The 288,358-nt window shown below is 42.6% G+C and overlaps 2 protein-coding genes and 1 long non-coding RNA gene across 31 annotated transcripts; 1 reads left to right on the forward strand and 2 right to left on the reverse strand.

The window, feature by feature from the left end:
• Nucleotides 1-2,181: 2,181 nt before the first annotated feature.
• Nucleotides 2,182-64,107, reverse strand: NR2C2 (nuclear receptor subfamily 2 group C member 2). Of its 15 annotated transcripts, none has more exons than XM_042849864.2 (16): nucleotides 63,303-64,107; nucleotides 56,804-56,887; nucleotides 55,363-55,462; nucleotides 42,118-42,228; nucleotides 37,880-38,080; nucleotides 35,512-35,614; nucleotides 33,846-34,025; nucleotides 31,052-31,199; nucleotides 29,486-29,579; nucleotides 28,277-28,410; nucleotides 26,287-26,464; nucleotides 25,066-25,187; nucleotides 24,422-24,561; nucleotides 19,019-19,156; nucleotides 16,661-16,766; nucleotides 2,762-14,296 (listed from the first exon to the last, which is right to left on the reverse strand). In XM_042849864.2, the coding sequence occupies exons 4-16, from the start codon at nucleotides 42,187-42,189 to the stop codon at nucleotides 14,122-14,124; spliced, it is 1,791 nt and encodes a 596-aa protein (XP_042705798.1). In that variant the 5' UTR covers nucleotides 42,190-42,228; nucleotides 55,363-55,462; nucleotides 56,804-56,887; nucleotides 63,303-64,107; the 3' UTR covers nucleotides 2,762-14,121. The 15 variants fall into 15 exon arrangements, 14 of the variants coding, with proteins under 14 accessions (XP_065406968.1, XP_005288505.1, XP_065406967.1 ...); XM_065550890.1 differs by lacking the exon at nucleotides 55,363-55,462 and adding an exon at nucleotides 58,029-58,219 and having other exon boundaries at nucleotides 63,303-64,106; XM_065550896.1 differs by lacking the exons at nucleotides 2,762-14,296; nucleotides 55,363-55,462; nucleotides 56,804-56,887 and adding exons at nucleotides 2,182-2,714; nucleotides 43,813-43,876 and having other exon boundaries at nucleotides 63,303-64,106.
• Nucleotides 64,108-79,483: 15,376 nt separating this feature from the next.
• FGD5 (FYVE, RhoGEF and PH domain containing 5) lies at nucleotides 79,484-229,706 on the reverse strand. Of its 15 annotated transcripts, XM_005288437.4 has the most exons (22): nucleotides 229,561-229,706; nucleotides 228,821-228,935; nucleotides 210,582-213,582; nucleotides 161,569-161,698; nucleotides 148,287-148,345; nucleotides 148,142-148,172; nucleotides 131,337-131,488; nucleotides 128,833-128,989; nucleotides 121,992-122,079; nucleotides 118,885-118,935; nucleotides 116,722-116,780; nucleotides 113,322-113,393; nucleotides 111,686-111,754; nucleotides 102,561-102,644; nucleotides 101,359-101,438; nucleotides 94,127-94,226; nucleotides 92,103-92,240; nucleotides 90,305-90,407; nucleotides 88,592-88,748; nucleotides 86,559-86,687; nucleotides 84,097-84,245; nucleotides 79,484-81,723 (listed from the first exon to the last, which is right to left on the reverse strand). In XM_005288437.4, the coding sequence occupies exons 2-22, from the start codon at nucleotides 228,831-228,833 to the stop codon at nucleotides 81,605-81,607; spliced, it is 4,941 nt and encodes a 1,646-aa protein (XP_005288494.1). In that variant the 5' UTR covers nucleotides 228,834-228,935; nucleotides 229,561-229,706; the 3' UTR covers nucleotides 79,484-81,604. The 15 variants fall into 15 exon arrangements, 14 of the variants coding, with proteins under 14 accessions (XP_005288494.1, XP_042705794.1, XP_005288496.1 ...); XM_042849860.2 differs by lacking the exon at nucleotides 229,561-229,706 and having other exon boundaries at nucleotides 84,045-84,245; nucleotides 86,568-86,687; nucleotides 88,618-88,748; nucleotides 228,821-229,314; XM_005288439.4 differs by lacking the exon at nucleotides 229,561-229,706 and having other exon boundaries at nucleotides 86,568-86,687; nucleotides 228,821-229,314.
• On the forward strand, nucleotides 94,224-141,468 carry LOC103306084 (uncharacterized). Its single transcript, XR_010589036.1, has 7 exons — nucleotides 94,224-97,486; nucleotides 98,502-98,578; nucleotides 121,843-121,993; nucleotides 136,074-136,222; nucleotides 138,104-138,190; nucleotides 140,554-140,781; nucleotides 141,326-141,468. It is a non-coding gene; the product is annotated as an uncharacterized LOC103306084 (long non-coding RNA).
• Nucleotides 229,707-288,358: the final 58,652 nt, after the last annotated feature.

Here is a 288,358-nt window from a genome sequence, read left to right on the forward strand (position 1 = left end):
TTATAGTACAAAAGGGGAGAAATTTGAATATATTAAAGACTATGTTGACTCAGAATTTGTAAGGTGGACATAGATACCGTAGTATGAAAGCCAACATAGGCAGAAGTGACAGGAGTTAAAGAGATGGGAATTTGGAGAGAAGAGAGTCGAAGAGGGCACTGGGTATATGGATCAAGAGGAAAGTGAGGTTGCTGTTAAGTCTGAAAAAAATGACAGTTCTTGCTGTTTTCTATCATTCGGTTGTGTGTCCCCTTCATAATAATGTCCTATTGATGCAAATTGGATTTTGAATACACGCAAGAGTCCAGATTTTGCATTTCATTTCTCCTTTGCATTCATATGGCCACAAAAGGCTCAAAAGCAGCTTGTTGAATTTCTGTTCTTTTTTGAAATATCTGACATGAATACTTATTTTTGTTAGTGGCAAAACATACACCTCTGTCAAATATGAAGAATGAATTTTGTGCTCATAAAAGTGAGGGACCAATTATACTTGCAAGCCCAAGAAAAATCTTGGAGTCTTTGTGGATAGTTCTCTGAAAACATCTGCTCAATGTGCAGCAGCAGTCAAAAAGCTAACGCAATATTAGGAATCATTAACCAAGGGGTAGGTAATAAAACAGAAAATATCATAATGTCACTATCTGAATCCATGGTACACCAACACCTTGACTACTGCATGCATTTCTGGTCGTTCCATCTCAAAAAAAGATACATTAGAATTGGAAAAAGTACAGAGAAGGGCAACAAAAATGACTAGGGGTATAGAACAGCTTCCATACAAGGGGAGATTAAAAAAATTGGAACTATTCATCTTAGAAAAAGAGACAACTAAGGGGGGATATGGTAGAGGTCTATAAAATCATGAATGATAGGGAGAAGGTGAATAAGGAAGTGTCATTTACCCCTCCACATAACACAAGACCCAGCGCTCACCCAATGAAATTAATAGGCAGTGGGTTTAAAACAAACAAAAGGAAGTAATTCTTCATACAACTCATTATCAGGGGATGTTGTGACAGCCAAAAGAATTAGATAATTGCACGGAAGATAGGTCCATCAATGGCTATTAGCCAATATGGTAAGGGATGCTAGCCCATGCTCTGAGTGTCTCTAAACCTTCAACTGCTAGAAGCTGGGAGTGTATGACAGGGATCACTTGATAACTGCCCTGTTCCGTTCATTCCCTCTGCAGCATCTGGCATTGGCCACTGTGTGAAGACATGATACTGGGCTAGGTGGACCATTGGTCTGACCCAGAATGCCAATTCTAATGTTCCTAGGTTAAATATAACTCAATAAATAATCTCATATGCTTTCAGATGGGGACTCTGAGAAGCCACAGAAAGATGAATATCTTTAGTGTCAAATCTTGCTCAACTTGTTCATAGGCACGAGTAAGGTGAAGAGGATTTGGGCCTTTTTATTAGAATAGTTTAAATGACCACTCCAAAAGGATACTTTTATCCAATGGAGAGAAACTATCAAATTGTTTCTTTCTGAAGACAGGCGTGACGCTGGTAAGATAAGTGCCGGCCTGGTCAAGGCTATAGGTGTTAGCTAAGAACAGACAAACTCATAGCTAGAAACCAGACCAGCTCACCTGTATGTTAGTTTTGTTCAAAACAGGTATTAGTCTTATAAGAATATATTTAGCATTTAGACTCTATGAAATGTTTGTAAGTTGCTGCATCCATTAATCTTACTTGTAATGTCTGTATTCCAGGCTACAAATAAAATATAAAAGTTTGTTTTATAGTTGTAAAAATGCCCGCTCTGAACTTATGAATTCAGATGAGAAGAGTGGCTTCCCCCACCCATCCAGGAGGACTATCAAAATATAAGTGGGCCATTGTAGAACAAAAACTTTGTTGATTGCCCCATCCACCCATGGAGAAGTATGTGTAGAAGGCATCATCTCATTGGTGTGAATGCTGGAAGAGGAAAAGAAAAATAGCTAACATGCAGGTTTTTTAACACTTTGCTGTTTGGACTCTCACAAGGGCTGGAGCTAAGAAACAAAAAGGAGAGATTCCCAGGGTTGACCTGGATTAAGTCCTAAAAAGACATTCAATGCTGACAGATTACTACATCTGTCAGCTATCAAATCACAGACAAACTCATTTGTGCATATATGCTGGCTTGCTTTAACCTGTAAATAACTCTCTGATTTCTTTCAACTAGTTAATAAACCTTTAGTTAGTTTATTGCAGGGTGTGGTTACAGGCATTGTCTTTGGTGTGAGATGTAAGGCACAAATTGAACTGGGATAAGTGACTGGTCTCTTGGGACTGGAAGCAACCTGAATATTTTGTGATTTTTGGTGTAAGTGACCACTGAGGAGCAAGATAGACTGGAGACCCCAAGGGGGCTGTCTGTGACTCTATTGTAAGACTAGTATCAGAGGGGTAGCCGTGTTAGTCTGGATCTGTAAAAAGCAACAGAGAGTCCTGTGGCAGTCCTGTGGTTAGTCTTAAAGGTGCCACAGGACTCTGTTGTTTTTTATGGTAAGACTGTTACAGTGATCTAGGAGCTCACATTTGTTACTGGGTTGGTGAAATCTAATTATAAAACATACCACCAGTTTGGAGTGTCTGCCCTGCTTTTAACAGTTTGCCCTAAGGTTATCACTCACAGTTGTGAGCCACTCCTGGTAGCGTGACAACAGGGAAGCAGGTAAAACTGAAATTTTGGCATGGATGTGAAATGATCACCTGTGATTCAAGAAAAAAACAAAGCATTTATAAAAATCAAAGATACATTTAGGTTTGTAATTCACTTTAATAGTATAAACCTCATTTAGGTAGTAGTATTAAGCCACAACAATATAATGCCACATTTAAACAGCATTTAATAAAATGCATAAGCTAATTCATGCACTGCAATACTCTATATACAAACACAACAATGCAAAATTTCTCTTCATGACTGAAGACACTGATTAGATATAAAATTCAGATTAAAAAACTCATGCTATTATTTTTAAATGCCATCACATATACAAAGCTGATTTCACAAAGAAGCTGTGAGAAAGCAACAGCTTTAACAGGTTTTAAACCTGAAATTAATGTAATGGCATAAACAACAGTTTTCTAAACAATGAAGAAGAGAGGGTTACAAAAAATATCCCAAGGAACTATAGTAGACAATTCCTTTTGTAACAGATGGGGTATTTTTGTAAGAGCTCATAGGTATGCCAAATACATACAATTATACAATGAAAACTGTGCAGTTTTTCAGTTATAAAAGTGTCTGAACACTGGCTTACAATATATTTGAAAGAACAGATGGATTATAGGAAAAAATTCCAGAACTTGAACTTAATTCCGTGGATGATAAAAAAACAAATCTGCTCTATAAATAACATACTTTTCTAAAGCATAGCCCCACCTCTAACTTGAAATCTATTAATTCCCCTTTTAAAAATCTAAATTGTAAAACGAACGCTTTAAATGGATCTGTACCTGCTTTGCAGTAATATATGTTTCTAGGAACAGATTTTTATGTGCAATGAGCCAGTTACTGAGAGGTGCAGAGCACCTGCAATGGGAATTGAAGCTGCTCAGCGCGTCTCAGAATTTGGCTGTCTCGGATTACTACAGGAAGCTGATTTCATATCCTGTAGTTCCTGCAAGATAGTACATAACGTATTTCATCCATATTTATATTTAAGCACATTTTGTCTTTCAAAAGAGAAACAATTCAAACTTGTGAGTTCCATAACCCTTCAGTCTTAGAATATGGGCATTATTTTTTAAATTCTCAGTTTAATTATTATTCTTTGAAATGGCTGCAATGCTGATCAACACCCCAATCCATTTCTTAACCTTAAAATTTTTTCTTGAAATAAAAAAGCATTTAAAGAAATTAAGGTTGTCATTCTATTTTCAACAGAAAATCAAGAATATTCAAACGGTATGATTGTCATGACACCAAAGGAAGGGCCAACTTATGCTAGAAATGCTCCCATTGATTTAAATGGGCGTTTTACATGCAGAAGGCCTCAGAAATTGGGCTTGAAATGTTAAAAAGATGGGTGTTTAACGAAGTCGATATTTGAAACAAAGTCTACATATGTTTATTAAACAGTATGGCAAAAAGGAACACATTCTTAGTATTCTTCACAGCAAAGACTTTACATCCAAGGCCCTGATCCTGCAAAAGCTTACGCATGTGAGGTGTTCCCCTTGACTTCAGATGGCAATGGGAGTTGAGCACATGGAGTGCTCAAAGATTTGGGCCCAGGATATGTACAAAATTATTCTAAGGGAGAATATTTTAACCACTTAAGTTACTGAAAGGTCTGTAGATCTTGTTAATTTTCCTTTTAGCTAACTTGGACTTACATAAAAAGTCTTGTGCAAAAATAATTACATTAACCTCAGAACAAAATGAATTTCAGAAATTCTTTGTGATACAGGAGTTCTCAGTGCCTCTCATGTCTTTATCAGTAACAATGTAATTGTTCAGTTTTCTGAGCATTTAATTTCCATAACTGGATGTTATTGCACAACTGAAGTTGTTTTATTTTTTAAACTATTAAAGAAAACAACATTAAAAACTGAATCTCATCTGGACAATTTTGTTCCCTTACCTATCTCTGACTGATCACTTCCTTCAGTCTAGTTTCCACTGATCTCTGTTTTTATAGGAATAGAGCATGTGAGGGGACTGTTTCAGCACACTTCTCTCAGCCCTTCTGCAATAGAAACAGGGAATACAGTGTAGAGGAATGTAGTCTAAATCTGGGGCTTACTCTAATTTAAATTTCCATATAATCGGATAGTTTAGCATCCTGATTATTAAAAAAACTGACATTTTACACCACAAAGGTGGGAGGCATTGTCAATGCAGAGGAGGATCGGAATATTGTATGACCTGGAAGACCGGAGTGACAGAGATGGGACGAAATTCAATAATACAAAATGCAATGTAATGCATTTAGGGACTACTAATGATAAGAATTTCTGCAACAAGCTAAGATCTCAACAGTTGTAAGCGACAGAGGAAATGTGACACATAAGTGTGTGGGCTGATTACAGGATGACTATGAGCCACCAATGTGATGTTGCTGTGCAAAAGGCAAATGCAATCCTAGGATGTACCAGGCGAAGCATTTCCACTAGAAATGGAGAAGTATTAATGCTATTGTACAAGACACTGGTAAGGCCTCCTTTGGAATATTGTGTACAATTCTGGTCACCCAGGTTCAAAAATGATTAATTAAAATTTCAAACTGGTGCAGAAAAGAGCTACTAGGATGATCAGAGGAATGACGGGCTTATCTAACGAGAAAAGACTGGAAAAGCTTGGCTTGTTTAGTCTAGTAAAAATAATGTTGAGAGGGGATATGATTACTTCCCATAAATACATTAAGGCAGTTAATACTGGGAGGGGGGCGGGCAGTGAAAACCTATTTAAGCTCATGAACAATGTTGGCACAAGAAAAAATGGACATAAACTGGCCCTGAACAAATTCGGGCTGGAAATTAGAAGAAAGTTTCTAACCATCAGTGGCTTGAGGCTCTGGAACATCCTTCCAATAGGAGTTGTGGGGGCAAACAACTTAATTAGTTTTAAGAGAGAACTGGACAAATTGTTGAGTGCAGCTTCAGGATTGCTTCTGATGGTAAGGGGCAGAACTCAGTAGTCCTGGAGCTCATTTCCGGTTTATGTCTCATGTTCCTAAAATCTCATGCTTTAGGATTTCAGCTACTCACTTGTAGAGGTCAGGAGGGGATTCCCTCCCACAATGTATTCTGGGTGGCTTTTTTAATGTCTTTCCTTTGAAGCATCCGGGATGGCCAGGGCTGGAGATGAGACATTGGGCAGGGTGGGGCAGGGCTCTGAGGTGGCACTGAGCATTCTCTGTCTCAGGTGCTCGGCTGGCTGGTTGTTGCTCACATGCTCAGAGTCTAATTGAGTGCCATATGTGGGATCAGGAAGGAATTTACCCCCAGGACAGACTGGCAGTGACCTCTGGGTTTCTTTGCCTCCTTCTGTGGCATGAGGATGCACATTGTTTGCCAGGATTATCTGGGTATATCTCACTAAATCATTTCCCTGCCACTTGTGCACCTTACTCCCTCCTATTCTTTGCCTATGGTACACGATAGTTTAGTTTCCTGTGGGCTGTAATACTTTGGTCTAATTTCGTTTGTTGGATTTAGTGTGTGGGTGCTGAGTGATGTTGTTGGCCTGTGATATACAGGAGGTCAGACTAGATGATCTGGTGATCCCTTCTGGCCTTAAACTCTATGACATGACCGTTATGGTCTTGTTGTTGATTTTAGAAATGACATTTATTGCATCATGCATTGCATTCTGCCTTTTACTTTATTCTGTGGGGTATAGTTCAAAGATATATGGCAGCCTTTCTTCTAATTAGCCACTAATGGAGACTTAAAGAAATCACTTTAAAACTTTACAAATAGACCTCTTTCAGAAGGCTAGAAAAAGCCCCTCTGTGTCTATCAAGAATATAGGGGAATATTTACTGTCTATTTTTATTTCATGTTTTCCCTTGGGAATTGTAGATTCTACTAACTCTCAATTGGATGGCTCCTACCAGCCATGAAAAAAGGCTGAGAAAATAACGTGAAAACCTCAAATGACTTAGAGTTTTTTAAAAAGCACTGAGGACAAAGTGTCAAATTCAGCCTTGGTTTAGAAACAGGTAGAACTCTACTGAAGTTAAGGGAGATGATCCTGCTTAAGACAGGCCGAGTCTGGCCCAAGAAATGAAAATTAGGAAGGCCCTGATTAGCGACCCAATCATAAACTTTCTTTTAACATATAAAAAGGTATGAATACATGGCTACATATATGTACATATACATACACGCTTTATATACACACTGTACATAATATATTACACAGAGATAGTTATGAACACATTCAAACACACATACATACAACTATGTACATATGCATTAGCTACACGAATGAGCTCTATTACTAAACATGCAGAAATATACAATGGTAGAAGGCACAAAGAAATATTTAAAAAAACTATATTAAAAAAAAGATGGGGGAGGAAAAGCATGAATTTAAAGATCATAGTAATCCATTTTCAAAGCCCTCACATAACCCAAATAATAAGTTAGACATTGGGAAATATGGAACACTGTGATATACCGATATGGATATTTTTCATGATAAATACAGTACAGATTTCACAATAAACAAAGAGCCCTACAATAAGGAAATTATAGGCGATAGTGCTTTCCAATTCCAATATATTTGACTTTTGAAAAATTTTGTATGTGTATTTCATTTTAACTTCAATCTTCATTACAGCTAACATTTTAAATGTTTACAAAATAATTTCACATTTAATACTGATAACCATTAAGGTGGGTTTATATCACACAGGCTAAAAAGGGGACTAGGGCACCCTTAGTAAAAAAATAAGCATAGCCTTATTTCTAAAGGACTTGACAGTCCTATAAAAGACACTTTTCAATTGACACAGCAACTTCAGAATTAAAGGGGGAATGTCAAACACATTTTAAAAATAGTTTTTGATTTTTCACTCCTCACTCTTTATAAGGCCCTCTTGCAAATTTGAAAGTAACGTTTCTATTATTACTCAATTTATCTTTCTGTATCTGGTAACTCTGACCTTCCCCCTCCCGTTTTGTATTAAGTAGAAGCCAACATAGCTTCTTTTGCTGGCTCTATCTGTGTACAAAGATGTATTGTGACCGCAGATGTTCTCTGCTACTATCATAGAAAGTCTATGCTTACACAGGGAGCCAACCGTGATAGCTGCAGTGCTGCTGCTATCAGGCGGGTCTGGTGCACTCCTGGAACTAAATTCTGAGATGTACCTGAGGCTACTTGTTGCTTTTCTTTCCATCTCTCTGCTTTTTCAGGGGTAAGAGAGGAGGAAGGAAAAACAAACCCACACACCTTTTTTTTTTATTTTCCAGATAAGGACTGAAAGAGAAAAGAGAAATGTCAAATCAAATTAAGGAAAATAAAACAAAATTAAAAAGAAAATCCTTTGCCAAAGGGAGATTTGAACCTGCAGGTACTTGCATTTAAGCCTTGGGGCAGTATTGTTATGGCATGTATTTAGCTGTCTCCCTGTGTATGTGCAGACATCCCACAATACCAGCAGTGAGCAGCTGATGCCATGATTGGAACTATGATATCTGTTAATTTCTTGTTTATGTCAGTGGTGCCTCAAATGTAATTGAGAATGGCAGTGATGTCAGCACAGTTCTGAGAATCTAGTGTGTTAAAATTGTCGGAGAATAACAGTTCTCCGACAAAAGGTTTGCTTGAAGTGTGTGTGTACACATACCAATGCTAACTCCTGAATTGTCTGATATGGATTGGGTGCCCCATCCCTTTTGCTACTGCAGAAGGGCTTTCCCGATCTCCACTTGCTATAGGTGACTCTTTAGCCGGACTGCCCCCCACTCTTCCTAGCTGAAATCCATTCACAGGGGCATTGTCAGTTAGTTCTTTAAACTAGGTAGTGCTTTTAAAATTCTTCCCTGATTAAAAATGTCAGTCAGTCAGGGAAAGATCCTAATTACCACTCCTTCCCATATAGAGGTTGAAGTGGGAGAATATTCTGAAAATGTTCAGTGTTTCCCAATGTCATTTCAACAACCCCATTCGATACACATGACAATGAATAGGGTGCAGTTTTCAGCATGACACAACCTCTACCAAAGAAAAAACATCTCATAAGAAGGACATGATAGAGATTGGTTAGCCCCTTGTGCAGCTTAGGACCCTTATGGGTTTTGCAACATTGGGAAATCATCAGGGCAAAGGAGTACTCTGGCCAAGCCTCCTCTTACCCCAATATACCCCAGAACATACCCTGTGCCAAAGGCTTCTGGGGGGAGGGGAGGGGCAGAGCAAATGCAGCTCGATTCCTGGCATAGAATCCCCCTTGAGCCAATGCTATTCATTAGTGGTCTTTATGCCTGCCCTACAGTCCATTTGTGTCAGGAATTACAGTGCAAGGGGGCTGTAGGTCAATGATGAGTCTTGCCATCTGTGACTAAACAGACAGCCAAAACTTCCATTGGCCAGCAGTCAGTTTTCTGCTGCATGGGGACTTTATAATCTAAACATTGTCTACATTCTAACAGTTTTTAGATGAGTCAAAATCTGGGTCTGTGTGTCCCATCTAAAGATTTGGGATCTAATTCTCCTTTCCCTTCCACCAGTTTTACATCAGAGTAACACCATTGGCTTCCAAGGGTGATTTCTAATTTACAAATAATGGAAATGAAAGGAAAATAATCTAATCTTAATCCTGCTTGCAGTTTGACAAGTCAGTGTGACTAAGGAGAATTACTTTTATTTAGATTTTTAAAATATGCCTGTTTGTTTTAGGTGCGTATACAGTAAAAACAATTACAAATCTTATAAAAATAGCCCAAATGTTGCTTACCCAAATTAACCCTTCATAACTGTCAATAACCATTCCTTTATACCCACATACGAACTCCAAACTCACATCTTTCTCAAAAGAATGGGAAAACAGACAGGCCTCACAGCATACCCTGATGGTCAACAGACTTGGGAGTTATGATCACTTATTGCATTCCAAACAATTTCAGCCAACACAGAACTTCAGTTTTTGCATGAACTAAATCTTACTGCTATACACGGATGGTCAAGCTTGATTCACCATGACACTTCTACTGAGTTAAATACTCTTTACTTTTAAAAGCAGCACAATAAGACTTTAGCAGGTTTTGAAGAAGGGTTAATTTTGAAGCAGTAGCAGGAACTTTACTTGGATGCAAGGTTTTCTAGAATCACTATCAGGCTATGGTACTTTGGCTCCTAATTTTGTCAGGTCAAATCTGGCCACACAATTCGGTTTGTAAAAGTAAGTTTTTACCAAGTTTAAGACCAACACAAATATTTCCAATAATTCTGTTGTTATTATTTCAAAAGAAAAACAAACAAAAATATTCCCAATCTATATTTACAATACAAAAGTGCAGTCTTGTGCTTAGAGAGGAGAAACTTAAAGCGAAACTGACTAGAAACCAAAGTGACGCAGACTAGTCTATTCTCATTGTCCAATCCTTAAGAAATGGAAAGAGTACACAAACAAGCCAATAAATGGCAGAAAATAATTTACACTTGCAATACGCTTTCAGTTTTAAGAATCACATGCATTATTAGTAACATAGGCAAGGAAATTACTATTTGAACATATGGGATCAGGTCCTATGTGGCAGCCAAACTGTGAAGAGTGTTGGTCAGTGGTGTGCAAAGATGACTGAAAGCTCACCTTTGCACTCCTATGATCTTGGGAGCTGCTGTGTGCAGGCCATTCCCCCTGTGCTATGTTGAAATAGCACGTGAGTTGCAATGGCCACAAGGAACTGAAAATACAGCCAATGAGTAGCATAATGCAGGAGCAACTTGGTCATGCTCCATTTTCCCCAGCCATGCCTTTTCCCCTTGCTATCCCAGCCAGAGGTGGCTGGAATGGCACAAGAACCCCTAAATCAGCTCCATCCCTCTGGTAGATCAGCCTTATATTAGGATGGTCCTTCTGGAGCCAGTTCAGATGGCTCCACTGTTAGATTACCTCAGTGGTTTGGTGCAAAAAAGCCACACCACAATGGAGTTTGGCCCATAATTTTTAATAGGACAATAATGTTTTAAGTGCCTCTTTTACAGCATCTCTCTCTCTCCAGCATACCAATTCATTGGCTCAGTATTAATGGTAGCTCTTGAGCAGCATGTGAAAAAGAACCACGAGGCTTATTATCCACACTTATCCTATTATCTGTAACTTGTATTCAAATAGCTGAGACCCTGAATATCTTCTAAGCTGTGGGATCCACCATCTGCTGTCCAAATTTCTAACATCTAAACTGTTTGTGTTAGAATCAAAACAACATATGATCACAGAAAACATTCTTTTTTATTAATCCCATGGGGGCTACGTTAGCTCGGCTCTGACAAACCATGCCAATAATGCTACACGAACAGAGTCTTCATAGTTTAAAGGTGGTAATTTGAGGGTTTTAAAATAAAAGTGTAATTATGGAATTGCTTCACTCTATCCATTAAGTACATTTACACTTTAAAAAAATAAATCCTAAGTATGGGCTTGATTGCAATACCCATACTCACACTCAATAGCATTTTACTCTACATAAAGTCTTCCTGAAGTTCACGAAACTACACCTCTACCCTGATATAATGCTGTCCTCGGGAGCCAAAAAATCTTACCGCATTATAGATGAAACCGCGTTATATCGAACTTGCTTTGATCTGCCGGAGTGCGCAGCACCGCTCCCCCGGAGCACTGCTTTACCGCGTTATATCCGAATTCGTGTTATATCGGGTTGCGTTATATCGGGATAAAGGTGTACTTGCAGAATAAGGTACGAACCGTATAGTCCTATGTTGTAGGATGTATTCTATACATGTTAACAGAGCTGTGCAAAAAAAATCACCATTTTTGATTTATGAAATCTTATGCATAAATGTTAGCAGTTTCATGTGATTTTGCTCCACAGCTTAGTTTTATGTGGGTTTCCTTTTTCAAAATGGCTATTTTTCACAATGAAAAAACAAACAAACTATTTTTTGCACGTTTTCAACAGAGAAGGTTTTACTCAAACCTGGGCTCATCTTTACCAGCAAATGAGACCCTTTACTTGAGAAATGTACATGTCCAACAACATTTTTCATGAAAATGGTCTCAAGTTTATAATAAAATTTGGAAAAACGTTGATTTCCAGTGGTTTACTATACTTTTTGTTTATGAATATTTCATGCTCCTCTAAAAATGCTTACTTGACGGTTTTAATTATTTTTACTACACATTACAAGTGATTAAATTATATCACCTGCTAATTTTTTGCCATTAGCCCCCCCCCAAACAGTTCAATGTGCACTCTATATTTTTAAACAAACAAGCAAAACAGTAAACCTCTAACATTCACTTTTGCACAAAAATGGCCACAACTTTTCTTTGAAATTCTGTTTCCAAGGCAAGTACCTTGTATGTTAAAATTCAGGCCACAACTAATTTCTAAGGCCAAGTAGTAAACCCTTAAAACAGGGGTTTTATATCGGAAGTGCTGACACAACCCTACAACTAGTGACACTATAATATAACGGCTAAGGCTTAGGTCTGCATTCCAGTTGGCCTAAGGATGTTCAAAATATAGGGTCTCTTGTCACTTTTAAAGAAATGACCAACTTAATTTACTATAATAAAAGCTTAGGAAGAAGATGTTGCAATACTGCAGATGTCTGCCTTTACATTGTACTCCGTCTATACCACTCTTCTTGAGAACCAAGATTTCTGAACTTTATAAAGATGGAGATTGTAATTGAGTTTAATGTACCTAGGAGCTAAAATTACATAGCCTTATTTATCAGAATGAGTGTTACAAATGAGAGCCTTACAATAAGGGTGAATTGTACCAAGACAGGACTTACTAATACATTAGCAAGGAGTTGCTCAAAATCCTTTGGCTATAGTTCAGACCCTTTAGAGACAAAAACCTACCCTGTTGGAATGTTTCTAAATCAATGCCAATACCAGAAACAAAAAAGTGCTGAATTCATTATTTATATTTTTGTCACACACAAGTATGCAAGTAGAAAATGACACTGTCATGTAAATTCATTAAAGTAATTAATGAATGTATGTAATAAGCAAGAATCAGCTTAATGCAGCTATAACTCTTCTGACAAAATGCTTTTTTATGAATTTTGATTGCTTAAAATGTTCAGTGTTAATATTAAATAAATTATACTAAAATAAATGCAATATTAGCAGGAACAGGTGAATCCTATAAAACAACTTGATAGGTTACTACCCAAGATAAAAACAAAGATTGTTAGTATTCTAACTCCAAACAATCGTCATTAACTGTAACTGCACATGAATGAATATAAAAACCCAGCTGACACTCCAATTTAGAACTGGATCAGAATGGGGTACGGAGCACTGCAAAGACAGGATGCTCAGTCCCTGGGAAAGGAAGAGAATTTCATGTTCTGCACTTATCCCATAGCTGACAGCAGTATTATGGGCTCTAACGAAGTCACAATCATCCCCTTTGGCTCCTAGGAAGGTGAGGGTCATTTAGGGCTGCAGACAGAAGGAATGAATTTGGAAATATAAAAAGTATACACAGAGCCTAGGAGTGCATGACTTTATTTGAAAGGATTGCTTCCCTGCCAGTTAATGACTGATTTCCCCCATGATTGATTTCCCCCACAACCAAAAGTCATCCTGTTGGAATAACATCTATCATGACTGTGTAAACATCTATGCCAGGCTGGAATTGAAACTTTCAGGAATCTGAAAGCTTCATTATTACTATGGCAAGAAACTGGTATTCTGCCTTCCAATTTGGGCAATTTCTGTAGCATTTATTAATGCTGCTAATTATACTATAGTTACTATGCTTATGTCAAATAAACCTCATTTTCACTAATTTAGCAGAGTTTAGTGCTAACAGTGTAGAGATTTGCTTTAAATTTCCACTTTACCATTAAATGCATAACATTATTAATAGCAATTTTTTGTAGTATAAATGATTGTCTCCTATAGCCTTCACAGAAATTACTAGCATTTTGACCAAAAACATATGCAATTTTCCATTTGCCCTGCTCATAAGCAAAAATGTTGATGACATTATCGCTTTGACAAGAAGTGCTTAGAAAGTGCTATCATCATTATACCCTGGTAATTATTAGATATTAATTCCAAGGAAAATTTTAAATATATACATACTGTTCTTCTTTTAGCAATTTTTAATACTAATCTCTGACATTATAAAACTCTATTTTTGCCCATTGATAATTTCTAAATACAAAGCATGTTAAAAGTATGTTCAGTAATCTACAGCCTTTTGAATGAAAGGCATCAAAACACTCCTTGTGGCAGAAAAGGGTCCTAGTTGGAGGTGTTTTAAGAGCTTTTTATACTTTGTCACTGGAAATAAATAGACAGGGAGCAGTCTGGTAGGAAACTGGTAACATGTTGGAAATATTTGTACATACCAAAATGTCATTTTTTAAAAAAAACGTATTTCTCTTAATTGTGTAGTTACTTGTTTTACTAAAATTACTTTGATCCATCAAGTTGCATTGTTCCAACTATGCAGACGTGCCAGTTATTTGACCATTATACTCTGCTGTTTCCATTTTGAGGATGTATGGGATTATGCTGTCAATCGGAACATTTCCTATGAGGCCAGTAAAAAAAAGTTCCTCTGTAATACTAGAGCTCATCAGTCTAAGTGCTGGTAGGCGAACTAGAATCCGGGCTAACCTGGAAAAGAAGTTCAGGAGATTATGAAAAGGTATAATGCAAATAAGAGTACGTCTTCACTACCCGCTGTATCGGCGGGTAGCAATCGATTTATCTGGGATCGATATAATCGCGTCTCGTTAAGACGCGATATATCGATCCCCGAACGCGCTCACCGTCGACTCCAGAACTCCACCAGAGCGAGTGGTGGTAGCGCAGTCGACAGGGGAGCCGCGTCCGTCGATCCCACGCCATGTGGGCCCCAGGTAATTCGATCTTAGATACTTCGACTTGCGTATCTTAGATCGATTCCCCCCCCCCCCCCCAGTGTAGACCAGCCCTAAATCTAAACTACTGTGCTGCTAAAGAGATGGGCCTGCTTTTATTATTAAAGATACTCATGAGTGAGAAGAAAGGCAATTTATGTTAATTTAGCTATTCTGAAAAGAATGTCTATGCTTATTCTTCCACTTTGCAAATTAAATGAAAAATGCACAGTTCTTTAAGTCTACTGTCTGTGAAATTCCCAGCTTTGCTTTGCAAGTGTTTTATGGCTAAGGACAATGTCTCATACTGAGTAATGAGGACATTTTCACATTTTTAAGAGCAAAATGCTTAATTAGTTTAAATAATCTATACGGCATCACTCTCAGTTGCCTAGCAACTTCTTAATGAAAAACCAGATCGCAAGAGAGGCATGAGTATGTATACAAAAGGAAGCAGAAATATATGAAAAGAAAGGGGAATTTTGAAGGGTCTGTTGCTCCCTCTTATGCTAGTCCCAAACCCCATGTTTTGTTAATGTGTACAGACAATGACTAAAATTTACAAATATACAGAAGCTAACCTTATACCACCACTGACATTTTAAAAGCAGTTTTACTTTAGCAGTTTTACTTTACAATGCTAATTCTGTAGCATATCTACCTTGTTTAAATAGCAGGATCACATGACAAAAAAAATCAAAATAAATGAGTTTCTTGATGAAATTATTTAAAGTATATAACAGCAGAGCCCCCTAGTAATAAAACGAGAGACCCATTGATGATTCATGGCTAGCTGTGGAAAACATTCTGTGTAGAACCAATTCTGCTAACACACCATCTCTTGTAAATGTGAAGGTACATTAGTAAAGGGATATGAAGTCTGGCATCCCTTTTTGTAGCCATAAATTTGAATACTTTCCTCTGCCTGATTTATGCCTGCAATCAATTATTTAGAAGTGCAAGATAGCTCAGTGGCTTGAGCATTGGCCTACTAAACCTAGGGTTGTGAGTTCAATCCTTGAGAGGGCCACTTAGGGATCTGGGGCAAAATCAGTATTTGGTCCTGCTAGTGAAGGCAGGGGGCTGGACTTGATGACCTTTCAGGGTCCCTTCCAGCTCTATGAGAGAGGTATTCTGAATTCACCCACAAGTGAACAGGAGGGTGCCAACTGCACTCACAAAAATGGAGGCTAGTCTTTGGGAAATTTGGCCATTTATAAATTTCCCTTTCCTCATTCTTTATTAAGAAGTATAACTGCATGGGAGAAAATTTTTATTTTTCAGTGCCGCAATTCACTTCACAGGGATAAAGCCAAAGTAATTAGGAAACAAAGGAGATGCTGTGCAACCAACATTTCAGACAAATGTCCTTGGGAATTAAAAAATGGAGGAAAAAACCAAAAACACAGGTAGGTAGAATTTCTTCTAATTACAAACTTAAGGGTCTTAGGCCAGGTCTACACTACCCCCCTAATTCGAACTAAGGTACGCAACTTCAGCTACGTGAATAACGTAGCTGAAGTTCGAAGTACCTTAGTTCAAACTTACCTTGGTCCACACTCGGCAGGCAGGCTCCCCCGTCGACTCCGCGGTACTCCTCTCGCCGAGCTGGAGTACCGCAGTCGACGGCGAGCACTTCCGGGTTCGACTTATCGCGTCCAGACTAGACGCGATAAGTCGAACCCAGAAGTTCGATTGCCAGCCGCCGAACTAGCGGGTAAGTGTAGCCAAGGCCTTAGTTACTATTCCCCATCTAAATCTTGGTTTTCAAAGGTTTATATGTTGGTAGTTTGCAGATGCATGAAACTTACCATACATAATCTGTTAAACTTTATAAGGACAGGAATTGGTTCAGCCCTTTTATGGTCTCAGACTATTTGGCTCTTCTAACTTGAAAATAGTAAGAACCTCCTCCAACACTCCCTCCCACATACCTACACCAGTCTCTATAAAATTTAAAAAATTGCAGGCAGTCAATCCTGCTTCTTGCCCTGTTTAAACGAAACCTGTCTGCTTTTATAAATGTGCAGTCCCCACAAAACTAAATGTAACAACATTCTTATGTCTTTATGCTGCAACCATTGCTCAGGGAATTATTCAGGGTATCAAAAATAAATACCTATAAGTATCTTCTGGATAGGTTTTTTGGACATAGTCTTGCAATTCCATCTGTGCCTTCTCTTGGAATTTTTCTATTTGGCTTGAACTCGTCAGACCAGGGTGATCTAAAGAAATAAAACATTTCCAAATGTCTATGGTTTCACCATAAAATAAGACAGGAGTACTTACAAAGAATCTTCTACTTAATTTCATTCAACTCTTCCTCTTGGGTACCATGGTTGATATGATAGTTGCAGTAAGAAGTACCTCATTAAATCTCAATAAATCATTCTGAGATTATGTATATTATTTTCAAAGACATTAGTATATATGTTATTAAATGAATTATTTGCAAACTAATGTGTTAGACACAATGCATAACGTTATCATTTATGTACACATGCTTAACTAATATGATTTTGTTATGAGTTGTGTGTAATATGAACAGACATTGCTCATTAATATATAGGCTGATGTTGTAATTGTACTTTCTGCTCACTGTTGGTCCTGTAATACGTGTATTTGGCTAAAATTTCATTCCTGGCTTTAGAATTAGTGCACTCACGTTTCCTTCTGCAGCTGGCTGTGCCCACAGAACTGGGAGCACATAAATTCTGATTTGTTAGTCTCTAAGGTGCCACAAGTACTCCTGGTTTTTTTGCATAAATTCTGAGTGCACACCTGCTATCAGTGGGTCCAATCATGCTACAGGGTGGACAGCTTTTGAGGGCATAATCATTTGTTTCTGCTCCTTCTCATTTCAAATGGGTTTCCCTCCATTGTTTGAACTCACTAGGCAGAATAATCAATTTCTTGCTTTCAAGATTTTGACTTCCAAACCTTGACCGGTTTGTGTTGTCACAATTCCAGATGCTTTCAGCTCATCACTGAGCAGTCAAATAATCAGAAGGGCAGAAAATGCCATGTGTGGCTATGCAAAAACTTCTTCAGCGACAGGCTCATAGGGCCACAAGTGTCATGTTCCTTCTTGCTCTCTCTTAAAAAGGACTAGAGCAGGCCTATACTTGGAGTCTTTCTCCTCCCACATCAGCTAGAAGCATCTCTTACAGTGTGGCCTAGTGGACAGAGACTGAGCTAGGACTCAGGAGATCTGGGTTTTATTTCTGCTCTGCCAACAGCCTGTTGGGTGACCTTGGGCAAGTCACTTCACTTGCCTGTGGCGCAATTTCCCCATCTGTAAAATGGGGATAATGAAACGTACCTCCTTGTAAAGAACTTTGAGATCTGCTCATGAAAAGCTCATAGATAAGAGCTATATATTACTATTACTACAGAAAAACCCAAGGCACAGTCTGAAAAATTCCCCAAAGCAACAGTCCAAGATCCTAAATTAATCTAATTAAAACAAGATTTAATAAGAGTAGATAGAGAAAATATTAAAGCAAAAGAAAAGGCTTGCATGACATCCCTACTCTGAATACTTTGTAAAACTCAGTGAGGTAGATATGTTAGAATTAGTTACAGTGGAAATAAAAGTAAATGCCCTACATTTCTAAGAGAGAGCTTCCCTCTCACTCAGCACTTCTTATCTACCCTTTCAATGTCCCGGGAACGTTTAACTCCCCGTCCCCTGCCTGATCATCACTTTGTACTTTGATATGCCTATGGATACCCCTGACAAAGGTGTCCTCTCTGAGGAAATCCTCAGATCTCATACACAATGTCCATTGTATATTTTTTAGTTATCAGCTCTTATCCTCATTGTCCTTATTAATAAATTGGTGAGAGGAGGGATATTGTGTTTATTGGAGGATGTTTCTAAACCATAGTAGACTTTCAACTCACATTATAGCCAGAGGATCTCTTTCCCCATACCATTCTTATCATTAATTATATTCCATATTAAACGAAATGTGACAAATTCACAGTCATCTGTCACACATGCCTACTGACATGACCCATCCACAGAGGAGGGGTTGGAAATTGATAGCACAGCTTTATGCCACTCAGGGATCCCCTCACACCAAGATAATCCCCAGCTGCACTATTAGAGCAGCTTTCAGGCTTCTTTGTGCTGCCCGAGTATCACAAAGCAGCTTGGGAAAGGGCTGGGGGACTGAGAATCTGGCCTTGAAATATATGTAAGTATGTATAAAATATGTGGAATTTCTGGAGCCTTAAATCAATTACATTTGGTGCCCCAAAAGTTATTTTTTAAAAGGGGTTATTGATGCTAAAGTCTTATGGTGCTGTGAGATATTGTATGAACAACTCAGTAGAACAGTCTCTTCATCACTGGATATTTGGTTCTCTTTAAAATCTCCTGGTGCCAAAAGATTAATATTTTGTAAGTTCAGCATCTGAACTGCAGTTAGAAACACGGGAAGGTCATTATAATGGTTGCCAAATGCCTTACCAGGGCTAAAGAGGACTATAGCTTTAAGGTATGCATATTCATATCCATCAATATCAAGCTTGGCCATGCTGTTACAGAATTCCTGAAGTTTCCAGATGTGTTCCATGACTTGCTTTATTCTGTCTCCGGAAAGCTTATCTACAAACAGACATTACATACTCTCTTAAGAGAGTTCAAATACATTTGAAAAATTAACGAAACCAACACCCATCCCCTTTATAGGAATAGATCAAATGAAATTTTAAACCTTCTGAATTGTACTATAAACTTTTTTAAACCATATAAAAATATATTGTGCATGAATTAATACTCATGGAAGTGAGGACTGAGGATCTAATAAACTGGAGTCAGGCACAGTACTGGCAAACATAATGCAATATTTTTCCACAAAGGTCTGCCAATATATCTAAACCCTAACCAGCAACACCCATGTTATTCCAGTGATGGGCCTCTTCTAAGCAGAATGTGCTGAATGGTGCTATAAATTAAACCGGGGTTCTGGGGAGGTGGACAAAAGTGAGAGATTAGGTGCAAACTATCAAATTACCTTATTGTAACTTGTGACCCAATCAGGAGTCAGTCTGGCTGTCCAGAAGTGAAAGGCTAATGCAATATGACTGTGCCACCTTTTTCCATATCTGTTCCTTTAGAAAAAACTGTTTGTTCACTGAAGTATGTACCCTTTTCCCCTCTTGTGGAGTAGAATTAACTCTGTTACACACAGGTTGATCCCTCAGCCTTTCATATTACCACGTCCTTTGTGTTGGCTTCATCTCCTTTCTGTTTAAAAATGTTTATTTGTAAAGTGCTACACCAATTATGAATTTTCTAAAGTTCCATAGTTTTAGTTGAGCCTTAAGAGGAGATATATGAGGGGCACTTTGTTTCAGGAAGCATTAGCTAAAAAGGGAAGAAAAGACTCCTACTTTGGTAAGAAAATGAGAAACAGTTTTCCTTTTCCTCCTCCCCTGACTGCATATTTGTAGACCAGTCAAAGAAATATGACAGACAGAAACATGAGATTATATTAAGACAGATATATGGACACATGATTTCCATTAATTAACTTCATTAAGATAAGTCAGATCAAGAAACCTACCACATATCAAACTTTTCAGCTGAAAAAATACAAATTAAAAAAACTTTACTCCATGTATGACCTCTAATACTTATATTTCATATCATTATAACAAATATTTTTGCCTTCATCTGTACTGCTAATGGCTGCATAGATTTGCTTAGCCCTGTGTGTCCTAAATTGGATTTTTGATGTAATTTAGGATTACTGTATATATTTTATGCAACCACAATAAAAAATTGAAAAGAAAAAACTAGACATTTTTACATAATGTCTTGAAAACAAGAATGAAAATATAACAACATTTCTAAGATAGATAAACTTTGATTCTTGTATTATGATTATTCAGGGTGATGCAGGTGCTATCACATTTTTATTTTTTTAATGTATGGGAAACAATAGTGCAAAAGTACACAGGGAAAACAGCTAAAATTCTAGACTTTCCCAGAATGGTTACGATACTCATAATCTTCCTAGATAAATTTCTAGTGTTTTGTCTTCACCATTTTAAAATAATAATAAAAAACTTAACTTGATACCCTTATGTCAGTACCTTGGAGTGACATAACATGACCTCATATAGAGCCAAATCCTCTTCTCAGTGCAAATCCCAAGTAACAAGGCTAGGTACTGAGGAGGTCTGGAAGGGTCAGTTCTGACGATGGAATTCTTTTCACTCTGGCTATGGAATGGTAATGCCACCTTACGGCTCCTGCAGCTGCTATAATCTCCAAACCCTTGCAGGGCAGTAACCTAATCCTTCATCTTCAAGCCCCCCTCCACTCTCAGATGCAGAGAAAACCTGAAGGGCACACTCTTCAGGGAATGCAGGGTATTCAAGCCCACCTCCATGGCCTCTTCACATCATTCCCCTTTCTCTGTGCAGTAAAGCAGAGGTTCTCAACCTTTTTTCTTTCTGAGGCCCCCCACAACATGATATAAAAACTTCACGGCCCACCTGCGCCACAACAACTGGTTTTCTGCATATAAAAGCCAGGGCTGGCGGTAGTGGGGTAGCAAGCAGGGCAATTGCCTGGGGCCCCATGCCATAGGGCCCCGGCAAAGCTAGGTTGTTCAGGCTTTGGCTTCAGCCCCATGCAGTAGAGCTTAGGCTTTCTGCCCTGGGCCCCAGCGAGTCTAATGCTGGCCCTGCTTGGAGGACCCCCAGAAACCTGCTCGTGGCCCCCCAGGGGGCCCTGGACCCCTGATTGAGAACCACTGCAGTAGAGCACCACCTTTTTTTGTTTTGTTTTGTTGTGTTTTGAGGGGCTGGTTTGGGGGTAGGATTTGCCTATGATTATTAGGTTTGAAAGGATTACATTTTAAATCAGTAAGTGCTGTAATCGCTGATTTCCCCCTTCCAGACAAACCTCTCCCCTCTCCCCAAACCAAGCAAAAAACCTCATGAAAAAAATGCACATTGTTGATAACTCAAATGTATTGTGTGGGAAATTAAAAAAATATATAACATATTGCACCTGTAGACCGGGGTGGGCAAACTTTTTGGCCCGAGGGCCACATCTGGGCGGGGAAATTGTATGCAGGGCCATGAATGTAGGGCTGGCGCAGGGGGTTGGGGTGCGGGGTGTGGGAGGGGGTGCAGTGTGCAGGAAGGGGCTCAGGGCAAGGGGTTGGGGTGCAGGAGGTTGGGGTGTGGGAGGAGTTTGGGGGTGCAGAGTGCAGGAGGGGGCTCAGGGCAGGGGGTTGGGATGTGGGAGGTGTTTGGAGTGGGAGCTCCGGCCCGGCACCGCTTACCTCAAGAGGCTCTGGGGTGGCAGCGGGTCTAAGGCAGGCTCCCTGCCTGCCCTGGCCCTGAGCCTCTGCCGGAAGTGGCCAGCATGTCCGGCAGTGGCTCCTGGGGGTGGGGCGGATGGCTCTGCCGTGCATTGCCCTCACCTGCGGGTACCACCCCCGAAGCTCCCATTGGCCGCAGTTCCCTGTTCCCGACCAATGGGAGCTGCAGGGGGCAGTGCCTGCAGGTGAGGGCAGCGCACGGAGCCCTCTGCCCCCCCAGGGGCCGCAGGGACGTGGTGCAGGATGCTTCTGGGAGTGGCGTGGGGCCAGGGCAGGCAGGGAGCTTGCCTTAGCCTCGCTGCGCCATGGGGCTAGCAATCCCGCGGGCTGGATTGAAACCCTGATGGGCTGGATCTGACCCGCGGGCCGTAGTTTGCCTTCCCCTGCTGTAGACAGTTTGTAAGCTATGGCTGTCATTTTATTATTAAGAAATTAAATTGACAGAATTTAAAAATCATGTGACAGATTCTGTGCTCAGCTTCCAAGAGGCACCCATGGAAGGCACAGCCCAGGGAGAGGCGTGGCAAAGGTGGCTTTAATACATTTTTTTACTGCCTACATTCTGAACTGGCTGGTGGCAAGAGTGGCTCCTGGAATATATTAGAACAGCCTCAGGAGCTGCTCTAATTTACAGCAGCTACCTCAGAGCTGCAACTGCAGTTGACCTCTGCAGCTCCTGTATCCTCCTCATTGATGTGAGGGAGGGAAGGGGGAAAAAAATGTCCAGTGAACATGGTCATAGATCCTTTGGTTTTGCGTCTCCATCATCCCCGCAAAACCCCATGATGTGCTGGGATCTAATATAGAGCACACAGAATCCTGACCCCTTTGTGTGTTGCCCTCACATTAACAGTGGAATTACATCGGTTCCATTGTATCTAAGGGCTCTCCATATCATGGAAGAATCCTTCCAATAAAAATTATGATTATTAATGAGGGTACATCATTCGAGGTTTGCCTATCCTTAACTGTGACTATTTTCTGCAGTCACTTTGAAACTTAAACTGTTTTCATGGTTTGCTATTTACTCAGTTTATGTAGATTTTTAAAATGTATTTATCTTTGTACCTTCATCCTGGTACTAATCCTTGCTAGTTTCATGACATATGTAGTATTCTGTAATTTTCTGGCTACATATACATCTGGTTCTTCTACTTCTGTAAGTAAAGATAAATTGTATTTGCAGACTTCAGGCTGTCACTATTGATTTTTTTTTTCTACAGACAAAATAATTTCCCCCATTTATAAAAAAAGAAAAAGTTACCCATATCAATCATATTAATTTGCATAATCCTCCCTGTAAAAAATCCAACTGTACCAGATCATCCTCCATTCTAGAGATAAAAATTAGCAGGTTAACACCGAATCAAAAAAGATACCTATCTTCTTAATGACGCAAGAGGCAGTTTGTTTTGAGCTTTTTTATATAACTTTGTGACATAGCCATTAATTAATTATTAAATATTTATATTTTGGTAGTGTGATATACTTGCAGTAATAATTGTGCAGTGATGGTCAGCAACTCTTTCAAAAGTGTAACTGTAAACAACTTGTGGTGTGTGTGTGTGTGTGTGTGTGTGTGTGTTTCATCACCTCCAGCAAAGAAAAATACCCACATGAAATTCTAGGATGGGAGGAAAATTCTATGGTGTGCACTCTACAGTGCATCCTTTGAATTCTTCTGTTGGGTGGGCCGGATTTCAGACCATATCTTGAGAAATCTGCTGGACACAGAAGACCATCTATGCTAAAACTCTGTATCAGCAAACTCCAGTGCCCTTCTAAGCTTCCTGGACTCCCGTTCTGCCTCTGCACTGCCAGGGACCCCGAGTGCGGGCTTCGTTTGGAACTCTCCATAAGAGCAGATCACAGAAAAGTTAATGTAGCTTCAAGATGCATCAGCTTTTTTTGTAGACTCTCAGATGGATGAAAGGGAGGAAGGAGAGATACTGTGTGTGTCCCCTCTAGCCTGGGCTCCACCCCATGCATTTATCTCTAGGGCTATGTCTTCACTACCACGGTAAGTCGACATATGCTATGCAACTCCAGCTATATGAATAACGTTGCTGGAGTCGACATATCTTAGGTCGAGGTACCGCGGGGTCTACACTGCAGGGGATTGACAGGAGAAACTCTCCCATCGACTTACCTTACTCTTCTCATCGGGGGTAGAATAGAGGGGGTCGACTGGAGAGTGATTTGCTGTCAATTTGGCATGTTTTCACTAGACTTACTAAATCGACCACCTGTGGCTCGATCTCAGAGCATGGATCCCGGCTGTAGTGTAGATGTAGCCTAGAACTATGGAGAGCTCTTTGTGAAGTTGGTGAGATTGACTCCTACATTCTGTGCAGGAATAGTGGAGGGTTCCTTCCTTCTGTGTTTGGATCTCAGGGGGAACAATACCTGTTCTCCCTTGGAATATACTTTGTGAAAAAAATGTACAGACACAGGTTTTTAACTCTTTACTGCTGAAAGTAGCACATACCTGCCTAACATGTACCTAATACCTATCATGACCTAACACGTACCTTCCTGTATGCTGTTCTGCAGGTGGTTGACGATAGCTGCTAGGATAGTAGATAGACTCATCACCTGTGCACATTGTGCTAGGCCTAAGGTAAACAGCTCATTCCAGCAGGCACGAACTAGGCTTGTGTTACAGTCCTGTCTATAAAGACACAAATCAAACACACAATTCTAGCAAGTATTAAACTCATATTGGTATTATCCTATAGGTCTGACATGTGGAAAATTATGGTTATATATTATAACGATAGTATTCTGGTCACTATAGTAACAGGCAGATATTGACAAATAACAGAAATTTAAAAAAAAACAGCAACAAAAGTGCTTGAGGCTGGATGCACTGGCTATGAGAAATGATCTTAGATTATCTATGCCAAGTTATATGTCCAAAAATTAGTTGCTTGCTTTTGACTCAATTTCACAATACAGCCTCATGGCCCTCTATAATGTCAAGTATTATCATCATCATCAGTCATCTTGTTTTTCATATTCTTCAAAAATCTAGAAAAATGCTATATAGTCCCTATACATTTAAAACAATTTATTATAAACTAATTAATTAACTTTATCTTTTAAAAATCAACACAGTTGCAAAATGTTCAGCTTAATACTTAAATAATCACTCAACAGAAAAATATTCACTCACCCAAGTGCTTGGAAAGCAGGGATGGATCTAGCCCAGTGCATTGAGAGGAAAAGCAGTCGTGATGCTGACTCACAGATGTAATGTACATTAAGGTACTCTGGCATTGGACTAGGCATTGTTAGCTGCACGGAAATAAGAGTACAGTATAGTCTGTACAGGTCAGACATCAATCAATGTTTATTATGAACGAAATAAACTTGAATAAAAACATGCAATCTGCATTCAGAGACTTTTGCTGAAAACTGCCATTTATCATGGAGTTAGATTAGTAAAACTTCAGCACATAACTCAGTAGTAGTGGTAAGAAGAACAGGCTGGGTATGGGGAAGTGTGAAAGGAATAATATGGGAAACCAAATGGGATGGTTCTGTAAAAGTACTTTAGTATTAATTCAACAACACTTATCCCTGAATTTTCATTACTGCGTGCAGCATCATTAGCTTCACAATTACTATAAAATTGATGAGTATCAGATCTTAAACTAAGTGCAATTCTTTAAAAATATATATTATCCTGGCAAAGCCATGCCATATGAATCTACACTTGCAAAAAACACAATTTTACTTGAAGTACACAGATTAGCTTTCCTATACATTGCTTATTTCACTATCTTGATGATTTTTATCTGCTTAAAGGAAATGCACTTTGACAGCAAGAAGGAACATCCTTATTGGTTTCTCCCATACAATATATCTAAAAGAGGTGCTTGCTCAAATTCACTTGAAGATACAGCTGCTTCAAAGTGCAATTCCTTCTGCAATTCCATAACAACAGTTCGCCAAATAATGATCATAAAGAACATAGTTGTAATCCTTAAAAAATGGCCCAAATTTCAACATCCTTGACGTGAGGATGCCTCAAATAGCCGAAGTCAAGAGTTCAAAATATTTTTTAGTAACTATGTATATGAATTGCACATTTGATATTATTTGTTATATTTAACACTACAAGTGATTCACAGTAGTGCTATATGTAAGATCTAAATCTAAAACAAACATCATCCCACTGTCAACTGACAGGTCCCAAGGAGAGTGCATATGCAGTGCTCCAGGATACAGAGTGCAAGGGAAATGTGGAAATATTTTATTATGTCCTTAACAACAATAGCTAGTATACTAGACAATACTGACTATGGCAAAATACAACGATAGAAGAAAAACACAATACTAAAATCATTCCAAGTTATGTCTTTGCCAAAAAGATAGTTGAGGAAGCACTTACCTTAAATGTGACATGTGTATCTGTAAGTAGGGGTCCTTCCACTTCAATTATTGGTGTTGACTGATCTCTGCTGATTACATGAATATTCCCTCCTCCTGTAGGATCCATCCCATCTGCCAAGTTCTGAGCTACTGTGCCATCTGTGGTATTAAGTGCTTTAGCTAAAGTATCAAATGCCCTGCAAATAAATGAAGAAACAATACAAGTTTATTTTCTTATAACCATTAACAAATTTGGAGTTGAGGGCAAATCAAACACTACAAGTTTTTCCATCTAGAAGATAAGCCAGAAACCTTTTTCTCACAGATTCTGGGCCAGATTCTCCAATACACTCTGTTCTTTTGCTCTGCTCAGGCAGTGTGAAGGGGCCAGGCAGGTTCTGGACATATATGTCTGATGGAAAATTCCCTTGCAGAGGGGAATTCTGCCCTGGCATAAGCCCTGCACCAGCTGCTCTTTCTTATTCTAGTAATGGTGGCTCCTGCACTGCTCACCCACCTTCCTCTTTCTCACCTTGAGGCTTCATTACAAGGATCCTCCACTGGCATACGGTCTCCTAGGGATGTTTTGGGAATGGCATATATTTAAGCAGTCCCTAGGCTTCTTTCTAACTAAAATTGGGATTAGGTTGACATCAACAAACCTTGTCTTTTATGGCAATCCACGGCAGAATTTGAAGCCCAGCTCTCCAAAGTTATCATCTCAATCTCTTGTTCATTTCAAAATCAGGAAACGGGAAGTAAAATCTTGCAGCTCCATTTTTTTAATTGTTTTTTCCCCTCAAAAATGGTAATATGTAATGCTAATGTATGAAAACAGGAAAAAATTGGATTTTAAAGCAGTCCTATCCCATCTTTTCCATATAGGTTCCTAGGATAAGATTGCAAAATCAGGAAAATGCAACCAGCTCCTTGAGGTTACCCCACAACTCCGCTCTGCTCTGGAGCTCAGACTTTGAGGAGAATTGAGCCCATTTCATACTCATATTCACATTATGGTATTTCATAATGCTGTTATGCAACTATTTTCCAAGCAATCTGTTTACACGTTAACTATTTATTCTTTGGGACCCAGATTTAAAAAGTATAAAGTTGGTATCAGCAGAAGCAGCCAGGTGCTCTGCACTTTTAAAAATCAGTTAGCTTATTTAGGAGTCAAAAAATAGCTTCTGTTTTTAAAAATCTTATCCTAGGAACCTATATGGAAAAAGTGGGATAGGACTGCTTTAAAATCCAATTTTTTCCTGTTTTCATACATTAGCATTACATATTACCATTTTTGAGGGAAAAAACAATTTAAAAAAATGAAGCTGCAAGATTTTACTCCCGTTTCCTGATTTTGAAATAAACAAGAGATTGAGATGATAACTTTGGAGAGCTGGGCTTCAAATTCTGCCTTGGATTGCCATAAAAGACAAGGTTTATTGATGTCAACCTAATCCCAATTTTTTCCACATTACAAACCATATTGTCAGCCTTGTCCTAGGGAAAATTTAAGAGTAAATCTGGAGACATTAAAGGCCAGGACTGAAGTTCATGACAATTGTGTGGGAGAAGCTTGCACACCATCTGCTTGTACTATACTTGACACAGCACTGTAGCTATTATTTCCTTACTTTCACAAACACTAAACACACATGCACACTCAAAGTAAAAAACTGAAATAACACAAAACTGTTACTGATTTTCAGCATTTTTGAAGGAAAGATATTTGTGTCACAAACCAGTTATCTTTTCCTGTAATTTATTAAATATGAAATACAGCCCTGCTTTATTATACTGCATTTGTTACTAAATAGGGGAGAGCATCTATAACAGTAAAATGAATGAAAAGAGTTCTTCAGAGTGGCAGAAGTTCAGGTCGATGGCAGTAGCCAAACATGGACCATTAATGAAATTATACAGTGAGTTAAAAAGGTCATTACTAGTGTGGCATGAACCTATAATGTATAGGTTCGCCTTCCATATAAGCTGCCAAAGTAAATTCATACCGAGTGATCTCACTTGCAGATTGATCCTCTTGTTGGATTTCAGAAGTATCTCCATTATTAAGTGACTCAGTGAGGCTGGCAAGGGATGTTACAACATTTGCCAGTGTTCCTAAAGCACCCTGACTTGTCTCAGCCTACAAAAAAAGAAACCATATTAATGGATCAAAATTATATATAGTTAGGTGAAATGCTGTAAGTAATGTAATCACTTCATAATTATTAAATCCTCTGTATCTCCTTCTTCTGTTCTCACATAGGTTTCACTTCCTCCTGAATATCCACAGTGAAGGACAGTGGTTGACATTTGGGTAAGGGTGATCATTAAATTCTCCAAAACGTTCCCTTCTGACTTCCAGGTGGCTTTTTTTGTGATGGAATCAACTACAGGGTTATCAACCTAAATTCATGCATAATTATATCTGGGGGAAAAAGGTATGTCTCCCTGAATCAGGTATGTTGAAGATGGAAAAGATCATCTAGATCAGTGGTTCTCAAACTAGGGCCGCCGCTTGTTCAGGGAAAGCCCCTGGCGGGCCGGGCCGGTTTGTTTACCTGCCGCGTCCGCAGGTTCAGCTGGTCGCGGCTCCCACTGGCTGCGGTTCGCCGCTCCAGGCCAATGGGGGCTGCAGGAAGGGCGGCCAGCATGTCCCTCAGCCCGCGCCGCTTCCCGCAGCCCCCATTGGCCTGGAGCGGTGAACTGCGGCCAGTGGGAGCCACGATCAGCTGAACCTGCGGACGTGGCAGGTAAGCAAACTGGCCTGGCCCGCCAGGGGCTTTCCCTACACAAGCTGCGGCCCTAGTTTGAGAACCACTGTTCTAGATCATCCATTCTATCTCTCCCAAAATATAGGATTTGTTTCAGCACACGGTGGTATTACCATCTCAAGCTACATGTTACAGAAAGGCAACAACCTTAGGGCTGCCTGCAGCAGCCTCCCCACTCCATCTTCCTCCTCAGGGGACAATAATTAGTGAGTGAATCCCCACAGACAGAGCCACTAGACCTGCCCTCCTTTGCACTTGTGGCACTGTGGTGGTCTCTCCAATTTCTAATGCCCTCTACCCCTTTGCAGTGGAACAGAAACCGTTTGGCTGAGGTAAGGACCTTTTGTGACTGCAAAGGGGTCAGAAGGATTTCTTTTTAAAAACATACTCAAAATAATTTAGTAAATAAAATGTAAGATTTGTAATAAATGAAAGGAATATTACCTTGGAGTCTGTAGCTAGCAGGACTGTACCATCATCCCGTATCAATGGCTGCTGAATGTTCACAAGCATTCCTGGATCAAGAAGACCCGTTGACCTGTTCAGACATGTAAAGAATCTAAGAGTGAACCTATTTCAGTGCAGTATAATGAGGATTACTCTTATTGGGCTTTCCATTTTGTGATGTTGAGAATTTATCCATCAGAATTTGGTCCTGCTGAAAACTATTTCCAAAAAATAATATGTGTCCTGGAAGAAACTGCACTTTAACTGGAGGGTTGGTGATTTTGCCACTGCAAATGAATGCCTTTCTTTCTTTTGCTAAAGTGCTGGTGATTTCTCAACCTGATTTTCCTCTCATTAGCTTTTCAATTTGATTTCTTCTGTCATGCTGGCAGGTGTCGTCTTCTTCATTACAACCAGTAAGCCATTATTAGCTATGTAAATTTGCATGGCACTTTACAGAAGATCATGCCCCAAGTAAGTGGCATTCCAAGTGAGACAAGGCAAAGACAAGGATCACATCAGATGAAGAAGTGAGATAAAGAAAGAACAATGTTTACATAAAACCACATATCCCAATTTTACTTAAAACTTTGTCCTGCTCTTACCATGCCCCTTGTCTAATGTTCTTTCTCCCTTTTCCATACATAACTTAGGGCCTGATCTGTGAAGTGCTTTGTAGTCAATAAGTATAATTATGATGTATTTGTTATTTATATAGCATGATAGGTTTGCATGACACAATATAGATGAATAATGCATGACAGATTCAGGCCTCAGGGAGTTTATCATCTCAGGCCTGGCACTGAAATGGTAAACTCCAGGAACTTGTCATGCATTGTTCAACTGTGTTATGTTATGGAAATGTACGGTTCTATATAAATAACAAATACATGATATTAATAATACTACTTATTGATTATAATGTGGTTATTAGGGTTGTGAAGGAGAACACATCTTGCATGTGCAACAGAAAAAAAAATATAAAAGAACAAAATGTGTTTGACCACAGTATTTATCAGACACTTAGTTTCATACATAACACAAATGCAAATATTTAGCAGCAAATTTTCAAAGGAGTTTCCAGTCCAGGCTTCCAAACTGCTATGGCATTTTTATTTGAAGTCATTGCATATGTGCATCAGATATTCAGACTCCTAAATGCCACAATTCTTATTGCAAATACTATCTGCACATATTAATTGTGCTCTAGAACACACAAAACTTGTACCAGAAAAAATTGTGCATACAATTGTGTCTACTTTTGAAAATGTGGCCTTTAAGCTAGATTGCTATTTTCTATCTATGTTAGGATATATAGTTGTATATACTATAGTATGTACATTACTATTGTATCCAAATGTATTTCCATGCCTATTTGTTTGGAAATAGCTGAACCCTCAAAGAATAACCACCATCATGTAAGAAGGAAACTTCCATCTAGAATTTAAAAAGAGGCCATACTTTTGGGGCCTGATCCTACCTCCCCCTGGAGTCCATTGTTTATAAAACTGACTCCACAAGACTCTAGTCTTAAACAGACCCATTTTACACCTAAAAACTTACCGGGTGCCATCTTTATCTGCTACAAATGTTGGAGTTGCTATGAGAGGGCTTCTTAGGTCTTTCCTGATATAGATTTTTTCAGTTGAAGCTGCACAGTTCGTTGGTTTCTCCCGTTGCACATCAAAAGGCTTTCTTTCACTCTGAACCGCTTCATCAGAATAGAAAAATACAGATTTGAAAGGAAATAATTCATCCAAAAACTAAAGTAAAGGAAAATCTTAAAGCAAGATTTCAGTTTGCATGAAACGTGTTGGCTCATTTCAGTTCAATGCAATATTGGAAATTCAGTATGATAACTGAAGAGACATAGGCCCCAGTGTTGCAATGCACTTAATCACGTTTATTAAATAAGAAATCAATGGGACTAATCATAGTCTTAAGTGGGACTGGGGTGAGAGCTTGCTACTGCATTGCATTTAACCAAGTTAAGCATTCAGGAAGACACATTTTCACACTATGATTTTGAGGAAAGGAATATGTAGATTTTAGACCAATGATATTTCTTGAACATTTTATTTAAAAAATCAATGCTAAAATTCATAGCAGGGTAGACAGGCTAAGAGGAAATGTTTGCACTGCTATATGACAGAAGAGCGTTTAATGTCTAGGTACAGTGGATCTGTAAATGATTTAAAGGTAATGCACACATCTAGCCAGTTAAGAAGGTCTAGTGGGCTCCTAAAAAAAACTCTCTCCAGGATTAAAAATACCTCCAGTTTTAAAGTGTAGGGAAAAAGGCTTACTGTTCAAGGTTCTAAAAGGGATATGGATGTATCTCAAGCAAAAGAATCAGAAAACGACATTAATGTTGTGATTTTAAAGAAAATGGAATTTATTCCCCTGAAATATTGGGTCATCATAGTTGAGTGGACTATACATGGGACTGGCAGGCATGAACTCCTCCCACTAATTTGCAGTGTGGCTTTGGGCAAGTCATTTAACTACATGGTGCTCACTTGAAAAATTTTCTCAAAAATTGGGATATTAAAACTGATATTCTTCGCAAGGGTGTTGTGAGAATTATTTAATGTTTGTACAACACTATATATACATATAGTGCACAATATAAAATATAAAGCACTATATAAGTTCAGAGCATTACTCTAGTATTATTGTACTAGTCATACATTCATACAGCAATCAGCTATAAAGCAGTTCTTCATGGCCTCATGAATCTAACTTTCTTCCACCTAGCCTTCCCACCTTAACAAAAATAAAATTTAGAAATAAAAAAAAATTCCCAACTGACTGGGGATGGAGAGAAAATTATCCTAATGTTTGTTAGCAATCATAAGGCCCTGAAACTAGGTTATGAACATGATATAAATACTGTACCTTGTATAGAAAGGATTTGCTGTATTGTTTATTAACACTGGATTAAGTTCAATGATTGCCAGTGCAAATAATTCACACTTATTAACCAGAAGCCTGATCCAGTGTCCACTGAAATCAATGGGAATCTTTTCAACTGATCACAGTGGACCCTGGATCAACCTCTAGAAATGCAGCAGCATCTGCAGTTTGCCGCTAAAAGTGGCATTGGGACATTTTAAACTGCCAGCTCAAAAGAGCCCTACAGCTGGCCATGGGAGGCCCATCCCAAGGTAGAAGGATCCTGTTATGGTGTATAGCTATCATAATAGCTTCTCTGCCACCTGTGTCTGGCATAGAGGGCATTGCCAGTGATAAGGCCGTGGCTGGTGCTTCCCTGTGCCTCAGAGATCCCAGATGGTGTAATAGCCCTTTAGGCTCACTGGCAGGTAGAGAAATTCAGAGCAGTTTTCAGACAGTTCTAATTTACATGGAGGGGGAGACTGGCACACAACTAGCCCAGGACCAAGAGAACACAAAGATGTCTTAAAGACATCTTTGCACCTCCCTCTTAAGCTGCATTGTATACTCTTTGATGACAGCCTTTGACTCCAGGTACTTTAGAGTTAAATAATATTCACAATAAAATAATCCCAAACTTGTAAAGAAGGTATTGGAATAATATTTGCAATGAATATAAAACGTAGCTTTATGTCTTTTCTTTTAATAAAACAAATTTGGGGTAAGTACAGTGTTACGCAATAGTATGCCACAAAGGTAGAGAACATTGCACTTCATCTCACAGAACGTAACATGCCTTATTTAATGGGAAAACTGCAGCAAGTGGGATTTATGGTACATTATTCTATAACAGGAGAAATAAGCCCCAAATCTGACAGCAAAACAAATCTATCCATACACAAGAAGTTATTCCCAAATGAGGCCAGAGAGTTTCAGAAGGGACCAGAACATCATCTTGTCTGACCTCCTGTATATCACAAGCCACCAACACCACCCAATATCCACACACTAAACCCAACAACCAAAACTAGACCAAAGCATTACAACCCACAAGAAACCACACAAACATGTGCCACAGGCAGAAAATAGGAGTGTCATTCTCCATTACAAACACTGTACTTGTAAAATGCACTAAAAGTGAGGTTCTATATATCCCTTCTTATAATATCACACATAAGAGATTGATTTCAAAGTTATTCATTGCTGTAGCTTGAACTTCCTCTACAAAAGTGAACCAAATAACAGGTTTAGAGAAGAAAATGTGAGGCAGATATTTGGGATGACAAAAATTCTGTAACAAAGATACTTCTTGATCTGTATTCAAGAAAGTATTGCAGATGTCTTAGAACTTGGTGTTTCACATGGACAAAGATAGAAAACTGAAAATATATTTAACTGTACTGATCATCTACATATTTATTACTTGGTAGACAAAGTATCAGTTTGGGTAATGAACACTCACATTCCATTTTCATGCCCATCTCTAGGCATTTCTTAAGCCTACAAAACTGGCAACGATTCCGATGGTGTTTATTGATGATACAGTCCTGGTTGCTACGACAACTGTAGGTCAAATTCTTCCTTACACTCCTTTTAAAGAAACCTTTGCATCCCTCGCAACTGACAGCGCCATAGTGACGACCTACAGGAAAAGGGAATGCATGTGCAGCTCGGTTACCACAAGGAAATGATTTATATTATTAATACCAACATTTTATTTATAGCAGGCAGAGCCTATTGACAAATCACACCTTGATTTGTTTTATATTCCTGGTTATTCCTCATATCTGCAGGCACTGATGGTGAAAGCACAATTCTAGTCTGATGTCATAGTTTTGTTTTGCATTTCTTTCAGGAGATCCTCCAGGATCAGCCCATTTCCCACCATCCTTGAAGAGTATGCATAATGGCAACACCCACTTCAGCCCAGGACTAATGGTTCCTCTTGGAGTCCATCAGTGTAGCTACATAATTGCTAATGAAGTCACATGCATGGATACAAAATATATAAAGGATATTACATGCAAAAACGACATTAAAAGAATATTAAAGTTGCAAGTCAATCACTCAAAACATAGGAAATTCCAGAAAAAAGGTTGTCTAGGCGACATTAATTCAGACCCCTTTGCGTATGCATTATGATACTACCTTTAATTACATGATCACATACTACTTTTTTCACAGGACCCCACCTCATTTAGTGCGTTGAATGGATAGAAAGTGCTCACTGACCAGTTGAGCAAACTCCCTGCACTGTACTCTCAGCTCAAGCTTGCCCAGGAAATGAAAGAGCATTGGACCCCAAACTTACTCTCAGGGACAGGAGTGTGTGGTCAGGACTAATGGTTGGAGCCATGGAGGTAGCCAGGCCTGAAGATTAGACTGGAGCCAACCTGGAGTCTATAGGATTATAGGATACACTGGGGCCGTAGTTAAGAGCAGAGCTGATGGTCAGTGACAGGGATCAAAAGTCGAATGCTAGAGCCAATGGGTGAGCCAGAGATATGGTCAGGAAGCCGGGGTGCTCAGGATGGAGAAGGGCAGGGGCTGAAGCAGTCACAAGAGCAGGCTGGGTAGGAAGCAGGAACATGCTCAGCTGTGGACATGGAACACATCGAGCACCCAGCGAGCTCTGTTGCTGTGTTAAATAATAGGTAGCTTCTCCCCTGCACCAATCAAGAAGCGCAATCAATCATGCAGCTTCCCCACTCCCCCGCCCCACTAGGATCAGCTGTGTCCAGTGTGTTGCTAGGACACTGACCATGCTGCAGCTGGCTCCCTGACACTTCCACCCCTCACACTGTGTTGTTGCTAACTGGTCAAAAGTGAATGTTTTCTTGCCAATATTGGAGTTCAGACTAGTATTGGTTCAAGGAGGGTTTAACTAGTCTGATACCAAGCACAGCTTGCCATAATTGTGGTCAAGTATCATGTCATTTAACTTACTTGTTCACAATTGTGTTCAAACCACAAGTATACCAGCCATAGGTGGTGATAGCCAACACATTTCTGTACTGTAAATTCATCCTCTTTTGACCGAGTCTCAACTACTATTCTCACTATACATAAACACATCGTCACTCCATCTTTACTAGTAACATGTCTGTTACAAGAGTATATTTGCTTACCTGATGCTTTATCTCCACAAACAACACAATATTCTACTACTTGTGGTCGCTGGACATCAGCTTTACCCAACAAACGTTCCACTGAAGCAGAGTCTGTCACAATCTAAAACAAAATGCCAGAACAGTTAAGGTGTTGCTTTGATATATCACATCAAATCAAGCTCTAAAGAGATTTCATATTCAGATCAACTGATTGGCTTAGCATTGCTAACTCTTGCAGGCTAGTACTTGCAATAGAATTTGGCATCTAACCTGCTTAGGCACTTTTGTAAATCCCAGTAGGCACCTAAATACCTTTATAAATCTGCCCCTAAATTTAGTCTGGAAGCCTGGTTTAGGCAGAGGCCTGTTGCAGTTTGGAAAGACAGAGTCCAGTCTGGGAGTTTAGCTTAGGTAGAGGCCTGATTCAGAACTGAAAAATTTATTCCTGATTGGGGATCATCTTAAGCAGAGACCCGCATTAGCCTTCAAAGATTCAGGGCTTGTCTACATAGAGAAGTTATTGCAGAATAAAGAAATTTAAGTGTAATAGCTATACTGGAATAACTTCCCCATATAGGTAATTTTATTCTGGAATAAGAGTGCCTTTTTCCAGTTTAGCTTAATCAACTTCCAAAGTGGATTAAACTAAATAAGAAAAAGGAATTTATATATTATAAATAATATCTGAGTTTTTTTCTGCTCCTCCCCTTTCACTGAATTTGAGCCTCTGACGCCATTCACAAAGGTAGATCACTGCGTGACAATGCACTTCACCGCAGGAGCAAATATTATCATTTGGAGAGCTAACTGGTCACTTGGAGTTGTAAATCAGATAGCTAAACATCTAACTGCTAATACTCATACCTGCAATAAAGTGTAAGTACAAAAAAAAAGAAGGTACAAATTTTGTGGACACAAATTTTGCTCACAAAAGGGAACACAGCCTTCTGAAAAATAAGTCTGTCTAGTTTTTTTTTAAGTTATTACTCCTCTTTTTAGACACCATAAACAAAGTATATTCACTAGTTTTGTAGTTCCTATGAAAATAGAGGGCCAGATCCTCAGTTGGCATAAATCAGCATTACTTTATTGACTTCAATGGAGCTATGCTGGTTTACAGCAGCTGAAGACTTGGCCCACAATGTTTTGTGCACTTCACATTAGGTCTATTTCATTCACACTCCTTTTAGAGCAGTGGTGGACAACCTGCAGCCCGCACGTGGCCCGTCAGGGTAATCCGCTGGCAGGAGATGAGACAGTTTGTTTATATTGACTGTTCGCAGGCACGGCCGCCCGCAGCTCCCAGTGGCCGCGGTTTGCCGTTCCCGGCCAATGGGAGCTGCGGAAAATGGCAGCCAGCATGTCCCTGCGGCTCGCGCCACTTCTCGCAGCTCCCATTGGCCAAGAACAGTGAACTGTGGCTACTGGGAGCTGCGGGCAGCCGTGCCTGCAGACGGTTAATGTAAACACGGCCTGCCAGTGGATTACCCCGACGGGCAATTTGCGGCCCATGGGCCACAGGTTGCTCACTGCTGTTTTAGAACTTTGGGGATATCATTCAATGATGCGAACATACAAACAAGTATGCTTGGCAAGACAAAGTGCTATATGAAAGGAAGTTAAATAATGCAATAATATAAAATTCTGTTCAGTTCAAAATACAGGATGAAAATAGTCCATCCTTAACCCTTTGCATACCAATAAATCAGAGGCAGGATTAAACCTAAAAGAGAAGAAAAGGGAAGAGAGAGGAAAGGAAGGAAGTGGGGGAGTATAATCCAATAAACTCATAATTTTTTCATGGTATCAACAAAGAAGTTAATCCTGACAAAATTAATCTCACTGACAAAGTTTTTAAAAAGCTTTTAAAAAACAGCTTTAAATTAATTATTTTTATTAATTTAAAAAATTAAACTTCCAACCATATACAGGACTCAGGTTATACTAGTACAGTGCTTGGTTTTATTGGCTTTTATTAACTGGGGCATAGAATCAGTGTATTATAATATGTTACAGACCATTGTAGTACTGGAAAGAAACAAGGTCTCCATCTTTAAATATTCACTTACAGTTCAAGTTAAATCCTAGGAATTGTTGTTTATTTTGGTACAATGTTTCCACTGTTTTTGTGCTGAATATAACATGATTATTTTTGTTTCTTTTATGGGTCTGTCTGTATTTTAATGCCCAAATCATCCCATTAAACACAGACACTAAATAAAATTATGATTCAAAACAGAAGGTTTTCGGATTAAAAAATATGTACACAGGAAGTTTAGCTTTTAGAAAACTATCAAAACTTCTAGGGGTTTAGAGCTATTATACAATTAAATCTATTTAAATCAATAATCGAAGGAGGATAGCCTGCTTTACTTATTGTATTTACCTGAATTCTGCCTGGTACAATGTTGTCAGTGGTGGTAAAGATAAGTTGCTTGGCATTAGATGTTTCAGGTGCTGCCAATATCACCTTTCCTGTTCCAGTTCCATCTGGACTGGCCAAGATAAACTGTTGCTTCGGAGACACTGATGAGTCCACTGCTGTAACTATCTGGATTTTCTGTCCTGTTTGCTGATCTGTCACAATCTGCAACAAATGTTGAAGGATTTTATAAGGCATAATATAAGATTTAACATTCTAAAATCTTTGGTTCTATCTCAGAATTATATCTTATTACCTGATAATGGCTCTTCACTGCCTTGCAATTTACATAGTCATTTATACTTGTGCAAAATAAGTGTAAATGTTGACACAAAGTGCAAGGCAGTGGAATCAGGCCTTTATGTATACATAGTGCTTCTGCAGAGAAGGGTACTTGTGGAATGGGAAGCACTGGTGATATGAAAGGTGAGGAAGTAGCTGGACTATGGTAAATCACATTAAACAGGTCAAGAAGGAATGTCTCCAATATGTAAACAGTGAAGAAGCAAAATTTGCAGACGATACAAAATTACTAAAGATAGTTAAGACCCAGGCAGCCTGTGAAGAACTACAAAAGGATTTCTCAAAAGTGGGTGACTGAGCAACAAAATGGCAGATGAAATTTAATGTTGATAAATGCAAAGTAATGCACATTGGAAAGCATAATCCCAACTATACATATAAAATGATGGGGTCTAAATAAGCTGTTACCACTCAAGAAAGAGATCTTGGAGTCATTGTGGATAGTTCTCTTAATGTGCAGCAGCAGTCAAAAAAGCGAACAGAATGCTGGGAATAATTAAGAAAGGGTTAGATAATAGGACAGAAAATATTATGTTGCCACCATATAAATCCATCCATATAAATACTGTGTGCAGATGTGGTCACCCCATCTCAAGGGGTATGGAATGACTTCCGTATGAGGAGAGATTAATAAGACTGGGACTTTTCAGCTTGGAAAAAAGATGGCTAAGGGGAGATCTGATTGAGGTCTATAAAATCATGACTGGTATAGAGAAAATAGATAAGGAAGTGTTGTTTACTACTTCTCATAACACAAGAACTAGGGGTCACCAAGTTAAATTAATAGGCAGCAGGTTTTAAACAAATAAAAGGAAGTATTTCTTCACTCAACGCACAGTCAACCTGTGGAACTCCTTGCCAGAGGATGTTGTGAAGGCCAAGACCATAACAGGGTTCAAAAAAGAACTAGATAAATTCATGGAGGATAGGTCCATCAATGGCTATTAGCCAGGATGGGCAAGAACGGTGTCCCTGGCCTCTATTTGCCAGAAGCTGGGAATGAGCAACAGGAGATGGATCACTTGATGATTACCTGTTCTGTTCATTCCCTCTGGGGCACCTGGCACTGTCCTCTGTTGGAAGACAGGATACTGGGCTAGATGGACCTTTGGTCTGACCCAGTAGGGCCATTCTTATATTCGTATGTGATCCGAATAGTATAAAATGAATACCAATGAAGTATAATGACCAAGGTTCTTATGTTCACCTAAGTGAAAAATATGTAATATATTGTACATGGCTATGTATGACCAAGCATATATCCAGTACACATACACAGAAAATCTAATCTGATATAATCATAAAGTTTCCTCGCTTAAAGAATTAAAAGTGAAAGTAAAAATACTTTGGAAAACTATATGAGGTCAAACTCATCCATTCTGAAAAAGGGGAACGTATTAGTAAACTGTGAAACTAGCCTCTTCTGGTCAATACTAGAGACAGAGAGGCAAGGGGGTCAGGTAATATATTTTTATTGGACCAACTTTTGCTGGTGAGAGAGACAAGTTTTCGAGCAAACACAACACTTCTTTGGGTCTGGGAAAGTACTCTGAGGTCTTGGCTACACTGGCGCTGTACAGCGCTGCAACTTGCTGCGCTCGGGGGTGTGAAAACCCCCTCGGAGAGGTGGAGTACTTGCAGCGCTGCAAGAGAGCTCTCGCAGCGCTGGCGGCGTGACTACTCTCGTGCTTCACAGCACTGCCGCGGCAGCGCTGTGAATCCCCAAATGTAGCCAAGGCCTGAGTGTCACAGCTAAATGCAAGGTGGAACAGATTGTTTAGCATAAGCAGTTAGCACATTTTCTAAGGGACCATTAGAGGTAGAGTGGCCCGTTAACACCTCTGCAGTCATAGGACAAAAAGAGGAGGTTAGTGGGCTAGAGATTGTTGTAATAAAGCATAAATCAGTGTCTCTGTTGAGTCCATCATTTTTAGTGTCTAGCAGAGTTATGAATTTAAGCTCTCAGGCTTGTCTTTTGGTGTTGTTCACACAATACTAGAGACAGAAAATTAAAAGCATTCCACCTCATGACTATAGCTGAGATTTCTTCTATTTTGGTTAAAAATAAATATCAATTTCAAAATATTTTGTGTGTGTGTAGTTAATTTACAGTTATGGCTTCTATGCTAATCTGACCACTTGTGTGAATAAAGTTTCGTAGCTCAGAACACTTAATCCTTATCAAATAAACATATTATCATCACCATTTAAAAAAAAATCTAAGCATATGGAACAGCCAAGTATGATAATTAAGGAGCTCACTAGGCAAAAGATCTCTGGGCTATCTTGCTGCTCCACAGAGCTCTTACTGGCCATCACAGTGTTTTATATTGAAAATCTTAGCTGGTAGCATGAAGTCACACTGAAATCTTGTCTATGGGGTCAAAACTGATACCTCTGTGATGTTGCCTGTAAATTTTTTAGAGATGGGAATTGTTCTTTTCCCATTCCAGGTTCTCCCTCAGCATGGACTGGTTCCTTTAGAAGCAGTAGAGATATGAGGAACAAGATTAATTGTTCTGCCCACGTGGGCCAAAACTAAAGTTATGCTGAGAGGATCTGCACTATGAACTTCAGAATGTCCTAGTATTCTTCAATCATACATGTTGAGGAAATATAAATCTTATGATGAGGTGGTGAAATATATACTGATATTGTAGATCTGCTAGATAAAAAAGGTTTTTTGCTATTGTTACTTAACCAGAAATATGTCTGCAAAGGAGAATCCTTCCATAGCGATAGAATCTAGAGAGTAAGACAGTGAAGAGGCATAAATTGTCTGAATTTTCCTTTCCTAGATTTAGAGGGAATATATAGGCAAAAACTGCAGGTAAAAAAAATATATATATATATATATACACACACACCACAGAACAACTCTCAGTGCCTATCTACAAATGACAATCATAGAATCACAGATTCTAGAAATGTAGGGCTGGAAGGGACCTTAAGAAGTCATCAAGTACTACCCTGTGCTCTGGGGCAGAACCAAGTAAACCTAGACTATCCCTGACCTAGACTAGGTGTTTGTTCAACCTGTTCTGAAAAACTCCCAAAGATGGGGATTCCACAACCTCTCTTGGAAGCCTATTTCAGACCTTAACTACCCTTATACTTGGAAAGTTTTTCCTAATATCTAACCTACATATCCTTTGCTGCAGATAAAACCAATTATTTCTTGTCTTCCATCAGTGGACATGGAGAGCAATTGATCACAGTACTCTTTATAACAGCCTTTAACATATTTGAAGTCTGTCCCTCCATAGTCTTCTTTTCTCAAGTCTAAATAATTGCCAGTTTTTTTAATGTTTCTAAACAGGTCAGGTTTTCTAAACTCGTTATCAGTTTTGTCACTCTCCTCTAGACTGTCCCCAATTTCTCCACATCTTTCCTAAAACGTGGCAGCTAGAATTGGACATGTTACTCCAGCTGAGGCATCATCAGTGCTGAGTAGAACAGGACAATTACCTCCCATGTCTTACATACGACACTCTTGTTAATACTTCCCAGAATATTAGCCTTTTTCTCAAGTGCATCACATTGTTGACTTATACTCAATTTGTGATCCATTATAGCCTCCAGATCATTTTCATCAGTATTATCACATACCTAGTTCTTCCCCATTTTGTAATTGTGCATTTGACTTTTCCTTCCTAAGTGAAGTAATTTGCACTTGATCTTTATTGAATTTCATCTTGCTGAATGCATACCAATTCTCTCCATTTTGTAGAGGTCATTTTGAATTCTAATCACTGAAAGATATCTGGTACATTAAAAACAAGAGCTCACTATAGTTCTCAAACATATTGTACATGGCTATGTACTGGACAATAACTGAATGAGGTTTGCTTTCATAATAAGGGCCCCATTGACTGAGTTATTTAAATTAAAGATTTTACCTGAATGCGCTGTGGTGAAGCTACAGAAGAGTCTGTAGAGATAATTTGGATGCGTTGAGAGGGGCTGGTCATCACTGGAGATTCAGATAATGATGTCTGAACAGTCTGTACCTGTAAATAACAAGATAGAAATTTCACTTCATGTACTGTTATAACATAGTGGACATTTTTTATCTTAAACATTATACAACTCCATCATGGATTCTAGACTTATCAGAAAAGGTTTCAGTAGCTAAAACACACTAGTATCTGCTTCCACTGAATTTTCAGAGTACGTTTTTGTTGGCAAGAATGAATCTATTATACTACAGAACAATCAATGTATAATTAGAATTGGCAGAATTCAATTTTTATTTTTTATTATTTTGACAGATAATATCAATGTTTATTTTTAAGTATTTTTCTATTTGTATCTACTTTAATTTTCACAGTTGTGCAAAATTATGGATATTAAGCATTTTTTCAATTTTTATCTATTTACATTTTCACAGTTGCAAGAAATTATGGGCAGGTCAGACAATTATTTTATGACAATAGACGCTGAGAGTCAAAAAGTTAAAGCTGTATAACCACTAAAACAGAAATTGTCAACTTCATATGTCAACATATATAATGTAAAATAATACCCTTAAATCAAACTATTAAGTTGTCAAGCAGCATTCTTCTTACTTTGTCTATCAGTAAGTTTCTATTAATATCAATTTAAATATTTTTCCATCGGTTTGTATGTGTATGGTGTGAAATTGATGTTTACAGACAGTTACCAGTAAAAATCTAATCTTTCCAAGTCTAGGTATAATATTACTTGATCACACTTGTCAGAAGAGGAATACAATTTAAACTGTGTGGTCACTATTACTGAAATGAAAAAAAACATATTTTTTCAACTTCCAGTTATTTACTCAATAAATCTTTTTTTTTGCTTCTTTTTAAAATAAAGCTTTTCAACATATTAGTAATGATATTTTGTACTGATATATCACCTTTCATCTGAGGATCTTAAAATGTTTTATGAACAATGAAGTCCAAAATTTTCAGCCTTGTTTGCCAAAAATTAGACACCTTATTCAATACTCAGGCCCCTAATTAAAAGTGGCCTACTTTCCAGAGGCCCGAGTGCCTGACTCCCATTGATTTCAGTGGGAATGGCTGAGTGCTCAGCATCTAATAAATTTAAGGCTTTTAGTTAGGTTCCTGAATATGGATTTTGATGCTTAATTTTAGGCAACCAAGTCTGAAAGTATTAGCTATGATCCTACAAGAACCCTTTGGAGATAGGCAAGTATTGTTACTTTTATTTTACAGATGGCGAAAGCTGGGCATACAGAGGTTAGTGACCTGCAGAGTGCAGAGTTTTGAGACCACTGGTCTATCCACTAGACCAGGGGTTCTCAAACTGGGGGTCGGGACCCCTCAGGGGGTCATGAGGTTATTACATGGGAGGTCACGAGCTGTCAACCTCCACCCCAAACCCTGCTTTGCATCCAGCATTTATAATGGTGTTAAATATATTTGAAAGTGTTTTTAATTTTTATAAGGGGGGGGGGTCGCACTCAGAGGCTTGCTATGTGAAAGGGGTCACCAGTACAAGTTTGAGAACCACTGCACTAGACCATGCTTTTAAAGCCATCCTCTCCAGTGTTGGAGATGGAGAAGAAAGAACTTTCTGTCTCAGATTCCATTCCTCCAGCCTACCTTTTGTTATGTAGCTCCAAAATATCCTTGGGAGCCAGGAGGTGTCTTGACTCCTAGCCTGGACCTAAATAAAAAGGTATTTAGCGGTAGAGGAGGAGGAGAATGTTCTGGGGCAGTCCACATGCCTCAAATCTGCCCAAATTGGCATTTATCCCTTTTATTTCCCTGATCTTATGTGGTCAATCCAAAGTCTCTCATAATATCTAGTTAAACTATGTAGCCTCCTTGGAATAAGTGGCAGCCTCATTTTCCAAGCTGTTGTGAAAGCAATTTTCAACTGCAGTGAGTGTTATTTAGACATTTATTTACAGTACAGTAGTGTTTGGATAAGCAACTCTATAAAAATGGCTTAGTTAAGTTTGAATTTTATTGTTTGCTCAATATGTAAGTGTAAAAAGTTGGCTTTTTACTAATTATCGGTGCTGTAGACTTAGACCTACCCTCCTACATATCATCACCAGAAATTAATATTAGGCAGCAAATTTATCTCCTTAGTTACACGTTTAATTACTATTATCCTCAGTGAGAGTTTCACAGATGTAACTGAGGGTAAAAATTGACCCTCCAATTGGAATTCAGTTAACAATTCTGTTGGTGTGCGAAAACAAACAGATACCATCTCCCTCTACAATACCTGTCTGCATTGGCCCTGCTGCAGGACTAACAGGTGTAAAATGCAGCATAAGTCTATTTTTGTCATGTTAGTGACAAAGCAGATCTGACTCTGGATACATGCAGGAAGCAGATCAGTTTCATAACAAGTGCTATTTTTACAGTTAATTTTCAGAGCAGAAATTGATTTTAAATACAGTTGTTTGAGGCTGAAGGATGCCCCATGGATGCTTAGGAAGTGCAGCTGTCTCCATCCCTGGAAGACCCTGGATAAACTGGAATCAGACTTTAGGAATTTTGTGACCCTCAGAAGGATATGTAGGATTTAGAATGTTGGTGGCACAATGTCCCATAGAAGACTTTGAGGGTGAGGGCTTTAACTCAAGTAAGAGTGAATGAAAGATGTTGGCTTGACAATCTTGAAGACTTCTATTAGTCCACAGAATTGATACAGCACAGGCAATGCAAATTTGCACATGTACAATTCGGTCAATTGTGATTAAACCCCAACCCGGAGGAACCATAACAACAGGAAAGTTCAGTCTCCATGTCCTATTCAATCTTCACCCTTGTTGATGCAACTGCCAACAAGAGGAAACAATTAGTACTGATTTTGATTGTTGGTTATTTGAGGTAGACACCTTCCCACAAGGAAACAGACTAAGGCCTCCAAATGGATTTCACAAAGGCCACTTAAGAGGCTATCTGATGGTAATGACTTTCAGTCACAATCAACTTACAGATAAAAGGTGCTGTATGCCATTACTAATTCCCAGAGCCATTCAACACTCTGTTTTTGTTAAAATTTGCTTCAGCTCTAGGGCCCCCGAGGGCCTTTTAAAAACCACTTTACTTAATCTTACTTGGCTCATTTATATCTAAATATGAACTGGGCCTAGTATATAATTCCTCACTATTTGGAAGATGCTGTAGAAACATTTTCAAGCCTATTTGTGTTTAAGCCCAAATAAAGTTCACAGCCATTGTGTAAACATTATATATACTGTATATAATTCAGGACCTGGCCCTACAAACCTTCCACACAAAAGATGCCATCTGAAATCAATGGGAATTCTACACTTGGATGGCTTGCAGGACTGAATCCCCTGGCTTAGTTAGTGTAAAATATTTCAGGTTAAAATACTTTAAGTAAAAAATTTCAAAAATTCCTTTAGCTAGTTCCAAATTATAGAAAATTTTAGTACAAACATTACATACACTTATTTGTGCTGCATTCACTAAAATTGACTCTATTTTACATTTAAATTTTGCAGGTCAATAATTCATCATGTGGAAAAATGCCTTTGCCTATTATCAGAAAATTTAAAACAATGGTGATAATTTGATTAGAAAATCACATATCATGAATGTGCAACAATATTTTCCACAAAAAAAAATCTTACAATGTCATTAACATATAGATTTTATATAGATGTGAGGCCACTGCTTTCATATTAAAGATTGTAACAACTTCTCAGGATAAATTAATATAATTTTAATTAGTTAATAAATATTTATACAACAGAATGTAGTAACTCCAGAGGTGTCATTACAATCTGTCAAATCAATAGTCTGCAACATGGTTACTTTTTTCAGTCACATGCTTTATTGAGAGTAATTAATATTGTTATTGATTCATTTTATCTTTTTGTAGAAAAACTGACAATAGATTTTATATACATGGCATAATTTGAATAACTAATACTGTAGATTATTATTACAGGTGATACAAAATGATAATTTATTTTAAAAAATCCCTTTTAATATACAAATTGAACAGTCAGTTAGGGAACTCAGATACTAAGGTGATATGGGCCATAGAAATAGACAAGATAGACAACCATAATAAGTGCCTCATACTTAACTTAAATAATAAGGGTTACAGAAGATCCAGTTTCTGCCATATCTATTTATTTTAAACCAATGAGGCACAAATTGGCCACAACTCTGCCCTTCTGATAGCTGTTCTTTCATCTTAATTAATTAAAAGCTTGGGATTCTTAGTTAAGTCTATCCCGATATTAAATGACACCTGTCACAAACATTATCACCTAGATTTTGAACTGTTGATTAACTCAGAATCATATGTCAGTCTGTCCCTTCTTCTAATAAAATTCTATAAATTATGGTGTTTCTTGAACAGTCTTTAAACACACATTTATATTGTCCTGATGTAAGAGTCTTTAATGCTGTATTTACAGTGCATGACTGACCCTAACAGCTTCAGATTAGCAATGCTGAGTGGAAATGTCTTTTCTGGAAATCCTCAAGAGAATAATTAAACACTATTTTTGTAGTTTTTGGACTTGTTCTTGGATTCACTATCTCCCTGAATGATCTTACTTGGAGATAAAACCATTGATTTTCCAAATTGAAGTATATGAATCTATTCAATTTAAGTGATGACGACAGGTCCAAAAACATCAAGCTTACAAATTTTAGCAAGCAATCCCAGAAGTACCTGTTGATCAAAGTTTGCATTGCTGGAGAACAGTTAACTAGGCACCTACTCATAAACTAAGTTTGTATAGAAAGTCCTAACCTTCTGTGACTTTTTGTGGTTAACACAAATAATTAGCTTAGCAGCTCTATGATTTAAACAAAAGAAAAGAACTTAAGGCACAAGTCAGACATTACTGTATAATATCTCAGAGACAAACCTGTTAACATTACTATTAACTGAATCATGCAGTTTCACTCTTTCGTGCTTGTAGTGCTAGGTAATACTGTGTAGTGTGGAAGTCAAATCCAATAAACTAAATCATGAAAGAGCAAGACAGTACCTCATATAATTATCTCATATAATTATTTCAATGGCACAAAATTGTAGGAAGGGGAATACAATTAGTAGAATCTCTCAATCACTGGCAGATATAGTATATCCTATAGCTGAAAACAAGATGTCTGACCAACAGAAATTTAACTGTTAGTATCAGAAGGCTACTGGAAGATCTAATTTAACAGTAATTTCCTTATCCTGCGTGCCAAGTCATTAACTGAGATCCACACATTTTAAAAGACCTAATTTTTAGCTGTTAGGATCTTTTAGCTGTTTCATCCTCACCTGTGGAAGGCTAATCCTTTTTGAAGTATTTTAATTACCTTAGACCACAAAAGCACCTGGAGTCTACTGTTGCCCTAATGTATGGGGATTTGCAGAGGTATGCATGAAATAATGTCACTATGCAAACAGGAACTAGAGTATAACTCCTCTGTAAACTCTTTGGGGCAGGGTCAGTCTTTGTGTTCTGTATTGTATAGCGCATAGCAGACCATCTCACCTATTCAGCATCATCACATAATTTCCCTGTGGGATTGTTTATATGAAAAAGCAACATTAGTAAGTATTTATGGGAATTATTTTTAACTATTTTAAAGAAAATTCAACAGATGGCAACAAGGAGAAAGCTAGTACAATATGATCAGCCAGGTGTCCACCTATAAGGGCTCTGTAGACCACAGGTGGACCACATTTTGAGAACCACTGCATAAGTGATGTATTGATGTGTCATTTTCATTTTTCTTCAGAAACTGAAAAATATTTATGCACCTAAATTGATTAACCTGAAAAACAAAACACTATTTGGTCCCAAAAGCTTATGTTGAAAAAATGTATGCTGTATCAATAAAGGATATATTGCATATTTTGTTTATTTAATTGCTGTCTGAATGTTTATCTTATATTTTAGGATTCTCTTTATGTCCTTATTAATGTACAGCTTCTTTAGGCTCATCTATATGATGCCATATGAAATAATGATCATTTTATATGCCTCACAATAGCTGAACATTTCAGGGGCATCTACAGAACACACTTGCTGTGCTACGGAATATACCAGACACCTCTTACCATTCCACTGATTTCAATGAAATGTTAATGGTTGACAGCAGAACAGCATGTGTACTAGAGAATCAGAAGCACAAAAGGTTAGTTTTTCTGAAATAATCAAATTGTAGGATTGAGAAAAGATCCAGCAGCTTCCTATATTAAAGCTTAGTTTCTCCCCTAACCATTACCACACACATACAAAGAATTAGAATGTATAACACTAAAATGCTATATTACCACCCTAACCAATTAGCTACAACTATACAAGTTTTAAATATTTAATTGAAAAAAATACAACTCTAAAAATATATAACTTTTTTGAATGGATTTAAGTAATGTTACTATCAGAAACTGTCCAGCTTCTCTTCATAGGGCTATTATACAAGAATGTTTTTTCTACGATATTTGGCTGTAAGTAGAATTCAGCTTATATGAGAAAAATATTATTAACAAAAAAGGTCTGTGAATATTTATTTGAGACAAATAACAGTTTTGCTTGATACTAAGTTTATTTTTAAGATATGAGATCATAACTAGCATTCACTATTCAAATTTATAGTGCAAAAGACATCACACACTGTGGAATTTGTACCACATGTTTAAAGCAGCCACAATAGAAGCTGTATAAACTGTAAGCAAAAATCTAATCCACCAACTTTAAGTAAGGTAGGTATAATCTATTATGCAAAGAATGAAAATGAGTAAAAAAATCAAGGACTTCTATTTTTTGTAAATTTTAAAGAAAGACTTCTAAATAATTGATAATTTATCAGTAGATGATAAAATAAACAAAACAGGCCTTAAGTTGTAAGAAACTTCAACATACTAAATTTTAAACATGTTTAATCAATAAGTATTTAAAAGTAATCACTAAATATTTTAACTGACATTTGCTCTGAAATTAATCCATTTGCTAAGTAAAAGGCCTTTTCAAAAATAGATTTCTTTAAGCAAAATTATTGAATATACATAGTTCAAAAGAAGATAGAAAATGTGCTTCAATAACCTTTGTATTGTTTGCTTCCTGGCGCTCCCTAGCTATATTTTGTACAGACTCTAGTACTTACAGTGTCAAATCCTTCCTGCAGCTTTATTTACATTTTTCCTCAGCAAACCTCTCAGGCCAAAACAATCCAACAAGAATACAGAGGTCAATTACAGTCTATTCACAGAATTTGCATCCAGGTTCCATTAGTGAAGATTCCAATCACTGAAACCAGACAGAATTGTTTAAAAATGCCCTCTCTGTGACCCTGCTCCTCTGAAGGTCAAGTGTACTATCACTCCCTGTAACCAAGGAAGCAGAATCGACGTGTTCCTGCTGTTTTGCCAGCTGCTGAAGCAGTTTGTCTAATAATACGATTAATTTCATCTGGGGAAGATGTACCCAGGTTACAAAGCTTTCTCCCCTGTTTCTCTTCCTCAGTCCCCAAACCTGCTACCTCTCCATTAGGCAGCAAAAGAGAATTCTATGAGAAAAGAGTTTGCCCTGCTCTTGAATTATTTTCAAATCAGTAAATGGAAAAGGAAAACCACCATGTTCCCTGTGGAGCATCTTTATCTTTACAGTTCATTAAGCTAATGTATTTAAAGGAACATGGGCCTCTCTAAATTCCTGTGTGCCCCTCACACATGTAGTAATGTAATCAGTCTTGTTACATGTTAGACTTAATATATTAAATACATGATGCATGTGAGAAAGTTATGATTCATTATTTTAATTCCCTGACAAAACATTTGGATCAGACTACAGTGAAATCTGGCAAATTAATGCAACAACACACTATTAATAATAGAAAATGTTGAAGTATCAGCAAAGGAGGAATTTTTTTTTGCCCTCATAATATCGACTACATTTTGGGGGGGGGGGGAGCTGAAATGTTTGAAAAGTTTTATGACAATGAATTTCATTACAGTGAATTTCCATTACACAAACTTATGTAACAACTACATGACTTAGCTGACTTTAATTAACACTAATACTTTATTTCAACTTCAAGGACTCCTGGGTATTGAAATGAGCTCACTGTTAAAATTAGGCCCTTTTCACAACAGTGAGGAAATAATGAAGATACAATTTATGTACTGTGTAACATTATTAATTTGGAAAGGTTAAAAATTATAGGCAACATCTATAGAATAATTTCTCCTTACCAGGGCCAGCTCCAGTGTTTTTGCCACCCCAAGCAGCGGAAAAAAAAAAAAAGCCGCAATCGGTGGCACTTTGGCAGCAGCTCTACCGCCGCCGCTTCATTCTTCGGCAGCAATTCGGCGGCGGGTCCTTCCCTCCGAGAGGGACTGAGGGACCCGCCACCGAAGACCTGGATGTGCCGCCCCTTTGCGTTGGCCACCCCAAGCACCTGCTTGCTGTACTGGTGCCCAGAGCCGGCCCTGCAACTTACTCATTATAGGTGCATATTTGCAACACAGATCCAACAGCAATATTTAGTCAACAAATCTATGTCCAGATTCAGAAAGGTATTTAAATACATGCCTAAATTTATGCATGCAAGTAGTCCTCTTGAAGTCAATTGTACTACATGTGCTTAAAGTTTGATGCATACTTAAATACTATGTTGAACTGGGCCTTAATGTGTCTACCTTGCTAAGGGAAGTGTTGTTTAGATAGGTTTATGATGTCTGACTGGCAGATGCCTTTCAACTGTAGGTCACCAGTTGGAATCCAACCCAGCTCCATAGGGATAAAAAATATTTTTCTCATCTCACTGAGGCATAGCTTTAGATAACTGTCGTGAAAAGACCATTCTGGATCTTTGTAAAAAAGTCAGAAATGTCAAATGCAGCACCAGGGACAAAGTGCCCTCAAAGCAGGATGCCAGCTGTGCAACCAAGTCTAACTGTATTCAGATCACAATTGTAGTCCCATCTTTTGGATAAACCTGCATTCCCCTCTCAACAACTTCCTTCATAAACTTAACAGAAAAAACTTGAAACTTCTTGGAAACTGTGAATTCTTTACACAACTATGTTTGTCTTTTGCATTCCTAGCTGACAGGTGCCTAAAAATACAATAGAAAGGTTATAGTGACAAAAGTACGTCATTTACTACATTAAAGGCTTATTGAGCACAACTTAGAAATATTTTTCTAAGCAGAATTAATCAGTATATTGGTTTTCTTTTTGATATACAGCTACAATAGCAAGCCATGCATGATTTTTATAAGACATGATAATATGTCAGCTCTAGCCTCTGTAGAGAGAACTTAGATAAACAGCCGACTCAGCCTCAAAATAACAAACATGTCTGGGTATGGCAATTATTCCTCCTTTCCTTACAAATGAAAGAAGGATGAGATTTAAAGTGTCCTGGTTTGGGAATCTGAGAAATACTCCTACAATCTATTGTCCACAAGAAACATATATATCTTATAAAGGACTTATTTGAATAGAGACAAGCATTAAATGTGTTCAAAACATAAATGATGTTTAGAATACCTCAAACATCTACCTTAATTTTTCATATGTAATACCCAAGATTACTGTTTCACAATCAGTATTATCTAATTTACCAATTCACTTCTGTCATTTAAATCTAGACTGCACAAATAAGGAATAATCCTACGCTGGTTTGATAATCGACTAAATTATGTACCTCCCTCCCCCCCGCCCATTTCAGTGTTTGAGTCCATAAGCTGAATTCATTGGGTACATAAGAATGGCCATACTGGGTCAGACCAATGGTCCATCTAGCCCAGTACATTGTCTTCTGACAGTGGCCGATGCCAGGTGCTTCAGAGGGAATGAATAGAACCGGCAATCATTGAGTGACCTATCCTCCTGTCGTCCATTCCCAGCTTCTGGCAAACAGAGTCTAGGGACACTCAGAGCATGGTGTTCCATTCCTGCCCATCCTAACTAATAGCCATTGATGAACCTATCCTCCATGAACTTACCTAGTTCTTTTTTAAACCGTTATTGTTTTGGCCTTCACAACATCCCCTGGCAACAAGCTCCACAGATAGACTGTGCGTTGTGTGAAGAAGTATTTTCTTTTGTTTGTTGTAACCTGCTGCCTATTAATTTCATTGGGTAACCCCTAATTCATGTGTTATGTGAAGCAGTAAATAATATTTCCTTATTCACTTTCTCCACAGCAGTCAAGATTTTATAGATCTCTATCATATCCCCTCTTAGTCATCTCTTTTCCAAGCTGAAAAGTCCCAGTCTTCTTCATCTCTCCTCATACGGAAGCTGTTCCATACCCCTAATCATTTTTACTGCCCTTCTCTGTACCTTTTCCATTCTAATGTATCTTTTTTGAGATGGAACGACCAAATCTGCATGCAGTATACACACTGTAAAATACTAAAGAAAGGATTTTAATCTTTCTCCCCGTGTCCCCTCCCCACTACATACTAGGAACGTTCATATAAGGTAATCATGACTAGAATGTGGAACTAAAATTGACCGCTTTAAATATTTGAAAACCAGTCAGCAACAAAAGGACTAGTTACTTGTATTCAAATTTGCATAAACAGAAACCTAGATTGTCCAAACTCATTTCATGACTGTTACATCCTTTGAAAGTAACAAGATTTCTTCATAGTTGCACAGTTCATATGTTAATTCACCAATGTGAGTTGCCCATAATTTTATGTACATGTATCCATATAGAGATATATTTAGATATATATTTATCTCAGTTTGCAATTGTGAATGAAGGTTCATTTTCCAAAGTTATGACTCTACATATTTATACACTGAACCTTCAATCCTTTTTTTCAATAGTTTATTACCAGTCAGGTCATTGCAAAGGCAAACAACTACATTGATTATGAGAACATTATTTGAGAAATATGTTGAAAGAATAAATCAATAGCCAATATAGTTAATGGATTTTTGAGTTCATACTTTTTCACAGAAATCTCTACAGATATTTTTGCTCATGCCATTTAGTGTTTCTGATTTAAGGAGAAGAGCATTTGCTTTATAAGCATGACTAAATATCAAAAGTAATTGTATTTCTTAAATACAGTGATCAGTCTCTCTCAATTTGTCATAATCTAGGTATGAGCAATGTTAGTGCAAAAGAGATTCTTATAAAAGTTAAAGTAGGAAATAATTACAGCAAACCCAGACTAAATATACCCAACAGTTCCACAGGAATTTAAAATATTTTACAAACTTACTCTCACTAAATTTACAGCTTACAGTAAATATTTAATTGGAACAGTTATAAAGTTCTATATTCAAACACATTACTTCTTAAATTAGATCTTAGATTTTACAATTTGGCAGGTAAGCAGGAAAAGGAGGAGCTAATGCTACTCTGACCTCCCTCTACTGTGATGCAGAAGGACAGCTAGTGAGCAGTTGGAACAGAATAAGGGACAATATCAGCAACTGCTCATAGCGCTCCTTGCTCACATCAGAGTCGGTCCTGAGGCTTCAGGGAAAGAGGTGGGAGGCACTGCCCTCCACCTCCAGTCTAGAGTGACAGGCCTGATTCAAACATTTCAGTTTAAAAATTGCAGTGCACAGTTCAGAAACCATGCTTTCATACAAATTTTCTTCCTAACAGACTTGCTCTCAAGGCCTGAAGTTGAAGCCTCAAGTGGTCCCTCAGCTACAAATTGGACACTACTAGTGTATAAAGAACAGGAGTACCTGTGGCACCTTAGAGACTAACAAATTTATTTGAGCATAAGCTTTCGTGGGCTACAGCCCACTTCTTCGGATGCATAGAATGGAACATATATTGAGGAGATATATATACACATACAGAGAGCATGAAAAGGTGGGAGTTGTCATATGTATATATATCTCCTCAATATATGTTCCAGTCTATGTATCCGAAGAAGTGGGCTGTAGCCCACAAAAGCTTATGCTCAAATAAATTTGTTAGTCTCTAAGGTGCCACAGGTACTCCTGTTCTTTTTGCGGATACAGACTAACACGGCTGCTACTCTGAAACCTACTAGTGTATAGCATACTCAGAGTACAAGATAAAACCTTGAGAAAAGCAGTGTTAGTAGTTTATACACGAAGGATAAAATATAAATGACATTTGCAAAAGCTGCTCAGAATGTGAAACAACTGCTGACATTTCCTTTCTTGGGCATAGCTGTTCTCTGTACTCCAAGCTGATGAATTCTGAGTAAAACCAACTGAATAACACCTTAAGGTGTAAGTAATGACACAAAGTGTCATCCCATCTCATCCAGCTGGAAGTAGAAAGTTGGAGAAATGGAACAAGCAATAAGCTCTAAAGAAAGAAAAGAAAAAAGATAAGCAGTGAACTTTGAACTACTCAGTAGATAAAACCATCACAGGAGCTGCTTTAGAAAATCATTCTTAAAATGAGAACTGATTCCATGTTTTTCACTTATTTGGAGTACACAAAATACAAACGGTATTGGGGTGTAGTGTCATTAATGGCCATGTTGGAGCAATAATTCAGAGAGACAATAAAACCTGACAAATTACTGCACAGGAGAGAAAAACACAGCACTGCTGACTCTTTACTTAGGACAACCTAATATTTGCTTCTTGACATCTTGGTCCCCAGTAAACCCATGTGCAACATAGGCAGCAATCAGTTTGAAGAATTACTGTATATATAACTAAACATGCCAGTATTTGCATTAAATTATCTTGTTCATAACTGACCACTTAAAATTCATGTCTTAGGATTCAGTATATGATTAATGGCTATATTTCCCTTTGCCCAATTCAATTTTCCTTGATGAAATATCTGCCTTATGAAGAAAGCTCTCATTTTTTAAGGCCAATGCCAAATTTTTACACTACCCCAAACCAATTAATCATTTCCCTTCTTGCCAAGAAACTACTATGAATACAAATACACAGATCTAATATATTTCAAAAAGATTAGTCATTTATTAAACTGGACAAAAATATATCTGACTTAGAAGGACACAAAGCAGTAAGCCAATCATTTATAACAAAGATGGCTCAAGATTTAAAAGCAACGTTGTCTCCTTAAGAATTAACAGATGTTGTGACCATGTTGTTTTTTAATAAATATTTTTTCCATGAACAAAAATATTATGGTGTTATGCATCAGACAAGCATATAATTTAAGGAGGAATCGAATAGTGTAAAGAGAGGAAGCCCTAGTTACCCACCGGCCAGGAAGAAATCACAGAGCTTCACATGCTCTTGGGAAGGACCGAGCTCTCCAGTGGCAAGATACAACCATCACATTATGTTACCACGGTGCATTTCCTGCACGAGGAATTACAAATATCACATATTTTATGTGCCTTAGATGTGATTATAGCATCACCATTCATACTAAAATAGTTAAGGGTTTGCCTGTCTTTCCATTACAAATTCTTTTTTTCAGGCTCTTTTAAGACTAGTTTGTAAAAATTAATTTTGGCCTGAAACTTGCTATACAAACACCTGAAAGAGCAAAATAAAACAAAACAAAAAATTCTATTTGTCAGTTTCTAAGGTGAAATTTTAGTTTGTTCTTTAAACAGTCCTTAAAAGTGATTCTACTGTATTTTGCAGCCCTTAGTCCAGATTGTGGCTTAATCACTGTTGCCATAAAATATATTTTAAAATGAACAAATTAATATTTCTTTGTACAACAAAGTTATTGGATATAAAAATGTATTTGCAAAGCCTTTTCTGAAAGTTTTTTTTGCCCGTTGATTTGCCTCAGATATGCAGCCTCCACATTAGCCCACCAAACTGAGTATCTTCAAGGTGTAATTACAGTTCACTGGGTCAGAGATCTATGAACTAAAATTTCTAACATGGCCTTGATTATGGAGATGTCACAGACTACTGAGTACAGATAATTTACAAAATTCCTTAATTATGTAATTATATGATAGGCTGTGGTAACTCTCAAGAATATTAAGCCAAGCAAAAAACCCACAAACCCTATACAGTTAAGAATCTGATTAAAATTAGCAAACTAAAGAAATATGTAGGTTATCTTCTATTTCCATAATAAAGTGCATTTTCAGTGCTGAGAAGCTGATTAGACATTTTAGCCTTCAACTGTCCAAGTTAGGGTGAACATAAGTAAGGCCGTTAATTTAATGTTACCTTAAAACTGTTTTTGTGCTTTTATACATGTATACTTGGGACAAAAATCCAAACTATGATTCACAAGATTCTCACTACTGCATGTTCACCGTATTCACTATGTAGTACAGGTGGTACTTGAAACATGGTTCAAGATTTAAATGGCATATCAGCTAAAGAGTAGAAATCCTTATTTGTTAAACTATGTCACTCTAACACATTGGTTTTCTCATATCTTTTATTTCCAATTATGAGAACTATAAAATCGGCAAAAGAACCAAATTTCCATGTAGGTCACAGGTGAATTTCTTGTTTTACACATCTAATATGGAATCCACTAGAATGAAGTAACGTGACTGAAACAAATATTGGCTACATTTCTTACATGTTCTCATGTAAAATAATTACTGTTCTATAATTACCTTCTGCTTCATTTCTGATCAGTTGTAAACAACGGAAAACACTGATATATTTTTCCTTTCAAAATCAAGTGTGCCAGCTACTGTAGTATCATCTGCCACTCACCTCAGCCACCTGCTGTGTCTCCACTATCTGCTGAGCCAGCACCTCCATATTGGTTGCCATGGTGAAGCAAGATCATTAGAGAACCTGTTTGGAAAGATGCCAGCAACTTCCATCAGGCAAAGAAAATTAGACTTTTTGTCACTGTTATTAATTAAAATTAAATCTGTGGTGCAGCTTTATATGAATTTACACCACTGCCAAATACATCTGACAAATAAGAAAGCAGTGCACATATTCACTGCAAAGATGGGAATACTGTTTTTAAGACACAGCTCTTCTAAAATTATAAGCAAAAAATATAATTTTACCTTGTAATATTAATGCACAAAATATTTGTACTTCACCATTTAAAAACTGACCATTAAGAGATCTCTATTTTGAAAATGAGATCGGGCAAATTTGAACTTCAACTATTGGTCCAATTTGTGGAATTCACAGTTCTTAAAAAAGCTTTAATTAATTCCTAGTTTGTGAGGTGAGGAAAAAATACACTTAAATGAAAAGCTTCTATGTCTTGCTGTGCTGGGCAAGGATGTGGCTACCAGAGGAAGGTATTTGAGCAAATTCTTATTGAACTCTTTGCCAGACTACCATTATCACCTGTTTTTGTCACAATCCTGCATTGGCAGGGAAATGGCCTAGAATATCTAATGTATCTTTTCAATCTTTAACTTCTATGTTATATTTTACAATGATACTATGATACCATTATAACTGTGAGAAGGAAACTCTGTAAAGGGGTTACTTCCTATGACTGGTGAATGTAACTGCAAGTTAATTCTCTGACAAACCCACAAAGAAAAACAAGATGTAAAACAAAAAGAAGGGGATTAATGACCAGAAGACAAGCATGTCCAGTAAAATTTAAAACTATGGTCCTTAATATGGTTTGGTTTCTCCATTCCTATTTTAAATTAAGAAGTCTTTTGTGCCCTCTCTGAAAATGTAACAGCTGAAACAATCTATTTAAAAATGATTATATTAAAAACTTTGCATGATCAGCCCTAGAAAGTTAAGTACCAGCGAAAGCCAATGATGGCCATTGGCCAATGTTCTGACAAAACGTTGTGCTTGATAATGCTAAGATAATCAACTCCTCTCTTTCTTGCAATACCCATATTAGACAGACTCTCTACTTGCCTGTAATCATTTTTAGCCCCAATTTGTTACTAAAATAGTTGCAAACCCTAACCTAAATAAACATTCAAAAGGTCAAAATATTCACCTTGAGCTTTAAGTTTTGCACATCGATTTTGAAGAAATTGGAGGAATGGCAAATGGATATTTAAGGAGGAAGAAAAATGTTCCAGTTTTCCAGTAATATTTTGTATGATGTCTTCACAGACAATCACTGCACATCTTAGTCAAGCATGAAATTGACTAGGAATAGTAAAAATCCCTGGTAGAGCATGGAAGCTAGGAATGTGAAAATAAACATTTCTGATTTTTCATCTTAAGTCATTTTTATAGAAAGTCATGACCTTAATTTCAGTGGACTCTTTCTGGTTATTATATCAGTTTAATTCCTCAAACTAGATGCCAGACTCTATGTGGAAAAGTGGTGACAAGTCAATTATTATCCCAACAGAAGATACCACTAGAATATACTGTAACTGCATGTCAGTATTTACATTATGAATTATAAATTGTTGTTGCATCATTTTATTGTACCATTATGATGATTTAGGTTGTTAAATAAAATGCTGAATTATATACCAGTGGAGCTTGCTAATATGATAAGCATACAATATTATGATGTAAATAGATGGCACGGGATTCGGGCAGGGATTTAAATAACTTCCTGATGAAAAGAGAAACAGACTTCTTAAACATACCAAATTAAAACTGGTTATTTTAATATTGTATTTACAGTATATGCAAAAGTCTAGTAGCCAAAGGAAAATTTGATTGCATGAGGGCATTGGGACCTGCTGATACTATGAAATAGATTACAGTTGTTTGCAACAGTAGCAGCTGAATATTGTGCAGCAGTAAGCTTAGAAAAGAACAAATTATGTTGAGCACCATTTTGGCTAGCTATTGTTAAACACTGGTGAGCAGTGTCTATCAATGGTTAGCTGAAACAGCTGACTAAAGTTTGTCCTTTTCAAACACATTCCAAATGGAATCATGGACTTATTAAAATCTATGGGAGCTTTGCCACTGACTTCAAAGGGGCCATCTTTAAATGGTCTCCTCCTCTTTACCAGTGATTTGTAGGAGTACAGTCATTTCAGTGTTCAGAGCTTTATCTGTGCATCTCCTGTTAAGCAGTAAATGAAACTGCACAGCTGAAGACCTGCTCACCAAGAATTAACTCTTTACATTTTAGGATTTGGGATCCACCTTCTCCGGTTACTGTGGATTTTTGAATTCACTCCCACTGTGTTGTATATTATTATTTAATATTTATATTGCAGTAGTGCAAAAAATATCTAAGCCAGGTTGGGCCCCGTTATGCTATGCACTGTACAATAAATATTATAATGCCACTATATAAATCCATGGTACACCCATACCATGAATACTGCACGCAGTTCTGGTCATCCCATCTCAAAAAAAAAAAAAAATTAGAATTCACTTATTCCTAACTCACATTCTCCACACTATTTGTGATTTAATAGACCTCTATTATATCCCGCTTTAGTCATCTCTTTTCTAAGCTGAACAGTCCCAGTCTTTTTAATCTCTCCTCATACGGAAGCTGTTCCATACTCCCTAATCATTTTTGTTGCCCTTCTCTGTACTCTTTTCGATTTTAACATACTTTTTTGAGAGGGGGGTGACCGGAACTGCATGCAGTATTCAAGATATGGTTGTACTGTGGATTTATATAATGGCATATAATGAAGATATTTTCTATCTTATTATCTATCCCAGAGGTTCTCAAACTGTGGTCCATGGACCACCAATGGTCCGCGAGCTCCATTCAGGCATGGCTCCACAAATTAGGTGCCTGTACCCTGGAGAAGACACACATGTAAGGTGAGGTGGTGGCCTTGGGGGGAATAGGGTGTAGGTGGGAGAGGGAAGTGGGGTGAGAAGAGGGGGTGGGGGAATTTGGGATGTGCAGGGCTGCGGAGGCCAGAGAAAGTGGTGACTTTTCCCAGCTCCAGGGCTGCGGCTGCTGTGGAGAGACGGCTCTCCTTCCCAGCCTCAGCTCTGTGGCTGCTGTGGCGGGGGAGAGACCCCCACCGGCCTTCCCAGCCCCAGCTTGAGGACTGCTGAGGTGGGGGAGACAGGGAGAGACCCCCCTCCTTCCCAGCCCCAGCTCGGAGGCTGCCAAGGCAGGGGAGAGAGGGCACATCCATTGCATTAGAAAGGTAAGACTACGGATATTAAAATATGAGTTGTGTGCTTTTATTTGTAGAACAAAAATCCATTTATTATTACCGTATTTACTCATTCATAAGCCAAATATTTTTGGTAAAAAAGTGACACATCAAAGAGGGGGGGTCGGCTTATAAATGGGGCTACACAAAAATTTGATTATTTTAAACTCTATGGAATCATTGAATATCTAATACATTGTCGTTTTGTTTACCTGGAGCGTCTGCAGGCATCGAGCCGCTCAGCTCCCTGTGGCTGCGGTTCACCGTTCACAGCCAATGGGAGCTGCAGGCGCACCACTTCCCACAGCTCCCATTGGCTGGTAACAGCAAACTGCGGCCACTGGGAGCTGAGGGGCTCCGTGCCTGTGAACACTCCAGGTAAACAAAACGTCCAGGTCTGTTAGAGTCTTACCCTAATGGGTCAGGAGCCAAAGTTTGCCAACCCCTGGAATAGAGGGTGTCACAGAGTTTGGGGGAGACAAGGCCCTGCACCCTCGGCTTCCTGCGATTCACCATGACTCTCAGCCAGACAGTAGAACAGAAGGTTTATTAGACGACGGGAACACAGTCCAAACCAGAGCTTGTAGGCATAAACAGGACCCCTTAGTCAGGTCCTTCTGGAGGGTAGGGAGCTTAGACCCCAACCTTGGGGTTCCCTCTGATTCCCCAGCCAGCCCAATTATTATTATTTAACATCATTACATCCAATTCTGGAACCCACACTTAGGACCCGTCTACACGAAGACTCTGCATGGCAAGCACAGGTGTAAATCTACAGTGCATTAACCTGCCATGCCCTAAATTGTCATGTGGATTCTACTACCATGCACTAAAATTTCCATAATATACTTGGAGAACTGTATCCGCAGCACTTGCTAAATAAGGATAATAATTCCTCATCTCCCGACATTGTGCTATATTATTTTACTGGGAACCAGTTAGTCATATTTAAAATAATTTGCACATTGACACCAAAAATGTGACCACCTGTATCAAAACTCTATCAGAAAAATGCATTTATCCAACACAAAGAAAAAAATCCTTATGGAGTAAATGCTACCAAATTAATAAATGTCATTGTTGAAAGACATAAATGTCAAAATACATTAGTTTTAGAAAATAAGAATCATAATGTGGTAAGTTGCACATGCAAATAATGATTTTGCATATGTTAATATGACAGAATATTTGACATAATACAAAACAAAGCCAAAAATAAGACAGGTTTTCTGTTAAAACCATACAGTATTTGTATTTCTGAGAATTGTCTTCTAGTTCTCCATTTTTTTTCCAGGCTGTTCAATTTTTACGTATAAGTTTACAAACCATTTCCACCAGGACATTTAACATCTTTAGCTCAGCAGGAACAGACATTAATATGTGCTCACCACATTTTTTTAGTTTTGTAACAAAGAAGACCTTGAATACCAGATACCCTATTCAGCAAAATAGATACACTATTGCGCAACAAATTCTTCAAGGCCTTCTGGGCTTGTGTTTCATGGGATGCGATCTCTCTCTCACCCCCCCCCCCCCCCAATTAGTTTTTTTAATCATATAGTAGAGTTTCCTGGTGCTTTTTGTATTTTATAAAAATTCTAACAGCTAAATAAAACAAGTCATCAAGAAGTGTGTATATTGAATAAATAGGAGCTCATGCCCTACCCCTTCTATCTTCATAGTCAACTGTTGTGTGACACCCTTCATTGTGACAGATCTAAATGTGCTTTGCAAAATACGTAAGTACATCACTCTAATGCAGTCTCAACAGAGGTGGAAGAAGAGCCACCTCATTATGCAGCAAAGGACATAGGGCTGGCCAAGAGCCTACTGTAAAGTTTGTTTTACCAAAAATACAACAAATCTTTAGTCTCAGAAGAAAGCAGGCACAATCTCAAACTACAAGCGCTGAGGTGAAATACTCCATTTATTCCACTGGGTGGAAGTGAAGCTGTGTGATTTCAGGGAGGGAGGACACACAGTCCAACAGTGCTGGGATCTGAACTTGTAGGTCCCAAGAAATCTGAGTGCTTCAAACCTGATGCTCAGGTCACAAACTATCGAGGAGGACAGACCATCACGGATCTCCTCAGTTAGACTGGGGAGTCGAGGCTGAAAGCCTGTAGTGGAACTGTTACTCCAGGAGCCCGCTACTTCACTACTTGGGGCAGGAAGGAAATAACTGGCAGTGCAGGACCCAGGGAAGGGGCATATTACTAAGGTAGGACCAGACCGCAGCTCTCTTCCCGTTGGTCGCTACACTCGTGCGCCCCATAGGCCAATGTGGCGCCGCGCTCCCAGCCCTTCCCACGCCCCCTCACTTAAGCCGTCCAGAGCGCGTCTTCGCCCTATGCGCGCGGAAACCACGCCTCCTTTTCCCGCCTCCTGTCCCCACCAATCGGCTCATTTTAAAGGTAAAACTGCCCAGCCCCAAAGAGCGGATTGGCTAACGGGTGTGCCAATTAAACCACTTGGCCCGCCTCCCGCCTACGAGGAAAAACACTCGAGGGACGCGGAAAAACACAAGATGGCGGTGCTGGCTGCCGGCCAAGTCCCAGGCAGCGCCGCCGCCATTAGACCCCCCCACCCCTCCGGTATGTGCTCTGTCGAGCTTTGAAGGGCCCGGCCACGGCTGTGGGGGAGCGGCCGGTAAGATGGCGGCGGTCCCGGCCCCGTATGCAAAGTACCCACCGCCCCCTCCCCTCCGCCCTCCCGGTGGCAAAGGTAAAAGGGTCGGGTTCAAGCCGCCGCCTCCGCCCGCTCAGACTCCATCTTCCCTGTGTGTGGCCGGGGTTTCTCTACAGCGTGGCCGGACCCCTTCTCCCGCAGCCACCCAGCCCGCCCGGACAGCAAGTCGCTCGCACGAACGCCAGACCGGCTCGGAACCTAGGCGGGCCCGACTCCGCTGAGCGGCTCCGGAGCGGACTCCGCCTCGATCGGCCCAGCGGCTCCCAGAGACCCTTTCAGGGAGCCACCCGTGAGCCCACCCAGACCTAGGCACGGCCGGCTCTCGGCTACCACCGACACCCGGAATCCGAACCAGGGTGTCCGCGAAGCCGGGCCCCAGCCGCTTCAAGCGGGCGTGCTCTTTTCCCCAGGGGCGGCCTGGCCGGGCCCCGTTAAGATCAGGCGCCGCGGGGTATTTTGATTTAGAAAAAACAATTTACCTCAGGCTTTGGCGCCAAACGTGCCCCGGCGGTGACCCGGCTCCAACCGGGCCTGTTAGGCAGCGGTGCTGGGCGACGGGCCCGAGAGGGCGGAGGGGAGGGGGGGCCTCGGGTTAGTAGTATTTGTTAGCGGGGGGGTTTGTTTTGGTTTTGTGCCGTGCCCCTGTGAAAGGTCAGAGTTCGTGACCCCGCCCGCCGCTGCTGCCGCCTGGGAGCGTTTCCCCGCTTCCTCTTCCCAGCCCCACGCCGGCCACAGCCCCCTCCTCCAGCCTCCTCGCGGGGCGGGGCCGGGGGACGGCAGCGGCGGGGAGGGGCTACCTGAGCGCCTGGATGGAACGCTCAGACACCAACGTTCCAGCCGGCCCCGGGGGCAGAATAGGCGCTTTCCCGCCCCCCTTCTACCGCCTCTCCCCGGCCTTGCTGGAGACGGGGAGGGAGCGGCAAGGAGTGTGTGGTATGCGGTGCTTCCACCGCACACGTGCTGCTGGAGAGGTGGCTCACACTGTGGAAAGCTGTGTGTCCCCCCCTCCCCATTCGTTGTTTGGTTGTGGGGTGGGCAGATGTATTCATTCCCCCAGTTACTGTTGTGGCAGGGAGAGCATCTGAGGACACGTCCTAGAGGTGAAGATCACCCTTCCCCCAACCTGTATCACCTTGCTGTGAGGAGAAGCCCTTTATTCCCAGACTGGTACTGTGGGCAGTCATGGTTTACCTCCTGACCCATAAGGTTTGTGTGTACTCTTCTACTTCGAGATAACTGATAGCCCACCTTAAGTTAACAGGCAATGTGTTTGTAAAGGCCAGTGTGAATGCGTCCCAAAGCTTTCCTGGGGTGCCTACATAGCAATCAGAGGTGTGACTGCAGCATGAGTAGGTGTACTTAAGATATCTTTAGTCTAGGGGCCTGATCTACACTAGGAAATTAGGTCAGTATAACTGTCAGTAATATAACTGTCAGAGTGTGAAAAATCCACACCTGTGAGTGACACAGTTAAACTGAGCTAACCGCCAGTGTAGACAGCGCTAGATCAATGGGAAAATTCTTCATCGACCTATCTACTGTCTCTGGGGGGAGGTGACTTATCTATGCCAATGGGAGAACCCCTCCTGTCTATGTAGGTAGTGTCTTCACTGAAACACAGCAGCGTTTTATGCGTAGACCAGTCCTAACAGACATACCAATAGCAGTGAAGCTGCAGCAGAACAGTCTTCAGTGCAGACAGTGTAAGCCTACCAGGGATGCTTGGTACTAGTTACTGAAACAGCTAGCCTGCACTGAAGCCTGTGCTGTCATGGCTTCACTGCTATTGGTACTCCTGCTGGCAACATTAACTAGTTAGCATATGTCTAAATGAGTATGAGTTAACTGTGTAGACCTACTCCCATGCTGTGTCTTCACCAGTCAAAAGGTGTGTTTTTTACAATGAGAGATCTATATTGGAAAATACACTTTGTTTTCACTAGTAAAAAAAAAAGTTGAAGAGGGAGATGCCCTGTGCTTTTACTCAGCATAGAGTTTGATCATGAAACCTTCAAAGGCTATATCTTCACAGCCAAAAAAGGTGTATTTTACAATGAGATATCTCTTTAAAATCCTAGTGGAGACAAGGCACATGTAGTTTTTTACTTTAATGAAGAGAGCTAATAGTCTTGATTAACATAAGAATGGCCGTACTGGGTCAGACCAAAGGTCCATCTAGCCCAGTATCCGGTCTTCTGAAAGTGGCCAATGCTCCAGAGGGAATGAACAGAACAGGTAATCATCAAGTGATCTATCCCCATCGCCCATTCCCAACTTTTGGCAAACAGAGGCTAGGGATGCCATCCTGGCTAATAGTCATTGATGGACCTATCCTACATGAATTTATCTATTTCTTTTTTGAACCCTGTTATAGTCTTAGTCTTCACAACATCCTCTGGCAAGGAGTTCCACAGATTGACTGTGCATTGTGTGAAGAAATACTTTATTTTGTTTGTTTTAAACTTGCTGCCTATTAATTTCATTCGGGACCCCTAGTTCTTCTGTTATGAGGAGTAAATAACACTTCCTCATTTACTTTATAAACCTCTATCATATTCCTCCTTAGTCGTGTCTTTTCTAAGCTGAAAAGTCCCAGTCTTGTTAATTTCTCCTCGTATGGCAGCTGTTCCATAACCCAAATCATTTTTGTTTCCCTTTTCTGAACCTTTTTCAAGTCCAATATGTCTTTTTTGAGATGGGGCGACCACATCTGCACGCAGTATTTAAGATGTGGGTGTACCATTGATTTATATAGAGGCAATATATTTTCTGTCTTCTTATCTAGCCCTTTCTTAATGATTCCCAAAATTCTGGTCACTTTTTTGACTGCCTCTGCACATTGAGTGGATGTTTTCAGAGAACTATCCACAATCACACCAAGATCTTTCTTGAGTGGTAACAGCTAATTTAGACCCCATCATTTTATATGTATACTTGGGATTATGTTTTCCAATGTGCATTACTTTCATCTGCCATTTTGTTGCCCAGTCACCCAGTTTTGAGAGATCCTTCTGTAGCTCTTCGCAGTCTGCCTAGGACTCAAATATCTTGAGTAGTTTTGTATCATCTGCAAATTTTGCCATCTCACTGTTTACCCCTTTTTCCAGATCATTTATGAATATGTTGCACAGGACTGGTCCCCGTACAGACTCCTGGGGGATACCACTATTTACTTCTCTCCATTCTGAAAACTGACCATTTATTCCTACCCTTTGTTTTCTATCTTTTAACCAGTTACCAATCCATGAGAGGACCTTCCCTCTTATCCCATGACCGCTTACTTTCCATAAAAGCCTTTGGTAAGGGACCTTGTCAAAGGCTTTCTGAAAATCTAAGTACACTATATCCACTGGATCCCCTTTGTCCACATGCTTGTTGACCCCCTCAAAGAATTCTAGTAGATTGCTGAGGCATGATTCCCCTTTACAAAAACCATGTTGACTCTTCCCCAACAAATTATGTTAATCTGTGTCTGACAATTTTGTTCTTTACTATAGTTTCAACCAGTTTGCCCGGTACTGAAGTCAGGCTTACTGGCCTGTAATTGCCGGGGTCTCTTCTGGAGCCTTTTTTAAAAATTGGCATCATATTAGCTATCCTCCAGTCATTTGGTACAGAAGCTGATTTAAATGATAGGTTACTGATGACCGTTAGTAGTCCTGCAATTTCACATTTGAGTTCCTTTAGAATTCTTGGGTGAATACCATCTGGTCCTGGTGACTTATTACTGTTTAGTTTATCAATTTCTTCCAAAACCTCCTCAAAGCACATTAGAACCATGTGTCTAGGTAAGACTCCTGGATTAACAGTTTACTCTATTTCTATTCACCCAGTTCTTTCCTCCCTTTACCAAATCTTGGATGTCATAGCAGAAAGGCATCTTGTATATAGACCTAGTCTGAATACACATATAAAAGTAAAGTCTTCAAAAACTAGTCAATGTGTATTTATTTAATGCATTTTTATAAATGTTTTGTAACTGCTTCAAGTTAGGTTGTCTCTCTTTTTTGCAGGTGGAGAGGGTTTAATGAGGGGAGAGGGTTTTTTCATTGTATGAAGTATTTTAGTTATGATGGAAAAGCTTTATTAAAGGCCTGTCACATGAGAGAATTACACACATTTTTAATACATTGGCTTAGAAACTGATTAAGTTAAATTGGTGCAACCCCTGTGTTGGACACTCTTATTTTGGTCTGAGTGTCTTATCGATTTAGCTCAAGTTGATTTCTTTTACTGTATTGTATTGTGCTGCTGTCTACTACTGTCTCATTGTTTCCTTGTTACTTCCCCCTTGGTCTGTATATATCAATATGTTATCTCTTGGCTTATACTTAAATTGGTGCAGAGGCTGTCTTTCTCCCTCCTACCCCCTTCCCCCCTCCACCCCCGTCTTTCCTGTTTCTGTACTGCCTAGCACAAGGGAGTCCTGTTCTATGACTAGAGGTCCTGGGGTCTACAGTAATATAGAAATAATAATAGTGTTCTGCTTTACTATATTGTCAGCACCTTGGCCTTGTAGTTAGGAAGGTTGCCTCCCTAGAACATACATATCAAACCCACAAGATTCTTGTTTATTGACTGTCTTTAAGCCTTCTGCCTGTTCCTTTATGCTAAACAGTGCACCAAAGGCGTGCACCTCAGACTCCTAACTGTAGCTTTTACTTGGGGGGAAAACTCTCGCTTAAGTCAATGGACGGTATAATGGGTAGCCTTTACTCTGAGTGTATCTTAAAACCCACACACACCTTGTTGTTTTTCATGTAAAATTCATGGCAAATTCAAATGTTCGGCTACCCTTTTATTAGCTATTGTTATCTAACAATAGAAGAAAGAAAAATAAGACTCAAATCATTTTGTCTTTAAGTAAAAGTGAGTTAAATTGTTTTGTCTGTGATGTTAAGTTTCATTCCAGTATTTGTCATTCAACTAAGTAAGGACTTTTATTCAATTGGAGGCAGTTTCCAGGGTGATGAAAATTACAAACTATAAATTATAGATTGTATTGATAGAGTTTTTGCTGCAAAGATTACTTTTTTTCAAAGCATTTAACAAAAATGTTATTTGCTCCACCAATTAAATTGGAGATCAATGTTGGATGGGATTTCTAATATTCTGTTGTTGAATTATTAACTGGTTGAGGGTCTGATCAGTTTAGCAGACATTATATTGTGCTATTAGACTTTTTTTTTTCTTGTCCACGAGCAGGGCTATAAACACCCGCCATCTCATGATATTTACTATATTGAAAATTTTATCCGCCATTGTATTCTTTCTTAAATAACTTCTAAGGTGTGTGAAAGTCTTAATAAACTCATAAGTAATAAGTAAGGGATATATGTCACAGTGGGACGTTCCTTTTTTATTTACAAATTTGTAAAATCAACATATTAAGCAAATGTTATTGTCTCCTCAGTCTTTACAAGAAACAAACAATTCTGTTGCTCTTCAAAAAATTTTTTTTTTAAAAATTGGTATCTAAGGTATAAGAACAATATTGTTTGATAATGTCAGTATCACATGAAAAGAAACAATAGAATCTTGCTAATTCATATTAATCAGTTGGAGATGCTTTGCTAAATAGTGTACATTAAGGATACTTAAAAGGATTATGGAAACTTTTTGTTCACGTTTATTAAAACAAACAAACAAACAAAAACAACAACCAAACCCACTTCCATAATATGAGAACAGGGTGTCACTCAGCTAAATTAATAGTTGTATCAGTATAGAAAACTTACCCCACTATGGCCCTGAATGGGTCACATCACTATGGGCTAGGTATGGATGATGCACACAGTGTAGTGACTATACTGCAGGGGCTCTCAACCTTTCCAGACTACTGTATCCCTTTCAGGAGTCTGATTTTGTCTTGCGTACCCCCAAGTTTCACCTCACTTCTGTATTTTTGTCTGATTTTCTGAGCAAGTAGTTTTTAAAGTATCTCAGCACACGGTTACTGAAAAATTGCTTACTTTTTTCATTTTTACCTTATAATTATAAAATAAATCAATTGGAATATAAACATTGTACTTCCATTTCAGCATATAGTAGTATATAGAGCAGTATAAACAATTCTTGTCTGCATGAAATTTTATTTTGTACTGACTTTGATAGTGCTTTTTATGTAGCCTGTTGTAAAACTACGCAAATATCTAGATGAGTTGATGTACTTCCTAGACCTCTGCGTACCCCCAGGGATACACATACCCCTGGTTGAAAACCACTGCCATAGACCATCTGTACATCACTGATAGTAGGTTGGTTCCCCCTGCAGATGTGGCTGAGTGCACTGCCTGTTTAAGAGGTGCACTTGTGGTAACAGAGGTCATATATTTAAACAGTGCAGATGTTTTTCTAAAAGTTGAATATTTTTATGACTTGTAGTAAGTAAATTAATAATTGTATTTGGTAGGAAAAGGTTTAATCAAATCTCATGTTACAGGATTTAAACTAATACAGTGGCCATAAGGTCATATCTTACTCCATTGTACAATTGAGTATACATGCATTTCATTTATTTTTTTATTTAATTTTAAATCCGAAGGTCAGGGCAGTTATCAGAGGCAGGATATTGAACTTGGACTAATGGGCTAATGTGTTGAAGCAAATTCTCATGTAGCTTTGAATTTTGTAAATGAATGAACTACTAATATTGCTTGAGGGCACAGAAGACCAAAACACATCTTTAAACCATTTCTGTTTATCAGATAAATATTATGAGACTGGTACTGGAAATGAATATGTAATAAACTTATTGTGGAAAATTATATGCCATATTAAACAAGTCTGAAGACGTTATAATAAAGAATATGTTCTGGACAGTCAGTTGAAAGAAAACTGAATAGGAACTATTTAATGTTGTCTTGCACAAAATATTCTAGCAGTGGTTACAATACAATATCTGTCAGAATGGAGCTAAATCTCTTGAACAAATAGAACTTGTGAAATTGGAGATACATCAGTGGTTTGAGCATTGGCCTGCTAAACCCGGGGTTGTGAGTTCAATCCTTCAGGGGGCCACTTAGGGATCTGGGGCAAAATCAGTACTTGGTCCTGTTAGTGAAGGCAGGGGGCTGGACTCAATGACCTTTCAACATCCCTTCCAGTGCTAGGAGATAAATAATAATCATTAATGGAGATATCCTATTATTTCTATAGAATTGCACATTTCACACAAGCAGAGTTTTGTCTCTGTTGGACACAGTGGGATATTAAAAAAATTTATAGAGTAGTTCCATTGTCTTTTTGCTACTTGAGACAATTGTGTTGCCATATATTATTTTTAAAAATAAAAAGGTAATTGAAATGTGATAATAGCAGGAGCTGAGCTAGTTCTAAAGACCTAGTGGTTGAAGAAAGATGGTCTGACAATTCAGTTACTTTAGGGTACATCATCGGCATATCATACAATAGAATGCTTACAGCTAGAGATTGTTTAATGAAAAATCCCTGCAGAATTTGTCAGTAATTAGGAAAGATTAATCAAATAGACACTCATACAGCTGCAGTATCTGTATTATCTCTGTCCTCTGAACATGCTGATTTTCTGCCAAATGTGCTATGCAGTACTAAGTTTTATATTTTATAAATCTCATTGATAGTGTTCCATTATTGCCTATTGTTTCTTCTTACTTCTGCTGTACTGCTGCAATAACATCTCAAGTAAAAAGTAATGTGACAGCCATTATTATCTCCAGGCTGTTAGTAAATGACAAGGAACAACTTTTAGCCAAAATTGGTTACTTGTGATGTAATAGTTTATTGCAGATATCATTCAGTGCTTTGAAACTAGCCATACCACTTAGTGTGTCAACAGTATTTGTCGGAAGCTTTTTGGAGTTCTTTGTAAAATTCAAAATGGCCAATTGGTATGTTGACTACACAACAGTAGTTGTCACAGGAGTCAGGGATATACAGCACTGAAAACTTAATTTGGTGCCCTTGTGCATATGTATTACTGATTGTCTTTTGTTCCATGTTTCTTCCACAGGACCTTTTTTCTCATTCAGTTCACAGGATATATTGTGCTAATTCAGTGATTTTCAACCTTTTTGTCATTTTTGGACCCATAAAAATTTTTGAATGGAGGTTCAAACCCCTTTGGAAATCTTAGACATGGTGGTTCCTGACTTCTGAGTGCCTGACTGTGCAGCCATAACATTCTTTTACTGTAGTCTTTTTAATGTTACTTTTTGAAAAAACAAGATAGTTAAACAAAAATTAATTCTATTATGTGGAACCATATAAATCTCTGTATAAGTCACCAGCAAATGTGGAACCTTTAATGCCACAGCACAGACTTCTACCAATTGAAATAACAGAGTAACTGATGATGGTGGGGGTAGGCTATTATCTTTTATGTGGGCAAGCCACTAGAGGTGGATGGCACATACTTTTTGATAGTGGGTTTCAAAGATGTTTGTTTAAAGCAGAGGAATTTTGTGACTTAACAATCCTGGATTCTGTTTGAGGCCTGGAGGGGAATGTGCTCTAGTGGCTATAGGCCCTTTTGTCCCTGTTTCCCCTTCTTCCTTGTTTTCCCCTCTATTTGTCTCATTCTTCCAGCCTACACGCCCTTTAGCTTGTCCCTACTGTCTGCCCATGGTGTTTACCATTCTTCATTTGAGTTAGGATGCTTTCTTTTCCACCATACTGCCTTGGCACCTGCAGGCGGAACATTGAGCACACAGAGAAAAGTCTCCTTCCTTTCATTTCTCATACCTGATACCAAAATGTCCCCTCAGGTAAGTGGTTGTAATGATTATTTAACATGGCAAAATAAGAGTTTTCCTTAGCCTCTTTCTCAGAACGGGCTCAACAATTTTTCATGAAACTTTCTAAAATACAAAAAACAAACGTTTTTTAGAATGAGGCAGATGTTCAGTATGGAAAATTTCAGCCTAAATGGTTTAAGCTGGGCAAAGCTCTAAGTAACTGAAAACAGGCTGTTATAATAAAAAGTGTTAGGCAACCCTTTCTATAGACATTGCTGCCAGTTCCATCTATAGTCTATATTTCACCTGTTGCTGTGATAACAGATCCAAAACGAGATCTGCCTTACCAGTTGTAGATATGCTCAGTGTAGAAGAGTGTTTAAATGCAGTGCTGGAATTTTCCTTGAAGTGTTTGTATTAGTGTTAAATGGAAACTTTTCACCCTGCACATCGAGCTCACAAATTTCATGGGGACGGTAAAAACTGAATGCATCAGCCTGTCTTGACATACTGCAAACGATTGGGGAATGCTTATGTTCTTATTGAACTCTCTAGCATTCTCAGTTTGCATAGATTCATGAAAGGCAATCATTTTCTATTTGTGTGTGTGTATGTATACAGGAATATTGTATAATTTTAGTTTCTATACCTATATCCTAATTATTCAGTAATGATTTCTTCATTACACCAATAATACTATTTGAGTAGACTTGAAAAAAGATATTCTTGTGGGTTTTTTTTTTTTTAAGATTATCTATAATTTGCATGGATTGCTCTAGTTAATTTGTATTTTAGTTGCTGGGACAACTTGGTCAAATTAATTTATGATCTTGATTGTCTGCTAGCACCTTAAAACAAACTTTGTTTACTAGGAGAAGAAGATTGTAGTTTCTCTGAGTGTATCTTCTGTAGATCTGTGATCACAATGTTTTTGACAGTAAAAAGTATGTGAGCGATTGACATGCTGTGATATACCTAGGTGTGTTCAATTCATACTGCTAAAGGGTCAGTTCTCAGTGTGGAACAGCCGGTAATCAGAAATGCAAGAAGTGAGCCAATAATGCTATTTTGGTTAATCTTTACATATCTCTGTATTGTGATAGACCCAGACCAGTTGGGAACAGCAGAGTAGTAGAAGGGAGATATACTGGCCCCTGGATAAGTAGTTTTCCGTTCCCTGAGTGACCAGAGCAGGGGCTGTTCCAGGCTAATAGACCACCTGACTCCAATTAACCTAAGAGTCAGGTGAGGCAGTTAAGCACCTGACTCTAATTAAGGCCCCTTTGATGCTATAAAAGGGCTCACTCCAGTCAAGCCAGGGGGAGCCAGAGGAGAGGAAGTGTGTGTGAGGAACTGGGAGCAAGAGGTGTGCAAGAAGCTGAGAGTGAGTAGGCGTACTGCTGGAGAACTGAGAAGTACAAGCGTTATCCGACATCAGGAGGAAGGTCCGGTGGTGAGGACAAAGAAGGTGTTGGGAGGAGGCCATGGGGAAGTAGCCCAGGGAGTTGTAGGTGTCGTGCAACTGTACCAGGAGGCACTCTAAACAGCTGCAGTCCACAGGGCCCTGGGCTGGAACCCGGAGTAGAGGGCGGACCCGGGTTCCCCCTATACCTCCCAACTCCTGATCAAACACAGGAGGAATTGACCTGGACTATAGCTTCTACCAGAGGGGAAGGTCTCTGGACTGTTTCCTGACCCACAGGGTGAATCTGTGAAGCGAGCAAATCCGCCAATAAGCGCAGGACCCACCAAAGTAGAGGAGGAAATTTGTCACAGCATACATCTAAACTTTGAAGAACTATCAAGGTGTGCATATGCAAAAATAAAGTCTGTGGGACTATTGTTATATGCCTTTTCCCCCCCATTCTATCCCTTCCGTCATCATTGCATTGTGTCACATCTCGTATTTAGATTATAGATCCTCTGGGGGAGAGACCATGTCTGTGTATGTCTTCTGTGATGCATCCACTATACTTGTGGGCACTATAAAAAAAAAATAAACAAAACAGTACAAGGGGTGTCTAGATTTATAGATTAAGGACAGAAGCCACCTTTGTAATCATCTAGTCCACTGGTTCTCAAACTTTTGTACTGATGACCCCTTTCACATAGCAAGCCTCTTAGTGTGATCACCCCCCCCCCCTTATAAATTAAACACTTTTTTTTGTATATTTAACACCATTATAATTGCTGGAGGCAAAGTGAGGTTTGGGGTGGAGGCTGACAGCTTGAGACCCCTCCATGTAATAACCTCACGACCCCCTGAGGGGTCCTGACCCCCAGTTTGAGAACCCCTGATCTAGTCTGCCTTCCTGCATAAAACAGACGATAGAATTTCACCCAGCAATTCCTGTCTCAGTCCCATAATTTCTGGATCTTTATCACTATTTTAAGAAGAAAAGCAGACCAGATGTCTACACAGCAATTTTTAGCTCTGTGAGCCTGAGTTAGCTGACCCGGGCAAGCCACGGTCATGCTATGCAGGTTTTTTTTTTTGTTTTTTTTAATTCCAGTGTAGACCTACCTGAAGAGTCTTTCCAGTGGCTTCAGTAGGCTTTGGATGAGGCAGTAGATCTTGTTACTATCTTCTTTGCTAGCCATGGGAGTGAGGTTCTTATTTCTAAGAAATAAGATCTGTTTTCCAAACAAATCTTTGCTCTTTGTCAGTAGGTTGCAGTGAGCTGCATTTTGAAGTGAAATACCACAAGCAATAGTGTGGAAATAATTGTTCCCTTTTGTTGTAATTTCTTGTATTGTAAAAGATTTTTTTGTAATACGTTTAGTGCTTGTTAATGATCTATTGTCATCCCTAGAAACTAAATTCCTTTGTCTACAGAAATGGTAAATCAAAAGCACCAGCAGTGCAACTTTTTAATCACTGTCTATTCAGTGTGCCCCACCACTCACCTGCATAGATGACCTCTCAGTATGACAAACTCATTTGAGACGATGCAGTACTTTTTATTCTGTTGGGAGTGTCAGTGTGGGTTCAAATTATTTCCAGTTCCTGTGGCTCTTTCATGATGAGGGCACTGTCTGCTAGCAACTTGACTACAACAATAGTGCATTTTCTGATTGATCTGGCCCCTTTTCAACTGGTAAATAAAAGGCTATCAGTTTATTTAAGCTGTCCATACAAATCCTTTTAAAATTGATTCTCATTTTTGTGGTCTGTCCATGTTAACAAGAGGGAGAAAAGGACATAAAGGTGAAAGGAAAACTCTGGACAAATGTATCCCATGAATAAAGGTCCTAAAGAAATCTTTGTCACCGAGCATGGCTCCAACACTCACTTACCAACACGTGAACAGAGCTACAAACTCTGATTTTAAAAGTCTCATTTGCAAAACACATAGTTAAGTGGTGATATTAGAAATAGAGCTGGTTGGAAAACAACACTTCCTTTTCGTGACAGCTTTTAAGGCCTTGAAACTTGTTTTCATTCTACAGTGGGATGGAAACAAAACTTCTTAAATGTTTTTATGAAACAGAATTGTGTCAGAAGTCAGGGTTGGGTTTTTTTGGTGGTGGTGGTTGTGATGGTGGTGGTTTAAATTCAGGTCTCTCTAGCATCATCCTGGACCTAAGAAACCTCCTTGAAAACTTAGTCAAAAACTGTCTCCATGAAATGTTTTGGCTTTGAGAAAACATCTTTTTCATCAAAATAGGCTTTTGTTAAAAAAAAGTTCTGACCAGCTCTACTGTGACTTAGTTATAGTACATAGAAAGTTCACATGATGCCCAATCAATGGGGCTTATTGTATCCTCTTCACCAGTGGTTTAGGAACCATTCTGTGTATAGTTCTAATCTCTTGCTTTCTTATGATCCTTTATGCTAATATAGGCTATATGCCATCTACACTCTTACACCCCTTCTAATTGTGGTCTACTGAAAAGTCTTACTAATTGGGGTGAAGTGTGATGCCTAACATAATATGGAATATTTTTTCAGTTTCATAAAGGGTAGTACTAACACCGGCTTAGTTTTTCAGTGCAAGATACAGATTTCATATGGGTTACAGCAGAGAATTAATAGACACCTTGTCGGACAGTTACTGTTTAGGAAGGAGGTGCAGCTCATAAAATCTGCTCAGGTAAACTGCATGCATGGCGAAAAGAAGCTTGATGTCTGCAATAAAATTATTCTTCCAAACATCACACCCAACACATACTTGACTGCTGTACTAAAATAAACTCAAAGATTACAGAATCCCTTACTCCCCCTCCCCAGCACCCAGCCACACCAAATGAACCCCATCCTGCAGTTTCATATGTATTTTTAAAAATTCCCAGTAGTTTCCTAGAGGTTGCTGAGATTAAGGGCTTGATCTTGCAGCACTTACACATGAGAATAGCTTCACTCATGTGAGTAGTTCCATGATTTTTATATGTGAATATAGTTACATACATAAAAGAGTTTGGAAGTTCAGATCTACTGGCTTTAGATCCTGGGCTGAGTACAGAGCTTTGGTTCTATCAAGGTAGTCACAAGTGAAAGAAGATTTTAGTAGTCTCAGTATAAAGTCCAGATGACATTTGTTCACATTACCTCATGCTTTACCCTCCCTATTCCACATGCAGTTTGGAAGTGGGCTAAAAAGAGGACTGTTATTCTAATAACTTGGTGCTGCAGATACGCACCTCGAGTTGCACTGGCAGATTTAACCCCCTGTGCTCTGACATTTCATTTGCACGAGCACTGAAATTCACCCGACAAGATTCTAGTTCTTTATATGCTGCCCCAATTGGGTGTGGGGGCAGTAGTTGCCCCTAGGGGGATCCCTGGGGCAGGAGCAGCATATGTTTAGTGTACATGGCTCTACCGTACCCCTACCCATACATCCCATCGTAGAGGCAAGCCAGAACCAGATCAGGCATATCTGTGATTGGACTGCAAAGCTGTGGGGAGTCTGCCATAAGTTAAACGGCCTCTGAAGCTGTTGTAATTTGTCCCAGGGCTGCACTGATGCCTGGAGCAGTCCACAAAGGTGGCTTAAGGCCATTTTGTTCTTAATCAGTTACACTAGTGGTATTCCTGTGATACAATTCATGTGGCTCTGTAATTTGTTCTTCATTTGGGCTTTTTTTAAATAGAGATGTAAATGGGACTGCTTGTGGAGTAGTGCTTTTCACCTTAAGCAATGCTATCAGAATCTGGCCCAGTGTTAATATATATGGCAGAGCATGAGTCCTGGGGAGTGGTAGCCAATAATGATCTAAGAGAAGGGATTTATGAGAAAGTGTAGATATTTACAAATGTTTACATATCAACAGTGTTAGTGTGCCAAGAGGAAGGAGAATGGCTCCAAAGCAACAAGAAAAAGTGCTGAGCTAGACGCACAAGTGGCTTATATAATTTGGCATGGAAAAAACTGTGAAGAGGACTTAAAAAAATGTTTTAAATGAACATATACTGCAAGATGTAGGTAAAAAGACTGGTTGTTATAACTGTTAAAATGTCTTTCAGCAGTTAACATAGCAAACAGAACATTGGACTAAATCACTAGTCAAATCATCCCTAGAAAAGTGTCTGATGTATTGGGCACAGTTTTGGGTGCCTTATTACAAGAAATATAATAGCAACATTTGAAAAGGTACAAAAGAGAATAACTGGTGATAGAGATTATAACAAAGTGGAGACAGTTGTTATCCACAAGGAAATCAGGAGGGACATAACTGAGATGTATGTAATTTAGAGGGGCATAGAGGCGGCAGAGGCCAAACCAAGTTTTTAAATGCCTCTGTTCTGAGATGATGCATCTTTTGTAAAAGGGATTTACCAACACTAATCCCGGTCTGGATTACTGGTTTAACTCAAATTAAGGTCGTTTCTGCCTGCTGTATAAGTGTGTGTTTGACTTGGTTCAGTAGGATAAAGAGTTGGACTGAAATTGAATGAAATCTTCCCCTTCCTTTTTGTCTCTCTGTACTAAAACGGTCTTTTACATCCATGCCCAAAGTGCTGGTGGGAAGTGGTTCTCTAGAGGGAACAGAGTTCTGTGAAATATAGACTGAAACGTGGTTACAGCATTATGTCAAGATCTCTTTCTACTTGAAGGCCTCTCCTACCAACTTCAGACTTGATGTACCCCTCTCCACCCTAACACTGGTGCTACATTGTCTGTTTGCTACAACCACATCTTTTTGGAATGCAGGTGACATGGGGAGTTTTAAAGAAGTGCCTTCACAGGATCATTCAGGGATCTGGCTCTGTGAGCAAAAATTCAGCCTTGTAGATTGATTTTGAAATGGACTTGAAGGTGTGTGCTGGTTTCTTTCTGAAACTGCTTTGAAGTTAGCTGTCAAAAATGTATAAAAGCCCCAGATTTTAAGACTTGAGCTGTTGCTTTCTTTTTGTTTTGTTTTGTTTTGTTTTCCCATTGCCCTTATTCAAGCATTATATTCCAACGTAGGCATGTGAATATGTGACCATGCTCCATCCTTGGTAGGCTGAACTGTCACTTCTGTTACGTTTGTGTTGGGCAAAGGAACACAGAGATGAATATTTCCATTCCATTTCTTCCCTTCCTAATGAAGGGATTACCCAGGTTTGAGATGCAGAGTTTGAGCCAAATCACTTAGCATTCATGAAATAAGATTTTAAGAGCAATTTACTATGTAATCTCCAGGAAAGGAAAGATCTCATATCAGAGAAACAAATACTATGTGCCTTCTGATGACTCTGTTTATGCATATAATTTTGTCAGTAGTAGTAAAATGCTTTAAAACTGATGGATGTATTCCCTGATAACTTTACAATTTGCAGCCGGTCTGACTCCACTGAATGCAGGCTACCTTAGAAATAACACTCTGCTCTGAAGATGATTACTTTTAGAAAGTGTGGAGCCACCTGCCTTTTGAAAAGTAGGACCTATTACGGTGTCTCCATCAGGCACCCAAAATCATTATCATTTTTGAAAAATTAGGTTCTCTTGGTAGCCTCTCTTTTCCCAGTTCCCCAGCAGCACTACTGTCCTGGAGCTGAGCTATCCTATCATAGGTACTTATAGGCTCCCTCTTATGATAGTATGAGAACACTTCACAATCTTTAATGTTTATCCTCACAACACCCCTATGAGTAAGGTCCTATCAAATTCATGGTCCATTTTGCTCAATTTCATGATAATGGGATTTTAAAAATAGTCAGTTTCAGATGTTTACATCTGAAATTTCACAGTGTTGTAACTGGGGGGGTCCCAACCCAAAAGGCCATTGTAGGAGGGTCGTGGGATTGCCACCCTCACTTCTGCCCTGCTTTCAGAGCTGGGCTTTGAAGGCAGCAGCCATGGAGCTTCCTGCAGCCAGGGAAGGTACCCAGAGGTGGGTCTGATTTCCCCCCCCGCCCCCCGAGTGGCTGTGCAAGGAAAGCAGTCTCATCCCTTACCAGACCCACTAGGACTAGTAATTAGAGCCCAGTGCGTGGTAGGAGCCCCTGGCTGGGATACTCCAAACCCTGCCCCTCCTACTTCCCTACAATAGCTAGATTTCATGGGGGAGATTTGATTTCGCGGTCCAGGACGTGTTTGTCACAGCCATGGATTTGGTAGCGCCCTACCTGTGAAGTAGGGAACTGCTGTAATCCTCATTTTACAGATGGAAAATGTAGTCCGAGGCTAATGTGACTTGCCCGAGGTCACATAGGAAGTCTATGGCAAAGCAGGGACTTGAACCCAGTTCTCCCATGTCCACTAACTATTGGACCCATCCTTCATTCTCTCCTTTTCAAAATTCTAAAAATGGGAATCTCCAATACCACAAATTTTGAAAAGGAGAGAATGAAGGATGGGTCCAATAGTTAGGATGTTAGTTAGGAGTAGGACATGGGAGAACTGGGTTCAAGTAAGTGCTAGTTAATACCACAGGAGTGTATGAAATGCTAAGGTGGAAATAGGAAGAAAATAATAATGTACTAATTAATAAAAATGTAAAGGAAAAACCAGTGAAAGTGGAATTATATGTTGCTTTTTAATTTTTCCACATTACTTAAAACAAGAAGTTTAATAGCACTGTATTTATTTTTTACAACAAAATATTTTCATGTATTTATTTCCTGTCAGTTACTGAAAACTTCATACAAGTCACCAAGACCCAGATCGTTTAAGGTAGTTAGGGGCCTAATTCCCATTGATTTCAGTGGGAGAGTTAGGTGCCTAAATACCTTTTGAGGATCTGGGCCGAAATGTCAGCACCTAAATGTTCATAATACTGTTATTTGTAGCACAGTTTTTTGTTTGAAACCTTGGTTAGTGATTTAAATCTGTTATACTTTGTATTTAACATTCTTTGTTTTTGTCAGTGCAAATCCAACAAATGATTTTTAAAGGGAAAAAAATGAAAAAACAAAAGAGAACATTTACAGTCTAATGGAAGCAAGGCCATAGTTGTAACACAAAATGTACAGAGTTAACATTGGAGTTTACCCACTTTTAAGATAATACAAAAGCTTTATTCTTTTTATAATTAATTCCTCTTTGCATATGACTGTGCTTTATGCAACAGAGTATCAGAGACTGAGATGTATCAACAAAACTACACAACTGCATTTCACTGTTCAATTAGGTCCATATTAGATTTTTTTTAAACTTGTAATTATTTTTTCAAATGGTGAACAGAACTGACTACTTAGTTTCACCTGAATACATTTTGTAAACGTTTAAAAAATATGGACAATTCTAACCAGTCACCATTTGAACCAGAAATTCAGGTTTTGATGCAAATTACGGAAGAAAAATATTAAAAATGCTAGTAATAAAAAAACATTTCCCCCTGAAAACGTATTTTAATGTAAGTAAATCTTTGACTGTTGTAGTCTATACAAAGATCTACTTTCACATAACTGCCAGTCTATTCCTCAGTCTAGTATTAGGAGAAGTGTATGACATTAAATCATTTTATTACAATATTTATAACATTGCTTTTTTCTCTTTATATAAAAAAAACCCCAAACAAAACTCAGCCTATAGGGCTACATCCTCAGCTGGTGTAAATCAGGATAGGTCCATTGACTTCAGTGGAGCTGTGCTGATGTACAGCACCTGGGGATCTGCACAGCAGCATTTAGCCACAGGAATTCCAAAGCACTTTGACAGACCATGTTCGGACAAGTGTTTTTCAGCCAGCCAGCATATCTATTACTATATGCTGGTAACAGGAATTAAATTTTTGATGACCTTTATCAGACGTCATCAAAGCAGTAACAACATGGCTTTTTAAAATAAAAAGATTCTATCAGATATTTAAATAATCTAACACTAATAAGTCGACCGGTGTCAAATGAAAACTGTCTTAAGGCTTACAATAAATTAAAATATCCTTTGGATTTCAGTCAGATACAATCTACAGGGGAAAACGGTATTCAGCATGTGGGTTTGGAGAGCTACCGTAGTGCATTTTAAAGTACTGTAGTGGTAAGAAATGAAACGTATTAAATAAATTATACAGTGATTTATGTAAAATTATAAATTGGCAAGTAATCACCCTGGATCCTAGCCATTGGAGTACTGGCAGACCATACATAGTGCATTGCATGTATTTGTTCATTGTCTGTGGAAGCAATTTATTGTATGCAGTGCACGACTTCATGCTGGCACTTGTTAATGGACTGGTGGTAAATCAGTCCACAAAATTCCTTGGAAACATTGAAAAAAATGAAGCTGTAATACAATAAAACAATAAAGTGCTTTAAATGAGAATCTGTGGTTTACTGCATTATTTCTTATTTCATGGTAGACACCAAAACCAACAAAATGAAAGTTGATAGTTCTCTAGGGTAAGTAAAACTGAGCCTGTTACTTACTGTTAGCCAGTACTTCCATGTGAGTTCAGAAATAATTTGTATCTATTTCTTGTCTTGATGTTAAAACTTAACTTACTGTGGGATTATGGGAATGAGTTATAGCACAGGTTGAACTCGCACAGACATAAAGAGGACCATGAATATTCTCTATTTTACAGTTTTCAACTTGCAAAAAAAATGTGGATTTAAAATGAAGGAAGCAAAAGAAAGATAGCAATCTGGAAACAGTTCATATCCAGAGTGTATAGCCAGGTGGTTTGAAATACACTACTCAGCTTCTTGAAACAGAAACGGGCTGATGGGAATGTAGAGAAATCTGAGAGTTTATTCCAAGTCCTCTTGATGGATTACTGCTATAATATGGTTGCTTCTTCCATGGCTTCAATCCACCTGAAAAAGAAAAAAGTAGAGGAACCAGATTTTATTTCGTGGATCAAGCCAATGCATATATTAAAACAGAGGGCTCAGAAAAGACTGTATTGCATATAATAGCTCTGTCTAAAGAGGAAATTTAGATTGGTGATTAGAACAGGGTCCTGAGAGCCAGGACTCCTAGATTTCATTCTCAGCTTTGCCACTGACCTACTGTGTAATCTTGGGGAAATTACATGGACTACCTGAGAATGGGTGTTGAGAGAGAGATGAGAGACCATGGAAATTGGGGGAGGGGAAACAAACCTCCATAACCACCCACTCTCCTGCCTGTATATTTTAAGGCATCATAATTTTATCATTAGTTCCATGATTTTATCGTGCAGCAGTAGTAATAAAGCATGTGAAGTATAGAAAATGTTCATTAAAGATCAAATTTGAGTCAAATACAATGGATTAATATGGCTATCCTTATAATCACATCTGACAGATTGCTACATGTGGATCTATGAATCTGAGCTTCTGCGGTTGCACCTACACAAAGAAACGAAATCTCCATCTTGCCAAGATGGAGTAATTTCTACCTGATGCTTTAATGCCTGTGACGGGTTGGATCACAGAAAACCCCCCTTGGGAGCTGCCACCTAATGTACCAAGACTACCTCTGCTCCTGTTTTCCCTGCCAGCTCAGGACTCCAGCACCCTGTCTTGCTGAACCAGACACTTCCGTCTGCTCCAACACAGACCCAGGTCTGAATTATGTGCCCCAAAGCTGCAGGTTTACCTGAAAACAGCTCACAGAAGTGTGCTTGTCTATAGCACTTAGATGCCCAACTCCCAATGGGGTCTAATCCCAGATAAATCCCAGATAAAGCTTATACAGGGTAAATTTATAAACTTATAAATTGTTCGCCCTCTATAACACTGATAGAGAGATATGCACAGTTGTTTACTCCTAGGGTTACCACACGTCCGGATTTTCCCGGACATGTCCGGCTTTTTGGGCTCCAAATCCCCGTCCGGGGGGAAATCCCCAAAAGCCGGACATGTCCGGGAAAATCGGGACATGCGGGCCGGGGGCCGGCAGGTGCTGAGCGGGTCGGGGGTGCTCGGCCGGGGGCCCGGCAGTGCTGAGCGGGCTGGGGGTGCTCGGCCCAGGGGCCGGGCCGGCACCCCAGGGCCCGAGCCGACCCAGGCTGGAGACGCCGGGGGGGGCCAGACTGGGTCGCGCCTCCTCCCCCCACACCCCCTTTACCTGCTTCAGGCTTCCCGCGAATCAAATGTTCGTGGGAAGCAGGGGAGGGGGCGGAGTTGGGGCGGGGACTTGGGGGAAGGGGCGGAGTTGGGGCGTGGGCGGGGCCCCGTGGAGTGTCCTCCTTTTGGAGGATCAAAATATGGTAACCCTATTTACTCCCCCAGTTATTAATACATACTGAGTTAATTACTAAGTAGAAAGTGATTTTATTAAATACAGAAAGTAGGATTTAAGTGGTTCCAAGTAGTAATAGACAGAACAAAGTAAGTCACCAAGCAAAATAAAAGAAAATGCGCAAATCTATGTCTAATCAAACTGAATACAGATAATCTCACCCTCAGAGATGCTTCAGTAAGTTTTCCCCCCCCCCCCCCCGACTGGACACCTTCCAGGCCTGGGCACAATTCTTTCCCCTGGTACAGCTCTTGTTCCAGCTCAGGTGATAGCTAGGGGATTTTTCATTATGGCTCCTTTTCTTCTCTATTCTTTTTCACCCCTTTATATATCTTTTGCATAAGGTGGGAACCCTTTGTCCCTCTGGGTTTCCACCCCCCCCTCCACTGGAAAAGCACCAGGTTAAAGATGGATTCCAGTTCAGGTGACATGATCACATGTCACTGCAAGACTTCATTACCCACTTGCCAGCACACACACATATAGGAAGACTCACAGGTAAATACAGCCATCTGCAGACAATGGGAGGCATTAAGATTCCCAACCATTAATGGCCCGCACTTTGCATAATTACAATAGGCCCTTAGAGTTATATTTCATATTTTTAGTTTTAAATACAAGTGGTACATTTGTACAAATAGGATAATTACACGTAGTAAATTATAAGCTTTGTAACGACACTTTACAAGAGACCTTTTGCATGAAGCAAATTCCAGTTACATTATATTCACTTATTCTGTTTTTATAAAACCATATAGACTGCACAACGTCACAATGCCATCCAGGGAATTGTATTATAATTGGCTCTAATTAGCATATCCAAAGATGTTTCAGTTTTATCTGTAGCTGAGGTGCATTCAAAAGGAAAGGAAATGGGAAGAGGCATGTTAGAGTGAAGAGTGCTGCTTACACTTTATGCTCATTCACGGATTAGTATGTAATTGCAATTCCACGCGCAGTACCTCTGTGCTGAATTGTTATCCTCCGAGCGGAAGCTATAAAACAAGGTTTGCTTGTGGTAAAGATGGAAAACTGCATCCGTACTTCCTTCCTCCTTTTCTGGGGCAACTGTGAAACCCAGCAAAGGCAGACTCTCTGTGGCGACTTTATCCTAAAATCAATGTGGAGGGGGAAACACACTTTAGAAGGAGCACTTCAAAATGGGCTGCAGTCTACTTGGGGCAAGGGATGTCTTCCCAGTATCTACAGTGCCTGACTCCCACTTGATAGGGCTTCCAGGAGCTTCTGCAATAATAGTATTAAAAATGAATAATCTGGTGCTGGATTGAAAATCCTAGAGAATTATGTTGTCTAGTTACTAGGTGCAGCCTTGGCAGCAGCAGTGCAAGCATCTCTCATACATTGCTCTGCCAAAACCCTGAGCTCAGAGAACCCCCGCTGAGGTGGAATTCTCCATATCCATTCAGCCCTCGTTAGACTACTAACAAGAGGTTCCAATTTAGGACTAGTGGCTTATGTGGATCAGACTTAGTTCACCAATCTATAGGCCACTGAAGATCTGATGGGAACAATATCTGGTTACTATTATCTTTTGGCTAGGTTTGTATCAAGGGTATAGAGATGAAAGATCCTATTATTTATTACCAGTCCCCTAAGCCATTATTCACTGAGCATCACCTGTGTTTGGTGGCATCCGGTTCCCGCTCCCTCCACAGCCCCAGCGGTTTTTTAACAGACTCATTTTCACTGTCTCACACAGCATGCTTGCTTCTAATGACACCACTTTACAATTTATGAGCTGGTAATGCAATTCATTGTTAATTTACTCCCAAGAAACATCCATGAATTTCACTTGCCAGAGTTCACTGTACAAGTGGAATAAAGAAAAACAATAAGCCTTAATTGAATTGCAGTTTAACTGTTACTGATGGCTGCAGTTTTGGTCGCTATACCTCTATTAAGGTAATGTTGGGGTTTTGTTCTTTGTCTTTTTAGATTAATTTAGTTTATCTCTGTTTAAGATATAGCCAAGGTGAAGCATACAATGCAGTTAGGCACCCACTGCTCTTTTACATCTCAAGAGGGGTTATCGCTAAAACCACGTGCAACCCTTTAAGTTTAGTGGAGTTGTCCACCCCATGAGAGGCAGGACTTTGTTCTCCAGGCCTGATTTTTCTGATGAGCTAAGCTCAGACAGCTCCAACTGAAGTCAGTGGGAGTTATAGGTTGCCTGCAGCTCTGAAAATCAGGCTCAAATTGTTTTATTTTAACCCTAGAGGAAATCTAGGCCAACAGATGAAACAGAAGAATGGGTGTCAACATTACTATAGTTCTAGTCCTTGATCTGCCCTGACTTGGTTTGTGACTTTGGTCAAGTAATGCAACCTCTTCATGTCTCAGCGTCATCTATTTATAGGTGGTGATAATACTTCCCTTCCTCTCCGGTATGATGATAAGTTTAAATAGTTAATGTTTGCAAATTGCTTTGAAGATTTAAAATGCCAAGTAGTATTATTTCAGTTGTTTGGTGGTCTGAATTCTGTGCCTTTCATTCCACAAAAGTGGCTCTGTTTCAGGGCCTTCAGTTATGAAGCCCACCAGTCAGATCACCCTGGCATCCTCTTTTTCTACAATGGTGGTGCAGCTGGTGGCCACCCTTCCTTTTCACAGGGAGGAGGGGCATGCAGAGGCTGCTCAGATCATATGGAGCATGACGTGCTTCCCCCTCTAGTCTTCACCAGCTGCACCTCCATATTGAAGTTCATAGCTGCAATCTATCCCATGGGCATATCCAGTCTACCCCGGTGAAATCGGGGCAGTCCTCTAGTTCCTGGAAAGCTGCCATTTTGAACTATGATTGGGCAAAGTTTGGGACTTCCCTTCTTTAGAAAGAACTCTTATTTATGTAACAGTCAGTTCTCAGCTACTAACTCACACCATATAGGTACCGCACCAGAGAAAAGTCAAAGAGGATTTTAAGTCTTTATATTTTGATATAGGAGTACTTGTGGCACCTCAGAGACTAACAAATTTATTTGGGCATAAGCTTTTTTTTGTTAATCTCTAAGGTGCCACAAGGACTCCTCGTTCTTTTTGCTGATGCAGACTAACACAGCTACCACTCTGAAACCTGTCATATTTTGATCTGTAATAGTTTCCTGGCAGATTAAACCAGGCCTCTTGTAACTGTGCATTTATAATCCGCATGAAATGCAACAAATGTACTGAGGCTAAGGAATTTGGAAAGCAGGCCATCCAGGGGTGGGGCTGGGATTCCAGGCCTGGGGCACCATAACATATTGAGGTGATATGCCACTGCAACAACACAAGCTATTTCCAAAAAGAACGACTACACAAGAACTAGTAGGTACATCCCTCAAATTACATTTCTCACATGTAAGGAGTGGGAAAACAAACGTGACAACAGGACTGGGAAATTCTGTCACGTCAGGACAGGCAGTACCTCACTTGCCGTGTAGGTGTAGAGGACTTTGCCTTTGATAACAAACCAGAGCTTCTTCCAGTGCCTTTTGCCTCTCTTACACCTGCTGAGATAGCCACTGATAGAAGAGCCCTCTCCTGAAGCTGCCACCTGTATAGGGGATAATCAAGGGATCCATGACATCAAATGCTTTTCCCCCTCCAAAGCAGCAAGCATGCCATAAACAAGGCCCATTTTAAAAAAAACACTACACAGATATTCCTGTTTCCTTAATATAATCAAGGAGTGAATCAAAAACAGTGAGATAGCATAAATCTGAGAGTAATGTAAACACAAGAATGCTATTCTGCATAAGAGCATTGCAGTATTTATCTTAGGCCAAATATTGTTCTCACTGACACCAAAGAAGCCAATTAAGTTATTCTGGAAGCCAAGTCATTGAAGCCATTTGATTTATACTGGTGCCATTGAGAAATTGAATTTGTCCCCTTTTTCTTGCCTTGTTTTTATATATTCAAGGGTGCATGTTTCAAGAGGGGAAGAATAGTGTTATGGCTAAAGCAGAAGGGATATGGGTTCTGTTGGCTTGACAATGGATTTGTGGTGTGCACTTGGGTGGGCCACCTCTCTATGACTCAGTTTCATCTGTGAATGCTCCTTTCCTCAGTATTATTAAATATTTGCCGCCCTGGAGGGAGAGAAGAAGTGTTGAAGCTTAATTCATTAGTGTTTGTAAAGATTTTTGAGATCTGTGGGTGAAAGGTGCTATAGAACTGCAACATAGTATACATGATTAATTATAATAATAATGCTGATATCTGAATAAAAGCAAAGAGTCAACTGGGGGAAGGGACTTGAAAATCAGCCTTTGATAACAAAGACACAATAGAGGAATTAACTGTATTTATAATATTGTTCTGTAGCAGGTTGGCGCATGAGAAAGTCCACCAGACCCCGTGTAAGTCAACTGGGAATGGCTTTGGGATCAAGATTGTTATAGAAAGCTTCATTTTAATAAATGTGTGCTGCCACCTTGTGGTGAAAGAGGCAATCTCTATTTTTCCATAAATAAATGGAGCTGAAATGTTACTTCTCTAACTTGGTTAACCCTGATAGTCATGTTGGTTTATGCAGTATCTTCCATGAATGTTTTACATACTGTGTTTGTATATTTATCTGTGTTTCAATTCATCACAAACAAAGTTAAGAGAATCCTGTGAGAGTACCTTCCTTTCATGGAAGGTAACTACATGAACAGCACAAGGTCCAGATCATGATCTCACTGAAATCAGTTAACTGAAGTTAAATTCCCAGGATAGGGCCCTACATGTTTAGGTGGGTAGACAGCATGGATAGTCAGAGGATATTAAGGGAAGGGAAAACAATATATTTGGGTGAAATCAGGGTCCCACTGAAGTTAATGGGAGCTTTCCCATTGACTTCAGTAGGGTCAGGATTTCATCCATTTATTTCAGATAGGCAAGGGAGAGCTACAGGGAACACAATTAAACAGTTGCATTCACCAATTGCTTTGAAAGGGCTAGCTTTTACTTCCCCCGCCCACAACTCACACTGACTGGATTCAAACGTAGTTAGTTCGATTGAAATCCATGGGGCCACATTGGAAATAAGGATTGTAGTGAGGCCATAGAACAACTGCTGGCTGGCAGTGACTTCTGGTCAATACTAAATTCCTGTATTCAGACTAGTGACTTCTGTAACCCATCATTCTGATGCTTCCCCTGAGCTTGTTATTACACCTTTAAAAAGCTTCTGGGGTTGATGTAGATGTTAAGATTTAATTTAAATTATTGGGAAAATAAAGGTTAAATGCTCAGCTGACTTGGTCTTAAGAGGATGCAGAAACTATAGTGATAGCATCCGATCTTGAAGTGTTTTGTATTTTGCCCTATTACACTGCGTAAAATGTAATCTCATGATACAGAGGATCTAGACAGTGGGCTGATCCTGCAGCACATAGAACAAATTATAAACAATGAGATTGAAAGCTACTGTAGTGTCAACACACAGTCCTCTCAGGCTAGTTTCCTTGCCTTTTCTCAGGCAGCGTTGGTCCTACCTCCATAAGAGCAGAAGGGATCTTCTTTTGTTTCTTGAAGGATGAGTAGTGAATATTGTGGAAGACGGAAGAGAAGGCACTGCCTGAAAACCTGGATGAAGTTGGAGGGAAGCTCACACTTACTGGCCGCTCTACAATATTAGGAGAAATAGGAAGTGGGAAAGAATGGATTAACTGGTGCAAACTCTTAGGTTAAGTCTACAACAGTAGGTGTTAAACTCCAGGCTAATGCAAATAGGCAGTGTTTCCCAAACTTGGGACGCTGCTTGTGTAGGGAAAGCCCCTGGCGGGCCGGGCCGGTTTGTTTACCTGCCGCGTCCGCAGGTCCGGCCGATTGCGGCTCCCAGTGGCCGTGGTTCGCTGCTCCAGGCCAATGGGACCTGCTGGAAGCAGCACAGGCCAAGGGACGTACTGGCCGCCACTTCCAGCAGCTCCCATTGGCCTGGAGCAGCGATCCGCGACCAGTGGGAGCCGCGATCGAACGGACCTGCAGACGCAGCAGGTAAACAAACCGGCCCAGCCCGCCAGGGGCTTTCCCTACACAAGCGGCGTCCCAAGTTTGGGAAACACTGCAAATAGGGATAAGAAAATGCAATGCCTAACCTATAGTTGCTTAATCTTCCTTTAGCTATTTTCTATCAAACTCCCAGGTTAAGTCTGGTTAGCAGAATTACTGTTCAATGAACTTTATGGCATTGCATGGTGGAAGCATCCCCTACAAATACGTACAGCTTGTATGGAAGATGACCAGGAAAATAATTGTGTTATGTTGTGTTCTCACACTTAATGACCTTTCAAGAGCATTGACCATGTGTCTCTGCCATCTGTGCACTCTACTTATTCTGATTGCTTCCTGGGCCACCAATAGCTTCATTTTGGCGATGTTCTTTCAAGCCTGAATGTCTCTCCGCTGTGTTCTGAGGACAGGTGACAATTTATTCCATCTCCGGGACATACCCTATCAACAGACACACTATTGTATCAATCAGTGCCATCACCTGATTTACAATCCTTCTGAGTCTCACCTTTGTCAATACATGTCACCTGGAAAATCTGAATGGAGCACAGCCCTGAGTCAGTACAGCCTTGAGTTGTCACGTGGCTCAGACCACTCTGACAGAGTCAGTGCACGTCTTCCTCCACTAAGCAATAACAGTGCATGTCTGCTATGCTGTTAAAACTGATGTGTGGATCTCTTTAACCAAGAAGAAAAAACTAAATTGCACCTGTCCCTAGTACCTAAGCCCTTAACAAAAAAGCTCTTGCCTATAAGTTGTCCATACAGTTGACCTTAGCATTTCCCATTGTGCAGGGCTAACTCCTTGCACTGAGGCAGATAGTTGTCGATAGCGTCTTTATTTTTAAGCCAATGCTTTGCTTTCATTAGCACTTCACTGGAAATTACAGGGAAGCGCTGTTAGCTGTAAACAGCAAGATAGTACCATGTATTATTGCTTATTATTCTAGCGCATCAAGAATTCACAGGAAGAATTTGAGGTTCCAGATCACTAAAAGCGTCTCAGCCACCATGCAGCCTGCTATTTCCCCAGAGCTTGCATTTGTATCACTCTTAATATAGCTCACGTCTATGTCTGAAGGAGAAATTCCCTGTCATGAAGCAGAACCTTCTCTCTTCATATGCAGGTAGCATTTTCATTCAACTCACCGAGGAATGAAGAGGACTCACCTCTTTTTCTTAGTTCTGAGTAGCAGCCGTCACAGACTTTTGCTAGTCGGTCTTTGAGGTACGTCAGGGGATGCTTATTTCTTGAACAATTTCGACATACAATCTGCCACAGAAAGAACAGCTATGTATATATATACACATTTCACCATACCAGTGTACATTACCAAACAGATTCTCTGGGCTGGTTGGCAGGGGAAGAGGCAGAATGGGCCAAATTTGGCTCTTGGCTAGACCAGTATAAATAAGGATTACTCCCCTGACTTAATCGTAATTACTCTAGATTTCTGTCGTAACTCAGAGCAAAATTTAGTGCAATACATTTAATTGCCACTTCATTGTTCTCCTTCAGTTCTCACCTTAAAATTCTCCTTTAGCATGATGTCTACAAAAAACTTGACAATGGTTAGGGTGCTGGTGTGGCAAGACCACTGTCTATCATGCTGACCAATATATACCCCCTGCCGGTTTGTCAGTATTCATCTGTTGTGCCTTGTCTTATACTTAGAGTGTAAGTTCTTTGGGACAGGGACTGTCTTTTTGTTCTATGTTTACACGGCGCTTAGCACAATGGGGACCTAGTCCATGACTGGGTGTCCTAGCTGCTATAATAATATAAAAATTAATAAGCATAATTATACAATAGCCTTATGGTTGTCTCCATGGGGATTATACATTCCCTGATATAAAAATTAATGCCATAGTACCATTAAACTGGAGTTGATCATGCTGTTAATAGTATCATTTTCAGAAGTGGATTGGCATGTCATACTACCACTCTGCTGGCAGAGGCAGAGAAGTATTTTGTTTGTGAAACTGAAGTATCATTGAACTAGGATTAGACTTTTAATGGGACAGGAATTTAAAATTAAAATCCAGATTAAAACTGACATAGTGGAACATTCACTGAAATTGAAAGGTGGCAAATTTAAAACTGATAAAAAGAAATGCTTTTTCACACAAGGCATAAGTAGCCTGTGAAGCTCAATGCCAGAAACCATCACTGAGGCTAAGAGCTAAACTGGATTCAGAATAGGACTGGAGGCTCTATGTGGCTATCCGGAATTATAACAGAAAGAATTGACACAAGAACCAAGAACACTGAAAGGGATATAAACCCGCATATTTCAGGCTATCAACCAACCACTAACTAATGGGGGTTAGGAGGAAATGATCTCTGGGGGCAGATTATCAAATAAGAGCCACTGCAGAGTTTCTTGTACTTTCCTCTGAAGTAGCTGGTGCTGGCCACTGTCAGAGACGGGATACTGGCTTAGATGGACCACTGGTCTGATCCAGTCTGGCAATTCTTATGCATCACTCACTTGTGAAGTGATTTAAGAACAATGGCCATAGAGACTAGGAGCTTTGTGCATCTACATTCCCAAAGCTTTGGAGATTTCCCTATCTAAAATGTAACTCATCAACTGGAAAACTGGTAGTCTGATTGCTGCATTGCCCCAGTGCTACCGGCATGTCCCATTTGAAAGCTCTGCTCAGCAATGTATGTCCCATGACCCTTTCATTTGGTTGAGTACCCAGTCTTTAGGAATTAGTTTGCCACTCAGCAGAATCTTAATATTGTTCCAAGCAAAGTCACTAACAATCTGAATGCTTAATTCTCATTTGCAAAGCTCTACTGGCAGTCTTTGTGAGGAGTCAGATTATCTTCTCTGTATGCAGGTGCAACTGTGCTGAAGTCAGTGCAGTTGCAGCTAGTGTAATGAAGAGGGGAACTTGTCCCAGAGGCTTTCCCTACTGTTGATGAGTCTGAGTGAAGCTGAATTTATGTGACACTTACCTTCCCACATGCATGGCAATGATGGCGTCTCAGAGTGAGGGTAAAATCAGAGCCGCAGTTCATACACATCATGACGTGGGACACAGGTACCAAGGTTGGAGGCCTCTCACCCAAGGATATTCCCAGTCTTTCCCTTAGCTTAAAACAAAAAGTGAAGAAATACCCAGACTTTCAAAGCACACCCAGTTCTGCTAATGCAACTCCCACCTTCCCTGCAGCAACATCTGCTGAACTGCTCTTGCCTTTCCCCACCCCCATTTCTGCCAATTCACCTCATTCTTGGCACACAATCCCTGTTAGTCCAGGCCTGGGCTCCTCTTTCATTCTGAAGGATCCCAAAGTGTTCCATAAATTCTACACACAGCAGCACTGAGATGCAGCCAATTCTGGGATGGAAGGTGATCGCAACCAGGGCCGGCTCCAGGCACCAGCCCACCAAGCATGTGCTTGGGGCGGCACCTGGAGGGGGGCGGCGCGGCGCTCCGGCCCGAGAGCGGGGCCGTGACTGGGCTCGCCGTCCTCCCCCCGGCGCTCTGGCCGCCGGGGAGAGCGGAGCCCCGGCCAGGCTCGCCGCCCTCCCCCCAGCGCTCTGGCCGTCAGGGAGAGCGGAGCCGTGCAGGGCTTGCCGCCCTCCCCCCGGCGCTCTGGCCACCGGGGAGAGCGGAGCCCCGGCCGGGCTCGCCGCCCTCCCTCTTGCGCTCTGGCCAGTCGGGGAGAGTGGAGCCGCGGCAGGCTCGCCGCCCTCCCCCCGGCACTCCGGCCGGTCAGGGAGAGCAGGCCCGCGGCCAGGCTCGGCACCCTCCCCTGCTGCGCTCCCCGCCGGGGGTGGCAGGAGGCTTTTTTGCTGGGGCGGCAAAAAAGCCAGAGCCGGCCCTGATTGCAACTAGTACACAGCATATGATATAACAGTACAGCCCCCATCTGCAGCTGGTGTAAATTGGTTCAGACCCACTGAAGTCAATGGAGCTGTACTGGTTTACACTAGTTGAGCATCTAGCATCTATGTGCAATTTTGGCTGAGACCACCTAGGTACACTCATATTCTTATTACAAGACTCATGGACAGTTTAATATCCAGGAAGAGCAGATGGTTTTTAGGTCTCAATCAAAAAATCCCTCATCCCCACCATAAGCTGCCTGGCACTCAATATATCAACCTCAGAATGAAGAAGGCTACGTTGACTATTGTGCGGGCCACTATCTTTTGGGATGGTTTTATGACCAGTGGAAGGGACTGTTTAGAAGTCACCAAACTCCTTTCACTTGTAACTCAGACCATGATTTGGACCCAGTTCTCCACGGAAGACAGTGGAGTTACTCTGAATGAATGGGATCCAAATCTGGCCCACATTTTTTATCACCGTTCGGCACTCAAACTCCTTTGCTGTTTACTCATATTTGCACAAGTCAGTTACCCCACCCAGGCAGGTTTGGTATGGAGAGACTTAGACTCATGCAGGAAGAAGGAAAAGAGAATTCAGCCTTAGCAAAACTCTTTTGGATCTGATTCTCCTCTCATGCTGGTATAGACAGGAATAACTCTATTGAAGTCAATGGAGTTGCACCAGTATAAACTGATTGTTAGGTCTCAATCAGGTCCTTTTGCTGAGGGCGTTAGTGGTGGTGAGTTAATGATCCTTTGTGATATAATTGTGACAAAAGCATTACTGATGGCTAGTATTGCTTTCTTACAGTCACTTGCAAGGCATACACTTATTTTTTGATAGCATCTAGGATGGTAGCCATACAGGGCTAAATCTGGTTAGTGTTACTCCAGCAAAACTCCCATTGACCTAAATGAAACCCACAGTATGAATTGGAATTGCAACATGTTTAACATTCCAGTAGCGGTCACAGCAGGCTGAATATTAAACACAAGTGCTGTGGTGACCTTTGTCATTTAGCCCTAGCATGGTGATTTATATAAAAATAATCAGAGTACTCTGCCATTAGGAACTTTTTCCCTTTCCTTTTTTTAACTCTTTAGATGGCTTTGCATCCTCTTAGCCAAGACTCATTCATACCTCAATACTGTTGTGAAAGGTAGATGCATTGTGAGCTTTGTAGTCATCTGGAATGGTTCTGCTGATGCAGCTATACCACTCGTCCCTTTCAGAGCATGAACTGTGGAATGAAATACAGCAACACAATCAGTGCCGTGAACTGCGGTGACTGAATCAAAAAGCTTCTGGATCAAGGGAGAAGGCTCCAATCTACTGACATTTTGCTTCTCCTATCAACAGGTTGAATTATTAATTCTTTGGCCAAGAACAAAATTAAATGTTGGACTTTTGATATTTCTGATTGGATTGATACCTAGGATGCTTGAGACATTATGAACATGACTGGGATGGCCAAAATGCAGTCTGGCCATATCTGGCCCACGGATTTTCCCATGTGGCTCCAGGCCACTCTTACTGTAATATGGAGATTCCAACCTAAACCACATGTGGCAGCATTCAATGCTGCTTCTTTCATCTCTGTGTTTGCCACTCAGAAAGCAAGAGAACTGCATTCCAGGGCATGTAACCTCTGCTTGGGTTGCTCAGATCAAGGTAAAGTATTTCACGTTGATACTTGTCACCTTTGTGTTAGCTGCTTAGGTAAAGAGGGAGAATTGCATGTTGGGACATATATATATAAAAAATGAGACTGGTGTCAGTTTATTCCATTTCAGGCAAATTAGATACTGCCCTCAAGATACTGGCAAGATGCCAATGTGACATTTTGTTAGAGAAATTTTGCGTTCCCCTGGATTGGAGAAGCTACAAGAATGGAATCATGTGATTCTTTAAAGTGGCCACTAGATGTCATCCTTACACCATTAAAACTAGCTGGTAGTGCATTTATCCGCCACTCCAGCTCTCCTGCCAATCTCCCAGGTCCTGAACTGAGATTCTGCTGATTTCCAGAAATGAAACTTGGAGCTTAATGTGTGTTGTCTTGCATACACAAAATCCCCATTTAGCTACCTTCCCTGTGTCAGTTAGTTTTCCTGCAGGGACTCAAAATTGCTCACCGTCTCAGGCTGAGATAGGAGTAGCGACTTGACTGAGGTGCAGTGTGTGCAGGGAAGAATACCACTGTGCCAGGCTATGTAGCAGCTGTGTGCGGACCCCTCCCTGAATCCTGTCTGTACTATGACTTCCCAGTTTGGATTGGACCACTCTTTCTAAATTCTATAAACAGCAAATTAATTTCCAGAAGCCAACAGGGAGGCCAACATTTCCATGCAGGTTCAGGCAAGGGAATGCTGTACTTCATTCTCCATTGTAAATGGTGCCACGTTCCAGTTACGTCAGGTGTAAATTCCAACTGTGAACTTGGGTCAGAGCAGTCTGTCCTCCACAAGCTGTACCAGGCATTTACATTAAGCTAAGCACTCTTCCCACTGGGGCTCCTTGTAGAATTAATAGTGGAATTAATGCCAGCTGCTGCTGAGCTGTGATTCCCTTTGACCGTGCACAAGAAGGCCAACAAACAAGACATCTGAGAACAATTTGTCTTTTATAATCTTAAAAAAAACCAAACATGGAAGCACATGAGTTGATCAATGACCCCTGGTTTAGCGTCCCTGCACCCCGTGAGCAAGCACTCATCTGTGAAAAACACCAGCCTCTGTAAAACTTAACGACCCTATTGGAACAAAGAAGGTCCGAGACTGGTCTTGAATTAGTTGTTGCATGACAAAGAATTGCAATAATGTACATCACTTCATTGCCTAGACTTACAGGACTATTCAATCCCTTCCACTAGCGAAAGCCAACTCTGCTCCCTTCCCCCCCCGAATTCCACTGCCAGTGCAATTTTTATGGGAAATATGACTGGTTTGAATGGAAAGCATATTAAGCCTAAGATGCCTATAATTCCCAACCTACTAGCCCAGCGGTTGTCAAACTATGGAGGCGCGGAAATGTGTCAAGGGGGAGGCATGAGCTGTGTGCCTTTTTTAAAAAGAGCTCCAGCTGTCAGCCCCCAGTGGCTGGGGCTTGAGGAGAAGGGCCATGCACACCCAGGAGGTGGAGGGAGAGGATAAAGGGAACAGTTGGAGCCCTGTTACCTGAGTTTGGGCTGTCTTCCCCTGTCCCAATCCTTCACCGGGAGGCAGCCTGGGCTGAGGCTCTCCTTCCTCCCCTCTCCCAGTCTCTCACCTGGAAGTGGTGGCAGGGTTTCGGTTCTCAGCCCAGAAGCAAAGGTGGCAATGGGGCATTGAGTCTGCTGTGAAAAGTGATATTGACAAATGCCACTTTTCACATTGCCACCTTTGCTTCTGCACCTGGCCAGCAGCTATTGCTCTGGGCTCTGCCTTCAGAGCGGGACAATGCTATATGTACTTGTGTAGCGGGGGGAGGAAGGGGCATAAACGACGACAGACACAAAGAAGGGGGACACAATCAAACAAATTTGAGAACGACTGTACTAGCCAAGACTCACAAGGCTTTAGTTATGTCCCCAGTCTCCAAAAGGTTAGTGGAAGTGGCACCAACATAGGTTTAACCTCCTAAGCTGGGTAAATAATGGATTTGTCAGTTCCTTGGCAATTTTGAAAAGTCCCTAAAACATTTGTGTTGGGTCAAACAAAACGTTTTATTTCAACAACATTAAAACATTTTGTTTCAATTTGACCAATTTGTGAAGTGTTTGCATTTAAAAAAATAAAATGAAAGGAAATTTAAAAACAAAAAGTCATTTCAAAGCACAAAAAAATCAAAACATTTCAATTTTTTTAAACAATCAATTTGGTGAAACGGACACAAATTTGCAAAACATTTTGAAGTTGCTTAAAATGCATTCTTCATCAAAAAGTGTTGAGGATGAAAATTTCCCCCCAGCTCTATCAACCTCTCATTTGCCACAAAATTCTAACCATTTGAGGTTCAAGACCTGGCTTTAAAAATAATAAAAGCATGGCTGACTTAATGGTGTGAATTAAAGTCATTTTGGCAAGGACAGCTGATCAGGGATGATCTGTCAATAAAAGCCTAATCTCCAACAGGCCCTTACCACCTACTCTTCACTCCATTAAACATCTCTAGGCAATAATCACAGACTGTTAGAGTGTTTAGTGTGAGGATAACACATGGCTGCTGGCTTGTAAAATGAATTATGTCAATTGGCACTGACCTGATCCCAATTAACTAGCTCACTGGTTGTATGAAGGATCAAAGGGATGGTTGCTGAAGTTTTGGAGGCTGAGAACAGCTCAGAGTGCACAACCCACAAACTTCAGTATTGTCACACTAGGCATCGGAAAAGATTTTTGGGGTAAACTTAGTCTAACAGTAAACTTAGTCTAACAGAAAACAGAAGGTCAAATGTCACTACACTGTCACTGGCTGCAGGGGATATCTGTGCAGCAGAGAAACTGGCCTGGAATAGACAAGGTATGCATTCAAATTTGTTTGGTATGAAAATATGGGGCTGGAATGAGCCCATGGGATTGGAAGTGATTCAAAACTAATTTTTCATGAAGATTCTTGGTCTTTCAAATAATACTCCAGTTGCTCTTCTTAGAGCAGGACAGGCATGAATTCTAGTCTGTCCAAAGTGCAGTACAGTAATATTAACTTTTGGCTTTGCATTCAGCATGCATCCACAGTGTCTGTCAAGGTTATGCTTAGAGAAACAGCTCAGTAGGGCTTTCTCATGTCATTTCCTTGATTAGGTTTGCATTTTTTAGGTTTCTCAGATTTGGAAATGATTTGATATAAATTTAAAAATGTGAAATTAATGTGTAATTAAATTGAGAAGTTGTTTCTATGTCAAAAACATCACCTTTGTTCCCCTTGTTAAAAAGGGTATGCCAGATATTTAGATCGTTTGTTGTAATAAAATGTTAAGGAGGGCCTTTGCAGCTGTCCATTTTCAATCCGTGCAGACAGTTTTCCTAGAAGGTTGATATGCTGGCATTGAGAAAGCCACTGCCTTTGTCCATGTGGCTGAGGGCAGGTGAACGACCTACCCCACTATTTATTACATTATAATTTGTGTTGCCACTTGAGGTCAAAAGGGCTTTTTGTGTTTTTACCCCAGATGCCTTTTTCCATGATCTCTCAGAAAATAGAGTATTTATTAGGAACAGACATAGTACCTGTGATCCAAGAGGTTTCCCTATTTGCATGGTCAGCCGCTAAAATAAGGAAAATGGCACAATGATTATGTATGGTTTATTGGTTTATGTATTTTTAAATATTTATTTACATATATTTTTGTATTTTATAATTATGGATTGAATTGTCAGTTTTATTTGAATATACTTTTGTTTTCTGTATATGGCTAAGTCACTATTAATAAAAACTTGACTTGGTCTGGAATAAGTTTCTGTCACTGACTGTAATGCCACTGCAGCCTTTCTGTATCGTCGTACTGATTGACTGTATTCTCACTTGGCTTTCTTAGGGTGTGTCTACACGGCAATTGGAAGTGTGATTGCAGTACTCATGAGTGTCAATAGTCGTGAAGCCGTGACCGCACAGGTTAGCTGCCTGAATGAGTACCCAGGTTCCTGGGTGAGCTTGTACAGCCGCTTCATTGCTATCAGTACATGAGCTAGCTAGATTAAAGCTAGCATGGGTATGTCCACATGTGCTGCAATTCCTTCCCCCGAAACGGCAGTGTAGACATAACCTTATTTAGGTTTCATATGGGTACCACCTGCTTACGAAGCCATGTTACCTCAAGGGGAGGCCCAAAGCCTCCTGGCATTCCCTAGTGCCCCGTGGAGTGCACCCATGGTGCCATCTCTTAGGAGCGTGTAGCATCTTCTCCCATCTGTGACTGGTCAGTTCTGCCAGCCAGAGTAGAGAGGAAGTGGGGCAATAGGCAGGCCTCCTCTCTGCCCCCTAGAGGTGACTTGTGCCCTAGGGCAGGGGTGAGCAAACTTTTTGGCCTGAAGGCCGCATTGGGTTTCAGAAATTGTATAGAGGGCCAGTTAGGGGAGGCTGTGCCTCCCCAAACAGCCAGGCGTGGCCCAGCCCCTGTCCCCTATCTGACCCCCCCCCCTGCTTCTCGGCCCCTGACGGCCCCCCGGGACCCCAGCCCCATCCACTCCCCCTGCTGTCTGTCCCCTGACCGCCCCTGGACCCCCGCCCCTAACTGCTCCCACTGCCCCATCCAACCCCCCCCCTTCCTGACTGCCCCCCCCCCGGGACCCCTGCCCCATCCAACCACCCCTTCGCCCTGTCCCCTGACTGCTCCCGGAACCCCCGCCCCTGACTGCCCCCACCCCATTCACACCCCTGGCCTCTGACCACCCCCTGTCCTCTATCCAACCCCCCTCCACCATCCCCTGCCCCCTTACAGCGCTGCCTGGAGCACCGGTGGCTGGCGGGCTGGCTGCACCAGGACAGGCAGCCGCGCAGCACAGAGCACCGGGTCAGGCCGGGCTCTGCAACTGTGCTACCCCGGGAGCTTGCAGCCCCAGAGCATTGCGCCGGCGGCGGAGCAAGCGAGCTGAGGCCGTGGAGGAGGGGGAACAGTAGGGGCGGGGCCAGGGGTGAGTCTCCCGGGCCAGGAGCTCAGGGGCCAGGCAGAACGGTCCCGCAGGCCGGATATGGCAGCGACATGTCCCCCATCCATGGTGGGGCTAGGGATGAGGGGCTTGGGGTTCAGGAGGGGGCTCTGGGCTGGGGCTGAGGGGTTCAGAGGATGGGAGGGGGCTCTGGGCTCAGGCAGTGGGTTGGGATGTGGGGTTGGGGTGAGGGCTCTGGCTGGGGATGCAGGCTCTGGGGTGGGGCTGGGGATGAGGGGTTGGGGCGTAGGAGGATGCTCTGAGCTACGTGGAGGCGCAGCCAGGCAGCTGGAGTGGGGACATGCTGCTGCTTCTGGGAACTGCGCAGAGCCACAGCAGGTAGGGAGCCTGCCTTAGCCCTACTGTGCCACCGACTGGACTTTTAACGGCCCAGTCAGCAGTGCTGACAGGAGCCACCAGGGTCCCTTTTTGACTGGACATTCCAGTCAAAAACCGAACACCTGGCAACCCTAATTCGAGGCACAGCTCCCAGTATGCTCCAAAGTAAATCTCTGCCTTGATACGTGGGCTTCATCTGCACTAGAACTTCTCTACACTAAGGCAGTAGGTGTCTAGTTATTTACCATCTCAGCCAACACAAATCCATATACCTCCTGCTTTTCTTTAACTGACAGTGGGTAGCGCAGATGCACACTTTGGACCCTTGGGGGCACTGGATGGGCATCCAACACTGATAATAAAAGTACCAGACATTTTATTACTTAGTGTGAAAAGGGCTTTGGCAGGGTTCTGCGCATTGGGCACAGATGACATATGTTCCTTATAAGAGGATTTAGATTTCAAAGTGTGTTGAAAAGAAATCACCCTCCCAGTCTATTAGGTTGGTTCCAGGGTGCATGCCATTCAGGGAAGCCTGCTGTGCTTCCAGCCATACTGTAGGTGGAGACTTGAGATGGGAACTTCAGTTCTCAAAACATTGATAACCGCATCAGCGTGATCAACTGTCACCGAGACTAAATTATTTTAATTTTAAACAATGTATCTGAAAATCATACACTGCCCCTTTTTTGTTGTCTCTCTGCACCAAATTTGCAAGATACCTTTGGAATTAAAACCAAGAAGAACACGGTATACTCTCTCCTCCTGCTCAGAAATGAACGCACAAATTCTTGCTGCTGTCAGCATGTGATCACAAGACAGAGAATGCCCTCCCTGACTGTGATCCGTACCAACTTTGTCCAAACTCGTTAGGAAAATTCCTTTTAACCAAAAGACCTCATTACATCGTCGGTAAAGTTTAATTTCTGTTTTAACTGTCATTTAAGTACCTTTAAATGCCTTTAAATCTATGGCGTGGAATTAGCTAATTACTATTTTTCATTAGCCCTCGGGTAACCCCAGTGATGTGAGCTGACAAGTAAAATTATAAAGGGGAGGTAGAAAAACTGGATTCTCAGTGTGACAGGGAAAAAGTTGTAAAAGATCAAGGAAGAAGGCTCAGGCTTATTAGAAATGGATTTTCTACTCTGCTCAAAATCTTATCAAGTGCTGAGTCCCGGCTTTTTACTCATTATAAGTGTTGAATTAGTTGTGTCTTATGAGCCTTACATTGAAATGAATGCCCTCTTTATAATCAAGCACTTGCCCATTAGCTGTCACAATTGCATAGATTGAAATGGAGTTTAAAAACAGTGGGACACCAATTAAGTCTTGGACAGTGGTTGGACTGGTCTAGAGATATAGCTAAAATAAACATCCTCTGCCATGGCTGGTATGAGACAATACCTTGCTGACAGGGTCAGGCAGTGTTCAGCGTATTCAATCTTCAGGACGTTTTGGGCTTTTTCTGTCACTGGGCGGCTGACCTAGAAACAAATGACGCATAAATGAAGGACGGAGTGATTTAAACCATCTATGGTCAGGACATGGTAAAACTCTTGATGCACAGGGATCTGTGAAACTCCAATAGTTGGAGTGTTAACCATCAAAGTCTAGGACTCATGATGTTCTCAGTTGCTAAGAGGCTAGTGGGGACAAGGTAGGGGGCAGCTCAGCACAATGTAACAGTGGGATGCAGGGTCAGTTGGGCTGATCCTGGTGGGATTTTTGGTCCATATTATTGCCAATTTGGGGTGTGTTCCATGTATAGATACTATGGTGATGTCTTGGATATAGAGACAGATATAGCCAGAGTTTGTGTTTGGCCCATTATAAAGATAGGGGACAAAATTTGTGTTCAGATTTAGATTTAAAAACCCCCAAACTTAGGGGGTGTTCAGGTCTGGTGTCCTGTTACCCCTGATAGATCCCCAATCTGGGCCTTCTTTCCTCTCAGCTGTGGCACCTTCTCGCAACTGTTTCCCTAGATGAACATCCTGATCTCATTCCATCTCAAGTACAGAACCCACACGCAACCCCCAGCTCTCCAGCGTGATTCCAAACTCAGCCTCCTACATGCCAGGTGGAATACAGAAAACAGAGGGAATCTCCAACTAATCATTTTAGCCTTGGTGTAGCAGGGTGGTCTGTCCCATCAGCTGAAGGGGATGGACGTGAAAGCTCCCAGAGAAGGGAATGACATGAGTGTGAATTTTTAGGAGGTGCTAAAACCCTGGTTAATATATTGTAGGGAACAATCATTGGTTGGGAACAGGGAGAGGGAAAAGGACTAGATGGGATGCCTTTTCCCTCTGTAGCTTCTGTGAAAAGTCATGATCGGTTAGTAACTTTGAGTTTGGTTTGCTTTATTCATCACCAGCCCAAATGAGGCAGTCATGCTAATCTGCAACCTTTTACATATTCTTTTATTTGTGTACTTTATATTTTCCTCTTTAATTCCTGGAATAGGCAAGGGACTCATTAGATAAAATGCCCTTTTTCCTTTCAGTCAACTGGAAAGGAGACATAAACTGGCAAAGCATTAACAAGGCAGCCAATAAGCCCCAAATAAACTTTAATGCCAGGTTGTCATCTGAACTAAGCATTACCCTCATGCCGGACACAGCCAAGGTGTTCTTCAGTCGGTATTTGCCATCCTTCTGGGGATACGTGTACAGCAGAATATCATTCATCTATGTGAAGAGAAAGACAAAAATCAATAATTTGCAATATGTCTTGCAAGCTTAACCATTATTCTTGGGTGGGAGGGATGCCCAGAGCCAGCAGCGACTTAAGAATTGCATGAATTGTTACTAAAGACAGGCGTGAGCCACGAAGTTCAGATCCAGATCCAAACTTCTACAATGCTCAAGAGTGTTTGGATTTTGGTTCAGGCACATTTCGACTGTTGTTAATTACTAAGTGCTCAGTGTAGGTGGAATGGCTCTGTGTGTTAAGGGAAAGGCTACAGATGGTCTGAATGCACCATCTCGGCACATACACATCCCGGCTAACCCCTTTCGAACCTGCGGCTCTGGAGTTCTTGCCATTGCACATACACGTTAGTACTCAGAACTTGGAGAAATTTTGGCATCCACCATCAGAGAAATCTTGAGAGACGGGGTGCAAGAGGCTCGGGTAGGGTGATCAGACAGCAAGTGTGAAAAATTGGGACGGGGAGGAGGGGTAATAGGTGCCCATATAAGGAAAAAAAACCCAAAATCAGGACTGTCCCTATAAAATTGGGACACCTGGTCTCCCTAGGCTTGGGAAAGGCAATGGAGATGCCATCCCCTAGTATTGAAAATGTTATCCTTCACACTGAGCTGTGAACAACCTTGCATTATCTCCCCAATGAAAATGCCAATGAAATGTGATTAGGGCTGGACCTTGGCATGTACAGACCCCACAGAATCAGATGGTCTTCCATTCTCTGCGTCCCTTCAGTGAAAACAGAGTGAAATGTGGGTATAAGTTGCAATGATCTTGGGGAAGGTGCCAGGAACCCTACTGTGATATTTTCCAAGGCCCTAGTGCGGTCTGACTTAACCCTACAAGCATTATCTTCAACAGACCACCATATCACTGGGTGCTTGTGCTGCATCTGATATACATCAAAGGTCTGAGAGAGCTCTTTTCCATTTATGAGAAAAATCTATCTGCTACTTAAAGTCCCATCTTCTTGCCTGTAACTTGTTTGTTTATAAAATAGCTTCATACAAAAAGGGACAAATTCATCCCTGGTGTAACTCTGCTGGGCTCAATGGATCTAGATTTGAACCCTGCTGACCCCCTTTCTGATCACGAGGATGTCATTGGCATTGGACATCACGAGAAGTTGAGTTGCCACCTGGTCATTTCCTTTTCTGGGCCCTAAATGTTTTTCTGTCCTCCTCTGCTTCCCCCAATGCCCTTGCCTGAAAAAATGGAACCTTTGGGACTCTCTGAATGTTTTCTTAGAAGGTCGTGGTTCAGCTTGCTTGCAGAGACGGAACAGTTTCTAGTGGCTAGAGAAGGGAGACTTGGGGTTAGGACTCGCAGGGTGAAATCCTGGCTACACTGAAGTCAACGGGAGCTTTGCCATTGACTTCAAAGGAGTCAGGAGTTCACCTGTGGGTTCTGTTCTTGGTGCTGCCACTGTCTGACTTTGGGCAAGTCTGTGCTTCAGTTACCCATCTTTAAAATGGGGGTGCCTACTTCCCAGTGGTTAGGCTTAATTCATTAGTATTTGTAAAGCTCTTTGAGATCCTCAGACAAAAAGTATTATTATTACATTGAAACTATAACTCTGAGAAGGAAGAGAAGTCTCAAGCTGTAGTCTCTCTATTCTGAAGTGAAGGGTTTACTCCTCTAATGGCATAACAATAGAATTTCCATAGAACTTGGTGACAAATGGCTTGTCATGGAGTTTTTATACCATTTACTTATTGCTTCATAAATTACCATCTGTGCTAACATTAATCTAATCAGCGCAGTGACACCTGCACTGTACTGATCATATTATAATTCTCAGTTTAACCAGGGCTGTGCTAGCTACAGAGAGGAATTCATCACAGCCTATTGGAAATTGGGGATCAGAGTGGTTAAGGGAGGTAAACCTATCATAAACTGTTCATTGAAAAGCAGCTGGAATAAACTATTGTTTGCTTGATCTCACTGGAGGGATGAGCTTTTTAATTGAAGTTAGTATCAGCTGGGATGGCAGCAATTGTTAAAAAAAAAAAGAAAGAAAGACGTGTTTTTTTTATCATCATCTGAAAACGACCTCCATTCTCTTCTGTTTACTTTCACCTCCACCTGGAGATTCTGCCAGAGAGTTGGGGGTGAAAGCGTCCCTTGAATTTTCAAAGGTTACTGGATTGCAGAAGAAAGCAGTCCCCTCCTTTGCCAGTTAACAGTGCCACATACTTCAGGGTCATTCCAAACCACAGAAGAGGCAGCGAATGAAGGGGACTAAATCACACAAACACAAAAATCTCATAAAAAACATAGGATCTTCCTAGCATGCACTGCTGTGCCTCATTGGCTGCAAACCCTGTTTATTTTATTTATAAAAAAATATTTTAAAAAAACAACCCAAGTGCATACTGTTGCCATGGCAGCTCTGATTAGTATCCCAAGATTTTATTAATCATTGATGATGGCTTTGTTTTGTAATTGCCCACTGGAGGTGGAGTTTGTTTTTCCTTCTGTTTTGCCATGCTGCATACAGAGGAGAAATGTGTCTCCAATCTCTTATAAGGTCCCACTAGCAATGACTCCTTGCAATGAAATTAGGATGAATATTTCATAGTTTGCCAGGAGAGGGATGCTATGTAAAAGAGGCACAGAGGCGCTGCCCTGCCTGCTGCTTTCCCTGGCTGTCTACACTAGAGAATTGAATTAGGGGTAAATGAATTGGTTGGCTAGTACTAGCCAACCACTAGCAGTCCAGTGGTCCACAGTAGCCGGGGTATTTCAGTTGTAGCATTGCCTTTTGTCCCAGATTTGTGTTCTTCTGCACCATTGCAGTTGCACTGCCCATTGGGTACCTATCCCTGCACAGCTTCTCGAAGTAGTGGCTTCTGAAAGGTAATGAAAGACCTTCTGGCAGCCTTCAGGAATCCCAGGGGAATTGTGGTAGAGGAGATCAAACTGCTCCAATCCCTTGGAAAATCCTGGCTGCTGACCCCATTTCCTAGGTCTTTTCTCGAAATGTAGGCCAGAATGAATGTGCTCAGCTCTCACTCCTTGCTTGGTTTCCAGAAACTCCAGCCACATGTTTGATTGTCCTAAGGATTTTACAGTATTTTTTCTCTATGGGCCCTATATTGCTTCCACTTACGTGAATGGTAAAACTCCTATTGACTTGATTTCTACTGAAATTTTGAAAAACAGTTGTTGGGCGTCTGAGGCAAGGAGGTGGAGGCCCTTCTGGCAGTGCCTGTGAAGAGCCAGGGACCAAGACTAGCAGCTGATGGAGTTTTTGTTATAATAGTGAGGCACCATGTAACCCAGCATAGCCAACTTCATGCAGTACCTGAGGGTGATAGTCACCAGGTGGAGCACTACTTTTGGGTCCTGACGACAACTTCATATTGGTGGAGTAAGTTGTTCTTAAGACTTGGGATGAACAGAAGTAACTATATAAACTGAAGGAGAGCTAGCCTCAATACTGCAGTGCCAGACCACAAGGACAAAAACTTCCAGAAAAAAAGAGAGTCCTGTGCAAATTGGCTGCCTTGGATAGTTACTAGTCAGTTGGGCACCAGTTTGGGATCAGGAAGTCCACAGTGAATGCAACTGTCATGGAGGTTTGCATGGCGATACATACTGTATTGTAGTGGTGTGAGATTAAGGAGAGTCAGTGCCAGAGATCACTGAAGGATTTAAATGTCTGGGGTTCTTGAACTGCACAGGAGATATTGATGGAACCAGTATTTCTATTCTGTGCCCCTCAATACATATACACACTCCATGAATACATTCCCTGCTCTAACTCTTCTCCCTCGGTTCCTTTCATCACAGTCCATTTTAAGTGTGATGTGAACCCAATAACATTAGAAAGAACAGGAGTACTTGTGGCACCTTAGAGACTAACAAATTTATTAGAGCATAAGCTTTCGTGGGCTACAGCCCACTTCTTCGGATGCATATAGAGTGGAATACAATAACATTAGAGTTCACAGTGAATTTCCAAACCTATGATGTTCAAGTGGATTCAAAATTAGGCAGAAAAAGTTCACCCACCCCTAATACTAACTACATCCAGTGCATTTATTCTCCAGAAACTTCTGCCACACATTTGATTGTCCTAAATTTGTTCTCTAAGAGCCCTATACTGCTCCCAATTAAGTCAATGATAAAACTCCTATTAACGTCAAGAGTGCAGGACTGAGCCTGAAGTTGGGATGGCATTGCACTTCTCAGAATCCTGCTAAACTCCAGCCTGGTTGTCTGGAGTGTGGAACAAAATCTCCCAGTCAATGGCAGCTTCCCCCGCCTCCCGTCCAACACAAGCAGCTTTTGTAGAGAAATTCTTGGAAGTGTGAGATAAGAGATAGTGTCTGAGTCGAAGAGTCCTGTAGTCGGGGGGGGGGGGGGGGGAGGGGGGGGGGGCGATTAGGAGCCTGCCAGCTTCAGCAGCCCATTCTGTGCTCTCTGCAAAGAGGCTCCAACATCCGTGTAAACAGAGACTGGACTCAGGAAACAGGCGCCCAGCAAAACACACCAAACATCCTGCCAGGAAACACCACATTCAACAATACCATCGACCTACACAAGACAGCCAGCTCAGTAGCCGTGCAATACACACAACAGATATTCATCAACTTATGCAGGTTTACACACCTGCATAAAATACATGCATGTACATGCCACACACATGCTTATACACACACACAGAACCGCACATTACAGACCTATGCCCCACATGTGAACACAAATACACACAACACCGAGACCTACACAAAGCGTGGTTGCAAACACATGAGGCATAGCACACATACACACATACCATTTTAACAGCATGTTCTAACCACAGCTTGAGTTTGATTTATTTCTAGGGTAAATTGGGGGATAAAATCCCTTCTCAGGCTTTTGCTCAAGCATGTGCTTTCTGGGCGAGGTTCTCCAAAGCACTCAGCTTTGGCCTAACTTGATGTCAATGGGAGCAGAATTAGGCCTCTCCTGAGCACTTCTGAAATCCAATCCTTTCTTCAGATTTTTTTTTTTTTTAGGGTCTATTCAGGCACATTTACGTATTTCATCCAAACAAAACCGAAGCAAAACCCAATCACACGTATTCCATTTTAATGCACTTTTTTGGCATAGCAATTGACACAGTAAGGACCATAAAAAATCCACAAAGGATCTGAAAATTACGTTTTGCAAAACATGTCAGGCCAAATCCTGGTCCCCCTGGAGTTTTGCCAGCGACTTCAATAAGATTAGGATTAGTGTTACCATACGTCCAGATTTTCCCGGACATGTCCGGCTTTTTGGTCCTCAAATCCCCATCCAGGAGGAATTTCCAAAAAGCCGAACATGTCAGGGAAAATAGGGAGGCATGGTAAGGGGACCCCAAGTGCGAGTGGCTGCAGCAAAACTTACAACTCCCGTGATCTGCCGATCTGCCGGGGCACAGAGGCGGCGGGCGGCATCTGAGCACGCAGCCGCCTCCTCCCTGGGCTCCAACTTTCCCAGCTCCTGCCGCTCTCCACCATGGCGGGGGCTGAAGCAACTTCCCCAGCGCAGCAGCAGCCGGAGCCTGGGGGGCAGGAGGGAGAAGGGGGAATGCGGGGTGTTCAGGGGAGGGGGCGGAGTTGGGCAGGGGTGGGGCTAAGGGGGCAGGGAAGGGGCGGAGTTGGGGCGGGACCGGGGCCCCTGTGGAGTGTCCTCTTTTTTCAGTGTTGAAATATGGTAACCCTAATTAGGATACCACCCTTAGAATATTTGTCAGGGTTTTGAATGAATGAAGATTTTAAAATCTAGGCTTTCCCCTCCTTTGGGAGAGTATTAAGTTATTTTTTCTAGTACAGTTAGAAGTCAACTCCAGAGGATTCTGGAATAGCAGGGGCTGCTGGAGGTCAGAATTGAGATGGACCCCTGAGCCAGGGCCTCAGGACTGGTATTGCAGGGTCCTGCAGGTCAGGGATGAAGTGCATTGGCAGAGCCAAGTGTAATATGGATACACGTCCAGTGCTGGTGGTTGGATGGGGTGCTGCAGGCCAGGATTACTTGCATTGGCAGAGATGTACGGTATAGATTCAGGGCTCATATAGGAGGTGTGCTATATATCAAGAATGAGATAAGTGCCAGAGCTGTGCAGCAGTTTCCTTGCTGGTTTAACAGGACAAAGGTCCAGTAAGCACACCCCCTGAGTGATTGTAGCATGACAGATTCTGCAGTATTACTGGGGAGATAATGCAAACACATTCAGAGTTTGACATGAGAGTTATTTTATTTTGCAATCATTTCCCCCTTTTTCATGGGCTACAACAGTGGTTCTCAACCTATTTAACCATTGTGGGCTGCACATGGAGCTCTCTCTGTGTTATATGGGCTGCAATCACACAGTATATATACTACCTGTATGGCCCTGAGGATGTCACATGGGCCGCAGCTATGTGCTGACTGGGCTGCAAGTGGGCCACAGGTTGAGAATCCCTGGGCTACATGTAATATCTCCATCTGCCAAGGGATTATTTCACTCCCTGCAGCTGACACTCAGCTTTGAGCAGCAGAATCTTTAGGTGAAGCGTGATGTTGTTCCTCAACTGGTAGTTGCCACCACAAAGCCCCCTAATAATAAATTTACACTTATTTCAGTGCTTCGTTCATTTTGGTAGTATTTTCTGCCTCTGTGACTTTCAAGCTGAGGATAAACTTGCAAGTATATTTTATTTGAAATGTGGCTCAGTTTACCTTGCCCCCCAAGTTTAAATTACTCTCCTATCCCTGTTTATTACTTAAACTAGATTTTCTCTCTATCTGATTCCTGCTCCTCCTTTTGGTCCTGTAGTTCAGCCGTAATAGTAATGGCCACAGATTCTGATGTCCCTATGGTGGAATTGTGACCATATGAACATCACGGCATTCTGCTCAAATTCTGTTCACAATTCCAAAATCCACCCACAGCACCAAAACAGTTGGCTATTTCTGCTAAAATAATCAGCAGTAAAAAATTAATAATATCAACATTCACACTGGCATCAGTAGGTTTCAGAGTTAACCACCATAGAGCTAGATGGGTCACTCTTAAGGTCAAATCTTGGTCCAGTTCAAATAAATGGCAATTTTGCCACAGGCTTAAAACTGGTTATGGTTTGAGCAGTAGAACTATTGTTTCAGATTGTCCAGCAAGATTCAATAAAAGAGCATTGCAGTGATATCACATCATGAAGATTTTGGCTCGACCCATTACTTCCAATACATCAAAGTTTGAGTTTTGCAGAAATCAATGAGGCCATCAAAGAAGCATATGGGCAGCATGGTGTCCCACACAAAATCAATCAAGCCTCTCATGGTGAAGCAGGCAGAGAAGATGAGCAATGAGCAAGGAAGCTTTTTCACATAACTATGAAATAATAATCAGAAGAGGAAATATGAAGAATCCATGGCAAAGTACGTGACTTTGGTATAAGTATTCTCTCATTTTCATATTTGCCCCAGTGTAAATTTCCCTGTTCAAGATTTAGAAAATCTGCAGAAAATACAGTATTCTAAGCATTTATCCCATGACTTTAAATTAAATTTTGCAACACAGTATTGTAATAACACTACTCAGTATTTCTATGGCACATTTCCTTTGAGGATCTCAAAGAACTTTTTAGTCATCAAGAAATTAAGCATCACAATCCCTTAGAAAGCAAGTAAGTATCATTATCCCTAGGGTATAGAGGGGGTAAATCAGATGCAGAAAGGCAAAATTATTTGCCTATAGTTATGGAGTGAACTAGCTGCAGAGCTGAGAATGGAACCCAGAAGTCTTGATCCCCAGATCTCTGCTCTAGCCATTAGCCAATACTGTCTAATACAAAAGAAAATCATGAATGTTAAAAAAACCACCACAACAAAAAACACATTAGAAAAGACGTTGGGGCAGCAATTCCTCTAGCCAAATGTGAAGAGAAAAGACGTTGGGGCAGCAATTCCTCTAGCCAAATGTGAAGAGATGCTATGTTTCCAGAAGAAAGAATGTGCCACAGACAACAAATATAATAACTAGATACCATACACTCATGCACAAATGGGGAACTGGGACTAGAACTCACATCCTTGAGCTCCAAAAACAAGGCTCTACTTCTTGAGCCAAAATAATTTTTTTTAAGCTCTTGCTAGTAGTGGCTTCCTTATCCTCTCTGTTGGTCAGACACTAGGGACCAAATTTTCAAAAGAGCTCAGGGGCAGATTTTCAAGTTCTCAGTTCCCCCAATTAGAGTCTGGTTTTCAGCACCCAGCCTGTCACAGGGTGATTGGCCCTTTAAGGGGAGATGGGTCCAGCTCCACCTATGACACCCTTAGCTCACCTTCCTTGGTGGAGAAAATGAGCAGTCATGGGGCAGACAGATCATGTAGCTAAGTCCGGCCTTCTGGTGTGGAGACAAGACAGAAACTTGTGGAGAAAAGGGAGACTCTAAGTAGGAAGGCCCGAGAGTCACTGCTTGGTAGAGAGCAGGGAGGGTCTCAGAGGAGCCCAGGAGGGCCTGAGGGGTGAGAGCAAAGCCCAAAGAGTAGGTTGAAGTGTGTCTGAAGTTCCTCAGAGTGAAGACAGAGCGACCCTCAGGCAGGAGGGGCTGTGCCCAGATTGGGACTGGGGGTGGAAGACTCTTGTGTGTGTGTTTTGGACTTGGATACCCTGAAAGGGGTGAACTTTTTTCTTTAATGACTTAGCTGGAAGGTCAAGTCACTGGAGCAACCAAACCAGGCTGGAAGGTTGGGAGATTCAACCTGAGGAGAAACTGAATTAATTGTTAGCCCAAAGTCAGAGCCACTTTCATTGTGCTGAGATCTTCTGAAATTCTGGTGCCAGTTGTAGGTGCTGAACCCTTCTGAAAATTACATCCTAGAAGTCAACATCTCTCACTCATTGACACATGCCAATACGTTATGTCACCAGTGCTATTTAAATTACCTGGCAGCCCCAATGTGCACAAGCTCAGCTGTAGTTCAGGGCCATATTCAGTCTCCTTAGTAGTCATGGAAACTCCTGATATGATATGAGAAAGGCAACAAACCAATGAAATATCCTTACCAAGAACAAATGCCGAGGATGCCTGTTTTTCCCAGACACTTTCATCAGTGTTCCCTCTTTCAGAAACTCCTGAGGGAGGAAACAGGGGCATCAGTATCATTATTGTGAACACCGAACACCCCTCAAAGTGAACGGAGGGCATTCAATGCTTTTGCCTTTCCTGAGGAGATTCTAACACTCCTGTCTCTGCTAGCCTGATCCTCCTCATGACAATAAGGTCTATTCATTATTCAGATCAGTCCTATCTGTCCTCGGTCAGTCAAGTGTCAGTTGCTCCTTTTTACCATTTACTTTCATACCAGTCCTATACATTTGTCAGGGACAGGGCAGTTTCTTGCTTACTTCGCTTCCCCACTATCAGCTGTGTTCATACAGAAATGACTCTGTCAAGGGTAGTGGAGTCAACATTTAACGGACTCCGAGAAAAGGACATTCAACTTTTAAATATCCCCTACAATGAGAATGAACCAACAAACACCAGGTGAGCATGGGCTGCAAGAGTATTGGAATCACAGCATATATGCACACACACATAGACATATAGTCTATCTCTCTCCTTATATTATTATTATTATTTATACAGCACCACAGATACATATGGCCCTTCTCACATCGGTCAAGACAATGGACTAGATTCTGATCTCAGTAACTCGAGAGTAGATCTAGAGTAACTCCGTTGAAGTCAATGGAATTAATATAGATTTACACTGCTGCAAATGAGATCAGAATCTGACCTAGTGTTCCCTTCCAGAATAATTTACAATTGAAGGGCCCAATCCTGCAAATATCATGCGTTAGGGATGGTAAAATCAGGCCCCAAGTTAAAACATTACCTAGCATGGTAGATGAGGGTTGCAATGGTGAGATTCTGCGGTTCCTTAGGTTAGTAGTGTGAACATTTTGAGAGTTACATAAAGTTTTTGTTTTAAGATGTTGTGATACTGAAGGGAAGTTTCATGTTTGTAGGGCTCAAGAAAGGAAGATTAAGCCGAGGGATGGGGGCAGGGGAGCTGAACTGTGCGGGCTTGAAAGTGAGGACAAGCAACTTAAATCTGGTGATGAAGACAAGTCAAGACTAGTGAAGAGATATTTAGGTACTGTGTCTGTCTGTCTGTGATACAGACACTTCTATTTCTGTATCACTTATAAATTATATATTACATGAAATATACCTCTGGGGAATGAGAAGAATAACAATAATGAAAACAAGTCATTTCCCCTCATTCCAAGCTCTTCACCCAGCCAAATACAACTGCAAAGCTCTGAGGCCGACAGTCTGTACTTGCCAGCACTTGAGAACTTTAAACATGGACATTATGGGAAAAACGATAGCGACTCTAATGAAATACACTGTACCGGTGAGCTTTGGGGACAGCTACAGTGGGAAACCGATTGCTACTCTGCTTAGAAAATAGGGGCTGCTCTGTCACTCCTAACAAGAGACACTTGGCATGTCTGTCTTAGTGCTGGCAGAGTGAAGGCCTTTTACATAAACCAGGGCTTCAACTCTTATCGGAATGGCCCAGTAAACAACACCTGTAGACATGAGGTCTGAAATCTCGCCATCCACACAGACAGAAATAAAGCTGGTGGAAAACAATGTCCTTATCAGAGGAGGTCCGACTGCAGCACTCACCCTTCCTGGCTGGAGGAGGTTGCTTTGCCCCCTGACACTGTGCTCAATGTGTACCAGCTTCTGCAAGTTTTCCTGAGGGAGAGAAAGAGAGTTTAGGAGGTGGGATGGTGATTGTTCTTTAGACAAGCAGACATACCCTCCCCTCACTCCCCACCAAGAGATAACATTGACATTAAGCAGTTTGGAGTCAAAGCAGAGACACCCAGACAAGGTTGGGCCAAATGGGATTTTAGGACCAGATTGACCTACTGGGGCCTAACAGTTTTGTGGGGCTTTATCGAGCTGCTTCCCCACCTGTGGTTGGGTTGCCATACATCTGTCTGTCCATGACACACCCACTTGCTGCTTCCTATCCCCACACAGTGCCCATTACTGATCATAGAAGATCAGGAGGTCCTATAGTCCAACCCCCTGCTCAAAGCAGGACCAACCCCAACTAAATCATCCCAGCCAGGGCTTTGTCAAGCTGGGCCTTAAAAACCTCTAAGAATGGCGAGTCCACCACTTCCCTAGGTAACCCATTCCAGTGCTTCACTACCCTCCTAGTGAAATAGTTTTTCCTAATATCCAACCTAGACCACCCCCATTGCCACTTGAGACCATTGCTCCTTGTTCTGTCATCTGCCACCACTGAGAACAGCCTAGCTCCATCCTCTTTGGAACCCCCCTTCAGGTAGCTAAAGGCTGCTATCAGATCCCTTCTCACTAGTCTCTTCTGCAGACTAAACCCTCAGCCTCTCCTCATAAGTCATGTGCCCCAACCCCCTAATCATTTTTGTTGCCCTCTGCTGGACTGTCTCCAATTTGTCCACATCCTTTCTGAAGTGGGGGGCCCAAAACTGGAGACAATACTCCAGATGTGGCCTCACCAGTGCCAAATAGAGGGGAATAATCACTTCCCTCAAACTGCTGGCAATGCTCCTACTAATGCAGCCCAATATGCCGTTAGCCTTCTTGGCAGCAAGGGCACACTGTTGACTCATGTCCAGCTTCTCGTCCACTGTAATCCCCAGGTCCTTTTCTGCAGAACTGCCGCTTAGCCAGTCGGTCCCCAACCTGTAGCAGTGCATGGGAATCTTCCTTCCTAAGTGCAGGACTCTGCACTTGTCCTCGTTGAACCTCATCAGATTTCTTTTGGCTCAATCCTCCAATTTGTCTAGGTCACTCTGGACCCTATCCCTAACCTCCAGTGTATCTACCTCTCTCCCCAGCTTAGTGTCATCTGCGAACTTGCTGAGGGTGCAATCCATCCCATCATCCAGATAATTAATGAAGATGTTGAACAAAACCAGCCCCAGGACCGACCCCCTGGGGCACTCTGCTTGATACTGGCTGCCAACTAGACATCGAGCCATTGATCACTACCCGTTGAGCCCGGCAATCTAGCCAGCTTTCTATCCACCTTATAGTCCATAGATACATAGATACATTAGGCTCTGTAGTGACATTCTTCCTCCAGGATCCAGGAAGCGAGGAGCTGGAGGCAAAGTATGCTGCTCCCCTCCCCCGTAAATACACCCCCTAAGGGCCCACACATTGCTGTCTCCTTTTACCAAATAGCTGCTCTTGCTGAGGTGACACGGGTAATTGAAAGCACTTTAGAACCATTGCTAGGATTATCTGGGGTTTTACATTCAGGATTAATAGATTTGTACCAGGGGTCTGAAAGGTTAACTAGCGAGCACAGTTCTTCCTTTCAAAAGCCTTGCAAAGATCAGGAAGCTCATTACCAAAGTCTGATACTGTTAACTGCTTACCTGGCCTGAGTGGCACAGGCACAATACATGAGTGCCGCAAGTTGTATCAGCTTAGCACCCAGCATGGTATGTAAAATGAATCTAACCAAACCAATGCTCCCACTAAAGGAACGGTATCAATCAGAAGGCACCTATTTATACTGGGGGAAGGGAAGAGGTTTTAATTATTGTCATTACTTTGACAACTTTGGTAAAGAGTCTCTATCAGCATCTCAGGTCTCCTCTCTGCTATAGGGTGACACTCCACCCTCCCCAGTCCCTTTTTATTTGGCAGACAGTATTGTTGAAACCCTGGATACCAAGGGATCTGGATGACAAGCTCAGGCGATTTAGTTAGGATTTCTTCTGATTACTATTGCAGTAGGAGACCAAAAGAAACTGCCCAGCAGCGGCAATGGGACCTCACTGGGATACATTGAGGGCAGGTATCTAAAAATTAGGACTGTGCTGCCTGTAATAAACTGTGGAGGTTTAAAGGGTAATACAGCCCTTTCTTAGCTCAGAGTAGTGAATGCTAATCAGAGCAATAGGTTCCTCTAATACTACTTTGAGCTTCTGCTTGTGCATGTGTAAAATGCCAATATTTTCTTAGCCCCACAGCACTCATGTGAGGTAATTTGTAAAATGTTTTGAAATCCTGGGATAAAAGCGGTTAGGGGAAAAGGTGCTAGTGCTTCTCAAGCTATCTGATGTGGGGGACCGGCAATTTTTTCCCCCAATGTGCCAGGGACCGGTGCCACATTATTATCCTATTCGACGCTCTTATGAGGAAACTTGCTGCGGACCAGCAGCCGATGGCTCGCGGACCGGCACCGGTCCGTGGACCACCACTTTGAGAAGCACTGCGCTAGAGTATTGTTACCATTAAAGAAAATGCTAATAAATTAATTCTTGGTGTTCCATAGAAAACATAGGCTGTAATTCAATGCTCCTGTCAGATTTGGAAGTGTAGTATGATGTGTTAGTACCAACAGGACTCTCCCTCCTATCCCAAGTCTAAATTATAGTCTAGGAATTCATCCAGATACATGTCAAGTTATTAATACTGTATTCTGAATGACTCTGAGTCTGTTCCGTAATTAGAGTCAGCTGTTAACTGCTTTGCATTGATAATTTATGAATAAGAGAAGAAGGAGCTGTGGATTTGTGTGCGCTTGTATATGAATGGGTTACGATAGCGGGAATACAGCTTCCAAGACCAGCAATTTGACTCTCATGAAATCTGCCCCTCAAGAAAACAAAGTGCATTTACAGAGGTTGGGGAAGGAGGAAATTGTGTTTAATCTCTTCCATGTCACTGCTTTAATAATATGATATTATTATTGTGATAATAACATGATAAAAATAAAGTGCAAAAGTCAATATGGAAGTTTAGAGGAAATGGTTCTGAAATAAACTCTTAATCAGCAAAAATTATACAGTCCACCACTTCTATAAAGCCCAGAGAATCTCCAAATGCTGTGCAAACTATAGCCCAGATTCTCTGCTGTGCCCTCCAGGGGAGGAAATGGGGGAGGGGTGGCATTAGAGAGCCAGTTGCACAGGCTAAAGGATCTGGGTTTCTGGGATAGTATGATGGGGTGACACATACTCCTCAGCAAACTCACAGAGAAGACAGTACCAATCATCAAATCACAACTCACCCCTTGCTGCATGCTGTCGTTGGCTCGGTCCGTAATTTCAGAGACCATGAGTAAGGCAGCTGAGGGGGTGAAGCAACACAGAAAGGCACAAAGCACATGAGAGGTTAGAAAAAGCAACCTATATCCCACCTTTTTATAAATACATCTTTTAAAGAAATGCATTGGCTAAGCTGCATTGGCACCTTCAGGGGCAAGCTGCCCTTAATAACTAGGATCCCAAACAGTCCTCCTTGCTTTCCACATCAGGTCCCCTCTTTCCTTCCCTTTGTCTCCCTCTTGCTATAATACCGTGAGTCAAGCTTGCCCCAAACAAGAACGCTCATGGGACCATCTTTAGTTGCTTAGGAATTTCACCAAATCATCTTGTGACATATCTTCCAGTAGCAGTTTTTTGTAAGCATGACAGTTTATCTTTAGCTTATGACTAGTGCTTTAAAGGTGGGCCACGTTCTGCTTTCATTTATATATAGGGTCAATCAGGAGTAACCCAATTCATTTCAACTGAGTTACTCCAGGTTCACATTGGATGTGCCGAGAACAGTATTTGCTTGATTAATATAACATTAGCCTTGATCCCCCTGTGACCTCATACTGACTTCAATGGGAGTAACCCACGACGATTATTCCAAGGCAACTAAAAGGCCCTATCCTGATAGGTGCTGAGCACCTCATTAGTTCTTTATTTTGAACAAGCTGATTTTGATATGTTGTCTCTCAAGTGTATGTGGGCTGGTCAGAGCTCAAGGAACAAGTATAGACCAAGCCTTCTTGCTGATTCCAGATCTCTGCAGCATCAGCACCAGTGTAAAACAATGGTGAGCTGCAAGTTCATTCTGGGTAATGGCATGCAAATAAACACATCAGGCCATCCCACTTTGCTTCAGAAGTATCATACCCAGCATGGGTATGCCAAGACTGGATTAGGATTTAGCTGGTGGCTGAGCTCTGGGAATGAACCAAAAAGTTTGAGCTATGCTTGTGAGTGCACTCAGTTCTCTTTCTGTAGGCTCTGCATGCCGGAGCTATAGGAATTCCCCAAATCTTAACCTCCAGATCTTTACTGCATGTGCTTGTGAAATAGCAAGGGACTGTCAGAGACTTTGCTCTGCTCTGTTTTAGAGCTGGATATGAACCAATCCTTCATCAACCTTAAATTTTGGGAAGGTGGAGGTAGTTTCCAGAATCCCCAAATCCAGATCTGGATAAAAATTTTCTGGCTAGCCCAATGTGCTGAGCCCAAACAATTCAGAACTTCATGAGGTTTTGAAATCTGGGATTGGATCCCAGTTCTGTGGCTCATACTTGCCTTTATTTATTCACAGGCTGAGAAGGCAAGGTAGGAGACAGACAACAGCAGTCTGACTTCCCTCTTACTTGCCCTGCACATGACCTCAAACCTACTTTAAAAGGTTGCCTCCTCCTTCTTCCTCACAGTATTAGGAGGTGGGTCAAGTTTCCAAGTTAATGTGACCATAGGCCTCTGATGCTGAGCAAAAACAACCGACTGGCAGCTGAACTTGTGTTTGAACTTCCATTTCAGTGAGAAGATCCTGCCTCAGGCCATTCCACATGAAATACGGAAATGGGACAGAATGCAGCTTTACATTGTGCCTTTCACACGCATTGTGCCTGAGTCTGATCTTACTTACACCATTTATACACTGCTCTAACCTCCATTCACTCCAGTGGAGTTACTCCGGATTTACACTTGTGTAAGAGAACAGTCAGACCCATGCAACCTGAGATCACTCTATACTAATGAACACAGCATCTCTCTGGCCAATATTTTCTCCTATTAGAAAAATCAGACCGCTTAATTTTTTATCCAGAAGTTTCAGATTTTTTTTTTTTAGCAGATTTGGTCATTCTGAATGTATGACTAGTCAGACACAGCCTGCTCTGATACCATTGGGAGTTGAGGGTCATGCCATAAGTTGTTGTATTAATAATTAATATACTTGGCCCTGTACAAACCCAAAAATGCACGGTCTCTGCTCAAAGAGTTTATACTGGAGAGGCAATCTCCCCTAAATTAACAGTGAGACCTCAGATCAGACCTATGCCATTGCAGTCTGGGCTTCATTCACACATTCCTGGGACAGATCGCACTGCTAGTTATTTATAATACTAAATAAAAGTTTCTCTTCTACCATTTGAAATTACCTTGTGTGTCTTCATACTCTGCAGAATCAGGACAAAGGTTATTCAAGTAATCTGTAGGAAACAATCAGATATAGAACATCCAGTAAATTCCCACATAATTAAAGAGTTTGGATTGACTAGTTGAAACACACAACCGTAATAACGCATAACCCTTTACTCTTTTAAAAATCACCTATATGGGAAACAAAGGGAGGTCTGGATAGATTTAATTTCCTTCCAAAATTAAACTTGGCTTTTTTTTAAAAAACGAGTTTTGTTTTGATATTTTGGGCTCATTCAAATCTGAGATTCAAAGCAAAGAATGTCAGGTGTAAAACCTCACTAACTGGAACTAACTAAAATGTTTCCCTGTTTCTCAGACAAGAGAAGCTGCTGAGTGTGACACAGTTTGATTAATAAATGGTCTCCGATGAACATTTTCTATTTTCCCATTTGAATGCATGGTACTAGATATAATTACTGATTTCCTATATTAATAGGAAAATGGACATAGTAGTATAATTCAATATTTCTCAATGTTCCAGTGTTTTGGACATAGAGAATTTCAGTAATGATCACAGGAGCTAAATCTTGCAAACCTTTACTCACTCAAACAGTTCCATTGGCTTCAGGAGCACTACTCGTGTGAGTCAGGGTATTTTTCTCTCTCTCTCTAGTTCCTTATGTGACCCTCATCACTGTAGTATCTGGGTGCTTTTATTTATTAAATCCCAATCCTGAAACTATTTACTCTTTTAAATTAGCTCTTTGATTAATGCAAGCCCCCAAATTTCACATTTGAGAATCAGGTCTATACCCCAAAGTGCAACATGGATCATGGAAACCCCCCCGCACCCCTCGTCCTCAGTCTCCCCCTCTCATGTGAGTTCACTTCTTCCAGGTCCTCCCACACCTCTTAACTGTACTGGTCTCTCAATCTGGATTCTGGAAGGTTAAGAGGAGTCTGCTATTGTGCCTTTCAATGCCTAGTCTGGCAGGGAGGTAATGTGCTGTGTTGGCATGCTGTATTTAGGTTTCCCTTTCCCAGCTGCATTCTCTGTACTTGGCTAGAGACATTTAACTAATGTGGGCAACTCCTTTTGGCTGTAGCACAGTAATTGGCAACCAGTGTTGAGATTAAATACCTTTCCTTATCTGGGTAGAAACAGCTAGTTGTGAACATAAGAGCCGGTGTATTTTATTTTTCACACTGTGCAGAGAAATTGAATGACTGTACCTTAACAAACCCTGCCTGTCCTATCATCTGAAGGCATCTGGTAGCATCCATGGACTTCTCTAAACCTAGATGAACTGTTGCAGCCACCTATAGTTTAGAATGTCTTGCAATGCCTATATAATACCTTGTATCTGCATGCAACAGCCATCCTAGGTGATTTACAAGCATTGGTTATACCAGTTGGCTGCAATGCCCAGAACAAAGACTATCTCATGTCTGGGTGTACCAGTACTATTTCCAATCGATATCTACAATACTATCTACAATAGTTTGAATGGGAATCCACAAGCATTGCAGCTGTTCTGCTTCTCCTAACTTTGTCTGACAATGAAGTTCCTCGTGTTTGGTAACCGCCCTAAAACTCTCAGCAATAGTGCTGGCTCCCATAGGATTAAGTGCACCTGAAGTCCCAGAATATACTGTGGTGGTAAGGGGCACTGTGTGTGTGGACATGCCAAATCCATTCTATCAGAACAGTGTTGCTGTATGGAGCACGTAACCTCTATAAGGACAAAGCAAGACAGCTAAATGTCACATGCAACTGCTGTTTCTTGAAAGGCTCCATCACCTAGTGTAGATATACCCAGAGAGGGAAGCAAGTCAGTCTAAAATATCCTCCTACTGGTATGTAGTGCTCACTTGAGTCACTGTTACTAAAAAAGCAGAAACAGCTGTGAAAAATGAGTTGCATCCTTGATCAATGTGTTTGGAGCAAGATGAAACTGCTGCTAATCTGTGCTGTGAATAACATTTCAGACAATCCCTTTGTTCTGCTGCATTTATAGGAGTCCCCTCTAATATGCTCTTCCTTTTATCAGCTGTTGAGTATGGGAGGGGTTTACTGCTTCCTTCTCACTGTCCCACACTTAGGTTATCTCCCATCTTTCCCCACCCACACACATACATACACCCAATATGGTTCTTTATCTTTACATCTAATGATCTCTGGTTTCCTGTGATTCCATCTGATGTACTGACCTGCCACCACATCTGCTGTGCTGTGCTGTTAGATTTCACCACTTCCCGCCCCAACCAATTCACTGCTGTTCCCTTGTAGGGAGCCTCAATATCCTAAACCTGTGCACTGAGTGTTCATGACATGATACTGGGTCCTCTCCCTGTTGGAACGGCTGCTCCTCCCACAAACTGCAGCTTTGGCTGGAGTGGATTAGCAGTGGGCAGGATGAGAAGGAGCAGCCCCGAGAAGCCAGAACCTCAGGGGACATTCCTGAGGAGAAAAAGAGCATTCTACAGAGTGTGACACATGTCCAGGATAGGGGGGAGCATGGAGAGAGATTTTGTGGTGTGGCAAAGTTGAGACGGGAGTTTTTCCAGAGTTCAGAGGTGTTGGCTCCAGGATTTTGGTTCAGGATCATCTCTAGCTTTAAGTGACCCATGTATGGGCTAACCTCTGAATGGCATCATAAGTAAAATCAAACATATGTGCTGACAACAAGTGCCTGGGCACTCTTCCTTCCCTACCCGTGGATACCAATATGGGTAAGTCCAGGAAAATGAGGCTTACAAGAGTCTGACTTTGCACACTCCAATCCTATAGTTATACTTCAGCATGATCTCACTAAACAGGGGTCTTTCTCCCTTCACTATGCCCATAGCTGTCATTAACCCCCAGTGGCCTGTCCAGTGTGCAATTCAATCATTCGCCAGAGCTAGATCACACATTTGTAGCTCAGGCCTATCTCTATTAATACATGATAATTTCTCTATTCTATATTAAACAGATCGTTGCTCCCTGGGGATTCCAGCCCGTGGTTCTGACCGCATTCTGTCCTCCCCAACCCTGGCCTGCCATCTACATCTGGCCCTGGCACGGTGCAGGAAAGACGGGGCTCTGTTATAGCAAGTTTAGAAGTGCTTTCATCTTGCTGACCTGTGAGTAGCACGCGGTACTGGAATATGCGCTGCACCACTTTCAAAAACTGGTGTTTCACATTCAGGGGGCTGCCACCAGGATCCTGCTGTCCTCAAGAGAAGGGGAAAAACACAACAGTCAGTGCTCTGTAGTCTGAGTCCTGGATTATGACCTCACATGCCTAATGCACCTCCTGGAGAATCTGCCACGGTGACTACATACACCAGTGCTACTGAGCTGTTTCCCATTTATTCACCTAGCTGCATATATTAGATCTGAATCTTCATCTCTATAAAGAACCAATAGCACCATTCATATGCAGTATCACAAAATAGTTCAGGCCGAGGTGGAGGAAATAAGAAAAAGAGAGGCAGAGAACCAATCAGAAGCTAAGGTCAGAAGAAGAGATTTTAGAATGATATCCAAGGAGCCAAAGCAATCAAATCAGCATGCAGCTTGCTGGCTTCCCATAGGCCTTTTTGCCATTTTTCAGATTTTATGTCCATTGGGTTTCACTTTAAGAATCAGGCTTGTGTGGGCCAAATACAGCAAAATACCCCAATGAGACTAAATTAGGGAAGCAGAACCTCCAAACACCTTGCCAAGGTCCTCCAACAAAAAACAAAACAAAACAAAACCCAACAATCCCTCAGTTGGTTTGATTTCCATGTCCAACTCCCCAAACTAGCTGAGTTGCATATGGCTTCAGCTTTCGTTGTTCAATATTTGCACAGCTCTAGCAGTGACTTGGAAAGAGAGGAAGGGGGACAATGTTAATAGTGATAGGAATATGATCTAATCAAAGAAGGCAGACAGAAGAAGGTCCAGTTTCAGACCGCAATGATGCTTTGTTATTGCTATATTTAGCTGCTAGCGATGAGCACTCTGGAAATACGGTAGTGTAGATGGAGAGATAGATATGACACTTTAATGTCTTTGTCGTCACAGGGTGACACTGGCCCTTTAAGAGGCCAGTGCACCTGACCCCCCCAGATAGGCTTAAAAGAGGGCAGCTGGGCTCTAGAGGGAGGAGGTCCCTGAAGGAAAATAGGAAAGGGCAGGTGAGAACTCCCTGAGCACAGAGGATAGACAGAAGGAGCAGTAGAGAGTTGCTTAGGGAAACCTACAGCAATCAGAAATCTCCACAGGCCCTCACTGGAAAGAGGAAGGAATTGCCAGGTAGCCAGGAGCGCCGCCAGCTTTTTTGCTGTCCTAGGCGGCGGAAGGTCCCGCCTCCGAAATGCCGCCCCCGACAAAGGCGGTGGAAGGTCCCACCCCCGAAATACCGCCGACGACAGGGGTGGCCGAAGATCCGGTCACCGCGGTCACCACCCCCCAAATGTTAGCGCCCTAGGTGACTGTCTAGGTCACCTAATGGGTTGCACCGGCCCTGCAGGTAGCTAGCAGAGAGAGTTGCCTGCTGGCCTTCCTGAGCCAGAGAGCTCTGGCCAGAGAAGGCTGGAGGGGACTGAAGGCAGAGAGCAGCAGAGGGAGATGCCTGCTAGCTGTGCGAGCCAGAGAGCTGAATCTGGAGGATCAGAGAGGGCTGGAGGCTGGGGTGAGGGCTCTTACTTTGTGGTGAGAGATGCTGAAGCTGCAGAGAGCCTGAGCATGGTGAGAAATGCCAGGGCTGTATGTTGGTGGATTGTTGGGGACCTGGCTTGTTATAGCTTATATGCATGGGGCTTTCTTTTGTAATAAATTAACCCAGCAAGAGCTATTTATACTCAGAAAGACAGCTTGGACTATTTCTGGGACCATTCAAGAGGAAACTGAGGCTGGCACACTGGTTGTGCTGCTGCCTGATGCCAGAGGGTGCTGCAGATGGTGGGCACTTTCTGACAGTCTTATATATTCAAAATGCTGTGTAAACAGTAACTTATCAAACCCTCACAACACCTCTCTGAAGGAGGTAATTATTAGCCTCTTCAGAAACTGAAATGCAATCAGGTTAATACATGACTTGTCCAAGGTTACACGCTGACCCAGTGGGAAAGACAGGATGAGAACTCTTGTGTTCTTGGCACCTAGTGCTGTGTTCAGTCCACTAGCTCTGCTCACCATCCCGTGCTATAGCAAATTAGATGAATGGACCTGTACAGATGTGGGATCAACCCTTCCTTCCCTTAACTGTGGGGAGACAAGGGAAAGGATCAGCACATTGCCTTCTGGGTGGCCAATCCTATCAACCTTTAAGATATGATTTTTGTCTGCAATTAAGAATCATTCCATCTATCAGCAAAAGGGGAGCATGTTGTTCACTGAAATTATGGCAGCTGTGAAAATAACCAGTGGCTAATTACACCAAGACCGTGAATGAGATGGACAAATACAGACTGATTTAGCTGAGGAGTATATAAATTGAGCAATAAATGTCACAGATTCACAGATTCTAAGGCTAGAAGGGACCACTGTGATCATCTAGTCTGCCTTCCTATATAACACAGGCCCTAGACCTTTCCCAAAAGAATTCCTAGAGCAGATCTTTTTGGAAAACTATCCAATCTTGATTTTAAAATGGTCCGTGATGGAAAAACCTCCACGACCCTTGGTAAATTGTTCCAACTGCTAATTACACTCATTGTCAAAAATTTTCACCTTATTTCCAGTCTGAATTAGTCTAACACCTACTTCCAGCCATTGAATCACATTGTACCTTTCTTTGTTAGATTGAAGAGCCCATTATTAAATATTTGTTCCCCATGTAGATACTTACAGACTGTAATCAAGTCATCCCTTAACCTTCTCTTTGTTAACCTAAACAGATTGAGCTCTTTGAGTCTATCACTATAAAATATGTTTTCTAATCCTTTAGTCATTCTTGTGGTTCTTCTCTGAACCCTCTCCAATTTATCAACATGCTGCTTGAATTGTGGGCACCTGTACAAAGGACAAAGTATTCCAGCAGCAGTTGCACCAGTGCCAAATAGAGGTAAAATAACCTCTGTGCTCCAACTTGAGATTCCCCTGTTTATGCTTCCTAGGATTGCATTAGCTCTTTTGGCCACTGGGAGCTCAGATTAAGCCAATTACTCACCAGGCCCCCAAATCTTTCTCAGAGTCACTGCTTCCCAGGCTAGAGTCCCCCATTCTGTAAATATGGTCTGCATTCTTTGTTTTTAGTTGAATACGTTTACATTTAGTTGTATCAAAACACACATTGTTTGCTTATGCCCAGTTTATCCTCTGAATCTGTGACCTGTCCTCTTCATTATTTACTACGCTCCTAATTTTTGAGTCATCTGCAAACTTTATCAGTGAGGATTTTATGTTTCCTTCCAGGTCATTGATAAAATGTTAAAAAGCTTAGGACCAAGAACCGATCTCTGAGGGACCCCACTGGAAACACACCCGCTAGATGATGATTCCCCTTTTATAGTTACATTTTGAGACCAATCAGTTAGCCAGCTTTTAATCCACTTAATGTGTGCCATGCTTATTTTATATTGTTCTAGTTATTTTAATCAAAATGTTGCGGGCTACCAAATCAAATGCTTTACAGAAGTCTATTACGTCAACACTATTACCTTTATCCACCAAACTGGTAATCTCATCAAAGATAACAAGTTACTTTGACAGGATCTATTTTCTATAAATCCATGTTGATTTGCATTAATTACATTATCCTCCTTTAATTCTTTATTAATTGAGTTACATATCAGCTGCTCCATCATCTTGCTTGAGATCTATGTCAGACTGGCAGGCTCATAATTACCCAGGTTATTCTATTTGCCCTTTTTAAAAATTGGCACAACATTAACTTTTTCACAGTCTTCTGGAACTTCCCCAGTGCTCCAAGACTTTTATTGAAAATCAGCATTAATGGCCCAGCAATCTTTCAACCAAGGAAACCTAGTCAAGTTCACTGATGTATCTAGGCCAACTCTACAGGTTCATACGGATCATCTGGCATTGAGGGACTGTTTAATGGCTTGGGATAAGTTAGGCTGCCTTGGTTCTGGTTAGAACTACAGAAATAAGATCACCCTGTCCCTGCCATGTAATTTTACTCTTAAACTCCACCACAGAGGTGCAAATATTTCTGCACCTATTTTGCAATTGCCACCCCAATCCTGTTTTTTGAAAAATTGGTCCTTTAGCACCTAACGCAGTGAAAACTACAAACAGCTGTGCCAGCTTAAAAATCAGGGGGGAAACCCCCCTCACTTTTCTTCCTTTCTTTTTTAAATGCACAATTGATTTTATGATTATTTATTCCTCTCTTTACACAGTTGTGAGTGAACAGAAGCCCCAGGATAGCAAAAGCACAGTACGCTCCTGAGCTTGGATTTATGACTCAAATCAAAATCCTATTAACTCTGATCGTAGCTGAACTTCAAACCAACGCCCTGATGAAAAGCATTAACACCAGAGCCCTTATCCTTTCTTGTGTACCAGGGGCCAAGGTGCACCTCTATGATTGCTCTGCCTCTGCCTCCAAGGGCAGTGAGTGGATGGCAAAGGGGACAGTCAGAATCATTTGGAAAACTCCAAAGGCAGATTGAGAAGAAAACAATTGAACTGATTAATGCCTTAGACCAGAGGTTCTCAAACTGTGGTCCGTGAGCACCACTCAGGTGGTCCGTGAGCACCACTCAGGTGGTCGGCGGATAGTTCCCTCTAAGGTGCGCGCCTGGGTGGCCACACACAAGAGAATGAAGGGCCATCCACCTAATTAGTGGAGCTGTGCAGGCGTAGCTCCCCTAATTAGGTGCCTGGACCCTGGAGAAGATGCAGATGTAAGGTGAGGTGGTGGCCTTGGTGGGAATGGGGGGGTAGGTTGGAGGAGGCAGTGGGCTGAGAAGAGGGGGTGGGGGGAATTTGGGATGTGCAGGGCTGTGGCAGCCAGAGAAAGAGGCGACTATCCCCAGCTCCAGAGCTGTGGCTGACAGGGAGAGATGGCCCTCCTTTCCAGCCTCAGCTCTGTGGCTGCTGTGGTGGGGGAAGAGACCGCCCCTCCTGCCCAGCCCCAGCTCGGGGGCTGCTGTGGCAGGGAGAGAGGGCATATCCATGGCATTAGAAATGTAAGACTACTGATATTAAAACATGAGTTGTGTGCTTTTATTTCTAGGGAAAAAAACATTTATTAAGTTTTTTTTATATAGCACTTTTATCCAAAGCACTTTACAATAGTTAGCTAACAGTACAAACAGCATTTGGAAAGATCATTAAGTGGTCCACCGAGACCATCTGCAATTTTCAAGTGGTCCACGAAAATAAAAGTTTGAGAACCACTGTGCTAGACAACATGAAAAGGATTAAGGGCCCAATCCTGCAAAGTGCTGACCAACTCCTGGTTGATGTATAGTACACTCAACCCTGAGCATTAAAGTCAAGGGGAGCCAAGCCCGCAGCAGAATCAACATGGGGCCCTAAGCTCTGAGTTGATGGGCTAGAAGGGTAATAAATCTTAGGTGCTCCCATTTCTAAGAATGAGATGAGAAGGGTCTGAATGTTACCCCTTTTTCTGGATGAGCCTTCTGTTCAAATCCGGCTTCTCTTACTCATAGGAGCAGCCCCACCGGCTTCTTTGTAAGTAGGATTTGGCCCTCAGTTTGTATCAGGAAGACAAGAAGGTGCAGGGTAGATTGGCTGAGTGTGATAAGGAGCACAGTGGTTGTCAATAAAAAGCCTGCATTTGCCAAGTTTCTGCCCAGTGGAGCGTGAGATTCCAGCCCTCCCCCCTGCTTAGAACAGGAAATTACATCAGTGACCATAAGGTATCTGTTGGCAAATGTTGACTTTCAAATGTCAGACATGCTGCAGAGGAAGACATGATCCATACCTCATGGAACTGACATTCTAAATAACCTTTAAAGTATCAGAGCCTATTTATCCTCACAGCCTCCCTATCACCTAAATGTTGTTTATTCCCTTTTTTTACATGATGGGCAACAAAGGGGCATCCTTTTCAATTGTATTAACTTAGTCAGGTTAGCTTAACGTGCTTGAAAAGCCCCATCAACACACAGGCTAACACATCAGCTGGCTATGCTGTAGCTAGTCTGAACTGTGGCCAGCCATTGTGGCTTCAAAGGCACTAGCCTGCGTCTTGGTGGTCTTTTCAATCTGTTCTGTATAGGTTCTTATACCACGATTATCATCACAGTATGTTAATTGGGTGAAGCCAGATGAGCTAAACATAATTGAAAAACACACTTTTTGCCCACCAGGACAAGGCCAGGAGAGGTTACTTGACTCACCGAAGACCACACAGTGAGTTGGTGGAAGCGATGGGAAGAGAGCCTAGAAGTTCTGACTCCCACATTTCTCTGGTCTTTTCAGTGGATTTTTTGCATGCCTTTTTTCCTATTATTGTTTCCCTGCCATAGCATGCCCTATTGGTTATTATGGAGGCATGCTGACTTCATAGTGTAGCAGGACAGACAGATAAGTAGGGGTAGCAGCAGAAGGAGCAATAAGAGGCTTTTAAAAATGTAATGAAATGCAGCTTTAAAGAGAAGAAGGAAAAGAGAGATGGAGGGGCAGAGAAGAGAAGGGATGATGATGATGATAATAATGTACATCTTATTATACAATTATATATTATAACATTTATACAGCTTCAAAGGGCTTTAAATATGCTAATTAATGAAAGGGGAGAGAAAAAGAGGGCTGAGATGGATTCCCCCAATACACACGTGAGCAAACATACTCACATATATACACACATTCACTCTCTCTCTCTCTCTCTCTTCACTCCATGTGTCTCTCCAGAGTGTGTTCTGCAAGTGATCATTAAGATTCTTCCTCCACACCCTGTCTGAAGGCTGGTGAAATTGCAGACAGGAATATCTTTGAGACAGCAATGCAGTGCAACCATAAATTAATGCAAGTAGAGAAGTGAGAGGGGCCTCACCTCAAACTCCCGGATGACAGTGGCCAGCTGGGAAGATTTAAGGCAGGTTTCATCTAGCAAAGCCAAATTCCTATCAAACTGCATAATATATGCTGTGTGGTGATTGAACCTTGATTCTCTTGAGAGAAAAACGTCAGCCACTTTCTGGTGTTCCTCCCTAAAGCCACAGAAAGAGAAGAACAAGCCAATAAGTAACAAAAAATGCCCCACTTCATTCTGGTTACACAAATCCTATCCATCAGCTCCATACCTGCTAATGCCATTAGGAGATCTCAGTTAAGGCCTGGGTTTAACTGTCAGGAAATGGACAACACTGCACCGAAGTGCTGGGCAATGGAACGGGCTGTGGAAGAATGGGCCTTGTCTGGGGCCAGTCCCCTTTCTGTAACCCTACCTACCACAGCTGTATATGTACATGCTGGGCAGAATGTCCTCTTTATGGGCTCACATAGCTCACATTTCTCCAAGCAAACTTTCCAAATCCACCAGGGTGAACAAGAACCTTTGCTCTGAGTGCTGGTGTTAGTGGGAGAATAACTCAGATCCCCTTCACTCACAGCTCCCTCTTCTTACCCATGTTACAGTTCCTCATCTGGGCACACAATTTAATTATTTACTGAAGGTGAATTATCTACAGGAGAGAGAGCCAGCCAAAAAGGGCAGTAACAGAGGGTACAGGGCTGCTAATGAGCAGTGGCCAAGGAGACGTCAGGGTAACAGAGATTGTGGTTTTAAACAGCGGCCTTGTTAATTTCAGAATAAGAACATAAGAACGGCCGTACCGGGTCAGACCAAAGGTCCATCTAGCCCAGTATCCTGTCTACCGACAGTGGCCAATGCCAATGCTCCAGAGGGAGTGGACCAACAGGCAATGATCAAGTGATCTCTCTCCTGTCATCCATCTCCATCCTCTGACAAACAGAGGCTAGGGACACCATTCCTTACCCATCCTGGCTAATAGCCATTAATGGACTTAACCACCATGAATTTATCCAGTTCTCTTTTAAATGGTGTTATAGTCCTAGCCTTCACAACCTCCTCAGGTAAGGAGTTCCACAAGTTGACTGTGCGCTGCGTGAAGAAGAACTTCCTTGTGTTTGTTTTAAACCTGCTGCCTATTAATTTCATTTGGTGACTCCCTAGATGTGGGGAGGGGTACTGGGGATTCAAGGGCCTGTTTAGTATTGAAAGTCTAAAGCCAGTGCACGTTTTCAGATTTTCACTGCACATTTATTTTAGGTCCCTGGAACATCTACAGCAGCTAGAAGGATCGGGAACCCACATTTCTTAATAGCATACTTAGCATAACCATTTACAGAATTGTTTTCAACCTCACTGTTGTTTACAACAATTCCCTTGGAAGATGCAAACCCACATATAATATCCCCTTAACTTTTCCTCTGTTGTGCACTCCGATTTGTTATTGTAGAGCTGTTCAGGAGTGTTGCCTGCACTGTGCATACAGTCTTGTTACTATTATTTATTTATAATCTATTTTGTGGAAGCCCTGGGATAGAGTGACTGCTGATTGGCTAGAGTTCAGTGGGGGTGGAGTTAAGGAGCTATAAAGCTTGCCCCAGCTTCTGAAAGAGTCAGATTAGCCTGGGAGTTTGGTTTAGACAGATGCCTTCTGTGGATTTCATAGATTTAGTCAGTTTGGGACTGAAGCTAGCCTGACTTAGTCAGAGGCTTGTCCTAGCTAGTTGATCCAAACTAAAATGTAAGTATGGCTCAGACAGGGGCCTATCCAGCTTAAAAGATTTGCTCTAGCACTGATAGACTTTGTCTAGGCAAGACAGAGACGTAAGATTTAGTTTTGTTTAGACAGAGACCCTCAGCAGCCCTGAAAGATTGTGTTTAGCCTGAAAACTCAGCCCAGCAAAGGCTTGTTCAAACTCTGAGTGGGTTTCCTTTGACTGGGAGCTATAATATTAGGAAGTTGCCATGGGAATTGTTCTAATTTATTTCAATTTCTATGAGATCTAAAATGTTAAAAAAGACATTTTCCTATATTTCTTAATGCCTCTGAGGGTTTTTTCCTGCCTGTTCCCCCTTCCTGGTATTTGAGTCTATGACTCATGGTTCATACACATTAGACTGCTTTGTGACAATCACCTAAGGGACTCAACCAGATTGGGGCCCCAATGGGCTAGGCACTGTACAAACAGATAGCAAATGACAGTTCACGTGAGATGGGCTGCACACACACTGATTTATGGGGCTGTATACAATGGTTATCATTGTAGAGTAGTGCAGGAGCACTGAGACGTTTGTATTTTTTGGGAGGTAAAATAACAATACAGAAACATGGCATAGACAAGAAAATTCAGTCTCCCAACCTTATGGTGTCCCTGTAAATTTACCTCCCTCAACTGATGCACAAACCCTGTTAAAGATGTTTAGCATCTTTTCTTTCTTCTGTTGGAATCTTAACCCTATTGCCAGTGGTTCTTGGAATATAGGAATATATTGAGGATGAGATGAGGCCATTAATTGTCACTTACCAATTGAGGACTCTTTCCTCCAGTTCTCCCAGTATCTCCTGGTGTAGTCTGTAGATTTCAGGGATCTCACTCAAGCCCTGCTTGAGCTTCACCTCCTCCCTCTCATTTTCATCCTCATCCCCCAGCACTTTCAAGACTGCTTCATGGAAATCCTGTGAATACATCACCTGTTACACAGCAGCTAAGGCAACAGATCAGAGGTTCTTTATGGCACTTAAACCATTACTATTTTTCCTTTAAATTCCAAAAATTCATTTACAAACAGTCAGGAAACTTTATGGGAATTACAAGATACACCATAAATACTAGCATATCGTGGGCAAAAGAGGAAGGAGAACATAGGATGTATTTTCTTTCACCCATTAGTTTCATGGTTACTGTAAATTTCAGGTTAAAGTCCACATATTGATTACCCAAAACATTTAAAATAATAAAAAAAAGCTAGCTCCGCCTCCCCCCAATCCCATCAGATTATTTAAAAAATAAATTTGGGTACGTTTTGCTTTCTGGGTTTTGAGCCTTTAGGTTGCAATGGGGTCACATTTTCAAGCATTTTTCAGCTAGAAACTTCCTTTTTAAAAAAGAAAAAGGGGAAAAAAAAAAAAAAAGAAAGATGTGAGTCTTGCATAATCCCATGAGTCCAGCAGCTGGGGCTTCATGGAAAACATCAAATATTGCAAGGCTTGTCATAAAAATTCCAAGAATTGGCAACACTGAATCCAATTCCTAATTTACTGCGGGAAGGATGGCGGAGATATAAATTAAGCTACAGAACCAATCATTTCTTATATGAAATCCACTTTATCCACTATAACTGAGACCCACTTTTCAATAATAATAATAATAATGATTAATAATGATAATATATTTGGAAAATACCTTTAATCTCGATGTGGTTTAAATACTATATACACATAGGAATAATTTCTCCAGAAGTCAAAAGCAGCCATTCTAGTGTGGTGTGTGACAGCTGTTTAACAGCATACTGCAAAATCATCCAATAGTTTAGCACTGGAAGTGAAGAATCACACATCCAACTAAAACGGCAGGGGGAATTTACAGTAGGTGTGCAGATTAGAAGATGGTCAAAACAGTGGTGCTAACAAACTTATATTCTTGCAAAATATGGCACAGAATCAGTTAGAACTACCTTCATACAACAATTGACTTGAAAATATGTCCAGGTCAGAGTCTGTTTAGAAAATGAAGAAAATATAATACTACAGCATCACAATGGTACCTATTACTACAGTATCATTATGGCATCCTACTCTTCCCAATTAACACTGACATCAGGGTGCTTGATCATATTCTAGTTAATACAAACGTCATGATAGAAAATACATATATTCCTGAAATACCGTCATGACATGAAAAGAGAGAAAAGAATGAATTAGATGAAAGAAACATATTGTACTGGGAGCTCTTATTTTTCAAGAAAGGTGGGAGTTTCCATATATTACATTCACAAAAATACAATTTACATGCAACTCATCAGGACATGTAACATATGGGTAGCAGGATTTTAAGTGGGATGAGAAAATAAAATAAAATCCTTTACTAGGGAGTTTTCCAGGGAGAACTTCGAAAAGGTCTTGGACACAGTAATTCTTATCTCTTTGTTGGTATTGTAAATCAAATTCCCAATGTTCTTTACTTTCTTCTTTAATTCAGAAATTTGTTGATATCTATTCATCTCTTTTGCATTCCCAAAGAATCTAACTGCATATATATCAGGGCAATGCATTGGGCATAATCAGAGGGTCCATTTCTAGAGAATTTACATGAGACTAAAAATAGGAGGTAAATCACCAAAACTGCTAAAACTGCAGGTAAAGCACCTAAACATCATTATTTTATGAAGCCCTGCTAAACAAGGTATGGGAAATCAAAGAAAATATAATAGTCCAAAATCATTCTATTGTAACTGTAGAATGATGTAATTACACAAGGGGTACATTTGCGGCAAGGCTTTAATGAAGTGACTAATTTTCTCATGGGACCATTAAAGATCCCTAATGCTTTCCCCAATTTTTCTTTACTTTAATATCACTTTGAAGCCACCTTTTTTTTTCAGCCTGACGTCTCACAAACATAATATTCTACACTACCTCTCCTGAGGGTTGTTTTGCTGGGTGGTGCGCAACATCAGAGGTGACTGCCTTTCCATCGTGGGAAAGTAATTCCGTTGTGAATGCATATAGTTTTGGAAGTACATTGTTATGCAAAGTACTATATAAATGAAAGGTGGTTGTATTGGATTAAATGCATCCACTAGACTCAGTGGAAATGAGGAACATCAGGGAAAAATGTAGCGTATTATCTCTTTTGCTCAAGGTCAACTGTATGGAACTCCCTTCAGAAGCCATCTTAATGGCTTCAGAGCTGATAATCTATCCAGTTATGAGCTTTCTGAACTAAAATGCTGATATTCCATTGGAATAGTGTGTCCTTATAAGAATGCACAGCAGCAAAATCATGTTCTGTAGTAGAAAGGTTAATAGTTTGTTGTTGAGTGGGGTGAATCTTCACCCTAAACTAGTGCTACTGTTGTGTCTTGCCAGCTCAGGGGTTAGACGTCAGGTCTCCTACACAGTAGCACAGATTATTAGAGAGTAGCAATCCAAGCTCAAGAAAATTCTAAAGAACAAAACTAGAGGTATTGCTGTGACACATAACACTCCAGCACCTAATTCTTCAGTATCACTACAACAACAAAGCATTATTGGACTGAACAGAGAGGATATTAGCCAATCCAGAAATATGCCTGGAGAGCAGAACTGTTAATGGATACAAATTCTCCTTTTTATTCCCCTGAAACGGATGTTAGGAGATGAGTCTGAGCCAGGCAGCCGGGTGTTCCTTAGTCTGGACCAGGTAGGGCTCCTGTGGTCAAATTTCCTGTTTTCCGCCAATTGGAGCTTAATAGGTGAAATAACTGGATCCCACATTGTCTACGAAAATAAATGAGCATTTGGGAAACTGGAAGCACATTCCAGCTCGTGATGAGGCCAGGCGCTGGAGAGCCATACGGAATCACTTAAAAAGTCATACAGAACTTTTCCCAATCCTTCCTTTGCATCCCAATAAACTAAGAAGTGTCTGGAGTTTTATTGCAGAAGTGGGTGGGAGGAGAGAGAAAGGGAAAGAAAGAGAGAGAGGGAGCACAATTAATTGCAAAGCCAGCTTGAAAGCAAGGCCTATTAATTGTAGGGGTTGAAAGCTCCCAATGACTACTTACAGAGCAGCAGTGGCAGATGTGGAGATTATAAAACTTCCTGTTTCATAAAAAGATGATCTGTCCTTATCTGAGAGACCATAAAGCAAGGGGGCGCTCCATTAACTCTTGCTAAAGGTAAAGATCCTTGCATGAGTCTGAAGACAGCCCCAGGAAGGACATAGCCTGGTCAGTCACATAAGCAGATCCTGGAAAAAAATGCAGTTGACCACAGGATAGCCTGTTTCTTTCATTACGATTCTCATGATCTACACCTTCTTTCCTGCTCCCATTCCAGCATTGTTTTCATTTGTAGAAATATTTTACTCTCTGTGTGTATGTGTCTATGTAGGCCGTGATGATGTGCTGTCACCTACCAGGTGGGGTTGGGGAGGGGCGGAGGTCTATTTCACATAATTTAACATGCATATAACACACAAGGAAATACTGCAGTGTGAGAGATCCAAGGGAGGCTTAGAATCATGAGACACCAGATTGGTTGCCCCAGTCACTGAAACTCGATGTCTACAGAATAGGTATCAGCAGAGCCAGCTTCCTCACACACTGTCTCATGAATGTACCTCTCATCTGACCATAGCAACCACCTCTAGAGACAAGAGGGGAGCTCAACTTCTATGGTCCACTTAGTTTCTCTGCTGAGTGCAGTGTTGCCAATCAGAGCCAATGAGGCTGGTGGTTTTTGTGATGTGGATATCTGTCTCCAGGGAACTGGACTAAGACTACTTCAGTGGTGACTTTTAAAAGCTGAGATATGTGTCCACATAGCTGTCACCTCAAGTGGCACTCATAGAGGAATCTGGTTGGAAGTCTCAGCAGAGACGCCATGGATTAAATGGGCCATAGAGAATGAATTCACTTCTCACCCATAGAAGTCAATATTTCAGGTTTAGGATGGAGGCACATTTTGTGCACTGGAAACTAATGACAGTGGAAGACTGAAAATATTAGGTACAAATACTTAGGCTCCATCAATGCACAATTAGCACTAACATGAATGCATCAAAAAGAGCATGGATCCCATTAGTGTGGGCTTCTTTGTAAGGCTGTGCTAAAGCACCTGAATCTTCCCAACCTCAGCCACCCTGTCTGACTGGTCCTGATCAGATTTTCCGTAGGGTCTGAGAAGTGTGTTAAGTTATTGTGTACTGATGTGGCAGTGGAGACAAATGTGCACAGGGGATGAGAACTTAATTTCAACGTTGATCTAAGTTTAGGTTTTGAACTCAAGCACTCAGAAGTGGAAGTTTAGTGCCTGCGTCCCATAAGGCCATCAAAGCCCTTGTGCAGATGTAGCATATAACATCACTTATGTTTCAATAGTTTACAAATAAAGGTTACTCTATATGCCCTAGTGTATCTCATTAAAAAGGGTCTGGTGTCTTATGTGATTATTTGATTGCGACTCTTTTAGAGGTGCTGAAAAAACAGCCCCATTTCTATTTGTTTTCAAATTTGCTATTAAAAATATACTTACACTGGGATTTATCTGCTAAATCTAGCTCAGGGTGAATGTTTGCACCTGATATGAAGACTCTGCTCCACTCTATCCTGACAGTGACATATCGAATAAGCAGGAGGAACCTTTTAAATCATGAAGTATTCCAGTGATGGTTCTGTTGACACTGCACATGAGGAGACCAAGGATCAAGTAAGCACAACCCCATTGATAAAATTAAAGCCCTATCAGTTAATATCGAGAAGTGTAAGTGGCTTGCCCAAGATTACACAAGTCATGGTAGAGCTCAGAATAGAACCCAAGTCTGCGTTCTCCTAATCCAGGGCTTTAGCCAAAAGACCAAAGAGTATCAGGAGTCACTCTTCCAGCAGGTTCAAACAAGCTGAATTCTGCTTTAGTCTGAACAATCTGGCTTGCGACAGACAGATTCAGTATCCCAGTGGTCCGGGTGAACCCATGCTGTGAATGTATTTCTTCACACGCTACTGTGCAAACCGCAAGTTATTATTAAAAACAACATTCCACTTTTTTAAAAAAAAGATATATTAAAAACATACACTGTCTGCCCAAATAAGCTCATTCATCAGATGAAAAAAAATGCAGCTGTTTTAACACTCCATGGGAAGGTGATTCTGCTGGGTGAGTTAATAGAAATGGCAGCAAGTTTTTTCCACTCAGAGACAATTTCCTGGCCTCCTGCCGCACTGTATGTAGTGTTGTTGAATGTGCTGAGAAAGGAAGCAAGGGCTCAATAAAAAGAAACCGCTACGGTCATAGATCTCATTCAACGATGCACTGCTTCTTCCATCCAGCCCTGAACAAGGATGAGTAAATCAGTTTGGAGACGCTAAGAATCTTTTCCCCACTAGATCTAGTAGACGTGTTCTAGTAGCCTTCCAACGTGTCAAACTTTTAGGGATTGAAAAGTTATCTTTTTTTTTCATTCCCTGTCCATTGGAAGTACAAACCTCCATGAAACCTGGTAACCTCCAGGTACAAACACCCACAAATTCTGAGGCTGTTCTAATGTGGATCCAAATTTTACTTTGGGCCCCATCTCCAATAATTGTGAAGGCCAGCCCTTCAGCTCATGTAAATCACGGTAGCTCCATTGACTTCAGTGTGCTATCTGGATTTATCCCAGCTGAGGGCTATGTAGGTGTGATTTTAGTGCTGATGAAAGGTGCTAGGTTAACAGTACCGGGCTCTGAACTGCTCTCTCTATCTGCAGAACAGGCACAGCACGGACAGAGACAGAACTGGGGGAAAAAGCTATTCTGAGCAAAAGGACAACACTGGCACAAGAAGAAATGGATATAAAGTGGCCATGAATAAATTTAGGCTGGAGATTAGTTGAAGGTTTCTAAACCTCTGAGGAGTGAGGTTCTGGAACAGCCTCCCAATAGGAGCAGTGGGGGCAAACAACCTAACTAGTTTTAAGATGCAGCTTGATAAGCTTATGAACATAATTATATGATGGGGTTGCCTGTGATAGCGGAGGACTGAATTCAATGATCCAGGAAGTCCTTTCCAGTCCTATGTCCTAATGTAATCCTCCACCTTACCTGGAAGAACTGACTATGGGTAAGAGTGAATATGGTCCATTCATTCTTTGGCTTCTCTTTTGCAACAGCCAATTAGTGCCAGGTGTGGTGAACATGCTAGTTCACTGGGAACCAGAATGGGACTCATTTAATTTAAACCACCAAACAGTGCTCAGAAGCTGTATCTACACTGGGAACATTTGGATCTGTAATTCTCCACTGGTGGACGAACAGTAGAAGCTGTAGTGTAGACGGGGACAGGTGTTTTTACCACTGTGTCACTACAACTGGTAAAAAAGGAGGACCAAAAATCATGAACATTTCCACCTATATTTTTGAATTTTGAAACGTTTTGACCAACTCTGTGGCTGGCCCCGAGCAGGATGCAAGTCTCATGAAAATGTTCATAAAGAATTTCATTGCATTTTTCCATCAACATTTCAAAAATTGTCCAGTTCTAGTTGTCAAGTCTGTGCCACATCTATATCACTCCACCACCGATGCTTCCATCGTTGTTATCCCATTACAGGTCCAAGTTTTCCGCGTTTAACATGCCCAGCTGGTTACAATTTCAGACACTAAAGACCCCAGATGGATTGAAGCTGTTCATACAGAGGTGGAAGACTTTCATATTCTTTTTTCCCATCCTTCGTAGCAACCAATCCCCCTTCTAGGCGCCTCTCCTAATTGAAATGAATCTACTAATCATTTTGAAGCTCCTCAGTCATTGCAATTAATTCAGGGTTTAGAAAAGAGAAGCTTAGCAGCTGTAGCAAGATTATCCCAAATCTGCTTAACTAACTGATTAGAATGTTCCGGAGTTGCCGCCCATTCCAAATGAACATCCACAGAACAAATAACTCCCCATTTTATACCATAAAGGAATGAAAAAAAACTAGCCCCTCTTTTCCACTCAATCTCAGCAAATGTAATTAATCATTAATTGCCCAGACTTGTGATTATAATTAACTCTGAGAAATTATTGAATTCCAATTGCCCAGATCGCCAGCCTTACAATGATTAGTACCAAAGCTTGAAATACAATAGTAATAGCTATAAACATCCATTTCCAAAAAATGATGCCATTGCTGAAAGTGCTGAGTTCCTGGGAAGCCATTAATCAAAGGTAAAGTGCTTGTGCAGTCCAACTCCAATCCATTATGGCACCTGAAGGTCTCCAAATCCATCATCTGAACAACCCAGCCAAACACAGAAGGTACCAAACATTGAGTCCATATAATTTCCTGCTGGATCAAAATTTCCTTAAAATAGAGGCATGAACCAAAACCAATCCATTTCAGGCTCTGCTCATAGCAACCGATCCCCAAAAGGACTCAATCTTGCACTCTGATACGTGGGCGCACAGTACTACACTACATTGTAAAATCTGCTCTAGTGTTATTACTCCCAGCATTGCTCAGATACTACACAGCTGGAAGCCCTAGAAAACTAAGTTGTATAGATTTGGAAGTTGAGGAAAAGGCAGCACAAAGATGTTCACAACTATCATTAAAGCAAAGAAAATGTTTTGCTTTTTCATTTGTGCACACAGCTACTTTTCAAGATATATTTGCCTAGGGAAAGCACTCAACAGCATCTCTGAGCCTCAATCACCACTGGAAACTTATACTTTGTATAACTGAGATCTTGCGAAAGTCATGGAGCACAGAGAGACTAAAGCTATGTCTACATAGCAATGAAACACCTGCAGCTGGCCTGTGTCAGCTGACATGGGCTCACAGGGCTCGGGTTGCGGGGCTGTAAAATTGCTGTGTAGACTGTTGGGCTCAGGGTGGAGCCTGGGCTTTGGGACCCTGCCCACTTGCTGGGTCCCAGAGCTTGGACTCCAGCCCGAGCCCAAACATCTACACTACAATTTACAGCCCCACAGCCTAAGCCCGGCGAGCCCAAGTCAGCTGACACAGGCCAGCCGCAGGTGTTTAATCGCTGTGTAGACATAGACAGTGAGATGAATGTTCATAGTAAGTGGTGCTGGTATCTCAGTAGGTGGCACTCTTCTCTCTGAGTAAGCATTGAAGTGAATACCAGCTCTAGTTAAAATTCTGATCCAGAGCCAGAAGTGTGTTTGGATTTCAAACACCCCAACGATCTGGGGTGTTCAGATCTGGTGTTCAGGTTTGACTCCCCTCTTTACTTTGAACCAATACCCAGCACAATGTTAAGGGACACTCTGCAAGGGGTGGCATGTGGCAGATGAGGCTTGAAAATGAGGTCCTGACCACCTGTGGCCATTACCGATTCCATGGCTCTTTCCATCAGAATAGTTAACCCTCATGTGCTGGCTATGTTCCTACTCGGGTAATTCTATTCTGCCTCCCTAAATTCCCCTGGCATTTTCAAAGGGATATTCTATTCTCCTTCACAACCTGTCAGACCATTGTGTAGTGTTTCTGTGCCCTGTGAACACATGCTATGTGTTCCACCCTAAAGGAAGCTGCATTTCAGTGGCAGGAGAGGTGTTCTCTGTGTTCTTTACCTCGCCAACAAATCTGTTGTGAAGCTTAAGTAGTTGGAGCCTGTTTCTTACATTCTTACTCACACTGAGTAGCACTTTACATCTTGAGTAGTCCCATTGACTTCAGTGGGATGATTTGGGAGAAAAGGTATAACTCAGGAAGAGGAAGAGTATCAAAAGTTGACTCTCTTTATATACAAAGCCTTCTGAGCTCTGCAGATGAAAAGGCGGTCTAGATATGCAATGCATTATTAGTGTTAGTAGTAGGAGCTGTGATTCTGATACCTTCTAGAGGCCCGATCTTTATCCTGGCCACGTGGCTTTTTTATGCCCAATATAGTGAAACCATTAAAGATTGGAAGAATTTTTTTCTTTGCCGTCCTAGCCTGACAGAGTGCCACTCCCCCACCCCTTTTGCCCACTCGATCCTTCCTAAATAGATTATAACTATAAGCAATCAGTTGATGCATCATCATATTATTATTATTTATTTCTTCTGGCAGAGCCCACAATGGTCAAGGTACTATTCAGTCATAATGGAAGTTGTGATCCTTGCCATGATGAGTGTAACTGAAGGTAGAATTTGGCCTGTGGAATCTTATTATTGGTGGTAATGCACAAACCAGGAAAAAACAACAACTTGACTTTCAGATCGCAGAATGTGTTTGTGGTGCTGGCAATGAGGAAAAACACATCTTCTTACTTATCAACAGAGCATATCTGATGTGGAGGTATTGAGAGAAAATAAACGTGGCCACAATGCCACTTTTCAGAGTCACTTTTCGGAGTAGAACAGCACTTTAAGTAATGACACATCTTGGTTTAAAATCCTCCCTCAGTTGGGGTAAATCAGTGTAACCCCATTTACTTCAAGGGAGCTACATGAATCAGATCAGACCAGATCCTTAGCTGGTGTAAACGGACACAGTTTTAGTAATATCTATTAAAATGAAGCGATGCTGATTTCTACTACCTGAAGATCTGACCCTGTAAGCCATAATGGCCAGGTCAATATCTCTTCCCTCCTCCTATATTCCTAGTTGAGGTGTAGATTCAGTGAGTTGACTAGAAACACTTTAAGGGAAGAAAGCCCAGTAGAATTTCACCTAGAGCATTTCAACAAGTCTCAAGGACTATTTTGGTTTAGGATGAGATTTGTGAGCTTTCAAATAAAGAAGGAAATTTAAAAAAAATAACAATAACAGAGAAACTGGGGGTGGGGGGTGGGAATGAACTGACCGGATATGTTAATGAAAAACCTCTGCTGTTTTTCAGGACTCTGTTCCCAGGTGGAGACATTAATATTTCAGCTGGAGAAATCATGTCTGTAACACAGAGTGTTTATCCTGATCCCAGCAAAACTCCTGTCCAGTTCTCAGACTTCTACACTTTTCAGTCAATAAAGACCTACATATTAATGGAAATTGCCTTGTGTGTCTATGTAGAGTTTTCATTGTCTAAAAAACCAAACTGATAATCTATATGATATATACCAATACTGGGAGGCCAGTAGTGTCAGCCCATTGGGGAGGTATGAGGGATGGTGGGGGAGTATAATTATAGGGGAGCCCTAATCTTTGTACAATCAAAGTCTTCATTGAACATAACAATTTGCATAAAATGGAGCAGACTTCTAGAGCCACCCTCTCCTCTAATATGGTGGACTGGCCCATAGAGACTACATGTCCCAGGATGCAATGCTCCAGTCTTCTTTGACTGTCCCAGCATTATATGCTAGGGGGACCTGTAGTCTTTGATTTCTGCACCTCCATATTAAAGCTGAACGCAGCCATGGGCTGCCTTTTAATATTTTGTGAGCCATGTTTGCCTTGCATGTTGCTCTTTGGGGCCTCCTCATTATCACCTTCAACCTCTCTCCTGGTCTTGAAAGGGGAAGTGGCACCTCTAATTAAAAAGTGGCACCTCTACGGTGGCAGAGTGAATGGCCCACGCACTACACTGAACAGTGATCTTCCCAAATTTCTCATTACTGAGACCAGCAGAAACAATGCCAGATGAACGGCAGGAAATTCTAACTATCGCAGCAGACACAATTAGTCTCTTATCCTGCTATTGCTGGGTACAATCTAGGTCAGGGACCCTGACCTCAGCGTGCACACACACACACATAAACAAATCCAAAACACTGCAAATGAGTTTAAGAACTGGCAAACTGTAGTGTGCACGTTTTGAATACTGTATCAATAGGGCTTGTTACAAGGAACTTGACCCGACGCCAAGTGTGATTTTTTTTTTTCCTTTTAAGAGATGTACAAAATGGTCTGACAGCCATTTTGGCTCAGGGTTCCCACTGTAAAATCCTTCTAGCCCATGCAAAGTTATTTTCCCACTGCAGATGAAGAGAACAATGAATAAATAAAGAAGGAAAATAAGTTCAGCCTAATGAAATTGAGGATGGGCTATTGTTCTCTGACACAATTTGTCTTTAGGCTTTTGTCAAGCATTTCAGACAGTGTAACAGCCAAACAAGCTCTTCCTTTAGCCGGGCTTCCCCATTCACTAAAGCATTTCATTAGGAAAATAATCACTTGATTGGTCCAACCAAACTTTGAACAGTATCCAAGGAATCCACAGCAGAAACAAAAATATGCCTCAGCCAATCACTCACCAGGTGATCTCTTCCAACCTTTTCCATTTAAGTAGTGATTAAGATATCATTGGTCTATCAAGGCTTTAGGGCCAAAAATGTTACTTTTCTGTAAAAGTTGGTCGCAACATAGAAGTGTGCTGAGAGTAGAGAGAGGATTGCATGCTATGTTATCTAGCATACCTGTCTAGGTCTTTACATGATGTCCATCTAAATAGTACTGAATAGATATAGTGCACTGCATACTATATTTGATAATGTATACTCACAGCTCTGTTTGTATCAAGGAATTAAATCAGGAGCTGCTTATTTTCTTGTGCATGAAAGAAGGTTGGTGAGATAGTGCTACCTCAGAGGAGTTCTGGAAATTAAACTCAATCAGCAAGACAAACTTTGAAGGTAAGCCATATTTAGACCTTGAAAACTCAGGTTTGCTACATTTTCAAGTAAACAGCTAGAGCATATTGATATATTTTTGCGCTCAGTTGTTTCCTCAGTGTTACTTCTCTATTACTAGCCTTGGAGAAGCTATGGAGTCCAGCCCAAGTCTGGGTTCCCAGCTTGTGCAGAGCCTGGCATATTTTGCATCTATTAGTACACTGCCCTTTGTGCAATCTGCTCCATTCCGTGCAACTCTTTGCTACCCAGGGAGAAATTCTTTGTGTAAGATGGAGGGATGCCTTTAGCAAACCTTAGCCACATGTTAAAATGAGAGGTGAGGCCAAACTGCAACAGAAGACCCAAACCACCTTGAATGTTGATGAAACTCATATTTGTATCTTAACATGAGTGTAGAAGTTCTGGTCCATCTTTAGGAAAAGAACCTGAACCAGAATAGAAGATCAGATCTCCTTAAACTTTGGGGAATTTAGGGTGTCAGTTTTTCAGTGCAGACCAATCTCTTGGGATAATTTCATTCACTCCTTGACTTGACAACATAAGTGATAATCATTTCAATGGGAATTGCGCACACACATTGGAGCGAAGAATGGCTAATTATGGCCTAAATTTTAAAAAATGAAAAATGCGGGAGAAGCAACCCTAGAATGAGTGAGGGAGCCAAATCAGATGCTGGGAAAGACAGCCCCATTACCAAGAGTTTGGGGGAATCTTTGGAATGCAAGGTCCAGACTGCCTGATTTGTTCACCTGGTCTGAGTCCTGTAAAGAACATACCCCAGAGAACTGCATTACCTTAGAGTAGGGCAAATAACATCTAACCCTCCAGATTATTATCACAACTACCATGCCAACTGATACAGAGTTTCTGAGTTAACACAATGTTTCCACTCTTTCGGCTCAATAGCAGAGTGGGTGTATGGAAATGTCATCATTTTGGCAATCAATCAAACTATTAAAGTCTCTGCTGAAAGGCCAAACAGATTCTGTTATGCTGAACAAATAGCTGCTCCGGACGAGGCTGCAAATGAGATGGAAAATGCAGCTCCTGCTGCAGTCTTAAGAAAAGAATTCCTCGCCCCCCCCAAAACCAGTCAGGGTGTGGTTTAGTTTTCAGTCTTCATTATTGAGATGTGGATTTGTAAAAGAAGACGAGACATTAAAAATAGCACTTTCAAAAGGTTTTGTTGAGAGAGAGGATAATAAAACAAAAATAATAGTTTGTTCAAGCTCAGTTTTCCTCAGGGGCACCCTCAATGCCACTTTTGTTGTGGATAAGGAGCGACTGCTTTTCTTGGGACATTTGTGTGAGTCTGGGGGTGCACAATGGGGTATTTGTGCCAGCTTCAGTTATGCAATGTGTTACTTACACCAACCTGGGGTGCAAAGAGGAGTAATATTTTGTATTTGTAGTGGCATCGCCAATACTACGCAAATGCACGAAGCGACCTCTTTATTAACTATTATTATTTATTTGTATTACAATAGCATCTCAAAGCTCCAATCTGGGGTCAAGGACCCATGGGTCTGAGGACAGCACACACATGCAATAAAAAAGACAGTCCCATCTCCAAAGAGCTTACAATTTCAGCATACGATGAGAGGCAATAATTGGATACAACAAATGAATGGCAGTGGGAGAAGACCCGGTAATAATGACATGATCACGTTTAGTATAACAAGCAGCAGCCACAGCATATCAACTGCCTGGCTATTTTTGAGTGCCACTGTACTGCATAGCCAGCAAGGGTGCCAGTTGCGATGAAGTTTGCTTGTGATGTAGGCACCTGTGCACTAAGGATGTGAATGAGACCACCAAACTCATTTCACAAGGATTTCCATCCCTGCTAACCTGAGTGGATTTGAACCAGTGACCAAGAGGTGAAAGAATCTCCCCTCTCCAGTTTTCTGATGAATTCATCCTCCTCATGATGTTATTTCCAAGGAACCATTTACACCTTGTCTCTTCACAACAAGTGGGATAGTTAACGAATAGAAACAATCAAGATTAATCTGAAAAAACCAAACTTGCTGATCATTTCTATGGACAACAGTCCTCCAGAGTCTGTGTGCTCTTTCAGCAACTGTGTATTTTTGGGAAGATGGAGGGTCATATTTCCAGCACGGAAACATGACCTAACTAAAGTTGTGCAGGCGGAACCTTATCTTAAAAATGGCATCTGACTGGGACGAAGAACCTGGAAGTGTAGACACTGTGACTGGTTAGGAGAGGAGTGCACAGCCAATATTCATTGTGGTATTTTCTAACTTTTGAGTGCCTGGCTTTGCAACCTTAACGTTCTCTCAACATGAGTAACATTGGTTTTGTGTGTGTAATAATATTAAAATGAAATACGGCGAACAAAATAAACCCACTTGAAGCAGAAGCTTCTGAACACCTCACAGATGAACCCCAGCTGCAAGGTTCAAGACCAAAGTTTGAGGTTGTTTGGCTCCTGACGTTTGGCTCATCAAGGAAATGGAAAGGGTACAGGGAGAAAGAGCTGTGAAATATGGATCTGGAGTCCTTCAGAGTTTGAGGTGTTCAAATGCAAGGGACTGGCATGGCTCCAACTCTCCTTTTACATTTAAAAGTCTTCCTTTATTTCCCTAAATTTTAAAAAATTAATATAATAAAGCGCAAAGGGAAACAACTATGCTGCTTCCTCCAGGAGTGAATGAAGGAATGTCAAGGAAGAGAATGAAATCCCTAGCTGAAGATCATTTAGCGGGGAGGGATAGCTCAGTGGTTTGAGCATTGGCCTGCTAAACCTAGGGCTGTGAGTTCAATCCTTGAGGGGGCCACTTAGGAATCTGGGGCAAAATCAGTACTTGGTCCTGCTAGTGAAGGTAGGGGGCTGGACTTGATGACCTTTCAAAGTCCCTCCTAGTTCTAGGAGATAGGATATCTCCATAAATTTAAATTTAGTGAAACATTGAGTTACAGACCCAAACACTTACACCGAAAGCAAAACACCAACTGTTCCGCATGAAATTGATGACTAACAAGAACACAGAAAATCACCCTGCTTTGTATCACAGGTATCCTTTCCCTGCTCTAATGAGGCTAACTGGCTGATCTAAGCCATATGTTTTAATCATCATGAAAACTGGGCTGATTTCCCTCTTGTCTTAAAACAGCATTTCAATATTGGCTAACAAACCTACAGCTAATACTACCCAGTTTCTGCAATACACATTGGCTGTGTGGAAACTATACTACTTCCCCCAAGGGATAGCAGTGAGTGGTTTACATTTTGGGGTCAGACCAGGAAAGCCCTCTTTGTTTTCATTCACTTGTACATTCAAGCCAACTTTGTGGCGTTAAGTAGATAAAATTAGTGTCAAAGCTGAGTTTTCCCGTAACTAGCCTACGAGCTGTAATTTTTATGGGAGTTCTTTCTATTATGGATTACCAGCAGTTTAGGATTCTTTCCAGCTGGAACGGAGCGGTACGCACTCTCTCACATGAATGTTTCTAAGCTAAAACCTTCTAAGCACAGGCATAAAACAAAAGCCCCATCTCCTGGATATAGCTGTCAGCTTGGAAGTGAGAGCAAAAAGACATTTCCTGTTCTTTCTAAATGGTTTTCCCAGGCAGTAAATGCTCTTATAACTTGCACACCACCCCAGAATCAAACACCCTGTAAGATTTGGTGCTATCTAGCTTTCAGTTGAAGTGAACTTTAGCATGACTCCAGCCAGTGGGAAGCTCCCCTTTGGCTTACCTCACAGAATTGTTCCCTCCAGATCATGAAGCTCCTCATGCAAGTCCCAGCTGCAGTAGCACGGAGGCTACACACCCACTAGCCATGTCTAGGTAAGGAATTCTATTAAAAAAATGTGCTACCACCAGTTTGGCTGAACTGGGGTTAGTACTGCTGCGAGTGCCCGTGTAGACAAAATTGGCAGCAGGTGCTGTTTTTACCAACTTGTCCAAGGGATGAGAGACTCCACTAACTGGTGAAGTCTCTTTTAATGACTGGCTGCCAGTTGGCAGGCTCAGCAATCTCCAGTTGGTTTTCTAAAAAGCAATTGTCTGCAAGGTGTTCATCATACTGGAGACCGCTGTCCTGCTACCCAAGCTTGGGCAGGCTTTTCAGCTTTGGCAACTGGCCCGAGAGAGGCACAAGGAGGAGGCAGAAATGCCCTGTTGATTTCCTATTTTCCTTATTTTGTTCTTTGTGAAAGACGCTCCGCACTGTTAAGGATTGGGGAATTTTCCAAGGACGCCCCAGTGCTATCTTTTGCATTGTCACAGAGTTTATTCCTCAGCAGTGGCGGCTGGTAAACTCTGCTCATTTGCTATCCTCTCCTGCCTCCCAAACACAGCCATGCAAGACTTTGGGATGAGATCTAATAAGTTGTGGCACAATCTCTAGGGCAGCAATGTGGATTGGGACACTTAGAACCAGTATGGACAAAACATTAGAGGACCTAGGAAACAGGCCTGCATGGGCCAGGAGATGAACAGAATGATTTATTAGGTCTTTTCTGTCCCTAATTTCTATGATTCTGTGAGCAAACCTCAAGCACCGCCTACCCTGCCTGCTCTCCACTAGCTGTCTCTGGCTTGGTGTGGGCCTAGCTCTGGCCACAGCATGATTGTCTGTACCCCAAACAGAAAACACAACTTAATGGGAGCAAAATGAATCCACTCAAACAAGAACCAAAAGCTAGTTCGCATGGACCCTCTGCAAGTCTTCTTCACCTACATTTCTTTCCCCTCAGATAGAATTCTCAACTCTATCTCAATCACAATCTCCTTCTCTGACTCACTGTCCTTCTCTCTTCTACCTATGCAATGTTATTCTCTAAAGAAAAATACTCTCCACAAATAAAAGCCTGGTGAGGTTTGTTACCCATAGTTCTTTCTTATGGATGAGAAACTCCAGACGTTTGGCACACACAGAAAGAGTAGTTTATCAGAAGACAGATTTCTTTGCAATGCCTCAACAAGCACCTCCCCACTGTAAGCCACTCCTAATAGAATTCACCTCAGTCTCTTCAACGCTTTTTCTGTCTCCTAAATTACAGCTAAGTAAGAGGGCAATTAGGTTTCAACAATTAAAATGATTTACTTACCACATGTAACAGCCGGAGCATCTCCACATATCTGCAGAAAGAGACAGAATTATATTAATTGCCATCAAGCTAGCGCTGAATGAATCAGGGTGGAATGTGCAGCTTCATTTGCAAGAGAACAGCCAGATTTTGACAGACAACTCACACTTTCTCCGAAGACACCAGCTCCTGGGCGATGAGGTAAGCTCTGGACTGTCCTTCTTTCTGTTGAAAAGGAAACCACAGGTGTTAAGAAATCTCCCATCCCAAAACCAGAAAGGGCTGGAGAATGCCCTCAATCTACATGATCCTTGAATCTGAATCACAGAATCTTATGGAATGGACCTCATCTAGTCCAACCCCCTGCTCAAAGCAGGACTAATCCCCAGGCAGATTTTTGCCCCAGATCCCTAAATGGCCCCCTCAAGGATTGAACTCACAACCCTGGGTTTAGCAGGCCAATGCGCAAACCTCCTTGAGTCTTTCTATTCAAAGTTTATACACTGCCTAGCAGAATGGGGTCCTGATCCACAACTGCAGCTCTGCCACCCCAATACAAATAAATAAATACAAAATATACAGCCTGAAATGGGGTCATGCTCTCACGATTCAAGAAGTTGTTTTGGTGGCTATGGACTGACTCCTGACCTTACTGAAATCAGAGAGAAAATTCCCATTGATTTCAATAGGGCAAAAATTCATCAGAAAGAAAGGCCGACAGATTCTAACTCTAGAAGGGTAATTTCATGACTGCAGGAGGCAAAGCTGATCCAGTTTGTTCAGGCCACTCATGGGCAAGGAAAAGGTTTTTGTTTTTTAAATAGTTATATTCCAAACTGTTCCCACTGCAGCGCAAGCTACAGAAGCAAACAAGTTCAAAGGGCTTTCTTGCGTGCTAAGCACATTTGATGAAATTAAACTGTGGTAACTATATCCTGAAAGCAAACAGTGCAGTGTGAAAGCAAATAACATCGTTTTGAGATCACAGTGGAATGCATTTAAATCAGCAGAGATCTCCCAGGACCCAGAAACCTGCCAAAGAAGCAATGGCAGTGGTTCTTCAAGGCTCAAGAGGCTAATTATGATGCTTTGCTCTGGTTTCATGAATCATTTGGTTTTAATCTATTTACTTATTTAGTCTATTTATTTATTTAGGATGTTTTTAAACAGGTTTACAAATCATGGCCATATAAATATCAGAGACAAAATGCTAATCATTCCAAGAATGAGCTTTTGTTTAGAGCAACATTCTATAGTGATATAATCAGCAGATCCCTCTATTTAACAGGTTGTTAGCATATTACAGAGCGAGCCTCTTTACCAAGGTAAGAAATGGACAAAGCGTTGAAACCTTTATTGAGAAAGAAATCTTATACTATAGTAAGTTTGACTTATACAGCAGCGATAATAAAGCAAGGAAGCAGCCGTCAATGAACAAGAGGCCATGCAACATGCCGTTTATTCTTAACAAGCAGGAGGCAGCATCAAGTGTATTGTTTAAAGGGACCAGGTGTGTCATTAATCCATTGCTTAAAGAGCCTCCTTTAGGTGTACAATCAAGCAGCTGGGAGATGCTGAGCTGTCGTGCACTACGCTGGTTATTGTAATTCAGGTGGCAGCCTGAAATGGTGTCCTTTATCACCACCAATTCTGGATGAGAATTGCTTGGGTTGTTAGGGATCATGGTGAAATCATTTAATTCAGCCCCTCAATGAAGAGCATTTCTAAGGCCCCGGACCAAAATCCCAGATTCAAACTCCATCAACCTTTGCTAAAGTTTAGAGCACATTCAAGCTTGGCAGTTCATCTCCAGTGTTTAAACACTAATAACAGAAATCTGAACAGTAATTCCCCAAGCCTTTTGCATCTCTGGACAAGTAATCTTGTGATATCAGGTTTTTTTTTTAACCCAATGTTTCTGCTCCTTCCTGCTTCCACTCAGACTGGAAATAAGAAAGGTTGAAAACAGTTTAGGGAAGATTTAAGCATTCCCTGGAAGTGCTGGAAACTGAAATCCAGTAGCATGATAGCTGGACCATGAAAACCCAGATGCAAAATTGACTGAAATGAAACCAACCAATCTTGTTTCCATGCCCATCATTACTAAATCACAAAAAGAAAATAATCGGAATAAGTAATGAAAAGCAAAGTTACATTTTAAAAATTCTTTCCGTTTTAAGGTGCTGTTTCCTACACAAGTAAGGATTTTTTTTAAAAAAGTAGTGCATTTTATATTGTCAGTGCCCCTTTAATATAAAAATGTTCAGCAGCAACAAATGAGTCCTAAAACTGTCTATAACAGAGCAGCAGAGGGTTATTCAAAACACCCTGCAAATAAATCTCTTTTTACTGTACAAATGAGTGAAGGAAAGGAATGACTTTCCACCAGGAAAGTAATCAGGAACCCCATTCTGTTAGGTCATGGGTTCTCAACCTGGGGGTGGTGATCCCAGAATGGGGAAGATAATGCCCAGATCCAGTTGCTATATAGAAAAGGATATGAACCACTGTGTGAGGTGAATAAGACTTCAGAAAAGAAGGAAATAACCTGTCTTTTCCATCTATAATCTGTTTCACTGTAATCTGATGGGGAGCCAAGTGGAAGATTTAGAGACTCAAAGAAATTAGTGATCTAATCATTCATTAGATTCAGTCATCTAATCCATCTCTCTGCCAATACAAGATTGTTGCCTACAGTATGCTTTGTTGATTCTTGTTTAAATGGTCCAAAGAGTGGTGCTTCTCCCATTTTTCTTTGGGACACTTTCTACTACAGTTGAACAGATCTAGTATAGGTTTCAGAGTAGCAGCCGTGTTAGTCTGTATCTGCAAAAAGAACAGGAGTACTTGTTAGTCTCTAAGGTGCCACAAGTACTCTTGTTCTTTTTGCAGATCTAGTATAAGCATTTTTTCCTGAAAGTCATCTTTTCCCTTTGTTAATTTCATTCCACTATTTGTAGTATACTCCTTGTACTACACTATACATTTGTGTTTACACTTTACAATCATTCCCTAAGGGTTACCCTGTTTCTCTTTTTGTCACCAGTGACGATACATGGCATACACTAGTGTCGGCACACAGGAGCTACCACATGTCGCTGGTCAGCATCAGGATATTCTGGGCTCTTTTTCTTCCTTCCCCTTTTGACTTGCAGACATAAATCAATTGAATGGGAATTTTATTTCTGGATTACCAAACCTAATACTGGCCAGTTTGCACGTCCTCTATTGACAGGCTTGACCAAGAAGCGAAGTATATTTCACCATTGGTGTGGACCCACTCGCCTTTTATGTATACAGATTGTCGCGGTCTGTAATTCTACTTGTGATTAATATGTCTTAGTCGAGAGACAAAACACTGGGACCCCTGGTGTCACATGACCAGTCTAGGGCGAGTTTTGAGACAGTGTCTCTAGGCGTTGCCCGTCTTGTGTTATTTAATTACTGTTTGCTTAACCAGGAAATGAACTCTGAGATTGACGACAGTGTCCGGAGACGGACTTCTGGGAATAGCAGGAGGTAGGGGGCGCGGGTCCCTCAACTATCAACTTTCTAAAACAAAGCCCAAGTGATTATTAAAACATGACTGAGCTACCACATTTGTAGTGATCTTTACTGTGTACTCTTCAGCCCAGCAGTAAGCCCTCTTGTACGCTTCCTCCCCAGGCTGCTGCTTCAGTAGCTGTGTACTCCAATTCCCGCTGTTTGTCTGTACTCAGCAGATGGAAGAGATGGATCTAGACAGAGCCAGAATCCTCTGTGCCTAACTGAGTCTTGTTGTCCTTATTAGCCTCATCTGCCCCACAATCTAAAATATATGCTATATACAAGCAAAATGGTCCCTCACATTGCCTGCCCTCAACAGTCAATGGAGTTTTCATCTGATAATGAAGCTGCTCCTATATCAGGATATCAGGTATAACTTCCTGACAGTGAGATCTCTGACTTTGGATAATGGTCTCTTGAGGGATGTGGTGGAAGCCTCATTGCTAGGTCATTTAAAACTGGACTGAACAGAGCACTGGAGAATATGTTGGGGAGTACTGACTAGACAAACTACTCTAAAGGCCTTTTCCATCTCTAAATACTACGAACTCTTATTGGTCTGGGGAGGGCCAGGTAGTGCCCTGTTTGTTAAGCATGTGATTTCCATGCTGCTTCTAACTCCCATTGGCCTATGGGAATAAAACCAGACTCTCTGGATTTGAACCATCTCTTGAGAGAGAGTGCAAAGCAGGAAATCTAATCATCAAGCTGTCTTGCCTGTTTTCCTAGACCAGGGATCGGCAACCTTTCCGAAGTGGTGTGTCGAGTCTTCATTTATTCACTCTAATTTAAGGTTTCGCGTGCCAGTCATACATTTTAACGTTTTTAGAAGGTCTCTTTCTAGAAGTCTATAATATATAACTAAACTATTGTTGTATTTAAAGTAAATAAGATTTTTAAAATGTTTAAGAAGCTTCGTTTAAAATTAAATTAAAATGCAGAGCCCCCCAGACTGGTGGCCAGGACCCGGGCAGTGTGAGTGCCACTGAAAATCAGCTTGCGTGCTGCCTTTGGCACGTGTGCCATAGGTTGCCTACCCCTGTCCTAGACAAAACTGATATCCAACACCTGCCCAAAGAATATGCTTTTGTGACTCTTCCAAAATTGTACCCAAGTAGTCGGTCACAATATTCCTCATTCAATGGCAGTCTCTAGTTTGCATATCAAATACTGTGCTTTAACTATCATATATGGATACTAACAGCTGATTGCAAGTCACTTGACATAACCTATTCCTGTTCATAGATGGCGTAATAGACAGAAGGGGCAGATGTGGTGCCTCAAATGACCACAAGCATCTAATTAACACACACACACTCTGTATTAGGATAAAGAATCAGCAGATTAATTGGTTACACACTCTGCATGGTGGGATATCAACCTGAAACTTAGGGCCCAGTCTTCTGCCAGAGCAGTCAATGGAAGCAGGATGGGAACCTAAAACTCGAATGGCCCTGATTTTGCAAGCCTTTTGCATACAGAACTCCCACCGACTTCAGTAAGACACAGAGCTTTGTGTAACTGAGAGCTCACTGTACCAGACTTGGGAATGTTGAGTTTGCTCAGCCTAGTCATTGTCCTTCATTTAGAAAAGTATAAAGCCACATCAGTGGATTGTTTCTTAAAGATTGAAGGTCTTGCTGGACAGGAAAAAGACTACTTGACCCAGAAAGCAGCCAGCTCTGGTGTATCTCTATCTGATCTCCCTGCTCTGTTAGTGCTTCAGTGCCTTGTTCTAAGAACTCCTCCACCTCCTTGCATTTCTCATCTCAGTCTCCAAGCTCTCAAGGATTACAGCAGCATGGTCTGGTCAAAGGGGAATGATGATGACCTGGATAGTCGCCACAGGACCCCTTTTCAATTCATGGCACCCCAGTGCCCTGATCTGGGTCACAAAGCAGCTCCAGAGGAATGTCCTCCTGACTGAGAATCAAGGTCTCATAATATGAAATGGGAACAAGATAAAATGAAATAATAAAAAGGATTAAATGAAAGGGAAAGAAAAAGAAAAGAAAAATAGATATTGTACTATAACAAAACACTGGCCACCTAGAACAACACATTTGTCACTATGCTATATATCGTGGCCACCCAGAACTTCACAGCAACAAAATATACAGAATTCAGATTCCATCCCGCTCCAAATGCATAGGCCTTGAATCAATGGGAACTCTCCTCTCAGCTGTTAGCAGTATAGGTTTTATGACACACAGTTCAGCAATTCTGATTTCATCCTGAAGAGGGCAGTGGTGTGTGCACACACATGGCCACACATACACAAACCCTGATTCATTACAATATTAAGAACACTAAAATCAACTTATTTCTTCAGGAATTGACTGTCAAGTGTTAATGCTTTTGAACATACTCTAACACAATTACTATATTTATTACCTCAGATAAAAATAACAACACATAACATACAAGGCTGCTTTCATCAAGGATCTAAAACTGCTTTTACAAAGATTAATGAACTATGCCTTACAATCCCCCCACGATGTGGCTAAGCACTTTCCAGATGGGAAAACTAAGGCACAGAGATGCTATGTGACTTACCCAAGGTCAGTTTCTGTCTCTAAGCAAACTCTAGCAAACAGCATGATTCACAATTTGTGTAGAACTCCACATCAAAGCTCTAATGGCCTTCAGTAGAGCAGTAAAAGGAGGGTGGCAAGAGTGCTGGAGAGGTAGACCTTGCCTGCTGAGACTGGAGACTCCAACGAGGGTTGCCAACCCTCCAGGATCGTCTGGGAGTCCCCCAGGAATTAAAGAATAATCTTTAATTAAAGATTATGCCATGTGATGAAAGCTCCAGGACTACGTCCAACCAAAATTGGCAACCCTAACTGTGTCCTCTCCTGACATTCTCCACATTGTTATTTTCCCTTTTGTTGCTCTCAGAGTGCAATTAGCTTGATTGAGACAATGTGTGCTCAGGTGGCATCACACAGATAAAGACAGGAAAAGTCACAGACAGCCTGGCTAAAAACAGCAATTTTCTGCCTTTGATTGAATAGCCAGGTATTATTGATATTATTTCATTGTCTGCCAGGGAGCTGAAGAACATGATGAATAATGAGGAAACGAAGGCCAGTGGCTGATGCTCGGCATTGCAGGCTATCAAAAGCCCATACACATCAGGAGCCCACGAATGCTTCACAACAGAGCTGCACTTTCACGGGGTGTTAACATGCGTATGGCACATTGATCACATCCTCCCATCCCATTGTGTTACTCTTGATAGGGGCGGGGGCGGTAGGGTCTTTGCTTTCCAGCCATCATGCTCCCTGTTTTCCTGCAGGATAACCTCTTTCCAGGTAGTCGTAAACTAGACTTGATGATTAAAGTCCTGTTTCTGAGGAGACAGTTATTGTTAGGAGACTCTCAGCTGCCTGCTTACAAGACAGACTAGGAATGGGCCAAACCAAAGGTGACCAGTGTTGTGGAAAAGGTCTAGAGATCAGCCAATCAGTTCTTCCACTTTTGCAGACTCAGGTCTAGATCTACATGGAGTGCACAAGCAGGGAGCGCAAGACTGTGGCACTCGTGCGCAGGGGTGAGCAGAGGTCACGGGTGAGCCCAGCTGAGGTTAAGTGCTAGGCTTAGTGCTCTGCACTGAGCAGTCTTAGGTCTCATGTCCCTTCTGCATCTACTGCCTTAATATCAAGAGTTCAGGCTAAAAAAAGGGTGATGGTGAGACTGGGGTGAGCAGACTGTGAGCATGTCTGAGGAGAAAGGGTGTGTGTGGGGGGGTACTGAGGCAGGAATGGGGTTGTCCCTCCAGAGCATCACATTTGACTGTATTTATGTACTCTGCAGCTGTGCTGGGCAATACCAACCCTAAGACAGCTACTGGACCAGTCAATACCCATTGCCTACCACTCATCCGCATGCTTAACATGTCACTTGCCCAAGTGCCACTGCATAGCATGGAGGTGGACAGCTGATCACACATTTCATACATGACACAAGAATAGGGAGATCCAAGTAGCTTGAAGTATTAGCACTTTGTTCACTAGTTCTCAGTGCTCCAGGAAACAGAGGAGTAATAAGAATGCTTTGTGGTTCATCAGAGGCAGCGTGGCGTAGTGCATAAGACACCGGACTGGCAGTCAGGAAAGCGAGGTTTCATTCTTAACTGTGCCACCGGCTGGCTGCGTCTCTCTAGTTGCTTTGTCCCTCTGCTTCCCCTCCTACCATTTGTCTGTCTAACTGCTTTAGATTATAAACTCTTTGCGGCAGGGACTGTGTGTCTGTACAGCACCTAGCACAATGCTGCTGTCATAATGATCAGAGGACTTTAAAGTGATTTATAAATATTAAATAACCTCACAACACCGCTGTCATGTAGGTTTATTCTTATTAATAATTTTATAGATAGATAAACGGAGGCACCGAAATAGCAGGGGCCTTGTTTGAGACTGCACAATGAATTAGTGACACAGTTGGAGATGGAACCCGGGAGAGTCGTCTTCCAATGGCTTGCTCTCGGGGCTTGATTGCAACCTGTCCTGGGGAATCTGTTCAATTACAAAAGGCCAAACCTGGCCCATGAAGAGCTGTCTAAATTTGTCGCTTCCTTACGGGGCACCAATCCATTGCTCCCAAGTACAGCTTATGTTTGGGTTTTGTGTGGAGGGTGGGGGGGGGGGGGGGGATGTTTCAGTGTATGAAAGTTAAAGGTTTGCAAAACAGAGTGATTAATGGAGCCTGGAAACCGACCCCACCCAGTGGAAAGATAAGGAACAGCAAAGGCAATTTGACATGCAGTAATAGTGAGATGGTTGCTGCCTTGCTCTTTGCAAAACCTTTGTATTCTAGCCTGATATTTCCTTCATTACACACAACACAGGTCGCCTCTGTGTGCTGTGATGGTTCACGGCCTTCCTTGTCCCACTGCTGCCTTACATTCCCGGCACCTCAGAGAGGATCATGGTCGATCAGCGGTGAGGATCAACGCTGCCCTCAGGATCAAATAATTTACCAAACTCCTTTATTAAGTCTCCACTATGCCAAGGTATCCACTAGCATTACACAAAGGCAAGTTACCTGTATTAGGTGACCACTTCTCCAGCACGACCAGCATTGGATCCACATATAACAACACCCTGTCCTAGGTGAGCAGCTAAAATGATTTGGGACGTCTAGGGCCATAAGGCACAGCCTGATTCTACTCTCATTTACACCATTTGTACCCAGCTGTAGGGCTAGTGGCTTCAGTGGAGTGCCTCTTGATTTTCCCCAGTGTGAGGGGAGGACCAGCATTTGTGTGCTGCTCTGTGCATAGTTCCAAGCGTCACTTTACGTTTTTATTCTGCAACACTAAGCAGTAGTTAAATGTGATCAACTTTACTATTTTATTTTCCCTATATTGAGGTTAATTGGCAGACAGATCCATGTTGTGGATGCAAGTAGCTCTCTCTGCATTTAAAATATGGCTTTATTATTGTATTAGAATCATAGAATCATAGAATCATAGAATATCAGAATTGGAAGGGACCTCAAGAGGTCATCTAGTCCAACCCCCTGCTCAAAGCAGGACCAATTCCCAGTTACAATAAAAGGACCAATTCCCAATTACAATAAAAGCACTTAAGTATTTATATCCTGATGCTTTCTAAACAATCACATTATTGCAGGATCAAATGAGGCTAATTAAATCTTTCCTGGGAATCCCTTCAATTCTTCATGTCAACCACCCAGCCATGTTTATTAACAGATCCTTCTTCTCTGAGTGGGGGTTTAATGTAGGATTCACTGTATACCATCCTTGAACACTGAAATAGCTGATGCTGATACAATATTCCCTAGCGTGCTGATATTTACCCTGTTACTACTGTACCCTTCCAAAGCCGCCATTGTATAGGAAGGTTGGCTCCTTATCAGCAATGGTGCAACTTGTCAGTCTGAGTCTAAATGCCTTCCATTGACTACTAGGGCTATTTTTAAGCCCATTGCCTTTTCTTGTGACCAACACCCTTTTCGATGTGTGTGACACCCAGGCTGGGTCAGGCAGCCAGACATCACAAAACACTGCCTGAGGCACCCTCATGCCTTGCAGCTGTCACATTTCCCTTGGCCTGGCTTCCCAACAAAGGAGGCTGGAGAAGTTAACTCCCAGTTCAGGGGCTGCATCTCCACTACATCCCCCACAAGCTCACACCCCTCAACCTTTGCTTCACGGCCTTATATTGCTTGATATTGGAGTTTTGTGGATGCAGTGAGAGCGCACACATTGTTGTGGGTGTGTTGGAGCTGCACACATTGATGCGTGCATCCCCACTGAACCCTCCGAAAAGTGCTTCGTCTTTACTGGGCTTTTGTTTGTCCTTGACAGAGCTCTCAACATGCTGGCACTACAACGCAGAAGAAGGATGGCGACATTTCAGGGGCCAGGGAACTGAAACCATCCAGCAAACTCCATAGGATTTAAAGTTCCCCAAATGAAACCCCAACATTGGCCCCACCGCCCCTTCCAATTCGCCACCAGCTATTAAAGCTTAAAATGTGACCCCTAGTCTACAACATCCTCTCACTTGCTCTTTTCATGATCCAGTGTGGAAGTGACTCCCTACCACACAGAGGCTCTTGTCTTCATGGGCAAAGTGTCAGGCCTAGCAAAGGAATTGTCTTTGGAGTCACTTCAGTTTCAGGGTGAAGATTGCTGAAGAGATAAGGGTGTAGCTGGGAATGGGGTCAAGTCAGGGAGGGCAGCTTGTCTTAAGAGGCAGCTAGGAGGGATGATGTGGCTGAATACTCCCACTTGGACTCCCAGAGTCCTGACACTAAAGTCTGAGGCCTTATCTCTGGAAGAGTAGTTAAATTTAAACCTGGGTTATGGTTCAGACCTTCTAAGTGCAGGATCCTCCTCAAGCTTTTTGACATGCTCTGAGGCATTCAAAGCACAGCTAGCATGGGAGAAGCCCAAAGGCTTGAGCTTCTCCAAACCTTCTCTGAATCTCTAGAGAATAACAGTGGGCTGGTTATCTCACAAGAGCAGCCCTTCTGAAGGCATCTTCTTGTGTCTATTTCTGGTCCTGGCTGGAAGTAGGAATTTCAGAGAAAGCTGCAAAAAGTATTAGCATAGGCAAAGTGAGAGGGCAGTTTGAGTTTGCGGGCTAGTGGGGTCTGAACTGCAAGTTAATATCCAGATCTGAGCACCCCTAAAGTTCACAGCTATGTGGTTAGTTCATCTCATTGTAGCACAAAGAACCAGCATCAATTTTAGGTCTGGATCAAATTCAAATGGTGGGATGGATTTGGTTTGGATGTTTTTCTAGTACTGAGTGAAGGTTTGGAGATGAAAAGATCCCTTATTTCACTTGAACCTGTACATGCCTATACCTAACTGGAACCCAGATTTGCCAACTGCCATCCCTAATTCTGATGCTTTCCTCTATGCAGGCAAAGAAGACTCCAAAATCCATTGTTTATCCTTCGGAGTCTGCGACAGAAAAGTCAAGTGTCACCTTCCTACCAGTTGGGTGGATGTAAGTAAATAAGCATATGTAGCAGGCACGCACATTGGGGATGACTCCAGAGCTCCTGTAAATTAGCTAAGCAGGGGGCGGAAAAAGAGAGAATCTCCCTTAGTTATGTAAGAGAAGTGCACCCCTTTTGGTGGTTTTAACCAAGTAGAATCACAGAGGTTAAAAAAACTACAGCATCCTCATCTGGGAGTTTTCTAACCTGATACCATCTGCCAGAGATTTAAAGAAGGGGATTCAAGTGCACAATTAACCAAAAAGAGCACATTCTCAAAATCAGCTTTAACTTGAATAATCAAAAGCACCAAGTGATGTTACCCAGGGTTTCTGGATTGAGGGTGCACTTATAGAACCCTGACCAAAACAAAACTTGGAGAAGACAGGCTTACTTTTCTACTTCTTTACATCATTTTTATGCCAGTCCAATTCCAGCATGGTCCAATGGAGTTGGACTGCTGTAAAAATTATGCAACCCAGTGGAAATCAAAGCCCTAGGTTTTTTTATAAAACGGATACACCAAAACACCCCAAACGTATCATTTTGTCCATCATTTAAATTGTTTGCAGAATGGAGGTGCCGGCAAGTCCTAAAGGTTCCTTCTTATTCACACAGAGCTCATCCCCAGGAGAGCAGGGATTCAAAGGGGGCCAGCTGTTCAAACAATTCCAGGAAACCTGTGTACAAATCTGACTTTTTTTTTTCTTCTTCAGAAAATGAGCCTTAAAAAAAGAAACAACAGAAAACAACACCTCCCCCACCCCAAACCCCAAATTGGAAGCCTTGGAAATCTCCAATGAACAGGCAAAAAGCAAGCGTGCAAAGCAAATCATAATACTTGGGGATTGACAATCCACATTTCAGCGGAGTGAAGTAAGTATATCTCAGCTAGACACCAGTCAGAATCATGTGTTCTGGACACAGCAAGAAGATCTTATCAGCTAGGTGATTTCATGCCTTTATTCAGGCTAATTTTCCCTCGGGAGGGGGAAACCATAAACCAAAACAACAAACTCCACTTGTTGGAGTTTTTTTTTTAATCCAAATTCAGCTCTGCTAGGCCAGCCCAAAACAGTTGTTTTAGCAAGATTAGCTCATTTCCAAATTCATGGTACTATTTTTGGCATCCAGACATGTGTACCTCTGCCAACCCTCCCCAAGCGACAGTGCTTCTGAACTCTTTCATGTTTTACAACCTCTCTGTGTTGTCTGAAGATTTTGCTACAAGAGGGAGAAGACATCACTTCCTTGGGTAGTTGGACAATTTTTCTGCCCTTCATCATTGCAAGGCTGTGTTTTGACAGGGCAGCTAATGCTCCCTTGGCACCCAGAAGATTTGCGTGAGAAGACAACAAAAGGAGGCGGGAGTGCTGAGGGTAGGAAATACAATCCACTGTCAGTATTCTTTAACTATACCAGCACTTTCTGAGGGAAGGACAACAGAGGGTTGGAATTTATTCTATTCACCATCAATCACAATGAGCCAATAATGGCCCAAGGTTTTTGTGGGGAGTCTGGAAAGCTGGGTATGCAGGGCCACCGGCAGAATTCCATAATCCTGAAATTCTGGAGGGTGGAATTCTCTGTTGTAAGTGGAGGGCTCAGTGCTGTGACCCCTCTCTTCCTTCTGCAGATTAAGTTCTATGGCATGGACTCTTCTCTGGCCATCTGTCAGCAATTTCTCCCTGCCTCCAATCCCCAGAGTGCAGGACTAAGAAAGAGGCTCACAACTTTTCAGATCAGATCTCATTGCAACGATCACACGGGTCATCCCTCAACCTCCAAGAGACTCCAGATCTGTGGATCTGGAGCCGTAACCACTCCTGTCAATAGAAAGTCTCCCATTGACATCAGTGGGCATTGGATCAGGACCTTCCTGAGCCTACTGGCTGGTTGCCTCAGCTTCCCTTCTTAGGTCTGTGGGCTCTGTCATATTCAACAGAAGTAACTCCTTACTGTAGTTCTGAAGAAATGCAATGATCATAGCTCTGATATTCCTGGGCTAGCTGTAAGCACAGAGCGGGAAGAGATGGCTACTTGAGGGTATACCTACACAGCCCACGCCAGTGTGCCTCCCAGCCCAGGTGGACAGACTTGTGGGGCTTGCACTACCATGCTAAAAATAGCTGTGGAGACATTGCGGCGTGGGTTAGAGCTCGGGCTCTGAAGACTAGAGAGGGGGTGGGGTAAGAGCCTGACCTCCAGCCTGAGCAGCAATTTCAAAGCAGTGTCTACACAGCTATTTCTAGAGTGCTACTGTGAGCCCCGCAACCCTGTGTCTGTCGACCTGGGTTGGGGGGCTCGCTGCCATGGACTGTGTAAACATATCCAAGAGCCAAGGATGTTTTCATCCTTGTTTTTCTTCCCTTCCCCCTTGAGTGTTTCCTATATTCTCCAGATTGTTCCAGAGCTCTTACTTTATGGACGAGGCTGGGATCCCCTTGGCTACTCTCCTCATCTTCTGAACTCTTCTGTTCCTCATCTGATGTGACGTCCTCCACGGGTACCACAGAGACAGGGCACACCTTGTAAGGCTCGGTATAGGCACTGTAAGCAAAAGGAACAGATCAGCCCATCACATTCTCACCATGCACGCCTCATCACTGTTACTCAGACATAAGTATTCCATAGGCAACCCAGACACAGCTAGTGGAGGTAAACCCAGTAGGTCTGTTAAACTTGGGAAGCAGGATTCCTGGAGCTTCCTGCTTTTTGATAGTAAGTTCAGAGGCTGCCATGAATATGAAACATAATAGGAGGAAAGTTAACAAAACTCTTTAAACCTCCCAAAACGTTTGGTGTTTTGGTTCAGTCCAAGCTTGGGGCAGAAGTTTGACTGGGTTCATATATTAGGGCCACAGTTCGAACTGGTTTGCCCTTTGCTAGATACAACCACCCCAAAATGAATATAATAAAATAATAATGATTAACAATGATAATTAATAATAGAGCGTAGACACTGTGCGGCCGGGTTCTGTAGGGATTCTTCAGATCGGTAAAACAGCACAATAGTAACACCAATAACCATAGATAAAGTGCTAGCAACGGGCTCAAACCAAATCCTCAGATCTAAATATTTGTGAACTGTTTCAGTGGAATCTGAACCCAGACCCAGATTCTGCAGCTCTGGCTCATCTTTGTATTTCATAGCACTTTCTACCTGAGGAGCTCAAATCATTTTGCCAATGTGGATGAATGCCAGTCACAGAGTATTATGAAGGCAGCCGTGGGTGAATTAGTGTGACTAAGTGCTGAATTTGCCCTGGATTTCACCTAGAAAGTCCACTACGAAGGGAGTTAACAACAGTACATATAGGCTGCAATTTCACTGGGACTGGGGTAAAGGTGAATGGGGTAGAGGAGGCCTCCACAACCCCAAATGTGGTGAGCACAAGCTAGGGAGATGCCATGGCCAGAGAAATCACTGATCTCCTGGGGAGTATCTATGGTGGGGGCTTTATGCATTTCCCAGTGGAAACTAAAGCTGTCCTACCAAGGTATAATCCCCCAAGGAATGGCTGCTGGTGGAAACATCACCTGCCCCTCCTCAATATGAATCAGCACTACCGTGACTGACACCCACTGACCCAGAAAAAGTTTTTTGCCAAGGTAGAGTATGAATCTAGCCCTTAGTCCTTATTTTCTGAGGGCCCAATCCAAAACCTGCTGAAGAGAATGACTGAGGAAACTCAATAGGCTTTGGACCAGGCCTGATTTTTCATTCAGGAATGCAGCTCCCTGCTGAGGAGAAATTATTTGATTTTTACATTCATTTATAAACAGTTAGACAGCTCTGCCACAGCTCCTCCAAGATCCTCATTGCCGGAGTGCCGCGGAGATCCCTCCAATGGCTCAGAGGGGAGAGAGGCTTCAGGGAGCTGCTCTGCATTCTCTGCCGCAAGAGGATGGTGGTAGGTAGAGGTTGAGCCTCTTCTGTGCCTAAGCATTGTCTTCCCTTGTTTATTATTAGTGTCTGTGGTTTTTCAGTGTGGGCGGCATCACTGCACTTCCTAAACCCTGCCTAGCTGCAACAACAAAGGAGCCTCTGTGGATCAGCTCCACCCCTCACTTCCAAGCTTTTATTGATGGTAATTGCTTTATTACTTTACTTTCCTCACTCCCAGTGCTTGAAATATATACAACTCTAAGGCCAGCTTATCTTCACTAACCCTCTCATCCATCAGGGAGTCTGACAATGTGGAGTCACAGGTTGCTATTTTAAAAGTGATGTATGTGGGTGGCATTGGCAGCAGAACGCTAGGGGCAGATGCTCCCAAAGCATATCATTTTAAAGGGGTGTCTAGACACACTCTATTAGTGTTCGGGGGATATATTTCTACTGCTGTCCCATCCTCCTCTGGTTCTGTTACCTATGGTCTGTCCTCAGGCTTAGTCAGGCTTCAAGGCATAACTCTCTTCTTGAATCTCTGATTGTCTTAAACTCTTCTCCCATCCTAATACCCAGATCCAGAACTCATTAAAATCAATGGCGCGCTTTCCATTGACTTCAGCGGGCTTTGGATCAGGCCCTAAATACAAGGGTCTCCTTCTCATGTATTAACTCTGCTCCACCAGCTCTGCCTCATTTCATCCTACACCCTGTCCTACTCCCTACACTCCCCCTGAGCTTCTCTCCTCATTGCTCTCTTTGACTTTTCTGTCCACTCCTTTCTCCCTCACCTACATATGCCTCAGCCTCCCAACCCCATATAAACCTCATGCCCTCTCTCTTTTCCTTCAAAATCCTTCTGAAAGCCCAGCTGTTCCTAATGGCCATAAGTCCTCTGTGATGGGGTGCTCACCCCACACTACAATGGAGGGGTTAAGGTGGCTCAGAAGGGCTAATTAGCTGGGTAGGCTGCACCTTGGGGGAGATTAAGGCTTGATGACAAGCACTAATTGAAGATGTAGCCCATCCGGGCAGGAGTATCTGGAGGCTTGAATAAAGCCAGGAAGTCAGAGCAGAAGAGGGGACAGAGTGGAAGTCTGCAGTCACTCTCTGGGTCTTGGGAGGAGTGAAGGAGGAAACCCAGGGGTAAAGCAGATGCCTGGAGATCCACACATTGTGGTAAGGAGTTACCCAGAAGGATGTTGGAGAAGAAAGCCAAGAAAGAGGGCAGAGTAGAAAGAAGCCCATGGAAATGGCAGCAAGGGTTGAGATGATGCAGAACTTGTCTGCTGATTGTAAGGTCCCTGAGTTGGAACACAGAGTTGTGGGCAGGCCCAGGTTTCCCTACCAGCTATTGTGGAAGTGGCACAGTCTTGATTGGGAAGACTGTGTGGAATAGTACCAGACAGTAGATCTGATGAGACTTTGTTACTCCAGGAGGGGAAAACTGTATAGTGTCCTGGCCAGAAAGCCAGGCCTCGGAGAGGAAGCACTGCGACTCCTAGACAGCAAAAGGGGCTGCAACACCAGCAAGTGACAGAACGGGGCCTCAGCCCAGGCAGAGCTACTCCCCAGATGCAGCCACAAAGGGGAGGCCCAGTGGTGAGTAGACCCTGTTTGGTGGAGAATTCAGGCATGACAATTGACCAACACGAGGCGTCTGAAGGCCTGCAATTAGGGTTTCCAACTTTCTAATCTCACAAAACTGAACACTCTAGCCCTGCCCCTTCCCCAAGGCCCTGCTCCCACTCATTACATTCCCCCTCCCTCGGTGGCTTGCTCTCTCCCACCGTCACTGGGCTGGGGCAGGAGGTTGGGGTGCGGGATGAGGTGAGGGCTGTAACTGGGGGTGTGGGCTCTGGGGTGGGGCCAGAAATGAGGGGTTCAGGGTGCGGGAGGAGGCTCCGGGTTGGGGCAGGGAGTTGGAGTGTGTGTGTGTGTGTGAGGGGGGTGAAGGCTCCAGCTGGGGGTCCAGGCTCTGGGATGGGGCTGGAGATGAGGAGTTTGGGGTGCAGGATGGGGCTCCAGGCTGGGGGTAGGGATGAGGGATTCGGAATGTGGGAGGGGGCTGCAGGTTGAGGCAGGGGGTTGGGATGAGAGGGAGTGTGGGCTCTGGGTTGGGGCCGGGGATGAGGAGTTCAGGGTGTAGGAGGGGGCTCTGGGCTGGGGCAGAGGGTTGGGGCTTGGGGAGGGGGGTGTGATGGCTCTGGGGTGGGCCTGGGGATGAGGGGCTTGGGGTGCAGGAGGTGGCTCTGGGATTCTGGGGGTCAGGGCTGGGGCAGGGGGTTGGGGCATGGGCTTACCTTGGGTGGCTCCCAGTCCACGACGCAGCGGGACTAAGGCAGCTCCCTGCCTGTCCTGGCTCCACGCTGCACCCCGGAAGCGGCCAGGAGGTACGGTTCCTAGGTGGGGCAGGGGCCACGGTTCCCAGCCAATGGGAGTGCGGAGCCGGTGCTCGGGGCGGGGACAGCACATGGAGCCCTGTGCCTCCCCCCCGTCTAGGGGCCGGAGCTGCTGGCTGCTTCCGGGGCACAGTGCGATGCCAGGACACATAGGGACCAGCCTGCCTTAGACCCGCAACACCGCTGACTGGACTTTTAATGGCCTGGTCGGCGGTGCTGACTGGAGCTGCCAGGGTCCCTTTTCAACCGAGCGTTCTGGTCGAAAACCGGACACCTGGCAACCCTGCCTGCAATGGGGAAAAGACAGGGAAAGGGGACCATGGAGCCACCATGTACGGAAGCCTTCTTTGCAGTGGACAGATATACCCTACTGAGGTGAGCACACTAGGTAAAGAACTGACTATGGCCATTGGGAAGAAAAAATTGGCCATGTTGGCCAAAGAGCCTGAAATAACATACAATTTGGGAATAGAGCATCCGCTTCTTTGTTGTGTAATGACATCTGTTTATTCTCAGGACACACTACCAAGAGCAGAGAGCATGTTGGTTGGTGAATGAGTTGTGCTAAGTGATAACTGCTCTAATGACTGCGTGGGCTTTTTGTGTGATATCACAGCACAAGGTAGCTGAAAACCTCTGTTAATTGTTGGCACATGAGTCACTAGTGAAAAGAGCGAGGCTTTTATTTGTCAATTCCTCCTCCCACCCTTGTGAATAGACAAGGATTCCCTCACTTCTCTAGCCCGCTCGGTGACTCTGCCCTCTGACAGAAACGCACATTCTGATCCTGGGCCATCACCGCTGGCCAGTCCTCAAGTGAACAGTGACAGAAGACTAAGTACAAGAAATAAAAACATGCCACAATCACCTACAGAAATGGCTCGAGCCAAAGCCTGCTTAAGTCTGATCTCCCTCACACCAGCGTACAGAGGGAGTAACCCTGCTGCAATCAATAGAAAACTATTGTAAGTGAGAGGAGAAGGAAATTTGGCCACTAGAGCCTCTTAAAAGTTACTTTGCCTCATTAGCTGTGGAAAGGGCAAAGATAATTAACATTGTCCTATGATGGGACACCCCTTGCGGGGAGGGATTGCTCAGTGGTTTGAGCATTGGCCTGCTAAACCCAGAGGTTGTGAGTTTAATCCTTGAGGGGGCCACTTAGGGATCTGGGGCAAAATCAGTACTTAGTCCTGCTAGTGAAGATAGGGGGCTGGACTCAATGACCTTTCAAGGTCCCTTCCAGTTCTAGGAGATAGGATATTTCCATTATTGTATTTATTTATTTTTATTTATGATGTGTAATGAAGATGCCTGGAAAATGCAGTATTGTTCTGGCTAGATCCTCCAGCCTTTCCGGACCCCTGATTCCATGAGTCCAGGAAAATACTGGGTACTGGAATGTAATATGCTGTAAGGCAGGATTCCCTTCAGGATCTTTGTAGGTTCTGAATCCTTCACTTCCTGACCTGTCTAGATTTACTTTTCTGTGTAATGCACCATCGATAAACTTGGATGATAATTATGCTAGAGTGCTAGTCAAAAGTTTGCACTCACTACAGTGCAGCGTCAGTTACCTGAAGCTGGTGACACAGAAAGTATTGCAATATCCACATCTTTCTCCAAGCTTTTCACCAACTGCCAGATCTTTCTCCTGACAACACTTACTCTATGGACAAATTTTCCTCCTCCCTTTACAGTCACAGTACTGAGGGCAAGCTAAGGTCATGGGGTGCTAGTTCCGTATACTTGGGGAAATATTTTTGATGAGAATCTAAGCTGTGCAAGTTGTATCAATGTACTATGGGGATGGTTGTCCTGACAATGCATGATGATGATTGATATTTTGGCACTTCAACTTCTGATCCTGGGGAGGTAGGGGGGAGGGCAGAAAGTTCTGAGGCCAGGCAAAGGTGAATTGTGATAAAAAGAAAAGTTAAGAGAACTCCTTTCTCTTCCTCTACCTCCCTTCCCCCCCAAAAAACGTGCAATTTGAGTTTGGCTGAAGGGTCATATTTTATCTGCACTGGTTCACTCATCTCTCATTATAAACGTCCATGAGTTAAACAGAGAGAACAAAAAGGCGCTTGAATTCCATCTCCTTCTGCCAGTTTTGGTTTGAAATTTGCCTGTTTAAAAGATTAAAGATTATTTCATTTAGGATCCACTATAACATGTTATCCAAGATCTTGGGGATGAGGAAAGACCTGGTAACCTAAAGCTTCTTCCTAAAGGATTATAACAACAATTCATAATTTAATAATATCTCATTAATTCCATCATTCATTTTTAAAATGACAAGTGATTTAGTGGCATTATCTTCTGAATGGGGCTGGAAAGAAATATGAATGAGAGATGGGTTTTGGTGCCATAAATATTCAGGGCACACAAACTGCACAATTACAAATGTATCCCTTCTGCAACCATTCATATTCGACCCTGATTATTTATGGTGGGCAATATGTTCTCCTTCTCAGAAGCTATTATTCTCTACAGTGTAAGAATTTTAAGCAGAAAGAATCTCAGAAAGGACAGTGGAAGGCAGAGGAGCTTGGCTAAGTGTTCTTGCCTGCTCAGGGATATGAACTAGGGGACGATAGGCCAGTAATAGAGAAATAAGCGCTTCTAAAATCCCCCTTAGTCCCATGTCAGAGATCAGAAAGTATATGGGTTTGAGATATCGGGAATTCTCTCTTTTTGACAAGCTTATCTGTTTACCTAATAGATCTTGGATCCTGCGTGGGGGGCCACCATAAAAGAAATAAACAAAGTTGCAAAGCCACCTTGCTTCACATGCCACGCCAGAGTCTTGATGGTAAAATAAAGAGCAATGACTTGTTATGATAGTAATGTCTTGGATCATTGAGTCTAGAAATTAAAATACATCTCACACACACCAAGGATTGTCTTATATTCATATTTGCTCAGAGGGAAAATTGCTCAGGATGCTGTTGTGCCATGATATCCCAACAACTGTCTACTGCTAACCCATAATTGCAGGGTTTCTTGCATCTTCCTAACTCTAGAGTAAGCCGGTATTGGCCGCTGGTGGAAACAGGATAGTGGACTAGATGGACCATTGGTCTAATCCAGTGTGGCAGTTCTTATGAAGCTTATATCAACAAGATGAAATACACTAGAGTGCCCCCGCCCTCCGTCGCTTCATGGTGATGTACAAAGGTGTCATGTACTGTTGGAGTCACAGTGTGAAGGTGCAATCTCATCTCATTTAGGAGCTGCATTGCAATGTTAAACTGTGATATTCCAGATTATCCGACTGCTGTCGGCGTGCTAGGCTGGCAAGATATAGGTCCTAGGAAAATCACAGATGTCCTATATGTTTGGGGACAGAGGTGACCAGAGTGTGTGAAACTCAGCCGGGTTTGGTTCACAGAGATTTTGTGTACATTGTCTCGCCAGTTTTGCTTCATATGTATTTGACGGCAAGATCCAAAGATAAACTCAGACAAAAGAGGTTTGCCTGATTTTAAGTTCGTACCAGGCAAAAAATCAGCTTTCTTGCCATTTACCCCCAAAACCTCAAATCCTTAGGATTCACCTGAAATTTGACTCCAAATTTGCTTGAAACTCCGCTCCAGGTTTGCCGAAAGGTTCCTAGATCTGGGTAAATTTTAGAGTGAGCTTTGGACTGGCAACCACTGCCCTCTATATTTCCTCTAGTTTAAGGTATTCAATCAACCCCGCATCTCAGAACCCCACAAACTTGGGGGGAAATCAGATTAGATATTAATTTAGCAGCTGGCCCTTTGTTTATATAACAAACCAATCCAAACTGCCCCCCCCCACCCCAACCCCCAAAATCTGAACCCTCTTGATCTTTAGACAAGTTTGGATTCAAATCTGAATTCAAACTTTGAGACTTAGGCCTATGTCTAGTTTTTCCATAAACTTTTCACACAGTTCTAGTAGCAAATGTTTTTATTCTGCTTCATGCCCAGATCCCCTTAACTGCTGTCTATTACCACTGATAGAATTATGTGCTCGTGTGGGAAAGAAGCTAAAGAAACTAACTGTTCCTTCATTCAGACAAAACATCTGTGGATTTAGACCTAAAATAATGATGGATGATATTTTTCTTAGCCTGTTAGGTAATCCATCCATTGAACATGTGGAGGGGAAAGCTAATCATGTTTTAATCCTATTTACTGCTTATGGTTTCGAGTTTGCAATCCAAGCCCTGGAGTTGTACCTGCTGGGAGCTGTACCTGTCACTTTTTATTGAATGTGTATTATAGCCCTCGTTTCCTCATATTAACTACAAGTCTCAGAACTCAAACTTTCTCCTTTCCACTGTATAGTGCGGGGGGACGCGAGCCATTCTGGAGTCATTTTCATTCTGCTTTTGAAAAACCCAAACCATTATAGAGAGTGGGTGTAACTGGACCCTTCACCTGACAGCTCCCCTCCTTCCCCCTGAATGTAGGTGGTTCAGATAACTTGGAACCCAAATATACAAAACCCAAACCTGGTCTCCTCGACTGCACACCCTTGCCATCTACGCCTTCCCGCTCCACAGGTCCTGCATAACAATGACACTTGCTCCAACCAAAGAAGGATGGACGTGGTTCTCTACAACTCATCCCACTGCTCTTGTCCCATGTGCAGAGAACCACAGGATGCTGATATAGGGTGTTCCCTGCCAAGCAGGAGCTGAGCAGATCACGTCTCAATCTCTGTCCAAATTACAAAGGAACATGCGCAACCTTGAACTCTGATTCCGTTTCATTTTTTCATCCCAAACAGACCATTTATTATCACTTGTAAGTAGCTCATTACTTCAGCTTTACCTATCTAGGACAGAAGACGTTGGAGTATCAGTAGGCTCTTTTGATTCTCAGACTCAATGTGCAAAGCCTGGTTAACTCTGCAAAGTTCTCTTTATGCTAAAGGAGACAGAACTACGTCAATTGCAAACTTGCCCAAGGACTCTGCCAGCTACTCTGGTTGTGCAACAGCTTCATTCAGAGAGTAACTCCAGACCGATTGCTTTTATAGCCATCCTGGGAGGCAAGCAGTGCTGCAAACTCAAGACCATTCCACTTATAGCTTTGTTGGCTTCTCCCCCATCCCCCAATCTCTGGGCTAAGCATGAGGAATCAACACTCAGTGCGGGGAGAATGAGCATCCAGAGGAAACGCTGGAACACAGAGCAGAAGTCAGCAGAATCCAACGGAGGAGAACAGAACAGCCATTGGGAAAGGAGCGCATTCTGTGAAGCCTCAGAGGGAAGGCACAACTGAAATGTAGTTTCAGTAACAAACATGCCAATCTCAACGGCTAAAGCTGACAGAATTTCCTTTTTATTCTGTGCCCCTCTCCCTAGATATGGGGGCCTGATCCTGGAAACTTTCTTTAGGCAAAAACTCCTATTAGAGGGAATGAAGACTTGCCTGCAATGAGGTTTCCATGCTCAGTAGAGATGCATTTAAAACTACATTGCGGACTGGTGGATGGTTCTGAAGTATTCTGTTCGGTGTTTTAAGGGATAGATACTTAGACTTGCCCTACATGTCCATGCAGGGAGTAATGGAGAGTAAAACCCCTTTATGTCCCCGTGCAGGCTATCAGCTGCATCCATGTTGGAGTAACCAGTTGTGCCACACCCACTTACTCTCTCCTGATCCACCTGTTCCAGGATGGGAGTGGGGGAAAGGGTAGAACCTTAGCCTCACCCCCACTTCTTGTTTGAATGTTGTCATTCTCTGTTGATATAGCCCAGAGGAAAATTAGCACTACCTGGAGCAAAGGAAGAGGGTAAGGAATAGTGACTCAGTGGGTATATGTGAGGCAGACTGCTTCCTTGGGCTAACCAGGGGGTGGTGAAAGTCTACCTCTGAAATGGGTGGGGCAAAATTCTCTTTCCTAGTCTATACAGAAGGTAGAAACTCCATCAAAGGTATAGAGATCAGAAGTTCAGATCAGAGAAGAAAAATGTACCCCATCTATTTCATTAGTTCCCAAAGTTCACCAACAGATTTGGAGCATGTTTGAGTCTATTATTTCACCTAGCTTCACTTGTAAAGAGGTGGGGGTGTCTCCTTGTCCTCTTTCTTCAATGGAGAGCTGATTATTTGAAACATTGCTGATGAGAAATGGCTTTTCCATCAAAATAAAAATGTTTATGGAAAATGTCCCTTATGGCTGACATATTCTGGGGTTTTAATGAAAACCCCAAAATAAAGTGAAAAAATTTAAAATTTTCAGTAAAACTTTTTTTAGCTAACAGTTTTTGAAAACCTAAACGTTCTTGGTTATGGTTTTTCGACAAAAAAACCCAAACAATTTGCAGGAACATTTTAAAAAATGAAAACATTTTGATATTTCCAGTGAAAAACAATTGGCATTTCTTTTAGACCAGCTCTCCTACATCCCAACAGCGAAATTCCAGGGTCATGGTCCCCTTCTCTCATAGGTGAATGATTGAAACAGAACACAGCCAAGTATTCTTGTAAGCTGTATAGGGGGACAGTTCTACCTGCTCCCAAAGAAGGGTACCTAATAGCATGATCACTCACAGCTGTGAAGCCAGAGAGCAACCTATGGTAGATTGTCTTGTTAACTTGCAGATGATATTTAAGTGGTCCTATAGCTTTCTTTATTAAAAACTCACAAAAGAGATGAGCTATGAAGTAGCAAAGAGGCTGTGGTGTGGCCTGGCATGGATCTGAGCTGCTAGCCAGCCCAAGCCAAAGTACCAGTGAAGCAGATAGAGGAATAGATTGGGAGGCTTATTAACAGCTTAGCCTGTTTCTCTCTCCCGCCTCTCTGAAACTGCCTTTCTGCAATTTGTAATTGTTTGTCCCAGCAGACGCAGAATTAAGTTTCCCGCTCTCTCCCAAAGATAAATGACTACATTATGCTCATGTAAGAGCACATTATAATTTGGTAAGAATGCCTGAGTATATTACTGTGGTAATCATTATGAATGAGGCTATTAAAGGCTAGTACACTAGCAAACCTTGCAATATTGCCTTCCTGTGGCACGGGACCTCATTTACAGGAGCACTTCATTCCAGCAGCACTGGTTTATTTTTAAAGGGATGATAGTGGATTGCACTGTTCTGAAATTAGTAGGTCCTCCTGTCCAGTTCCAGAACCAATGCAGGATTGTTCCTTACAATCCCTCCAGCACCTTCTCCTGACCAATATGACTGAGGTCCTGGGGCATCTTCCACCAATTTAGGGAGACTATTCCATAGTCTAATAGATCTCCGTGTCAGAAAGTCTTTCCTGACATTCAGCATCTATTTTCCTTTGCTTAACTACATACCATTATCCCTAGTTATACTCCCATCAGAGGTGAAAGTAAGCCGGTATGCCCCGGTACAGTGTACCGGCAAGAACTGGTTTGCTGTACCGAGGCGGCCCAGCTTCCCCAGGGAGCAATTTAAAGGGTGTGGGGCTCCCAGCAGGGGCTGGAGCCCCAGGCCCTTTAAATTGCCACCAGAGCCCCACTGCTGGAGCCCTGGGGTAGGGCTGCGGGGCTCTGGGGGCTATTTAAAAAGTCCGGGGCTCCCGCTGCTTCTACAGCCCCAGCCCTTTAAATAACCACCGGAGCCCCACCGCCACTACTCCAGGGCTCTGGCGGCTATTTACAAGGCCGGGGCGGTAGAAGCAGGGGAGCCCTAGGCCCTTTAAATAGCCCCAGGGGTAGCGGGGGGCTCCAGGGGCTATTTAAAGGCCCGGGGCTCCAGCTGCCTCTGCCGCCCCGGTCCTTTAAATAGCCGTGGGAGCCCTGCCGCTTCCCCAGGGCTCCCGCGGCTATTTACAGGGCCGGGACAGTAGAAGCAGGGGAGCCCCGGGACCCTTTAAATAGCCCCTGGAGCCCTGGGCTGCTGCTGCTACACCGGGGGGGTGGCATTTACCTTACAGGGTGGGTTGGGGGTGGCTCTGACTCTAGGCTTACCATATTTCAGCAAGCAAAAAAGAGGACGGGAGGAGCCCCGCCCCTGTCCTGCCCTAGCCCCGCCCCTGCCCCTCCCGCTTCCCCCCCCCTCAGAACCCCCAACCCTCCCCCCGCTCCTTGTCCCCTGACTGCCCCCTCCTGGGACCCCTGCCCCTAACTGCCCCCCAGGACTCCATCCCTTACCTAAGCCTCCCTGCCTCTTTGTCCCCTGACTGCCCCCTCCTAAGACCCCCCAAATGTCCCCCAGCACCCTACCCCCTACCTGTACCCTGACTGCCCAAAACCTTATCCACCCCCCACCCCCAGAAAGCCCCCCCCGTCTCGTGACTGCCCCCCTCCAGAACCTCCCTGCCCCGTCTCCGACCCCGTGGCCCCCTTGTTGTTGGCCTTCGCCTAACGTCTCTGTGAACTTGCTCAGGAACGACCTGAGCTGTTCGTCCTGGCACGCTGGACAGCAGTGGAGGGGGGGGAGGAGCTCCAGACTGCCGGAGGTGATCTGCGAATGCAGGAAGGGAGGAGGGGAGTGATCTCTGCTGCAGGGGAGAGGAGGAGGGGCTCTCTCTGGCTGTCGGAGCCCCATGTAAGTGGCACCATCCGGCCAGCTGCCCTGTTAGCTGCGCGCACTCTGCATGGGGGCGGGAAGTCCGGACATTTACAAATTCCCCCCGGACGCTATTTTTAGCTCAAAAAGCCGGACATGTCCGGGGGAATCCGGACGAATGGTAACCCTATCTGACTCCCTCAGCCACGCCCCTTCTGCCCTAGGCCCCGCCCATCCGGGGGCCAGAACTGGCCCCAGCGTATCGGTAAGTCACTGGACTGACTTTCACCCCTGCCCATGTTCTTATGCTATGCTAAACATTTCTCCCTCCTGATGCGTGGATCCTGAGCTGCAGCTGAGAGAACACTAGGCAAGGGATGTGTTGTGCAAATGTGTCTTTGTCATCTTTCCACTCCCTCATTCTTGGTGTCTCTGCACTGGGTCCAGTGGCCTGGGGCTGCTTAGAGCAGCCTGTGGGGTGCTATAAATTGTGCTGATTGTCTAAGAGCACATGGGGCTGTTCCGCTGGTGAATAATCACCAGGGTGCAAGGGATGCCCAACCCACACACCCTTTCCCCTGGTCATGCTCCCTGTGCCAGCTGCAGGGGTGATTTAAGATCCAGTGTGGCAGCTCCACCATGTGAAGATCCCCCTGTGAAAGGGAGTCTTTTTAGGGTCAGATCCATCAGGTGTAAGGCAGTTTTGTGGCAAGGAGTGTGCAGGGTAGCTTTATTGCAGGGCAGAACCTTCCTCTCCGTGCTTAGACCTTTCAGATGTGAACAGTCAGTCAGTCATTTATCTCATGTATAGCTTTTGACAATCACCTGGCCATGACTTGGCACATGAGAAGCTGCTATGTAAGTTGCCTTGAATTTCGTTAAATTTCTACCGCCATGGGCATCTTCTCAGTCTGGATATTTGAGCATGGAAAAATAAGCATGCCCAATCAAGACAAGTGAGTCAGTCTGTATTCATGAGTGATCATGACACACAATCTCATCTCTAATTCTAGGGCTTTGGAAAACAATCACAGCCAACTTCATCTAGTGCAGTTCTTTGGGGAACTTGGTTTCTATTGGGCCCGTTGACATTTTCATTTCCAGGTGTTTGTTAAGGATTCTGGTGTAGAATATTGGTGACAGTAGACAAACTATGACCGTAATTTGTTCCAGGGACCCCAACAGTAAGCTAGGGTAAAGCTCTGCAGCCTAACAAATTAAGGTTCCTTGAGCCTTTCACCTCTAAAATGTCATTCAAATCCAGCCCAGGACAAAAACACTGAGCTGTGCGAAATGGGTTAGTGGATCTCAGCCCATGTCCTAAAGGGCAGGTGTACATATCACAACTGGCGCTAATTGGCCTCTTGCTGATAGTCTCTGGAGAGAGGCCAAGGATGGAATGGACCATGGAGACTCAACTCACTTCTCACTCGTATATGGTCCTGTCAAGTGTGTGGGGGAAGTTTTCACTGCAGCTGACCAAGCTATATCTGTTCTATAGCTAAATGAAGGACTTAATTGTCCAGGACTGTCAATTCAGCACTTTCCATCATCATTACATTCTCACACACACACACACACACACACACACACATATATCAAAAACTCAAACAAACTCTGATGGGTACTGGGTCTCGCTAAAGGGGTGAAAAAAAACTGGAGATAAAAGAAAACAATTGTCATATTCAAGAAGTGGCTACATTTCAGAGATGTGTGTGTGTGTGTGTGTGTGTGTTTCTTGCATATGAGCTTCTAAAGTACTCTAAGATCCTCCAGAATTACAGGTAAGACACCATTATTACCCAGGAAAGAAATGAATGAAGGGGAGAGATGGGCTAGTGAACTGAGCATGAAAATCAAAAGAACTAGGGCTAAATTCTCTCATGGCATAACTCCACTGAGTTCAGTGCCGTTACGCCAGCAGAGAATTTGACAGCTAAATTCTAATCCCATACCTGACACTGACTCACTGTGTGATCTTGGGCAAGTCAATTAACCCCTCTTAGGCATTCAGAAAAATGGGGATAATAACGCTTGTCCTCCTTTAGAAGGAACTTTGAGATCTAGGATGATGTGTGCTGTACAAGTGTAAGGAATTACTATGTAATGAGGAGCACAGACCATCTTGGTTGCCAAATAGGAGAATAACCATGTTGAGGAGAGGCCAGGGTTTGTGATCTACACTATTCTGTCCTACGAATGACCTCATCATTGACTGACTTGGGGCTGCCTTTTTACTTTCACATCAGCCCCCCATACTATGCTTTGGAAGTCTCATGGTTTGTTCATTTACAAGAATGTGTTGTTTTCATTACAGGTAAATAGGAAAAAGAGCCATGAGCAGTAGATTGCAATGCTGCTTCTTCAGCACAGATTTGCATTAATTTCAATTTCATGGGTAACATCCAATTTGTGGCTGGGATTTTCAAAGGTGCCTGGGGCACCCAACTCCCATTGAATTTCAACTCCCTCAGATGACACTGAAAAACTCATCCTTAAACTTTTCTCTTTGCCTCTGGAACCCGAGGGACTCACACAGAACTAGCTGGCTGTTGCAGCTGCTCAAGTTAAATCCATCCAACTACTCAGCTGACCCTGGGCATGGGGGATCCAAATGGCTCTCCGCTTTTCTTAATTACATGTTTTGTTTTGTTACTGTCCTTTGGCAACATTGGAAACGCTGCAGTCCAGAATCAAAGCTGATTAACATTTACTCTCCAGTGATTATTTTCTTTCCAGTCCACTCACATGTTGGCCCTAAATAACTGCATGGAAAGAGCACATGTTTATTCTATCATCTCTGAGAACATACTGGGGGTTGCTGCGCACTGTGGTCCTTTTGTTTTGGTTCTCATGCTGGTTTGTCTGCACCACAATACAGGGCTTCACTCTCTCTGATATCCACAAATCTGGGAAGCTGGGATCTGCAATAGGCCTGCTTCAAACTATTAAGAAAGGGACCTGGGTTGGAATGCACTCAGCTTGTGTTTTATATCCCTGCATACAATCTCTTCTGCACATCTGGCCTAGAGAAATGGGATTCCTCCATGCTATGTGAGATTTTTGCAAAGCAGTGTAAGAAAGAATTCCTTGAGATGCTGAATCTGAGAACTGATCATTCCTTTTACTTCAGCGGGAGTTTCTTTGGTACCGTGTACTCCATTTGAACTGTGGGACCTCAGGAGAACCCATCTAGTGAGCTGACTTTTCCTCTGTCAGGGAGCGTAGCCCATAAAACCACACACTTCAAATGTTCTCAGCGCCTCAGATCATCCACCCCAATTTTATTCAATGGGCCTGAATAGTTTATTAAAGCAAGGAGGCATGCGACAGTGTATATAAAATGTTGGAGCAATTACCTGCTCTATTTGTGCATGCAACTAACCCTATATTATGTGTGCAAATGGGGTAACTGAGTACCCAAACAGTCAGGATTAACATGCACCTACTTTTCACACACAGTCTTGGCAATTGCACACATGGCCTGGGCATGAAATCACATGTGCATTTTTCGTGTGGAATTGTGCATCCACTTTTTTTAATAAAGCGCTCTGGCCCAGATTTCCAAAGGTATTTAGGCTCAGGCGTGCTTATGCCTTTCCACTGGCTTCCACCCTTGGAACAGTGACCAGTGAAGGCTGCAACTCTGCTGGAAAAGCATCAATGCTGAGTTTACTGTGAGATTCTCTCACTGAACCCCTCAAGTGGGTCCCACGAGAGAGCTCCCTTTTAATAGCTTCACGGCCAAACGTCTTCTGCAAAGGTCAGTGTCATTAGGAAGACAGGGTAAGGCTGAGTATTCTATAAGCACGCTGAAGATTTGAAAAGCAACCTGGCCTTTATTTTCTATTGCAAGGGGGTTTGAATCTCTGCTGATAAGGGAACTGGTGCTACTCTTGATATTTCAATATCAAATCCGTTTAGAAATTATTTTGAAAAGATTATAGTAGATAATAGACCCTGACTGGGTCTTTTGAACCATCGAAGATGAGACCCCCATCCCCTTCCCCCCACACTGCCAGGGAATCCATGCCAGGTTTCACAGTGAGCCCAGGACATGCTTAGACAGGACTTTGGGAGTTTGGTGAGTCAAGTGCAGCGTGAATACCCAAGAGGTGCAGACATGATCAATAAAGCTCATAGTTATGCACCTCACTATCCAGTCTCGGTGCTTTGAATTAAGAAGCTCCCAGTAAAGTGGGGCACCCGATAGTTACACATTATCCCTGGCAGCTTCCTATTTCTTCTGTCTTTTGCCTTGAATCTTGATCAAGACGGACAGTATCGCTGCCTAACAGCTGATTAGCAACTTGTTATTAGCTACACTCTTTTGCCAAGCAGTCTATTCAGATCTAGTAGCAGTTGCCCCAACTAAAATGCTGTAGTTTGAACTATCTTTGCTAGGGCATTTCTCAGCTCAACTGCCATCTGGTGTTCCCTTGGACCTCGTTAAGAAAAGATCTTGATTCCTTCCCTAACATCCCACAGCATAGGGATATAGGGCTTGCCACACTAGATCAGCCCTTAAGTCCATCACGATCAGAATCTTCTCTCTAAAAAAGGCCAGTATTTCAGAGGGAGGCAAAAATCCCTCATAATGCACTTGGCCAATGTTCCACGTGGTGGGAAAAAAATCCTTCCTGACCCTTGCAGATGATCAGCATCAGATTACCCCAATTGGGGCATACACAGCTGGGCGAACTTGGATCTCTTTCTAGAAAGGAACCAGCTCTTTGGTTGTGCTGCAGTGCAGACAAAAAGAACAGCAATGGGGTTTGTGTTTGTTTGCCAGCCTCCTGCAAAATAAATGTCCCTTTAGTGGGATTGGAGGGGAAAATATGCTACAATAGGAAATTTATCTTCACTTTCCCTGTTATTTCAGCTCAAACCCCAGCACCTCTAAAGCCATCAGGAATTTGCATGATGAGACTGCTATCTATTAAGATACTAATGTTCATCAGCTACTCTAGTTGTGTTACTTTTCTCACATTGCGTTCAAATGGACTCTGGTACTTAGGGCAACTTAAATAGCACATGGTTTCAGCATGTGAAATGTGCCTTCCCCCCCCAAGTTATTATCGTAAACTATCCCTGCAACGAGGCTAAGATTTTCTATAAAATTAACCATTATAGAGTCATAAATGTTCAAAGCCTCTGTAAAAGGAGATGTACATTTCTTAAGTCAGCTAAATGATACTCTTCTTTAGATCATTAAAATCACTGCAAAGTAAACCTTAATGTAAGCAATCAACTTGAATGCAGCAAAAGATGCTAATAAAAGTGGGTGGACAAAAAGTTCCATGGCTGACAATATCTCAACAGAGACTGTAATCCCCAACTAATTCTCTTGCTTGTAGCAATGATATGGCTGAATGAGAGCAGATTGCAGACACATTATCTGCTGCTCCTCCAGCAATTGCCTGTAATCATTCCAAGAGTTAGCCAGTACAACAGAGGAAGCAATGGGCCTACTGGGACAGGCTAACCTTAAACTGACTGAATCAGTACAAAAGGAGGCTTTGCAACAAAAGTCATTTTGTTCAGCAGCACTTACATCAGAAGTAGCTGAAGAGTTGATACATCCAGGATAGGAGAACTTGTACACCTGCAGCGTAACAGGCTGGCAGTGTTTGCCTGAAACATCTTACTCCATTAGCAGCTATTGATGCTGCTGGACAAGGGTTAAAGTAACTTGCTCATTAGATATAAGGGAGAGGGGAGTAGCTCTCAAGGGAGAAAGGATGTAATATGTGGCCTCAGCAATCCCAAGCAAGAGGGGAACTATAGGAGCAGGAGAAGGTCTGAGCTGATCATTACGTTATTGATTATTTTGTTACTCAAGTGAAACCCCAGAAGGGGCCAAGTGTGGACTCTGCATAGTGTGTGTCTGTACAGCAGATTGGCAAAGGTGTCTGAACACATGCAATAAGTGGACAGGAAATGCAGTGAGCGCTGATATCCACAGCAGAGGGAAGAGCTGGTCGAATGCTATTCACAAATAGACAAAATAAACTATCCCCAAATAAACGATTCCCAAAGAAATATTTTTGTTGTTCAAGCATTTCTATGGATGGCCAAATATGGTTCATCAAATAACTTGCTTGCAGACTTTCGCCCCATCAATGAGCAAATACATTTTTTAAACTTATTTTTTGAATTCACCCAACACTAGAGAGAAATATGAATTTGACTGGGGGCTTTGAGAGGGAAGAAGGGAATCAAAGAGGACTTCAGTAATGAGGGGCCCACATTTCAGTGCCCAAGGAAGCCACACATTTGTGTTCACACATTGGAAGTGTGCATGCAAATCCATAATTGCACACACACGGCTAACTGCACACCTGTCTAGCCATGTACATGCATAACACTGGGGATGTCTTGCTCTGGAATCACCAGCTGTCTCAAAGATAAAATGGAAAAGGAAACATAGGGCCAAAACCTGAGGGGTGCAGCTCCTATTGGTGTCAGGGGGATTTGAGGGTGCTCAGCACCTCTCAGGATTGGCACACTGTGATTTGCTTTAAATGAGTTTTTACAGCAATGACATGTCTGATCAGATAGAAAGAGAGTTCATCTTGTTTGCCTTCCGCTTCATGGTTCTTGCTCCTCAGATGCTCCTGGGGTAACATGCCTGTCTGATAAGGTGTCTGCATTAATGTCCCCATTGGGCTCTCAGTTATGCTTTATGATACATTTGAAGCATGAATCTCTCCATCAGATGGCTCCTTAGAAGCCTGGAAGGCAGCTGGCTACCAAGATGGAAAAGACCTATTAGCCTATGTTATCTAAATGTTGGCTGTTAAAGGATGCTCAGTGCAGTCAATGTACCTGCAAACTCCAACACCACACTTTCATAAGAAATAATATCTACAGGATGTGCATAGGCGCATGACCTCAGAACACCAGAAGACATTTACAAGACATTTATCTCTTGCAGCGGAATGTACACTGATAGTCTAATTGTGAAAGAAATTGTCTGGCCAGGCGGGAGGTAAGGACTGATTCAGTATCTTCCGGAGGTGAATAGAGGTGATTTGGCACCTCCAGGAAGCTGTGTAAGGTGGATCTAGTGATCTTTTCTGCAGGATCTATATATTTTGTCATTTTGGCCTTGGGGACCCTTCCTGCATGAACCCTGCAGAGGGGAACAAAACAATGGAACAATTCTATGGTTGTACTAGATCCGTAGAGTTTACACATTCTGGTCCCATGCCTCCAGTCTGCAGGACCAGAGGGGCATGGCATGGCCAGAGGATGAAGTCCAAACAGACAGCCGAACTGCTCACATTCCAGCTGCCAAACCCCTCCCTCATTCTTGCACCTACCTCACAGAGACAGATGGGCCCTGGTTTTCTGTTTCTAAAATTTGGACCCTTGGAAGTTGCCTTACAAGTATTATAGAATGCCGTGTCTGGAGAAACAGATATGGATTGTTGATGCCGTATTCCTAATCAAAGAACATGTAGGAACATTACACAGCAACATCAGCTAAGTTAAGTTAGCTTCCTGTAACTGAATCAGTTCTTTTGGAAGGTGGATTAGAATGCCTTCTTATGGGTATAAAAAGGTGTAGCACTTAAGGAATCTCTGTTTCATTCACACTGGGACCAAACCCATAACTTGTTGTTATGACCTATATACAATGAAAAGGACACCACTAGCTAACAACGTTCAGAGGTCAGCCAAAGGATACCGCCTGTAACTTTTCCCAGAAACATGATCTAAAACGTATGCTTGGTTTTTAATATTGTGGCAGTATTCAATTAATTACCAAAAAAACAAAACAAAACAAAACAAAAACAAAGTCAATTGGCATTTCCAGGACAGAAAAAAAGAGAGAAATGTCTTCAATTGTTTATTAACAAAAATGCTTAAAAAACCCCAAAAAACAACAACCCCCACCCCCAAAAGACCACAAACAACATTTTCAAGAGATTCTCTTTCTCCCATCCCTCATTCCCCCCCTCCCCCTTTTTGTATTCACAGCAAACTGCAGAGTGGATGATGCAATTTAATTATTTCCACCATCATCAAAATACTGAAAGGGCCAAATAATCCACTGATTTATTTCCTTTGCATTACAACTGGCTTCAAAGGGGCTTGGAGAAGTGTAAATCAGGGCAGAATCTGGTTATGTAAGAAAGAAGGAAAGAAAGCAAGCATGCACATCCATGGACCCATTTCTACAGTACAATTGCCTTTAAAAAGTCGCTATTGGCCAACAGTTATCAATATACATATGAGACTCACATTTCCACTGTACTTAGAATAGGAAGTAACTGTGCTCTGTGGGAGGTATCTTTTGATAAATGTTGATTTTTAATGGCTACCACTGTATATTCTCTGCTGTCATCAGGGAACAGGGGCAGCTCCAGGCACCAGCGCAGCAAGCGTGTGCCTGGGGCGGCAAGCCGCGGGGGGAGGCGTGCTGGTCGCCATGAGAGACGGCAGTCAGGCAGCCTTTGGCGACATGCCTGCAGGAGGTCTGCCGTTCCCGCGGCTTCGGTGGCAATGCGGCAGTGGCGGGACCGGCAGATCACCTGCAGAAACGCCACCGAATCCGCGTGACCAGCGAAGGCCGCCTGACTGCCGTGCTTGGGGCAGCAAAAAACATAGAGCTGCCCCTGTCAGGGAATATAATGTTTCCTCATCTAATATATGTTTGTCTGCCCATTAGAGAAGCCAGGGCTCTGAACAAATAGTGGAAGTCCAAGTCTCTGTTAAAGTGAAATTATGAAGCCCTCTCATTGAGATCAGTAGAGACCACATTAGAATTGGGATTGGACAGCAGTGACTGTAGAAATTATCTTGTCAGATGCAACTATTTATTCTCTTTTTCAGTGGGCCAAATTTAGTGGCTTTGGCTGCAGCTTCACTGAAGCCAAAGGAGTTGTACCAAGAATGGCTTTGATGCATTGGTTTAAAATCAAATGTGTTTGATTCACTAGTCAAAAGGCAGTTTTTCTAGCTGCCATTGCTACAAACTCTCCTTGGGGTCCGAGAACCCAGCTGTGCCCTTTTTACATCCTCCATCACAAGATTCTCCAGTCAGAATGTAGCTGACAATGCTTCAGAATAAACTCCAGCTCCCTCACCTATACCTATATGGGCCAACACAAATAAAACGTTGTGAGCCCAGATCTCATTAAAGCTGGTGGGAAATGTTCAGTTAGCCCTTTATCAACAAATTCAAAGAGAACAAGGACTAATTCACCTCTTGTTGTAAATGCAGATCCACTGCCTTATTTTTAAAGGCCCGTGACCGGCAATTAATATCTCAGACTCCATATTTTTCAGACAGTGACTTCCCCTTTTGTAATATCTTAAATAGATACCAACTTAATGTACCAGTGATAATTGACAGAAATTAATAGCCATGGAATTTCCTTGTTTTAGAAAAACTGCATATTTCTTTTCTCTTTTTGACCCAATTTGTAAATTAGTTTGGAACATTTTCTAGGAAAAACACCCAATGATTCATTATCTGAGGACATTAAAGGCCAACCAAAGGAAATACTTATTAACGTAGCATGTATTCCACCAGCCAACCCACTGCTAAGGCAGATCATCAGGACAAATATTGCAGCTGGGTTCTGAAAGATGCCAAAATAATTTTATGATTGCTAATAATACCTGCAGCTGTGGAAGCCAAGGTAACAAGAGGACAATCAAAGTTCATGCTTCAGGGTATTAACTCTGTGCCTGCAGGGGTCAGGAAGGAATTGTTTCTCCCAGATCACAAAATTGTGCAGCTGGTTAGGCACATTTCATTTTTGTTTGGGTTTTTTTTTAATCCTGATGTGGAGCAATACAAGATTTGATAGATGAATTGTCTGATCAGATATGGCAAAGCCTATGCTCCCATGTGACCTACTTTGAAAGGTAAAATCTTTCCCTTCTCCTCCCCTGCCCCCATGCCCATCCCAGGTGTACATGCTGCCAGCTGGGCAGGTTCCCACTCTCTGAGGTAGGGCAGGATGCAAGGAGCACTCAGGGGAGGTCTGCATTCCATATTTGTGTGTTGCTTCTACTCCAGCCTGTAGGGAATATGGAGGTAGAGGAGAGATAAGGACATAGTTGTTGGATCTCTGACTGTGTGAATTCACCAGCCAGAGCCCCACAAATAACAGGAAGGGGGTGCATACCAGCTGCTAAAGTTACTGTAGCCCTGAGGCTCCAATGGCTGCAGAGGCCTGTGAGAAGAAGCCTGTTTTCAGAAGGAACCCTTGTACTAAACCTATTTATTGGGCTTGGCACATGATCTGGATCTTGATTTAAAAAGAGACCCCCTCCACTCCCCTAGTTAAGGAGGGGAAACCTAAAGATTCTGAGAAAAACAAAAGCACCAGTGAAATTTAGGGAATTTTGGAAAACAAACACAGCGTCCTTGGGATTCTGACAAGCTGCACACACCCACGGTTCCACCACGCACTTTGACAAGGCTTTCAGCCGCCTCAGACCTCTGCCTGCAGCTCAGCCTGGCTCACAGGCCCTTGTCCTGCATTTCCTGTAAACAGGGAACACTTCCTCCCTAGAGATGACCTGGCAATGAACTAGCAATGGCTGACGTTAGGATGCACCACACCCAAAGCCCTGCTGTGCCAGAAGGTACAATGGGAGGCTGATAATACATAATAGGTTATTAAAATCTGCTGTGCCCTTTATAGACTCCTCAGCATGCATTATTTACATTGAGTGTGAGCAATTGCACAGCTTTTACTTTCATTAAATTGTTAGAAAAAGCTCTTTATATGGAAAGCTATCAAAAGAAAATAACAAGGGACACAGTTGGCAAAGCCTCTTCTAAGGGAACAACACAACTATTTATACTTTGTCAGTTCTCTCTTTTCTCTCCTCCCCTTCTTTGTGGATGGGTCTCACACTTGAACAGCTCCAGCATTTAACCATGAACAATGCTGAGGCACAAGTCCCCCGGTACCACTCGGAAGTCTTAGGTAGCGTAAGTAAAATGAAGATCTTACAAGCTAGTAACAATAGGAATCTCCGTTTTGTTAATGTGAAACCCCTCTGCCTTCTTCAGACAGTATGGGCCATTTATCTGTATCATGTCTGAATATTCATCTTATCTCATCTAGAGAGAGCTAGAGGAAAATAGGGAAAATGCCCACTATTCAGAAGGACATGCCTGAATTGATCCTGTACCTTCAACTCAAGTACGAACTGCCACCAACAATGAAATCATATGGCATTTTCTTCCCTTTCTTCTGTGTCAAATGACCACTCTGGGTCATATTCTGGTCTCTGATACACTGATGTAAATCTGGAGTAACTCTATGGTCTTTACACTAGTGAATTGAGAGCAGAATATGGTCCCCTCTGTCTCCGGTCATATCCTTCTGCCAATCATTTCTCCCATAAACCCTGACAGTGCTACCCAGCAAAGAAAGTAGTGCATAATATTACATGAAAAAAGAAAAGGGTTATTTACACCTTTGGGAGATCTGGCCATCATCCTGTCATTCGGTGGATATTTATGTTTGAGAGGAAGGAAGGCTCAATGGTTAGGGTACTAGCCAAGGACTTGGGTTCAAGTCCCTGTTCCACCACCAAAATCCTGTGTGACCTTGGGCAAGGTACTTAGCCCCTCTTTGCCTCAGTTCCCCGTGGGGATAATAGCAATGCCCTGCTTCACAGGGGTGTTGTGAAGTGCTCAGATACTACAGTATCTAACATAGAACTTGTAGCGGGGTGGATACCCGCTCCTGCCCTGAGGGATTGGAAAAGCCCTGCAGAGGGCTGGGGCTGGGCAAGGTAAAACCCTGGCTGATTGGGGGAAGTGGCTGCAGCTGGGGCCACGCCCCAAACAGACTCAGATGGCCTGTATAAAGAGGCTGGGAGCCAGGAGCCCAAGGGCACGTCTTCACTACCCGCTGGATCGGCGGGTAGCAATCGATCTATTGGGGATCGACTTATCGCGTCGAGTGAAGACACGATAAAATAGATCCCCGATGGCTCTGCCGTCGACTCCGGAAATCCACCACAGCAAGAAGCGGAAGCGGAGTTGACGGCGGCGCGGCAGCGGTCGACTCACTGCCGTCCTCACAGCCAGGTAAGTCGACCTAAAATACGCGACTTCAGCTACGCTATTCACGTAGTTGATCTTAGGTCAACTCCTCCCCCCCCATTGTGTAGACCTAGCCCAAGAGTCTCTCTCTGCATTCAGGGAGAGAAGGGCCTGGCTGCAGGGAGCTAGACACAGGGTACCTGTAGTGGAGCAGGGCTGGGGAAAGGCTGAGGAGCTGGGGAGCTCCAGCCTGGAAAGCCCCAGGCTGCGCTTAGGAGAAGGCCAAGGGGTACTGGGGGTTGCAGAGGGCAGCCCAGGGCTAGTCCAAGGCAGCAGGTCCAAACCCACCTTGCCAGTGATGAGTGTCCTATACTGCAGTCTGCCCCAGGGAGCGGGGGCTAGTTGGTGACTGGCAGTGGCTGAGTGCTGAGGCAAGGTGGGGATAGTGGGTGGGGGTTCCCCAGGGAGGGGAGACCTAGATCTGTGGGGTACTGCCAGGGGGCAGCATCCCAGTAATAGGGGCACCGGGTCCTGGGAGGGACATGGGCACCAGAAGAGGACAGGCGGATCACCGGCCTGCAGAGGGCGCTCCAGAGGCTGGTGAGCTAATTCCCTGGACGACCAGCAGGAGGTGCCGCATAGGTGAGTTCGTCCCTCTTACAGAACGGTACTGGCTTTTTAACTTGGGGGCACTCTCCTTGGGGGCAGAGTCCTGCTCCAGTGAAGCCAGTAACAAAACTGCCATTTATTCCAGGGTAAGAAGGATTCATCCCCCATGGGCCTATCCTGATGTGGCAGAGCCATGTTTATTTCAATGTTTTTTGGATTAACGATAACATTCCAGTAGTCAGTCAGGGATGCAGAAATGTATCTGGAAGTATTTAGCATGTGTGTTTGCTAATCTCGTCATTTCTTGCCGGGGGTTGTCTTGAGTTATGGGCGCTCTGAGTAGACAGTTGGCATGATGCTTTCTGTACAAATACGCACGGAGGACAAGAGCGCCAAACAACGGAAGATTTATCTACTGCTGTTGCCCCTAGAATTGCAAGTTAAAGAAAAATACAGTAAAGCATCTCAGAGCACATTAAAATCATGTCATCCTGAGGAAGTTTCACAAGGCTATGAGGCTAGACAGAGTGGAGACATAATAATGGCATGCAGTGGAGTTTGCTTGAACTGCTCAGTGCTTGGAGAGTAAATCCACACAATAGATCTTGAGTCGGATATTCTGCTGTCTTGCTCCATGCATGCAATTAACTCTCAAAGAATGTACAATGCACCAATGCCCTGTGGGTTGGAAAGAGAATTTAGCCTTGTGAGAGATACATGGATCAACTGTTACTTTCCAAAGCTCTGTTCTCTGGGTGGCTTTCGGTGTAAACAATATGGCAATTGCACATGTATCTTTGCACATGCAATTCTAAAACTCTAGGCCTTGATATGCCCTGCACTGATTCATCTACTCTGGAGTTTGATATGAGGAACTCAGTTTAACAGATTAGGCAAATCTGATCATTAAACAGGGGAATGGAGCAAGGCAACACATTATAGTCCTCACAGAAAACACAATTTGGCACAATTCCCGTAGAGTTAAGAAGAGTGAAATCTAAAAAAGAAAGATGCCACCTTAGAAACGGACTCAATGGGATGCAAACAACTCACTGTACCAGATTCAAGCACCGCTTGCTGTAGCCAACATTTTTAATAATCTCTTTATTAATAGACAGCCCTAAATGTTTGGCATCTAACTCAACAGGCCTGAGATGGCAACAGAGTTGGCTGAAGAAGGAGGGCACAATTTTACAGTGAGATAAGGTCTTGAATTTCTACAACTGTTGGGAATAATGCCAGGAGAGAGGATAAAATTTAGTGCTCCTAAAGTGTTTATGATAATAGAGCCAGAGATCTTTCCATAGCAGATGATGAATTTCCATATTTCATCTTTTTTCAAGAGTTCTGTAACCTAGGCATGATCTTTTTCAAATCAGGAAAGGTTGCCGGGTATATCAAGGGAAAATGATGCACTGCCAGAATTTTCACAAAGGCTGAGTCAACAAGCGCAAGTGAATATGAAGATTCCTCAAAAGAATCAACCTGCTCAGAACTGGCATTACAAACAACCTGCATGTAGCTAAGCCCAAATCAGAGAATGACCTCTAAACATTTACAGCATTATTGATTTCAGTTCACTTTCATCCATGCATAAAATAGGCCAACAGCTGGATATGTGCAGAGAGGGAAAGACAATGGAGAACAGAATTTGGAATTTCAAAAGCAATACTACATATATGGAGAAATCCATAGTCTGTTTTTTACCACTTCTAGAGTGGAGACAACCTCTCTGTTAGGCTGGTTAAGGTATTTTCTTCAGTGCAGTAACAACATCAATGTCTAAGGTCCAAGGGCTATCCCTAAGGGAGAGAAGGTGGAGAGTGCCTCTCAAAATTATTAAGCTTTGGAGTTAGCTTGTGGGGATCTCCCACAGTGCATTTCATATTGTTGCATTACATCTGGAAGATCCAATTCCAGTCATCAAAGGGTTAACCTTCTAGTAACCAGGCAGAAACCAATGACTTACAGTATGTTTTGGAGAATGGGAAACAATCACCTCCAGAACCGCGAGGGAGAAGTGAAATTCGGGTGAGGTGTTCAAGAGGAATGTGACTCTGATGAAGACTCAAATTGGACCTAAAGGCGAAAGCAACGAGAATGCTGCAGGAAGGAAATCTAGTAATAGGCAGCTACCACCCAGTTTTTGTGTGAGTGTGAAGGGAACCCCCTTCTGCTTCCATTGAAACCAACAGTAAAACTCACATGGGCTTCCATGGGCTTCAGAGAACCCAACTAAACAAAGGGTTTAAGGTCCCAAATTATTAGCAGACCCCAAATGCTGGTTTTAAAACTCTGTAGCTATTAGAGATAGACATAAGCTGCAACATTCAGATGCTGATTTCAACCCCTGTATCCAGGGTTTTGGTTCAGGCCCAGATCTACATGTGACCTTTGAAGATGGAATATTTAAATTCAGTGTCCCCTCCACTTAGTTACTAAGGCCAGGATTCTGTGGTTCCCATGCAACAAATAAGGACACTTAAAAACACTTAAAGCAGAGTGGGCACTTCTGGAAAATGCTAACTGCTTAATTTTAGATGATTGATATCATCAGCTGCTGTAGGGATATGGAACTGAGAACTTTTCATGACATCCAGATGATGGGCAGTTCTAATACATGAGATGCTGCTCATATACATAATCATTGATCTGTATCTTTATTGCCCAGATCCAGAACTGGAATGTTGACATAAAGTGTTGAAGGAGAGAAGAACGGGAGACACAGACAGAACTTAATGGACATATTTATGTTAGGATGAAATACCAGGAATCTGCCTGGTCATTTCTTACAATGGAGACCAAAGCCCTCATCAGATGTATATGATATAGTGATGAGCTAGAATAAATGCCTAGATAGATAGACAGATAGATGATTTGTGGCAGCCTTCCAAGGGCTTACAGCAACAGGTTTCAAAGACAAAAATACTTGCATTATAAAGGAACAAGATCAGAGGGGAAATGAGCAGAGGTATAAAACAGAACCTGCTGCAATAAGAAGTACTACTGGGACAGAGAAACAAATCTAAGGAGAATTTTAAATACAGTAACTCCAAGAAAGAGATCAGCAGTGCTCTACCACACCACATATCACTCCTTCCAACCCACAAACAACCGATCCAGCAATACAAGCTGCATCAGAAGTGTCAGTTCATGGAGCCTGTGTAGTTACATGGCCAGAAGCCATGGCCCAGTTATAACCACTTTAGGCAGGAAAACAAAAGACAAGAGCTAGCAAGAGCCAGGGGTTCTTCTATTTCTTAAACTTGATGCTGCTTATTTAACAAAATGCTCTGGATGCAGATTAATTTTGGTTTAACTCCGTATTTATTGTTTTACCTGCCAGGGGGGAAAATTCTCATCTTTGAGGGACCGTACCTGCCTCTGCAATGTATTCTGCCATCATTTTGTGAGTGGTACGTCCACTGACTTTACTGAGAGCTTTGCAAACTGACAAGTGTGGCATCCTCCGCTCAGATCCATAGGGTGAATCAGAAAGGTGAATTTTGCCCTGGAATATGCAATCTGTGAGAGCCTGGATAAAGGCACTGAAGCTGTCTAATCTCATCACAGGTTCGGAAAGTGTCCAAGTATAGTCTGCTATAATTCTGTTTTGTGATTCTCTACAGCAATACTCTACACTGATTGATAACAGTTATCCCTAAACCTTATAGTGAATTATTTGTTTTCTCTTTCTCCAGGGATGGAAGCATACCAGTATAATCAGTAGTTCAGCCATCTCTGCTCTTCACAGATACCAATTAGTCCTACATAAAGTAGATGCCTGAAAAAAGAAAAATGCTGCCCAATTCAAGAATATCTTTGTGTATATGTAGTCAGGCACAAACCACAATGCTGAAGACACTGGCAGAAAGGCTACAAACAGACAAAGGGGTAGCTCCAGCTAGCAAGAGAAAGAGCTTGTCCCAGCTCCATACCAGATCGCATGAGGTGAAGCTGGGAAGCAAAATCGTGGGAGATCAGAAACAATCTGTTTAATCATTTGTTGATTGTTGATTGCGCAAATAGAGGCAGCTTTCTTCTGGGACCACTCAATGAATTCCCAGTAAATCACTCCTTACCTAACAAGCTTCCTCCCATATCCCAAAGACTTTCTTTTCTACTCTCCTTCAGTCCCTCCTCCAAAAGAATCCACCCAGACGTCTTTGCCATGGCTCAGGTGATACCACCGTATCTGTGGAAGATGCATTCCAGACTCTCCCTCAAACATCCTGTTGTTTCTCTTTAGTCCTGTAGCACACTGGGGGGAGGGTTATCATCCCATTCTCTTGACTTTTCATCAGAGACATTTCATCTCATGCCGAGCCTGGATATTCTCTTACTTCTCTGAGTAGCTCCCCTAGGAGATGGGACCCTCTGTAACATGTTACAATGGGGCAATGAGGTATCCCACAATTAAGTGTCATGCCTTGAGAGGTACTGCTGCAGCTTGTGGCCTGATGCGACATTGTTGTCACTGACAAAATATCACCTGGCAATGATGGCGTGGATCCAGTAAAATCTTGGAAGAGAGGGGAGGAAACCCTACAAAAAGGAAAACTGACTGCGAGTTACTATTATTTGATGGGTGCTTGTTACCTGTGTTAAAGGAACTGGTGGCTCTTCAGTATAGTTCCTAGTGATTCAGTGTTTATACCACAAAACCCATCAGGACAGTTGGGTCTAATTGGTCCCCTTGTTGGCAATCTCAGGGTATGTCTATACTACAAGCACGACAGCTATACCACTGTAGTGTAGACTTTTGCTACAGCGATGGAAGGTTTTTATTTCTTCTCTGCGGTAAATCCACTCCTTCGAGAAGCAGTAGTTAGGTCAATGGAAAAATTCTTCTGCTGACTAGCGGTGTTTACACCAGGGTTTTGGTCAGTTTTACTATATCTCACATGGTGTGAATTTTCCACACCCCTGAGTGACACAGCGAGGCCAACCTAAATTTTAGGGGTAAACCAGGCCTTAGTAAAGAGGCCAAGAGGCCATGGAGATGGAACTAGCTGTGGTCCTCTTATGTCTGAGTTGAGGCTTATTGTTGGGGCTGAATTGGGGATACTTATACTCCTGGTGCCCATGCTTTTCTCTGGGTAAAAAGAAGTCCCCATATCACCTTAAATTTACATGAAGAGATTAACAGAAAAAAAAAAGAGAAGGATAATTGTTTTAACAGAATCATTTCAAGCTCTGTCTTGGCTCCTGCACGCCGCCAACAATCAAAAACTCCAGGGCCTCGGTCATTCAAGTTAGTGTCTAAGAAACTTTCTCACTCAACAGATCTGCAACCCCATGTGTACGCAGTCACATACCTGCTTTGTTGACAGCGTAAGATTTAACTTCCGTAAGCACTGCAGAATCAATGCTGTGATGGGAGAGGAAGCTGCATTCTAATCTGCTTCTTGCATACCCAGCAGAATGGTAAACTATGATTGCAGAATCTTTGTTACTAGTGATCATATAAGTGGCAGAAAGAACCCAGTGTGGTGTTCAGTAGAGCGGGCCAGAGGATGGCAATTCCATTTTGCAGGAACTTTCAAGGTTTCAAAATTTGGTTATGTCCAAAACCTTAATGTTTCCATGAAAACGGTATTGTGTCAAAATGGCCATGTTTGGACTGAAACCTAAGCTTCTTGATTTGGGAAGGGGTGTGTGTATAGCTTGGCGGCTAGGGCACTGCCCTGGGATATGGGAGACCCAGGCTCTGCTCTGTCTGATTTAGAGCAAAGTTTTTCATCCCAGGTCACTCTGACATAGTGGAGCAGGTACTTGAACCAGGCTAGTGCACCAACCACCAGGCTATAGCATCTGAGAATCACATATCGAAACCAATCTGACTCTGAGCAACATTTACCAACGTCAAAATTTCATATAGTCAGAACTGTTCAGACCAGCTTTAGTTTGCAGGTTCTACGCTGAATTAGCACAGCTGACAATTAGAAATATCAGGTCAGATCTTCAGGTGGTATAAAATGGCATAGCCCTATTTAAGTCAATAATGCAACACCAATTTACTTTAATTGGAATGAGCATCTAGCCCATTCTTTTTTCATCTGGATTCATTTGTGTGGTCCCTTTTCTGACTATAACAAAGGCTTCTCCCTGTTTTTCTGACTCTGTGCTCTAGATTCACTAGAAAGAAGACAGAACATATCACACAAAGTAATTCACTGATCACATGGCACATATTGTAGATCCGGGACTGTGAGCATGGCCCTGATTATTCTTTTCCTCCCTTTCTTTCCTTTTTTAGCCAAACGATTAATCTTCCTTTGTTTACTTTTGGCACCATAACTTAGTAACGAGAACTTGGAACAAGACTCTTAACATTTTATTTTGGTTTTATTGCCAGTTTTCTATTCCATACTTTCCATGAAAAACACTCACCACAAGTTCAACATAATCAGCTCCATTCTGCTCTGGAGGACTCTAAGATGGAAGAGGAACTGTCATTCCCCGGAGCAGTATGGACTTAACAGGATCAGCTACTTTATTAACTCTGTGCAGCCAGCTTGGGAACAGGCGGAACAGGGAGAGGAAAATGTACTATGGTGGGCTCACATGGAAACCTGTAAAGATCACAAAAGTATTTCCCCTGGTTTAAAAAAAAAACACACAAAAAAAGTTTGTGACTGGAGTGAGAGATTAAGCAGTGCATCTATCATAGCCCACAGCATGAACCTTCCAGCTGTTTGCATTGTCAATGAAAAAAGATCTGTACAGGTTACACAATATTGCTTGTTCTTGACTGAAAGTCTACTACGCTTTGTGAGTGGTGCTTTTGTAAGCATTCAGCAAGGCCTAACCCTGCTCCCATTGAAATCAATGGGGAGTTTTCCGTTGATTTCAATGGGAGCAGTTAGACCACTGCGGAGTGCTTCTGAAAACCCCAAACTATGAATGGCAATGTCCTTTTGTTACCAAGAGGGTACCTTAGAAGGTTTAGATTGTAGGGCTGCACATGCAACTGTGAGTCCCAAGGTCGTTCTCAGCCCAGCATGCTGTTGCCCTGATATTTGGGCATGGGGCAGGAGAATGTTTTCATTGTTTATTAAGTGTCTTATTCTGACACCATATATAATAGTGGTTTCTGAACTCCATCATGGTGGGAAAATGAGCTCAAGAAAATGTAGAGATTTTCATGAGATTGCCATCCATTTCCCTTGCACCTGTCTGCAACTAGCTCCTCCAAAAACGCAAAACATGACATGGCTCCTATGCTTCAGTGTTATTAGGCCACTTTACCTGCATGTGATGTGAGTGTGTACATATCAGAAGAAGGGGAAGGTGGGGCAGCCTTTCCTATCAAGCTTCAGAGGGAGGGGAGGACATTGGAATGGAGTAAACTGCTGGCCCTAGTCAGAAAGCTGTTATCTTCATGGATGTCCTTCTGGCAGGGATTCCCTTTGGATATGAAAGCACATGGCAGATTTAAGACTTAATGACTCAGCTACCGTGAAAATAAATTGAGCTTCTGGAATGTTGAAGCTGCTCAGTGGTCTCTTCTGCAAGTACATGAATGCAGATAATTGCGGCCTTACTCTCTGGCTTATATCTCCCAAAAACTAGGGGGCAACATGTAGTAACATTAATGTCCCTGTATTGCAGTAACCTTCTCTGTAATAGTGGAGGAGCTGAAACATTCTCCAAAGCAGAGAAGCAAAATGAATGCTTAACATCTGGGACTTTCCAAGAAGCTGTGTGACTCTGAACACTTCCTCCCATCCCCTCATCTTTCCCTTAAACCCCCAGTCTCTGGAAGTCAGATTTGCTAACGTGTGTGGTGTAGGAAATTGGGCCTCCAATTATCTGCCGTAATGTCTGAAAGCAAGAAATCTGGACAGTGAAGTGATTGCACAGTCAGTCTGAAGGCACTATACGCATTTCCTAAGTCTCCCAACCTTACATAATATTCACAGAAATCCCAGGCTAGCATTGCTAACACTTCACCTCATCAGTCCTCCAGCCCCTTTTTAGTTGTCAGCTTAAAATGTCTTTTTCTTCCCTTGTCTCATTATGCGTCTATCTCATTTTCAATCATTGGCCTGAGTTTATTCACCCTGTAATTTCTTTACATCACTGCCATATACTGTCTTGTATTATTTAAGTCTGTGAAGCATTTGGGGTTCAAGTTTATAGGAAAGATACTACAGTACTTACTCAGGCATAATTCCTGTTGGTTTCAATCGGAGTTTTACCCATGTAAGGACTACAAGATCTGGCCCTTAGGAGGCGTCATACTATTTACAACCCATTGCTTCTAAAGTAAAATTAGCTGAGGAGGAAGAAATTTCTGTCCTCTTCTGACCCAGAGCTTTGCTTTAATTTCATGGAATTCAAGTTCCATTCCGGAAGCTGGAATGATCGTCTGGGTGGGGAGGTCAGAAGGTCAGTCAGTCAGTCAAGGTGAAGTTGGCAAGGAAGATGCAGCGGGCTAAGACATGATTTGCTGTCCCAAACTGGCTAGCTGATGAAGAATAAATGAAGAAGCCTTTATTATCAGAGGGCTAAGAAGGAATGGTTGAGCAGATGGATGAAGACTGCCAGAGAAATAAGGATCTAAAAATTAACAGCCTGGCAGGTACTGGTAGCCTAATTATGCTCCCTTTGAGACAAAGGATAAGCCAGAAGAACCCCTGGGTGCTACCCATAAACCAAAGGTGAAGTAGGTTTAGCATATGCATGACAGAGCACAGAAAGGTGTTCACTGCTGATAGGTCTCAATCTGCTTACTTTAGGCCTTTGAAGAGATACCGTCTAATTAAGCCAACCAATTACCCAAGTGAAAGGGTCCTTTTATTAGCTATTTAAAGGGGGGTCCTGGCAAAACAGACAGTGCCTCTTAAATACGTTCTCCCATCCATTAACTCTAATTGGGCCATTAAGATAAAATTAATTGTTGTGTGCCACTGAAAAGCCAATATTAAGGCCGCTTTACATTAAACCCCCCTGGGTCCCATGAAAGCAGGGTTCTTGCAGGATAATTAAAAGTGTACTATCAGCTATAAATAACTTTGTCGGAGTGAACAACAAACCATAAACTATTGGATTAGATTTGTAACAACAACAAAAAAGCAATTGCATTTTTAATGCTCTGGTATATATACACTGTATTATTTAGCAGTGAAGGAAAGTGGATTCTGGAATGGCCTCAGAATTGTGATACCAATCTCTCACTCTACAAACCTCAAATATAAATATAAGACTCAACCAGGGTGTGTGCGGGAGATAACACATGCCTGGGATACTCTGCCGCAAGGATGGACCTGGTCATTTGAAATCTGTACATGCACTGGCCAGTCTCTCAAACCTCATCTCCCTGCCTCTATTTGGAGCTGAGCTCCTTTCACATGGTGTTGAGTACCATTTTGTCTCATTGACTTCCTCCTCTGTCCTATAATCACCATCCAAGGGAAATCTGTTGCTATGGACAAGAGGCCCAGTTCAACCCTGGTTTAACTCCTTGAAATTGATGGAGGGTTGACTTTTGTCCCATATGATCGTGAACAGATTAGTTCAAGGAAATCTGGCATGTGCCAAATAAAAGAGTAATTGTAAACTCAACCCTGCCGGTCACCATAATCAGAAACTTTACTTCCAGGAAATTAAGAATTGTACCTTGTGGAATAAATGGCATATGGGTTCTTACATCCATGCTTTGGGCGATACAGCACGTGCAAGCCCCTTCGTTTTCAGTTTAAACCAACTTTTATCAAACAAGTCCTAGGTTTTACAAAAAGAATTATTCTTTTTTTTCTGATTTTCACCCTACTTTTGTATCATTCAAATATATAAAAGATAACTTGTTTTATTAGGAAAATATAATACATTGCATGAGATATATGTATTACGATAATACATCAGTCTGTGCATAGATGCAAAGCTGCCTGTTGAAGTAAGGCTATGTATTAGTCTAGAAGATACACACAATAAACAAACAGGCATGCATGTAAACTCTGAAATGCGTGCGCATCTGAATGTACTGATGAATCTCACACCCACCATGTACACATTTCAAGCTGTTAGCAGATAACAGTTTAAAGATCTGACACACTAAATTGGGAAGTGTGATGGGGCGCCTGCCCCACACTGGGCTCTAAGGGATTAATAGAGCCCTAGGGAGGCTGTGCAGGAGGCAGCCAATCAGAGAAGGGCTGAGGGGAGCAGCCAGTCAGGGCCAAGCAAGCCCATATAAAAAGGGAGCTGCAGGGCAGAGGAGGATAGTTCTTTGCTGGGAGCCCAGGGAGGAAGGGCTGTGTCTCTGGAGGGCTGAGAGAACTGCCAGCACGCTGGACAGAGCAGTGCTGCTAGCAGGGACCAGGGGAGTGAGACTCAGCTCCTGGCTGGCTGCTGGGGTTTGCAGGCTCAGGCTCTGAGGCAAGGGCAAAGAGGATGCAGGGGCCATGAGGAAGTGGCTGGACAATTTGCTGCAGTTGCCACTAAGGGAAGTGGTTGAACAGTGGACTGCAGGTCCCCCGGAAGGGGGAGCACAATGTGTGGTATGGCTGGAGGACTGTGTCGCGGAAGAGGATGCCGCAGTCCTTGGAGACACATGGGTCCTAGAGCAGGAGTGATGGTGGTGAGGCACCATCCAAACAGTGCGCACTCACATGCAGAGCTAATTCTCAAGACAGCCAGCAGGAGGCACCACAGTGGTGAGCGAACCCCATTACAGGAAGAAAATGAAAATCTCTAGCAGAATACATTTCAGAACACAAGGAAGTATTCAAAAGTTTTTAAAAAATTCAAAACAGGAGAAAAGGATGAAGTTGAGAGTATGCTCTGCAAATGGTATGGCCCAATTATTAAATGTAAATATTTAAAGACTAATAGTTCTAAGTCAACAACAGTAAACTGTTTTTCAAATGAAAAGTTTTATTTGGGGATTAGAGATTTATTGTTTTCTTAAACTCTGAGGTGACGTGTTTTGAGTTCTGTTTTAAGTCTGCAACAAACCACATTGAATTCCATTCATCAAAGCCTGAATTTACTGAATAGTTTTTCCCCTTGTCCTGCCATCCAAAAAAATAAACCTCAATATTTACCCAGAAAAAATATTAATAGTTTTTTCCACTAATTTTCACCTGTTTTTGTTGTTGGAGTAATAAACCCTGATAAATTCTAGGGAAAAATTAAAATAAAACCCCCAAATGAAGGGCCCCAAGTATGTGGTAGATACCCTTCAGCACTCTGATTTTGATTACAAAGTCACTCTCTGAAACATGTCCAATTTATAAGAAAAATTATATCAAATTAGAATGTGTTACAACTTATCAGATTGCTGGGAGGATGTACTGTGGGGGATGAGGAACCAGGGTTACCCACGAGCAGAAGTACCAAACAACAAAGCTTCACTCACTAAGAAATCAGCTTACATAAATCCAATGTGCCTTCTATTAAATTGTACATTTCTAGATAAGCTCAAGGTGCTCTCTGAAGGGCTAATGAGCACTTAAGGGCTCAAATGAAGACTTAAGTGGTGTGTGGGACTTGTGCTGGATTTTACACCTTTAAAGCATTACAACAATGCAATATGCCAGTTTTGCATTTCATCTGCAAAGCTCACCTGCTATTGCATCCAAATAGTTGCTTCAAATTCACCTGGCTCTGGGTTTTGCATTTCCCACTTGTGGTCTCCTGGCCTATGCAAAGAATAATTTATAACATCTTAAAGGGCATCATGTTTTGAGAAATAACACCCTGAAAGGGGTGCTTTTTGATGACATTAATCAAAGACACTCCGTCACATTGGGTAGGTACAAATTTCACCGACAGTACCATACATAGTTTGTATTTGCAAAGTCTATGGCTATAGCTACACTACATAGCAATGTTCCCTCTAATTTTTTACACTCAAGACAAGGCAGAAGCACAATTTCTGCCCATCTCGGAGTATGGAAGGATTCTCTCTCCATGTAGACTGCTCTCCACGCCGAGCAGCGGGAAATCCTGTGTTAATGCCATCACCTTCTAACTCCCAGTGGCATTTCAAACAACTTTAAAGTAAACAGAAGGAAAAATGTGACTCATCTCTGAGCTGACCACATTTATTGTCAGGGGTTTAAATAGGAGGCTGTGTGTGGTCTGATAGTCAGCGTAAAGCACTGGGAACCTGGGTTCTAATTTGCAATGGGTGAACCTCAAAAAGTTTGGTTCGGATGAACCCCCAAAAGTTTAGCAGCTGATCTAAATCTTCTGAGGTCTCCTTCTTGCACTGTTTTGCGTCCTCTCCCTCCACTGACTCCAAATGGAAATCTGTCTCTTTCTCCACCCCACTCTGGACCTAACCCCAAATCCTGCTTCCCTCCCTTGAAGTACAATAAGCTACAGCCTCTGTTACAGGGCTTTCTTCTATTCCCAGACCCCCAACAGGCCCAACTTTGGTGATATTTGCATTCTGGGGTCCTAACAGGTTTGCAAGGTCCAGGCTGGTTTTCCCGTCCATATTTTGTATTATTTGGGGCTCCAAAATAGCAAGGATCACATATGAATGGCACAAAAGCGTCTTCAGTAGGAATCACCCTTGCATCTATCTAGGTATTTATAGCACCCCTATCAGCTTAGTATCTGAGCACCTCACAAACACTAATGAACTTGTCCCATCCCCCCCATCTTAATGGAGGTTTTACAGAAGGGAAATTGAGGCACAGAGAGATCTCATGACTTGTCTAAGGTCAGATAGGAAGTTTGGAGTAGAGGCAGAAATTGAACACAGACCCCTTGAGTCCCAACTATAAGACTATTCACATCACACCTGAAATAAGTCTGTCTAGGATACTGGTCTTCTATTACCCTAGCATCTGGGCACCTCCCAAACTGTAATTTATTTAGCTTGACAACACCCCTGAGAGCTATGGAAACATTATCGCCATTTTACAGCTGGGAAGTGCAGCACAGAGAGACTAAGAAACTTGCCTAAGGTCACAGAAGGAGCCAGTAATATGGGAGGGATTAAACCAAAGTCTCCTAACTCCTAGAGTAGCATCCTGCCCTTCTAACTATCCTTCTGTTCACCAAATTGATCCTTGCATGTCCTGCATTATACATGACCAGCCCTTGTACTCTTGTCAGTATGCAGCGTCCTGCTCCAAGGCATCCCAGAAGGTAATGTGAGCACTATCCCTGGAGAAGTCTCAATGGAGCACAGAATGGGGGAGATTTGGGCACAACCATGGTCCCAAGATCAGCACAAGGACAGCCCGGCTGACCCACTGAGGAGATGCACAGCCACCCCACAAAGTACCTCCTAAAAATGTCTTCCTATAGCCTGTTGGAGGTGGTGGTTTTGCTGCTGGACAAACGTAAAATAGCCCATTGGGCTGTGTGGTACTGGAATATCCACAGCACAGTGCTACAGGTACAGCATGCTATAAAAATCACAGAAAGAAAGAATGCAGGAAAAGCTCCATATATATATTTTTAAAAACAGCTTAGAGCAACCTAATATGCCTTGCTTCTCCCTCGCTTAACCTTCTGCAGAGCCTGACATGAGCTACTTTGATTTAAGGGCTGGAACTTCCTTAGGGCATCCCAGCTCCATTCTTCTCAGAGGCAATCCACTCCCTAATTAACATAGTCCCTACCCATGGGCAGGGCTTACCCTATAAAAAACCATCCTCCATCTTGGGAAGCTCTCTCTCAGCACTTCATGGACACACCGTAGCTAGCTTGATGGTACAGCAGATGACTAGAGACAGAGAAATAGGCTTAGCTTATACTTATTTATAGGTAGAATTTCCTACTGGTAATGCTGCTCCCGAGAAAGAAGGGAGGACAATATGGGAGACTTTTCTCCAAAAATGGCTGCTTAATTTCTCTGTTCACATTTTAAATGGTGGTGAAGGGAGGAGATGGGGTGAGCATGAGCTGAGGGTGCATCATGTGTCCAGCTCCCCCTCCCTCAATCAGAAAAGAATGCCCAGAGGAAAATAAGGAAGGGAAAAACCAACCAAACCTTCTTTAAGCTCTCGCTGGGCTCACTGTTTCCTTATGTAACTTTAGCAAGTCACTTGGCTCCCTTGTGTTTCAGCCTGAGCAGCTGGAAAACCTGAGACCACCCTGGAAACCAGCTGCTCTATCTGAGGTGACTCTTCCTGGGGAAGTGACTCATAAACTCAAATCCCAAGCTCTAGTTCTCTCTTTGCTGGAAGGTTGGCCCTGGGCTCCTGAGTGTGTAGCAGGCCCAGCCCTTTGTGCTGGAACTTCGACTTCTCCCTGTGTAGCTCTGATATTACCCCTCTCATTTGCCACTACCGCCCTCTTTGCTCTCACCAGATTTGTGAACCATAGTAACAAAAAAGGCAGGTGGTTTCCTTTAAGATCAGAGTTTCTGCTCTTCCATTATCTGCCCAGTCCACGCTGGGCAGTTTGCACCTTCAGCGACAGAGATCATGTTCCACCCACACTGATGGCTTGTTCTCTGCTAGTCCAGGGAATAGAAGCCCCAAGTGATGCTCCAGCTCAGTTCTCCTGTGTAGTAATAGTAGTAGTGGTTATTTGTATTGCTCTAGCACCTAGGACCCCTAGTCATGGACCCAGGACCACACGGTGCAAGGTGCTGTACAACTACAGAACAAATAATCTAAGTATGAGGCAGGAAACAGCAGCGTGTTGCACAGCCACAGCCTTTTTGTTCAGTCAGAATTAGTCCTTTGAGCCACCTGTGGTTGATGGGACTTTCTCCTTCTGCTAATCACATACAAGCCTCCTTCAAAGGGTAGACGATTGCATTACCTGCTTAGTCCATCTGCTACTAATTTACTGAGGAGCCTACCCTGGCTTGATCCTCTGTGGCCAGCAATACATTGCCAACTAGTGATCATTTCTGTTTGGCCAGATCCTGCCCCTCCTCCACAGCCACAGAGAGCCCTTGCTCCGTGAAACTGTTGCAGAAAACTGGCGACAGGAACCAGGCTAGCCTTGGGAGTCCACACCTTTTGTGTACCACAGAGCACTGTTCCCTGGAGAATTCTTGCACCACACCACACAGGGTTGCAGTGGGGGTAAGGGTGGCTGGTGCCACTGAAAACACGGCTATATAAATCCACTAGCTATTCTTCCCTTGGTGGGGGATCATCTGGCAGTAGTGGTGGCTGGACATCAGCTGTGCTGCTGTCATAGTGGGGAAAGGCTTTTTTCCTTCCCACCCCTGTGGAGATCCCCTATGAAATAGCCCAGACATGTGGCTTGGTGCTGGGATCCAGAATTTTGTCCTTAAAATTAATTTGTGCACTACATCCAAGACAATAGCAGTATCTGGCAAATGCATACCTGAGAGGAGGCAGTGTGGTCTAGTAGCTAGGTTAAGTTCCCTTGTTCTATAGCTCAGGGCTTCATTCTCCAGGGCTACCAATCCTGCACCTGTCACCAGCACTAATTCCATTTTAAAATACAGAGGCTGGGGTTCAAGTCCCAGCTGGGCCATGGACCTGCTGTGTGTGGCCTTGGTCAGATCACTGCTCCTCTCTTTCTCCTCCTGTCCTTTGTCTATATTGTCTGTTTATGCTGTCAATTCTTTAGGGTAGGGACTCTGTGTTTGCATCTTGTAATAAGAAAAGAAAGACCGTGTGGATGTGGGATATTCATACGCAGGGCAACAGTAAGGAGAAACCAAGATACGCTCACTTAATGCTAACAGATAACCTCTGCTCCTGGAACTGAACCATGGGCAAAAATCCCCCCTAACCCATTTGATTAATATCTTTACCCTGTATGCTCAAGGAAGGATCAGCATAATTAAGCTTTTAAGACAACAAATCTGTGGTTGCAAGCCATTCCCCCCTCTCTTTTCCCCATGATAAACAACCTGCCTCAATTATTAACAATGAATTGTCTCTGTAGTAGAGAACCTTTGGGCCTTTGACTTCCTCTCCACATTCACCTTTAATAACAACAACTTGCTTAGAGCCATCACCTTTGAAGTCAGTGACCTCTAGGGCTACATAGTGCAGCCAGTAAGTCTGAGGAGCAACATAGCTAAACCCACACCAGATGGAATATCTGCTGCTTTGCAGTGTGTAACCACTCTGCTTCCTGCCCCACTTGCTTATGCCAGCTTTTACAAACCCATCCACCTGCTACTACAGAGCCAATCAGTTAAAACAAATGCAGCAGGGGAGGAGGTTGGCCAGACAGCACAGGAGTGGAGGGAAGTCCTATGTTCTTAAAATGTTATTGAAAGACAAAACTTTTTAAAGAATAAAATGCAATTTTATTTTTGAGGTAAAAAATGTGCTTTTGTTTATGATCAGAAGAGAGAGCCTCTTTCTGAAGAAACAGGGACAGATTCTGAGCGCTGTGATGCTGTTGTAAACTCCATTGAAATCAATGCTGTTTGAGTGGATTTATACTAAGATCAGAATTTTCCCCACAATGTTTAAATCTGAGGGATCTTTAACCTACAAATCATAAAGAGGAGATTTCTAACATTTCCAGAATACACTCCATGGAAACCTTTTCCAGTTCTGTTATATTCTTGGAAGAAGTTCAACTGAACTGTGTCTGTACACAAAAGCAGTAAAACAGATCTCACTCCTGTAAACAGCTATCATCCCTTTTTCTAGGGAAGAAATCTGTTTAAGGGCCACTGTTGGAGCTACATTTACTTGACCGACAGCCTGAATGTACAAACATTAGGCTGCCAAATAGACAAAATTTCAGATGCCAGTAATGAGGAAAGAGCATGCATATTATAGACGTAGTGCACATGTTCAAAAGCATCAGTCTATCATGATTGGGGATTAAATCTGTGTTAAGGGGTTTTGATCTATTTTAAAAGTTAAATGAATTTGTTTCAAATGTGTTGCTAATGAAAAAAGAAAGAGAAGAAAGTAACTGAAAGAAATTACAGCTGTAAATCTGGTTTATTTGATTAATTAAAAAAAAAATTCAGAGAGTGACCCTGAGTCTAGCTCCATTTTACTCACTTTACGCAAGTGGCCTACTCTTTGCTGGATTTCAACAACCCTACAGTAACAAACCAAAGCATGGTGCTGCACATTCACAGGGGCATGTGTACTGGTATACATTGAACGTTTCCTCTTGCGGGACCCTCCTGCTCTGATCACCAGGCAAAATTCTCATCTGTACTTGGACTTTACTGAGGCTCCAGTTAGGCAATGTACTTGTCTAACTTTTAGTATCTAACTAGTCTGAGTTGAGAGTTCATTCCATATCTGCCCCGCTTATTCTCTTCTGCCCTGCTCCCCTCCCCTCCCCTTCCCTTTTAGCTGAAATCTTCATAAGTAACCCATCCAATCCCCACAACCCCGTGGAACTAACATGACATTTGCTGCTACCACATTGTTCACGCTGCTTGTGAGTTCTACCTTTCCCCCCTGCCTGTGTCTGTCTTGTCTATTTATATTACAAGCTCTTTGGGGGCAGGGACTGTCTACTGTGGTTGTACATAACACAAGAACTGGGGGTCACCAACTGAAATTAAAAGGCAGCAGGTTTAAAACAAACAAAAGGAAGTGTTTGTTCACACAACACACAGTCAACCTTGCCAAAGGCTGTTGTGAAGGCCAAGACTATAACAGGGTTTAAAAAAGAAATAGATACGTTCATGTAGGATAGGATCATCAATGGCTATTAGTCAGAATGGACAGGGATGGTGTCCCTAGCCTCTGTTTGCCAGAAGCTGGGAATGGGCAACTGGGGATGGATCACTTGATGATTACCTGTTCTGTTCATTCCCTCTGGGGCACCTGCCATTGGCCACTGTCAGTAGACAGGATACTGGGCTAGATAGACCTTTGGTCTGACCCAGTATGGCTGTTCTTATGTACAGTGCCTAGCTCAATAGAGTCTCATTCTTGGCTAGCACTGAGGCACTGCCGTAATAAATTTGATTAACAATAATTGCAGAGAGTAGAGCTGAATTGGAGGTCTGGCTATGTATCAGATAAAGAGCTGATGGTAAAAGTGTGAATAAAAGCATTGAGATGTCCATTCCAGTTACTTTCATGGCTGCCTCCCATAATCTGCACATCTGTCCTTATCTCTCTAGTATCTGGCATGGCACATTTTGGCCTGGTAGTCTCAACAGTGTCCCTTTGAAATGTTTTCTAAGAACATTCTGTTTACAAGCTAGCTAGTGTGTTACATACATTAACATATTGGGCACCTCACTGCTATATCAACAATAGTGATTCACTGTATTTATTATTAGGTAAATGATCTATAGAATTCTAGTATGTTTCTTGCTCCATTTCAATACACAAACACTGATCATCCTTTCCTTGGTTTGGCTGTTTCAAAATGTACATCACTTATACTGGACTATCCATTGCATGTATTATCTCTCTACCTGCACTTTAGCCTTAGCATACTGCACTTGGACAGCGTACTCAGTCTCCGAAGTGATTTTATTTCATATAACTTATGTGCTGGCAATTTCAAGGAACAACACGGAGAGCTGAGGATACAGCTTCCTGATTATTGGTCAAAACTAGGTTCTGAATGCTAGTTGGTGAAATTCACCACCGTGGTTTAGATTAATCTCCCCTCTTTTAAATGCATTTTAAGGTGCACGGGCTGTTAACCAGGCCCTCTTCAATGGAGTGAATTTCACCTTCTAAGTATATTTTTGTGTGACTTTTCTTTGAGCCTTTTTAGTGTTCCTTACAAAAGGGAAAGGGGAAAAAAGTGATAGGATGGTTTGGAGCCTCACCAATGAGATCTGGAGTCTATCACCCCTAGCTTGCAGATTTGAATCTGCCCCCAGACAGCAGTGACTAACCGTTTGTACGATTTGATAGCTGTTTGGTGACCTACGTGAAATGGAGATGATGGTTTCAGTCCACTTCCTAGCGGCACAAAACCACCATCACCAGTGGCACTAATTGGTTAGACCCTCTGTCGGTAGATTCATCCTGGAGGGAGAGGAATAAACATATTCTGGAGATTAAAGTACCTTCTCACCCCATTGTTGATCCCTATTCCTATCTTGGTAGAGTGGGGCAAGTGTGCATTTCCACTGCCCACGTGCCCCATGTCTCTTGCTAGAGGACTTCTCTCTGTAGGGCTATCAGTCCTGTACCTGTCACTAAATCCACTGTATAATTAAAAATAAAAGTTTGTGTGTGTGTGTGTGTGTGTGTGTATCAGGGGACTCTCCCATGGAAATGAACAAGTATTGAAGAAATTAAAAACTACATGTTCTTTTTCGCTGTTAAAACCAATTGTTCAAATGTAACGTTAGATGTGGTTTATTTTAAATGTAATTTAAGTGCTGGATAGACCATAACAGCCATACCTAGCATGGAACTCTGGAATCTGGCACTTCATAAATTTTAGATTTTTGGATCTATCTGAGCTGACAGAGCCCTTGCGTATGTACTTATTGTGGCACAAGTACAGCATGTATGTGCAGTCAGTATTTGTGGGGAAAATCCATGTGACATTTCTTTACTGAGCAGTGACTGCACGTGGGCTGTCAGTGCTTTGCAACATTAAATATCGTATCCAGTTTAAATGTTTTAGATTTTAGCTGAGCCACATTGCTCGCTGACCACTGAGCAAATGCCCAGTCTGGATTGGGCAAATCAAAGGCCAAATCCCACTTGCCTTATTCATGTATGCCCTCCTGTGGCCCCATCTTTCTCCTAAAGACCTGTAGATAGATTTACTGCCAGGCTCAAACTCTGTGGGCTCCCCACACCATGTATGTGAGAGGGATGCATGTGTTCACTCAGAGAGGAATGTGCCACTAGCTGAGCAAATGGATGACCAGATTGTCCCCTTCCATAAAGACATCTGTGGAAAGGAACCTGGACTTTGTTCCAAACTGTCTCATAGACTCATAGACTTTAAGGTCGGAAAGGACTATTATGATCATCTAGTCTGACCTCCTGCACAATGCAGGCCACAGAATCTCACCCACCCACTCCTGTAACAAACCCCTAACCTATGTCTGAGTTATTGAAGTCCTCAAATCGTGGTTTAAGGTGCAGCGAATCCTCCAGCAAGTGACCCAGGCCCCACACTGCAGAGGAAGGCAAAAAATCTCCAGGGCCTCTGCCAATCTGCCCTGGAGGAAAATTCCTTCCCGACCCCAAATATGGCGATCACTTAAACCCTGAGCATGTGGGCAAGACTCACCAGCCAGCACCCAGGAAAGAATTATCTGTAGTAACTCAGATCCCACCCCATCTAACATCCCATCACAGACCATTGGGCATATTTACCTGCTAATAATCAAAGATCAATTAATTGCCAAAATTAGGCTATCCCATCATACCATCCCCTCCATAAAATTATCAAGCTTAGTTTTCAAGCCAGATATGTCTTTTGCCCCCACTGCTCCCCTTGGGAGGCTGTTCCAGAACTTCACTCCTCTAATGGTTAGAAACCTTTGTCTAATTTCAAGTCTAAACTTCCTAATGTCCAGTTTATATCCATTTGTTCTTGTGTCCACATTGGTATTAAGCTTAAATAATTCCTCTCCCTCCCTGATATTTATCCCTCTGATATATTTATAAAGAGCAATCATATCTCCCCTCAGCCTTCTTTTGGTTAGGCTAAACAAGCCAAGCTCTTTGAGCGTCCTTTCATAAGGCAGGTTTTCCATTCCTCGGATCATCCTAGTAGCCCTTCTCTGTACCTGTTCCAGTTCCCTTTTCTGTCCCATCAGAGGATTGGTGCTTGGCCTTCTAAACCCTCATATATCGTGAGACCTACTGGGAAATGCCATGGGTCTTGGGCTGTCTGCACAGAGACACAGGGTCTCCACACCACGCCTCGGACCACTTAGCACAACAACTTCAGGTCTCCTGTCCCATATAGTCCCTGCTGCTGGCTACCCCCAGACCTCTGACTATGGCTCACTGTGTGCAGAATGGATCACCATTGTGGATGGGAACCCTGTGGACTTTTGGGTGAACCAATGCCCAGGAGGGACAGCAGCGTCTTCCCAGCTCATCCCCTCCCAGGAAGTCTGAACTCCCAGGTGAGAGCACACTGTGTGGGGCTGCTGCTATCTTCCTTTTGCTTCCCTCTAAAACTGTTTGAGCAGAGAAGCAGAAGCAGAAGGGACTATTTGGGCCTAGCAAATTTCTTGGCGCCAAGGTAACAGGAAGGTTATGATGGAAATGCAGTTCTGGCAGATGCTTAACTGCACCATTTTCCTGCCATCACTCTCAAAACTGTGGTAAAGGCACCCTTCTGTTTCTCCTGAAGTTTTGTGACTAGAGACAGCCTATGAAACAAGTGTTTGCTGTGCCTGTTTCCCTTCCCCAAAATAGCAGCTTCTTTTCGACCATTATCACACCACATGGTGCAGGCGGACTAAGGGTTCTGGGGAGGGCAAATGAAATGGTTCTTTGGGATACACCCCAAAGGTAATTAATTCGTTTTCCTTAACAGGCCATATCTTTAGCTAGTTGTAAATAGGCATAGCTCCATTAGCACCAGTGATCTAGCCCAAAATGTGTGTGTAGGTGGCAAGAGCAGTTTCCTACTGCAGATGCGGAGCCCAGCTGTATTTTCCGTTCAACGCTAACTGTCGTTTTACATCTGTTTACATTTTCAAGGCCATCTCTGGAAAAGAAAAGGGATAGGCTCTTCCTTTCTAAAAACGAAGTGAAAGCTGAAATTTACATTTCTTGGCTGCCCAAATCAGGAAGGGTTCATGGGTAAGGGGGTTTGAGGGGCCTAAAGGCTGGTTCCACATATGGCTAACTCCTTTCCCCACAGCGCAGCGTGCTAATGACCATCTGTATTGTTGCATTTCTGAATCGGATTTTAATTATTAATACCACATAGAAAAATTTGGGGGATCTACAGTAACTGCCCATCAGGGGACAATATTGCAAACACTCACCTCACAATGGTAATTGTAAAATAAGATGTATTTCTAGCAGACTTGCATTATTGAGCTCTTTCTAGAAATTTGATTGCATTTAATTAAAAATTATTGGTTTAAATCTATTCCATATGGTTTTTCTTTTACGTATTAAAATTAAAAAGTGAATCTTCTCATCTGTCAGTTTCAATGCCCCCCACCCAATCACAAACATTCAGAACGTGGTGGTTTCTGGATCATTATAATTCTATATCTTCTTCAAATTCTGTTAATTGAAACTTTAATGAAGATTTGCACTGGTTCATTCATCAAATACATAGCCCTTCACCAATATACCGACAGATGCCAACTACCAACACCATGTAGGTGAATATAGTGAGGACAGGAAGTGCCACATGTGTTACATATGTGCTATGTCAAAGAAGTCAGGGTCTAAGATGAGTGAAATAAGCATCATAATAAAAGTAGGCCAGGAATTTTAAATTAATAGCATCATGAGGTTTTCTGTGGCAGGGTTACTTCTCATATGATTCCATATTCTAAGATTTAGGTCCCTTGCAGTCCATTTTAAGAAGCAACATTTTAACAATAAATATACTAACTATACATATATATATATATATATATACACACACACACACACACACAATATGTATAATTACCCTGTTTTGAGATTAGACTATTCTGTTCTAATCCAGGGCATTATGTAACTGAACTATATTGTTTATCCATTTTGATAATCCATTTTGGGCATGGTCTTTTTCCATTTTGTACAGCACTGAATACATGAATGAGGCTCAATAAAAACTTGTTAGCAATATGCATATCTCTGCTTCCCAATCAGCCTTCTACTGAGAAAGGGGCTATTTAGGAATGCCCAATTTTCATTTCTCCGCTAACAGCAGAAACAGCATACACAAAAAACAACATGAAATATCATGTTCAAGCCTTGACCGTGAGACTTCCTTGAACCAGTTCTGATTGGCTTTTCCCCTGGCAACAAATATGTCTAAGTCATAGCAATTTACGTAGTTCAATATTTTTACCTTAAAGAATAACCCAAAATGGGTGGTATGTCTCTGATACAAACAAATGGCCCAGTTTCAAAGCAAATGTCAGTTTTCTCAATGGAAATGGAGCTGCTGAAAGGAAAATGACTAGCGGATCATTAGTGAGATCTGACTAACGTGAGCTTCCCCATGCAGTTAATATTTTGATTTCCTGCCCCATGCGAAATGTGTGGGAGGAGGAGATTTGAAAATACACACTTCATGAAAAAGTGAAACATGAGTGTGAAACAGCTCGGGGGGGAAAGAATAAAAGGTACATTTAAAACGCGGCTGGAAGACTTTCATTTCATTCACCCCAGATTTTTCATTCAGTTGATTTTCCTTTGTTTTCTCTGTTACCTGTTCTAACTGGAGCCAGTGGGTTAAATTCTCTTCTCCTTTACGCTAGTCTCACCCCATTGGCTTCAAGCTCTAATATGATTATAAAATGATAATAGGGAAGTTATGGTGGAATATCAAGGAGAAGACAGATGGTCCCAAATAGAGTTGCACCAGAACAAATAGTTAAAGTGAAGCTGAAAAATCACAAAATGCAACACATGCAGTTTCAGACAAACCATTTATGTAATTCATTCAGAAGTCAGAAGCTGCCAAAACTCCATGATGAAAGATTTTAAAGCAATTTAATAAATTAATAGACTGTTCAGATTAGGTCCTGGTTTGCTTGGCATTTTTTGGTCCATATTTAATAGCTGTACTTTGAAGGATAAATTAAGTACACAATGTTGCATATGGAAATTGGCAAGAATGATGAAATGAAAGCAGAGATTCCAGGACCCAGTAAGATAGTTTGTATCTGTAACAAATTCCATTCAAACAAGAACTCAGAAATATTGCTCATAAAAAAATAGATCCACCAGAGTAAAATGATTATTTTTAAATGAACTTTGTTTGACTTATGTTCTCTACCCAGATATGATCATCCAATTCCACTGGGTTTGTTAGGTATGTGTTTACAAAAAGAGTTTCAATACATCTTAATTTAGTCTCTTTTCACTGATAATGGTTTATCTTGTATTCTTCCAAACTCTTTCTTGAAAGCATTGCCTGAACAAGGAGAATAAGCCAAGCAAAATGGAGGATCTGCCTATGACACCTAACAGAGGAAGTCTTGATTGGTCAAGGCTAGCAGGTCTTACATAATAATTTACTACAGTACCTTTCTGTTTCCTGGTCTGTGGTTTGCTGCTTGTTCTCAAAGGCTGTGAAGCTGCTCATATCCACATAGCCGTCATTCTCATTAGCAGCAGATAATGCCCTACTGGGATCTTCAAAAAATTCTGTAAAAGTTCCTGCTCTGGTTGGTCTTCGAGGAGGAATTTGTATATTTTCATAATCGGAGCTCACAGCTGGAATGTTCTCATAGTCAGAAGTATCAGCATTAGGGAACGAAATAGACCTAGGTTTAGTTAAGGGGAGTGGCATGAAAGGAGGTCTGGATCGATCCTCAAAGGACTCCACTCTCGACACACTCCTGCTAAAGGTTTTGGGGATCCCCTTTCTTTTACCATCCTTGTAGAAAAGAACAGTAGAGGGAGACTCAGAAGCTCGCAGCTTCCCAGTATGGGACTTTAGCTGAGGTGAACTACTCAAGCTCCTTCTGTCCAGTTCCATAATCCTAGAAGTCCCGTGATAGCTAGACTCTGAAGAGGACCTTGAAGAGGAAACATTAACATCCACATGGACCTTATTTTCTGTCTTCTTCTTAAATTTTAGGGTGAGAAACCTCTTAAAAGATGATTTCTTTTTCTTAGTGTACTTATCAGGAGATTCGTTCTCTATTAAAAGTGAGGGGGAACTTTTAGTGATTGGCTTTTTGGTGATACAGGCTAGTTCAAAAGGAGGTGGTATGTCAACAACTGAGGATGGGGTGGACACACCACTTGATGAAAGGTGATTCCTCTGTGAAAAGCTACCTGAAGAACCAATTACACAGGGCAAAAAGAGGTTGTCTTCTGTCCTCTTTATTCTATTGTCATCCAATGTAGAGCCATCAGTTTCTCTGTAAACAGAGACTGGCATATCTCTCCCTTCTACCGAGTAAGACCGTGGGTATAAAATAAAGCGTCTTGATGTGGCTGGTAAGGCCCTATTGACTTCTATTGGTTTTCCTTCCAAGAGCGGTAAGTTATTGGTTAAATGTTCAGTCAGAGAGTCATCATTTGAGGACTGTACATCCGTTTCTGGTCCAGTTTCTTCTGGAACAGTTTCTGGCACATAGCCAGGCACTTTCCCAGAGAGTGACCTTGTTCTAGTGACCATACTTTTTCGATCAATGGATAGCAGGTTGTTTTCAGTGTCTACAATTAGTTCTTCTCTTATGCTGTAATCACATGGAATATCTTCTAATTCAGTCTGCACCACTTCTCTAACATGAGGGGTTGCATTCTCTGAGGGCATCACATAAGGATCATCTAGAGAATCACTGGTTGTTTCTCCTTCCTCAGGTACAACAACCACTTCAGGGACTGCTAAATACTCACTAGACTCATGTTCGCTATCATAGTCTGCTTTATATTTGCTTTGATCACAACTAGCTAATTCTTCCGCTGTATGGTATTTATCCTCAACTGATGCTTGTTCAGGTGGATTTGGGGAGCTTTCTTCAAAGCTACTATGACTGACCTTGGTGCCTTCAAGAACTTGCTCATCTGATTCAGATTCTTCCAAGACACATTCATTGTCACCACAATCTTCAACAAACACATTTGGTTTAGATTCCCCTTCCAGCTCTGGCTCACTAGCAGTTTGAGGACTAGAGAGCTGGCTATCATTACTCAAAAAAGTCCTTTCCAGTTGCAAATTATCATCTAAGTTTTCTTGGGGTGAGTCAATGACATCTTCATTGCATTCGCTCTCAAACGGAACAATTTGACAACTATCATCTATATTCTCTGCCTTCACCACTTCTTCCTCTTTTTCAGAGTCTTCTCTAGCCTCACATGTTGTCTTTGATGTTTCCTCCTCACTCTTCATCTCAGTGGTTTGGTACCCATCATCTATATAGTCTTCCCTTTCCACATTTGTTTCTTTGTCGCTATCTGGACTTACTTCCTCTTCTTCAGCTGCAGCTTCATTGATAGAACCTCCCAAATCCCCTTCTGCGTCAGGTTCATTTTCTTTCAGTCCTAACCCAATGTCTGTTTCTTCTTCATCAACATCATCAGGAATTATATCAGGATTTGCACAACCATAATTTACTAATTCCGTTTCTGTACTCAGTACAAACTCTGCATTATCATCCAGGTCACCATTGTTTGCTGGACTCACTTCTGTGTCATTGTTTGATAGCTCATCTTCTAAAGTTTGGGGCAGTTCATCATTCTCTTCTGGTATTGGCTCATCATCTACAGGTAAATGTGTTAGAATAATGTCTTCACAGATATTGCCCTTCAAGTCCTCATCTCCATTCAAAATCTTACAGTTTTCCAGGTTATACTCATTATTGTCCTTTACCAGATTGAGGTTATTAAATGTTTCCTCAGCCTCACCTTTGAAGTAGTTTTGGGGGTCATCTACACAGTCCACTTCTTCCTCCATATTCTTAGAAGCAACATCTTCTACTTCAAGGGCTCCTGAAGACACTTGACTAACTGCTTCAGACCTGTCACAGCCTCTCATTTCTGTTGCTCCATCTGAGTCTGGTTCCACAGCATCTGAAGAGTCATTGTCCTCGGCTTCAGTTATTTCTGGATTACAGATCTCCTCGTCATTAGCTATGCTATGATCCTCTTCCTCCCCGGATGCTTCTGGAGTTTCTAAGACCTCATTCTCTGCAGATGACTCTAAACACTCGTCATGCGCATGTTCAAAGTCATCAGTCAGCTGAGCTTCAGGAACTACGATATATTCATCACCAGCCTCAGATTCCGAGCACTCAATGTTGCATTGATTTCCTTCATACAGCTCTCCATCGGGACATATCAGTTTTCCATTTGTGAATTTATTTAAGTTATTGTTGGTATAAACACTGGACCTCCCCTCAGTGTCAGCTGAGAGTTTTGGCTTGGGAGCAATGGGTGGTTTTGGACCCCTAGACATAGAGTTTGGATTATGAAGAATATCAGGCCTTGACAATGAAGGCGGAAATTTGGAGACAGCCACGGAAGAAAGATGACTGATAATCTTTGGTTTTGGTGCTAGTGGTGGTTTTGTGAAGTCTGGAAAAGAAACAAAGAAAAGCCATATTAGCAGTTTGCCATCCTGGTTTCAACAAATATCTATTCACTGGTTTAATAGAAACATAGTGGCAGTGAAGCCACCAGAGAATCCATCCCAATTAACTTTATTTGTTTATAGTAATTTTGACTAGAATTGTAGTGCAGCTGGTCCATAGAGGAAAATGGTGGCAGGAAGCACTGAACTACAACTCCCATGAAGCACTGCGGCCACTCAGGAGGACACAGTTTAATATCAGACTGAGCCAAACAGAAACCTATCAATACAGGAATGTCAAAATTTTTCATTTCAATCAGAAATGTAGAAACAATGTTTCAGTATTTCCAAAATGAAATGTTGGGGTTTTGACCAAATGTTTTCAGTTTTTTGATGTTCAGATTTTCAATTAAAAAAGTTTCAGTGGAAAGAAGACACTTACAAATCTTTATTGGAACACCCAGTTCCATCATAAAACAGTCTTTCAACAGAAACATTTTGACCAGTTCTAGTTTTAATCCATAAAAATGCAGTGCAAGCAATTTGTAGCAATGCTTTTATCTGTATTGTAGACTGCAAAACAAATCCACACTCAGTTTGTTCTGCCAGCAATTTAAATGGTTAATTCAGACTTGTAAAACTGACATGAATGTTTACCAGCCCAAAGCACAAAATCTATTCCCCCACCTTTACTATGGTGACTGATAATGAAAAACTGAATGATATGTTACTTGCTGGTCAACTAATTTATTCACCCAGGGCGAAAGAATTTCTGAAGGGTTGGTTAAGTCTTTACATTAATTATGTAGCTGAGCTACAACACAGTGAATGAAATCCTTGTACCCTAAAATGAGGAGAGGTAATTGGTGTCAACTTAAGTTCAGTTTTCAAAATGTATAACTTCTTCAGTTGCTTCACTGTTCAGAAGACACAACAACAATGTAAATGACAAGCCCACTTGGTAAGCAATTCTCTTTTATTTAAAATACATTTTGGTGCTCATAAAAATTGAACATGGATGGCCCTGGAAACTGAAGACTATGTTTTAGTTGAAGAAGAGCATAGGACACTGCAAGCTTTTTCCAGCCCACCAATACTGACACCAATATGTCAACCTGGGCTTGCTGGCCACCCACCTATAGGGTGAGGTGGTATTTAATTATCCATGTACATTCAGCCCTCAGGTGGTATACTGCCAACAAGAGAGCCATTTAATGCCAATTTGTGGTGAGTTTTGTGATGTAGAGACTCATCCATTACAAACTAGACTGAGACCCTCAGTTCAGGTCACACCGGCCACAGAATAGCCATCAGATGACCTGGGCAAGGCATGAAGCAGTGAGGTTGAGATGAAAGGCTCAATATCTCATCACCATTCATATGAGCTATCCAATCACCTTTCTCAAACAATTTAATTTACTAGTTCCATATCTGGGGGGGGGGGGGGGGATGTGTACAGTACTACGGTCCTATTGGTACTTTAAAAGCCTATTGTTAGGCTGTATTCATCCTAGCATATGCCCGTGTATCCCTGGTGACAGAAAGTTTATTCAGAGAGGGCTTGGAGCGGTTCAGGGATCTGCAACCTCCAGTCTTTTTTTTTTTGGTATCAGAGCCCCCAAATGGGTGCCATTGACCATGCCAGGGTTCATGGCCAGTGTGACTAGTAGTTGCACTGATTCCTTTTCCTAGCACCACAGCTTAAAGCTGCCTTCCCTTGTGGAACTGCCCAGCAAGTTAGCAATGAACTGCAGTTTTGTAATACCCTGCACCTCTAGCATTTCATGGACACTTGCAACATTTTGTGACAAAAGAAGTTTTACCAAATGCAATTTTTTGGTGATGATTTTTAGAATGCTAAAAGCATTGTTTTGAAACCCCTTAATCAGAGCCAAGAAAACCATCCTGATTCAAATCATCGTTCTATTGGGATTCCCACCAAACCCAAAGATATTCAGAAGCGAAACTGCAGGGCTGCAATATTAAAATTGGTCAAATATTATCCTGCAACTTTTTGGATTCACCAAGACTTTTTCTATATTAGTGTTAATAGCCTATGTGGGCTACAAAGTGTTAGGTCTCTTTGATACAATTTGTGGCAAGCTATGTGATTTGGGAAGTTTTCTACAGGGTATCACACACCCTGCAGTCTTCTGAGGTGAAATGTCAGTTTCTTGCACTCTCTAGGTTTGCGTTTAACTATGCTAGTCCTCTAGGTAAGCACCAGAATAAAGTGACTCAAGGATGGGGGATCTAGTCTGTTAATGAACAGCAAATACATCATTCATGCCAGTATGTGGACATGTCAGGAACACAAGCCAGAGATTTACAGATGCCCTGTTCCTCCCTGGAACAGGTTCATCATGGAGAGCATTAGTGCAAGTTGCTATATAGCCCTGGCAAGATGTCTTATTTCTGTAATGGAGGAGCCACCTCAATGAGGGAGAGGGTAGGAGAGCATCTGTGCCCATTCTCCCCACTGCTCCCCGGTGACTGCCAATCAGGTGGTCAATCTGTTCGAGGTGTGGTGGTGGTGGTCATCATGCCTGTGATGTAGACATATCTGCCCACTGCTACTGGACTTGAGACCCCAACCTGGGCCACTGAATAGCCAACAAATGGTGACAACTTTACCTCACAACCATCCTGGACTGGATTTGACCCAACAGCCTAGAACGGAAAGGCTCCTTATCCCATAGCCTCCATGGTGCCCCATTTTTAATCAAAAGTCATATGAATTACGAACTCAGAATACACTGATAACTCCAATCAACAAAATAATGTTTTGCTCACAAGTACGATTTTATATGGCACTGCTCCCCAATTTCTGCAACCAAGTTTCTGTTTCTTAAAACACATGCTTAAGTAAACATTGTTATTAGATAAAATGTATATTTGGCTTATTGGATTTTCAGAGACATGACTGGAGTGTTTTTCTGAAATTCCTACCCTTGCTGCAATTGCTTCTAATATGCGGGTTGATGCTGTTGATTTGCATTCTTTGTTTTACTCAGAAACAATCTTCAAGCCACATCTTGAAGCCAGTGGGATTTAAGAACTGAGTTAAAACTGAGCAAAGCATCTCAGAATTTGCCCCAAAGAAATTAGAATTAGAATAAATTTGTTCATTAGGTCATCCATCCCAATCTCACAGAAACCAATGAAAAATTATTACAGTACATTCTCTAATGATTTGTCCTATCTAGTTTCCCATTTCCCAAGGAGGAAACCCTATTCAAACAAAACTGCTGCTGCTGAGGTCATCAGATACATGTCTCCTGATCAGGAAGATCGAGGAGAAATCCTATCTAGAAGTCATGTGTATAGCAGCAGGGTCTAGACTGCCAGTAGTTCTGGTTACTTTAAGATGAACTGGATGGATGTTACAGGAGTGCTCTATAACGATATATAGGTAAATAGTTAATAGATAAGATGCCAGTAGATGGCACTCAGAAATATGTAGCATAGAGCCTGAATCTTGTAGAACTAATCAGACTTGTTATACAATGCAAATGGCTTCTGGCAGCTCTTTACATGGCTTTTAATTGGGGAAATGCAAATGTAAGGGGCAAGGTCTCTGATGGTTGGGTAAAAGGAAGATGAGGAAATCCCAGCATTCTGCATGGGCAACTAGTGAAGGTCATTCAACACACTTATCCTTGCTTCAGCTGAGCCAGTTGCAAAGGCACTGACCACTAAAGCCAAGCACAATAAGGGAAGAAGAGTACAGTTACTGGATGCTAAGAAGGAAAGAAAAAAAGTCTAATCTCACTTAACTGTCAAAGTTGGGCATTTTGATGTACTTTTAACATGCCACAAAATGCAACTACATGTATAACAATGGTCTGATAACATATATGCTAGCTCTAGAAATATCACACGTAGCAAAAAAACTGAAATACATATATTCAAAGGTAAAATGACAATATAAGCATATCCTTATCAAACATTTACTGTAGTATTTGTAGCTTCCAGTGTCCAATCTCTATGAAGATTCCTTAATACCAAATCAGACAGTTGTTCTGAGGACAAAGGGAGTTGGGCTTCTGTTATTTCCATCTTTGTCTTCAGTATCTGCATCAGAGATGCTCCTCTGCTTAGTAGTCAGAGTATAGCATCCTGCAGGTGCTTACCTCCTCAAGCTCCAGAAATGAATTCAATCAACACATTCTGCAACTGGCAAGTGGTATCTTTAAATGAGTCTGTAAAAATAAAAATCCACTGATTGGATTATTTCAGCTAAATGGTGGTCATTTTATTCACTTTAGGAATCTGCTACACCAGTGATTCCATTAATAAAAGAGAACCTTTTCTTTCCACAAATCAGATGGTCTCTGGAGAATCTCAGCATGTTGAGGGTCCATCAGCAGACAGAGGAAATCATTCTTCACCTTTATTGCTCCCCCATCATTAGCTGGGCTGGAGACTTGGGTGCAGAGTGAGAGATGACAGCTCAAAAAACAAGAGAGAGACAACTTCTCTGCCTCTCAACTGATCCTGAGACCTTTCTTCCAGTCCTCTACCTCCTTAGTTTTCATTTGAGATATCTGCGGCTCAAAGGTAGCAGTCAACTGGGTGGCCAGTTGTTCTGAAGGAGCTAGACATTCCAGGCCAAGCACAAAGCACACATGTTGAAGGAGATATCTTGCCTCAGTGGATTTGAAGAGAAATACCAATGTATGGGGGGAAATAAGAGAGGCTTAAAGCAGGTGTGCAGTAAGAAGAGAAAGCTATATAATCTCACAGTCTCCAGTACAGTTGTTTTCTCCCTCTCCACACCATCTTCTGCTGCTACTAATCAGGTTGTATGACTAATAATGTCTTAAATTTTATAGACCACTGTTCATTCCAAAGCACTTTACAAACTTTTTGGAATGAAATAATTTTACCACCGCCAAAGCAACCACTCCATGCATTGTTTCGGCACAGGAAGTAAAGAATACTGTACCCAGCTGAAAATGAAGGGACACAGAATGTATCTGAATCTGGCCAGGGAACCAGGATTTTTCTATCTATCCATCTCATGCATGTTTAAGAGATGCATTTCTAGAATTACATACAAAGCTCCCAAATTTTCGCCAGCTCTATGTGCATCATTTTATGTAAAGCATTTAAGGAGTATTTAGTTATTCTCAAATAATTTTCATATACACAAACTTCAATTGTTTAAAAAATGGTGTGGATTTAGTGATTACCAGAACAGCCCTTCAGTGGCATGACTGGTACCGTCTGTAGCCTTGTTCACAGTAGTTTGCTGGTATGAATTAGCGATCAGTGGCCTAATTTTCCCACTGTGCCAGCCTTTGTTCACTTCAGGATGCTTCCTCTCTCTGTTATAACTGCTCACCACGTTGCTCTTGCCCTTCACAAAGTTTGTAAAATAGTTTGTTTACTTCTTTTTTTTTAATGTACAAATGTTTATTTTTCTTTTCTTTTTAAAAATCATGAAATAAAAGCAAATCTGTCCCAGCACAATGGATCCCTATGAGCCTTTGATGATCAGGGCAATTCCACTTTGGGTATGTTTGTTTCTGCTTCCGTTGGACTCTGAGCCACTTAAGAAGATTCTAACATAACTTATTAAAGGGCAAAAATAACATCACACCATAAGAAATGTGCTTGTTTATAAATAATAAGAATGCATGTTTATTTCAAGTTGTGAATCTTTGTGTTTGGGAGAGAGAGACACCCTGTGCCTAAGGGAAGCTGTTTGGGACCAGATGCTCTTTTAGTCTTCTCCTCCCCTTATTGTTTGAAGCTTCCTAGTTAGCCACTGTGTCTTCCTCTCCTTGACTACCTTCCTCCTGGTGAGCATGAATTCCAACAGGGCTGCATCCCTTTCACAATGCACATTAAATGGCAATCCCTGACCACCAGCTGAGTCATCAGGGAGTGAACGGCAGCTTGTTTACCCATCCTGTAACGGCATCCAAATCACACTGCCATCATCTCAAAGGTCCTTTTAATGATACATAGATTTGCTCATGAGTCCCTTTAGATATCTTTTGTGCTGGAGCTTGAAGACAAGAAAAGAGAAGGAAAGTGTTCTTCAGGGTGCAGCTGTTATCACCTGAAACATTGCAAAATGTCTATTTACTAATATTCTCCAAACCTGGTCATTCGTCAAAATGAATATGGTTTCGTATTTACTGAAGGTTTAAGTAAAGCCATCAGGGACTTGGTGGACTTGGTTTGAACATCTAGTTGAATGCTGATATTTCAAGCAAAGCAGGCACGTTTGTAAATATGTTCTAGGCCAATGGTTCTTGAGCTGTGGTCTGCAGTGCTGCTTTGGCTACAAGGGTGAAGCATCCATGAGTCTTCAAGATGCTGTTAGCAACAGTCCAGGTTGTTGGTAGCTAGGATTCAGTTCAGGAGTCTTTTAGAGTTCCAAAAGGCTTTTTGCATACCACAGAAATTCAAGCACATTTGTGTAGCCTGTTTAGCGGCTCCATCTCTTATGTTGGATGTTTCTTTGGCATAAACTTGACAGAACAAGGAGCAATGGTCTCAAGTTGCAGTGTGGGAGGTTTAGGTTGGATATTAGGAAAAACTTTTTCACTAGGAGGGTGGTGAAGCACTGGAATGGGTTACCTAGGGAGGTGGTGGAATCTCCTTCCTTAGAGGTTTTTAAGGTCTGGCTTGACAAAGCCCTGGCTGGAATGATTTAGTTGGGGATTGGTCCTGCTTTGAGCAGGGGGTTGGACTAGATGACCTCCTGAGGTCCCTTCCAGCCCTGATATTCTAGGATTCTAAATTCAACCATGAGCAAATATTCAGACAACCCAAAACTGGAGAGACAGCTAGCACAGAGGAAGACAGACCAAACTGCATAGTTCATTGATTCACAAAGTTTAAGGCCAGAAGAGACCATTAGAACATCTAGTCTGACCTCCTGTATATCACAGGCCGCTAAATTTTACCCATTTATTCCTGTATTAAGCCCAATAATGTATGTTTGACTAAAGCATGCTTTCCAGAGAGGCATCCAGTCCTGATATGAAGACATCAAGCGATGGAGAATCCACCATGTCCCTTTGTGTTCTGTTCCAGTGGTTAATCACTCTCACTATTCAAAATGGATGCCTGATTTCCAACTTTAATTTGTCTGGCTTCAGCATCCAGCTATTGGTTCTTGTTATGCCTTTTTCCATTAGATTAAATAGCTCTTTAGTACTGAGTAGTTTCTCCCCAGGAAGATACTTATACACTGTAATCAGGTCACCTCTCAACCTCCTTTTTGGTAGATGTCATCATAAGGCATTTTCTCCAATCCTTGAATCGTTTTTGTGGATCTTTTCTGCACTCTCTAATTTTTCAACAGCTTTTTAAAAATGAGGACACCAGAACTGTATTCCAGGATCAGTCTCACCAATGCCATATACAGAGGCAAAATCACCTCCATGATCCTATTCATTACTCCCCTATTTATACATCCAAGGATTTCAGTAGCCCTCTTCCACACAGCAGTGAACTTGGGAGCTCATATTGAGTTGCTTGTCCACTATTAAACTTAAATCCTTTTCAGAGTCATTGCTTACCAAGACACAGTCCGCAATTACGTAGGTACAGCCAGCATTCATCGTTCCTAGATGTATAGCTTTGCACTTGGCTGTATTAAAACTCATTTTGTTTGAATGGGTGTGGCTTACCAAGTGGTTCAGAGCTCTCTGTATGACAGCCCTGTCCTCATCATTATTTACCACTCTGCCAATCTTTGTGTCATCCATACATTTGATCAGCAATGATTTTATATTTTCTGCTGGATGAAAATGTTGAATAGCATCAGGCGCAGTACTGATCCCTGCAGAACCCTACTAGACACATCCCCATTCAATGATGATTTCCCATTGATGACTATTTTGAGATCTGTCAGCGAGCCAGTTCCTAATCCAGTCAATGTGTGCTTTAATGATATTGTATAGTGCTAATTTTTTGATCAGAATGTCAGGTGGTACTGAGTCAAATGCCTTACAAAGGTCTGTTTTATCTACTCAGTTACCTTTATAAACCAAACCTGTAATCTCCTCGAAGAATTAAATCAGGCTTGCGACTTGGGCAGCTTCCACATTAACAAATCCCTTCCCAGAGGGACAGGGAATAAGTAGCACAAATATAAACTGAATGAAGGGGCCAGAATCACCCAAAGCAAACTCATTTTCATCTCATGTAGCCAAACACTGTAATTGCTGTAAGGAATACAGAGGATTCAGGGAAGGAAATGAAGAAACAGTGTGAGGATCAGCCTTCTAGGCAATTCAGAATCTCTGCATGTTCATGTTGCTGAAATATTCTCTCTTATCTCTCAGCACTATTGTTATTATTTATTTATATGACCATAGTACGTAGGACCCCAAGCGTGGAGCAGGTTCCCATTTGTCCTAGGTGCTGTACAAACACAGACCAAAAAGGCAGTCTGTGCCCCAAAGAGCTTACAAGTTAAATCTAAGACAAGAGACAAGAAACACAGACAGATGGGGGTACAAGGAAACAATTATACAATATTCAGTTTGATAGGCGATGGTATGAGTTCACTAGTAGTCTAACTGTAGTCATGGTTTGTGTAGGCATCGTGGAAAAGGACAGTTTGAAGGAGGATAGTGAGGTAGCTTTGATGATGTTTGCAGGGAGCTTCTCCCAAGTGTGAGGGCCAGCATGGGAAAAAGCACAAAGGTGTTTGTTTGAAAATTTAACAAGTGGGCGATGGAGCCTGGCATCAGCGGCCTATCAGAGGAGGGAGTTGACATCTTAATAGTGAATGAGAGATGATAGGTAGGGTGGGATAGGCAATGGAGGGTCTTGAAAATGAAAACAAATAACTCCTGTTTGATGTGTTGGAGAAGGTGGAGCCAGTAGAAGGATGCAAAGAGAGGGCTGACATGGTCAGAGGATTCTTTGCTGGATTCCCACAGTGGAAATCACTCCCCGAACACAGGGTGAAAGAAGTAATGACATGGAATCTTTCCTATATCTCCTCTTTCTACACTATGATGGAGCAATGGAAAACTGGGCCATGCTTTGAATCTGTCACATCATAACATTCTGGACCTGAAGAAAATGTAGAAATACAGATGGGTCCCAAAGCCTAGCTTGGAAAGCTCAGCCTACTCTCCATTAGCATGAAAGGCAGAATGGATGTGTCTTTTCCTACTCTCCAGCTGGCCATAGAACTAATAGGGGTCTCCTAATCACTGGACACATTCTTTCTCTGTTCTGCTCCTTCCCTCTGGAGTTACCAAAACCAGCCAAAATGCTCAACTGCACCACTGTAATTTGCTCCTCAGACCTGTATTTACTGGTGGATTGATCAAGCTCCTCAGTTATGCAGCTGTGATCACAACTGAAGAAAAGGTATCTACCAATAATGGATTGTGTTAAGGGGCTAACAGCATCCCTGGCTTACCTCCATTTGCCTTCAATGGAGCAAAACCAGGAATGAATTTTGGCCCCATGTGCATATGGTAAAGTGATGCTCTCATTCAGAATAATGCTTCCATAGAAAGTGTCATCCTGAATATCTGGGGTGGGGGGAGGGGGACAGACAGCAAACTATTAAAGTTCTAAAATCAGAGTTAGCTTCTCAGCTGGTCAGCCTATTGTCAACCCCCCTCCCCGCTGCCCAATAATGCTGTGTGCTATGTGGTGTATAAAGTAATCAGAGAGCAGAGTCCTAAACTTCATTTATTTCATGTCCACTCTGAAGTGCTGGGTCCAAAATAGCAATTATCATTCTGCAGGATACCCAAACCAGCCAATAAACCAGTGTTTAATAGGCCTTCATAGATAAGCCATTTTACCATCATTCAGAATTTAGATTAATATGTAGCATATGCTGTGGAACCTGCTCCGATACGTTACAGAGATGAAATTAGATGAGCTAGAGTGATTTACAAGGAAAGTGTAAATCCATTGAGGGGACGCCACTTGTGTTATAAACCACTGGAATTGTCATCACCAGGACTCTAGGATGTACGGTAAATAACTCCAAGATGTCATTAACTTCACACCGCTGACTGCAGATCTTTTGTTGTTCTATATTTATGACATATGGGTCCCTCACTGTGTGTTTCAAACCATTTGAAATAAGTGAAAGTGACATAGGATGGGATTTTCAAAAGAACCTAAATGATTTAGCCTAGAGGTAAAATTTTCAGTGGGACTGAGGATCCTAAGTCATTCAACATTTTTATTTTCACTTATTAGAGTCTGTGCTTTAAAGGCCTGTCAGAATTCAGCAGACTTCAATGGGCTTAGATCAGGCCCTATCTGACTGTTTTTAAAATAAGGTCTCCTGAATACCCATTTAAGTGGCAGATCTGAATTTTCAAAAAAAGGCCATAACTCTCTTATGTCATTTTGTCTTTTAACTGGAATGTTAGTACCCAGGATTTCAGAGCAGATACCACTCTGCAAAGATAACATGCCTTCTAATAGTTATTGGACTCTGTTGTTCTGAGATAGGATCAATGGTTTATGACTTTGGAATATCAAATCAATAGGTTCCAACTTTCTCTTACTTTAGAACTTTATTGCCACAATTCATAAATATAATACAGTCATATACCATCTGTGATGAAGTGGGGGATTTTCTTGTTTTTTCCTTGTTTTCCAATGGTTTGCATGCAGTGGGGTTGGGAGTCAGTTTCCCTGGGTGTTACTGGTTTAATGAGGTGAGGGGAGAGGGAGTTTGTTGTTACAGAGGACCGGAGAGGGAACTTGGGACCACAGCCGATGGCCTGGAGAATGGATACCCCAGCGACTGGTGACCTGACGACCCGGAGACTCAGCGCAGGAGTCACAGCCGGTTCTGGCCAATGGGAGGACAATGGGCTGCAGAGTGAGGACCCAGTGACCTAACCAGCCGGTTCCAGCCAGAGGACAGAAGAGAGGAGAGGAGGCCCCAGTTTACAACCCTGTTTACCTGGGGAGAAGACAATGGACAGAGGCGGGGCCTGGAGCCGGTGATCTCAGAGGCCCAGCTGGGAAGTGGGGGGAGGGGCCTCTGGGCTGGAGAGGGGGAGCAGGCAGAGCCCATTGGGATGCAGATCGAGTGGGGTGTGCTGGGCTGAGGGAGGCCAGGCCTGAGGCCCTGAGAGTTTCCTGTGCTGTGTTCAGTTGCTCAATAAACCCTCCTGTTTTACACTGGCTGAGAGTCACTCCGGTCTAGAGAACAGGGTTGCATCAACCCCTTCGGGGGGTGGAGACCCCAGGGGTCCAGAGCGAGTGGACTCCCTGAGGGGGCCCACGGCGAGAGATGGACGTGCTCAGGCTCAGAGAGGTGGAGGGGCCTGACCCCGAGAGAGAGTGGACCCCCGAGAAAGGCTGTCTCACTGAAAGGGGCACCCCCCACGGACCGCACGGGGCCAAGAGTGGGCACGATCTGTGAGTCCGTGACACCATCCTACAGAGAAGCATTACTGGGGAAAGCTACAACCTAAAGTCCACGTGTACCAAATTGAGTGGAAAGCCTGCTTTTAAATGGAAATGATTAATTTGAATACCAAAAGCTCTGGTCCTTAATCATGTATCAAACTTTACTCATGTGAGTGGTATCATTGATTCAATGGGTTGAAAAGTTATGCACCTGCAGATATTTGCAGGATTGGGGGCTTAGACTGGCTATCTAGAAAAAAATATACGTACAACATCCAAATGATCAAAACTTAATATATGCCATTAGTTTAATATCCCAATAACTAAATGGTTCTGGTGTCTCAACGAAAGCTACGGTTTTACAGCTACTTCCTAACAGGAAGCCCTGACTGCAAAAATAGAGAGCTTATACCCTCCTGTCATTTCACATGCTGAGGTCCCATTGAAATCAATAGGAGAGTTTCATGAAAGTCTATGGCAGTAGGATATGACTTCAGTTTAAAGAGCAGGTATGCTGGTAGCTTCCTGCAGATTTCTTAAAGTAGTTTCACATTTATTATATTCGATAAGAATTTTTAAAATGATACCAGGTGGTTTACATTTTTTAACAACTGGAAGTGTTTTGATTTTGTTAATTGCAATTTTCCTTTTGTGTGGCATGATTTCAGCCCCCACGAAGCCACTGAATAATTAGAGGAAGGATGGTCTTGTGGTTAAGGATTGGATTGGATCTGAGGCGAGCTGGTTCCAATTTTTGGAACCTCCATGGACTTCCTCTGTGACCTTGAACAAACCATAAGAATAAGAACATAAGAATGGCCATACTGGGTCAGACCAAAGGTCCATCAAGCCTTGTGGTTAAGGATTGGATTGGATTGGATTGGATCTGAGGCGAGCTGGTTCCAATTTTTGGAACCTCCATGGACTTCCTCTGTGACCTTGAACAAACCATAAGAATAAGAACATAAGAATGGCCATACTGGGTCAGACCAAAGGTCCATCAAGCCCAGTATCCTGTCTACCAACAGTGACCAATGCCAGGTGTCCCAGAGGGAGTGAACCTAACAGGTAATCAAGTGATCTCTCTCCTGCCATCCATCTCCACCATCTGACAAACAGAGGCTAGGGACACCATTCCTTACCCATCCTGGCTAATAGCCATTAATGGACTTAACCACCATGAATTTATCTAGTTCTCTTTTGAGTGACCAAGTCACTTAATCTTGGTCTGCCTCAACTCCCCCATGGGGATAATCATATTTCCTCTCTCCCTTGTCTATGAAGATTGTAAATTCTTTGGAGGCATAGACTATGTCCTAATATGCATAGTACAGTGCCTAGCACCGTGGCACTCTGATCTTGGTTGCGTCCACTAATCGCTGCTGTAATATAAATAATATATTGGAACACATGGACTTGCCTCAATTAATAAGCAAAACTCTCCTCTGAACTCAATGGAGAGTTGCTTCACACTGATGGGTACATTCTTTATGTTGCTGTGGATCAAATAACAATTATTGCTAATAAAACTTATGGTCTTATAAAGTAATAAGCCTGATAGTGCTGACAGTGCACATTGCTCTGAAACTGGGATCAGGCTGGAGTCCCTGCGTATTAAATTGTGTGAAGATGAAGTTTTTAAACCAATGCCAAAAAGCCACTCTTTACCAGATGGCTAAACTTGGAATGAGCTTCTCTGGCACAAAGCAGAAAGGAGTCCAAGCTGGCCAGGGAAGGTTAGGAAAAAAGAATTAAAATGTTACTTTTTGAGTGGGCAAAGAGAATGAAACACCTCCCCGGCCCCCCCCCACCACCATCACACCACCACCTGTCCAGGGAGCCGTTAGTTTGGTTAACACAGATTCACCTTTTCCCAAAACATGTGGGTCTGAAAGTGAGTGTGACTATGGCAGGAAAACCTCTGGGCTCCATGATGCGTCATCTCAAGCAGGGCACTGAATAACCTTCATCATCTGAGGGAATGAAACAAAATGGAAGAGTTGGGGGTTGGGGCAGGGGACCTATTTCTACTCCACCAAACCACTGGATGTGGCACTGTATTTTCAAAAGAGCTCGGCACTAGAGCTGATCGCAATTTTTCATTGACTTCCCCCCGTCCCAGAAACAAAAGGGTCCCTGGGAAATTTTCATGTTGGCCAAAACATTCCTATCGTTCAATGAAAAACAAAACATTTTTTATTTTTAAAAGTTTGTGGTTTAGTATTTTTCCTCCGCCCCCTCTCCCAGTAGGGGGGGAAAAAAGACTAATAGAGGGAAAAACGCAATAACAAAAATTTGTGTTGTCAAAAAATGGGGGAAATTCTGCTTTCTTTTAAGTTGTCTTTCCAAAATGTTCACCATAATCACGTCCCTTCTCGCCAGCTCTACTCAGCACCCAGCACTCAGCTTTGAATGGGAGCTCCCAGGTCCTGAGCACGTCTCAAAATCTGACCTCTTCATTCTAAGAGGAGCTGAGCAATTTTGAAATCTGTCCCCTAACTCTGTGCAAAGAGATTCCTCCTGGTGAAACCCCTGTATAAGGCGTGTGCCATCTACCGGTAAGGGTCTCTTTAGGACCTGGCTTTTTGGAACTCAGGGCAGGAGAATGGAGGGGAGAAATGGCCAGAGATAGACGGTGAAAACTCGTGTGTTACAATAAATGACGGGTCTAAAAATCTTCCTGCTCTGAGGCGCACAGTTCGGGAGCGTCCTTTGCTTGCATCAGGTGCAATCTAGGTGGAAAATCTATGCTTGTGGCAAAGATGCTGTGATCTTACAGGTTAAAAATGTCTCGTTTATTTCACACGCGCTGAGTCCCCCCAGCCCCCGACAGCCAGCACTTCGCCGCTGAGGGAGAAGAGAGAGAAAGGAACGCTCCCCCCCCCCCGTTACTCCAAACCGCAAATCTGTTCACAAAGTCAACCGCAAAATAAACCGCAGTCAGACAGGATCAGCGTAACAAACACCGCAGTAAAGCACCGCTCCTCCCTTCTCCCAGCCCGGCTACGCGCCGAGGAGCAAACGGGGCAAGGCGGGGGAGAAAAGTTGGGCATCTCCAAGTTGCCACCAAATCAGCAAGGCGCTAAAACACCCCTTAGGGCTCCAGCATCGATGTGTCAACTTTCCTGCCTGCCAAAGAGTTTCTCACATCACCCATCCACCCTCCCCTAACCTACAGCGCATTTATCTCTGTGTGTGCCAGGCAGCTCCCTTCTAGTGATTAATACAATCCACCTTCACCACCTACTTTTCTAGTGCTGGAACTAGGGGAGCTGCCGCACCTCCTGGCTTGAAGTGCGTCCCATGCTATCCAGGGTTTACAATTCGGTTCAATGGCTCTCAGCATCCCCACTGTAGGATCTGGTCCGCCACCCCTAGCCCCTGAAGCCCCGCGCACTGTTTTGCAGGTTTCACTGGACCAAGGCACCCTTTATAAACCGCATCTTGACCAGACCAGGACCGTGCCATTATTTCGGAGTGGAAGCCAATGTGTGTCTCCCCGCCACAAGCCCCTTGTCCGTGCTTCTGATTTGCCAGGGAATAAACAAAACCAAGAAGGAAATGGGGGTGAAGGGCAAAAGCAAAGACGAGCGAGAGGGGTGGGGGAAGGCGCAGCTCTCTCCCCCTTGGCTGTCCTGTGGCCATGCTGAGCACAGCCCTGTTACACAAGAGCTGCGCTCAACTTTAGCGAGACAGGGCGGGCGAGGTAATAATCTCTCTTCGGAGCAACTTGTGTTGGCGAGAGGAGACACTGCGCCCGCTCCGCGTGGGTCAGTCCCCCCACCCCGCTCCCCAGGAGCGAGCCCTTTGCCGCCCCAGACCCTCCTCCCCTTCCCAAGCCCCATCAGGCCCCCAGGAGCCGGCACTCACCTGCGTTGCTCATCTCCCCCAACTTTCAGGTCTCCCGCCCTCAGATCATGGTCCTGCACGCCTGGGTCGGTCGCACCTCCTTCCCTCCCGGAGCTGGAGCGGGGTCGGTGTGGGGCTGAGAAGGGAGGGGATAACTAGTCAGCAGTGGATGTGGGGGGCGGGGGGGGTGTCGGCTCAGGAGGCGCGATCCATGCTTAGCCTGGCAAGGCAGACTGGCTGCTGGCAGCTGGTCGGGTCCCGCTCTGATCGCAGCGCACTGGCCAGGGCTCGCCACCGCCTCCTCCTCACAGGCATTTCCCTTCCTTTCCTGCAGAGGAAGCCCTTTGGCTCGCTCAGGGATTGAAAGCTGCAGTGCAACAAGGGGGGAGGGGGGGCACGGATGCCAAACAAACAGATTTAAAGGGACAGCAGCTGTTCTGTCTCCCACCCCCTGTATGTCACACACACAGTTCAGGATCTCGCATACGCTCCAGGAGTGTGAATGCGGCTTGCACAAGCGGGGGTGGGGGAGAAGACAGGGGGATGGAAAGAGAGGCTTCTCCTCCCTGGTAGCGTTTGGAAAAGGAAATCAGGAATGTGGAAGTTTGGGCATAGCGCTAAAAGGCCAGGGAAACCGGCACTCTGGGCCGTTTCCTCCCCAGATCCTGCAGCCGCAGGGTGCGGAGGATTGAACGAGCCTTGCCAAGCACCGGTTGTTACACAGACCAGCCCGGGATGTGCAGAGAGGGCGGCTCACCCACCTCCCCTGGAGCCCAGAACAGAGCATTTCTGCCCAGCTCGGCTGAGGTTCGCTCCCGGTTCCCGCACGGCACGTCCCTGCAGAGAGAACCCAAGGCACTGGAGTGTCTGTATGAAACGATCGGTAGCCACGGGTAGTGTGTGTGGATACGGGGCAAGTGAACGGGAGTGAAAACTAGAAGGAGTTCCTCGCACAAAAGCAGCCCCTTGCCCCGACACAAGGGCAATTTAAAGGAAAGGTTTGCGTGGTCTCCTCCTGTTCTCCCCCTCTTTTTAGCTAGCCCTGCCTTCGTCTCTGTGACCAGCCTTTTCTGCGCAGAAATAACGGGGGAGACAGCAAGTCTCCCTCTTCCTTCCTTCCTTCCCACCAAACGTGTGTCTATGTTCTGGCTCTAAACACGCCGTGACTCCCCAGAGAAGGAATCCGTCTGACCCCCTCCGCTCAATAGTTGTGTGGTTTGCAGTAGACTTTGCTAAATAGAGCCCTGATCCTGCAGTCTTTACTCAGGAGAGTAAGGATTACTCGTGCGAGTGAGTGCTGTCAGCTGGGGTCCGGTGTTCTTATGTGCTATTAGCTTCAGTCCAAAGCTTCAAGACCTTGGCGTGGTTCCCCACTGTCCTCAGGAGTTTCAAAAATAAATCCGTGGGGCTAGAAAATGTCCATTCTACAAAGGTGAGAGATTCCCCCCCCCTCCAATTTGCTAAACTCACTATTATGAATTTATGGGGATAAGAGAGGAAACGCCGGGCTCTTGACCCCCTTGTAAAGGTAGGATCATCATAGGCTGCAACTCCATGAGCCAAGGGGTTTGGTGTGCAGGTAGGTGCCTACTATAGACTATAGCCCCATTCACACCCACAGGTCTCTGCACTGGTGCATCACAGAGCAATCACTTTGGTCCCAAAGATGGCTGGGTCTAACTTGATTTTACTGAGCAGCAGAATATGCAGATGTAAGATTGGAAAGTGAGAAGGTCAGAATACTTGGCCCCCAGGATATCTTACAAGTGACATAAATATTTTATGCACCGAAAGGATTATTTGTGTTTGGTGGTAAAAGACAAGTAGTATTACTAAAGGTGGTTTATCAGTGAGTTGATAGCGTACAGCAGCTTTATTTCATGTAGCATTGTTTCATGTTTATTTTATTGTAAAGCATCTAATAACAAACATCGTTATTATCCGCCAATTTATAATACACAGCTGAAAAGAGAGAGACCAAAGACATTCCAAAGCATTCTTCACTATTGTTTCCTTGTGACTGATATTAAACAGATTTCACTCTAAACTCTAAACAAGTAACAGGGAAGCAAATTCACTAAACTGAGGAGCAAAACAGTTAGGACTAGACTTGTGTTGAGTGCTCTCCGCCACTGTGGATAATCTGGTCCTGCACTGCATTCATCACTATGGTATCTGACCAGATCAGGCCCTAATCCACTTAGTCAAATCAAATCAATCTAAGAAATGTTTCCAGAACCACCAGTTTGTGTGAATCCAAAGTGTCTGATCATCTAGGGCAAAATATGGAACCTGAAAATGAGCAAACTTAATACTTGCTTTTCAAGTAGCACTCAGGTGGGTTACAGAACAGAATGTTTGGCATTTTTGCAAGAAACTAAAAACGTCAGAAAAATCCTAAATATGAACCTACATAAGAAGAAACTGGAAGTGGAAATTAAGGCCAGGGACATGATGGACAGCCAGAGACTGTAGTTATCAGGTATTCAAAGCAGAAATTATTTGAAAAATGTCAATTGAAACACATTTTTGAAGGAAAATGGCTTTTTGATTCAATAGCAATTTTCATGAAAAAAAAATCAACTTTCGTGAAAAAGTGGTTTTTGGTTGGAAAAAAATGGAAAACGAGCACCAAATTTCTTTGGGTTTTCAGTGACTGAAACTTTTTGCTGAAAACAAGCAAGAAAGTGTTCTTCTCAAAATGTTTCATGGGAAAAATAATTGGTTCCTGATCAGCTCTTTAAAAAAAAGTTTCTTACTATTGAGCAATGTCAACCAACTCATTTGCAGCAGTTTTACTCTGAATCAAGATGAATTCATGTCATTAGCTTGGTTATCAGATTTCATTTGGCATGTTTTTAATAAATTTAGGAGCTGTGCTCATTATTATTTTTCCAGTATTCGTGCAAAGGGAGCTTGTTCAAAGGGAAACAGGCAGTTTCTACATATTGTAACACATGAATGGAGATTTTCTTATCCTGTTTTTATAGGAGATGTCCACTGAAGCAAGCTTGGGTGTGGTTATACTGTGCGTAACTAATTCTGAGCAGCAAAGGTTCTAACTTGAGCTAGACAGATAATGGAAAAAATATTTGACAGATATTTTATATGAACAATATTGGAAAGTTAATAGAACGATTGGTGTCACAAATATTAGACCACCAGGTCTCATAGAAGCTTCTCCAACAAAGCTTGTCCAAAGTTCTCTTCACCCATAATGATTTACAGTTTTCTACAGGGTAAAGAGAAGCCAGGAAAATTCACAGATTTATGTCCCAAATCTCAACAGCCTTTTCATGGACAGTGTGATTTGAACTGTCCCCCTCTTCTCTGTTTGTGGAACCAGAGTGGATATTTCTCACATACATATGAGTCTCTTCAATTGGTTTTAACTCTGCAGTTGGTTTAAGAGGGCCAGCAAATATGCCCTCCAGTCACAAAGCCCTGTTTTTTAGAATTTGAAAGGATCCTGTCCAGGTTAAAAGTGACTACAGTTGTTGTTGTTGTTTTTTTCGGGGGTGGGGGAGGATGTGATTAATTTATTACTTTTCATAAACAATAATGACATACAAAAAGATAAATGACTTACAGCTTGTCTATGTTACAAGGTACCACACATTTCTCAGGATATCCAATAAAGTTATGCAATTACACAACTTTCCAACTTGTCAAAACTGTAAGATCGGATAATACAAAATCAGGCAATTTTGCAGAGCCACAGCATGTTAGGGTGAGGGTAACAACAACAACAATAAAAGACATATACAAATAGGCACCAAAAGGAAGTAGGGGACTAGAAAGGTGGGAAGAGGGAAAAGGAGAGAGGTCAGGTGGAGTGGAAGTTTGGCTTTGTTTGAACTACCTCCGCATTCTTTATTCAAATGTATCAAGAAACAGCGTCCAAATTTCTTTGAATTACATAATTGCTCTCTACATTGATAAGCTGTTCTTTCTTCCGCTGAGAATGCAGACAGGTCTGAATACTGCTGCTCTATTCTGGGCATAAGCGAACCCCTCTATTTTTGTAAAATCTTGCATTAGGGCATCATTGGGGCCCTCAAGCACCAAAGTCTTTGTGGTGGGGCAAACCCGGTGTAGTAGGTACATAACCTAGAATAGTATCAGGGGGTAGCCGTGTTAGTCTGTATCTACAAAAACAACAAGGAGTCTGGTGGCACCTTAAAGACTAACAGATTTATTTGGGCATAAGCTTTCGTGAGTAAAAACCTCACTTCTTCGGATGCATCCGAAGAAGTGAGGTTTTTACTCACGAAAGCTTATGCCCAAATAAATCTGTTAGTCTTTAAGGTGCCACCAGTCTCCTTGTTGTTTTTATAACCTAGAATATCATTTTCAGCTGAGGTTTGATTGCTGACCATAGATGACTCGTGCCTCCCTATATTCGGGGGGCCCAATCTAAAGGGGAGGACACATGACTGCCCCACATGTCTCCTTTGCCCAGCGACCCCCTGTCCTGTGCCCAGCCTGGGGCTGCTGCACTCTCCCCACCCAATGTTACCAGCCGGGGGGAGGGAGGGCTCTGTCCTTCTCCCCCTGTGCCTCAGCCCCGGCATGCTCGGCCGCTCTCCCTGGCAGCCGGGCCTGGGGAGGGAGTGGAACGGAGCCACTTCTCATGCAGCTGAAGGCCGCCGCTCCAGGTCGCTGCTCTGTTCAGCACAGCATCTGCCTGAGACAGCCTGGCTGGGGAGATGGTAGGGGTTGCCTGCTCCATGCCAGGTCCTGGCTGCTGGGGACAGGGGATGAGTGAGCTAGAAATGTGCCAGGGGGAGAGTGGACTCCGGCTTGCAGTGTCCCCATCCCCAGCAGCTGAGTGAAGGCAGGGGGTGGCCGCCCCTGCCACCTTCCCAGCCTGGCTCTCTCAGGCAGCTGCCCTGCTGCACAGAGCATCAACCCAGAGCAGCCAGCGGGAGATGTGACTAGTTCCACTCCTTCTACTCCCTGCTGACAGGGACGGGCCGAGGGTGCCGGGGAGCAGGTGCAGCGGGAGAAGGACAGAGCCCCTCTCCCTCCAACTACACTGGCAGGCCGAGCAGCAACCTGGGGGGCACTTGACCCCACATTTCTCCCCCCCCACGCATTGCCTATGGCTGCGGCCAAGCACTACTTTCAGCCCTGTGTCCACCTCTTTCCACAGCTGTCTGACTGTTGGACAGTAGCCACAGCATATGCATCAGGGTTCCTTTTTCTTTACTGCAGCGCCAACAACCAGCAGAGCACGAGGCCCCTGTCTCGCACAACCTCTATAGCGTCCACTACATTTTGAATAGAATCTTTTGCTGTATTAGGTGTAGTCTGAGATCTGCAGAAGTGTTTTTAACATTCCATAATATGCTCTGCCACTGGAGTTCTTTTAAGGGCTTCCCACATTTTCACAAAGAACTCCAGACTAATGGAGTTGCTCTTTCTCAGTAAAGTATACATAGTGGACACGGGCCTGGGGAATTTATGAAGCATTTACAAATTTTCCTCTGGCAATCCTGGGGCATCTGGACCAAACTGATAACGTTAGCAAGTGTTTTAGTTGTAAGTACTGCCACTCCACTGAGGGTGGAAGGTCATATCATTGCTTTAAAGCAGTGGTTCTCAACCTGTGGGCCACGTTCGGTGGCCCCATCAGCACACAGTTGCAGCCCATATGACATCCTCAGGGCCATACAGGTATTGTATCTATTGTGTGGATGTGGCCCACATAACACACAGAGAGCTGCATATGCGGCCCGCAATGGTAAATAGGTTGAGAACCACTGCTTTAGTGTTAGAAAAGACACAAAGCCCTTATCGCTGACTAACTGGGAAATCCATATGATGCTGTTGCTCAGTCAGTTCTTCCAAATCAGGCTGTTTCCCAATTTGCACGTCTGGGTTACTCCAGTTAGGTGCTTTTTTCATGATGGTGAGAATGAAACTGCTACCTCGTAGCTAGGATAGCCCAGACACTTTGTGCAGCCATCACTGTAGGCATCTTCTTTTTGTCTGATGGAGAAAAATAGGAACCAAGCAGACCCACAGGGAGAACTGGATGCATTAATACCTATTCAATTTCCACCCATGTGGGAATAAGGGTGTTAGTATGCTGGAACCAATTTGACATTTGAGACATGATAAAAGCATAATAGTAATTTTGGAAGTCCCTTGACTATAGGGAGCAGGTGTTTTTTAAGTGACAGTTGTGGACATTGACCAGAGCCCCACAGAAAGGCTCTTATCATGTTACATTTTCTAAATTAAGACAGAAGGATATTATATATATGTATTTGTATATACATACCACCTATTTGTATCACTAGTTATTTGAGAGAGTACAGGATCTGAGTTTATCTTCACTAATTTATTAATGTTTCTTGGTACTTTTATACCTAGGAACTTATTTGCGTCAGTTTGCCTATGGAAATTCCATTAAGAAGAAGCCCCATTATATGACAACAGGGAGATTTCCAATGGTTCCAATTTTTTCCAATGTATTTTGTAACCAGGTATTGCTCTGAATTTTTGAATTAGCGATAGGAGAGTTGGAATAGTGGCTTCTGGTTTGCGAATACACAAAAGGGTGTCTGCACACAACATCAGTTCATACTCCATGGAACTAAGTTGAATGCCTCAGATATCTGGATGAGTCTGTATAGCTATTGCCGGGGCTCTAGAGCCAAAACAAAAAGTGATGGAGACAACAGTTATCCTTGTCTGGTGCCCAGAAGAGGCTGGAGATATCCCAGGTCACATTGTTGATTGTAATGCAAAAGGATAAGTGAGAATATAACAGTTGGATCAGGAGCTAAATATGAGTCAAAATCCAAATTCTTGTAGGGTATGAAACATATACCTCCAGCCCACTCTATCAAGCGCCTTTTCTGTCTCTAAGGCTAATATGACTTATGGTTCAGGGTCATCATATTTCACTGATAAAATGTCAATAAGTTGCCATTTGATGAGAATTGATATGCATGTTCCCAAAGTTATACAGTATAAGCTTGGAGCACCAGAGATAACCTAAATCTGTAAGTAAGTTAGTAACAATAACTGGATAACTTCATCAGTGCAGATGGGGAAAACATAACAACTGGGAAGGAAACTTGGTATAAAACAGAACAGGTACTCAAGCGATTTAGAAAACATTCTGCATCTTGTGGCTTTTGGACCAGATGCACTTCCTCACCTGGAAACCGTATACAATATCTGAGCCCTTGCTGCTTGGCAAGTTTCCTTGACCATTTAAAGGCTGATCTCTGTTTAACCACATCTTTTGCAAAGTCTTGAAAAATCATTATCTTATTTTGTGGCATCCCCAAAACATTATTGCATTTTTTTGTCTTTTACGGTAAATCTTAAAAATTTGACAATCAGTGCACAAGGTTTGGCATTTGAGGCTGGGTTAGGAGCCAGGGATTTAGGAGCTCTCTCTAAATCAAATTTAAAATCATTTGGCAGACTAAGCACTTCTGAAAGGAGCTGGTGAACTAATTGTAGGGGGTTGCCTTTCTTTGTTCCTTCATGTACTCCTATAATTCTCAAATTATCGTGGTGAGACCTTCCCTCAAGGTCTGCTACTTTAGATTTAAGAGAAGCTAAGTTTGTGAGGCTTCTCTGTGACGAGACAGAGAGCCCTTGTACCTGATCTTCCCCCCCATTATATTCTCCCTTCTGCTTCATTCACCCATCTGTCAGTGCTTGCAGAGAGGAGTTAATCAAGGTAACAGTCAGTTGTCTTGTGGCCTTGATATCTACTGTGTCTGCAGCAACTTTCTCCAGCATGGCACGATGCCCGCAGCAGCTGGCCATCTTGCTCAGGGGGTGGATGGTCTCTGTTCTCCTTGTTTTTTGGCAACTTGTAGAGCTCCCACTAGACAAACCTTTGCCTGCTGATATTCCAGAGATTTGGGGATACCTGTTCCTTTATTGCGGGGGGGATTGGTCAGGGCCCTGGACTCTGGATGAAAATGGATATTAGCAGATGTCTCAGGAGCTCACATCTGTTCTGCTATTCCGTACAGCACCCCTTGGAAACCAGTAAGAATCAACACATTAATTTCAAGCTTCTTGGGGGCTAATTCTAAATAACTGTGAGAGAAGAAATAATTTTAAAAGTTACAAAAATATATGTTGTTCTTTAATATAAGAAAAGATTAACATATAGTCCAGATTGCTTCAAACAATAGGTGTGTTTGCCTGTTTTTGCAAGAGTAAAGTGCAGAATATGAGACTTATAATACAAAGCCAGGTTCCATCTCACTAATATGTCAGTTTCTCTCATACATTTTCATTTAACTTACATTAAGAGGGAAGATGCTGTGTGACGATTATAAAGTAAAATGGAAAGAGCTGCTTTCTTCTAATGCTGAACAAGGAACTTCTCTCTTCCTCTCTTTCTTGCTTTCGACAGAAAACAGTCTTTCCTCTTTTAAAAGCAATAGGTCTGGTACTTTGATGCCCTCACCCCATGGTTGTTATTTTACACCAGTGAAAAGTGGGTGTAAAATGCTACTGGATCAGAATGGTAGTAGTTTACACTCGCTTTGCACCGATGTAAATGACTACGAAAGATGCAAGGCAAAGGTGAATCAGGCTCAGTGGTCTAAGACTGATTCAGAGGAGCACTTAAGCAAGTCCTTAAATCTCTCTGCAGTCAAGCATGTGCTTAAATTGCGTTAAATCCTGTGGGACTCAGTTCCAGAAGGTGCTCAGCACTTTGACCCCAATCCAGCAAAGCACTTAAACATATGCTTAACTTTAATACAATATGACTCTTGCCATCCTTAAATTGGCATGTGCCTTAGAGCTTTGCTGAACATAGGCCTTATTTAACAGCGCCTTTGAGAGCTGATCCTGGGAGATGTTGAGTGCTTTGAACAAGGTGCTGAATGTCCTCAACTTTCATGCACTACAGTGAGAGCTCTAGGACCCTGGACATCTCACAAAAAGCACTCAGAACCTCATAGACTGGGCTCTTGGGTAGCAATCAATACAATCGTTTTTGAACTTGGATCCCTGTTGGTTCATATTGGGTTAAAATTGCCATTAATTGGTAATGCCGTATTTACTAATTTACCAAAGAATTTATTTTTGATCAGTTCAATCTAATTCTTGAATCCGAGAACTCAATTCAAGGGGAAATTAGACTACAATTCAGGAAGGGAAAAAATACTCCATGTAGCGGTTTCCACCTTAAAAGATCTGAAACTGTTACAGCAAGCAAAAGGCCCACAATCTTTTTATTGTCAGTTTAAAAGATAATCTAGGGTATAATTACCTATACCAAAGACAATGAAAAGATTTAAGAGCTTTATAGCTAAATGCAAATAAGAACCATAAAACTGCTTACATTTGTCTCTGTGTTTATTTATTTTTTTGGCCTCACACCAACAAGCAAATGCAGAAGAGTAGAAGAGAATTAACTGGATTAGCCTTTACTGTTAAAAATAAAAGGATTGTAATGTGAACATGTTCAAGGAACAATGGTGGGTCAAAACAAGCTTTTAAAACCACCAAAAACCTTTTCTTTACTTCCCCCCCTTAAATTACAATGAAAAGAGATGGTGTGTGTGTGTGTGTGTGTGTGTGTGAGAGAGAGAGAGAGAGAGAGAGAAAAGTAGTAGTAGGAGTAGTAAACATTCCCTTGCAAGATTTGCAATCCAACCATTCCGGCCTTGTGTTAGTGGATGAGTACCTGAGTGAAATTGACTAGAAACAAAAGTGAAACTGACTAATCTATTTTCATTGCCCAAACCAAAGAAATGCAAAAGGTAAACAAATGAAGTAACAGTGAAAACTAAATGAGATTTTTATAATTACTTTTGGTTTAATAATCTAAAATTCTATTAAACTACTCTGTAATCTAAGTGTCCTTTTGGTAAGTCTGACTAGCTTTAAATGTATTAAATCAATGTTTTAGGCTCACAGGCCTCAAACCAGCCAAGCAGTTGAGCACATACTTAACTTTAAACATGTGAGCAGTCCTATTTACTTCAGCAAGGTTACTCACATGCTGAAGTACTCTGTTGGATCAGGAATCTATAGCAATGTGGAGTTCATTTATTTTCTACCATTGTCACATTATCATAGACTACCACTGTTCTTGCCATTTTAATGAAGTTCCAAGACCTTCATCCATCATACTACACTAACTATGCATCCTAATTGCTATTTTTTAAGCTTCTCTGTACTATTACAGACGGGGTTACTTAGGACGAGGTCTACTTCATTATAAGCAGCCTCACACGGGCATTTTTCATAGTCTTTCACCCTGATGCTTGCACTTCATTAAAGAAAATAAGAATGGCCCTACTGGGTCAGACCAAAGGTCCATCAAGGCAGTATCCTGTCTTTCAACAGTGGCCAGTGCCAGGTGCCCCAGAGGGAATGAACAGAACAGATAATCATCAAGTGATCCATCCCGTTGCTCATTCCCAGCTTCTTGGCAAACAGAAGCTAGGGACACCATTCCTGCCCATCCTGGCTAATAGCCATTAATGGACCTATCCTCCATGAATTTATCTAGTTCTTTTTTGAACCCTGTTATGGTCTTGGCCTTCACAACATCCTCTGGCAAGGAGTTCCACAGGTTGACTGAACGTTGTGTGAAGAAATACTTCCTTTTATTTGTTTTAAACCTGCTGCCTATTAATTTCATTTGGTGATCCCTAGTTTTTGTGTTATGACAATTAGTAAACAACTCTTCCTTATCTACTTTCTCTATACCAGTCATGATTTTATAGACCTCAATCATATCTCCCCTTAGCCATCTCTTTTCCAACCTGAAAAGTCCCAGTCTTATTAATCTCTCCTCATACGGAAGCCATTCCATACCCCTAATCATTTTTGTTGCCCTTTTCTGAACCTTTTCCAATTCCAATTTATCTTTTTTTTTTTGAGATGGGGATACATCCAATAGCATCCCTTCCACTGTTAGGGTGTAAACAGCCACAGAAAAGGCCAAAATAAACTCAGTGGCAGCTGCACTAAGAATACAGTAAGTTCTCCAAAGACACCACTGAATGTCCTACTTCCTTCTGGGTGTAATTTAAGAAACTAACATTGTTCTATAAATCTCTGCATGGATCAAGTCTTGGCTGCCTGCGAAACTTTCTCTTAAGTGCAGTCATGCATCATACTACTTGAGATCATCTGGGGGCACTCTTATTAACAATCCATCAACTGGAAAATCTAGGCATTGGGCGTAATCAGTGGGAGGAGCTCTTGACTTTGAAATTTACTCCATCAGTGTCCTGACAAGCCTGAGTCTGTTGATCTTTAGGGTACATTGTAAGGTGCATTTAATCTTTCAGGTTTTTACTTAAAGGGGTAATTGGGTTATATAAATGGGTTAATTTGTGAGGTGAATCCATTAGTCTGGTATCGATCAATTTATTTAATATTGCACTTTGATATTTTAATTGTTCAGGGATAACTGATGGATGCATTTCATAAATTCAAAATAAGCTGAATAAATGTCAATGGAGCTGATTGGAACATTTTTTGATGAAACTTTTTTTGTCAAAGCCAAAACGTTTTGCAGATACATAGCCATTTCAGTGGGATGGTTTCTGAAGTCCATGAGAAAAAGAGAGAGACCCAAATCAAAACCCTGATCTCTGCAATCCAAAAACATACATTTCAATGCAATTCCAATTTGGGAAATCTTTTGAAAGGTTTTGTTTTCATTCCAATGCAAAATTAAAACCTTGAAAACTGCTGCAAAATGGAATTGTTGTTTTCTGGCCAGCTCTGAATGGCATTCATACATCACTGGGCGAATGTGATCACACCTTTTATGGAACCACGTGACTCAGATTTGATTTTATTGGTAGAATATATCATATAAAGTACCAGTGGGAGACATGGATGTTAATGGCACCTCCTAGAGGTGCTGCTGTAGTATTCAAACTGTAATAAATGAGAGTTTAAACTTGTATCAACCTTTGTGATGAATCTGACTCTAGCGTGTTAATTCACTCACAGCTGATTTTTTTAAACAGAAGAATAATGCGGGGTTCAGAAACAGTTTAAAGAACTCTTTTCCCAAAAGAGTGATAATCCAAAAGCCTGTTGCTATTCGCTGTACAAGTCAGTATGTCATCTCTTAAAAAGAGGCGGTTAGAAAACATTCAGGTGTGTTCTCCATCTTGCACATTCCTAAATAGCTTATAATACATGAATCACAGGGTCCTATAGGCACCTACTGAATGTAAAACTTGACACACTTCCTCATTTTCCCATCCACCATACAGATCACCAAGAAGACTAAATATTGCATATATCAGCTCATGATATTAGTGTAGTTCATCAGCTTACGGAGTAAAACTACATCCGTGGAGCCTGAAGAAGGCTCTCTGGGAATATCTGGCATGGCTTCCCTATGGAGACATCCTGCTACAGAATCTGCAAAAAGAAAAACCTTTTGATCAAAGGGAGGTTGCTGTGAGAACCCTTCCCCTGCACCCAACCCTTTGTCTGTCTTGTCTACTTAATGGTAAATTCTTCGAGGAAAGGTCTGCTTCATATTCTATGTCTGTATGGGGCCCTGATCTCAGATGGAGTCCCTAGGCACTACTACAAGACAAATAAACAATAACTTGCATCTGAATGACTGGAAATAAAACATATGTTAAAAGTTTGGGTGACTTTGACCAGCTGCATATAGTAATTCCCCTGAGGCCACAACAGCTGGTGACTTTGTGTTTCAGGACATATCTTTGTTTTTATGACAATGCTAGAGACAGTTGTAAGCTGATGTCATTGCTGCATGATGACAACTTCCGTGAGTTCCTGGTATTTTGTCTGCCCTGCAATGTTTGATGTGTCATCTTTCCCTCATTTCCTATCCCTTGTTTCTTCTTGTTCTTGGCTTTGGTTCCTTTTCCCTAAATTTTCTCCCAACATAAAGCAGTGGACAAATGAAAAACAGTTTTGTGTGGAGTGATTAATATGGCTTGATACTGACATTACCTTTGTATTTTTTCTTATTTCACTGCAGTTGCTACTGTTCCTTTTTTGTTATCATATGAATTGGGGTGGGGGGAGGAAAGGATGTAAACCTCTCCAGCCCTCTTCCCTACTCCACAAAAGTCTTTCTTTTCATGAGAGGCTCAAAACCAGAATAGAAGGGAGTGCTGTAAATCAGGACTGAGCAGCATTGGCAGAGTTTCATGGGGATCCAGGAGACCATTAGCAAGGGATGCTCAGTATTAAGATTTGAGGAGTGTTGGGAGGAATGCACATGTGACCTAGGATTGAAATACCAGGTGGGACGTTGCAGTTCAGGACTGAGGTTCATTAGCAGAACTTTGTTTGTGTGTAGGTAGAGTTAAGGCTCGCAGGACACTTAGGACACTTAGGGTACATCTACACTACAGGGGGGAGTCGATTTAAGATACGCAAATTCAGCTACGTGAATAGCGTAGCTGAATTCGACGTATTGCAGCCGACTTACCCCGCTGTGAGGACGGCGGCAAAATCGACTTCTGCGGCTTTCTGTCGACGGCGCTTACTCCCACCTCCGCTGGTGGAGTAAGAGCATCGATTCGGGGATCGATTGTCGCGTCCCAACGGGACGCGATAAATCGATCCCCGAGAGGTCGATTTCTACCCGCCGATTCAGGCGGGTAGTGTAGACCTAGCCTTAGTTACACTTGGCCTGACCTAAATCAGAGTGATTGATCCCTTACTTTACTGGAAAGAACAAATTAATGCAAATACCTGCCAAAGAATCATTCTAAGTCACTTGGTTGGTGAGCTGAGATCGTTGACTTTCTGCAGTGCAGAATGCCACAGACTATTTAGAAAGACAGTCTTGAGTTACCGCTGTGTTTTATCAGATATTCTGGGCTTGTTTTTGCTGACGGTAACAGGGTTAGTTCCTCAGCTCAGTGAAATTCTTCTCAATGCATTCTTGAATGCAAAATTCATCTTTTTTCCCCTGTGAGTCAACAAGCTTTTCATTATAGACAGCTTACTCAATGCCTTTGCTCTGTTTTATACTCTTCTCCTTCTACCCAAGACGAGAGCTAGGAGTTCAACAGACAAATAAGTCACATTCTCAGCCTTGAAAAATTATCATTCTACACAAAGACAAGAAAAGACAAGTGAAGACATACAGAAAGGAAGTGGGTAGGGAGAGAGGAAGAAGAGGGTTACAATGACAAGATGAATTTTCTTTGGTGATTCCACACGCAACTTGGCAGTTAGTTATTTTGATGTGTTGTAGGCTTTTTAAATTCTTTTGTAAATAGAATGATGATGACCAGTTACTCATGAATAACAATGAAAACATGCCATTATGTGCAAAAGGGAGTTTGTTGTGAACAGTGTGGGTATACCTGCAATGCAATTAAACAACTGAGGCTAGCCCATGTCAGCCAACTTTGGGCTGCAGGGCTGTAAAATTGTGGTGTAAATGTTTGGGTTTGGACTGGAGCCTGAGCTCTGGTACCTTCCCCCCATGTGGATCCCTGAGCTTGGGTTCCAGCCTGAGCCCGAATGTCTACGCTGCAATTAAACAGCCTCTTCGCCTGAGCCCTGCGAGCCCAAATCAGCTGATTTGGGTCAACCACAGTTGTTTAATTGCTATATAGACATACCCTAGGAGGCCAAGAGATTTCGAAGGAAGTTTGAAATATAAAGACAATTAGTGCTTCAGGGAAGCCTAGAAGGACACAAGCATAAGTTCTCAGAAAACTGGTTTTCTCCCTTTTGAATTTCCTAGCACACTTCCACGTTGGCAAAGAGTACTCGCCATGCACAAAAGGGCTGACAGCTGAGTCACCAGACATGTCCTTGACTGTACCTGCACTTACTAAAGCAACTGATGAGTTGCAAACACGGTAATTGGGTAAGATTGGGTTCTTTTCTCCAAAACTCAGCAATGGGTGAGCATATCTGGGCATAATGCTTTACATTATCCAAAAGTAGCAAGTTCGGTTTAAAAAGTCTTCATATGTATATCGTACATAATCTGCAATATCCCAAATTAGGGTTAATACATTTAACAGTATAATTTGAATATTAGGATTCAAATACTCAGGTACATCACTCCTGGGAAGTTATACTAGGAACAACTTGCAAAAAATAGAGTATTTGAAACCGTTATGTGGTTTCATTCCATTTTAACATTCAAGTTCTCGGTTCTACACTCCACTCTCAGGATCTTTGGCACCTTATTTAAAAAAAATGACAACAATATTTTGCACTAATGGTACAAAACATGGCAACGTCAAATAAGATGACTTCAGTGTTTTGCATTATTACTCTAGATTGTGGCAGGTTTTTTTTTAACATAAGGGATTTTATTAAGGGCCAGATTGTGGTCTGTTTTATGTGCCTACACAGCAGAGTATTGGTGTGTAAGGTGCCCTTTAATTATTTGAACCAGTTACCCCTACTGTGTGTAGCTGTGCCAGGAGGGAGGGTCATCTCTATGAGACCACCACAGGAATGGGTTGAACCTGGGCTCTGCTCTCCCCCTACCCCAGTTAGCACATCTTCCTTGGGAGACCGATCGTGCTCCAGGTATAGGACTCATCCCAGGCAAATGGTGACGGAATCATAATCTGCTTCTCACTGTGCTCCTGGGGCAACAGCCCCATGCAGTGGACTCATGACCAAGTCACTGCTGAGCTCTGACTAGAAGTCACTGAGGTGTTCTTGCCTTCATAGCTCCCACAAGGCCAAATTCTCACGTCTTGGTTCAGGTTTTACTACATTCGTATCCAGGCAAAACTCCCATTGACATCATTGAGAGTTTTGCTTGAGCAAGGGCTTCAGGATGCTTCCCACAGATTGTCCCTACTAAATGGGACTTAAGGATTCCACACTTCAGAACTCTGTGTGTGTATTTACTCAGTGTTAGTAAAGTAACTGAAGCATTGCGTCCTTTTCAACTCTGCTTACTTGCACTTACTCAGGCCTTGATCTTGCAGTTCTTGCTCACCCACAACTCTACACAAACTTTGCACTCCCTAGCTAGCACCTTGTGTATGCCATATAAACAACAAGAAGAAATAATTTTTTATAGAATCCAGTGGAGTTTTGCGCACTGAAGGAATGCAGAACTGAGCCACAGACGCTACTAAATGTGACCTGGTGAAAATCACGAGTGCCACCACTGAAGGGAACAGCATTACGTAGATATAAAATGGATATAAGTGTAAGCAAAACAGGCCCTGAGTTGTAAGAGCTGAATCTTGTTACAACTGAAATCAACAGGACCTTTAACTTCATTGGGGCCAGGAGCTGAACTTTAATTTTTGAGGTAAACAAATGTGCACTTAACTTGATCTTAAAGAGAAAGGAATGCGTCTAGAGTAATTGATTTGCTTCCTGCTTTTGACACATACGGACACATACACAAGTCCTTCTCAGCGATGAATCGTTTACTAGAGAGACAGTGACTACACTGTCGGCAATCACACTTGTTTTGAGTCAGATTCAGTTATTTAAACTCCTGCTAGCTCCTGTAGCACTTTTATCGTGGCTATACACTGGGTGTGATGTACCGTGTGTGAGGTACGTATATGGAGGAAACTAAACGCCCACTTCCTCGGAGTATTTGGATTTGTTTTGGTCTCAGACCAGGCCTCCTTTCACAGCAAGTCCTTCCCTTAACTCAGTAACCTGCTTATCTTATGGGGCTTGGTGTAGGTGTTGTAAACTTTGCCTATTACAACAGTTAAAAAACCCAAACTGGTGTTGGCAGCTGTGTTCTCCATTTCCTGCTCAGGCAGCTGCTGTCTGATTGGAGGAAAACAGTCCTTAAACCTTCTTCAAAACAGGAAACTGCTCTCCCTGCTTCCTGAAGTACAGGAACTGTTTCCCTAGCAACCGCTGGACAAAGAGGACTCCTATTAACCACTGGGGTGCCATAGCGGATACCATAGGAGGTAATAATTTAAACCACAATCCTGCCCTGAAGGGTGGAATGAGCCTTTACTGTGTCGTCCCTATCTCATCATCACTGCTCAATGTCCTTTTCTATATAATTTGCTGCATCATTAAATTTGCCGGAGGCTAATTAGAGGATGACTATCCTAGTTAAAGCATTTTAAAGACACTTTTCACCTTAGTGTCTAAGTGCTGACCCTTTGTCAACTATATCTGGAACATAATTTTATAATACTGTACATCAAACCTCATGGGGAAGATATGATATTAAATAGCAATATGGTCACAATCTGTGAAGATTTTTGCATAATATTTATTGCGCAGTCTACATTTTCAAAAGTGACTAGGGCTGTATACTATACATTTATATATTGTCATTATAATTAAATATATTGGATACTTCAGACTTTGAGCACCTGCCCTAAGAAAATCAGGCCCTTTTAAGAACTCTTAAGTTGGGCATTCAAAAAAATCACTCGCAACTTTTGAAAATTGTAGGCCCCCAATCCTGCAAAATTTATACACACGCATAAAGATAAGCATATGTGACTCTGAAGGATCAGAGTCTGAGACTATATCTACATCTACCATATCCATTAGAGTTTGGTCAAAATTTGGATATGGATTAAATTTGGTAATTTCAGATTAATATAAAATCACATTTGAATAGAAAATTTTACCCACCTACCTGTAAAACACATTTCCGTTAAAGACATACAGATCAGATAAATCTGAAACATGGGCAGACAAAGTATGACTAGGGAAACAACAAGTAAAACAACAGTTGTGTTAAGTCTTTATTCATAACTAAAGTATGCTCCTTTGTTCACCTTCACTATCAAGTGCAGAACCAGAAATCTGTCCCAACCTATCTCCAAAACTCTGGAAAAGTACTGAGATATTTATCCAAACTGTTCAGTGTTCATGACATTTTCTGTACTTTCTGTTATGTCTTCCATATACACAGAAGCAAATATGTCCTTTTAGTATGAATGACTTTGAATTGAAATTAAGGAAAGCAATGAGACAAGAAAAACTAGAGACATTACATTTGTTCTATCACAGTATGTGTGACTTATTCCATGAGAGTAGCCATCTTGAAAATGAAACTTGTGTAAAACAGAGGGCCTCATAGCACGCAGGCAGGCTTATTCCTTAGAAATTTAAAGAGCAGTATTCAGGAAAGAGAGTCATAACAATTATGGATCTATACCCCAGATTTCAGAGTGAGCTGGAAATACTGCAAGAACTGCCTTTCATGTGGTATTTCCATCCTTTGCTTCCAGTCCTGCTAGGACCCAAAAGTATGAAACAAAAAGAAAAGTTAGCTCCACAATTCTGAACCCTCAAAATATTAATTCTGGCTTTATTGTGAGCTCTGGCTGATGATTCATATCTGCTTATTTCATCGTGTATGATTCTCCTGTCCTTATCAGCAAGACCATTTGTTTTTTATTCCAGTGTGTTTAGACCCAACCCTGTGCTTTCTTGGTTGCATGTGGGTTAATATATTGCTGTGTTGCAATGCAGCCCAATGCACTTCAAGTGGGCGCGCTTCTGAGGAAGGGCGTGAGGCATTCCAAGAATGTTGACTCACTCATCACTGCAGTCTGTGATCGTTGTTTCAGATCGCTCCAGGGCATTGATCATGAATTAAAGCACCTGAGCATTGATCTGGGTGCGTAGCGGAGATGAAACCTATTGCACAGAACCAACCTCGCTGTCTGCGCCTCTGATAAGCTCCTCCTCTGGCGCATGAGCGGAGCGTGAAGGGCTTGTTCCATACGGAATGATTTTGCTTCACTGAGCATTTCACAAGAAGTTTTTCCAAAATGCTGCCGCCTTTCAAAGCTGAGCTGTTATTAAAATGATCCAATATGTTCTGATTGTCTTGAAAGGCCATCCGCAGTGATGTGCGTTATTTATCTTCCTGGGCTCAGATGGCTTAGTCCAGGTCAGCTCATTAGTTACTGGGTGGTCTGTCTGCTAAGGGTGATGTGATGTGTCGTGTCATTTATGTGTGTGGTGCCCCAATGAGGGAATTGCTTGAGGCTGCTCAGGTTCAGGCCAAGGTGAAAGAATATGGTCAAGTAGATTGGTGGCATATGTACTCTCCTGTACAAGTGACCTAATAGGCAAAGGCCAGTGATACCAATGCCAGCTGGTGGGGAGGGCAACTAAATGAACTCACATGTTCCTTTCCCCATCCCTAATGCCTATGATTAGTTCAGGATCAGCTTGAGAAACCACCCACCCACCATGGTCTTCACACATACCCTCTCCATCCCAGGCTTGCTCCTTCCACCCCGGAGAAGAAGAGGTGAGTCAGTGGACGAAATGGGGGGAAACAAGCCTATGGGATTTGAATACGGGGGGGTGGAAGAAACCTGGAGAGAAACTATCACCATTCATGCTGGGGTTCCATTATTTATTGCTGTTCTAATCTTGAGCCAGAGGTTCCACCCCAAATGTAACTGGAAAAAAGGGGATGCCATTAAATCAAGGAACATTATTAGAGGCCATTTAATTTGCTTAAGTGTTTCAATTTACAAGCAGGGATATGACAAACCAACTTGTTATTGATGTGCTCACGCAGTTTTGGGGCTCTCTTTAGTCCCTCTTTTCAGATACCCATTAATATAATTAATTGAGTCTAATAATGGGGATGGTATCTCCTCCCTCAGTAGGAGCTACCTGGTGACAGCAGCGTGTTTGAGTGTTCTGACCTTCATCCTTTATGGGCTGATTTTCAGAACTGCCGAGTACCTGCCAACTCCCCTGGAAGTCAGGGGGCTTTGTTTAATGTCCGCACCTCAGAAAAATCAGGATTTTCACTTCCAGGGGGAATTCGCTCAGCCTGAGGCAGGCAATGTTTTCACTGCCATCCCTTGGGGTTATGCCAGCACAGGATAGCTTCAGTTTCCTCTGCAGGAGAGCGCTGAAGGGATGCACTGAATCAATGCATGTCCCGGCCTTGTTAGCTGTGACCCCTCCCTGAACATCTCTGCCAACTTTTACTGGTGGCTCAGCAAAAAGGAGATAGCAGGAAGGAGCCAGCCTAAACAAGGTGTGGATTTGGCCTATTATCTCCAGATAATTCCAGCCAGCAGATACATTGGTTTCTTTTTATTTCTTGCAGTACTCTACACATCTTTTTATTGAAGTCATTGGGATTCTGGGCATGGCAGTCCTGGGAGATTTAAGCCCTGAAAGCGCTCCACATTTTCTAAGAGGCCTTCTCTGTTCCATAGTGAAGTGCTCTACAAAGTCTTGAGAACTGCTGCAATTTCAGCATAATGGACACTTAGGAAATAGAGTGGGAAAAGAAGAAAAGAACATTGTTCCAAATCCCTTTTTCAGGGCACCAGGAAGGAGAGTTTAAGTCAAATTTGGAGGGTAACACCGAGCTCTCTTTAGGGAACATTCAAAATGTTTGTTTTCTTTGGGGTCAGAAACAACTTTCCCAGCATAAGGTGAACCAAGAGGGAAACAAGAAAGACAGAGGAGAGAGAGCACATTTTTTAAGACTCTTACTTGGGCAGCGGGGTGTGATAGGAAAGTGGCTCCTACTTTGTGTTGCTCTTTTCCAAGACAAAAACCATCCCAGATGCTGAGAGCTGCCATTAGCCAAGCTGCTGATCAACAGCGTGCAGTGAAGCAGGGAATAGTCTCACTGATCATCAGTTTATGAAGGAAAACAAAGGAGATGGAATTTGAGATAATCCGCGCCCTCTTAAACGAACATGGAAATACCCAGAACACCCAGGGTTTCAAAGTCAGAAACAACAGCCTCCTGAAAAAGGATGGTCAAGTGTTGAGTTTCTGAAGAAATCACCTGTAAATTGCTACTCTGGGGTAGGATTAAGTTGCATTTCATGCATATGTGGCACAGGTAATTATACTTTGCCTCTGTACCGTATTTCTTAGTCTAAAGGATTCCAAAAGCACTTTAGAATCTGGGTAGACAGGATAGTGTAATGAATGGTCTGGTGTGTATGCACACACCACCCTTTTCAGGAGAGTCTTAACTAATCGACTGTGTCATAGCCCCGTGAGGGCAGTCACTAAGGATCTATGTTCTTGAAGCAGGAAGAGCTGATATTCACTTTTTTTTTTAATTAATCCAACAGCTCTGAATTCCCATAGTATACAGCACATGGTATACAATGCTGTGACTAACTAAGTGGACATCAGTTTGCTGTAATAATATGAATGAATGGCTTTAACTACCACTGAGATGCAGCCCTATTCAACCTCAAAAGAAAATTTGATTTGGGATGGTTCTTATTTTAGTCAAATCTGTTTTGCTCATTAATTATTGTATCATCGTCATTATTATTTAATATTCATAATCCAGGTCCCTTCAGGGGCCCCAGTCAAGTTCAGAGCCCCACTGTGGCAGAAATTGTATAGCCCTATAAACGCTCGGTCCTTTGTTAAAACTCATTGGTTCAGATTCTTTCCTTGGATATGCAAATCAGGTTTCCATTGACATTAATAAAGTCACTGGGAGTGTCTACGTATGTCTTTGAACACAGAATTTGGCCAGCTCAGGTTAAATCCAGACACGTTTTCCCTTTATGTCGTAACCCCTGAGATTATTATAAATGGGCAAATGTTCTAAAATATATTTTCTGCATTAGTGCTGAGTGTTCATTTTTTTTTGCTCTTTGCTTTGCTGCTGAAAATAAAGTAGTTGGTTTCATTCAGTTAGTTCCTAGCCAGTTTTGCTCTCTCATTCTCATGGACTGTCAGGTTGCTTCGCTCATGCCGCAACAGAATGTTTAAAGCTGGACATCATCATTAGTTTTATTTATATAAAAGTAAAACCTGAAAGATACTGAGATCTCCGCAGTTCTTGTTGGCTCCACTCAGACTGGCTAGCACCGTCCAGAGTGCCTAACTGTTCCCACATGGGGGGAGGATTGGCAAGTGAGTATAAGTAGTTCTAAGGGAGTCTGAGTAGATGTAATTTACATGGTGAGGAGCTGGAAATAGGTATACGTTACAGTTTGTATGTGTGGGGTTTATTGCACCTTTTGCCATCTCACACCCCTTTGCTAATTGTTTTTTTCTGATTACCCCCCCACCCCAGCATATAAATGATAAATATCCTTTGGACTCATTTATCCCCACATACACATCATCTCTGACTTTCACCCAGGTTTTCCATAAGTCCAGCCCCGGACAAAGTAGTCATGTTACCTACTGTTTATTATTTAGAACCAGACTCCTAACTTAATCACATCCGAATAGATCTGAAGTATCCTAATGAATCTGGCCCTTAGCCTTCTTTTCCACTTCCTTAAAAGCAATCCATTATAATTCTCTGCTGGCTCATCTCTCGTTGCCCCAGCATAGAAGTTGTGATCTGTTTCAGGGACAGGACTTTTGGGGCTGGACAACAGGATGCTCTCGTAACAGAAACATGGCTATTAGCTCTGGAGTTCATTCCCTCTGGCAGACTATGAAGTCTTAAGTTCAGCAACTTTTAGAGCGTGGTGCACGATACATCCATTCAATGATGGCCACCTGTGTGTGTGTGTTAATATCAGTTGGTGGGGAACGGTTTCATTTAGTGTCCATTTTATGTTGTGTTTTGTTCTATCAGCTGCTATGTTTGTACCCACATAATGGGATGGGCATGTAATAAATTAATGCATAAACTAATAAAAGCTCTTGGATGGCTTTTTACCATGGGCTAGATCATGCCTGGCACAACCCTGGTCAAGGGGTGATGAGTAAACTGCACGCCTCCTTGGGAGGCAGTGTGGCCCAGAAAGATACCTCTGAGGAACCATTCATGTCTTGCTTTCCCCTTGCTCTGGGAGTGTGCGTCTAATAATTTGCTGCTGGCCTGGGGTAACGGGGAATTATAGCACTTCATCTGCCTTCTCAGCTGTGCTGGCCAGCTCATGCAGAGGGAGGCTTTGGGTGTAGCTAAGGCTTCACCTAGCCCCCTTGCACTGCTTGTCCACTGGCTATATGGGGCATGCACGCGTACTGTTGCACACCTAGACCCAAGATCTGGGTGGACCATACAGGGGCATCAAAGGGATTCTTAACATCCATGGCATGACTGTTCTGTGTTTGTACAGTACTTACTGGTCCATGGCTTTGGCTGCTCCCAGACACCATCTCTCTCATGCCTGTGTTATCTTTACCTGCTATAGTATGGCTACAAATAGTAGTGTATATGTAGCCACACAGGCTTCACTTCAGCCAGGGCTAGCAACATGAGTATGTACTCAGAATTCCCAACTTCAGGATTCCACTGAAGCCCACACCACCACATCTACACTGCTGTCTTTAGCAATGCTAGCTGAGCGAAAGCTAGCGCGTGTATGTCTACCCGAGCTGAACTGCACTGTAGACATACCTAGAGGGTGAAGATCATGTCTGGTCAGAACAAACCAATCTATTGTGGGGTTAATAATATTTCAGCCTGGGGAAAACAGTTGAGAGGCAGGCAAGGTGACTTCAACCACTTCTAATGGGCAAGGAACAGAAAAACCAGCAACTGAAAAACATGTTTTCATCGCAAATATTTCAAACATCCTCTGTTTTTCAGAGAAAGGGGGCACTTTTGTTTTTGACTTTTTAGTTTTTTTGGTGTTTTCCCAACAACTTATAAATATTTCTACAGATGGACTCTCAAAGGAAAACAGGAAAACAGTTTTGCAGTCGGTCTGAGCCTTTTACTTCCTCATTTTTTACACCAGAATTCTAAAAGAGCAACTAGGAAAGTGTAGGGGTTAATCATCCTTTTACCTTTAGGTTTTTATTCCCCTAATCCAGTTTTGCTTACAGACATAAGACAAGGCAAAACATGTTTTCCTTCACTAAGAAAGGAAATTACAGCTATTTTTTCTGAGAGCTTAAAAAAAAAAAACCACCATCAAAAAACAACTCCCCCCCCCCCCCGCAACACCCTCTTCCAACCTAGACATTACCTTTATGACCTGCATCTCATTTGTAAATATTTTGCAATATGCTGGCACTTTCCATACTGACAACCATATGAGTGCTTGTAATGACTTGTAAATGCAAAAAAAGCCCCGTGTTCATGAGACTTAACTTTACATATTTAAACAGAAATTCCCAGCTTCTGCTTTCATTCGCACCAGTGTCTATCTGGAGTAAATCCACAGGCTTCATTGGAATCATCCTGGATTTTAATTGGCAGAATTCTGAGCAGAATTAGACAGACCCAAAACATCAGCAATAGAAGAGTTAAGAGTTTCATAGTCACATTAGCTGGTTTACACTGCACATGCTGTATATATTTAGGTAAACTTTTAATAGCTTAAGTAGTAATCAAAAACATTAGAGTATATAGGTACATATTTGTAGGTAATAGATGTGTGGGTTACTTTATAGATGTATACAGCTATATGGGGCTGATTCTCCATTGTCCTGTACCTTTTGTAGTTATTTACACTAGTGTTATAGCGTTCTCAGATCAGAACCGTAGTATTTTACATGCACTTTGCACTGGTGTAAAGTAATAGAGACTCAGGGCCATATGTGTATGTATTATAGATAGTCTATGTGAAGTTTCAAATACAGTCACTGATTATGGGTCCTTTAATTTCATGGAGTCCAACTTGAGACCCCTTGTGCTCGATTTTCAGTGGTGCTGACCGTGTGAGATTCTAGCTGAAGTCAGGGCGGCTGTGAAAGTTCAGCAGGTCCAAATGTCTCAAAATGGGCTCCCAGAAATGGAGGCTTTTGAAAATCTATGTTCCTGGTCTTGCAGGTGTGTTCCATCACTAAATACTCTGTTAAACTTGGCCCCTGAGTGTGCACACTTGTTCTCATGCAAATACCCTTGCTGATGGAATTACACGTGAGTGTGACATGACCACACATTTGCTTGGAAATACCATGCCCATTTATGATGAGGTACTCCAGCAAATGATCCTATTATATTATATAGCAAAACATAGGTTTCATACAGGCAAACCAGGAATAATGTATAGGTACCTGCACCATTGTAGTGATCCATGAAAGCAAGTTTATTAGTAATATAGCAATTGTATGGCTAAATAAAAAGATATGGGCCAGTTTGGAGTCCTGTCTGATGTAGAAGATCAATGGGGATAATAACATTTAGCACTGATAAGTTAGAGTTAACATTGCAAATGTTGTGGCAAATGCAATTCCCAGTTCCCATAATTGACATAGTCTATAAAAACTAGCATGCATCTCCTCCCTTCACCACTTGAGCTGCTGGCTTTCATCCCTATTGCCATTAATGGACAGTATGAAGATATATTTCTTTCAGCCGACTCTTTATTTATTGCAATAACTACAGTGTTTAGAGGTTGTTAGTAAAATAAAGCCAGCTGGAATTTTATATGCCAAAGGAAGGCTTTCTTCCTAGATGGTTACTGGAAGAATTTACATTTGCAAGGAAACTGGATAGATCAGGGGATAGGAAGCTCTTCACTTCTAGGCCACTACTTGGTCAGCAGTGAGCAAAAGTTTAATCTTTGCTAACTGTTTGGTGGTCTCAGTCCAGGTGTTGACATAAATCCATGCACAGGTAGCACCATTGAAAATGGAATAATTGGAACCATCAATATAGTTGATATGCATATAGGGATGATATGTTCAGTTAGGATAAATTAGCATAGCTCCATGGAAGTCAAGCCACGCCATATTGAACATGAGTAGGATTTGGGGTGAGAAAATTAATTTGATGGACAAGCAAAATAATATTTTTTTCACTGCTATACTTAGGGTAAGAAAAGGCAAGTCGAAGCTGATCATAGGGATGGAATGCAAGCCATATGAGCAAGGGCTGAAGTAACTGGGTATATTTAGTTTGGAAAAGAGGAGATTAAGGGGGAACTTGATAGCGTTATTCAAATACTTGAAAGGCTGCCATAAAAAAAGATGGAGAAAAGTTGTTCCCTCTTGCCACAGAGGGCAGGACAAGAGGCAATGGGTTCAAACTACAGCATAGCAGATGTAGATTAAATCTCAGGAAAAAATTTCTAATGGTGAGAACAGTAGGACAATAGAACAGACATCCTAGGGAGGTTGTGGAAGCTTCTTCACTGGAGGTTGTCTATCTGTCTTGGATAGAATCATAGACTATCAGGATTAGAAGGGACCTCAGGAGGTCATCTAGTCTAACCCCCTGCTTAAAGCAGGACCAATCCCCAGACAGATTTTTGCCCTAGATCCCTAAATGGCCTGCCCAAAGATTGTACTCACAACAGTGGGTTTAGTGGACCAATGCTCAAACCACTGAGCTATCCCTCCCCCATAAAAGAACACATCCTGCCTATCCTGGCAGGGGGTTAGACTAGCTGACCCTTGTGGTACCTTCGAACCCTGTGATTTTATGATTCTATGCCATAATCCATCTGCTCTCATGCTGCCAGTGCAATCACTAGCCCGCTCAGCTCACTGGGTCTTTAATAGTTCTCTGAGCTAGCTTCTTTAGTAGCAGGTCGACTGTGGTTTAAACAGGGCATTTCCTCTGCGAACATTTTAACATTCTTTATTATGTTTGTCCCCATTGACTTTTTTCCCACTCTGGCACCTTTGTTTTCACTGATTCTCATTTGCTACGCCATTACCTGATCATTGCATCTGCTTTGCACCATACGCTGGTCTAATGCTGCAGAGAGCAACCCTTGTAAACCTGCCCATTGGTTGTGATGTTGGGCAAATGCAATGGGTCCTTATAACATGCCTTCTTAGCGAACCCATGAAGCAAACCACGATCATGCTGGGGTGGCAGCAGAGGCAGCAGGTCTATTTATTTGTGGTGTCCCAATAAATCCATTGTTCTTTTTTCCTTTCCCTGTCTGAATGTTGATCCAAAAGGATTTCTATAATCATTGGTTGCAAACGAGAATTCCAGCCGCTGGGATGCACTGCCAGCAGAATCCCAGCTCAAATTTGTATAAAATCAATATATTGTATTAAAAATGCAACTGTGCTCACTGTAGAGGGAGGCTCTCGTGCAGTTTGAGCAGTTCAGTAGAATATTAAAATCAGCTATCCTGTTGAGTTTCTAGCTGCACCATTTGTCAAACAGGATTTCCAGAAGGACCAGATATAAGGAGGCATGATAGAGACATGTAGCTACATAGAACTAAGGAAGCCAGCTACAGCTTGGAACACAAAGGATAACAGCTCACATGCTTCAGGGCATAAGTGATCAAATGTGCAAAGAATTGCTTCCCCCCTCCCCCTTCGATAAAGCTTTGCACAATTGTGCAACTGTGGGTAGTACATTCAGCTTTCATCAGGCACTGGCCTCTCTGTAGGCAGGATATGGGACAGGATAGAACAATGGTCTGCATTTGTATGGTAGGTCCTGCGGTCTGCAATAAAGGCTAGAAGCTCAGTCTGTCTAGCCCTCAATGTGAAGCGCTCCCACTTACTTCTATGATAGTTCCTTCTGAAGATCCAGGATCAGGCCCTTTAACACACACAGCACAAATACAATATTTAGTCTTTGCCTTCAAATGCAGGGTGGAATGGCTTTGAGAGAGAGCTTACCGAGAGTTCTCAATAAAATATTGACACCTCCTGTCTCAAGCTTATTTCTAACTAACACTAGCATGTAATTAAGTTTGTATTAGTGACAACAAAACCGATGTTATTACTCCTCACACCATGTACCTCTCACTGGATTTCCCACAGGAGAACATGGAATGAATAGGGAATGTATTATTAACGTGTGGAACTCACTGCTGCAGGGAATTATTGAGGCAAATATGTTAGTAAGTTTAAGGACTAGACATAGCATCTGCAGTGCTTCTGGCAAAGATAACTGAATCTTCATTCTTCTGGACATAGACTTATCATGACATGGGGGTTCAGGAAGAAATCCTTACATCCAAAATGAAATGCATCATGGTGTTGGTGTTGATATATCTTACCCAAAAGCATCTGGCATTCTCCATTGAAAGACACATGCTTCTTGATCAAATGAACCTTTGCTTTATTCCATCATGGCTATTTTCCTGTTTCTCCTTTGGCTAAATATTACCATTTAGCGGTAACTGCTTGTATGCCTCAGAGGGAATTGCTGTGGTATTGAACAAAAGAGCCAAAAAAACCCGTTTCATACATTTATTTCCTAAGAAAATGAATTTCCTATTCTCAGAACCTCTCCACAAGAACTCCATCTAGACAGATTGACGCTTCCACTTTGAGTACGTGTCTTGTCTTGGGATGACTTGTTTCACCAACTAACAAAGCAGCCGAACCCCAAAATGTGCTTCTTGAGCTATAGTAGAGGGAACCGGGGCTTTCCAGATCAAAGAAGGTTGTGGGCAAGCTCCCAGCTGGAACTGTTGCACACATGACAGACTCTGGATTACTACCAGTGTTTTTCTTTACTTCCTGATTCAGAACACATATACACACACATACTCTCTCTGTCCCCCTGTTGACACCCAAAGTGGGTTAGGTTTGCTAATAGGTGAGTGGAACAAAGGTTTAGAAATATGTTTAGAGGTGCTAGTCAGATAAAGCCTGCACCTTCACATTTATTGAGAAAGAAACTGCCTACTGTAAGCTTAACATGTAAATACAGCTGCTGTTTACCTCCTTGTTTTTCAAGAGCCGCCTCCAGTACATTCAGAGACTTAGGGAATTTCCACTATTTTTCTCAACATTTTTTTCCTCTTGGCCTTCAGACATACACATTGTGTTGTTTTGACGTAATTTCAAGCAAATATTTTGCCACCAAGAGGCAGTGCAGGGTCATGGAGGTCCTGCAGGCTTGGGCTTCAGTCTTTCAGCCCTCCCCAGTAAACAATGGCTCTATAACTCATTAAACTCCCCTTTGATTACTTTTTCCTGTCTCTGATTGTTTTGGAGCAACAGGGGTGGATTCTACACTCAACAAACTTTTTTCCTGCTACTAAATTTACATGGCTTTCGAAAGCGCTTTGACAATAACGCCATCAAATAGAAATTAAAAGTGTAAACAAGATCCTGGGAAATCTGTAAATGCTACAGGGGAACTGATAATTTGACTATACAGAATAAGTTCTGCCTCCGTGACTTTTCTAAGATCTGTCCTTTCCTTTCCAAAATTCTTCTCCAGACCCTCAACATCTTCTTTCTTGATTTCTGTAGCATCTTCCTTTCCAGATTCACTGACACACACATCACCCCTACTCCGCTCCAATAGGGTGACCAGATGTCCCGATTTTATAGGGACAGTCCCGATTTTTGGGTCTTTTTCTTATATAGGCTCCTATTACCCCCCACCCCCGTCCCGATTTTTCACACTTGCTATCTAGTCACCCAGGCTCCATACAAAACACAGTTGATAATCATCTTCTTTGCTTGCCATTCTGGCCAAACTACCCCTCGCTCCTTTGAATTCCCCCATATTTCATCGCACCCAATTCAACCTTCGGGTCCTCACTTTCGTGATCCTTCACAGCTCTGCTTGTCTGTTACCACATAGGCCCCCCCTGCCTCTTTGGCTCCACCTGCAAGCCCCATCTGCCCTTCAGCTTCCCTTGCAAATAGCTCCACGTCTCCTCCTCCTCCTTACATGGAATGTCATCCCTGAACCAATCCACAAGGTCATTACTTCCTTCTCCTTTATAGCCTTCCACAAGACCCACCTCTGCCACAGACAGAGAAATCAGCCAATCAGTGATGACATGATGGGCAGATAGGATCAGCAGGAATTTACTTAATCTATTGATAATAATTAGCCCTTTTCTTAATTTTCTTTAATCACCTAAACACAGAATGGAGATTTCATTTTCAAGGATTATCATCTGTCAAGGAGAATGTCCGTCTGTCTCATCCTCATGATATCGAACCCCCTAATCTCCTATGCATAATCTAGATTAATAGAACAAATAATCTACTCTGTGACAAACAGTATAAAAAGCAGTATTGTTATGTGTGCAAGAAACCCAGGACAGTGTAATCCATACTAACATTAATCAGTACTGTAAAGGTGCCTCCTGTGAAAATACTCAGTGAGCTTTAGCACCCAACAGCCCTAATCAGGGTCAAGATCCACCGGGACATTTTACAAACACTAGTAGACATGGTCTGTGCATGTTGCTACTAGTATTTGTTAAGCACCCTCAGTGTGCTCAGCACGATAGCGCACATGAAAAACAGACAGCTCCTGCCCCACAGAGTTTACAGTCTACACAAGACAGATACAGAGCAGACAGGAGGCGAGGGGAAGGCCCAGAGGCAGCATTGACTTGGATGTTTTATTAAGGTCGTTGTTGTTATTGACTCATTCTTGTGGGCATCGCAGAAAGAGGAGCATGGAGACGGTGGTGTGCTGGTGGATCATAATGTGGAATGGATTCTGTGAATAAGGGGCAGCACAGAAAAACAGACAGGGAGTGGGGAAATGTATACAAATGGATCTGACTCTGATCACCTTCTGCATTAAGACAGAGAGACAAGGAGAGATTTGCTGTGCCATTCCCAGTACTGTGTAACGCTACCAGTATTCCTGTGATAAAAGCAGGACCATGGCACCTGCCCGAAGGTCCGTGGATTCAAGAGTAAATGATATTGCTACATTGGGTAATAATATCAACCCTGCTCTTTGCAGAAGTCCCCCATAAACCTCCCATATCATTACTGAAATACAATAGAATGATTGTAAAGATAAATTTATTTTGCTACCCTGAGGGTCTGACTGACTCACCAGGTGACCCTCAGCCAAAGCAATAGTTGGCTCATCTGATATAATAGGACACATTCATCCTTGGTGTAACTCCAATGGCTTCAGTGAAGTTACACCAGGAATTAATTTGTCCCCGGGTCTGCTCTTGCATCCCCTTTCAGCTCAGTGCTTCTGTAATTGAATAATTTTGAGTGTCACATAGTCGACCTCAGTTCATTGAATTAAACTGAATTGGTCAATTGATTGTCTAATACATTGGTTATTGTATTAGAGTCAATTGCTCTGCTAACACCAAGGTGATACTGTCTGCCAACCCATGCAAGTTCTCATTGAGTTTGGTTTGCTAGTTAAGGGCCTGATCTTGAAGGGTGCTGAGTGAATGGGACTTGCAAGTGCCATTGAGCTGTAGAGCACCCAAATGCTACTGCGATTACTTCGGAGAAATGCATACAGTAATAATCTTCTATTTAGCAGAACAATGTTTGTAGGGGCAAAAAAAAAAAGCCACAAGAATAGCTTTAAAAAGAAAAAGAAAATGAATTTCAACTTAGAATAAAAATTGCTGTGTTTTGATTGTGTGTGTGTGTGTGTGTGTGTGTGTGTGTGTGTGTGCACGCATACACTCGTTTGCATGTATTGTGTAAGAAGTAAGTCATGTTTTTGTGGAACAGTTTTTAAAAAAGAATAAAAAAAGCTCCTAAGTGAGATGAATGTTTACAACTAAGATTCAAAAACTGTCTTTTCCACTCAACACCTTGGCAAGAAGATCTAAATATAGGAGCTGTGCAGAAGCAGAAACAATTAAATGTTCCCGTTTGCTACAGTTCTCGCCATTTGCATTTTCTATTTTGATTTGACCACGCTGCGTGCAGCTTGACCTTTTAAAGATAGCAGTGCACTTCCGAAGCATCTTGCCAGCATCCCTGCATACAAGGTGACCTTGTCAGCTGCAAAATCCAGATGTGTGAAGGTCTGGAATGTATTTTTCCCAGCAACTGTGTTTGGGTCGCTCACCAGCTTCCTGACTGTTCTGTTAAAAGCATTTCGTGTTTCTTGGCTCACTCGAGAGCTGGCTGTTGTGGCACTTGTAGGACTTGTAGCAAGGGTGATCCATTGTAGGAAGGCTCCTGCTTCACACAGTTTAGCGAGGAGAGGGAATTCACTCTTCAAACACACTCCTCTTTAGAGGTTTCTGCAAGCTGGTGCTTCTCAAACAATGGAAGCGTCTAGGGCAGGGGAAAATGAGGTGGTAAGCCAGATTTTGCTTTTTATAATCATGTCACAAAGCCAGACTATGAGATAAGAGACGTCGTCAATTTGTAAAGACCCATTATTTGCTGGGGTCTTTCAGTCTTCTAGGTCTGCAAGGTCCAGAGTACTTTCACTCCCCACTAAAAGTCAGTAGGATGCACAATATCATACAGGATTGGTATGGGTATCATTCTTCTTGTCTGGTTTCAGAATAGCAGCCGTGTTAGTCTGTATCCGCAAAAAGAACAGGAGTACTTGTGGCACCTTAGAGACTAACAAATTTATTAGAGCATAAGCTTTCGTGGACTACAGCCCACTTCTTCGGATGCATACAGAGTGGAATAAATATTGAGGAGATATATATACACACATACAGAGAGCATAAACAGGTGGGAGTTGTCTTACCAACTCTGAGAGGCCAATTAAGTAAGAGAAAAAAACTTTTGAAGTGATAATCAAGATAGCCCAGTACAGACAGTTTGATAAGAAGTGTGAGAATACTTACAAGGGGAGATAGATTCAATGTTTGTAATGGCTCAGCCATTCCCAGTCCTTATTCAATCCTGAGTTGATTGTGTCTAGTTTGCATATCAATTCCAGCTCAGCAGTCTCTCGTTGGAGTCTGTTTTTGAAGTTTTTCTGTTGTAATATAGCCACCCGCAGGTCTGTCATTGAATGACCAGACAGGTTAAAGTGTTCTCCCACTGGTTCTTCTTGTCTGTTAACATTTTTTGGAATTTCCTCTTTTCCACAGGAGGCTGGTGGCTATGTATCTTTCTCCTCCAACACACAGGGAGAGCAGTTGCATGGCTCTCAGAATCAGATCTAGAGACTAGTTATTCAGCCACTTTTTGTTGCTGGCTTTTCATGGAATTGTCTTGAGGGTGGGTGTGAGAGAGAGTGAATTTTGCCACCGGTGGTGAACTTTGTGGGTTTGATGTTCCACAGAGCAACAGAGGATTGTAGCAGTTGCCAGACCACTAGTCCATCTATGTCTAGTTGGGCCAGTTGAAAATTTCCCATTGAAACTGTTTTTCAGTGGAAAATTGGGGCTTCAACTAACTGAATGCTCACCTCCCACTTCCTACTGGGCTATTGCAATCACCGCTGGGTCCCTCAAGTTTTCCACATGTCGAGGCAGGTGGGTGGCATTTTCACTCCTTCCTCCTGCCTTCCTCTATCCCTTCCTCCTGTGCTGTCTGTTCCATTGGACATTGGGTGCTTAACTTCTCTTGCTTGAAGTGCTCTGATGCTGTCAGGGTGGCCTGGTATTTCTGGAAGTGGAATCCTTTCTCTCTCACTGACTAGGAGTAGGTGCTGCTAGTGCTGCAGAGTTAAGACCTGGCTAGCAGGTTAATACCAGCAGCAGCCACTGCAGTTCAGAAGACTTCAGAAAATGGTTAATTACTAACCTTCTAGGAGGAAATGTGGCTTAGGGGCTGGTGCTTGGGACTGAGTGCCAGCATTCATAGGTCCATTCCCAGTTCTGTCACTGACTTGTGTGACTTCAAGCAACCAACTTAATCTCTCTGGGGTGTGGAGCCATTTTTACAACAGAGATAATATGTATATAAGAGAGGTGTTGAGGCTTGCTTAATAAACGTTAATAAAATGCTTAGAGCTTCTCAGATATAAAGAAGCTGTAGAAATGCAAAGTGTTTATTATTAGGGTGCAGGTTTTTCCATAGGGCTTTGTGGGTGTGTATGGGTGTAAGGCCACAGATATGGTTGTGACCCATTCTCTGAACTTGCAGATCACTTAGCATATATGCTAATTAGGTGGACAATCACTTAAGATTTCATTTGTATGCACAGCTATTGAAGTGTGCATGCTGCTACTGTCCGAAAGACGTGTTTCCAGGGCCGGCTCCAGGCACCAGCCCACCAAGCTTGTGCTTGGGGTGGCACCTGGAGGGGGGCGGCACAGGGCCACGGCCGGGCTCGCCGCCCTCCCCCCCGGCGCCCTCCCCCCGGCCGCCGGGGGAGAGCGGAGCCCCCGCCAGGGCTCACCGCCCTCCTCCCAGGGCTCCGGCCCCCCTCCCCCCAGCCGCCGGGGGGAGAGCGGAGCCCCCGCCAGGGCTCGCCACCCTCCTCCCAGGGCTCCGGCCGCCCTCCTCCCCGCGCCCTCCCCCCGGCCACCAGGGGGAGAGCGGAGCCCCCACCGGGGCTCGCCGCCCTCCCCCCGGGGCTCCGGCCACCCCACCCCCCCCGCAGGAGGGGGGGGGGCGGCCGGCGGCTTTTTTGCCTGGGGCGGCAAAAAAGCCAGAGCCAGTCCTGTGTGTTTCTATTAGAAATGGGCACAAACCGACACCTGAATCCAAACATCTTCACACTTTGGATTTGAGCTTTGTAGGTTGGGCCTGTTTCCAGTTTTTATGGCTTAGCTCGTCTCCAGAGCTACAATAAATGGAAACAACAGGGTGAAAAAAAACATCGCATGAAAGTGCCCCCATGTGAGACACGGGACATGTATTATGTATCAATTAGCAATACAACAGCACAATGGCCTGATACCATTGCCAGGGGAGACTCCAGGAGACCATCATCAGCCTAGTGAGTGGGGATTTGCTAGAACTGAAGGCATACTGTACCATGGGAAGAAAGCTGCTGTCTGGCAACATAGGTCTAATTTTTGATGAAGAAGAGATGCTTTCCAGAAACTAGGGAAGAGAAATGGGAAATCATTTGCCACTGAATGCCACACATTCTGTGTGTGAATAATCTAAGCCCAAAAGGATGGGCACAGTGTTCTAAAGAGCTGTCATCTTCCTGTATGTGCAAGGTGACAACACAGCAGATCAAATGCAGGAGTTTCTTGCTGCAAAAGTAGCAATTCCTAGCCATCTACTGAAGAAAATATAAGTATGGGCAAATCAGATCTGGTCAGAAAAGGGGGAAAACATTCTGAAAAAGCTTTTGAAAAGTTTCCTTTCCTCCTATCTGCCCCCCAGTAGAAATTCTTAACCAATATGAAAGTAAATAGGAGGATTGTATTTATAATCTCTATCTAATCTTCCAGAGAGCTGGCCCCAAACCTAGACCCTGGGCCTGAACGCACCTGAAAGAAGGGAGTTTTGGAATCTGATCTGAGATCTGGTTTCGAATTGTGCAGGAGGCTCTTCTCTCTATAATGGGCTGAACCAAAACCCTAGATCCAAACACTCCTGAACTAGGGGGTATTCAAAATCCAGATCCAGATTTTACACCTCAGCTGCATCTCCAATCTACAGGAACACGCAGACACAACTCAAGTCAAGTGCTGCCATTGGGCATCTGGTGAGTTTCAAATGTTGGATGTGCAGTGTCATAAAGTGTGGACTGCATTCACCTAGAGCTGTGTGTGTGTGTGTGTGTGTGTGTGTGTGTGTGTGTGTGGACTGCATTCACCTAGAGGTGTTTTGTGTGTGTGTGTGTGTGTGTGTGTGTAGAGGGGAGGGAGGAGACATTATTTCTTCAGAGTAGCAGCCGTGTTAGTCTGTATCCACAAAAAGAAGAACAGGAGTACTTGTGGCACCTTAGAGACTAACAAATTTATTAGAGCATAAGCTTTCGTGGACTACAGCCCACTTCTTCTATATGCATCCGAAGAAGTGGGCTGTAGTCCACGAAAGCTTATGCTCTAATAAATTTGTTAGTCTCTAAGGTGCCACAAGTACTCCTGTTCTTCTTTTTATTATTTCTTCAGTCTGGATTACTTTAAAGTAGTCCCCAAAACTCTGACTGCAACTGGAAATTCCTCAGTGCAACACCAAGTATTTATTTCTCACTAAACATAGGAGAATAATCAACATGATATAGAATGAGAAGCAAAAATATCTCAAAGCAAATATATATGATCCGATCGTCAACTGGTGGTGACATTAACATCAATGGAAAGATGCTGATTTACTCCACCTGGAGATTGGGCTCATAGACCCTATCTTAGCAAAAATGGGTCTTTCCAGTTGGACCTTTCTCTCCATCTCTGCAGGTGGTAACGTCCCTCTTTTCCTGCCACACTCTGGTTGTGAGCCTCTTTCCCCTCTCTAATGCAGTTTGGCTTCTCTCTCTACTCAATGCCTCTCCTGTAAGTCCCCTTCTGTCCTTCAAGCCATCTCTCTTTCTGCTCATGGCCTTTCTCCATGGTCCAGTTACCTTTCTGCCTCCATCACTTCCTTTATCTTGCCACTTGACTGCGCTCCCTTTAGATAATGGTATCTTAGCCTTGCCACTTCCCCCTGCATGTTATCAGAGTGTGCAGCCGGAAAAGGAGCAGCTCATTACAAAAGTGTTTCCTACTGTGAGAAGACTAGAAGATGGGAGGAGCTGCAAGGATTTGAAATACGTCCACACACAGACAAAAAAAGACTTTGTGGAAATTGATTTTTCTCCTATATAATTAGTTCCCATTAAACTGAAATTGCTTTCCACACTGAGCTGTTGCCAGTCAAACATCGTGCAACCTCCTGGAGGTGAATGATCAGTGGATTTTGCACCTCAAATTTAATTGTGGATTACTCATGCCCGATAGAATGTTAGAAGGAGCTAATAACTACAGCTGGAAGCTTTAAGAGCTATCACAGCCCCCTTGGAGTAAGAGAACTCAGAGGAAACGTAGAGTCAATTTTTGTAGTGAGGCAACAGGGGTCTCCCAACGTTGCCTTCATGATGGCCACAATTTTGGGGACACTAAAATTAGCTGGCAACTGTCTGGAATGAGAAAATCTGTGTTTGTAATCAGCAGTGTCTTGTGAAATTGAGATGGATGCATGTTGTTTCCCTGCCAATGCAACTAGCGGCTACCCAGGAACAAGCTCTTGCTTTCAGGTGCCAGAAGAGTGTGTGTGTGTCACTGTGCAGCTGGGAATTCCTTGGCATCCCTGTCTTCAATGATTGGAGCAATTTATTCAGACTAGCACCTGAATGGAATTCTGCTACATTTTCAGCCTCACAAACTGGCTCCTTGGAGCTAAGTAAATCAAGTCCTGGGCAAAGCAGCTGTTTTACTGGTTATATTTACTGACCTTAGCAAGCCAACAGTGGAAGCGCATCATTACGATTACAGAGCGAAAAGAGTTTTACGGAGAGAGCCAATGGCTTTTAAAAACGAATATAATATACACTATATTTTATTCAAACAGAATAAGGAAGAGGATGAAATTGACATCGCAGCCCCGAATCTAAATAAGTTTCCTCTTCTTTTTTCATTTCACAGCCTCAAATTCAAATGCATGCTGTCTCTCAGAATCCTTTGCATTAGTTTCCAGGTGCTTACGTCTGGGAGATTAAGGAGGAAACTATATTAGAGTATATAAAGGACTTTATACAATGCATTGAAGGGACTTAGACACTATGGTAATGAGTGCAAAGTGAATGCTTTACTTGGATAAACGGATAGATTGTAAAATATCTGAACTGATCCATTTCATCAAAAGGTCAGAGATTGGGGCATTGGGAGCAGGTTTTCAATCATACATCCCTACATAAAAACCAAACAAACAAAACCTCAGCCCCTGGCCATACAACCCAGAGGTTCTGAAGCAAAAATGCTTACACCCAGAAGTTTAAGAAAATAGACAATGTTCTTGTGGTGTCACTGAAATAGCTGATTTTATATGGTGTACACACACACGATCTGAAATAGCTCATTTTATATGGCACACACACAATCTTTATGGCCTGGAGGAAACACTATCAGATTATAACAGGCTATTCTAAGAGAGGTGAAAATTCAGGCCTTACACTCTATGATAATACCTCTGTCTTAAAAAGAAGAAAATCAATACTGTCTTAAGTGACCGAGAAGAAGCCATCCATTAGAGTTAAGTTTTAGAACTGATGATATATTCACATTGGGTTAGATCACAGCCCACCAAGGACTATACACTAAATTGTCCGCAGTTCCTCCTCCAAAGGTATATCTTTTGGGCAGCATTCCACTGTTGATCTCCACTCCTGCACTATCCACTCCTGCTCTGCACTTGGACCAGGTGTGTTTTTCTTGAAGTGATGAACACATAACATATTAAACAAAGCAACTCAGATGATCTAATGTCCTTGATCTCTTCTTGGGGCAGTATTCCATCTTCCTTTTTACTCTTTGCTCCTTCTCTGCCTACGTTAGATATTATTACTTGTTAGCTTAGATGTTTAATTTAGCCTGTAAGGTCCCTGGGATAGGGAGCTTGTATTCTTCTTTGCTGCTAATATGACATGCTCATCATTGTCATATTAACAATAGTAAGCAGCTAGCATCTTGGCTCAATGATGCCTCCTGTCTTGCTGTACACAAAATGGATTGCTGCCCTCTTCCACTGGGACCTGATATTGAGGGGTGTTACTGAGGGAGAAGGTGTTTATGTGAAGATGGTAAAGATGATTGTAGGCCTCCTTTTCATTAGTGATTGCATCTACATTGATGATCAAGTCAGATATGTTATTGTTGGTCTACACCTATAAATTAGATTGACCTAACGACATTGCTCAAGGCTGTAAAAAATTTTGCTCCCTGTGTGATGTAGTTAGGTCATCTCAGATAATTACTTTCCACATAGCAAACAGTGCCCCTGCACCTTTAATTGGCTACAACAACCTTATGCACTTGCTGTCCTGAAGTTCCTGAACCATAGCGTGACCACACTCTGTTCGAAAGCTGCTGTATTTCAGTGGTGAATGAAGAGATTCCTGGGCAGTGTGCAAAACTAGTCTGTAAATCACTTTGGGGAACCTTCAGATGCAAGGCACTAAGTAAATGTGTAGAATATTATTATTATTGACTGCTGTTACACATTATATGCAGTGGCACTCATCCTTTTTGGAACCCACTTGTAAATCTGGATGGCCTGTGGTGACCCAGGCAAAAAAATCTGGCTTCCTATTTCTTACCCACGATATATAATATACCCATTAACATAAGTAATAAATAAGTACACCATGTCTACCAGAATGGGAGTTCCTGCAGGGCTGGCTGAGCCCAGCTCCAGGCCTTGTGGCCTGTCAGAATGTGTTAAAGGGTCATGTGGGAGGCCCTGGGTAGGGGCTATTACAAAGCCAGTCCCACAGTCACTCCACAGCAGGACCGGCTTTAAGCTGATTCAGCCGATTCAGCTGAATTGGGCCCCACGCCTAAGAGGGCCCCGCAGCTGTCCACTCCGCCCCCAGCTCACTTCCCCCTCCTCCCCTCCCCTGAATGCTCCGCCCCCTGTTCCTCCCCCTCCCCTGCTTCCCGCGAATCAGATGTTCGCGGGAAGTCTGAAAAGGGGCAGGCGGCGGCAGCAACAGCTAAGGGGGGGGCGCGAGGAGGGCTCCTGGGAGGCGCGGCGCGGCCCAGTCCGGCCCTGGCCGAGCGGCCCCGGCGGCTCTGGCTCCAGCCCGGCACGGGCCCCGGGACAGCAGCCCCAGTTCCGGCCGAGCACCCCCAGCATGGCCCCACGGCTCCGGCCCTGGCCGAGCACCTCTGGCCCCGGCTCGGGCCCTGGGGCGCCGGCCCGTTCCCGGCCCGAACACCTCTGGCTCAGGCCCCGGCGGCTGTGGCTCAGGCCCCAGCCCCGGCGGCTCTGGCTCAGGCCCCGGGGCGCCGGCCCCGGCCCCAGCCGAGTGGTGCTGGCCGAGCACCCCCGGCCCGGCTCGGGCCCCACGGCTCCGGCCCCGGCCCTGGCGGCTCTGGCTCGGGCCCCGGCGCGCCGGCCTGGCCCCGGCCCCAGCGGCTCCGGCCCGGACCCAAACCCCGCGACCCCAGCCCGAGCGGGGCCCGATTCCTGGGGGCGGGGCTTGCCGGTGGCAAGCCCCGCCCCCAGGAATCGGGCCCCGATCTTGCTAAGGCAGGCCCTGCTCCACAGGGATGGTTCCTGTAGCCGTAGGTGCCAAATTTCCCGGGTGCCGGTGGGTGCTCACCTAGCTATTGGCTCTTGGAAAGATGGATTAACTACACTGAGGGGAAAACCCCTTCCATTGATGTAGGAAGCGGCCCTGCCCTGACTCCACCCTTTCCCTGCCCCACCCCCATTCCAACTCCTTCACCAAAGTCCTCCCCCAACTCTGCCCCTCCCTGCCCCTATTGGACCCCTTCCCCAAATCCCCACCCCAGCCCCACCTCTTCCCCGAGCGTGCCGCGTTCCCCCTCCTCCCCCCTCCTCCCAGCTGCGTGAAACAGCTGTTTCGCGGCGCAAGCGCTGGGAGCTAGGGGGGAAAAGTGGGCACGCGGTGCGCTCAGGGGAGGAGGTGGAGGTGAGCTGGGTGGGGAGCTGCCGATGGGTGCTGAGCACCCACCAATTTTTCCCCGTGGGTGCTCCAGCCCCGGAGCATCCATGGAGTCAGCACCTATGCCTGTAGCTCTTGTCCCATTGGCCTGGCTGGGCTTGGTTACCCGCTGCGGGTGCTGACGCATGGGGTTGCAGCACCACCCAGGGCTAGCCAGGTCGCAATATCATCTGCCAGGTTGCAAGATCTCTCTCATAAATTTGGCCTGGCTGGCCCCTATCATCATGACGGAGGAGCCCACTGTGATCAAGCACACACGGTCTCAATGCCTGAAGTGGGGAGCCGAGCCCAGCCAGTGATGTTCAACTGGAGCCACCACTGTGGGGTGTGTGCAGGGTGTGCATTATACTGCCTCCCAGAGCATCCCACTCCCCCAGGGGGTAAGACCTGACTCCTCTCCTTCTCGCTCCAACCCTTTGACACTTTCTGGTGACCCAATTTTGGGTCATGACCTACAGGCTGAGAAACAGGATATTATATGTGAAACTGCAGCACGACTGCAGAACTCAGAGAGTGGGGTTGGTTTGTTTCTCACATATTCATTGATAGCTGTTAAAGCTATCTGGTTTTTGAACCAGGTGAGTGAACACTTAATCAAAACTACATGTCTGCTCAACTACCGCGAGATTTGCTTAGGAAACACTTAGTTAATTTCAATTGCCATAGAAACTTTTCCATTGTGTATCATAGAATCATAGAATATTAGGGTTGGAAGAGACCTCAGGAGGTCATCTAGTCCAATCCCCTGCTCAAAGCAGGACCAACCCCAACTAAATCATCCCAGCCAGGGCTTTGTCAAGCCGGGCCTTAAAAACCTCTAAGGATGGAGATTCCACCACCTCCCTAAGTAGCCCAGTCCAGTGCTTCACTACCCTCCTAGTGAAATAGTGTTTCCTAATATCCAACCTAGACCTCCCCCACTGCAACTTGAGACCATTGCTTCTTGTTCTGTCATCTGCCACCACTGAGAAAACCCTAGCTCCATCCCCTTTGGAACCCCCCTTCAGGTAGTTGAAGGTTGCTATCAAATCCCCCCTCACTCTTCTCTTCTGCAGACTAAATAACCCCAGTTCCCTCAGCCTCTCCTCATAAGTCATGTGTCCCAGCCCCCTAATTATTCCCCTCTATTCGGCACTGGTGAGGCCACACCTGGAGTATTGCGTCCAGTTTTGGTCCCTCCACTACAGAAGGGATGTGGACAAATTGGAGAGAGTCCAGCGGAGGGCAACGAAAATGATCACTTCCCTCGATCTGCTGGCAATGCTCCTACTAATACAGCCCAATATGCCGTTGGCCTTCTTGGCAACAAGAACACACTGCTGACTCATATCCAGCTTCTCATCCACCGTAACCCCAGGTCCTTTTCTGCAGAACTGCTGCTTAGCCAGTCGGTATTGACTGTAGGTATTGACTGTAGGTATTGACTCCAATGTAACAGTTTTTGGAGGAGAGATATAATAAAGTCTTACAGCAGTAAATACTGTCAGAAGTTATATAAGGATTTAGGAAAAGACTTTGCCAGCTTTCAGAGAGAGAGAGAGCATCACACATGGTCATGACTGGAAACTTAAGGAGGAGAAGGTTTAGGCTAGAAGTCAGGAAGAGCTTTTACTTTCAGAGGTTTACAGGAGTCTGGAACAATCTGTCCAAGGAATAGCAGAAGCAGTTAGTGCAAAGGTGCTTAAGAAAATGGCCATTTGCTAGACTTCCCACAGTATAGCAGGGTATACTGTACTGATATAGGTAGGATTACCCGCTAAGAGCACAAGGATACATTTTGGTAGATAGGTGGTTCTCTCCACCCTAAACTTTCTATGCAACTCAGACTTTCTAGTTCAGATTAGGTAAAATGATACCTTAGCTCCAGTAGCAGGTCAGCAAAGTGGATAAAATGAGAGTGCCTCACCCCAGAACACGCTATACCTTGGTGAGTAGGGCAGAGACTCCTGCGCCAGAGAGGGGATTTGAACTCAGGTCTTCTTTATTGCAAATGTGTGCCCTAACCACAAGGTTCAAAGGTGTGTGTGCACGGGCGTCTCCTCTTGTTGTAGTTGTGAAGCTAGCTCTACTCAAAACCAAATGTTTCATTCAAGCCAAACTGTTTTTTTTTTCATAACTGCCAGCGAACTAAAAAATCAGTTATTTGCCCAGCTCTAGTGAAGACTTCAAGAAGTCGAAGTGAAAAGTCTACGCAAACTATCACCTGGCCTTAACAATAGTTTAGGGATTTTATTAAAGTGTCACATTTGGTAGATGCATTTCTTGTGCTGTTAGCAGCTCTCAGCTGAAGAAGTGTGCTTAAATTAAATTAGGCTTGAATAAAGACTGGGAGTGGATGGGTCATTACACAAAGTAAAAACTATTTCCCCATGCTAATTTTTCCCCTACTGCTACTCACACCTTCTTGTCAACTATTTGAAATGGGCCATCCTGATTATCACTACAAAAGTTTTTTTTCTCCTGCTGAAAATAGCTCACCTTAATTGATTAGTCTCGTTAGAGTTGGTATGGCAACACCCATTTTTTCCTGTTCTCTGTGTATATATATCTTCCTACTGTATTTTCCACTGCATGCATCTGACGCAGTGGGTTTTAGCCCACAAAAGCTTATGCCCAAATAAATTTGTTAGTCTCTAAGGTGCCACAAGTACTCCTGTTCTTTTTGCAAAACAAAGTCATTCTATGGACACTTAACAGGACACATTTGAATCCTTTGGAAACCATTAAGACTCCACATCACTGGCCTAGCTTTTACCCCATTAGTTCTCTATGCTCAAATAAACTGCACTAGTGATCCTCAGGGAAGTTTCCTTCACAAAAAGAGGGATAAGAAAGGTTATTATTAAAGCATATTAGCAACCACAAAGGATCAATTATTGCATTGTGAGGGCAGTGGGGTAGAACAAGCCATCTGCATTTCTACTGGGCACCAAAGTGAAGGAATTCGTATTAGTTCTATCTGCTTACACCAGGGCTGAATTTATCCTTGTTGCTTAAATAGGGAACTCCACTGCTAACATAGTCGTATCTTAGCCTTTTCTTATTTATATAATCAACGCAGCATAGCTACACCGAGCACTATTAAGAGCTTGACAATTACTAGTGGCAGTCTTCACATTTCTTCTGGCATCCCCATTCTAAGCACCGGGAATGCTGCAAATACTGTGGTAAAATTAAATGTGATGATTTAAAGGCCCTCAAAGGCAAATGCTCTGTCTTCTAGTTTCCCATTGTGGATATTATTGACATCCAAGGACCTGCGAATTAAAAATACAGCCATTGCTTCCCCTCCCCCAGATATGACATAAAATTCCTTTTAACCATGCAAGCAACAAAATGCTTTCTGCCCTTTTTCAAGGAATGAAAGTGGAGGCCTCTGCTCTTTGTCTAAAGGCGAAAGGGTTCCCCAGGTGACAACCAGTGGGTTTATCTCTGAATGGCAACTTAAATGTCACCTTGACACAACGCCAGGTACTCAGATGCTGTTGCTCCCACACAGGCACAAAGTGTGACTCTTGCTCTTACGTGCCTCTTTAGTCGCTAGCTTTGCCAGTGGTTATCTTTGGGAGATAGATTTCTGTGTGTCTGTCATTGCCTCCTTCATGACAAGTCATATACCACCCTGGCCTAAGCTGTCAGAGATATAGATCACCTGATAAGCAGACACTTCATGAGTTTTTCTTGACAGACAGTACAGATAGCGGGTTACTAGTATATCTACAAAACAGCAGCTCATTGGCCTGTGTGCATCAGGCTAATAACTAGCGGAGGGCCGAGGAGCCCATGTTTTAGCCCAGTGTAGCAATGAGCTACAAAGTTCAGAGTCAAAGCTGAACCTCCCAGGTCTGTGGTCACTAAGATTTAGGGATTTGGTTCAGGCCCATCCATCATAAGAAGTGCTCAGGGCAGTGACCAGAGACTGCTGAGCCCAGTTACCTGTGATTGATGCAGATACACTATTATTCCACTTTCACGACCAGAGGTCCTAGTTTGTTACAGAAAGGCAAAGTTGACCAGAGAGAGGCGGTAGAGAGAGTACAGGTGCTTTTCCGGCGCTAGGCCAATTTTCTACAGGGCACCTGAAAGCTTAAAATGACAAGGAGGAACAGAATGGGAGAGCCTGATTAGATCAAGTATATAAACCAGCCGCATGTTGGCCCTATCAGTAAGCAGTCCTGCATTAGCAAGGCCAACAAATTGAAATTCAGTTACCATATGGATTTTTTGCTTAATAAACAGATTTAATGTACTTTGGGGGGACACCATCTATGGTATGCCAGGCCATGAACACAGAGTGACTCTATCTTCCAGATGCCCTGTGCTGGGGTCTCACCACATGGAGTAGCCTATCACAATAATTACAGAGCAGCAACACCATTAACCAGGTCCAAATGCCCAGATACCTTTGCTAAGAATGGTCCCTGTACAGGTGATTTAACAGGCAGCTGTGGAAGTAAACTACACTCCATAGTACCATTGTTTTAGGCTGACCAGGCACTAAGGTGATTACAAAAGCACAGAGTAAGTTGTTCAATCAAATAAGGCTCCAAACACTGGGGTCTATTGCCAGGTTGAAATACCATACAGCCATCAAGTGATGGGGCAGTGTAATAATCTCACAATAAAGCATAGTTTATTCAACAGCACTCTGCTGTAAATCCCTGGCATTGGCAAGCTGCCACACCTATTGTATCTCCCATCTGAACCTACATGAACACACTCCAGCAGCCATTGTTTAATTTACAGGCAGCCGGTCACTCCTGCACTGTCCATTACCAGCAAGGAAATCCTCATTATTTGTACTAAATATTCCAATGCCCCCTCTTTTTGACCTTATTGCCTTTAATCTTCCATGCATCTGTTCCCAATCCTCTCAGCACAACATACCCGCGGACATGCCGGTAGTTATGTCCCCCACCCCAGCACTTACTCCTGAAAACACTTTCTAAAGGCCACATGCTGAGGGCCTCACCCAGGCAAAACTCCCCTTCAAGTCAATGGGTCAACGCGAGAGATTTGTAATTCCCAGAGACTTAATGGTGCTCGGCACCAATCAGAGTTTGGGCTTGTGTGAGTTTTGCCTGAACAAGGGCTTCGGGGTTTGTTCCTGAATCTGTCATTTTCATATTAACAAAAGTGGGGGATTAATAGCCTGGAACGGAGCTGAGCTGTGAACATATCCTGCACTTCATTCTGCCAATGCACCTCAACTCTGACCTGCAGCGCAGCCTTCCCGCCCAAACCGACCTCACACCCAGCTTTGTGAGTGTAACTTCATTCTGACCTACAGCACCCCAACTATTCGAATCTGGGGTTTCTCCTGAACAGAGACTTCAGACTGCTTCAGAAAAAATGGTGGTTTTGTGATGTGTACAAATGTAGACCAATTATTGTCATTTGAGATCTACACCGGGAGCACAGCTCTCGAGATGTGCAGGGATTACTGGTTAAAACACAGGGTTAGAAATCAGAAGAGGTAGGTTCTAGTCTAGCTTTGCCACTGATTTCCTGCCTGACTATGAAACCAACTCTCTGCCTCAGTTTCCTCATCTGTAAAATGGGAATAACACCACCAGTCTCACAAAGGGCCTGTAAGGCTTACGAAGGTTTGCAAAGTGCCTTGGAACTCTTGGATGGCAATGCTATAGAAGGGTAAAGTATTGTGTTAACTCACTATGCCATATATAGCTCTCAACCATTAAAAAAAAAAAAACAGACCCAGATTTTCAAAATTACATGTGCAGAAAAGCCAAACCATGCAAGCCTGGTCACTGCATGTGCCAATGGCCAACGGCTCAGCTGCTTGCACATAATTTGAGTGCACTTTTGAGCATGCAACTGTGCTCCCATTTTTTTGACTGTCAGGGCCATGCAGTATATAAACCAGTGGGCGCAATGGTACGTTATGCTCACAAATTACAGGCTTGCACATCATTATCATGACTGCCAAGGCCATGGGTATATTAGTAAGCGATAAGCGTCAGTGAGGGAAGATGAATGCATGTGTGTCTCAGCAGCAACGATGTACATTTCCAGCTCCCATCCAGTCTTTTTGAGCAGTGGCAATTCTATTTCTGGAAGTCCACAGCCAAATTAAGCTGTGTTGCTCTAACCCACTGATAGAAGAAATGTGTGTGTCCTAAAATGTATTCTAGATGTTGATATTTACTGGATATCAGAAGAAATGTCCTGCGCAGCTACAATAGACTCACATCCATAATACATACACTCATCAGGATGGGAAGTCAGATGGGATTGGTAACTACTATAATAATGTCGGGGATACCAGCAATGTTTTCTCTAGTTAGCAGAGGTGAATATGAGCCGGTACGCCGTGCCGTGCCGTACCGTACCGTACCAGCTTCCCCAGGCGGCAATTTAAAGGGCCTCGGGCTCCCAGCAGCAGCTGGAGCCCCGGGCCCTTTAAATTGCCACCAGAACCCCGCTGCCGGAGCTCCCGGGTAGCGGAGGTGGCCGGGATCCCCGGGGGTTTGGTGGCGATTTAAAGGGCCCGGGGCTCCGCTGCGGTAGTGGCAGCGGGGAGCCCCTGGCCATTTAAATCACCGCCAGAGCCCCGCCACCACTACCCCAGGGCTCCGGCAGCGGGGCTCAGCTGGCAATTTAAAGGGCCCAGGGCTCTGGCTGCCACTACTGCCCTGGGCTCTTTAAATCTCCGCCAGCTCTGGCAGTGGGGCTCTGGCAGCAATTTAAAGGGCCCGGGGCAGTAGCAGCGGCTGGAGCCCCAGGCCCTTTAAATCGCCACCCGAGCCCCACTGCCGGAGCCCTGGCGTAGTGGCAGCGAGGCTCTGGCGGCGATTTAAAGGGCCCAGGGCTCCGGCCACTGCTACCGCCCTGGGCCCTTTAAATTGCCACCAGAGCCCCACTGCCAGAGCCTTGGGTAGCTTTAAATGGCCCCTAAGGCCTGGGGCTCCCAGCTGCCTCTGCAGCTGGTAGCTCCGGCGGTGATTTAAAGGGTCTGGGGCTCCCAGCCGCCACTACTGCAGCCGGAGCCGCGGGCCCTTTAAATCGAGATTTAAAGGGCCCGGGGGCTCTAAAGGCCCCGCCTCTTCTGGTTAAGGCCACACCCCCTTCTGGTTGAGGCCCTGCCCCCTGCTCAGGACTCCGGCGTACCGGTAAGTCCTTTAAGTTACTTTCACCCCTGCTAATTAGAAAAATTGTAAAGCTCTTTTTAGACTCTGGCTTCATTGTGTATTGCCTGGGAGGCACAGAAACTGAATAGAGTGATTCATTTTGTGTGTGTGTGTGTGTGTGTGTGTGTGTGTGTGTGTGTGTGTGTGTGTGCGTGCCAGAGATTCAACATGTTTGGTTCCTGTGGGTGTGCTCTGGTGAGGTGAATGGTTCGGAAGTAAAGATTTGTGGTCCCTGAGTCAGATGTTCAGGTTGTGACCTGATGGAGACAGCCCACAGAGGAATGCAAATAAAATGATTTATCAGGGAAATGTACAAGCGACTCATGGCTTAATAAAATCTCTTTCCCAATGGATATTCCTGCCCAAACGTTAAGGGCTAGATTGTGCTTAAGCCTGCATGGGTGAGAGAGGGCGTGTGGGTCTTCCCAGCTTTGGGCTCCTGAGTCAGCACTAGTGACAGTCTCGGCCTTTGAACCCCTTGCGGAGGAGGCTGGAGCTATGGCTAAGCCTGCTCCTTTGCACCGGGCCGTGGAGCTAAGCTGTGCAGGGTAGGGAACTATATGCTACCCCTTCTCAAAGCGAGGAGCAGGGCTGCTTTGGCCCATGCTTCCCCTCAGATGCCCCCAAGTCAGGCCCAGTGACTCTGGGAGCTTCCGCTGGGCTCGTGTACCTGTAGAGTGCACCTTTCCTGGCACAGGGGCTGTGACGTTGTAGCTACAATTTACCCCCTAGTTGTCTCTAGAGCTCTGTATTTTCCACTGTAGTTTCTTTGGAGTCCCCTCTGTGTGCCAGTTGGGGAATGACCTGTCCCAGTGGGTGGCTCATCTGAGCTGGAGATACATTTTTTAACCTTTATGAGGTGTTCTAGCAGCACGGAGTAGCATCTGCTTGGGTTTAAGGGTCTGTCAGCATTTCCATTATAAACTCTGTTTTACAAGAGTTTATAATTTAGTTGTAAAAATGTGCTCCAGGCTGCAACTTGGAACATGCGGTTAGAGTTCAGCAGCAGAGAGCTGTGAAAAAATTTCATAAAGGCACCTTGGCTGTCCCTATGAGACAAAAGGAAAGAAGGAAGGGCATTCAGATTGGCTATCTCTCTGCCCCAACCCACTCCTAGCAATGCCATGGGAAAGACTAACCTTGAACCTCAAACCTGATTGAACTGAGCCATGGATTCAGTGTTCCACGTGTTAGGGAACCTCGGTACTGAGTGGGTCGTTGGCAGGAGAGATTGAACTTGGGACCTTGGGATTTTAGCACACGAGCTTCTACTGCTTGAGCTAAAAGAGCAGTGTCTGTCGGCCCAGGCACTAGCAGGCTCATTGAGCGGTATGTGGCCCAGCCACCATTAGAGAGGGACAGAGTGCCACACTCTGGCATGGATTCTAGTATTCTTGCCAGCAAGTTAAAGAAGTATGGGCTGGATGAATGGACTATAAGGTGGATAGAAAGCTGGCTAGATCATCGGGCTCAACGGGTGGTGATCAATGGCTCCATGTCTAATTGGCAGTCGGTATCAAGCGAAGTGCCCCAAGGGTTGGTCCTGGGGCCGGTTTTGTTCAGTATCTTCATTAATGATCTGGAGGATGGTGTAGACTGCACCCTCAGCAAGTTTGCAGATAACACTAAACTGGGAGGAGTGGTAGATACACTGGATGGTAGGGATCGGATACAGAGGGACCTAGACAAATTAGAGGATTGGGCCAAAAGAAATCTGATGAGGTTCAACAAGGACAAGTGCAGAGTCCTGCACTTAGGACGAAGAATCCCATGCACTGCTACAGACTAGGGACCAAGTGATTAGGCAGCAGTTCTGCAGAAAAGGACCTAGGAGTTACAGTGGACGAGAAGCTGGATATGAGTCAACAGTGTGCCCTTGTTGCCAAGAAGGCTAACGGAATTTTGGGCTGTATAAGTAGGAGCATTGCCAGCAGATGGAGGGACGTGCTCATTCCCCTCTATTTGGCATTGGTGAGGCCTCATTTGGAGTATTGTGTCCAGTTTTGGGCCCCACACTACAAGAAGGATGTAGAAAAATTGGAAAGAGTCCAGCAGTGGAAAACAAAAATGATTAGGGGGATGGAGCACATGACTTATGAGGAGAGGCTGAGGGAACTGGGATTATTTAGTCTGCAGAAGAGGAGAATGAGGGGGGATTTGATAGCTGCTTTCAACTAACTGAAAAGGGGTTCCAAAGAGGATGGATCTAGACTGTTCTCAGTGGTACCAGATGACAGAACAAGGAGTAATGGTCTCAAGTTGCAGTGGGGGAGGTTTAGGTTGGATATTAGGAAAACTTTTTCACTAGGAAGGTGGTGAAGCACTGGAATGGGCTACCTAGGAAGGTGGTGGAATCTCCTTCCTTAGAGGTTTTTAATGTCAGGTTTGACAAAGCCCTGGCTGGGATGATTTAGTTGGGGATTAGGTCCTGCTTTGAGCAGGGGGTTGGACTAGATGACTTCCTGAGATCCCTTCCAACCCTGATATTCTATGATTCTATGATTACACAAGGAGAGGCTGACAACGCTCACTCAGATCTCCCTCTCCCTGTCATAAACTCTCTCTCCCCAATTCCTGGATCCTCCTACTTCCCTGGAAGTCACTGAAATGGTGGTGGTCTATTCCCTTCTCCTACTCTGTTCTAGGGCTAGGTGGGAAGTTAGCTCATTTGCATTTCTGTTTGTCTATATGGGTAGAAAGGTATAGCTGAAAATGGCAATTAATTAGTCCTCCGCTGTATGCTTCGGTGGCTGCTGCATCCATCCCTTTTTCTTCTGCACAAAAGGTGCTGTGGAGACTTCAGTCACTGAAAATGCTCTCACCTAACTTAAATATTTCATCCATCCCCATTTCTCCATGCTGTTTTCAAGATAAAGGTAATCTGGCCAGCTTCCCAGACTCCATGTAGCCCCTCCTGCCCAGCCTTGTGATGTTAACGGGGTTTGACCGATTCCATAAAGATCTCTCGAGGCAACCGCTCAAGGGGTGAGTCCATCTACATAATCTGCAGCCTAAGCACTGAAGGTATCAGATGGCTTTAACATTGTGAAGATGAACATTCCTGGGGATTTGCGTGGACCAGACAGGAAAACCAAGTGCCTAAGGTGGTCAGAACCTAGTTTGTTTATGGCAGGAGCCTTCAGACTTAACCCAGACATGGATTGCTCTGGCAACTTGCTATGGAACCTGAGGGCTATACATAATTTATATAAAATCGAATCGAGTGCATCAGCCTTGGTCTTTTCTATATCTCTTGGTGGAGTATTGTATGGTGGGCCCTGTAGTATCTGTGGGCCATACCTGTTTATTGAAGATGAGGACTACTGAAACCTACTTTATTATACAAAATAAGAGACACTCTTCTGGAATCCCGTCTCACCCAAAGTTTGGATGCCTCTGACATAAATAAAAGGAGGATTTCAACTAACCTAAGTCAACATATGCCGAACAGCTTGAATGGAGATAACTTGGATCACAATGGAACCTTGCATGCTAGGACCTGTAGTTGCTGTGAGTTACAGGTTGGCATCAATGTAGGGTAGCTGCACTCTGTCTTGTGGCACTACATAGTCTGCAAGGTGCCTTTAGCCACCTTTGTTCTGTAAAAATTCCTTCACTGTTCATATTCAAGGGAATTCATGTGTTCTGCCCACCAAACATAAGAGGAAAGAGAAAACACACATGACAATTACAGGGGGAAGGGGAGCCAAACAGTCCAAGCAACAATAACTGTGATGGGTTTTCTCATTTTGTAGATCTGAATCTATGTGCATTTGGTCTCATTCCTAACTGCTTTATGAGGCATCTCAAGCTGTGTAAACAGTAATGCAATAATGGCAGCTCACAATGCACTTATCACAGCCGATGAAGAATGGCCTACCAGCCAAGCAATATGCTCGCTCTAAACGATATAATGCTTCTTGCAGACAGGAATATTAATCACCCTGGGAACTGACAGGATCTGATGGAACAGACTGTTATTAATACTATCTCCCCTGGAAGCATTTGCAATGGTAATAGTAATTTTAATAATGCCTGGACAAAATAAGCTGGGTTGGGCTGTTTCACAGCAAATGGGAATTCTGAGAGCGTGAGAGAGGCAATACATAAATACAATGACTAATTCATGAAGGGGCTGGGCCAGATGTCCCTGCTTGACAGTTCAGACATGGCTAGGAGGAGGGAAACCTTTTTTTTTTTAAAGGCAGTATTTGTTTCATCAATCGTTGAAATCTCGTTAAAAGTATAATTCAGTTATCATGTTCTTGTTGCTGTCCAGAGACTGAATGTATTAGAGAGACTTTATAAACAAATTCTGCCGCGGGCAATTTGCTATTATTTTATTATTCTAATCTGGCCGGTTCCCATGGAGCCTCTGAAACCAAATCATATCAGAGGAAGATGAATATTAATGACGCTTCTAAACCCTCTCGCTCTCCCAGGAGGCCTAATAAAGGAATGGAAGCATGTGCCTTAGGTCAGCAGAGAGCACTAGGAAGTGTCCTCCATGGTGATAGCATTGGTTAGCGTGATTACTCTCTTATTTATTTAGTGGCGTTGCTGAGCACGGGGCTTTCTAGACAAGTGCCCTAACCCAAAGAGATTACAGTGTAAATAATGAATTTATGAGCTAAATAATGAGGTACACCACGGGAGGGGAAGATGGATGGTCTCCTAGTTAAGTCAAAGATTGGGGCCAGGAGAAAGGGATTCAATTCCTGCCTCTTCCTCATACTCCCTAGGTTTTATGGTTAGTTGTTTTACGTCCCTGACTGGATGAGCATAACTGTTTTAATCAGCCATTGGGCCCTTGAATCTCTCAGGAAAAGGGGGAAAATAAACAGGGTTATGGATAATTAGACATTTAAAAAACTTTACCTATCTGTGCCACACTGCTTTTGACTGAAGAGACATCATTCCTAGAAAAATTCAGCTAGTGTAAAATGTATGTTAGATGCACAGAAAATAAACGCACATGCATGTACTGTCCTTGCTGCAAAAGGTAAGATCCTTATTTAATTGCCTCTGTGCCCAGGCTCTGGAACGGTGTTCCAAAAACCCACACGCTCCTCTGGCTTGTCAAGCAGCATCACAGCCCATAAAAAATATTCCAGATATGTAACTGTCTCATCACAGTTGCCCACACAAAGCCAGCTGTGTGTTACTGTGTGAACTTAGTGCTATGATCCTTGTCATCTAATGGCTTCTGTACCAGGGCTCTGTTGTGGGGTTTCTCCTCATGCCTTGTTAACCAGGATCCCATTCACAAGGAGAGCTGGCAGGAAAAAAAATTGTTGAAAGAGTTTTCTATTGGAAAATACCATTCAACAAAACTGAATTCTTTTTGTGAAATCGTAGAGTTCGACAACACTTTGTTGAGAAAAAGCACTGGGGAAAAAGTTTGGAAAATGTCCAACTGTCCCATTTTGACCTTTTCTGAACCAAGAAAATTTAGATTTTTTCATTTCGAAACAACTTTCATTTTGAACTGTATTTTATGTAAAACATTTTAAAAAGAAAAAAAAAACTTTTGACTGACCCCAAATTAATTGTGTGTGTGGGGGGGGGGGATTTCAAAATGTTGGGTTTTTTGTCCCATTTCAGGATAAAAAAAATTCAAAACACCTACGTTTTTCAAACAGTTCTTTTCACAAGTACACCGAAGTGCTAGCTTTTTGTGAGCTGATCACTAGAATGCTCATGGGACGCACACATGAAAGGGGCACAAACTTGGACAGAGTGTGAATATTTCTGGACAATATTTGGTGGTGGCTGCACAGCTTATAGATACAGAATTCTGAAGACTTGGAAGATACCACTTCCCACCCCCTTTGCTTTGCTCAGATGCTCATCCTTCCATTGAGCTGTGGTTTTGCAGTGCCACAGTGTAGATCATTCGGCAACTTTCCACCACTGTTCTGTGTAGCACAGACCTGCACAGTCAAGGCTGATCACCTTGTAGATAGAGGCCGACTCACGTGATGGGTTCTGAAATCAACCTCAACGAGCCGTCTTTTCCAATAGAATAATAGCGTGATCATATTGATCAAAAAATAAAATGGATAATGGATTGTGCTGGCTCTGTGTACTCAAAATATCTTTCTAGTCAATACATTCAAGATGCAGGCTAAATGCACCGTGTTCTTGCCAGTCACACAGCCAATTCAATATGCTACCACGTCTTTCATTAGCCTTCATCACTATGTCTAGCAAAGCACAGGCACAAGGGGTCTGTTCTCAGCACTCGGTAGCTGACCATTTTTTTCTCCTTTAGTATACGAGACTAGTGTTATTAATGGATCTGAGTTAAGGTGACATTGCAAAGTGCAAGGCTAGTAATTAAAAAAAAGGACAAGTGCAGGCTTATCTCTCAAATGTCCCTTTTTCAGGCCCAACTGTTCCTACCTTCTGCACAAATGTGGCTTCTCCTCAGTTTTAATGCTGGAAATTGTTTATATCGGGCATAAAGAATCATGGCACTGAGGTTCTAGAAGGAGCTGTCTACCCAATGGTAGGAATCATACAGCATTGTAAGTTTCCGGCATAACATATTTTTTTGTTTCATCTGTTTGGGGTGTTTGTCATGCATTGCACCCCATATTTGGGACTTAGCAGGTATAGAGGCAAGTACAGAGATAGGAAAAAAAGAAGTCAGTAGAGAGAAATGCTTGATCAGCAGCATGTTCCATATTAGTTAAGGTTGCCATTCCGGCATCCCTTCCAGTCTTTGTCAGGTCTGAAAATAGCCATTTGTTCTTTCGCAATATTCATCATTTCATTTGGGGCGTCCTCATTTGGTTTTGCCACTCTTGAAACTTTCCCATGTTTCAGCATGAGGGTGGATTTTCATCAGCATTGAATTTTGAAGGTTTCTCTCAAAACCAGGACCATTTTGGTATGAGAACAGGCTCATTTTCACTTGGAAATGGGCTTGTTTTGGACCGAAAAATCTCAGCATTTCACACTTTTCCCTGAGGTCGTCAATTTCGCAAAATGGAAACAAAACACAAAAATCCCAAATGTCAAGGTTTTCAACTTTCATTGCAAATATTTTATTCAGTCCTCATTTCTTGCTGCCTGTTGTTCATGACCACACTGAGAGACAACAGAGAGGCAGTTTTGGGAGGTTTCATATACGAGGGGGTGTGGTCTCTGATGGATTCTCCCCATCTGTAAACATGCAGGGAAAAGCAGAATAAGTTCGGGCAGACTCAGGCCTGATTCTCAGCTCACAAGAGCTTTACACTGGAGTCACTCGGCCGGGCTGCCTTGGACTTCCTTTGACTTACATGAACATAGAGCAAGAGCACAATCAAGTCCTAACTCTGCACTAACTTACATTGCTCTTCCCTCTGTGCCATGGCGCACCCTCTGTCCCTGAGGGCAGGGGCTGTGCTAGAGCCTCAGGGATCTGAAGGAGCCAGACAGCAACGTGGAGATAAGCTGCCTTCTTGCAGATACCTCTTGCCCATAGCAGGTCCCCTGGGGCCTGCAGGACAGTGACGGAGGTTGACTCTCTGTCACTGCCCTGGGATGAAGAGAAGGGAGGAGAAAACTGCCTCGCCACTCCATGGGAGAATTAAAAGCAAACCCTGAGAAATTTGCCCTGCCCAGGTGCGAATAATCCCTGGAGGGGGGAATGGGGCTTTTAGATTGTAAAGTGCAAGACAGTATTAATGAGATAAAAAGAGCAGAGTGTCTGCGGCACTTACGCCCTGTGCAAACCCGTTGTCTTCCAGACAGACCTGCGCTGGTGTTGGAGCCAGGCACTGTTCACAAACATTTGTCTCCCCATACATCCCCCTTCTGAAATGTACATATGCCTTCTGAATAATAAATGTGAATGCCTGCAATCTGAAGCCAGTGCATGCCAGAGCCAGTGGCTCCCCTCCAACCCGGTGAATGAGTCGCAGATAAATTATTGGCACTTAGAGACTAGGGGGTGCTGGAAACATGTCAGAATTGACTCCCCTGACCCCATGTTCACTGTGCTCAACTTTTAAGTAAACTTGTAGTGGCCTCATAGTCCCAACAGGGGAGTGTATAGATGAGATGGATGGGTGTCCACCTTGCCTGCTTCACCACTGTATTTGAGCACTACAAACATTCATGTATGTATTCTCACTCCACCCCCAGAGAGGTTGGGAGATTTTATCGATGGGAAACTAAGGTGCAGAGCTTCTAAGTGACATGTCTACGGTCCCACAGGAAGGGCTCCCAAATACCAGTCCAATGTCTCATCACAAGTCTGTCCTGCAACTCTCTACAGGATGTAGGCAAAGTCCCTACTTCTCTCACATTCTTTATCCTTGGGTAATAGAAAGTGACTAATTTAAACAGGGATTGGAAAAGCAGCAAACTTGGCAGAAAAGAAGGAGAACATTTTACTTATTGATCTGCCGTAATGTATTTTTCCCCCTGCCTGTTAAGCACAATTGCCTCACAGGGAGTTTCTGTCTTCTAAATGAGAGAGGCAGTTTAATTAGTGATTCCAGCCTACCACAGCCCTTTGCACATCGTCTGCTGGCACTGGGGGAATAAAAGCAAGTGTGTTGAACTGAAATTAATTGAAACACATAACCCATGCCCCAAACACCAATAGTGCCCAGGAAGGTGCATTCGTCCTGCTCCAATGGATTCACTTATGATCTACCTGGAAGAAGCAAGAAAAAGAGACTCCCACAGACCTGTGAGCTTTCTGAAGAATTTCAAGTGGTGACAACTTTGATACACATGTTAAGAAATGTGGCTAGGTCGCATATGCAAGAATTTATCTGCTACCTGATCTACCCCCAGTTCCTACTCTGATCAAATAGAGGATAATCACATATGCTAGTAGAACCAAGGCAATTAAAAGTCACAGCTGCCCAGATTTTGTTCCATCAAAGGCCACTGTGACACCTCCCCACGAGCCAACTCGATGCACCTGTTTTGTAAAATTGTGTCTGGATATAAAAGCATAAAGTCATAAAATCTACAGAGACAAAGAGGTGAGGTAATATCTTTTATTGGAGCAAATTCTGTTGGTGGAAGAGAAAAGTTTTTGAGCTCTTCCTCTACACCAGGGGTTGGCAACGTTTCAGAAGTGGTGTGCCGAGTCTTCATTCATTCACTCTAATTTAAGGTTTCACGTGCCAGTAATACATTTTAACATTGTTAGAAGGTCTCTTTCTATAAGTCTATAATATATAACTAAACTATTGTTGTATGTAAAGTAAATAAGGTTTTTTAAATGTTTAAGAAGCTTCATTTAAAATTAAATAAAATGCAGAGCCCCCGGACCAGAGGCCAGGACCCAGGCAGTGTGAGTGCCACTGAAAATCAGCTTGCGTGCCGCCTTCGGCACCCGTGCCATAGGTTGCCTACCCCTGCTCTACACAGAGCTCTTCTTCAGGTCCTGAAGGTTATAATGGTTGTAGATTTGATGTTTGCAGTGTTGCTGTAGCTGTATTGGTCCCAGGATATTAGAGAGACAAGGTGGGTGAGGTCATATCTTTTACTGGACCAACTTCTGCTGGTGACTCTTTCACCAGCAGAAGTTGGTCCAATAAAAGATATGACCTCACCCACCTTGTCTCTATAATATCCTGCGGACAACAGTTACAACAGCTCTGCAAACATCAAAGTGGCAACCATTATAACCTCTATTGAACAGTGGGTTTTTAATCGAAGTGAATTTTATCTTACATTTTTCACATGATGCTGAGCGGTGGTACAATCCCACAAAGCAAGACATCTTGGATGTGGGGTTCAGCGATCACTCAGCACTTAAGGTGCTTGCAAGCTCTGTGCTTTATTCTGTGCCTGCCTGGTTCCAACTGCCTGGGCATAACAGCAACTAGCGCTTCATAGCCCTCCATGCAAACTCTGCCTAGGAAACTTGGCCCTTAAAGGGCCTGATACCATACTGGGGTGTGCGGCCACATGCTGATATGCACCCCAATAGTGCAATACAACAGGATCCAACTCCCACTGGCTTAATGGGAGTGTCTCCATTGACCTCAGTAGAACCAGATTTGGCCCTTGAGGAGAGAGGGCAAAACTCTTCAGGTTGCACTGTGATCACTATTATGTTAAGCAAAGCTAAGCCTATGCTATGAAATTCAGACCCAGATCTGCCCTTGTCTCTAGTTCAAGAGTATTTGGATTTGGGATTCTGGTTTGGGAACATTACTGGGATAGGCTGTATAAAGAAGGTATGTTATGCAGAGAGTCAGCTGATTAGACAGATAGAAGCCAGACACGAATTACCTTTCTCCGGCCTTGGCTACACTTACCCGCTAGTTCGGCGGCTGGCAATCGAACTTCTGGGTTCGACTTATCGCGTCTAGTCTGGACGCGGTAAGTCGAACCCGGAAGTGCTCGCCGTCGACTGCGGTACTCCAGCTCGGCGAGAGGAGTACCGCGGAGTCGACGGGGTAGCCTGCCTGCCGCGTGTGGACCAAGGTAAGTTCGAACTAAGGTACTTCGACTTCAGCTACGTTATTCACGTAGCTGAAGTTGCGTACCTTAGTTCGAATTAGGGGGGTAGTGTAGACCAAGCCTCCAAGTCTAATGGGTTCAGATCCAGGGCTCTGGACACTCCTCTTAAGTGCGAACCCTTCAGACTGTGAAGAACACCATTTAGATTTCACTTAGACAAATGTGGAATTACTAGTCACTCCCCCTTTGTTGGTGACACAAGCGATAGACTGTCTTCTCCTCCAATGGAACCTCCCCAGTGTCCCCTCTGCCAATCTCAAAAGCTCTGGAACTGCATCCTTGAACTTCAGTCTGGGTTACCTACTCAGCCTGTATCATCAAATGAGGGCTCAAAGAAATAGAGATAGGGAACACCGCTATCACGCTGATTGGAACAAGCACAAACCCCATCCCCTAAGCACCAAGCAGAGTGTCCTGTATCTATGCATCTCTCAACACCAGCCAGGCATTGTTGACAACTTATTACACAATGTATTAAGATATTGTTGCTTCATAAATAAGAGCGATAAGTCTACGGAGCTGAGAGTTTCTTTACCTTGCAGTAATTTATTATCCTATTATCACTCCTTGCAAACGGTCTGCACTCAGCACTTCCTTCCTTGTAGCCCTGAAATACTGCAGTGCTTTTGCAAAGCTTAACCATCGGCCATAAACTCGATAAACTGCTGCGTGCACTAACATGGAATTAAAGCCTTTATTTGGGTGATTTATTTTAGCCACAGATGTGACAGAAGAAGCCATAAAAATTATCATCAGCTTGTTTTTATTTTCTTCTCATACTGTAACACTTGCAATGATTAGTTGGGATATTAAATAGAGGGGGTTTATGATTTTTGACCCTCAACTAAACACAGGTGACCCAATAAAACTGATAAACTAAATAGTGACTGTGGCAGTGTTTACAGCCGGCATTTAAGCCACTGCTCAGTTTAATTGGCCAGCTGCGTGCCTGTACCATACGCCTGATGTAATGAGGATAAACGGGTGGACCCACAATGTTTCTGTGCAAAAGATTAGCAAAGGGATGGGAAGAAATAGAAAAGTAGTATGCAGTCTGGGTTGGCAGCATTAGAGCAGGAAGTATAGCACAGGGAAAACAGGGAGTGATCATACAACTAAGAGCCCGTCAGGCATAAAATTCCAGTTCAAATCCAAGTATCGGGGGTAGCCGTGTTAGTCTGTATCTACAAAAACGACAAGGAGTCTCGTGGCACCTTAAAGACTAACATTTATTTGGGCATAAGCTTTCGTGGGTAAAAACCTCACTTCTTTGGATGCATAGAGTGAAAGTTACAGATGCAGGCATTATATACTGACACATGGAGAGCAGGGAGTTACTTCGCAAGTGGAGAACCAGTGTTGACAGGGCCAATTCAATCAGGGTGGATGTAGTCCACTCCCAATAATAGATGAGGAGGTGTCAATTCCAGGAGAGGAAAAGCTGCTTCTGTAATGAGCCAGCCACTCCCAGTCCCTATTCAAGCCCAGATTAATGGTGTTGAATTTGCAAATGAATTTTAGTTCTGCTGTTTCTCTTTGAAATCTGTTTCTGAAGTTTAGTTTTTTTGTTCAATGATAGTGACTTTTAAATCTGTAATAGAATGACCAGGGAGATTGAAGTGTTCACTTACTGGTTTACGTATGTTACCATTCCTGATGTCCGATTTGTGTCCATTTATTCTTTTGCGGAGGGACTGTCCGGTTTGGCCAATGTACATGGCAGAGGGGCATTGCTGGCACATGATGGCATATATAACATTAGTGGATGTGCAGGTGAATGAGTCCTTGATGGTGTGGCTGATGTGGTTGGGTCCTCTGATGGTGTCGCCAGAGTAGATATGGGGACAGAGTAGGCAACGAGGTTTGCTATAGGGATTGGTTCCTGGGTTCGTG

This window comes from Chrysemys picta, chromosome 7 (assembly GCF_011386835.1).
Source record: "Chrysemys picta bellii isolate R12L10 chromosome 7, ASM1138683v2, whole genome shotgun sequence".
NCBI classification, from domain to species: domain Eukaryota; kingdom Metazoa; phylum Chordata; order Testudines; family Emydidae; genus Chrysemys; species Chrysemys picta.

Bases quoted from the DNA above. Each gene is read 5' to 3' on its own strand.
- FGD5 (XM_005288437.4), bottom strand. The intron at 113,394-116,721 runs GTGAGTTGTGAT...TCTCTCCCTCAG, and splicing joins ACGACAGCATGCAGCAAGGG to GAAAACTTGCAGAAGCTGGT. The intron at 86,688-88,591 runs GCAAGGAAACTA...TCCCCTATACAG, and splicing joins CCAACGCTGCCTGAGAAAAG to GTGGCAGCTTCAGGAGAGGG.
- NR2C2 (XM_005288443.4), bottom strand. From the start codon at position 56,863: ATGGCAACCAATATGGAGGTGCTGGCTCAGCAGATAGTGGAGACACAG. The intron at 34,026-35,511 runs GTAAGCAAATAT...CTTTTCCTGTAG, and splicing joins TTGTGGAGATAAAGCATCAG to GTCGTCACTATGGCGCTGTC. The intron at 16,767-19,018 runs GTAAGGCATTTG...TTATTTCTTTAG, and splicing joins TATAGTCCTCTTTAGCCCTG to ATCACCCTGGTCTGACGAGT.